At 39.8% G+C, this 288,358-nt stretch overlaps 2 protein-coding genes and 2 pseudogenes across 2 annotated transcripts; 1 reads left to right on the top strand and 3 right to left on the bottom strand.

Annotated features, from left to right (window-relative positions):
* Positions 1 to 69,542: 69,542 nt before the first annotated feature.
* Positions 69,543 to 215,552, top strand: TTC29 (tetratricopeptide repeat domain 29). Its single transcript, XM_090288227.1, has 10 exons — positions 69,543 to 69,634; positions 71,571 to 71,654; positions 98,992 to 99,215; positions 103,876 to 104,061; positions 124,740 to 124,952; positions 127,894 to 127,979; positions 155,658 to 155,749; positions 165,175 to 165,298; positions 167,167 to 167,395; positions 215,479 to 215,552. The coding sequence occupies exons 1-10, from the start codon at positions 69,543 to 69,545 to the stop codon at positions 215,550 to 215,552; spliced, it is 1,404 nt and encodes a 467-aa protein (XP_090144353.1).
* Positions 82,867 to 82,966, bottom strand: LOC149999279 (U6 spliceosomal RNA; annotated as a pseudogene).
* Positions 211,261 to 213,384, bottom strand: LOC149999278 (pumilio homolog 3 pseudogene; annotated as a pseudogene).
* A 38,816-nt stretch (positions 215,553 to 254,368) lies between the features above and the next one.
* Positions 254,369 to 256,027, bottom strand: POU4F2 (POU class 4 homeobox 2). The gene is made up of 2 exons (XM_090288816.1): positions 255,743 to 256,027; positions 254,369 to 255,310 (listed from the first exon to the last, which is right to left on the bottom strand). Exons 1-2 carry the CDS (start codon positions 256,025 to 256,027, stop codon positions 254,369 to 254,371), a joined length of 1,227 nt encoding a protein of 408 aa, XP_090144942.1.
* Between the last annotated feature and the right edge of the window lie 32,331 nt (positions 256,028 to 288,358).

Genomic DNA, 288,358 nt, shown 5'->3' with positions numbered 1-288,358 from the left:
AGCCTTTTCCACCCACCTCAACTCCAACGGATGGGGACTGGCTCTGACCACCACTCATGGAGGAGAGAGCAGGAGAGGGAGCGAGGACAGCCAGGAGCTTTTAAAAGTTCCTTGAAAAGTTTTGGGCTAGCGCTTAACGTGAGAGTGGGCCATCTCTGTCCGGAGCAGCGGGAAGAGTGGGGGGCGGCCTGGGATGGAGACAGAGCCAGGCTTCGGCTGGCTGTCCAGGCAGATGAGTGGAGAAGAGGCAAGGGAAAGCGCTAGCTGGAAACAGCTTGTTCAAGGCCAGGACTGAACGAGCCTAATGACCGGCAAACAGATGGTTGGAAATAAAAGGGGTGGCCCTGGCAAGAAAAATGAGGCACGCAGGGACAAAAGGAAAGGGATAATCAAGGGAAAGAGTAACAGAAAACACAATGAGTAAGGAGGGGTATGGAGCAGAGAGCCACATTTTAAAACTACTAGAAGAGAACACACACACACACACACACACACACACACACACACACACACAGATCTTTTGCAAAACCCTGTCTAGTTCACTAAGAAGACTGAGGAAGTTCCCATAGGCTTGCTATGTTTAGCACTAACGAGCCTTAGTCTAAAATCACAAGGGTGCCAAGGTCGGCTTCCATTAACTGAGTGATCCTAAAAATTTCTCGTGTGTTTCCAAGATTCATGATCTATTTCTGGACATACAAACAATTATATTTAGGAAACATGCCAAGCCCTTGCAAAGTGCTACGGCCGTGATGAGAGTGGAACTGGAAAGCAATCCCTGATAAAGCATTCTGCTTTGAAACCCAAATGCTGGTAACTTCCATTAGGTGGTTTATTCCCAAATAAGGTCTTAGTTTCAGGCAGCTTCTTCTCCTTCTATATTTATTCCTCTCCGAGATACTAAAATCCAAATCCTTACTGATGTGGCACTTGAAGACATGAGCAGTGATTGCCAACTCCAGGGGGGGTGGTTATCTCAGGAAAACAAGCAACAAGAAAAGGTGAGAGCTTTAGAAAGATAGACCTGAGGGATTTTATAAAAAGAAGGGCTTAAAAATATGCTTAAGTTCAGGGAAAATGCACCTCAACTTTCTTGCTCAGACTCCAGTGTCCTCAATCACATACCTCAAAATTTATCTCATATATACATAATATGGTAAATATTATATTTGCTGTTTATCTTAAGAGTGTCATTGAATTCTCCTTGTACCACAACCTAAATTCCACAAGAGCATTTGATAAGTTATTGAATAAAAAGCTCAGTTTGGCTCAGAACGAGTCTGATCTCATATGACTGTCTGAATCTGAGCAGGAATGAAGTTAATTAAGAAAGCAACTATTCAAAGACTTGGATCATGGAAAATCTGCCCCATATTAAACTTGGAGTAAAGGAATAATTTTTTTTTTTGATTTGGGTTTGAGATTCAACATCCATTTTGGCAAAACAAATGTATATCAGAACTCTTTTAAAAAATATATCTCTGCACATGTTTAGAGCTGAATTATATAATTTTTAAAAGCAAGTAATTTAGAAGTTATTGTAAAGTATGATCTAGCAAATATTTGGTTTTTGCTTCTCCTTAATTCACATCTACAGGAAAAACTAAGGTTTCTGTTTTGTATTTAATAATGATGCTACTAAATCACCTATAGTAGAACATGTTGTGAATTATTTTCTCTAGGACTGGTAGTACATTCTTGGTGAGCCATTTGTAGGGCTAAGTCAAATAGCTTCATCCAAGAACACTAGCCCATATGTGTGGTTTCTGCCCAAGATTCAGAGACTCCAGAAGCTATTTTTTGGAGGTTGTTTTGGGCCCTTGTTGTACATGTGGAGTTCCCAAAGCCCAGAAAGGTTGGGAAGCGTAAGCTGATGGTGAAACTGCACGGTGGCCAAGCCCGAAGTACAGCCCAGGCCTGACTCTCTCCACCAGACCTTTCACTATTAAATGGCACATGAACCAAACGGGCTTAGACCTGCCTAGTTATTAATCTGCTTTGGTATAAATCAATTACTGGTTTCAGTCTAGGTAAAAATAAACTCTCCAGCTATAAAAACCTTGATGATCATCCCTAGGTAGTGTATCTTACTGCTGAAATCCCCCCTCTTCCCTTTCTCTCCTGAAATTATTGTCTCTTGCTATCTTGGTCTACCATTGACTGGGCAGCTTAGACAATAAACATATATTTCCCACAGGTCTGAGGTTGGCAGGTCTCAAGATCAGAGGGCCAGCATGGTTGGATTCTTAGCGAAGTCCCCGCTCCTGGTTGCCTTCTTGCCATGTCCTTACAGCGTAGAGAGAGAGCAAGCTCTCTGGTCTCTGCCTTTCAGGGCATTAATTCCATCCTGAGTGCTCCACTTTCATGACCCCATCTAAACCTAATTACCTCCCAAATGCCCCACCTCCAACTGCCATCGTGTTGAGAATGAAGGCTTTAACCTGGATTTGGGGAAGACACAAATGTTCGATCCATAACTCTTCCCATCACTTACAGCTCTCTCCTTTATACTTTCATCAGGCATACCAGTTTGAGGAAACACAACAAAGTTAGTTACTAGCATCTGCAGTGATGTCTGGCATGCCGTGGTGTTCAATAATTTTTTAAATAAGTAAATAGACCAATTTTTAGTAGAAAAGCAGACAGTAGCTCTCCTGATTTTTAAAAATAACTCTCTGTATGACTCTTAATTAGAACTGATGAAGATTACCCATTATAGGCTAACTGCTTCCACTCTCAACTTCTACTGGTGTTATACCTTCTGATTGGCTCACGGATACAAGCTTCTCCAAATTAGTTAATGCAAATGCAGAGAATTCTTTCCCTCTGAACATATGCACTTGTTTGTATAAAGAGATTTTTTTTTCTTCGTGGTTCTCTGTGACAAAACCTTGACGTGTGTCATAACAAAGTGGAAGAGAGAGTTGAAAACATGCTCTCGTGTAGAGACATTATACACGCTTCATTTACATAACGTCAGACAGACTTCCTATTTTTTTCTGAATTCTTCAGTGACAACTCCCCTCAATAATTCTTCCAATTCTTCAGTGACTGAGTAGATGCTTCTTAGTCTTTTTTTTCTTTTCTTTTTTTTTTTAAGTCATCCAACTCTTAGGGGTTTTTTTAACAGACTTCTCTGCAGCAGCATCTATGTCGTGCTATGTACATAAGACCATAGATATACTACATACTCCCACCTGCACACTGCAATTAACTCAAGTCAACATTGACTTTCTTTTCCTCTTCCTTTTAGACTAGAGAAGAAAAACATTTTCTAAAGGACCATATGGATTTTAGTTTAAAAAGAGAAGAGACAAATCGGCCTAAATAGTAAAAGCTAGGCACCTATCCTATGATAATTGCAATTTTTAAAAAGTCATCAAAAGATATCAATGTTAAGTGCCAAAATTGCTCTAAAAAATGACAAAAACATTCAATATCCTTATGTTGGTATAAAGTGTCACTCTGGATCTACCTCAGATATAAGTAGTCAATGTGACTTTATTATTTTCATGGTAGAAGCATAGATCATTTCTTTCTTTCACTTTTTCCCTCCTTCCTACCTTCTTTTTTTTTGAGTATTAATATATAATTTAAAGTATAAAAATGATATATGAGATTTTTTAAATACATTTTGTGAATATGATTTTCTTTTCTCTTTTTTTAAAAGATATATTCAAAGTGATTTTTTTCAGTCCATATACCAGGTAGGGAAAAAGTAGGTTTACAGTTGTTCATAAGGAAAATAATACAATAATTAATAAATAATAATACAATAATAAACTGTTTCACATACTCACAACTGTAAACCTAGTTTTGTCCACCCTGTACTTCAGTCTTCTATGTTGACCTATCATTACAGTGCATTTAGATCCTTGTAAGCTAAAATTGCCTGTGTCACTTTGAAATAAGCATTTTTGATGGGAAATTTTCTTTATATATTTTTATATTGGATTCCTACATTTTTACAAATGGAATAAATTATAGGAAGTTACTTTGTAAAGTTGAATGCTTATAAGAAGATTAAGATCTATGATTGTAGAATAACTTTTGCTAACAGTGATGAATCACATTTTTTTTTCTAGATGTTGAGAATAGATGTAGGATATTCTTTACCATTAGTTTCTTTTTTTTTTTTCAGATTTAATGTGTTTTATTGATTAAAATATTACATTTGTGCCAATTTCCCTTCCCTCTGCTCCCCTCCACCCGGTGGCCCCCCTCCCTCCAGTTGTCCCCCCCTTTTAGATTATGTCCATTAGTTGTGCATACAGTTCCTCCCAACCTCTCTCCGTCTATTCCATTCCCTCCTACCTTGATCCCCAATTCCTATATCATCTCCCTCCCTTTCCCCATTCCCCCTCCCTGTTGACCTCCCCCCAATATGCTTCCCGTACCCACAGTTCCTTTTCCACTCTCGTTGCCTGTTTCATTTGCCTTTGTTTCATCTCCTTAGCTTCTGTTTTTTAAACCAGTCCCTTTAACATCTCATATAACAGTGGTTTGGAGCTAATGAACTCTTTCAGTTTTATTTTGTCCTGGAAACACTTTCTCTGTCCTTCTATTCTGAATGACAATTTTGCTGGATAGAGTATTCGTGGTTGTAGGTTTTGGATTTTCATTACTTTGAATATTTCTTGCCAGTCCCTTCTTGCCTGTAGGGTCTCCCTTGAGAAGTCTGCTGATAGTCTAATTGGGACCCCTTTGTACATAATTCTTTTCTTCTCTCTTGCTGCTTTTAAGATTCTCTCTTTATCTTTAATTTTTGACATTTTGATTATAATGTGTCTTGGAGTGGTTCTCCCTGGGTCCAGTCTCTTGGGAACTCTCCTTGCTTCCTGGACCTGCAAGTCTATTCCCTTCCCCAATTCTGGGAAGTTCTCCTTTATTATATTTTCACTCAATTTTTCAAGTTCTAGTTCATCTTCCTCATTCTCTGGCAAACCAATGATTCTTATGTTGGGCGTTTTATAGCTGTCCCAGAGGTTTCTGTTCCTCTCATTGTTGCTTCCCATTTCCTCTCGCTGCATTGGTTGACTGCTTGTTCCTTCTCCATATTCCAGTTTGTTGAAATGAACTCTGGATTTTTTTTCCTCACCATCTGTCTCGTATGCGGTTTTGTTCCTTTTGTTATGAAAGTTTTTCGCTTCTTTCTTATCTTTTTCCTGCTCTTTTGTGAATTCTGTAAGCCACCTGATAACAATGGCCCAGAACTGAGCCTCTGACAGGTTTCTTATCTGTTCATCTGTCAGGTTCTCTATCTGCTGCCTGGTGAGCTGTGTCACCGGTATTTCTATAGTTGTCTGCCACATTTTGACAGATGCGTTTTGTTTTCTTGGGCCGGCTGTCGGGGGCAGTGCCTGTGTACTCGTAATGACCCAGCGACCGGCGCCATTTGGCGTCACAAGTCAGCGACTGGCGCCTGTCTGCGACCTATTTCGCAGCCCTGTGGTGCTTTCTTTCTTTGGGGGCGGGGGTCCAAGATGGATTCACTCAGTTATTCAGCTAGGAGACCAGGATCCGTCCTCCCGCCCCCCTGGGCCTCACTGTTCAAGGCGATGCGGTGGCCGCTCTCCCCAGCGCTGGGGTCGCGCACTGCCGGGGCTTGACTGCCCCCGGGATTTTTCGCCGCCCCGCCGCTCCGCAAACAGCTTTGCCCTCTTTAACTCTTACCTGCCCGAATGGCACCGCTGGTTTATAACTTCATATGTTGGGCTTCCGTGTAGTTTTATTTTCTGGAATTTCTAGTTATCCTTTGTTTTGAAGTAGTTGTATTCCTCTCTAGTTGTAGAGGGAGACTTAGCGTGTCCGTCTAAGCCTCCATCTTGGCCGGAAGTCTCCCCATTAGTTTCTTATTTAACTTTATAAGGTTTGGCCTTATGAAACAGAATAAATAAAGACCTTGAGTATAAAGTGAGTCTACTCAACCAATTTAACTTGAAAAAAACTAGTTGAACGCAGTTAAATGGTTATGCTGAAAACAAGTACTTAAGTTCAATCAAAGCTATTTATTAAAAATCTGTTTCTAATTATTTTCTCCAAAAATAAATGGTGGTCAAATTATTCCTAATATCCCAGCTCAGCTTGTATAAACACCACAAAATAGAATAAAAGACAGTGTACATAAAAGTGGTATAAAAACTTGTCCACCCAAATCATGAATGATGAAAATTTAAAATACCTACCTTTAAAAAATTATATTTTTCAAGCATTGCGGATACTATTGCTTTGGGGTATTTTTGATTAATTGCATTAAGAAGCCAGTCACTTCTTTTTTCTTTATAAGACAAGGTAGAGACATGGAAAAGAGAGAGCAAGAGAAAGGAATTTTATCTATTCAGTTCAAAGATGTTAAAAAATATCCCATCATATGGGGATTTCTTAAAGCGATTGAAGTGAGGAATTCTCTTGCTATAGGGTGGAAATGTTCAGTTTGTGTTTCATGACTATTGTAATAATCATATAGATGCAACTGTGCTGGCCTTCTTTATTACATCTTGTTTAATTTGAACATAGTATTTCTGATTATTTCCTCTTGTTTACCAATTTTATCTCTCAACAATGAGCTATAGATAAATACTATCTCCATTTTTTTTGCTATTATTACCTAATTGTAAATAATTATTGTGAATGGCTTATAAAGTATCCTATAGAATACATTAAAATATATGCACCCAGAGCAAATAATAAAAATGTTTAATAACTTGTATGATGCATTAACCAATTAAAGCGAATGCCTGCTAGAAAAAGCAGAAGGAATGCCAGCCGTGAACAATTGCTGTAGCCAGCCCGGTGGTATACCATTTGAATATCACTCTTGTATACACAAACTTCCAAAGTGTGTCCATTAAGGGAAACGTAATGTGTGTCAACAACAAATATTTATTGAACTCTGTTTAATAAACTCTGTTACTATGTTTGTATGTGAGTATACACATGCACACAACACACAAATAAGTATATATGAACAGGTAGATAATCTCTAACTTCCAAAATAGTTCTTCAGAGTACATCACACCTAAACATATTGCTCCACTATCATCACCGGCATTTGGAATAGTCTTCAAAAGCTGATTTCACAGAAATGTTGCACAGTGGCAGTGAAAATTTGAATATATCCCCAGTCAAATTTTACCTTTATAATTTTAAAAGGGATAATTGTGCTCATGACACCGTCTTATTGCCCTTTATTATCTAAAATATGATATATTAAATTTCTACTTCTTTTGTTAGTTGGGTGGGATTAGGAGCAACATTTATAAATTGAGGCACTGTAGCAGCATCTTTTTAAAGTTAGAGTTAAGTCCAAGGTTTCCTGGTCCCCAGTTTATGCATGAGACCCATTCTGATGATTTAACTGCCTCTTCACTCCTTTGAACATACTGACGGCAAGTCTACTGTTTCCTCTTTTTCATAAATAGTCACCAAATAATACTGAACATTAGATTTAAAAAATCTTTAATATTTAAAAATTAAAATAATTTGAATATAATTAGACTAATACCTTTTAACAGAATTACTTGAGAGTTAACTTTTCTAGCTGAAGAGGAGCATACGTACAATGCTTTTCTCTGGGTAATTCTTTTCTGTGCTTATCATCAGATCAGATGATGCCTACCTCATAGGTTTGATTGGGTGATGCTCACAAACAATGAATTGAAAGCATTGTAAAAGCCAGCAGCTGTTCTATGTAAGGGGCGGATTACGCATGATGAGCGTCTAATTTGAGACCTCATTTCATCTAAACAGCAGAAAATTGATGTCATCTAAACAGCAAAGAAATTGATGTGACACACTTCATGCATCTCTTATGATTTTTTTGGTTGATTTTACTAATTCCAAAGATGAGGAGTGAGTGAATACCATGCTCTACTCTTGGCTCAGGAACCAGGGAAGGGGTAAATTTCCATTGGGAAGGACTTATAAAGTATGCATGCTGCTGAATGATTCTGAGTATCTTACTATGTAAATAGGAATTTCATGGTTCGGTACTGAGGTGCTGTGCATTTTAATTGGAGGCCAATTCTGCCTTTCCTCAATATACCTGCAAAAAAATAAAATACTGAGTAGTGGTGTAAACATGTTGACAAATTCAAAAAATCAACCAGAAAATTTCCTTTGACAACTTGTCTCAGATTTATGAAATATCCTGGTTGAAATATATCTGAAAAAATAAATATTTTTTGTCTGTTTTACATCCACTGCATTTTTTTTTAACCTATTGACCCCCATTCCCATTTCTCCCATCCCCACCCTCTACCTCTGGCAACCACCAAGCTGCTCTCTGTATGAGCTTCTTTGTTTGTTTCTTTTTATATTCCATGTAAAGGAGAGATCATAAGGCATTTGCCCTTATCTGTCTGATTTATTTCAGTTAGCAAAATTCCTCAAAGTCCATCCATGTTGCTAGAGATGGCAAAATTTTGTTCTTTTGTATGGCTGAATAATATTCCATTTTGATAGAGTCTTTTGGGTTTTCTAGATATAATATCATGTTACCTGTAAAATAGTGACAGTTTTACTTTTTCCTTTTCAGTTTGGCTTCCTTTATTTCTTTTTCCTGCCTAATTGCTCAGGCTAGGACTTCCAATGCTATGTCAAATAGAAGTGGTGAGAGTGGGCATCTTAACTTTGTTCCTGATCTTAGAGGAAAAGCTCTCAGCTTTTCACCAATGAGTATGTTGCCTTGTCATATATGGCCTTTATTGTGATGATTTATGTTCCCTCTATATCCACTTACCTGAGATTTTTAATCATAAATGGATGTTGGATTTTGTCACATCATTTTTCTTGTGCCCTGGTCTTTGCGGCTACTGCCCAGGGGATGCCTTTTGACTGCCTGGCTCTGGGGGCCAGGAGAGCTTGTGTCTCATGGGATTCTAGTGATTAGTGTCACCCAGAAAAGAGCTCCTATCCCTGTCTGGCACCCCTATTTTTGTGGCTGCTGCCAGGGGGCACCACTACATTGGATGTCTTCGTGACCTAGTGGGTCTCACAGGACTGTAACCGGCAGAGAAAGAGTTCTTAAACAGCTCCCACCCCAAGGGCACAGCAACAGTCAGCAGATCCAGAAGCTTATATGTTTAGTGAAAGGGACCTGTAACTAATCATCATGGCTTTGTCCTGGGGGTCAGGCTTCTAATTAAGCAGCCCTCTAGGGGCTGACCATAGTTCTTTCCAGACCTCGGCCGGGGAACACTATCTTTACACATGGATGGTGCCCTGGTTTTTATATCTGGTGCCCTGATTTTGCAGCTCCCACCCAGGGGAAGCTCCTTGACTGTCTGGCTCTGGCAGACAAGCCGCCAGCATTTCTGGGTCCCATGGGACTGTGGCAATCAGAGAGATGGCTCTTGGCAGGCTGCCCTCTTCAGGACACTGCGCAGACAGCAGGCCGAGGCACACCCCCTCAGCCTCTCTGTGGCAAGTCCCTTGGTGTGAGGGGCAGGACGCAGGTGTGGCACTTGCCTGGTGGCCTCCAGAGCTGCTCTCCAGGAATGTGGGCTGTGGTCACCATCTTGGTGCTCTTTCCCTACCTTCCTCCCTGTCATTGTATGCTCCGTTGTGACAGGGAGCATTTCCGTCTAGCTTGTTATTCCATCCACAATGTTGATCCCAGTGCCTGGCACATACTTGGCAATCAATAGAATATGTTTTGGATGAAAGAATGAATGGATGGAAACAAATTATGCTTATCCAATTATTCTGAGTGCTAATGATGTCATATATAGGTAACTAACTGGGTGGACAACTTCTTATGCTTTCCATTTTTTCTAATCATTTTTTTTTTTTTTTGTCTTCTACAGGGGATAGAGCATAATATATCACACGTGGGAGGTGAGACCCATGGAGATTTGAATCATCAAGACTGATGTACTATCAGGTAAATGATAAAACCACTTAGAGGGAAGAACGCATACATTGAAACAGATACATTTAGGCTTCTGTCCCAAGATACTGAAACTCTCTGAACCCAAGTCTGTTTTTGTAGGACACTCAGCTTGTTTTATTAGGTGAGAAAATGAATATAAATCCTCTAGCATCACGCCAAACAGCATATAGTAGGTCTGGATTACATATTAGCTCCTCCCTTTTCCTTTATAGCTATATATAGACAATTGTTATATTCATATAGAGAATTTGAGGGAAAGAATTCTTAAGAATGCATTAAAATATTAACCTTCTCTTTTAACTTCACTGTAACCCGTGAATTATGCATCATTCTGCTATTTTCACTTAGAGTTTTGGATAGCCTATCATCTGCTTATTTGATGTAGTCTCTTTACAAAACATATAACCTGGATCTTGCCTTAGATGGACTAATTTTCCCAATTAAGCACAGACACATAGATTTATAGCAAGGATAGAAATAGTTACTTAAAGGAAATCAACATTAAACTCAATGGGACATATTAAACCCACATTAAATCCACCTGAACTGCATTCACTCTCCTCTTGACAGGCTAATTGTAGGGTGAGGAGTGTGGCTGAAGATGAAGTGGTCGCACAGATGATGGGCGAGTGGAAGACAGGTGTTTGAATGGATGCACCCTTCCCACTCGGTCTGTCCAACTCAATAATTATCAATATATTTTCCTTGCCCCAGAAGTTCCATTTGTATTTATATTGGTTCTGCAGATGGCCGCTGAGTACACAGATACAAATAACAGTAGATTATGTTTAAATATTAAACATAACATTGACATGGGCTAATCTAGCTTCTGGAAAGGTAATTGGACACATAATGGCCTTTTGTGATGAGAGGCTCTAAGTGTTTAGGGTCATCAGTGGGCATGAATTCTGAAATCTATGAGCAGGTTTGACTGCAGAAGAGAATCCCCAAATCCTAACAATTTGACCTGATGTCTTATATTAGCATTCATAGTGCATTGTCTTCCTGAGTTCCTATCACCACGAGAAAGGAACAAGCACCATGCAATAGGCCAGTTTATGTCAGTATCTCAAAAAATTCTCTTTGGCAATATAGGAAGACAATTGCAAACTGTATCAGATTGAGTCTGGCCTTACTAGAAGCCACTCCAACCTAACTGGCAACATTTAGTCAGAAGTTTTTGAGTTAGTCATCCTGGGACATTCGAAACCAGTCATTATACTAAAAGGTACAGATTTAGACATTGTTATTTCAGAATAAAGTGTGCGGGACTGGTGACAAGTCTGCAGGAGGTTGCGACCGCACATCAGGAGAGGATGATATGAGATTTGCTGCGAAGACAGCAGTGTCAAGTAAGTGGAGAACCAAAGATATTGTCTCCTTTATTTTATACAAAGTGCTAGTAATGCTTCTCTTTACCCCAACTGCATCCTGCCCTTCAGCTAGATTCTATCTTAACTAAATAGAAACTGAAAACTCGCTGTTTACAGCAGCTAAAAAGGTTTTGAATACTGAGTGTCACTTTGCTTTCATGGGGGACAATGACAGGCGTTCTACCTCTGGAAGACTCATAGGCTTGCTGTCTCTATCTCTGCCATCCTGCTACAACACTGAGCACATTCAGAACAGGTAAGGGAAGCAGGGAGCAGCAGAAGGGAGTCTTTCTCTTTGCAAATAAGTGCATAGAAACATTATGTGCATTATATGTCCTCTACCTGAGGCAGACTCCTTGGAATAGTAAACAAATCTAGAATATTGGAAATGCAAATTTTATCTACTCCTTCACCCCAACATATTGAGTGCTTGTCAAGTGACAGGAATCAAGAAAGGCTCTGGGAAAACAGTGATGGGCAAGATAGACCAGGTCTCTGTTTTACTAAGACTTAACAATCAACTGAGGGTCACAGAAAGCAGACAAATAAGTATGCAAATAAGTATTAAAAATACTTCTTATTATGAATTATGTGAATTGATGTGTAGAAGCAAAATAAGCAATGAGCACTTTAACAGAATGATCTGGCCTAGGCTTGGGGGCCAGACAAAGCTTCCCTGAAGAAATCAGTGTTTGTGCTAAGACAGGAAACTTAAGCATTGTTCAGCCAGATCAAAAACATGGGAGGAGTGTTGCAGGTTTTGGACAGAACGTCCGTGAGGGCCCTAGGACAAGAAGGCGGGCAGTGGCACACCTGAGGAGCGAAGGGAAGAGCGGCACAATTGAACATAAAGAGGAGACATGCGGGGGCCGGGGCACACTGGTGCCCGTGGAACCTTCGGTGTATCCCTTTTGCGCTGGGAAACCATTGAGAAGTGTCCGCAGAAGCTGAGGGCTGATCTCTTTAGAAGTTCAGGTTGGATGTGTTGTGGATCCTGGGGAAGATCCAAGGGGGACATGATGGTGACCTGAGCGGGGGTGGCAGTGGGAGTGGGGAGAGAAGCATGTACATGTGTGAATTGGTTTTTCTGAAAATTCCACCTGGACCATGTCCTTTTTCACAGCATTTAAATTATATCTTTTTCTTCCCCCCTGGGACATAACTGCTTCTCTTTCTATAAATAGGCACTGCGATACTTATAGTGTTAAGAACAGTCCCTAGTAAATCCAGGCACTGCCAGGAATTTTCCAGCACTGTAAGGTTAATTCGTATATGGATAATAATGAATTATAAGTAAAGTTATATCACTTCATTTCTACCCCTTGATAAGTGGCCCTCGGTACATGATATGCTGAAGCTTTTCAGTGGCATCTAATAAATGAAATTAGGACAATGAGATTAAATGAAACATCTAGATGTATTATAAATGTCATAAACCACCAGAATTATAAACAATGTACGTTTTACTTCTACCACCAGTCCTTCCTCACCTAGATAAGTGACAGTGGTTACTCCATGTCTTATCCATTTGCGTCCTAGCTCCTTGTCTTTGCCACTCTGCCCTGTGGCTGTCTCAGTTGTCTGGTGGAACTCTCCGCATTTCACCACCTTCTTTTGCGCTGATTCTTCTGCTCTCTGTGTTTCCCTCGTTTTTCCTCCCTTTTTCCAACTGGCTTAGTAGATTTCTCTCTTGCTCTCCCATTTCACTTTGACCTGTCTTTTCTTTTCTGCTGCACACTGCACTGACTTCTTGGCCCCTCCTTCTGTTCTCTGCTTGCCCTTCTTTTCTATCCTCCCTCACAATTTTCTCCCAGAAAAATTCTGCTACTTTTTCATAGCAGAGGGGAAAGTTAAATCCCAAACTTACCCAGTCTGGAATAAAGCCTATCTCTCTAATGAAGTCAGAAGAAGCTGATCAGGTGAACCAGAGAACACTACTAGCCTTACTGCGGAGAAACAAAAGCACATGGTATAACAACAGATTTCTCAAGGTTCCATCAGTACCATTTTCCTCCAAGAGCTCAGCTTTGATGCCTGAGTTCTACCATGAAAGCTAGTCCTTTGGATGAAGGAGTTCACTACCAGGTGGAGGGTAAATATTAGCACATTTTTGATGCGTTATCATCACATACAGAAAATTCTGAAGTAACTACACAGTCACACAAGATCAGTGTTTATAGAGTTTAGGATTTCAAGGGACATTGGAAAAGTCTGAATAGCATGTCAGTTCCTGAGAGCAATTAGGTATCACCTATCAGTGAGAAGGCCTTTTGGGAATAAAGTTTAGGACAGGCTCATTTTTATGGGATGGAGAGGGAAGGACAACTTGGAGAAAATGGAAAATGCCTCGGCTATCCATGAGGTCTTTTGGAAGAAGGTGTCAAGAAAGAAGGCCATCAGCATGAGGCACAGCAGAGAACCCACATGGTGCCCATTTGTACTTGGGCATATGCAGGTGCTGGACTAGGTGTGCACAACTTTGACATCAGAGACGATGTTCACCCACTTGTGAATTTTAGCTGCACAAATCCCAAAAGTCACAGAGAAACCAATATGAAGACTTGAAGTCACTTATGTATTCATTCATTCAACAAGTAATTATTAAGCCTTGACTTTGTGCTCAGCACTGTTCTTGACAATAGAAGTACTGTAGTGAGCAAAACAGATTCTGTCCTTAAGGAGTTACATTCAAATGTGGGGACATCATAAATCCTCAAACAAGTAAATGTACTACTACTAATAATACAGTATTCCCTCACTTAACACAGGTATTATGTTCTAGACCCCCGCCCCACGAAGTAGGAGCCTTGCATTTATTTTACACTCTTAAACCTACGTAACTTTAACAACATATGTGTACAGTACCGCAAAATCCCGCAACATAGCGAAAAATCTGTGATAATTAAATATAATATTTTTCAAAATCCTGCAATACAGTGAGGCCACGATAAGTGAACCGTGATATAGAGAGGGACTACTGTAATTATTGTTAACACTTCTATGATGTTTGTAATTGGCCAGGCATTGTTCTGATTCTCTTACATAGTAACTCCCTTCATTCTCACAACCCTCTTTTAAGGTGGGTATTTTCATAATTCCCACTTTAAAGATGAGGTAGAAATAGGTTAAGTATCTTTCTCAAGATAATGACCTGAAGTGGAAGAGCTATATAATATCAGTGATAAATATTATGAAGAAAAATAAAAGTCAGACATGACATATACAGATTGGGTTGATTGGAGTGACATAAAGACCACATGGTCTTTAGAATCTGAGCTCTGTGACTTTAGGCCAATTATGTCATTTATTTTGGGTCTCAGATTTCTCATCTGTTAAATGGGAGTAATAAAACCTAGTTAGAGGGGTTTCTGTAAGCAGAAAATAAGATTAAATTATATAATGATTGTAAAGGATTTAGCACTGGCCTAGTCTACAATGTATACATCAAAACGAACAGGGCTTGAAGCTAAAGCAGAAGGAGGAAGAGACAAATCGCTTGTGGCTGAGTATTTCTGGTTAGGAAATAACTATGTTTCCTTAGGGATTTGGTAACTCTGAGGACTAAGGAGGTAGGAGATTCAGATCTCTCCAAGGAAATGGACTCTGTCAAGCGATGACCATTTTCGGTAGATACCTGAGGTTAGGGGTTCGGGGGTAGGAGACTCAGCCAGGCTAGCAGGAGAGAGGTTGTGCCTAGGGGTTTGCAGGACTTCACATTTCATGTGGAAGCCCAGAACTTGGGAGGATCACACAGTCCCCGGTGGTCATGGAACACAGGCTGAAAGTAAAAGGGCGGGGTCAGCCTGGAGCCTTGTTTTTGAAAGGTATCTCACCTAGCAGCTGTAGGTGGCTCTTTGTTCAGATCTAAGGGGAAAGAAGTTGGCCTGAAGCAATGACATCTATTTTCATTAGTCATAGTCCTCCGTTTTGCTTTTCCCAGACTTATTCTGTTTAGCAGGAACCTGGATGGTATTTCTCGTTATTATAATATGAAAAAAAATTTTTTTAGTTGTCGCTGATGTGTTCCTCAGTTTCTTTCTCCTTCCTGTGATCATATTCTCTGCTTAGCTGCTTCATTATTACTGATCAAGATGCAGTCAAGTTCATTCAAAGGCTCTGTCTCTGAAAGATGTGTTATTTTTCGTTGATTCTTTGGTGTACTGGAGAGATGTAGGCTTTGTGATCTCACAGTGATTTTCTTGATCAATCAAAAAGACTTTAGGACCAAAACCTCTGCCCAACTTCAAAACAAAGAGTATTGAGTACCAGTGTTAGAATATGCATTGCCATTGCAGTCGATGCTTGCGGTTTGAAAATGAAGATGAGTGGATTTTTTGCTAGATTTTGCCAATACTATCTTCTAACATTTTGGGCAATCCAATTGGCTTGCTTATGACATCCTTTTTTCAATAGTGAATAGGGATAATGAGTATAAGATTAGTGTATCAGACTATAGGATGGTTTTCAATAGGATTTGTTTGTAACTTGTATTGGGACATTCAATAAGAGAGAATAATTTAGTGCAATAACTTTAAGGAGACAGGAGGCAGGGAGAGTACAATGTAAACTTTGTTATATTATAAAACATGAAGTTTTAACACATATAATATCCTTAATGAAAAATGTATTTAAAAAATAAGCACACACTTTCAGATTACTCTTGTATTATTTAGTATATTTGAGAAATATTCTAAGTAGTAAGTGCTTGGGAAAGAATTCCCACAAATTTATCACTATCAATTTTAACATGCTTCAGTTAAATACCTAAGCATTGTGGGAATCTTTGCTGACTATCTACAAAAGCTTACTGGTAGGACAGATTGGTGAGGTCAACCTAGCTCTCCTATGTCTACCAGACATACTGTGGCCACTTTTGAGCTTTTCTAAATAAGTCTGAGCTGGTGCTCCAATTTTCTCTTAGACTCCATTATTATTATCATCATTACTTTTAAATTATTTTAAAATTATTATTTAGCTTTAACCTCCACATATTCTCTAGACTCGATTCAAAGACCTAACCCCTTTTTATTATAGTTACCTTTTCTGAGGCAAATAGCCTGGGATGACTGTCGTCACTGAAACTTAAAGTCCTGTTCTTTAACCTATGTTCTTATCTGTGGACAATAAATATGTGTGTATGTATTGATAATCACCTCCAATGTGAGGAATTAGCACTCTCCTCTTTTATTTGAAAGATCCTGTCATTTTGACTGTGAAGCCATGTCAACTTATACTTGGTAGACAATCAACATTTGTTAGAGTGTTCTGATTCATGGGCCCTTCAGAGCAGTTACAATAAGAGAGTCAAAATGGCAGCCCTGGCTGCTGTGGCTCAGTGAATTGAGAGTCGGCCCGCGAGCCAGGTGTCGCTGGTTCGATTCCCAGTCAGGGCGCATGACTAGGTTGCACGTCAGGTCCCCAGTTGGTGGCGCGAGTGAGAGACAACCACACAGTGATGTTTCTCTCCCTCTCTTTCTCCTTTCCCCTCTCTCTAAAAAATAAAATAAACAAACAAATAAATTATTAAAAAAAAACTCTCTGAGGACAGGGTGACATAAAAAAAAGAGAGAGAGAGAGAGAGAGAGAGAGAGAGAGAGTCAAAATGGCAACAACACAAAAAGAATGAGGTTTAAAAGAAGTCTTCAGGGAAACCAGCCTATGTACCTGAGGAGTGCTTTGAGTGGGACTGGACAGCGGTCTTTTTGGAAACAAATATGTTAGCAGCTCTAGACTGGATTGAATGACTGGTAGATAACAACTGAGTAAATAATTATTGCTTCTTTAGTATTAAAAAAGTCAGTTTCACACTAACTTTTCAAACTTGTTTGCTGAGTTTCAAGAAAATCAGTAGCAATTTCTACTTAAAAAATTTTTAAACATTAGAAGAAATATGTCTTCACAGGACAGGATAATATAGGTGTGGGTATTTGACAAGCAAGTTTTTCCTTTTGAAAGAGTTATATAGGAAATATAGCCATTAATATTATAATAACTATGTATAGTGCCAGGTAGGTACTGGAAATATCAGAAGGATTGTCTAACCACTAGGCCGTGTACCTGAAACTAAAACAAAATACTATTGAATGTCAACTGTAATTGAAAAAATTTTTTTAAATTAAAAAAAAGAAGAAACATTGAAAATAAAAACCCATTGTGGCTTGGTGGGTTCATTTCAGCCATGAATCACTTCAGCATCTGGCCCAGCAGGCGCTGAATAAATAATTGTTAAATGAATGAAAGACTGTAGTGACCTATGAAGGGAAGAACCTGTGAAATATTTTGAGCTTTTGGGGTATGAAAACCGAGACAGTGACTTTACTTTTCCTTTTTGTCCTAAGTCTATTAGAGCTTGCTCTCCATAAACTGAGAGCTCCCTGAGCGGCCCCACTGCCATCCTCACCACAACCAGCAGGGCGCTGTGAATGGGACGGCGGTGATGCCCCACAGCGAAGGGCCTGTCCCCAGATTCTCCTCCCTACTCTGCCTCCTGAATGCTCTTGCTCAGGCCTGGGTGGAGTGCCTGATTTCTCTCCCAGCGCTTGACCTCAATTACGCCTCTTGTCCAGTCACCGCTTGTCCGCCTGGTTTTGTGTGTAGACCTCAGCTGTGATAGCTGTCTTTGATCAAACCCATAATCTGTGGAGTTGCCCTGCCCAACCCTCAGGTCTCACCCAAGCCCTAGGCCTCTGCCCACCTAATGGAAGGGTGGTTCAAACTTCAGCCTCTGAGTCTCTCTCCTGCCTCGACTGTGTGTGTGAGGTGGCTGGGCATGACAGGACTCCTTAACTGCCAGCCTAACGGAGCGGTTTATTTCTCTGGAACCTCCACAGTTCTGGCACGGACACACCCGGAGCTTGAAATCACAGGCCGCCAGACCTCTGCTTTTCCAGATAGTCAGCTGGAGATCAATACGGAGCCCAAGTGTCTGCTGAGTTCCAAAGGCCCTAGGTGTGCTGATGCTCAGGAGTGCCCTTGACAGAGGGTGATCCGAGTATGGCCGGTCAGACTGGGGTCCGAGCAGTTTAATCAGGGCAGCCTAAGAGGAGTACCCAGAAATCCCCTGGTGAACAGAGACCCTGCCATCCTTTCTCCATCAGTAAAGGTAATGCTAGTATTTAGATTTTTCAGAGGGGCTTAGCATCACTTTCTGCTCTCATGCTCTGCAGGAGAGGTGGAGAGCCTAGAAGGAGCCTGCCCTCTGGCCAGGGGCCCCCACCTCCCAGCAGCCTCTGAGGAGGCCCAGCTACATGAAGGAGCCAAGCAGGCCAGGGTGTGTGTGTTAGAAAGCAGCTCTCCACACGTTGCTGTCCTGCTTGCAGGGGACCTGTTTCTGTCTCAGCACAGAGATGACAACCGAACGCAGTACTGGGGGTGGGGGGGGCAGTATGACATAGGGATCCAGAGCTGGGGCCTTGGAGCCCCACTGCCTGAAGTCATAGCCTGACGCAGCATGGCTGACTGAGACCCTGAACATTTTTCTGAAACTCCCTGTAATTCGGGTTCTTCCTTGTAAACTGAAATCATCATTCAACAGTTATTTATTGTGCTACTTCTCTGAGAAGGGTACTGTTTGGGGAGGCTGAGGATACAGTCATAAACAAACTGGCTAAGTTCCCTGCTGCCATGGAACTTAAGTTCTAGAGGGGCAACAGACAATAGACAAGTAAATATATCCTGTCAAAGAAATAAGAGCTACACAGAAAAATAAAGCATTGTAAGAGAATAAAGTAAAATCAATACAAAGAAAATATTTTTAAAAATAACATGGAGTATTTTAGATGGAGTAATCAAACAATCTTCTCTTGGGAGAGACATGTGACCAGGGGCCTGAAAGCAGTGAGTAGTGAGCTATGCATGCAACTGTGTTCCTATCAGAGAAAACTGGCAGTGCAAAGGCCCTGAGGCAGATGTGGGCCCTGGGTGATGACATTGCCTATTAGATACTGTTGTGAGGATAACTAAATTAATTCACTTAAGAACTTTAAGTAGAATTTGTACATAAATATTTCTATCAGACTGCTTCATAAATTCTGACTCAGCTAACCCAGGTCCCCACCTGACCTGAGGCCAACCTGATGTTGGGGGACAGTGCCACCTGCTGCTTCCTGCTGGTAAAACGAGTCAGTACAAGTGACCTGTTGAGAAGGAAGCAGGTGCTGTGCCTCAGCTGCTGCCCATCCTCACTCCTAACTGGCTGGACACCTACTCAGCTCCTGAATAAACTCTGCCTTCTGCTTTAAGTGAGATTTCTGTCACCAGTACTGCTTTTGTCACATGCCGGGCCCCGGCTGCTCCCACCATAGTGCCAGGGACCCAGGGAAACTGTTTCATAGGGAGATGTCTGTAGATGCAGAAGACTACTCCTGACACACGTCACACTGGGGCCTGTTTTAGTCAAAGAGCCATCTCCCTGTCTGAGCCTAAGAAGCCCCATAGGAGAATAAAGACACCAAATGATCGTGGATTCTATCAGACTGCCCACCAGCTCACTGGGAGCCCCAGTAGTCTTGCGAGAGAAAAACAGACGCCTCCCCCAGAGCTACCACTGCCTCTTTACCTTCACCATTTGAGGCTTACACCTGCTCCCACAGATTCATGACCTTCTGAAACAGCTCTGTTGAATTATTTGCAATTTGTCATTTTTTAGAGATTATACTTCTGGGTGACTGTAACCTTGCCCATCACCGGGAAAGTGAAAAGTGGAAAATAGCCTTCCAGTCATGCCTGGGTCTAGTTCTGCCTCTGCATACAGCGGTGCATTGGTGTGTGTAGACCCTACAACCTCACTACCTGCAGGACTTGCTGAACAAACACATCTCTATGACCTTCTTTCCAAATGACCTTGCACAGTCCCCTAACGTGACATCCCATAGTCAATAACAGTAGCATCAACTACAACAGACATTTGTTGTGAGCCCGTTCAAAGCCAGATGTATGCTAAGAACTTTTCATTTGTTATTTTATTTCAACCTCACAACAATTCTGGGTAAGCCAGATGCTCTATACCAGTGGTTCTCAACCTTCCTAATGCCGCAACCCTTTAATACAGTTCCTCATGTTGTGCTGACCCCAAACCATAAAATTATTTTTGTTGCTACTTCATAACTGGAATTTTGCTACTGTTATGAATTGTAATGTAAGTATCTGATATGCAGGATGTATTTTCATTGTTACAAATGGAACATAATTAAAGCATAGTGATTAATCACAAAAACAATATGTAATTATATATGCGTTTTCCGATGGTCTTAGGCGACCCCTGTGAAAGGGTCATTCGACCCCCAAAGGGGTCGTGACCCACAGGTTGAGAGCTGCTGCTCTATACATCCATCAGCAGGTTGAGTTAACCTCCCATTAACACACTTCACAATAGCCTAGGTTTCCACCCCTTGTCATTATCAGGTATTCAGCATCCATACCAGTTTCTCTCCCCTGGATGTGTCGGAACCCTAGGATAGTCTTCCTATTGTGAAACCGGGCTACGGATGCCCTGCCAGTCTGGGTCTGGGCCAGTGCTGGGTCCTTCTGCAGGCCCCCTCTTCCTGCCCCGCTCTTGTATCACTCACGCAGAGCGGCTATGCGCCCTGGCACGGCTTTGTCTCAAGGGTGGGCCCAGATCGCAAGTGCAGGCCCAGATGCTTCCCCTTTCCTCACTGGAATAGGGAAGATCGAGCTGTAATGTTTACCAAGAGCAATGATGGCATTGGGGAACAGAATGGAATCATACACAAAGGACTTACAATTGGTTATCGGCTCTCCTTGGTCTCACAGTCCTTGGGCTCAAAGCCCCTCTGAAGCCCTGTCAGAGGCCCAAGGCCCTGCAATGTACTGATCTTCTCGCTACTTTCTTCCAACATGCTGCAGAGGCCAGCTCATGCTGGCAAGGAGACTCTTTGCAAATGTGTCTTGCACTCTGATTCCAAGCTTCTTTCTTCTCCAGAACCAAACAAAGGGACAGTTATCCCATACCACCTAAAACCTAATCCTTGGGCCCTCATTTTCCACCCAGGATAATCCACGGGGTCTTTCCATAAGGTCCCCACTAAAGGCCATGCATAAAAACCCAACATGCCAGCATCGGAACACCCCTCACCTCTGAGTTACTCCCTGCCGACTCATCTCGCTCATGAGATGCACACAGGGCTGTCCAAACTGAGCTGCCGCTTTCCTGGCCCAGGTCCTTACAGACGTGACAACAAGACTGGCTGTCCTACCCTCTTGATGCTTTCCAGTCTCTGCTCCATCTTTTGTACGTATTATCCCACTGTGTTCTCACCACAACTCTACAGAATAGGTCTTATTGGTGTGCTTTTTTGTCACTTACTATATGCAAAAAATTGATGAGATTGGAATTATTATTAGGTCCATGGCACACGTAAGGAAACCGAAGTTCAGGAACTTTAAATAGCTTGTCTAACGTGGTAGAGAGACACCTGCACAGAGAGGGAACCCTGCGTACCGCCCATGCCTTTACCCAAGGACACTCTCTTTATCAAGGTTACCTTACTACCCCTGGCCTAAGTCATTTCATTCACCACCACGGTGTCTAGTTCGCTTTCTAGCCTTGCAGGCTGTTCAGAAGTGCCATCATCTGTCTCCAGGTCTATAGCCACAAACTAATCACCAAATCAAGCAACTACTACATTTTCAAAACATTCCATTCCTGATTTATCACCAGCGGACCTCAGCCCCCAACTTCGGGGTCTCCTTCTCTGCACTGTGATAAGCACTTCTTTTTATTGTTTTAAACCACATAACATGGTATTTTATTCTTCATTACAAAAGGTCTTTATAATCACTATATATCATCTAATACTGTCCCCCCTATGCTTTTTATTTCTAGATGTGTTAGACATGTCTTCCAAGGTAAGGACCATGTCTTAAACTTCTTTCATGCTTTTTCCAAACAATGTAGCGTTATTCCCAAGTTCATACAAACTACTAAATGAATATTGGCTTGAAATATTGTTGACAGGAATTAACCAAATAAGGGACTGGTATACATTATTTGATAGTGTCCCTTCAACTGCATGTTTTAAATTATTTTTAATTTGTGCAATAAATTTATAAGTGGTAAAAATTGTCAATGGTAATTTTAGGAGCAAGTAGTAAAGCCTTTTTATCTTTATTAAAACATTTAAAAAGAGATAAACTTCCATAATTCACAGAAAAATGGTGAAAAATATATGTATATATATGGTTTTTAATAGCTTGAAAAAATTAAAATAGTTTCTTAGAGTTTCTAAGTAACAATTTTTACATATTAATTGTTAGGTAGTCTAATCTCAACATTTTTAAAGTGTTTCTTGATGTCTTTATCATGCATTTTATATAAATAAATGAAAAACAGGAGCCTTGAAATTGTTTTTTAAAATGGAGGGTAGGGTTTTGGTTTGATAAAAGCAAATGCTAATACCTCTTTTTGAAGCATTTCAGTTTAAAGAAGTTCCTTTTGACACAAGTTTAATAAAATGCTGAATGAAGAGCTCAGCTGTTTTACTGTATGCTTTGTGCACAGCCCCTCCTCTCTCTGCGTTTTTGGAACGCCGCTGCTTTCTGATTGTAAGTGATATGATTCTGTCTTGTTGCTTAAAGTTTCTGGGGTTTAAAACAATACCATATGGTAAAGCGAAAGCTACTTCAGGAACATTAACATACGAAGCCAAAGATTATCTTGCCATGGGCCATTGCTATGCCCTTAAATAATATAAATTTGATCAAAATCAGATACTGAAGTAGACAACATTCACAGGAAAGTTTTCATTTCTTTCCTATTTTCTTAAAATCCCTGGAAACTTGTTTATTTCAGTAGGGAGCCCACCCTCTTCCAAACACACCAGCCTTTCGAAGGCTTTATTTAAATGCCTCTGCAGAATGAAAGGCTCCTTTCATGCCATTTCAAGCCCTGAAGTAGCAAAAGGGTAAATAACTTGAAGTATCATTTTTGACTGACTTGACTTTGAAACCGGCAGCGCCTGCATGCGCAGCTGCTGGGCTGAGCAAAGCTTCCCTGTCTCTCTCAGCAGCGACTCTGCTACCTACTAATATTGCTAACGATGATAAACACCTTAATTCACAGGATTAATGAGTTAGAGCCATAGAAAAGGACAAAAACCCATAACTTTCCCCCAAACTTAGTTAAATGTCAAGGTTTTTAAAGGCCTAGTTAGCAAGTATATTAGATGAGATATGTCAGTTTCCCAATTTACGACTCTGACTTGTCTCTTGTGATTCCTTATAGCCTCTAGCCATTCTCCTCTTACCTGAGGCAGTCTCTGGCAAAAACCTGATGCTTCCAGTCATTCTGCATTCTTGTGTTTCTTCAAAAATAATTGGACAGGCACCTTTCCATAAACAATCATCATTAGTTATATATGGTACACAGATACGGATACCACACAAGTAAGTTTCAATGGAATGTCTTGAGCCAAATAGTAATAATTTGGCCTGCGTGGAACCGATGTGATTGACAGAGAGTTAATGCACTTAGCACTTTTTCAGGAGGCTCTGAGTACGAGCTCCTTGATGCTCAGAAAGTCCTGCTCCCAGAAAAGTGACATAGACATTGACCATTGAGTTTGTTGCTATTCAATAGCCGGTTCCGTTTCCAGACTCTATGATTAAAGTCATTATAGGAACTGTCAGCAGGGGGAAAAAATGGAAACTGTCACAAGAAGCAACTGTCTGAAACGTTAAAGATTCCCATAATGCGGAATGGTTTTAAAGCCGGGGATTTTAACTTCACGAAGATCAACCTAAATTACAAAGCTGCAAGCTTCAGATAGTTTCTGCTAGGTTGGCTAACCCCCTATCCCTTTATTTGTTTCTTTTTCTTCTTTTTTTTAAAAAATTTAACCTTCTTGGAAATTTCTGAAAAGTAAAAATTTAAATAGCCAAACCTCTGTTCTTATGGCTATGAGTGAAGTTTACATCAAATATGAATTACCATCTTTCAAGGATCTCTTCTGAGAAACATGCATATTGTGTGGAGAAGATTGATAAAATCAAAGTTTACACTGAGTAAACTAAAAGCACATGAATTGAAAGTTTTTAGTAATTATTTTTATATTGAAGGACCATGATAATTCTAATATTCAATAGAATACACTGTTTTCAATCTGATGATGAGCCTGGACATGTTTATGAGTTGCTACTGGATGTTACATATTAAAGTTTCTTATTTATAATTAGGATTTATTGTTGTTTTTATGATCTTATAAATAGAGCATTGGATATACAGACCATTGAAATGATTTATAACTTAAATATATTTTTTGGAAATTCATTAATTAAAAAAGGATTTGAGTACATACATCAAGTGTTTATTAACACTATTTGATTATCAATTAATATTTTGTACTATATTTAAAAAATAAGGGTTAAGTCTAGGAAACTGTTAGTGATCAGAGGAGCCCTCGGGGACATGATGACTAAATGTAATGTGGTATCTTGAGTGGGACCTTAGAACAGGAAAGAGATATTAGGGAAAACTAGTGAAATACAAATAATGTGTAGAGTTTAGTTAACCAATATTGGTTCCCTAATTGTGACAAATGTACAATAGAATATCAGTCGGGATTGCCGTGGGACACATGTATAATAAAAATGATTTGTTGTTTATCTGAAATTCAAACTTAACTGGGTGTCTTGTACTTTATTAGCTAATTCTGGAAACCTTGATTGTAATGTAAGGTATTAACTCTAATATATTTACAACTTTTCTGTACATTTGAAATTATCCTACAATAAAAAGTGTATTTAAATTTTTAAAAAGCAAGTGGGAAAACATGTAGCTCACGCTTTACTATTTTATTTGGAGCATTTTACACACTGAAGAAAAATTAAAATCTGACACCGGCCTAAACTTTAACTTTTCTCCAATATGTAAGCAAGTCTGCCCTTTCAATAATATATGTTTTAACCCATTTGCCAGTGAGAGGATAGCCTGATACAAGTATCCTAATAGTAATAGTCTTCTATTTATTTTTCTTTTCTCACCTGCTATGCCTAGGTTTTGACATTAAGAATATTGTGTTTGATATTTTCTGCATTAAAAACCACTTTAGGCTTTGGTTCCATTTTACTCCCAGTCAGAAAGATCAGAAAAAGCTCAAGTCACACAGTGAGAAACTTTATCCACTGAATGAGACATTATCCATTCCACCAGACTGCAAATCAAAGAGTATCTCTTAGGCTGCTTAAAAATTCATTTTAAAATCTGATCCTGATTGTACTTTTATGGTAATTTCATACCATCAATCATCCTTTTACCTTTAGTCTCTGGGTCCACTGCTCTCCCCATAGATCTCATTCACTGTACCTCATTATAATTCGTTAGGTGAGAAAACAGGGGAAGAAACCTTAACAGAAAATGAGAGAAAGATGTAAATTTCTTGAGAAAAGTCAAGTTCACTAAGAAGCAGAGCTAATGATATGTTCTGATCATTCTTTATTTATTTTCTTTTTTGTAATTAAAAAATGGGAAGAATAACAGACCTCAAAAAGGCAAAAAAGAAAAAAAAAAAAAAACCCTCACGTCTTCTATGCAAATCACCTACTTGTAATCTGCATTCGGTCTCCCTAATATACCTTCTAGTTTTAAGCTGTCGGGGTTCTGACTTATTTCTGCCATTTGAAGTGAACAAAAGAAATGTTTCTGAAACTCTAGAGAACTTTCCTTTCGTTTTGTGATGTTTGCCTGCCCTTCACCCAGGCTGTCTCCTTTCTAATTCCGTTTTTAGTAAACGAAATTATGAGAGGGTCGAGTGATCAGCAGGCAGCTCTAAGGCCCACAGAGCAGGCCCCTGTCTAGGTACCCAGGTTCACAGAGAGTTATGGGAAATCAATGTTATAACTTTGGTTATTCTTCTCCATTTGGCGACGCGTGAGTGCCTGCTGCAGCGACCAATTAATCACTGGAAGGGAGCAGCACACGGCTGCGTGTCAGCCGGAAAGTGCTCGTGGCAAGTGAAATGATTTCTAACATCCAGTTTAAGTCAAGCATTCGTTCAGCCTTTTCAGCATGATTCAATTTTACTAACAATAAATGTTGTATTTTTGCTCCATTGATTTGAATGCTGACGCCGGTGTAAAGCATATTTCTTAGAGCAACAAGAAATGTAGTAGATAATAAACTCAGCAGCGGGGCTCAGCCTCAGTACATTTAGACTGGAATGAAAAAGGGCCATTAACCACGAGGGAAGGGGCTGATTTCTCTCAAGTACTGGGTCCAGCTACACTATTGTTCATAAGGTCTTTAACAAAATGTTGTCATAAACCACAGAATGCCAATAATAGCAATAATCCCTCCAAAATGGGTTGTTACCAGCAGTTAGTGACCAGTTTCTTAGTTAATGGCCTGGGGGGAAAGGCTTTAAGGAAGCTGTATTCACTGTTTCCTCTCGGGCAATTTAACTGGATGCATTCAACTGCATTTTCATTGGGATTTCAAAATGTTTGTGCTCTGACAAGGCGCTCATCTTAAGGTCTTTTGATTAAATCTCTCCACAGTCTTAGGAAGAGCAAATCAGCGACACATCTAAGTGTGGAAGTGGGGTAATTTAAACGGTCCCTTAATTAATACCTAAGCGACGATCTGAAATACTGTATAGGAAAATAGATACGCCGATAGAATCACGGGCAAGCTCTTTGTTCATGATGTAGCGCTCTCTGCCATCGAGGAGCTGTAAAATGACCGTCTGTTCCTTCGTTTGTTCAAGGCAGTGATAATTCCCACTTTGTGGGGTGGGGGTGGGGGGGACGAAGGGTGGGGATGGTGAGGCTCAAAGGCAATTCTGTTTGTTAAAGAGATGGAAAGCTACATTGAGCTTGGGTAACATGAGGCAGGGACTTGCTAGCCAGACAGCCTGTGCTCCTTCCTCAGTAGGTAACCACTTGTGCTTGGACAGAGCTGACTGGTTAATTCTCACATATGCCCAGAGGGTTAAACTTTAACTCCCCGTGGCAAAGGCAGTTGGAGGTGGGAGTGGGGAGGTGACCAGGAAAATGAGTTTTCAGGAGCCTGAAACTATTCAAATTTAGATTGAAAATTTAAGGTTTAAGGGATTCAACTTTTATTTTAGGGCTGACGAAACACTAGCTCCACTTCTTTTTGAAAATATCAACTTTTATCAGATGTTAATAAAACATCCGTTTATTATAGGACAGTTTCTGTTAGAAATAAATTGTACCTAGCATGCAAATTAACTCAGGTCCATAGATGTGGGACTTTGAAGTGATTATAAAGAGTTTTAAAATTCCACACATGAAATAGTAAGAAAGTTATGATAATTAATATTGGGACAGACTGCTTAATACTGTTTTTATTTAGCATCCTAATCTACATAAACATAGAGGTGTTTTACTAACATATGTAGGAATAACTGACAGATATATTTCAGCTAATAATATGGTATACCATGGCTGAAATATTTGTAACTGAATAATAATAATAATAATAATAATAAATGTAACATTAGCCCCTCAGGAACTCCAAAATAATATTTCAAGTGTCATCTTTTTGATGCATTATTTTTCCTGATCACACCTAAAATAATTTCTCCTGGTTCATATTTTATATATGTGATTAACATATTAGAATGAGGCAGGGCCATCAAAGCCCTTATTTCAATGCATTAATCATAGGAATACACTTCTAGATTTAAACTAAAATGTTCTGACACTATTTATATATCAATCATAAATCATTCACAAACCTGAATAGGTCACATAGTATTATTTAATTCATCTACTTCCATAGTCTATTGGTTTTAAGTGAAACACTTCAAGTGCTCATTAATCACAAACATTAACTTTGTAAATAATGGCAAAAAAAATGATTGACCTTACAAAGACGATAACATGCACCAGGCACTAGTTTGATTTTACTCATTATATCTAGTGCTATCTCAGATTACAGATAGTTGTATGTGTGCCCGAGAAACAAAGGTAACAAGTGTACTTGTGTATCTATTCATCTATCATCTATCTATAGTGTGGCATGTTGTATATTGTTTCTTTGTGAAAAATATCAACGCAATATAAATGAAGCCTTGCAATTACATTTCAAGAGAAGTCAAATATACATTTGAAATGGGAAGTTTTTATTTTACTCAAGACCTAAGTCCAAGATGGGTCTCTGGCATCCATCCCTTGTAAAGGATACTTGGAAACAATGAAGGGCAAGATTTGCCACCTGCGTGGAATGTTGAAAGTTCGTGGATCTGTGAAGAGCTTGGGTGGAGAGAAAGACGTGGCCACCCTCTGAGGTGCCACTTTACGAAGCGAACAGCTGGGTGGGGAGGGCCAGTGACGGGCCGCTGGCTAGCAATCCTCGCCACAGAAACGGGCTGGAGTTTGGGCAGAGGACAGAGGTGCGGAACCTGCTTCCCTCAGAAATGCTCTCCCTTCTCCACTCCCCAAATGGCCATTTGACAGATGTCTAAAATTATCGGAGTGGAGACCAAGGTTTTATCCCGCAGGGCTCCTCAGGAGAAGGTGATGGTGTAAAAGGTCTGGTGGAAGGGGACAGAGTGTGACGTTGTAGCCCCTGCAGCAGAAGAAAGGGGCCCCTGTGAATGCAGGGACACAGCCAGGAAAGGGCACGGCCACAGAAACCCTACTTTGCATCTCTTCAGTGTTTCTTCCTTCCGCCAGGCCTTTGCCTAGAAACTTCATCCCTTAGGAATAGTTACAGATGATAAAATAAAGGGTGCCGCATTCCTTGGAAGAAAAGATAAGCAAGCATTCAACTATGACCATGTCTTGAAGGATTATGAAGAATGGAGAGAAAGAGCCATGTCTTACATATAAAACAGTAATTCAGAATTTTACTAACTTAATTTTCTTTTAGTTGACATGTACTAATGTGCCATACATTGGAAGAGTAAGCAAAAATGTGAAAAGAATGCTAAGAGACTTCTTTTGGAGGACTTTCATGCCTGTAGTCACTAACAAACGTTGCCATGTTGGGGACACAGTGCTGAGGGGATCAGAGAGAAGAGAAAGGAAACACAACTGATGATAATTTTAGGTGTTTTCTCATATATTATTGATTTTGGAATCCTCAACTATGAGCTTACAGTTGGGAAAGCCACAGGGAATTTAGGCAATATGCCCAAGCTGGTATTCTGCATGGCTAGTTGACTGGCAGAACCCCCAAATCCAGAACCAAGTCTCCCAATTAAGGGTCTCAGTACCTATGACATCAGACCCACCAGGGCCTTTGCCTACAAGCACACATTGATAACAATTGATGTGAATGATTTTAACATATCTGTTACTGGGGTTCCATTTTAAAATACCAGTTTTAAAGCCTATACATTTCCAGAGTAACATTCCTGTAACTATTTTTGATCCCTGACAAGGCTCCATATTGTCCTGGCTGGAAAGCAGGGTCTTTGAAAGGGACACTTTCACACGGCTGGCAGCCTACTTGCTTTGTAATTATCAAAAGAGTAAAAAGACCTTTCTGAAGTGTTTTCCTGGAATTTTTGCATGTAAATGGCATCCACTCACTGCTCCCTAAGATGCCTTTATTTTCAGATTTCCTAGAGACACACTTTCCAAGGAATTTGATGTCATCCCTACAGCCCTGGCACCTGGGGCTTATCAAAATGTGAGACATTTTTCAAATTACAAGGTTATTCAGTGACCTAAGCCACTTAATGTGAAATCATAACATTTCAGGGCTAAAAGGAACCATTGAGTACACTGAGTTTAATTCCTCAAATATGCTTGAAGTCATTTAGATGGAGCAAAAGGTACCTAGGAAAGCTGATTTCTTCAAAAGCCTTTACCTGAATGTGGAACCCCCCTTGCTAAGTACATTTTAGTAAAAGCAGGTCTTAGCTTCATGGCTGGGTAACAGTCACTGAATGTGAACAATGTAAATAAATCTGATTAGTGCCTATAAACAATATCACAGGGCAATGAGTTTCAGACTCTGCTCCTGTTCCACAGGCTGGGATGTTGGGTTTCACTGTTAAACTTAATGACAGTGATTTTTTTTTCAAATTTGTAGGAAAAAATTATTAGAATTTTCTCTGCTAAAAATTTTAAAACCTTCTTTATATGAGACTTTAGTATAAAATATTATCTCCTTTAAAATTAAATTATTTGGAATTTGTTGTTTTATTATTTTAACATTTTACATAATGAATTCTAGTTGTTCAGCTCTTAATCTATGGGTCACGGTTATAGAAGGTGCTTTCCTGACCAAGAACCTGGTGCCTCATTTTTTAACGGAACCAGCCACACATGTAGTTATTAAACCGATTGTCAGTAATATGCTTTTACATCACATAGCATGAAATGTTCTAACATTCTCTAGCGTGTTTATCAACCATATAAGGGAAGCAAGAAGGGAACAGATGGTACATATTTATCCAGTGGATTCTCAGAGAAGCCTCAGGAGCAACCGAGGGCTCGTGGGCCAGGGCCTGTCCTGGGCAGGCCAGGACCGTGGGCGCAGGTCAGTGGGTGGGGGGCCGCACCCCAGCCAGGTGGTGTGGTTTGTTTGTTTGCTCTCTTTGTTAAGTGCTAAAGATAAATAACACAGGTATATGTCCAGAATTTTTCCCATGTGAATCTCAGTAAGTTGGATCATCGTGAATCGAAAATGAATCACATTATAAATGATGACAGCACAAAATAATGGAAAGAACTCTATTGTAAACTACATGAAAAGGAAGTATAACAGAAAAAAATTAATTCACAAACTGGAAAGGAAATAGTCACTACTAATTCTTCAAGGGACTGATAAAGAAATTTGAGACCATTTTTCTACATATCTGGAAAGGTTTTTAAATTGAACTTTACAAGGAATTTTTAAAAATCCTAAAGCTAGTGTTATCTGCTTTTGTTGGGGGAGCCTTATAACTCTCTTTTAGAATGTGCAGATTCAACACAGGATGGCAGGATTAGCTCCTCAACTTCTAGTTATCAGCACAGAGCTTAGGTGCTAAAAGGAGCTGCCTAAGAAAATGGGGCAGGGAGGTGGTTGAAGCGTACATGAAGATTCGAGCCTACAAACCAAGGTATTGGAGCGTCTCATTCAACCTCGCTGGTACTGTAAGTCAGGAGAACTGAACATAGGAACTGACTCTTCCGGCAAATGCCTGGGAGAGCTCTTCAAGTTTGTCTTCTAATTGTCCAGGAAGATGGATGAAAAGATGTGAATGAGATGAAATCAACAAACGGAATTCTGTAAAGTAAGGAAATACTATAAGCAGAAAAATTAAACCAACGAATAGAATTCTCTCAGCTATAAGCTGTCATCCCCCATGTTTTTGTTATGCCTTCTCTACCAGAGACTTTAGCATAAAATAGCATCTCATTCAGAACCAGTGTCTTAGGCCGAGGTGGTTTGCTCCTGATAACTAAGCAAAAATGATTTGATGGAAACTGAGCTGACATTGATCTTTCAGCATGTCTTTACTACCTGGCTCTGCATCTGGCACATAGTAAGTGTGCAGTAAGCTGGTGTTAAATGACTGACTAAATGAATGCATGTTATGTGTGCGGGATTCTGAAGATGGAGAGGCAGTGGATTGTAAGGTAGAATATTAGTACTACATCAAAAGTGTTGTATTTTTTTTTCTTTCTATTTCTACTGCCACCCCCTTAGCCCAAATTTTGGCATCTCTTACATAAACTAGTATAGTAGCCTCTTCCTCGGACTTCCTGCTTTTACTCTTGCCCTTTACATTCTGTCTCCACAGAGTCCAAAGTAACCTAAAAATATGAAACAGATTATGTCGTGCTCCTGCTTAAAGCCTTCCGTGGCTGCCTGTGGCATTTAGAGTGTGTTCTGACTCCCTTACCTGGCCTGCAAAGGCCCTGCCTCACATGGCACCAGCCCAACTTGCTTATATTTTGTCCTTGACTCTTTGCCCTAACCACTCTGCTCACGTTACACTTACCGTCTTCCTGTTTCTTATATATGTCAAACTTGTTTCCACCTTTGGCCCTTTGCACTGGCTGATCTCTCTACCTGAGTAGGCTGAGTTACTCACAAAGCATGCTCCTTCTTATTATGGAGGCCTCAGCTTACATCTCCTCTTTGGAGACACATTCTCTGACCTCCCATCCAAAAGTAGCCTCCTGCTGCCTTTATAGGACATCACTCCGATTATTTTCATCATTTTGCACTTATTGCCATCTGCTCCTTTCTTGTTTACTATTTTATTGCCTGTCTCCTTTGCATTAAAGGATGAATATCATGAGAACTTATTCAAACACATGTCCTGAAGAACCAAAACCATCTGGCATTTACTAAGAATTCAGTAAAAAGTTGTTGAAACCACTGAGCGAACGAATGAGTTGTCCTGGCTTGTGAAGCATCGTGATGGAGGATCTTGGCAAAGAATCAATTGTTCTGTGGGTTTACATGTACTTCTATGCCTGTTCCAAATGCCAAAATAACAAGTTAACCCAGGGAAAATCAGTTAAGCAAGAATGTTTTTGGTATCAGGTAGGCAATGCAATGGCTTTGTAAATGGGATTCTTTTCTTTTCCTATTTGGAGGATTCATTAAAATGAACCAGTTAAATTTTATTTAGGCCTATTTAAAACTTGAAGTGTTCACGTTATAATTTCTGACTTGCTTCACAATATTTATGGTGTTCTCGTGTGCTTCTTCTCACCCAGGGTAGGCAGGATGGTTGTCTGTGCCTCCGGTTAATACAGTTGTTGACAAATAAGTACCCACTGTGTCAGCAGCTGGCATATCCTAGGCTGGGTGTTATAATAGGAATTTGCAATGGGCTGGGGACAGGAGAGGGGTGATGAAGCGGGAATCTATCCACCCACACTGGTTGGAAAACCTACTTTAAAACGCACCCAGCATCAACTGAGCCTAATGTGGCTGTTACAGGCGGTGTGTGCACTGCGAGGGCAACGTGTCAGGCCTAATTGGGACCTTCTGAGAGCTAAGAAGACGTAAAATTCTAGGAAGAAAATGTTAATCCCGTCACAAACTCCGTATTCACAGGAAAACTTCCCTTCAGCCCTCCCTGCCTTCCTTACTTAGCTATTCAAGGGAAATGATCGGTGCATGCAAACTTATAAAAATTTAAACTATTTGGGCTCTTTTGGAAATGAGTTGCAGAGCTCAACTAAACAAAAAAAAAAAAAAAAAAAAAAAAAAAAAAAAACTCCACGAAAATGAGATAATAGTTACGGCTGACTCTTCTTCCAGCCAGTTAGAGAACCGCCTGGATTCACAGGAGTGACATTTGCAGATGATTCAAATTCAAACCAAAGAGTTCACAGCTCTCTGGGTTAGCCCGCCTTTCCAATTTTAGTTGATGTTCACCAAACCATTTCTGGACCATTAACTGGAAAGTATAGAGGAAAGAAATCTCTTGTTTTCTGACTTAGAGGGAAGCCGAGGAGGGCTGTAAGGCTGTCTATGCTGTCACGATCGCTTTTGGTGTCATTAACACCCAGTAAGGGCCACTCCCTGCAGGGGCTGGCCAAGCGATGACCCACATTTGTCTTCCGCCAGAGTGAAGGCATGGGGTGAAGGTACTTGGTAGCAAGGAGTCAGAATACTTCCCAGCTCGTGAGATGACTTTAGCTGTCATGACTTCCATTTCACCTTGCTAGCTGACAAACAATGAACAACCACAACAAAAAGCAGCAACTCATAGATGCAAAGAAACAGTTCCACCCATCACTTGTGTGTCGCACAGTGTGGTCCACCGTGAACAGAAGCTTTGACCGATAAACTTGGACGCCTATAAAGATAAATCTAAATGAAAGAAGGTAGAGACCTCAGGGAAATGTGCTTTACCATGCCTCCCATTTTTATTTGAAAACAGAATGAACTGTAATGAGTTTCATTGGATATCTAGATGGGAGAAGTTTGAAGGAATTGTTGAATATTTTTCTCTTGGCCTGGCTTGTGCTAACATTTATTGACCACATACTACGTGCCAGATATTATTCAAGTACTTTACATACGTTAAATCAATTAATTGTTACAATTACAAAAAGCAGGTATATTATTATACCACCCACTTACACAAACAAGGAGGTGCACAAGGTCACATGGCTTTAAAATTGCAGCTCTCTAATGAATATAAAGTACCACCTAACTTAAACTTTTCCAAAAAAACAAAACAAAACAAAAAAGGCTTGAGCAAAACTAGAGAAATGTTTTGATTTGTAGGAATTACTAGTTTCAGACTAGAGGGTACTTAGGAAAGCACATTGGGGGGCTATCAAGAGGAAGAGCACAGCTTTCCAGGCTTAAATGAGACTTTGAGATGGGAATGCGAGCGCTGATTAATCAGAACCTGGGTTTCCCAGCATCAGGAACATTATGGTCATGCCTTTTTCTCTGCTATCTAAAGCCAGGTGAGGCCCTGGTTAACAGTATTTGCCTTGACTTCACGCCATGTGTGCTATTAGCTGTTTACATACGTGTTTGCTTTGTTTTGTATCAATAGTTTATGTCAAGGGCTGCCTGCGGAGGGAGCAGCATGGGAAGAGCTCCTCTATGAGACCATTTGCTTTTCTGCATCTGGTGTGTACCTTACAAGTCACTAGCAAACTGGTTACCCCTAGGACAAGGTGGGGTGACATGTCCCGCCAAGCTCCCCAGAAGCAATTCTTTGTGGATCCAGATTTCTTCCCGGTCATCTCCAAAGGTCTTCTTGTGTCTTAGTTCACCAGCGTTTTATTCATGGCATCTCTCTGAGGCCAGGCAGTACAGAAAGGGACCCTGTGTTTTGCGATGACTTCTCCTTTCAGGGCTTCACGCTCAAATGGAACTGATATGACTGCAGAGCATCAGATTCCCTTCAGCCAAGACTTAACAACCAAGTCCTATGCTATGAGCAGCGAATGCCTTTATTGGACATCCCGCACCAAACCACAGACAGTCTCTTAGGTTTTTCTCGAGTCTTCGAAGTCAGAATCATGCCTATTATGAAATAAATTTTTAAATATTCCCTGGGGGAATTGGATTTTGTCCCTTATAATTTTTTTCTTCTCTGATGAAACTTATACAGAAGTAACAAACATTTTTCATTTCTGCCTTATTCAGCTCAGTAGGAAACAGTCAGCCAGAGACATTAATGCCTGCCTTGTTCATGCTAAAATGTTCTCATTATCTGCCATGCCATCTCTAAACTTATTCAAGAGGAAAAAAAAAATAAGATCTCAGCATGAAACTCATTCTGACTATAGGGAGCCCCATGAACTGTGTTTAAAAATTTAGCAGAAAATGTCCTCATCCCAACATGAAGTTCTTTTTTTATAAATCCTTAAGGCCTTGAATTTTAGGAGTGATTGTTTTTTCAGGGAACCTCTGAAATCAAGAAAAGATGCTACTACAGTGCCATTGTCTCTGAATATGGCTTTCTTCTGGTTAAGAATACCATGGAGCTGTGGGCAGCCCTTGCTGGATTTCACACAAGTAATGAACTCTTTCAGCGTTCTCTGGCATTGCATCCTTCTGCAACAGATGAGCCGGCCGGTAGCAAGTGGGGAATGTTGTAGGACAGTGTCACATACTGAAAAGACTGGCTCGATGAGAGCATATGTTCCCCACACACCCCAGGCTACAGTCACACCCACCCCACCCGCCCCCCAGGGCAGATGAGGATCACTGTAGTGAGGACTCTCATGTGGGTAACACACTCAAGAATAGAGTGTCAGTGCTACTCAGTTGCTCCATCATCAGCTGTAAATAAGGAGCTTTCTTTTGGATTGAGTTCATCTCAGGCATGGCTTTATATAACCTGGTTTGGCTCAGTGGATTGAGCGTCGGCCTGCGAGCTAAGTGTCGCTGGTTCGATCTTCCAGTCAGGGCACATCAGAGAAGGAAAACTCTGACTCCAAAAAACCTCCGCTGCCTTGCCGCATACCTCTTCAGGGGAAAGGCTAAGGGAGTAAACCCCGACAGAAAATCCGGAGCCGGAGTCCCTAAGGCGGTTTGACGTTGTAGTCAACACCGGCAACTCCTGCGGCGCACCTGAAGCCAAGCTGTATTGACTCCGTCTTTCCCTTGGACCCTTCAGCTGCGAAGAGAGGGGGGGTCTGCTGCATGGGCAACAGCAGACCCTCCATATCACCCTGCCCAGGCTCTGTAGCTTCAGCTTCACTGGAGAGGACACTCCAGCGTCATCGCAAGATGTCGATTCAACACGGGAGGAGACAGATACCGTGTCACTCCCGAGTTGGACTGCACAGCCATTCTTGGCGGTGCAGATAGACTCTTAAGAAGCTACACCATCGTCTCTCGAGACGGACGGCTGCCGACGACGACGACTTAAAAGGTACTCTAAAAGACAGGCTTGAGGAGATTTCCCTATTTCTTTGGGGTGCTCCTTAGGTGATTCCAGTGAGCAGAAAGGTTTAAGAGGCGATGCCGTCTGGCCCTCGGTACTCTAAATATGGTCCATGGACATGCTGCTTATTGGATTGCAGACCTTCAGGTCCCTTCTCAGAACTGAGTTAGAATCTGCATTTTAAGAACATTCTCAGCTGATTCATATAAGCAATGACAGTTGGTAAGAATAGTAAGAGACTGTGCACTTATAATAAGCACCCCTGTGATTTGCAGGGCCATTAAAATTTGAGAAACTCTGATCTAGAATTGTTTTCATTACATGGCAGGATATCACAAGGATTAGTCCAGGACCGTGTGACTTCTTCTCTTGATTCGAATGAATTCTGTTTCATGTTCAGTAGCTAATTTTCCAGTCGTCCTCTCTCCTCTCTACCATTCCTCCTTCTTCCTTGAGTTACTCAGACCCCCACCCACATTGTAGTTGTGGAAAGAGACAATTCCCGAGAGGCAGACACAGGCTAAGGGGCACCAACACATGTCTTGTGGCTCTTGAGAGGCAGTTTGACTCATGTACTTTTGTATGATTTGCCTACAAAGAATGGTAATTTATTTTTAATATGTTTGTTTGTATTGAAGCCTCAAGATTGTGCAATAAAAGGCAGATTTCAATGACTTGAGTCTGAACAAGAAGGTGGAAGTTAACTTACTGTAAACCTGGGAGTCTGAACCAAGGGGTGAAGGTCAAAACTTTATGGTATGTGTCTTATACATTCATAAACCTAATTTTGGTAACATGCTAAAATGTGAAGGTTTAGGCACATAAAGAAATATTTTGGGGTGTAGACTATATTATTTAGATATAGAATCATCCTTTTAAATACGGGACACTTAGCCATGAAAGCCATTTCCATTTACTCTTATTCAATGTCATTGTTAAGACTGTCAATAATCCATCATTCTGAATTTCCTCTCCTTAAGTTTATTCTATAGCACTAGGAAGAAGCAATGCGTCATCACCTACACCCATTATCACCTCTATGTTTACCTGGTCATCAGAATATTTATCCTTGTAAAGGATCTCTCTACTTCTAGAACAAAACATCTTAAAGTGTTAAAAATGTTTACTTGACTTCATGGTAGTGCATGAGTTGTTTCTTTGGAATTCTAGCATTGTGCACAATGCCTGGCTCATAATGCCGCTCAATAAATTGTTACTGAAGTGATTTTTAAAATTTTTATGGCTAAAATGAAACATAGTGCCAACTAATTGGCATTAGCCTCATTGCACAACCTCTCCCTTTCTTCTCTTTAGATGCTACAGTATTTTCATTGGAAATTCAATGACTTACTATGTTCACTGCCAAAACTGTCACTAAAAAAACAAACAAGCCTTATTAGGAATAAAAATTAAGTCATTCCACAACATTGAATGTTGTTTGAGGAGATTTTTAAACACTCTGCAGTGGAAAATGGCACTAAATATTTATATTAACTTTATCAAAGAGGAATAAGTTTATTTTTATCAATTTTCATGTAATATCAAGACCTTCGTGTTATAATGTTTTATTTTTAAATATACTCTAAAAGAGAAAAATTATAGCTCATGGGGGAAAATGTCATTTGGGAGGGATCTGGAAGAACAGGCAGATTTGATACTGGAAGGGGACAAGGATGGGAAGCCAGGCAGCTGGTCAGCGTGAGATCAGGGATCATGTTTTACACATAGTAGGGACTGACACATAGTAGGTGCTCTGTGAACATTTTGTGGAGGAGTAAATGAAAAAAGTTACAAGATGAAACACACAGAGACTATTTAAAGAACCACAAGTTCTTTAGTTTTACTGGAGAATCAGTTAGAGCAGGGTATCTCAAGCTTGGTACTACTGATAGTTTGGACAGGATCATTCTTTGTTGTAGGAAGGGATTGTCCTGTGCACTTTAGGATGTTCAGCAGGATCACTGACATTTCCTGTGAAATACCCTCCGTGCAGCAGAAGCGCCCCCAGTAGAGGACCATTGAGTTAGAGAATTGCTGGAAAACAGGGCTGGAGAAGGCCCTTAGGGTTAGAGCTTAGAGATCTGGTATGCCATTCTAGGGAATTTATACTTAATTTGATAGACAAAGGGTATTCATAAATGATTTCTAGGGTAGGGAATCACAGAATCAGTATTGTGATTTAGGGACAATAGCTTGATAGTTTGTAGAACTGTTTGCATTTTCATAAAACATAAAATAATGTATATTATATACCACATAAGTAAATCACTTCCTTGTGCCTCAGTTTTCTCATAAGTACAATGGCAGAAATGCTATAGTCATAGCATCATAATGAGTACTAAGTGAGGTAATTCACATAAAGTTCTTGGAACAGTGCCTAGTATGTTTTTAAGTGAAAAATGAATTCTTTATTTATATTGTTAATATTTCTTATCAAAAACAAGACACTATTGCGGTGCAAGCAACTTTGGATCATTTTTGAAGTACAACTACCATTTCTGCAATAATAGGAATCAATATCAAATAACTTATTCCAAAACTAAGTTTACATAGAACTAAAATAATCACACCCAAAGGGGTTACTATCCCCCTTCCTCATTAAATCCTTGATGAAAAGCTTTAAAAACTGCATTTAAAACAAAATGGAAAAAAGAAATGTTAAAAAGAGAAAGAAAACTGATTTTCAAGCTGCTTATCAAACACCTTTTGGAGGGCCCCAGAACCGTGGGCAGTCAGTCAGTCAGTCAGCCCAGGCAGCAGAGCCTAAGACTGTTCTGCCGGGGCGACTTTGAATGGGCCAGCTTCCGCACGTAATTGCTAACAAGCCACAGGTGCCAAGCCACATGAGCTGGTGATAGCCTGATTTTGAGACGAGAAATGACAATTTTTTACCCATCATTCATCCCAGGGTGTGCTTGTCATCTCTCATAGTGCAGAGCAAGTTACTTTTTTATTAGTGGCTTTGGAAATATTTTTGCAGGTGTGCAGCAGCCGCATCCTTATCTGCAAAACTGTGTGTAAGTGAGATTATGCCAGATGGAAGCTATGCAATCCACCTGCCAGCATGGAAGGTGTGCTAGGAGCTCAGGTGGTGACATTAGGGGCTCCTTGCTTCCTGCCCGACTCTTCACACTCACCCAAAGTGATGGATGAGCGTAGGCCTCCCATCTTACTTTAAAGGCTTAAAATAGAAAATCAAGTTAATTTTATTCACTTGCTCAATAATAACACCTTCTGTTTTTTAAGTTTCAAAATGCTTTCTCATAAGCCATCTTGGTTGAGTTCTAGAAAAGCACTTAAGATCAATAGCACCAATATCATCTGCTCCTCACAGGAGGAAACGAGGGTCCCATGAGGTTAAATGCCTTGTCCACAGAAATGATGGAACGTGAGAATAGCAGGCAGGTTTTCTGGCTCGCAGTCCCAGCTCTGACTGTGGGCAAGCCTCTTACTCATTCTGTAGCAGTGTCCAACATTATCCATGTACCTCTTCCTCTTTTTCTGCCAGCCAGAGTCAAATATCCAACTAAGAAATCTGCAGGACTCGCAGGCCCCATCTCATCCTCTGACTGATTTCCTCAGAAGATTCTTGCTTGGTCTTCACGCTGTTAGTCATGACCCCCTCAAATCCTTCATCACCCACGTGTCAGAGTCAACCTCTCCTCAGTGACAGCCTGGCAGGACTCCATCACTTTCAGCTACTTGTCCAGCCCCATTCTTGCTTGTATTTAAGATTTGTCCTTTTGATCACAAGTCAGTTCAAAGTTTTTCTTTCCTACTCCCACTGTAGGTGAGGTTGCAGACGACAGGCTCTGATGGACTCTCCAGTACCTGTTCGCCCTCCTCCTTCTCCGTTAGTCCCTCTAGTTTGGGGCTTAATTGCACCTTAATTAAGCTTATCTAAAATACAATATTCACTCACTTATCGCAGGTATTACGTCCCAGACCCCCCCCCCGCCCCCTGCAAAGCAGGAACCTTACATTTCTTCTACTCTTAAACCTATGTAACTTTAACAACATATGTATACGGTACCGCAAAATCCCGCAATATAGCAAAAAATCCATGATAAATAATTAAATACAATATTTTTAAAAATCCCGCGATACAGGGAGTCCGCGGTAAGTGAACTGCGATATAGCGAGCGACTACCGTACTTTAGCAACATTTTTGGTGCGGTGTGCCACTGTGGGAGGTTTTCCCTAGAGTTTTGGTATTGCTGGAAATGGAAGTTACTCTTTGACTTTTTTAATGGAAAATTTTCAGCTGTGCACCTGTGGACAGAGGAATCATTCCAATAAATATATAAAGCCCCCACCCAGAGATGCGCTTCTTGTTTTGGCTTCACTGAGGCTAGGGTACCAACACTTAGTACATGATCTCTACCTGAATGCAGTCACTGATTTTTTCAATGGATAGAACAGATCCATTAAAAGTAAATATACAGGTAACAGTATTTGTATCCTTGCTATAAAATGCCCTTTCCCTCTTAACCCTGTAATGAGTTAGCGTGTATCACTCAGATTCATCCTGATGATCCAGCCAGGATCCTGATTCCACAGTTTCTTTCTCTTAATCACTTTAGAGACCTTCAGTCCCACTCACCAACCTAGGAGCTTCTGCCATGATATCACCCACTACTGCATCATCTCCAGACCCTGGAACTGTTCTAAAATCAAGATGAACTTAAACTCATTAACTGAACAAACAGTTATCAAGCACTTTGTATGTAGCACCATACAAGATGTTGTGAAATATGGGAAATAATGTGACAGGCCTGTCTTCATATAATTTAAAAATATACCTAGAGAGATCAAATAAAAAGGTATAAAGAGTTAAATACCAACAAAAGATACAAATAAAAGTTTACAAAAGAGTTGCCAAAAGATAGCACGTGACTAACTGCATTGTGTATTGTGTGGAAAGTACTACTGTCAATGTTCTGAGGAGTATGTTTATTCATGTCACCTCTCTAGTGCACCTGGATTTGCAAAAGCTACTCTGATCTCTAGCCACCTGTCCCTTATATATCCTCCCAGGACACCAGCTTTCTTCTTGCTGCTTAACTCTTTGTCCAGGCAGATGCTTGGTGAGCCTCATCAGAATTGCCTTTGCTATTCCCTGAGAACTGTTTGCCTATCTGCTGGGTCCTATGAGGGCACCTTCACTCGCAGGATGAGGAAGACAGCAGCCTTGGGGAGTGAGTGTGGCTAGGAAACGCCCACAGAACACTGGGCCCTTCAAACATGGGTTTGAGGAAAGCAGAGAAGGCTTCTCTTAGGCAGTTACTAGAGGGGACCCTAAGTGGATGAGAGGGAATATGGTAGGTAGCCAAGAAGAATAAATGCAGAAAGAACAGCATGGACAAAGATGCAGAGGTGGGAAAGAGTAGGGGTATGGATAGGGATCTGTAAGTAATTGTTTATACCAGGAGTAAAGGGTAAACATGGTGGAGTGGTTAGATATGAGAAAAGAAAAGATTGAGACAAGTGAGAGAGGTCGAAAATGTGTGATCCCGTTCAATATGTAGATTTAAAAGTTTGAAATTTAATGGGGTTCCCAAAGGCAGCATAATGCTATAGTCAAGATCATAGTCTCTGAATGTCAGCCTCAACACTTGTTAGCTCCGTGTACTCGGGTATGTTATTTAGCCTTTTTGTGAGAATTAATATATTTAAATATATGTAAATAGAGCATAGCACATAACATGTACTCTAAAGGTATTATTATTATTAGTCATAGTAGTAGTGGTAGTAGTAGTAGTGGTAGTGGGGGTGGTGGTGATGGTGGTGGTGGTGATAGCAGTAAAGAATAAGATAAGACTTTCAGGATTAATGCTACAAGTTGTGGGCTCTCTATTCCCTCCCAAACCCCTTCCCTGCAACAGAAAGATGTGGTTTTGTTGAGAAACACTATATGCATGTAAAAGAAATGTAAGTTCATCCACTTTTGCAAGAGTCCAGGTAGAAGACAGACAATGAAGACCTGAACTAAGGCAATCAAACAATACACAAACAGCAGAGAGGAAAGTACAGAATCTGGAGATAGTTAGAAGGGAAAATTGACAGGACTTAGTAATCAATTCATTCTAAAGAGAGAAAGGTATCAAAAATGACATTGAAGACAATTGGCTGCTGTCTTCCTCAACCTGGGAGTAAAGGTTGTTTTAGGAATTGATAACCGTAGCAGTAACTTCATAGTTTGGTAACAGCCCCTGCATATTTATAAGTTACAGATATGGACCAAATGAAGTCTCCTAACAGTCTAATTAAATGATCTAAGAAACTAACCAATAACAGTAGGAAAAATAGCCAGAATATATAATTGAGTTTTTTACAAAAACATATAAATCAAAATTCTTAGCTGTTCAGGCTTGTAAAAAAAAAATAGCCTTGCTATTTTACTGACTGAATAAAGTGTCAAATTAGTTTTTTATGAACCATTCACTCTATTGGGATAAATATATATACACTAAAATGCAGAGAGGTGAACGTTTTCATGAGTTTTGACAAATGCAATCCACATCCTTAAAGAGATATACAGGATTTCCATTTCCTTGGGAAGTCCACTCATGCTCATAACCAGTCCATTTCTACCCTCCCAAATGTTGTCGTGTAAATGGAATTATGTAGTAATCATTAGTTTACACCTGGTATCTTCTGCTCAGCACCAAGTTTTTGAGATTCTTTTGTGTTATTGAATGTATCAGGGGTTTTGTTCCTTTTTCTTGCCCATTGATATATAGTTGTATGGGTACCCTGTTATTTGTCTATTCTCTAATTGTTGGGTATTTGAATTGTTGCCAGTTTGGGGTTAATATGAATATAGGCCACAGAGAGTTTTGTACAAGTCTTTTGTGGACATACATTTTCATTTCTTTTTAGTAAGTGCCTAGGAGTGGAATTGCTGAGCCATAGGATAGGTGATTAACTTTCTATGAAACAGCCAAAAATTCTTCCAAACTGGAGCAAAATTTTATACTCCCATTAGCAATTTCAGTTGCTTCAGGTCCTCATGAATATTTAGTGTTGTTATTATTTATTGATTTTTCCCCATTTTCATGACTGTGTTCTAGTGAGGACCCTCTTTGGGGTTTCAGAATACTGGCCTCTAGTTTTCATACATGACAGGTAGCTCTGTGCCTTCTCTTTTATAAGGAAGGCCCTCATTCCCTTCTTGAGAACCCCATCCTCATCACCTAATCATCTCCTAAAGATCCTATGTCCAAATATCATCACACTGTGTGTCAGGATTTAACATGTGGTAAATGGGCAAGAAAAAGGTAAAAGGATTCAACCCAAGAGTGGAGGGATGCTAGAGGAATTTTGTTCTACCTAGAGCATGTTAATCTGTGAGTTTTTCTAGCCACCAAGAAACTAACTGAACCTGCCATATTCCCATATTATTTTTGTAAAGATTTTACTTATTTATTTTTAGTGGAAGGTGAAGAGAAAGATAGCAGAATGGAAATATTGATGCAAGAGAGAAACATCAATTGGTTGCCTCTCAGACATGCCCCAACCAGGGACTGGGGGCCACACCCACAACCCAGGCGTGAGCCCTGACTGGGAATCAACTGGTGACTTTTCGCTTTGCAGAACGATGCCCAACCAACTGAGCCACACTGGTTGGGGCTCCCATATTATTTTTTATAGAAGGTAAATTGTAGGTAAGTAATTCATTTTACTCAACATTTCAAGTTTGGTGTTTATGCGGCATGCTATGGCCAAGGTGACTTTCACGTGGTTGTTTTCAAAGACAAGATCTTTAATGAAAGATTACCTTTATGCAGTCACTGCCATTGTTTTGGTCAGCTTGTGAACTAAGAGTCATCGTTCTGCCTTGGCTGATGCAACTCAGTAGGTCGGGCATCGTTCTGCAGACCGAAAGGTGGAGGGTTTGATTCCCAGTCAGGGCATGTCTAGGTAGTGTGTATGTGCAGTGTTTCCTATTAATGACAATACATTTGTGGAATCTGTTATTGTTTTCATAGAGTACACATCATATACGTTGTTTCATATAATCTCTTAGGGATTATGGGAAGAAAACAGAAAAATGAATATCACACCCTCTTTACAAGGATAGAAGTGGAAGCAGAGAGGAGTTAAGTAACCTCCCAAATGGAGCTGTGATAGGAATCCAGATTTCTTATGGAGGTGACTTAATCACCAATGCCTCTCACATAAAGTGGAGTTTCGTATACCCTATATTTCCAGGAATATGGATTGAATATTAGTAATCAAACTCACTGATGACATGTGTTTTATGTAATATAAATTTAATTATATATACCAGAATTATTTTTCCAGAAGAAATATTGCAGAATGAAATGAAAATTTAGGGTTAGACACAGATTGAACTTGGAGTCAGAAATCAGTCTTTTCTAAACTTACTTGTTAAGTTGGGCATAAAGCATCAGACGTCAGTGTGTTGAATGCAGTTTGCAATGGATTAACTTCCCAAAGAGACAGAAATTGATGCTTCTGAATCTCTTTCACATTCAAGTGATGAGGCAAGCTGAACTGATTATAGTTTATCAAATCAATTCCACTTGCTCAATTTTAGGCCAAGTCATGGTTCTTTCATACCACACATGTTCAACTGGACTGCCAGAGAGTTGGCAACATATTGGTGTAAACTTCCTTCTTTTGTCTTCTTTCCTTGCCTTTCCCTTTCTTCATTTCCCACTCCAGCTTGAAGAGACTTTTGTTCTGGACCCAATTTGCACATTTGGCCAAAGTGAATGGTTGAATTGGTAGAACAGAAAAAATAAAAGAAGGATAGATAATCAAATGCTAAGTGATTACCTTGACCAATGAGATAAGTTTTCTCTTTGTCATTTATAGTATATGTTGCTCAGGTACATAGTAAGCCCACCAGGAAGAAGCCTAATGTATCTGCAAGTTTTATTATGGAGTTAAAATTTCATCAGCACTAATTGATATGAAGTGATAATATACTCTAGTGAGCTACATTATTCATAACTGTTCATAAACCTGCATTATTATATGCAGACCATACAAGCAATTATGTGTCAAAAAGCAGAATGCCATGACTATTGGGGATGAATTATCATATGGGTTTTTTCCTCCAAAATCATCATGGCTAACATTTAGCATGTATTGCATACTGATAGTATACTAAGCATTGCACCAAAAGGAAAAATGACAGTCATGTTTCATACTCTATTTGCTATTTATAATTCATTGAGACAAAAAGAAAAAACCAAATACTCAAACCCACAATAAAACTGCCAACACACTCATGTGCTCTGAAGAGAATGTTCCGCAGCATTTGCTGATAGGACAGGTGGTTAGTTAGCTGGGGTGCTGTGGGAGGCTGGATCTGCCCTCTGCCCAGTTCATGTAATCAGAGACCAGAATATTCTTAACCTTGTATGGGTGGATGAACAACAAATTAGGAATTTCTAATTGCCTTCTCTCTGAGGGCTCTCTCCCGCTAAGTAGTGGAAGGTATTAGCAAAAAGTGTTGTTCATCCAAGGTGATGTTAACTTTTTGTGAAATTAAGAGGCCTTTATTTGAAACCCACTTCAATAGCTTCAGGCGTGGAGTGTAAGCCTTGTACTCCAGGCTGTAATAATTGCGGGCTGCCCTGGGAGATGACTTCAAGGCCAGAGCAGCCGTGGCTTCATGCAAGCACATCCTCTAATTATTGAAAAACCTGTGCAGAGTCTTCATGTTAATCAGTCTCTCAGAGACTTCAGCTTTATGTGGTTAGTGCAGATTTATAGCATTTTTCTTTTCCTGTTATTAAAACTGATATTTCACAAGGAAGAAACTATCTCCAGACAACTGTTAAAATGCAAAGTTTCAGCCATAAAAGAAAACTGCAAAATTATTCTGAGAATATTCCATAGAGAATTCCAAACAAGGATAGAAACAACACATCAAAGATGGGTTGCAGGGGGGACTCAAAAATAGAAAGGCGTGACTTTAAAATATTAACAAAAAAACACTCAGCAGTTGGCCCATAGAATTAAGAGGTTAGAGTGTAATTAACTTAAATGCTTGTTACAATTATGGAAATAAACATTTCTGTATAAATGCAAACTGAATTATGCATAATTATGAAAGCACTAAACTAATTGGAACATTTGAATTAACGTAGTAGAAGCCAAATTGCCTTTTTAAACCAATAATATAGTGCTTTGCGTGTGTCCTCCATGTACATGGGAAATAGTAGTTAGTAATGGAAAGAAGCATATTTAGAAACATTTTTGTATCAAACTAACATTTTGTTTCTCTTGTAGAGTTTACTCACATATTGTAGATTAAATTATAGTGACTCATTAAAGAAGTACACGGCTAGGACTAGTTGGTTATGGCAGCTGTAACTGATCTGTATGGCAAATCACCATTTACCATGTTCTCAGTACTCCAGGCTTAATGGGATACTGAGACCCTGCTAGCCTTGAGGTCGCCTCGGAGTAGAAATTGCATGAGTTCTGAATTCAGACAGACTACTGTCTAATCTTAGTAAATGTGTGATAAGTATTGTAACCTCTCAGAGACTCAGATAACTATCATAAAATATTTAATACCCAATAAATAACTGGCTCCAGGTCTGATTGGCCCCCTTCAATGCTTTGATTATCTGACTGCAATTTCCTTCCTTTTTGCCTTTTGATCCCCAACTCCTAAGCACATGACCGATTCTCTTGTCCTGTTCATCAGATAGACCAGTGGCCCATAATCATCTGAATTGGCATTAATACTGACAATAAAAGGGCAGGCATTACCCAAGAGGGCCTCTTCTCAAAAGAAGAGGAGCCAGGAGTACCAAGAATTTCGTTTCTTTCTTTGGAGTACTGTGGTGTGTGTGTGTGTGTGTGTGTGTGTGTGTGTGTGTGTGTGTGTGTGTTCAGGTAAAGGGGCCAAATGGATTTTATGAGTCCCAGATAGCTCTCTGTATTTATCTCATATTTTTCTGGAAGTTTGGCTTCCAGCTGTGGCTCCAACTTTAGCCTAAACTATGACTATTGGGATTCATAATGTTTATTTTTTTCATTGACTCATTTACTAACCAATTCTAAAGATTTACTGAACACTTACAATATGACAGACACAATTATAGGCTTGATGGAATATTTAGTGGGATGAGGGCCCACAGCCAATTATTTTTAAAAACCAAGTTGCATGTCATTGAGAGCTTGAATAAAAGAATTGGAAAGAAGGGGACACACTTGAAGGTTGAACATTTTTGCTTCCTATGATTAACCTTCAGAGATGTGTGTGATGCCCTGTGTAAAAAGGGTTCAAAGTATGAAACTGAAGGAACTATTATATGAGACTCCACGGGACACAGATGCATGGGGTTACTTTGGCATCAGTATATGACCTAGAGACAGAAAGCAAACATTCTTCTCACTACTGAATGAAATGGCTTGAAGTCAATGATGACACCAATGACTGTACCTCTGGAGTTCCTAATACTCAGGGGGTACATAGTACTTTTAGTTCAGGTGTCCACATTATTCTGAAGGGCATCAGGAACAATTGTTGTAGTGAGGTGGTTTGCAGGCAGCATATAAATGAAAAGAGCTCCAGCTGGACAGGAGGACAGTGGATCCACTATAGACTAACTGGCTAACTGGTACCTAAGCTCACATAGGACGTTCCCCAAGACTTGAGAAATCAAGGAGTGAGATTTTGTAAGGAGATGAGATGATGCAGGAATATGTAGGGTCAAAGCCAATAAGATTAGTCACTACTGTTAATATGATCTCTTATCTGATGTAATGGGAATGTCTGGGGAACTCTTGACATCTAAATTACAGATTCATTTGAATTAACAACATGTTACCATTGACAGAGTTAAAAGAGGACCTTATCAGTCATTTCTGTGGTTTAATTTGATTGCTTTCCTAAAGTCAAGCTATAATCAGAATCTGCTTCTCTGTAAAAATGTAAGTTCTGGATGCAGGAGAAAAATAGAAGAGGATTTTGTTGCTATAGTTGTTTGCTTGATTTTTTATGTTTTTATTTTTTATTTTTGCATAGGACACTTCAAGGACAGTCATGTCTACATATACCAATAAATTATGAAGGTTTTTCCAAGCCTTAAAGTAATAAAATCATGTGTTACATCTGGGAGAAAAGAACGTTTGTTATCGATTGTGAGGTTCTTCCTCATTGAGCTTACATTTAAAAGTTTGTATGGGCCCTCTGAGCTACTTCTTGGCATTTTTAAACTTTATTAAAGTCCTCCAGTTCAATGTTTTCCATTTGGTTTACTTTCAAGGCTTTCCATATAACATACTCAGTCTCAGAGATTTTTAACGTAAATTAGCTGTCCATGTGACCTTCCATAAGTTACTCAGCCCTTCTGAGCCTCTGTTTCCACGTCCAACAGAGTTGGACGCATTTTCTATATATAGTACCTTAATAGGCCTTTTAGACTCTGAGCCCATGATTCTTAAAATCTAAGTCATTTTAAAATCATCAGAAAACAGCAGAGATAGCGACGTTTGATGTATGGATATAAACTTTGGGGGCACATGTGTTGGAAGCTGAATGAACCTAAGCCTTCGGTGATCTTTCTCTTTTCCCAATTTCTATTGCACTTATTGCCCCATGACTCCCATGAAGCATATATATTACACACATATAAGGACATATAGGTACATGTTTACACACAGACAGATTTATTTTGAGTCCCTGGAGGGCAGGAACTATGACTTACAGTTCTTTGAATTCCATTGCCTAGTGTATAAGAGTGTATAATAACCCTTTGCTTGCATTAAGAAGTGAGATGCTTTGTTGCTAATTTCTTGGTTAATAAGGACATATATGATAACTTCAGAGGGGATCTCACCTGAAGCATTTCCATATAACTCACTCATGTTCCCCCTAGTATGTGATGTAAATATATTTTCCTCCATTGCAAGCAATGAGACCATGTATAAGACATGGGCCTAAATACAGACCCAAATCTGCACAATCATCAAGCTATCTAAAAGCTTCTTTTATTTTTCTAAGAAAAGGACATAAACATAGCTTTATTTTTCAGTATGCACTTTGCTTACTGAAAATGTACCTCTTAGGAGCAAATAAGAATTTCTAGCCCAACACTAGAGAATTTGTCTAGTCAGTGCTCCCTTTTCACCTTCCAAAGGGCATGAGTGGAGAGAGTGTGTAATGGGAAGAACGTGGGTTTCTATTCAGTCACGATTATGTGACCTAATTTCTCTGAGCCTCAGAATCTCAATCCTAAAATAGAAGTAATAATGTCTTTTTCAGGAAATTCTTGTGGGGATTAAACAGAATAGTCCAGAGGGTCTAGAATCCTGACTGGTTCATTACAGAGGCTCAATAAACCACCCGGGAGATTGTCAAGGTTAATGGACAGGACATCTACACTGCTTGTCCATTGTTTCCCAGACAACCACTTTTATCCTTAAATACTCGTCACAAGTTTTGCTTTTCTGCAAATCGAGAAAGCCAACGAGATATAGATATACACCTGTACACCTGCACCATCGCTCTCCAAGTAAGTTAGGAAAATATAATGTTCATGCGTGCATATGCTCTATGGTTAATATACCTGAATCTATATGTCAATAGCTATTTAGAATATAACTTTTTTAAAGACAGTGAATCTTGTGCTAGTTTAATTCTGCTTAGTTCCTAGGTTTATGAAAACACTACAGAAAAAAAAAAAAAACCCTGTTGTGGCTGCATTTTGCTGGAATAAGAGTTTTACTCACCAGCCACTCATCCCCTGAATGTTTTATATTCTCAGCATTTTTTCCTACCCAATCCTCATGTCTTTTCCATGCATTTGCCTTTATATTTGCATTGTCTGGTAATTTGAATATTTTTATTTGAGATTATTTGGCCTATGTCAGGTATTCTTCTCTCTGGTCCCCAGGGTCTTGTATCTTGTTTTTAACTTCTTCCCTCTCCTTGCTCTCTTTTTATCAGATGTCATCCATTGTGCCTCACTATTTTACCCTTGGGTGTTTCAATTATGCATGAATGAGATCTGCCTCACAGTGGCACGTTTCCATTTTCAGTCTAAATAACTGCACACAAGAAGAAAAGTCTCTGTTGAACTTGAGAGGCTCTCAGCTGGACGTGGGTTTTATTTGGATGCGCTCTGGTCCTCTCCTCCCCCCAGTAGCAATTTTAGGGATGTGTTTAACCAGCTCCTCTGCATTCACCCTGTAGTCAGTATCACCCAAGCTTTTGCATCCAACTCTCCCCAGCCTGAGCTCCAGCATCCCAGTTAAGCCCCCTTTTCTATTATGCATTTGTATATTTGTGATGACCGTGATTGCTTTGAGTTTCCTTTCAAAGAAGAACCAGATCATTTAGCAACAGTTTCTCTAAGACTATTGCATCAATGAATAGTGTTTGAGCAGTACCAATAAACCACTCTTCCTCTCTCAGACTCCCTGCTTTAAATCAATCAGAATTGCTTAAGATTTCAAACTTACATTTGGAGGAGGTAGGAAAGAAAAGAATGGAAAATATCATCTCAGCCTTAAACTCGTGCATGCTTAAGGTGGATACAGAGGATGATACTTAGGGTTGGTTTCCTTTTGTAAATCATCCATCTGGTCATGAATATGAGCTCTCAGCTCTCCTAGCTTGCTTCTGTCATGGAACTCACTGATTTTTACTACTTATTGTATTACACTTATTTGACTATGTGTCCTCAGTACCTAGCACAATGCCTGACCCATAAAAGAAACTCAGTGATGAATGAAGGCATGAATGAATGAATGAATGAATGAATCACAAAGATGTTACAACTGTGACAATAAAAAGAATTATTAGGTTGTGCACTTAAATTATATGTGTGAGTGAAGTGAATCTGAGGCAATCAGTATAAACAACTGACCTGTAAAATTCATAGCTTTGTAACTAGGACAATTTTAGGGGGTCTTTTTTTCTGAGCATTATTCTTCCAAAAGAAAGTAACTCTTTTCATGAGTGAACAAGGTAGATTGTGACTCAGAGTAATACCCCAGAGCCTTCATAGGGTATTTCTCAGCTCAGTTAATGGTTTAATTCTTCTCTCTCTGCAGAGCGCCAGACACTGGCCCGTGTTGTGTAAACAATCCTCTGAGCGCATCTATAGAGTCTTGGCTAGGTTTTCTGCGCGGTCTCGCTTAGATGAATAGCAAGTGCTGTGCTGGGGAAATGTACGTGCTGCTGTTTCCTGAGCTCTTCCAGCTCCATTTCGTTAAAAGAGGACATCTTTAAACACGTTATGTCAAGGACTCCAGTGGTGCCACCTGGTCCCAGAGATCAACGCCCCGCTCGGTTAACGATGACAAACAATTGTGTGCTCTTTCTTGCACAGGCAGACACTCCCGCAACTTCAGAGGAGGACTGACTGGAATTCGGAAGCAGTAGCATCAAACAGAAGCAAGAAACCTGTATGTCGGCTGGCATCTCTCAGGCATGTGGACTTCGTAAGACAGAAAATTTCAAAGTAGTTTTTAAACAAATAAGCAGAACCAGGATAGAACTGCAAACTCTTTATTACCAAGTGAGGCCATTAACATACACACACCTGCTATTATTACTTGTCACTCTCATGAAAGAAATGGTTAATACAATAAAAAATTGGGAGGGACACAACAGCATTTCTTTACGTGTCAGGGTCCTTATTTTTCTTTTCACGAAGTTTGGCCCCACATTTGGGCCCTGTGGTTGATGGCCTCTGCCCAAATCTCTACAGGAACCGTCTTGTGAGGCCTGTACTGGAGATTTCCCAGTCACTTCTGTTAAGTCCTGGGGAGGGCACACAGGAGATGTTTAGATTTTTACTGCTTCTTTTTTTTTTTTAATTGATGATTTTTTTTTAAGATTTTATTTGTTTTTAGAGAGAGGGGAAAGGAGAAAGAGAGGGAGAGAATCATCAATGTGTGGTTGCCTCTCACGCACCCCCAACTGGTGACCTGACGTGCAACCCAGGCATGTGCTCTGACTGGGAATCGAACCAGCAATCCTTAGTTCGCAGGTTGACACTCAATCCATTGAGCCACAGCAGCCAGGGCTTTTTACTGCTTCTTTAAATAACCAAACAGAAGTCTGTGTCTGCGCTTACAATGTATATTCAAAACCCACTCAACCAATACCAGAGTGACCCTCGTGTCCCGTGGAAACTCACAGTTGAGCTATACCAAGAAAAACCGTAGGAAATTGATCTAAGAAAACCAATGGAAAAGTGAGTTTTGCTCACCTACCAGCTAAATCTTTTCTCTTAAGAAGCTTCCTTGTCATTCAATGTGGTTAATAATTACCCCCGAGTATACATTTTGAAGGGTAATAAACAAAAGGGTTCACTGTGATGTGCTCAGCAGTGCTTCTAATGGGACACAATGAGAAGCAAAGTAAATACAAATCAACAAACATATGAGTTTAGAAAAAACATCTTCCCTCTAGGGAACTTAAGGAGAAAAAAACAGACAAACAGAAAACAATCAACCTGTTCAAACAAAGACTGGGTATAAGGGACATAATTATTAGTTAAACTATCTTAATGAAATGTACAGACCTATGTGCTCTTAGATAATTCATGTGCAATTTTATTCTCTCTCAGGGTTTAATTAAATATTTGCCTTTTGGCTAATCAACAGCAATTAATAAGAGATGCTTATATTCATAAAATGTATGTAAAATGTGGACATGGCCTTCCCTGGCATTTTAGTGGTCTTCTAGATAAAAGCAGGGGTCAGAATTAAGAACATGTATATTATGGTTCTCTAGAGAAAATGTGTGTGTGTGTGTATGTGTGTGTGTGTGTGTGTGTGTGTGTGTAGAGAAAGAGCAGACTATGAAGACAGAGAGACAGAAGTATAGAGACAGATTTATTTTAAGAATTTGGCTCCTGTGAGTATGAGGCGAAAGTCCAATTCTGTAAGGTCAGGCCAGCAGGCTGGAGACCTAGGGAAGAGCTGATATTGCAGCTCCAGTCCTGAGGTGGTCTGCAGGCAGAAATCATTTATCTCCTGGGGATTTCAGTCTTTTCACTTATCTGCTTTACTCAAAGTCTACTGATTTAAATGTTAATCTCATCTAAAAAATACAGCATTATATAGACTGTGCTGGATCAAATATATGGGTACTATGGTCTAGCCAAATTGACACATAAATTTAATCCCCACAACCCTGAAGAGAAAAAAAAAAAAGAATATTTATTTTTAAATAGAAGGCTTGAGATGGATGAAAAAGTAAGTAGAATAAATTCTTGATAGATAAAGTCTCTTTTTAAGTACCACTTTTCTCAGCATAGAACTAGAAAAAAAGAATTTGAGTAGATTGAAAGGAAAAAGAGGTAATAATGAGTCACTGAGGTAGAATCATCCATATTTAGGCATCATCACTTTGTGTTTTATGGAAGGATATGCATTCACAGCAGCCAACAAAGTACCAAACTGCAAGGTAAAAGGAGGAGCACTGACTTGAAAACGTGAAGAACCAAGAGTATCATAACTTGTCATGAAAAAAAACGATGACTTTTTGAATCTCAGCAAAGTGCCACCATTTCATGTAAGCAAGATAACTATTTTTACAGCCTTAGTGTCCCTGGAAAATAAAAACAGTCAAGGCAGGAGGACAATCATGAATGACAACGACGACAATGAATTACCAGCGTATTTTGTACCTTTGGACAGTGGTTGAAGAAGAAACTTTGAGAAACCCTCTGGTCAAGATTTATTTTGCCTTTGTTTAAACTCTGATGAGTCATTAAAAGTCATCTGTAGCAAAGAAATTCTTCAACTACAATCTACACTAAACCATGGTTTAGGGGAGGGGGAAAGTCAGACCCCATTGAGAATTTAGCCTGAGCAGCTCTGATTCAGACATCGGGTTTATCAGAATTCATTTGAAAAAATGATTCCACTGCTAAAGAAGCCTTGAAAAATCACTGTTGATCTCATTGCTTCATTTACAGAAGTTAAAATGGGCAGAGAACTGACACTGAGGCCGGGCCCTGGCTGTTGCCATGGGGGCCTCTGCTGTGGGCAGATCAATTTGGGAAAAGGTGGTAACAGCCCACCAAGCTAATACAAGGCGTGGCCAACCAAAGATGACTGTGTTACCCCTTCCTCCAGGGCCTGCAGCCCTCACTGGGACACAAGGCAGGGAAGTGAAGACAGGCTGGACTGCAGGCCCCATTTCTCCCCCCTGCCGCTCAGGAGACTTTGTGCCAGTCTAAAACACTCAATAGAGTCTTGGCCCCTGTGCCCATGTTCCTGAGGGGCCTAAATAGGTGGTAACATGACCTTATCTGCCTGGTAAATTAAATCCAGGATCTTTCTCTCTTTCTGCTAATGGAGTTGATATCAAACTGCACAACACTGTCCTAATAGGTCGATAGAATATAGAGATTTTTAACCAAAAGAACCTCAACTTACATAGCAACACCCACCAATGGATTCAGTGGGGAATAATCAATTTTCTGCTCTTAATTTCTCCCCGCCCCTTACTAGCATTAGCATCTAAAACAGCTAGAAAGGAGACAGTTACAGATACAAGAGATAGGCCACCAGAAGATTCACTTTTGCAGGGGTATCGGGTGACTTTTTTAAGATATTACACCTTAAGGCAGGACCCTTGCAGGGGATCTCTTCCTCTTCCACAACCCCTCTGCCCATTTCTCTCAGGGTTAGCAAATTCCTCCTTGTCCTTGCTATCAGGGAAACAGCCAGGAGAAAATGGCTGATAACTGCAGGGAGAGGCTGGGACACAGGAGCGGGCAGTCACTTGGAAGGATGGGAGAGAATGGTTTTGAAGACCAATGATCATCCAGGATTGGGAAGGTAGGATTAAGAGAGAAGAGAGTCTGGGAAGATGGGGTCAGCAATGGCTACAGTGGCTCTCCCACACACCTGGAGTGAGGCTGTGAGCCCAGGAAAGTCAGGGGGCACACTAGCCACCTCAGGAAATGTTCTTCGGGGCTGTCAGGGCTGTGGCTCTGTGGCATGTGTATATATTGGCGTGGCTGAGTGACAACACTGCAGAAAGAAACAGGCCGATTACTTCTCAGGAGTGTGTGTGTGTGTCTGTGCAGGAATATGTCACTCTCCTCTCCCCAGTGTAAAGATCATCTGTTGTCTGTTCTTGTCCAACTCAGCAGCAAAGCCATTTTTATTTTTAGTTACAACTCTACCTTTTGTGATCAATGAAATAGCATTGGAGAGGCTGGCAAGTGATTCTACTCCAGAGAAATTATTCTACCAGGTCTAGATTCACTTGGGTTCTTTGCAATTTTAGAATACGATGAAGGTTTTGGATCTGCACCAGATACATATATTAGTATTAATGCTCAGCGGCATTGTGATTAGTCACTTTGAGGATTTTCTATGTCCTTTGCTCTCCTTTTCAGACTTTTGACCATTTCACTGCTCACTAGCAATTCCATGAGAAATAAAAGAGAAAATAAAATAATACTCAAATCAAGGATGTCCTTTTACTTTTCTCTCATTTACTTGGTTTAGCCAGGGGAAATGTTGACCATATTGGCTGAAAAGGCAGTGGGTTTATTTGTAAATTTCAATGACCCATCTTGTTGTCTTTGAAAGGAGAGATGATATACTGCTAGTCTTGCAGTGTCGTAAAGAAAGACCTACTTTGTCAGATCTGGAGGGTCCTTGTTCTTCTGCTATTACCTTTAGTTGGATGATCATTTCATCTCTTTGGACCTGAAATTACTCAATTGTAACTTGGACAGGAAGTCTCCTTTTACCTAGAAAACTTCCATCTGGCCACTGGAAGTTAAGAAATTCCTACAACTCATAGTTCTTACCCCTGTCTAGCCTCCTTCTCACCATGAGTCATCACTTTATGAGGAAACTGATAGGAAGTTCTGTGCAATTTTTTTTTGTCATAAAACAGATAGAAATCTAGCCTTACTCCTGTTACTTCCTCACTCCTTCATGTGATCCACCCTTCCCTACAGACCTCCAGCCAGTCACTGCTGCCATGCCTCACCCTCCTGGTTTTCAAGTACTTACTGATCAGCAGAGGCTTCCTCATCCATCCTCACTGCTGAGCACAGGAACTTAGGTGACTAACTCCCCCATTTCACAGGTCAGTGCCCTGCTATCAAATCTACATCCTTATTATATGTAGCTTAAGAGTTTGCAAATGCTAATTTGTATTCTGATGTTATTTAAATATTGATTCTAACATAATCGGCAGTCGTCTGTCTCGAGAGAGGATGGTGTAGCTTCTTAAGAGTCTATCTGCACCGCCGAGAATGGCTGTGCAGTCCGACTCGGGAGTGACACGGTATCTGTCTCCTCCCGTGTTGAATCGACATCTTGCGATGATGCTGGAGTGTCCTCTCCAGTGAAGCTGAAGCTACAGAGCCTGGGCAGGGTGATATGGAGGGTCTGCTGTTGCCCATGCAGCAGACCCCCCCTCTCTTCGCAGCTGAAGGGTCCAAGGGAAAGACGGAGTCGATACAGCTTGGCTTCAGGTGCGCCGCAGGAGTTGCCGGTGTTGACTACAACGTCAAACCGCCTTAGGGACTCCGGCTCCGGATTTTCTGTCGGGGTTTACTCCCTTAGCCTTTCCCCTGAAGAGGTATGCCGCAAGGCAGCGGAGGTTTTTTGGAGTCAGAGTTTTTCTTCTCTAACATAATACTAACTCATAATTCTAACATAACTCAAACATGCAATGTCTACCTCCTTAAATTTTTTTTCCTTGCAATGTAGAGTCTCTAGTTAAAGAATGCAATTTTGCTTAGTTTTCATTAATTTCTGGATATTAGTAAAGCAGCTTTCTTAGATTTTTTTGGGACTCACTTTTACTATATGAATTTCACTGGTGGTCTGGTGTATGTTTCTTCATATGGAACCAGCATTCAAAATCATCTATAAGAATGAATTGATAAAATAAAAGAAACTTTCAAAGTAAACTCTTAACGTAGTTCATTTTTATACTCTTAAGTGTGAAATGTTTATTTGCTATATGAGCCCTGTTCTGAAAAAATCCAGCTGTTGTTAATTAATATAATGAGAACAGTATGTGTGATATTGATGTAATCTGGCAGCCAAGGAGAGTGGACTGGAATGCACATGCATGAACAATGACGACTTCACTGTACTTTTCAGTGGGGGTTGTAGACACCATTGAGTGAGCATGTGTACTGTGTGGCCATTGCATTCAAAATGACTGAGTAGAGCAATGAGTCTGCATCAAATTTTGCATTAAACTTGACCATTCCTCCATGAAAACCATTCAAATGATTCAGAAGGCCGCAGCTATGGGCAACTGGTAACTGACAGCTTCATCATGACAGTGCACCTGCTCATGCATCACATCTCATGCAGTTTTTTGAGAAACATCAGATCACCCAGGTGATACAGCCCCCCTTACAGCCCAGATTTGGTGCCCTGTGACTTCTGGCTTTTCCCAAAACTAAAATTACCTTTGAAAGGGAAGAGATTTCAGGCTGTCAATGAGATTCAGGGAAATATGATGGGGCAACTGATGGCAAATGGGAGAACTGTATGAGGTTCCAAGGCGCCTGCTTTGATGGGGACTGAAGTGTCATTGTCCTGTGAACAATGTTTCTTGTATCTTGTATCTCCTTTAATAAATGACTCTATTTTTCATATTACATGGCTGGATACCTTCTGGACAGACCTCGTGTAATAGGAACTAGAATGATTTTTATTGAAATGTAGGTAATATGCAATATAGCTTAATTTCTCACATGCAAAATGTATTCATGATGGATAATTATTTCTATTCCCCACCAACTGTTCACCATCATAGAAAATTTTGCTATTTAATTCTTATTTTAAATTTTTAAATATTTTTCATTGTTATTACAAAATTTAACAGGCTAATGATAACTATCAGTGGCTTCCTTCTGGTTCTCTGAGGATAAACTTTCCTTGTCATGCACCAGACTAGGCCTTTTTTCCTTTTGCCACTTTTTCCATTCTGTCTCATTTTCCTTTTACCCAGAAACCTTTGTTTTCATTCTCTCTTTGAAAAGGTATATTGAAGTTTCTAAGGCTTTCAGACTCGCACCACATACCTGTGTCTTGAGAAATAGTTAGATGCAATGAAGAAAGTTTGATATCTTTGTAATGATAATTTAATGGCTGTGCTACTTGATGTTAGAAAATTCCTCAAAGAAAAATCCTTGAAACAAGATTACAATGTGTGCAGTCATTAAGAATATCTGATAGGCATGGTATGAATCATATATTAAAATGTGTCCTGACTTAAATTTAAAGCATTAGTTTAAACAATTCTCTATAGAATAAATACTGTCGTGACCTAGATTTTGATTATTATCTTTCATTCAGTCTCCAAGAAGACCTTCAAACTCACTTGCCTGAGGCACTGGTGAGCTCCCAGTTTTTCTCACTCATCAAAGAAAAAAATAAGAGTCACTCTTGAGAAGTGAGAAATCCTACAGTAAAAACTCAGTATGGGGTTATCTCTGTTTCCTTTCAGCAACCACACCTTTGTAGATTCTTAGTTTATTATTACCAATTTATTTGACTCTTTCGCCATAATCCATGATACTAAACTGGCTGTCATAAATTATCATTAGTGCAACTGAAGTGGAAGAGAGGGTATAGCTTAAATGTTTCCCATTCCGTAATTTTATTAGGGAAGTAATCATTTCTAAGTACTAAATTAAAATTGTATGTAAACAAGTATGACCAGTGGCTCAAAGTCAGGAAGAAAGAGATCACATAAAACCAGTAAAGGGTGATGCTAGACCAATAGACGGGTAGAATAGGTTTGCCAGGACTGGATCTATGGCTCAGAAGGAACCCGCGGCAGTGGTGAGGGGAAATGGGAAAGCCCACCCCAGGTGGGAGCTGCAGTGGGACTGCAGTAAGACTTGGTTTTACTATATCTATAAATTTCAAACAAGTACTAAGTATACATTAAAAATGGTACTATGAATGTTGTTGAGCATAGTGATAATAGCCCACGGGTTTTGATGTTGACAAACAAAATTCATTACTTTCAGTGTCAGGAGAAAGTTTATGTATTTATCTTATTTTTTAAATACACATTAACAGTTCTCCCTCAGTGGTTTTCAACCCACTCCTGGTTTTCACTACAATTAGTATTCCAATTATTTCCAAATATTTATCACTAATACTGAGTTCTAGACCAATGGCTTCTTTGGCATCCTCTCCCTGAATATTCCGATAACATCTTAAATGTAACATGTCAAAATAGCACCAGGGATTTGCCCTCTCTCTGTTCCACCTGAGAAACCCTCTCTCAGATTTCTTCATTTCAGTAAAGGAATCACCGTACTTTCAGCTGCTAATCCAGACGTCTAGAGTTTGGTAGACTGCATTCAAATCTTTCTTTTTTGGTTAGGGAACCAAAAGGAATCTTCAACCCAGCAAGATTCTGTTTTTATAAAAATTTGCCTTCTATGAATTTAGTGCAAAATTATATACATTAAGTAAGTTCGTTTTATTTTGCGATAAACCCTTATTCAGTTCAAATAGCCTCATCAGGTATCTTTCTATGCCTTTAAGGATCTCTTCTTTATAGTATGTTCTTGAAAGTAACCAATTTCATCCATATAGGACTGATGGCTTTTTAATTTTATTTCCAAATTATGACTTTATATCAATCTTCTTGAAGGTCATTCATAATTTTCCCATGTCCTGACTGTAACTAATGATATAAAATCAATGTCTATTCCAATTGCAATCCTGAATATACTACGTTAAAGTGGGTTATTGTGTATTCAAGTTTGTATTGTCATGGTTGGAGCACAACATTTTATATTGCTATATTGCTTCGGGGTGGGGCCCATCTTCTACAGTTTTCTGCTCTGTATTCTAGAATTCATGTGTATCAAGCAAGCTGTGGTTTTCTGTCATTCTATTCCTCTTTGTACAACCAGCACACTCCTATACATTTTTCAAGATACAGAATCACATTTTAGGCACTATCCTCTCTGTGAAGTCTTGTGACCGCCAAACTTCCACTCAGTCCTGGGTAGCTGTGTGGCCACCCCCTCAAGACCCTCAGTGTTATGTCGTCTTTGCAGCATGTGTCACATGGTACTGTGGCTGTCCTCGGAACTGGTATGATCAGCTCCATGGTCTGTGCTATACCAGGTTCCTTTGAAATAGCTGTATTTTTAAAAATTATTATTGTTTTTCTATTACAATTGTCCCATTTTTTCCCCCATTGCTCTCCCCTGCCCCGCCCACATCCCCCTCTCCCACAGTCGATCCCACCCTGTTGTCCATGTTCATGGGTCATTTATGCTAGTGTCTTGTCTAGACCCTTCCCCTTCTTTCCCCCCGTTTCCCCTTTCTTCCTCCCCTCTGGTCACTGTCAGTCTGTTCCTCATTTACATGCTTCTGGTTCTGTTTTGCTCATTTATTTGTGTTGTTCATTAGTTTCCTGTATTCGGTGAAATCATATGGTATTTGTCTTTCACCACCTGGCTTATTTCACTAAGCAGAATACTCCAGTTCCATCCATGTTGTTGCAAAGATAGGAGTTCCTTCTTTCTTTCTGCTGCATAGTATTCCATTGTGTAAATGTACCACAGTTTTCTGATCCACTCATCCACTGACAGGCACTTAGGCTGAAATAGCTGGTTTTGCAGACTGGCTGGGGGCAGGTAACTAATGGAGTGCAGATACCTGGGAACCCTGAGGTCAGTACCAGAGGAAAAAGATTCAGATCTGAGTTGTGAGTTTGAGTTGGGAGCAGAGAGGACTAAGATAAGATTGGGTAGTAGAAAGGGAGAGGGGCTGTGGCGCTGGTCTAGGACTGAGGCCATTAAGAAGACAAAGACTTCAGTCGAGTTCCCTCTGGTGCTGAAAGCAAAGAAACAGTTGTCTCTTTAGCATGTCTGTCTTTACTTCAGTGAGTTGTCTCTTTAGCATGTCTGTCTTTACTTCAGTGAGTTCACCGAGGACATGACTTACCTTTATATTCCTACCCTAGCAGACTACCTGGCTGTTGAAATGATGGATGGATGGATGGATTTAGACTTTCAAATTTGGTGCTTAGGACTGCTATTCCATATTTTTCCCGCTGTTATGTCTAATTCAGCTTTTATTTATACCTTTATTTAATAAGTTGTTTCCCTGTGAGATTGTACTGGAAGTTGTAGTAGAATTTTACCAAATGTGATATTTGTCATTTATAACAGTCTTTGAAAATATCATTATACTCTATATTTTTGTTCATGGATTTAGAATTCCCCTTGAATATACACCATTAGATTTTTGTCCTTGGAAAATAGTAGACTTCATTTCTGAATTATATTGAAAAAATACAAATATGCCTCTTACTATATATAATATTTGTGTACATGTAAGTAGCTAGATAAAAGTGTATACATATATGTTTATTATTATGGACAGACATAATTAAGGTTTCAAGAGATTTGACAACTACTGAAACATTATCTTGTGAAGATTTGTCCCCACTTGTAGAAAACATTGCCAATGTAGATTTATCCCATGTGTGGAGGCACAAAATAATGAGTAAAATTAACAATAAAGCATATGGTATTTCAAATTCAAATGGCATTTTAAAAAATGAGCAGATTTAGCATTCTGCTAAATTTGTGTCACAAAGAACGAAAAGCAAGAAGACGCTAAAAAGGGAGGGAAATATGTTTTAATACCAAATAATGGAAGTTGGTACTTTTTATAATTTGGATTCAAAACCAATGTGATTTATAAACATTGAAGAAGAAAACAACTTAAACTAGATTTAAAACTAAGGAAATATACATTAGATATCAAGCCAAGTAGTTTAGCTTTTCAAGGTAGGCCCTAAAGACTTTCCAGGCTTTTTAGAAGTTGATAACTTTAACAATTTTTTTCCCCAGGCCCTCAACTTTCAAGTGTGCTCTTCTTTAACATTGGTACTCCTGAGCAGCAATGTCTGCATTCTGCCTGCTTCTCCTTTTCCACACCCCTTTCATTTTACAAAATCTTGGCAAACAAAGGACAATTTGAGAATACATACTTTGCAAACTATTGGCTGACTCTATTTGATTGAATTCTAAAAGCTAGCTTTCTAGTTTCTTTTAACTGCAAAACACTTATGACAATTACAAGAGTGTTATACATATTGGTAAAATCTGTAAAAAGGCCTTCAACTCTAAATTAAGTATAAAAATTATTACTTGCAAGCATCAATAAGCAAATGGATTTTTGTTTTACCTTAGAATATCTAGTGCAATGCACACTGTTTATGTAAGATCAATAAATATTGACTAGATTTCTCCACCTGATTTATTCTACAAATGGGAAGTATTTAAACCTTAAAAATGTTTTATATTTTCAACGAGGTCAAAACACATCATAATTTGACACTCCATAAATAGAATATTTTGGCCTCAATATTTTAATTTTATCAAATCTCTATGTAATGATAGAAAAGTAAATGTAATTATATATGCTCTTTAATGTAATTTCTTAAATGAATTTTATAATGTTCTAAAATGTTCAGAGCGAAATACTACCTTTAATTATGTCTACTAATTTGTTTCTTTAAACAAATTTTATTATCTCATTTCTATCATCTAATACTTTCTTAATGTGTAAATTGGTATTCTATAAGTAGTAAAAAATCAACTCTGCCTACCATTGCGAAGTGGTGAACTTGACTGTAGAAGGGCTGATGTATATGTACACGCACACACACACGCAAACACACAGGGGGCGCAGGGAGATTCTATAAAGAGAACTTAAGCTCACAACAACTCAAAATTAGTTTGTTTCTGGAGGCACAGGGTAAAGATGGTTCTAAGTGCAGCCGAGACTGAGAACGAGGGGAATGAATGACTAGCTGGATGAAGTGGCATCAGGTAATAGGGGCCACAAATGCCAAACTAAGTGTTTTTCCATCAATCCTGTGGACAACAGAGAAATGCTGCGAAATATCGAGAATGCAGTGCCATGAAAAACTGTTTCAGGGCGGCAAACTCCAGGCCCTGGGGTTATGCGAACTAATTTTTAAAAGCGATCTTTTTTTTTTTTTTTTTTTTTTAAAGCAGCCTTGTTTGAAGAGCCAATGTTGGGTCTAGAGGCCCGGCTCAGCCTTCAGTGGCCCCGCCCCATCAGGCTCCGCCTCCCCTACCCGATCTGGGAGCTGCCCCAATCCCGAGCCCCAATTCAGCCTAACCCCGCCCCCGCCCGCTCCACCCCGCCCCCTCTGTATCCCTAGAGACGCTCTTGCGTCTCCTCTTCCGGCGCTGTCTGTATCAAGTCTTGCAACCACCGCGGGAAGTGGGGACCTTGTCTGGCGCCCAGCACCTGCCACCAGTGGGGGCCGTACTTCGGAGAAACGGGAAACCAGAGTTGTTCCCCAGGGCCAGTCCACTGAGGTTCGTGACGCAGGGACGAGGCTCGGGGCAGGGCTTTGACAGCTCCGAAGAGAGACAGGCAGCTGTTTTTGCAATGCCTTCCCTGACCCCCGCAGGCCTTCCTCATCAGTCTGTGGACTGTCTCAAGCTTCCTCAGCTGAGGCCCTCGCTCCCAAGTCCACCTGACCCTGTGAGGGCAGTGGCAAAACGAACAGACGTAGGAGTAAATCATTAGGCCTGTTTAGGACTATGTAGGAGCACAGAGGGAATTGAGATGCCCTTGGTTTGGGTCAAAATCACTCAGTCTGTCACCAGTTTATGAGATCAAATGGTTATCCGTAATGTCATATTTGTATTGGAATACAGAGTGGAGCAAAAGTAAGTTTACAGTCGTGAGTAGGAGAAACGCAGAAGTTCCAGCTGTGAGTATGTGAAACGCAGTTTATTCTTGTATTACTATTTACTATTGTTTTCCATATGAACAACTGTAAGCCTACTTTTGCCCCACCCTGTATAGCAACACGTATACATATTTCAGGTGCATTGGCGTTTCCTTGAATTAGTAATTAATTTCTCCCATAGTATCTGTACTATCTTTTTAAGTTCCTCTAAACACATAGTAGGTATTTGGTATTTGTTGCATGAATAACTCTTATTCCATGATAGGGAGTGGGAGAGACGTTTTTCTATTAACTAATTTAAAACTCTTTTTCCTCTTCTTTGCTATTATTACTTCCTGATTTTCAGGCTGAAGTCTGTAAGCTTGGAAAGACCTTCAGCAGTAATCTCCAAATGTAAGTCAAGTGAATCATGGCCTTTCTTCAAACATTTTCTGACTTATATTTTGATCAGTAAATATCATTTGGTAGGAAATCTATTTATTTCATTGAACAGCTTATCTAATTACCTACCATGGAGTGCTACGAGTGTCCAAAAATCATGATACAAGGGATAAACATTTAGTGACTCTTTCAACTTCTTTACGTGAATTTTTAAAAATGTATTCAGGAGAATAATTATTTATATTTCTTCTGTAGTTTTCAACGTTCATAGTAAGAGAGCTTGTGGTGATAATGAAAAGTTCTAATTCTTATAAATGATTTTTCTCATAGTAAAATCATATTTCTTTTGAATTCTCTTGATGACAAATAATAAATTAGTTTATTGGCTTTACTTTTCACATCTTAGCTTTTACCCCATAGTGACTAAAGTCTGAGACAGTGGCCAGCTTCAGACATAGTCACTCCCCAAGTAGACTCTGTCTATGCAACGCAAGGCCTCTCCTTCCTTTGTGCTTCCTGATGAGGGTATCTCCTGGGATAGTGGGCAAGAGGTTTACTCTTTGAAGAATTTTACTTGGGGGCCAGAGATTTAAACTCACACCGTGGGACACATTCAGCCTGACCCAGCACTCTCAAACCTTTCATCCTGTGTTTCTCTGTTCTCATTTGTCTTTCCACGTGGGGGCCAAATTTAGACTAAATACAACCCATACAAGAGCCAACCAGCAGATCAAAGAATCCACCAAATCGCTTCTGAATATCAACAGCGGAATGGCTTGGGCAGCCTTTTGATCTCTGTCTCATCCCCTGTGGAGCCCCACACAGCAGCGCCTACTTGTTGGCACTGGGGCAGCTGCCTCTGGGTCCTCCGCTTCACCTTCAGCTCCTAGGGCTAAGCTCATTTTGGTACCAGCAAGGGAAATTCCTGTCATTCTTCCTCTCCGTTACTCACCTGCATCTGAACCATTGCCCTTCCTGCTGTTGCTCCCATCTTGTGCTCTTTTCCTCTGTGGCCTTGAGCCAGGAGAACCTTGCTGAAGTGCCATTGTTAAGGATGTGTTCCATTTCTGCTTCAGGCCTGGGTGAGTCTCCTTCCTCATGGTTAGAGATCACCTAGGAGCTGGGAACACTGGCCAACACCAGGAAAATGATACAACTCATTTTAACAAAGAGGAAAAGGCTAAAATTTAACCCTGAAATAACAGGCCACAAAACATGCTTGCATTTTTTTTTCTCAGTTATTTTCCCTTTGGCTGCTTCTATAGGCTAGAATACAACTACTTTCTAATTCAGCATAAATAAGACTGAACTTATAAAAGAGATAGTGATTACTTCTGTGAGAAAATAATTTGTTCCAGGATCCCTTTAAATATTTGATGCATTTCAAATATTATGTGTGGAAAATTTCAGTACACACATTATCTATTGTAGAAACAAAATGCCTTTATGAGGCCATATATTTTGAAAAACAAAATCTCCTTTTCAACAGGCATAGGCAAGGTAAGACGTGGGGTTTTGAGTGCAGAGAGAGCCTGCTTAACTTCCACGCTAACTCTGACCTTAAACTTTCCAGCCTAGATTGCTTGAGGGGTATTTTTCCCAATATGCAGTTAATAACTTTTTTCCACTTTATCATTCAGCTCTGATCACCCCCCATTCAGAGTTTGTGCCTTGAGGCTTGCCAGCAGGGCTTGCAATACTTACATTAAACTAAATTTAAGAGTAAAGGTGCTCCTGCTGCTAATGTTCTCACATCAGAGGAGAGCAAAATGAAGAAACTGGCAGCTGAAAGTTTAATGGTAGAAAACGTTGACTCAAGTTTTGAAGGGGAAAAAAAAATCACAGTCAATCTGTTTGACAAAGAAGACATTGCCTCTCCATGTATAACATCTGCATTTGATTTCATTAGATGTTTATATTTTTTTTAGCAAAAATGATCTAACTCAAGTAAACATCCAAAAAGATAAATTTATGTCACAGATGGTAACTTAACTTGGGGGGCGAGGGCTGATAGACATCTTGATGAGATACATTGGCAGAATCAGGGCTTCTGGGGCCTGGCCTCACTGTTCTAAGTAGACTTGTCTTCCTAGTATTTGGAGAACTTATAAGTACTGTTTTCTCATTTTAAAACACAATTATGCAGTGATCACGGTCCCCCTCCAGTGCCCTTGGTAAGCAAAGTGGGATCTCAGAACAGTCTCAATTCACAGAGGATGGAACGCCCTGCCTGAAGTACAAATAGTCATTGTTTCCTTCTCTCCCGTTCAAAATCCAGTAGGAATAGACAGGTCAGGGTTAGAAGCTAAGATGGTCCAGATTTTCTCTGTAACACTAAAGGACTCTGAACATAGTCTTCAAAGGTTTTATGAAATAGGCTCATTTGGGGGACCTTTGGTGTCCCTTCAAAACTGTACACGAGGTCTAGCGCTAGGGTGGTCACAACTTCTCACCACGTGCTCTGCATAATGTTGCCAGTTAGTAAGTTCTGGTTATCCCAGGAACTCAACCAGTTAATATAACAGCTAATAAAAAATAGATGTTTTTAAATTACAAAAGAATTAAGTCACAATATTATGAAGCTCTGGAGTATAATACAATATGTTTCAAATATTTGTTCCCGAGGAAAGATGTAATGTTTACTGTTTACACTGTGTGCTTTAAAACTACAACTCTATAAAAACAGGGGGGACATTATGTTTCATGTTTCATACCATGCCCTGATAATGTGGATAATTTAGGATTTTTTATTAAGACAAGACACTGATCTGCATTAGAATTTTCTTTTTAGTTATGTGAAGAAATATTTTCAGGCCAGGGTCGTAATCTATTTTTTAGAACACAAGACTGCTTATTGCTACATTGAATTTCAAAAAGAAAAATTTTTTCCCACATCTTATTGCTCCCAGCCACCCCTCCCCCTGCTGTGGCTTCGTAGCACCAAAGAATATTGAGTCCCAGGCATCCGCAGGTGGCTCTACCACAGGTCCTACTGTGCCTCTTATCGCCACCTCTACCTAAACCACCCTCTTTCAGTCAGATTTCACAGCAAGCCCCCAGCTGGCCCCCTGCTGGCTGCCCTTCTCCCTACGGTCTAAGTGTAGAAAAGGAGCCATGGTAATCCTTAAAAGGTGGAAGTCAGATCATGCCACTCCTCTGCCCCAAACCATCCAGTTTGTTCTTAGCTTCGTTGGAGGGGAAGTCACAGTTTTTACAGTAACTCTCAAGATCCTATGCCATCAGAACACAAAACTTCTCCTAATGTATTTGACTTTATCTCTGTGCTCCTGGTGAGCATTTGGATACTTTTGAGTCCCTTGCTTTATTTTTTTTGCTATCGATCTTCTACATATTTTGTTGTTTTCCCCACATCCACCCCCGCAGTATAAATTCTTAAGGTCAGAAATCTCTGTCTTTTTGTTCACTGATGTTTTCAGCACCTAAAACAGTAACTGGCACCAAGTAGCTGCTTAGTCTGTTAAATATATTCAAGGACCAAATTGATGATGACTTACCCTAGGTCACACAGATAGTAAATGCTGGAGATAGGTAATTTAAAATGAAAAACAAGCCTTCCTGTTGCTTAGTGGGGCTAAGGGTAGAGGTCAAAACTGATGGACACATTGCTGGTGGAATCAAGAGGCCTTTGGATGTCTCTCCAGGTAACAGTAGAAGTGGGGGTTCTTTTGCACCTGAAAGCCATTGCAGCATGTGACAAATTTTCCATTCTATGTCCAATGACATTATTTCCACACTTCTTCCTCTTCACAGGAAGATTTAGGTAACTTGATTTTATAGACCCACCTTTATTATTATTCCCTTATCTTCTCCACTGCGACACATTGCATTACCCTAAGATGGCCCCAACAATATCTTCCATTTCACATTCTTTCTTCCAGTGCGACTTTGATGCTCTCTCATCAATAGATGGGTCTGTGTTCACCAGTTTTGAATCTGGAAAGGCCTGTTATTACAGCAGAAGTCTAGGGCTGCCGTGCTGTGAGGCAGCCCAAGCCATATGGGGAGGCCACATGGGTATATTCTGACAGAGAGCCCCAGTAGAGGTCCCAGCTAATAATTGCATTGACTATCAAATATGTGAGTGAAGACACACTTACAGATGATTCCTGCTTCCCTTCATGGAGTTACCGACAACCTTCCAAGTCTTCCCAGCAGAGGCCCCCGCCATTGAGGAGTAAAGCCGATCCATTGTGCCCTATCCTAATTCCTGATCCACAAAAAGTGTGAAATAATAAAGTGATTGTTTTAATTAATCTTTTTCAAACCACTGCCTTTTGAAGTGATTTGTTACACTGTTGTAGCTGTGTCTCTCATGCCAATTGTGTCCTTGTTGAGAATTATTCTTGGCATCTGTCACTTCTATGGGAAAGCCTTTGTTTGTGAAGGATAAAGATTTTTAGAAAATAGCAAAATACGAACAATTTTCAATTATTGATTATAAGAGGAAAGTAAAGCATGAACATTTGAAATCCGTAGCTGTCATAAAAACCTTTACTTTTTAATTGCAATCTTGTCTCTTAACAAAACTCATACCAACACTCGTGATTGACTGAATTTTCAACTCAGTTATCAGATTTCTCCTTCATAGTAGAGATGCAGACAAGTAATAAATTGGCCAAAAGGCAGCTAGTAGAAGAAAATAATGAGAGAGGCAACCTGTAGAACTTACTCAGTGCGTATCATTACTGAATAACGGAGCTTTAGCTCCACACACAGAGGCATTCTCAGCTCAGGTGACAGACTGTGGATCTAACAATGTCTTAAAATATTCTTTGAAAGATATATCTTTAAAATACCACTTCTCTTTCTTCTTTCCTTCTTTCCTTCCTTCCTTTTTTTTTTTGTAGTACGAAATGACTACTCTGCCCCAACTGCCCGTGACGCGCCCAAAGCTGACATCCTTAGCCAGACAGAAGCTGCCATGCTCCCCCACCACAATTTCAAGGTATGTGACCCCCAGTTTTCGTTCTTTTCCTGCAGGATAAATTTCTCACAGCTAGAAATATCAATAGCATGTCTCAGAAAACAAATGGTTTAATGGCAAAAGTGTATTGGTATATTCAGAATATTCAAATCTGTGCTTTCAAAAGGATTGATGAACTTCATTTAAATATTAAGAATATATTTAGAGCATTTTATTTTTTTATTCCAATTATATCATGGTTCCTATAAAGCTTTGGAGGTAAATTTTTTTTTTTATAAAAAAATGTGTGTGGAGAACAGAAGGCAGAAGCTTTAGGAATGAACAGTGTATGGCTTCTAATCCACAAGGTCCCGAGTGCTGATATTTGTTTTGGAGGAAGGAGGACACAGTCTTACTTTGAGGTTGATTGGCAGGCATGATTTGCTCCTGAAATGACCCTGGGGCCTGCAGATGCAGCATCCAACTGCATCTCCCTGTGAAGGGATGCAGAGCTCCTGGCGCTGCCGCTGAGAAATTGCAGGACAGAGAACTTGATGTATTTTGTCATCATTATGACTATTAACTAAGATTGCATTACTTAGTCATTGCATTGATAATTGTATTGATGTATAGTTATGCAAATTATTTATCAATATAAATAATTTACATATCTTGGATTATTTTCTTTATATACACAACTTTTTATTTCCTGCCAGGTAAAATGATCAAAGCATTATAAGACTACTTTGTTCTGAAAAAAAAAAACCATATCTCATTTTTTGTATTTCCTGGAAAGACCAAAGCCTCTGAACTAAATCTCAATAAATACATTTAGCTAGACTACATAAAACGTTTTTTTTATATTAGCAAATCAAGTTTTCTTCTCAACAAATTTAAAATATAAATTTTTTAATAGATGCATAGTTCCAGGATATATATATATTTTTTAATAAGGCCTAACTGACATATTACTGTTATATATGGGTGTGTATACACACACATACACACACACACACACACACACTGGTGTATATATTTTACTTTTGAAAATATGAAATATTAACAAAGTGTGAAAAAGATTATTTTTCCTTTCTTTCTTAATGGTTAAGGTTACATTTTCTTTTCAACATGAGTAAAAACACAACAAATCCCACAGGGCAGGGGAGAGCAATGGGGGGAAAACTGGAACAATTGTAAAAGAACAACAATAAAAAAAAAAAAGGAAGAAGAAAGGTTTTTCTTATATTTGTATTGAATAAAATGTTTCTATCATAATCATTTAAAGCAAATTTTTGTATCAACATTCTCCATTACTTCCAAATAAAAACAGATATTTGTTCAGTTTTATTCTCCCACATTACAAGATATCAATAATATGTTTATTTTTAAAGATTCAAGGGTGTCTACAGAATAAACACAGTACATGTGTAGTGTATTTCTCAGTAAAGTCTTCTTAAAATCACTTTGTACCTGGAACTGTTAATAATAATTTGAGTTTCATGTATGATCAAAAAGCACTCAAACAGCATTACATTATTTCAGAGCAAATTTGTTAATGTTTGGAAGAAATAAATTTTACACATTTGTATCCAATAGGTATTCTTAGTTCAAGATTCTGTGCCATCCAGAGTATGACTTCTGTAGCCTGGAATGTTACACTATGAAATAACATGCGTGAAATGAAAGCTCTTATAAGCTTTGAGGAAAAAAATACATTTATTTAAAAATGCAGATGATTTTAATGTGTCTGGTGTTTTATTGGTTATTCAGGGTTTAATATTCTTCCCTGTCTTTTTTCCTTTCAAGAAAATTAAAAGTTAGAAATTATCCATCAATAAGCTAACTCTAACCGCTGTTGCAGAATATTTATTATATATGCAATTATGTCCTGAATATTTCTGTTCTGGTGGCATTCTATGTTTGGTAGCTTTTCACCTTGTTAAGGCAGTGCTTTATTATTTCTTTCCATCTCATTGAGGTCTCAATTGATCAAAGAAAAAAATGACATAGATCATTATCTGGACATGAATTTCAAAGGATTGTCAAAAGAGGAGGTTGCTGCGTAAGTATAACGTCTTAAAAGTACTTTAATATAAAGTTTGTTTCTTTTGTCTTGATTCTTTATGGAAATTTCAATTTTCCTGTGCAGTACACCTTTTCACTGGAACATGGCATTTAAAAATTAAAGCTCATATTAAATAGTGATAAGTCATGTCTATTGATCTTACATGTATCAAAGTCTTTAATTTCATGGTTCTCAGAATTCTCATATTTACCAAGATATTATAGTATCACATTTGCAATATTTTAGTTAAGTCTGTGCCATTAATTGCTTATTAACCTCCATTTTAAGGTGTGTTGCCTTCATGTGGGGGAAAAAGTTTTAAGAGAAAGAGTCATATCTTTTTTTCCTGGTGATTAAAAAAAAATCCCTTACTAATGTATCTTTGCCACACCCCACCAATAACCCACAAAAAGACTTAATGGATTACAGTTTATTGCTTAATTTTAAAATAATTCTAAACTGTCTGGATTTATTTATTAAATCAACAATTTAAACTTTGCCGCTGTACCATGAGTTAGAACCTTATTTAGGGTGTGAGTAAAAACTCACGTAAAAATTAATGTAGGTTAGTGAGAAGTAAATAGAAACTTAGAATAACAGCTAAACAGGTTTATGTTTCTTACGACTCTGTTATGAAATGTTAAAAATGTACATGCATCTTGTAGAGTTCATTAAATGATTCACTTAAAATATTTTATGAAAAATGTTTTAGAAAGATTAGTATTCTCTAGTACTATGGGATCCCAATGAAAAAGCATCCCTAATGATATTTTGGTATAGGTTTTCATATAGTTTAAAATTCTAAGTCTCTTGATATATTTCATTTATTAGATATTATTTTGTCAATTCGCATATAACACAGTAAAAGGGAATAGTTCATTCTGTGAGTAGGTACTTTATTTTACAGAGGGACAGAATTTTACGGTAACTGTGATCACTTTCTTCCTTGGAGTACGCTGACTGCCATATGCAGTATATGAGACCTTTGGTTAAACGCTATTCCGATTGTTAATTTGTTAACTTTACCCCTGGCTGGTTTGGCTCAGTGGATTGAGCGTCGGCCTGTGAGCTAAGTGTCGCTGGTTCGATCTTCCAGTCAGGGCACATCAGAGAAGGAAAACTCTGACTCCAAAAAACCTCCGCTGCCTTGCGGCATACCTCTTCAGGGGAAAGGCTAAGGGAAAATCCGGAGCCGGAGTCCCTAAGGCGGTTTGACGTTGTAGTCAACACCGGCAACTCCTGTGGCGCACCTGAAGCCAAGCTGTATTGACTCCGTCTTTCCCTTGGACCCTTCAGCTGCGAAGAGAGGGGGGGTCTGCTTCATGGGCAACAGCAGACCCTCCATATCACCCTGCCCAGGCTCTGTAGCTTCAGCTTCACTGGAGAGGACACTCCAGCGTCATCGCAAGATGTCGATTCAACACGGGAGGAGACAGATACCGTGTCACTCCCGAGTCGGACTGCACAGCCATTCTCAGCGGTGCAGACAGACTCTTAAGAAGCTACACCATCGTCTCTCGAGACGGACGGCTGCCGACGAATTTGTTAACTTTCCATGGTAATCTGTTGGATGAAATTAAAGGTCAGTATTGTTTGATGATACAATTACTTCTTAAAAGAAAAACACATGAGTGATCATTGCATTTTTATTTAAATATAAGAACATATGAATAGCTATAACTGGCTTAAGAATTAGAACTTAAATTTGGAATTAAACTTACTGTTCACATACTGAAAATATGCTAAGCTTTCAGTCTGCTCTGAAGATAGATTTGATCTAAGATAATGCAAAATAGGCTATACTGATAAGTATTCTCTTAATAACATTTCTTCACTAAGGAGATTACCAAACTGATTTCACATTCATGTTGTGCTACAGAAAACAAGTAGCACTGGGTACTTCTCAGTCCTTAATATTACATTCTCCTTAAAGCTTCTTGCACTTGAATACTTTTTTTAGACCAAAGCTTTTTCCCTAAGAAAGTGGATGCAAACCTTTAGCAGGAAGATAGCTTGTATTTAGCTCAGTAGGATGCTTTTGATTGATATACATTCTAGACTTTTCCTGAGATGAGCTAATTGAATAGTATTGTAAAGAAGAAAATTGGGGAATGATTTCAGTGTCTCCCAGCAATAGCCAGCAGGTGCCATGAGGAATTATGCATATTCTGTTAGCCAAAGAATTGCTGCATAAAACTTTTTGTTAGCCATTCAACTCTGAAAAGATAAATTGGTCAGCAAGCATTTGTTAAGTGGCTACTTTATTGCTAATACTAAGTTTTTCACAGTGGGAGAGACAATGATATCTTATTGTGAAATACTTGGCCCTATCCCTGTCTCTGTTTGAGAAAATAAGATCTACAAGCAGGAAACAAAATATGGAACGAATGAGCGCTGATTGTACTGGGAAATCAGATAAGACTAATGGCAGAATGGAACTTGCCAAGCGAGACTGGCTGAGTTTGGCCTCCTGTCTGGCAGCATTATAAAATGACCCAAATGGTATGTAACAGATCTGCAATGCACAAGAATGTAATGGGAAGAAATTGATGAGTCAAATTTTCCATCAGGCAAAATCAATATCTAAGATACACCCTCAAATCCCTCTCTGTACTGCCTTAATCTTCTCTAAGATGGGAATAGATATTACCATTATTACTCTGTGTAATTGAGGGACACTAGCTTTGGTGTCACATAATATGTTTGTGTTCTTTGTCTAGTCCCAGTGTAACCGCTGATCATCTATGTCAGAATGTACCAGCCTCTTTATACGTGAACTCACGCTCTGTGACTTTCCTCCAGTGCAGTGGGTGGAGAGTTCCTGTTCTTGTCTAAGGATGGTGTCTCTACTCGTGCCCTGGATACCATCCCCTCTTACTTATTCTAAAACTTTCTTCTGCAGTTAAAGATGTTTTTCTTCTGCATCATCAATGTTTCCTTTTTTGTTGGATCAATCTCATTAACATTTATTATCTACTTTGATATTTCCCTTCACTTCTTCTCCCCCTCCAGATCCTACCCCATTTTTCTTTACCCCTCACAATAGGCAGAAGTCATATCTCAGTATTTTCACACCCTGTTCTTGCTTCAGTTGACTCCTAATAGCTTTCCAACCCCAGAACTCCCTAACATCCCTGTTTAGGGTGACCAATGTCCTCCATGTTTACCATATCTAATGGTCATGCTTCTGTCCTTATCTTGGCTTAATGTCTTCACAGCACTTGATAGAGATGAGCACTCTCTCCTTGAACATTCTCTCACGGTGGTTTCCAGAATGCTATATTCTGTGATTTTTCCTCCTAACTCTTCGGCTGTGATGTGTCAGTCTCCTCTGCTGGCTTGTTTTCTTTGTCCAAACTCTCATTGGTGGGGTGTCCCGGGGCTGGGTCTTAGGGTCTCTACTCTAGTGACACTCTCTACCCAGATCCCGTCTTACAGCTTTAATTATTAGCAATAACCTGGTGACTATCAGATTTGTAAATCCAGCCTGCCCTGACCCCTCCAAGGAGCTCCTAATTTTTATATCCTGCTGCCTCCTTGATGTTTGTTGGACTTTCCGCAGACATTTCAAGCTTAATGTGGCCCCAAACTGGACTCCTGCTGTACTCCCGCTGCCCCTCGGTTTCCACTAACTATTTCTCCCAGTCTGTCCCCAATTCAGTAAATGTCATCAAGCCAGCCTGGAGTTTCACCTTGCCCCTCCTCTATCTCGTCCATCATTTTGTCATATCAGATATAACTCCAAATACATCCTGTGCTAACCTTCTCCTCTTTGTTGCCTAGCCACCATCATTTCTTGCCAAAATTACTAAAACAGTCTCCTAATTGCTCTTCTCACATGCCCTGTAACTGCCAGCATTCAGCCTCAAGGGTGATCTTTTGCAAAAATTAGATCATAACACCCCTCTGTTTAAAACCCTCCAAGATCATCCGATTGTTCTTAGGATAAACTCTAAGCTCCTCAGCATGGCCTGAAGCTGCCCAGGACTTGGCCTTGGCTGTCCTCTCCGACCGTACCTCCCGTTCTCCCCTCCACTCAGCGCCCTCAGTGTGTGTTCCTGCTGACACTCTTGTCTCCCAATCCCTGACCTCACAATGTAGTAGCCTGTCCCCCACTCACACTTTCTCCCAATCAAATTATCTGGCTCTATTTCTGATGTAAGCTGGTCCCCATCTTGCCTTGGGGGTTTCTGTGTCAACTGTCTCACCCCAAGCAGAGTGGATGCTGCCCAGGAACAGGACACTGTATGCCTGCACCTAAACAGGGCCTGGCATGTGGTCAGAGCTCGGGAATTAGATGTTAAATAAATGAATGAGTGAAAGAGTACATGTAAGATTAATAACACCATGAAACATGTAGCCTGCTATGAATATTCTTTGGTTATAGCATTTTTAGTTCAGTGTTACATGTAGCTGGTTTGACTGTTGAATCAGGAATTTTAACTCCTCAAAAGAGTTTTACGTACCGAAGTAGGATTATAATATATAAACAAGTAACTGAGCAGGACAAGCTAAAGCAGTTGTTCCTGGAATATCCAAATCCAAGTAATGGCTGTTTACTTTACTTTGGAATGGGTAAAACAGTTAAAAGACAAAAGACTTCTGGGTTTTTTTATCATCCATATTTACAGGAGGAATTTCAGTACTTTTTATTACTTTTTAAGTGACAAGATTATTGCTGTGCCTAATAGGTACATTTTCTCTAACATATTGCATGTATATTTGACACTGATTATTTGACTTTCTTAGAGAAGACTTCAAATAAGTTTATTAATAGTATTTAACTAATCTCTGAAGAAGTTATATTGTACTTCTATACTTTTTTAAAATTCCATATTATCAGAATGCATTCTTGTTTCTTAAAGGACCCAAAGTATCCCTTGTTATCATATCATAATTGCTTTGAGTAGCTAAGTAATAAAAGTGTCATTTATAGATTCAAATAAAAATTTCTGGGGGGCAGTTTTTATAGCTTTAGCTATGTATATGAGGATACAAATAAACAAAATCATCAAGGGACAAGGAATGCTAATCTGCTCAATATTATTTTCTGCTTCAGATATCAAGTTCTATTATATGCAGGAATAGATTTCGTTAAAAACTGCATCTCTAAGATACTGCTTTTTTTCAGAATATCTCACAGCATCATCAGTTGATGTTCCCTGAGTGTGACTTTGTCAGCACAGTGGCGGGCAGAGCTCTCAATTACTGTTTTTAAAGAGTTTGGGTCATAAAGAAACAAAGAACCATTTATTTTTATGTCTTCTAAAGCCTTTCTCTCCTGCCTCATTTCGAATTGTATTATACTTAATTAAATTAGCCTTTTGCCAGTCTTAGGTTTTTATATTAAATTTGTTTCAAAATTGTCTTCCAAAGGTACTTTTACAAACTATAGATATACTTGTTATAAGCAGTTTTAACACCCAGTTTTGCACAATGGCCAGGCACTCAAAATATAGGTAGCAAGGAGAAGACATTAATTCAGGATATAGGCAGGAAAAAAGATGACTCCTTCCATGCTAAGCTGAGCAACTGGGGAATGTCTTGCTCACTGCTGCTCAGTCTCCAGTGCCTATAACAGTAGTAATCAATATTTTTTAACTAAGGCCACCTACACCTTACCCCATGTAATCTCTTCCATTTCCACTTTGAAATGTATTCTTTGCCAAAATAATGATGACTAATAATTGCTGAGCACTTACTATACTCTATGGAGTTAACAAGCGTGTTCTTCACACGCTTGTTAACTCCATAGAGCCACCCACAGGAGGCACAGAGAGATTACTTACCCTCCGATTGTCAACAACTTTCGGCCCAGTCAGCATTCTTAGCGCGTATGCCCCAACCCTCTGCGCCACCACCGAAGAGAAAGAACAGTTCTACCATGCACTGGACGAAGCGTTATCCAAGATTCCCAGAAGTAACGCTCTCTATCTCCTTGGAGACTTCAACGCAAGAGTAGGAGCCGACCACATGGCCTGGCCCACCTGCCTTGGAAACTTTGGGAGAGGAAAGATCAATGAGAATGGTCAGCGACTGCTTGAGCTTTTGTGTCACCACGGCCTGTGCGTGACAAACACATTCTTCAAGTGCAAAGAGATCCACCAGGTGTCATGGAGGCACCCCCGCTCCCGTCATTGGCACCAGCTTGACCTCGTCATCACCAGAAGAACGGATATTGGCAGCACCCTCCTCACCCGCAGCTACCACAGTGCAGACTGCGACACGGACCATGCCCTCGTGGTAAGCAAGGTGCGCATAATGCCGAAGAGGTTGCACCACTCCAAGATGAAGGGTCGCCCACGCATCAACACCAGTTGTGCCAGCAACCCAGTTAAGACCCAGCAATTCATCAACAAGATGGAAGATGCACTCGGCGAGGGAGTGGCGGCAGATGACATTATCGAATCCAATTGGCCACGTCTCCGCGACGCCATATACAACTCCGCCATTATTGCTTACGGGAAGAAAGAGCGGAAGAACGCTGACTGGTACGAGGCTCACTGGGAAGAAATGGAACCCGTGATCGAGGCTAAGAGGAAGGCCCTACTGGCTTACAAGGTCACGCCCACTCCCAGTACACTTCAAGCTCTACGGGCTGCCAGGAACAAAGTCCAGAAGACCGCCCGCCACTGTGCCAACACCTATTGGCTAAACCTGTGCAGAAGCATTCAGGAAGCCGCCGATATAGGCAACGCACGAGGAATGTATGAGGGTATCAAGAAGGCAACAGGCCCAATCCCCTCCAAGATCGCCCCCCTTAAGTCCAAGACAGGTGAGGTCATCACTGACCAAGAACAGCAAATGCGGCGGTGGACCGAGCACTACCTCGAGCTGTACGCGACGAAGAACACCGTAACAGACACTGCTCTTAACGCCATCCCAGACCTACCAGTCATGGAGGAGCTAGACACCCCACCTACTGCGGCAGAGCTCGGCAAAGCCATCGACCGCCTTGCTTGCGGGAAAGCACCAGGAAGCGACGGAATCCCTCCAGAAATCCTAAAGAGCGGGAAACCAGTCCTGCTACAGCCGCTCCACCATCTACTCTGTCTCTGCTGGAAGGAGGGTTACATCCCCCAGGATATGAGAGATGCCAACATTATCACCATGTACAAGAACAAAGGAGACCGCAGCGACTGCAACAACTACCGGGGCATCTCTCTCCTCAGCGTCGTCGGCAAAGTATTCGCCCGGGTCGCTCTTGCCCGCCTGCAGACCCTTGCTTCCCGCGTCTACCCAGAGTCCCAGTGTGGCTTCAGAGCTGGCCGCTCAACAGTGGACATGATCTTCTCCCTACGCCAGCTGCAGGAGAAGTGTCACGAGCAGCATAAACCACTCTACCTCGCCTTTATTGACCTCACGAAGGTGTTTGATCTGGTCAGTCGAAGCGAACTCTTCAGCTTGCTACGGAAGATTGGCTGTCCACCACATCTGCTTGCTGTGGTCATGTCCTTTCACGACAACATGCACAGCACGGTGTCCTACAACGGCACAACCTCTGAGGCCTTCCCAGTCAGCAGCGGAGTAAAGCAGGGCTGCGTCCTCGTGCCTACGCTGTTCGGAATCTTCTTCTCCATGCTCCTCCAATACGCCTTTAAGGACTGCAGCGAGGGTGTCTTCATTCACACCAGATCCGATGGCAAGCTCTACAACCTGGCCCGTCTACGAGCCAAGACCAAAGTCAAAGAGGTGCTCATCCGTGAGATGCTCTTCGCCGACGACGCAGCTTTGACATCACACTCCGAAGAGGGACTCCAGCAGCTAGTCACTTGCCTTTCCCACGCATGCAAGGAGTTCGGACTAGCCATCAGCCTGACGAAGACGAATGTCATGGCTCAAGGCACGGGGACTCCCCCATGCATCACCATCGACGGATACACCCTGGAGGTTGTCAATGACTTCACTTACCTCGGGTCCACCATCTCGAGCTCTCTGTCAGTCGACTTGGAGGTCAACCGGAGAATCGCCAGGGCAGCCACAGTTATGGCCAGACTGAACCGGCGAGCGTGGAACAATTCCAGCCTCACTGAGAAAACCAGACTGCGCATCTACCAAGCCTGCGTACTCAGCACTCTCCTCTATGGCAGCGAGACGTGGACCACCTATGCAAGGCACGAAAGGAAACTCAACAGCTTCCACATGAGGTGCCTGCGACGCGTCCTGCATGTCGCCTGGCAGGATAAGGTCCCCAACACCGAGGTGCTGAAGCGAGCCAATATGAGCAGTTTGCATGCAGTTCTTAGCGAGAGACGCCTCAGGTGGCTCGGCCATGTCAAAAGAATGGATGCAGGCCGTATCCCCAAAGACCTCCTCTACGGCGAGCTAGCAGAAGGCAAGAGGATGACAGGGCGCCCAAAACTGCGGTTCAAAGACATCTGCAAAAAGGACATGACACAATGCTCCATCAATCTCAACACATGGGAAGTTCAAGCAGACGACCGCCCAGCCTGGAGGCTCGCGGTCAGGCAAGGTACGTCATGTGCGGAGGCTGCGCGCAACGAGGAGGCGGTCCAGAAAAGATCGAGGCGGAAGCAGCGTCAGCAGCAGCAACAACAGCCATCTGCCTTCACCTGTACCAAGTGCGGCAGGGATTGTCACTCCCGAATCGGACTGCACAGCCATTCTCGGCGGTGCAGATAGACTCTCAAGAAGCTACGCCATCATCTCTCGAGACGGACGGCTGCCGACGATGACGACGACGACTTACTATACTTTAGTTATTGCTCTAAATTAAGTGCCTTATATGTATTAATTCATTTAATTGTGGAAAACCCTTTGTTAGTTTCATGTATAGCTAAGGAAATCAAAGTACAGAAACTAAGTCACACATCTAACAGGTAGAAGAGCAGGGATTTGAACCTAGACAGTCTGGTCCTCGAGCCTGTTCTTTCACCATTATACCATTCTGTCTCTGAAGGTACTCAGGTCTTCATTAAATAATATTCTCTCTCATCTCCCAGCTTTATTGTATTGCCATCCTCTTGGCCTAGAAGGCTTTTTCCCCCTTACGATTTCATGGCTAACTCGTACTCATTCTTCAATGGCTCGACTACGTCGGGTAACCTTGCCTGCATAACACCTGTAATAAAACCTAGTCTAGGACCTGTAATACCCTGACTGCCTCGCATCATGGCACTTACAACATTGCGTGGTCATTGCTACTTTGTGTCCCCGACTAGAGGCCTATAAGCTGCAAGAGGGCTGGAGCCGTGGACACTTTGCTCTTCAGGGCGTGTTCTTAGCTCACAGGTGTGACCAATGAGTGGTGAACATCTATCCCTTCATGGCCTGTACATGGGCCCTGTCTGAAATGCCTTTCCCCTTTCCCCACTCCCGGGTACTTGCTAAATGTTCCCCTTCTAGCCTCAGTCTGCTTCTTGCTCTGTGAAGCCTCCTTTGACTCAGCTTCACCCACGTGGTAGAGTTCAGAGCTGCTGCTTGAACTCTCGTAATAGCCACTGACAACCCTGTTTGTGTGGGTTTTGTCCTTCTTGATTAATGTTTAACACACAATAGAATGTGACCCATTAGTGGGTAGTGGTTATGACCCAACTGTTTGGGGATCATGACCTGCATTTAAAAAATGAAAAAGCAGATAATAAAATAGAACAGAGAAGAGGGCTTTGCACAGAGTAAGGCTGAGTAGCGGGAGGCTGCCAGATGTAATGCAATGGAGTATGCGCTCTAAAACCAGGCTTCCTGGGCTCCAGCTTTACACGTACTAGCACTGGTTGACTTCGGCCAAGTTTCTTAACCTTCCTCTGTCTCAGTTTCCTCACCTGAAAAATATAGGGATAATAATAATAGGGCCTGGCTCATTAACAGCTGTGCGGATAGATTTAGTTAATATTTATAAAGAGATGGGCACGTTTTGAGTATTAGTTGTTCTGAACTTCTGTTTTATACATACGTGTGTGAAAGACATATGTACATGTACTGAACTGCAGTGTAAACGCCTTTCTTACTGGGAATTGCGATAAGGAGGGGCCTCTGCTCTAGGCTCCTCCTTTAAGACTCGCTGACGTAACGGAAAACCACACTTCACTGCCTGCTCACTTTCTTTCTAGCAGGGATTGAGGAAACTTAAAGTTAACGTTTTCTATTGCACGCTTGTCAGGTTACAAATAGAGAATGAAAGGCAAATAAGGGAGAATTATGTAAATATGCCTCCCCCTAGAGTAAATATAGTTTCCCTATGGAAACATTAAGTTTCACTCTGAACTGCTGGGCAGGCTGGGCAAAAAAGGAGATGTAATGGGCTATACATTTCTTGTTGCCCGATGGAAGGAAACATATCTGTTCTTCAAGAGAAGCAAGCTTTTTCCTAATAATACATTTAGAAACAAAGTTATCACATGACATTCTATAAGAAAAATGGAGCAACATAATTTTGCATACTTAATAAACATTAAATTGGATATTTAGCTTGTCATAAATATTAGATTGCTTAGCTAGGTTTTATGTCAGGCAAGACAGTAATAGCTAAGATATATTAAATAAATATTGTGAGCTGATCTGTTTGTTTTGGTGAGGTGATAAGAAAAGATATTGTGTTTTTATTTTTTAAATGTATTTTATTGATTTTGCTATTACCGTTGTCCCAATATTTGCCCCTTTGCTCCCCTCCACCTGGTACCCCCAGTTCCCTCCAGAATTCCCACTTAGTCCATGCCCATGGGTTGTGCATACGTTCTTTGGCTAGTCCCTTTCCTATACTGCCTTAATACTCCCCTGTCTATTCTGTACCTACCAGTTATGCTTCCTAATCCCTACACCTTTCCCCCCAATTGCCCCCTTCCCCCTCCCAGCTGATAACCCTCCAAGTGATTTCCATATCTATGATTCTATTTATATTCTACCTGTTTGCTTAGTTTGTTTTCTATTTATTTTTATTTAATCTTTATTGTATTTTTACATTAGCATTTATTCCCTTTATATCGCCTCTCCCCAACAATCACACACTGTTGTTCATGTCCATGAGTCCTTTTTCCTTTTTGTTCAAGCCCTCCACCCCCTACCGTTCCCCCTAGCCAGCTAGCTGTTGCCTGCTCTCCATCTCTGAGTCTCTCTGTTTTGCTTGTTAGTTCAGTTTGTTCATTAGATTCCACATAGGAGTGAAATCATGTGGTATTTGTCTTTCTCTGACTGGCTTATTTCACTTAGCATCATGTTCTCCAGGTCCACCCATACTGTTGCAAAGGGTTTTAAAAATATGGAACACTTCAGAAATTTGCTTGTCATCCTTAAGCAGAGGCCATGCTAACCTCTGTATTGTTCCAATTTTAACATATGTGCTGCCAAAGCAAGTGCAGCTTAGTTTGTTTTTTAGATGTAATTGTTGACAGTTGTGAATTTATAACCATTTTATTGTTCAGAGTTTTGATCGTCTTCTTTTTCCTAAATAAGTCCCTTTAACATTTCATATAATAATGGCTTGGTGATGATGAACTCCTTTAGCTTCACCTTGTCTGGGAAGCACATTATCTGCCCTTCCATTCTAAATGATAGCTTTGCTGGATAGAGTAATCTTGGTTGTAGGTCCTTGCTTTTCATCACTTTGAATACTTCTTGTCAGTCCCTTCTTGCCTGCAGTTTCTTTTGAGAAATCCACTGACAGTCTTATGGGAACTCCTTTGTAGGTAACTATCTGCTTTTCTCTTGCTGCTTTTAAGATTCTCTCTTTATCTTTAACCTTTGGCATTTTAATTGTGATGTGTCTTGGTGTGGTCCTCTTTGTACCCATCTTGTTTGGGACTCTGTGCTTCCTGGACTTGAACATCTATTTCGTTCACCAAATTAGGGAAGTTTTCTTTCATTATTTTTTTAAGTAAGTTTTCAATTTCTTGTTCTTTCTCTTCTCCTTCCTACACCCCAATGATTCAAATGCTTGTACATTTGAAGTTGTTCCAGAGGCTCCTTAGCCTATCCTTACTTTTTTGGATTCTTTTTTTTTTCTTACTGTTCTGGTTGAATGTTTATTTCTTCCTTATGTTCCAAACCATTAATTTGAATCCCAGCTTCCTTCCTATCACTGTTGGTTCCCTGTAAATTTTTTTTTTATTTCACTTAGTGTAAACTTCATATCTGCCTGGGTCTTTTTTATGATGTTGAAGTCACCCAATGAGTTCCTTGAGCATCTTAATAACCAGTTTTTTTGAATTCTGCATCTGATAGGTACTTATCTCCATTTTGTTTAGTTCTTTTTCTGGAGTTTTGTTCTGTTCTTTCATTTGGGCCATATTTCTTTGTCTCCTCATTTTGGTGGTCTCCCTGTTTTTATTTCTGCATATTACGTAGAGCTGCTTTGACTCCTTTCTTAGTAGTGTGGCCGACTGTAGAAAAGCGCTCCTGTGAGTTAGATGAGGCGGAGCCTTAGGTAATCGCCATGGTGAGGCAGCTCATGTGAACCAGGTTGATGGAGTCTCTGATATGGTGTTGCCGCTCTGTGGCTGTATGTGGGGGAGGGTTCAGGAAGGGAACAATGCTATAGCCTGGTGTCTGGAGTTTTATCTGGGAGGAAACTGTCCCCTGGCACTCGCCCTAAGGCCAGACACTTTAACTTCTCCCTGTATGCCACTGGTGCCCTTCCAGCTGCTGCCCTGGTGCTGAATCCCAGAAGGACTGCGTCTGCGTAAGTCCTTAGTTGATTGCGGGCCCTTTAAGAGGCTATCCCTGAGAATGCTGCAGTTTTTTCCACTACCCTAACCCCCAGGGGTTTCTGCACCCAGAAGTTATGCGGTATTTTCCTGGCACTGAAACCCTGGGCTGGGTGGTCTGGTGGGGGGCTGGGATCCCTCACTCCTGAGGTATCCCTCCCAATTTTTATCCACCAAACGTGGGTGTGGGACACCCGTTCCATGTCTCTGGGTCCCCTTGCCTCTCTGTGCGTCCCCTTGTCTCTGCCCCTCCGACCCGTCTGGATGAATGTGACTTCTTTAATTCCTTGGTTATTGGACATCCATACAGCTTGATTTTCTGATGATTCTGGGTGATAGTTGCTTTGAAGTCTAGTTGTAATTTCTGCTGTGGATGCGCGAAGAGGTGAGCTGTGTTCACCTACGCCTCCATCTTGACTGGCAGCTGGACTGTTGTAGGTGATCCTTCCAATAATCCTGGGAGGGGTGGATATGACTCCCAAAGACAAGGCATAGGCAGGTTAAATAATTTGACCAGAGCAACCTAATGTTATAAATAGAAAGAAGCAACAAAATAGGAAAAAATGATTCATAGCATGAAGGGAATGAATAACCTAGACAGAAAATGGATCAAGCATACATTAAAGATCAGATGTCTAGACTCTTCCTGAATTCCCATTACTAACGGGGACCTAGAACCTCCTTCTGGCTTCACCTCATTAGGACCCAGTCATTCTATAATCTTGATTCAGATGTCCATAAAATCCCCGTAAGCTTTTTGGGAACCATCTCCTATCCTGCAACCAGAACAGCTAAGGAAATATGTTACTGAACAAGGGAGTTGTCTTAAAAGTTTTTTTTCCACTTTAAGATCAAAATCAAAATGGATGGCTAAGTGCATTTCTTTCTTGTATTTGAAATGACTACATAGAAGTGCAAAAGATAGTAAAGGTTTCTTTTAAAGATTTTATTTATTTATTTTTAGAGAGAGGGGAAGGGAGGGAGAAGGGGGGGGGAACATAGGTGTTTGAGAGAAAGATGGATCAGTGGCCTCTCACACGCTCCCATCTGGGGACCTCGCCTGCAACCCTGACCAGGAATCAACTGGCGACCATTTGCTTTGCAGAACAATGCCCAACCAACGGAGCCACGCTGGTCAGGGTGAAATAGAAATAGAAGAAAAATGAGAGATTCCAAGAGTCTCAGATATACATTTTCAGAAAGCAGTTGGAATATTACCAGGGGTAAAAAGTGACATTTTGTAATGATAAAAGGAGTTGGTTCATCAAAAAGGCATAATCCTAAATGTTTATGCTCCTAATGACAGAACTTTAAAATACGTAAAACAATAACTGATAGAAAGCAAAGGAGAAACAGACAGGTCCACAATTATAATTGGAGATTATAACACTGCTCTCTTAATAATTAATTTAAAAAATCAGTAAGAATATTGAAGACTTGAACAATACCATTGATCAACTTAAATAATTGACATTTACAGAACATTCTGCCAACATTCCACAACATCAGAACACATAGTATTTTCAAGTGTACATGGAACATCTCTCAAATGAGATCGTATTCTGAGCCATAAAACAAATTTCAATATACATAAAAGGATTTAAATCCTACAAATTCTTTTCTCTTATAACAATGGAATTAAATTAGAAATAATAGCAAGAAGATCTCTGGAAAACTCCCACAAATTTGGAAACTAGGCAACATACTTCTAAATAAACCATGGATCAAAGGGAAAAAATCACAAGGCAAATTAGAAAATATTTTGAACTTAATGAAAGAGAAAACCTGGCATATCAAAATTTGTGGTACACAGCTAAGTAGTGCTAAAGGGAAGTTTATAGCATTAAAATGCTTATATTAGAAAAATAGAAACATCTAAAGCCAATGCCCTAAGCTTTCACTAAAAAAAAAAAAAAAACTAGAAAATGAAAACAATTTAAACTGAAAGTTATCAGAGAAGAGGGAATTGTGAAGTGAGAACAGAGAACAGAAAAATAATAGAGAAATCAGTGAAACTAAAAACTGGTTCTTTAAAAATATCAGAATTGATCAATGTAGAGTCAGACTGATCAAAGAAAAAGAAGACACAATATACCAATTTCAGAAATGAAAAGACACATTAGTATAGATTATACAAATGTAAGAATGCTAATTAGGGAAAAAACATTATGCTGATAGATAACTTACAGGGAATGGCTAAATTTCTTGAATGACACTGCCAAGCTCACTTAAGCAGAAATAGATAAAACAGTAGGTTTATATTCATGAAAGACATTGAACTGTAGTTTTGAAAACTTCACACAAAGAAAATTCCAGGTCCATCTGTCTTCACTATGAATTCTACCTAACCTGAGGAAGAAATAATGCCAATTTGGCTTCATTCTATGAGACCGAAATTGCTCTGAAATAAGCCATCACATAGAAGGGAAACAGAGAATAATACCTTGCATGAACAGTGCTGCAGAAAATCTTAAATAATAATAAACAAGTAAGTAAAACTAAAGAAAAAAGAAAACAGAAAGCAAATAGGAAAGCCTCTGCTTCAAGAAGCTTGTCTTATGTAAACAAAAATATTATATAGTGTGTATGTCATGCCAAAGCAGTACACAAAATGTATTTTTCTGAACACAAAAATGTACACTGTGCCACATCTGTACTTTATTTGTAATCTTCTGGGGAAAAACATTAAAATAAATTTCTCCTTATTCTGAAACTTTTCTAGATCTTGAAGTTATGTTATTAGATGTATTGCTTCCTAACTGCTATAATTCTCATAAAATTAATCTCTTTATGAATCACTGATATTTGTATGCCCCTTTAATAGAAATTATATTTTGTTTTATATTAATCATATTATGCAAGCTTTCTTTTTTTGGCATTTGCACTTTTATATGAAAATACAAAAGAAACAAATGACATGTTCTCTGTCTCAAAGAAGTTATAATTCCTACATCTATCTATTTTTTACTATTTCCTAAAAATTTAATTCATGCATTTTTTTTATCTTCTCACAAATACTTCCTTTAGTTCTTACAATATTCTTATTGATGCACATATTTAATTTGCTATATCTTGTACTCTTAGTTATAAGTATAATTTTTCTAAATGTTTTAGATAGCTACAATAAAATTAATACAACATTCAGGGAAACAGGAGATTTATGTACAAATATTGTCTAACCAAAGAAGCAAAATTGTTGATTTAATTTTTGTGTTTATTAATTTAGTTTTTACTAAAGGTAGAAGGAGATATATGTTCTGAAAGTTTGATCTTTATGTACATCTAGCCTATGAGAAATCCTGCCTTACTTTTCACATGTGCACAATATGCATTTCCTTTGTAATGGTAATTGAAGAGCATACTATATGAAAGGTTTCTTCACAAAGTTTGCAAATAGTAGTTATCTTTTAAACATTTAAGTTTGAACGGGGAAAATGTATTCTTAATGTATTTTTGATATGGGGAGAATTAAAATATGTATAGTGAAAAGATGAACTATTCCATCATAGAAACTTAAAAGCCCAAAGAATGAGATCACCTGCTGCCCTCAAATAGTCAGAATGTAACATTTCTCTTCAGTTAAATTTACTACAGGGTTCGTATCCAATAAATATAAAGTGATAAAGCTAGAGTTATTCTAATAATTTTAGAATTATTTGATTTAGTTTTTATTTTATTTTATCCAAAAAAGGGCAAAAGAGTATAGTTAACGGAGTACCAAATGGACAGTTTGTAAAGAAAGGTTTATAAAGGTACATACAGTTTTCTCAGGGCAGAATATCATTACAGCACTAGAAGAAATGTCATAATAAGAGAAATGTAACTGCAGGTTTTTTAAATTTACTCCTATGCTATCGTCCATTTCATTGCTGAAATAAGCATGAATAATACATTATTTTGTTTTCATTTTTAATTTACATGATTTTTCCCATTGTAATTTAAACCAGTTTTATTTTTCTTAATACTTGTCATGCTTTAGCCCCGTGTACACTATTTTTCCTGCCATTGTCTGAAGAACTACTTAAGTATTATAAGGAACCATGTTTAGAAGGAGCAAGATTAGAATGTATGTACTAAAGTTATAGGTGTAAAGAATTCTTCGGTTTACTTTTTTCAGAGAAAGCTCTTCATGCAGTTGTTTAATGTGAAAGGTTTTTCTTGAAAAGGTTAAAAAAGTTCTAATCAACTTTTGTACATTATGTAGAACTTCATTTTCTAAACTCTGCAAAAGAAAGTTTCATATTTAATGGGAAATCATGAATTATTCCATTTATTATCTACTTCCTCCTTTCAAAGACATGGTCTGGATAAAAGGCGGGGTGAATAATTTCAAAAAATACAATACATTTTTAATAAGAAGGTGCAAACTACGGATTCTCATGACTATTAGCAAGTGTAGAGGAAACAGAATTTTACTTGCAAAACTCGTCAAACTCTTGCAAAGATAAAATGTATGACATACTTTAGTCAAAAAAAAAAAAAGGAACACAGTAAGCTGAAGTTTTCTTTTTAATGTAACTTTTTGTTTTTACTAAGTTTTGTGTTTATATTCTCCAGCCCTATGTTTTTATTAAAAGTTTAATGTTTCACTCAATTTATATGAAAATTGATCATTCTTTTATATATAAAGATGTAGAAATGAAGAAATGAAAAAAAATAAATGATATTATTTGAGGCACATTGTCCTAATAGATTCTAAAAAAATTTATAGAGCAATCATAGGATTATGTTTTAAAAATAGAGTAACATATTATGTGAAGTTTTATATTAATTAAAAAATTATAAATATTAATTTAGAGAGAAATATGGAGGAAATGAGCAAACATGATCATGTTTATACGTGTTTGTAGTCATATACTATAAAGCTTATTTTTTTGTTTTTCTCCTGTTTTTCTTATGTTTATTCTCACATTAGAATGCAAAAATATAACAGAATTGTTACTCAATTCATTTTTAAAAAATAATTATATCACAATACAAAAACTAAGATTATTTTCAAGCTTTATTTTTCAGTTCATATTTAATTGGTTAAATAACAATACAACCAATTTAAATTGGTTTTATAATTATGTTTTCTTATAGTGCAAAGCTATAGTGTAAGTTGGAAAAGAAAACACCAAGAATTAATATGGTTGCCTCATTTAGCCAAAGGTGTTTGGACTCAAGTGTGATACTTCTGGCTTGAAAATACTTTCACTGAACATTCTTTTTAAACAATGACATTCATTTCATACCTTTCCATGTATAATCTTTGGCTTAAAACATCTTTTGTTAAAAAAAAAATGTTTGAATTTCTCCAGGGAGTTTGCAAGTAATAAGGACTATTTATAAAGATCTTATGTATAATTAACCTCATAAGGAGCATTCTTACAGTGCTTCTTCACTAAACTTCTAAAGAAAAGCTTTATAAAATGAGGTTAAGCTTGATATTTTTTTAAGTAAAGAAAATATTTCAGGAAAGAACATTTCAGTAAAGAAATGTATGCAACAGCTATGTGGGTAAATATTTTAGTAATACTTTATATTGATTAATGCATAGTATATTCATTCCCGATTGATTGTAATTGCTGTACTTCAAATATTTGATTGAATGGGAATCACTTGAGTAATTTGTTTTTAACAGGGTATGTACCTTAAAAAATCCTTTATGTTAAGAGTATTATTTAAAGCAATTGTAAGGAGTGCAGTCTGTCTATTAAATAACCACAGCTGTCCAGTGATATCTGGTGACAATCACCAGCAAAAGTTCTATTTGATTGATTAACATTTATTGATCTCACAAAAAGTTACTGCCGTTTTGCTAAATATCAGTTTAACATAATTGAATTGGAGACATAATCTTTGTTCCATTCTACATGAATAGTCCATATATCCTAAAGTAAAATCACCCATGTAGAACTGTATTGTTACTGTGCTATTGAGAGAATTCTTTGCTGACCATATTTTTTAACATTTTATTTTTTGTTGAAAGAATTATAGTTGAAACAGTCCCATTTATAAAATACTATGGGGTAAACTTTTTCAGTTTTTATTATTATTAGATTAAAAAAGAAATTAAAGGTTGACTTGGATTAAATAGTTTTCTCCAAATAGCATTTTCAAATTTTTATATATACTTTTAAAGTGTTGAAAGTCTGACAGTGCTTTCCAAGTTTGATTATCAATAATTTTCCAAAAATGTAAAGAAAACTTGTATATATAACAACTTCCTCCAAAGAGTCAAATCAGTAAATTTCTAATTGTTTAGAAAAATCACAGAACCTCTTGGGCGGGGAAGAGTGGATTTTATTTATTTATTTTTAAGTTGTCAAATAAATGCAGCTATGTAAAATAAATCTAAATGAAACTCAAAATCCTGCTGTATTAATACTTATGTTCTGATTTGCTGATAACATTTTTATGTGTAGTTTCTTCAGTTTGCCATTTATTTGGATAGAAACTCTGATAAAATTTACAGAAACAGTATAAACTAATACATCAGTGGGTTTTTTTTTTTTTTATGAAGCTGTAATGTTATATATTTCAACCTTTATTAGGAGGATTTTAGAGGAAATTATAGCAATATATGAAGTATATTATGGTACAATATAAGTATATCAATATTAATTTACCTTTAAAATTATTTTTAAAATTTTTCTCTTAGAGAAAATATAATTAAAATTACACAAAGAAAATTAAGATTGTTATAATGGCTGTGATGTTACAACTCCTATTGCATGATTAACCATAACTCCAATAATATTATTACAAGAGTTATTTTGTTTATTGAAATGTATGTTAAAACTATACATAAGCTACAGTGATTATATTATATTCATTATATATTCACTTTTCTTTAAGGGTTTTCTGCTAAAATGTTAGGAGAAATTAATAACAATGATCATTATAATGACTAATTCTAATTGTAATGACTACTTATAATAAAGAATAGATTCTTTGATTTCAAGTGTAACAAATTCTACTTTTTGAGATATTAACCTCTAAATAGTTAAACTAAGTCATGTAGAATATAAATAGTGATTATCAGTTTATTTATGATTTGTGGATTAGTGAAATGCAAAATGAATTTGTTTTGGAAAAACCATCGTAATGTTAAAAGTGCTTTTCATGTATATTTAATTTAGATTAATAAAAATGCCTCATTAATATGTGAATGTTTATCTCTAAAATGTATTTCTAAGTTTACCAAACATGAGAAGTGAATGGTTTGAAGACTTCATCTGTGATATGCCATCTGCCCTATTTACATTTTTAAGAGTTGAGTATTTGTTAACTGATCTCAGAGACAGCTACATGTTTTGCTGTTACCAGATGGATGAGATAGAATACCATGCATAACTTTACATTTATCTTCTTTGAGTATCACCTTATTTGCATATCAATTAAAATAATATCTGTATTAAGATGGATAATGAAAGTTATCAAATTTACATGATGGGACTGCAGTTTGCTACATTTCCAGTAGATGCCCCCAGAGACCAGTCAACTTAGTGGAAATCTTTTAAATTTGAAGAGACTTGTTTATATTGAAACTTTTTTCCTTGCTATGTTTTGAAGTACATGGAAAATAAGTTAAAGGTGCTAAAAAGCTCTACTCTCCGATGGCTATTACACAAAAATATGTCTGACTGTTGGTAGTGTAATTCTTAATCAGTATTACTCAACAGTTACTAATCACTGTTAGGAGCCTTCATGAGCAAAATTAAGAAAAATGCTTTCAATTTTCTTTGTGAATTCATTCTATATGCTTTTAAAGTCAAGTCACATCCAAAAAAAATTTTTTTTTCTTTATTACTTTTCTCTAAATGCTAGGAAATACTGTATCTTTGCTTTAGCTTCTTGGTGAAAAACTGTCCTTTTCACACACACACACACACACACACACACACACACAAAACCATACCCAAATAACTTACATGATTTTTACAGTGTGTGTGTGTGTGTGTGTGTGCAAAAAATAGGTTTTCCCCCATTCTAATTATATGTAGCATCTACCTATACTGAAAAGTATGGGTAAGAATAGTGACTTACTTTATTCCATGGAAATTATATTAACTGAAGCTATTTAAGTATTAATTTAAGAGTCAATGTAATTATCCCGTAGGTGATTCCAATAACATTTATCCCTACAATATGAATATAAGATTGTTATAACTGACACAAAGATAACCCACTAGTGACTTATAAATATTAATTTAATGGAGTAAAAGTATTATCCTGACGTTTGATTAGATATTACATAGCTATTGAGTTTATCTTTATCATATTAAATAAAAATTTTATGATCTTTTTTAAAGTATCTTTTTTTATTGAATTGCTTTTGAAATATTTTACTGAATATGAAACTTATCCTTGATATAGTATTTCAGTTTGTGCTATAAAAGTATGTTATACATATTAATTCTGTAATAGAATAGTTGATAATGCATTTTGATTTTGAAAGGTTAGTAAGTATAAATATCTCAAAGTACAGAGAGAATAAGTTGTCATATCTATTTTTTCTATTCATGTTTCTTATATTTGTAGAAGTGTGTGCTTTTCATCCTTTTAGGTTTGTCTCTCTCAAATCCCCCCCCCCAAACCCCTAATTATCTTCTGGAGGGCAGACCCCTGTCCCACTAGCTGAATGTTCTAGGAACTCATCTATATCAGTGTACCAGCTGGCATTGTTGTGAGAGGCTGCATTCAGGTTCAGTGAATTTTTTTGAAGACTCTTTCAACGTGTTTGCCCATTTCATGATGGGTGATTTAAAAGTGCACCTACCCACACCATGCTGAGTGTTCAGCAGTTTTTGACCAAAAAACAGCATGACCCTCCATTCCCCACCCTCCCCATTCACCTGATCTCTCCCCAAGCAACTTTTTTTTTGTTTCCCTACATGAAAAAAGTCCTTAAAGGGAAACGCTTTGCTGATATGGAAGAGGTGAAACAAAAATCAGCAGAAGCACTAAAAGGCATCAAAATGTACAAGTTCAAAACCTGTTTTGAGCAGTGGAAAAAGTCTTGACAGGTGTGTTACATCAAATGGAGAGTACTTTGAAGGTGACTGAAGTTTTAAACATGTAAGAATAAATACACCATTTTTTAATAAATTCCAATTTTTGGGGGGTCCCTCTTGTACATTCTTGAGTGGAAATTACACCCATTTAACTGGCTGTGAAGGGACATTGTTGGTTGTCTGCTCCCTTGTTTTAGGGAAGGGGATTCCCTGGGAAAGTCACAGAATGACACCTATCATTTCCCCCAATCCAGCAGGGACAAAATCAAGGACTTTCAAATTGGAGTTACACTGTAATTGTCCAGTTATGTCAAATTCCTAAACTATCCATGCAGATAAACAGATATTATGTGGAGATGGAGGAGAGATATCAACAATATTTGACATAATAGGACATAATGTGGCAAAGTGGAAAATTCAGAATTTCCAGTCTGAGAAACCTAGGTGCAAATTCCAGCTCTGCCACTCATATGGCTTTGGGGCAAGTTAGCCTCACTGAAGACAGTTTATTTTACCTGTAAAAATAGAAGTAGCACTTTGTAGAGTTACTTTGTGAGTTAGAAATAGTGTCTACACAGCATCTGACATATTGTAGATGCTCTATAAATGGTAGCTATTCAAAATGGTTTAAGGCAGAACTTATATATGATATGATGTCTCCGAGGCTGATTTAATAGAAAGCTCCTGTTTCCCAGCATCTCCACACAGCCAGCTGCTATGGAGCTGTGTCAAATTATTCAGTGTTACTTCCTGTCAGTCCATAGATCTTTTTAATCTTAGAACTTTTTAGGGAAATTTTGATGTAAATTCAGAATGCTTAAACATATACTCTGTTGAATAATGCCTTTGAATAGTAATATAGTCCATATGAAATGCACGACTTCTTAATTCTACTCTTAAGTCCCTTCTCCTCCAGCCACGTCCTGCAGCCTGGGGCAGCCTCCGGTACCTGCAGTGGCAGAGAGCTTCCTTAGGATGTAGATCTGCAGATGTCCAGCACATCCATCATTGTCACGACCTCTGCTTCTATGACTGGCCTGTTTTCTGTCTGGACAACTCTTCCCAAATTCCACATGATCAAATCTCTCCATATATTTTTCCAGATTCTCATTTTTCACCCCATATACTGCCTTCAGATCAAGGAAATTTCTCTTCTGATATTTAGAAAGAATATGTTTTAATTTAGAGTAATATTGTTTTAATATGGAAATGAAATCAGGGACTAATCACTTTGTGTCCAAATGCAATGGATAAAATAGTGCATTTGCATTCTGTTTATATTTTCATTTGTATTTTTAAAAATCCCTTTTCATAAAGCGAGTGAACTTTGGCTATGGTTTTCTGTTATGAAACATAAAACCTGAGAAATTCACATGTAATGGTAGAAATTAACATATTTTTATTTTCAGATACCCAGTTTGTTGTAATAAATGAAAATTGTTGCAGTTAAAAGGGGTTGTTTGCATTAACTATAAAGGTTTAAATAGGGACCTATTTAGCAAATCACTATAATGGCTCTTTCTTGCTCTCAAATATTAGTAATGAGGTTTAAACAATAACACAGTTCCATGTGTATACACAAACACATGTGTATAAAATAGAGATGATACCAGCCTAGTCACATGAGCATTTTAAAATACAATTCTATTACTATTTGAAATCTCTCTCTCTCTCTTTTTTTTTTAATAGAATGGTCTTGTTTTAAAAATGTGCTTGAAATTTTAAAAGTTGCTATTAGTTATATACTGTGGATGTTCTGAGGCTGAAAGATGTCTTGGAAACCATTTTATCCCAGTCCCTTCTGAATCAGTTCCGGGTTCTTTGGTCAGAGACAGCAGAAACTGATTCTGACTAAATAAAGTTGAAATGACTTTATTGGGAGGATACCAGGTAACTAGCTGAATTTAGGGGAGAATTGGCTCAGAAGGAAAGGACAGGACAGGGGATATTTGCAAGGGTCTAGGTAGCAAGACCTACTTGATAATCTTCTCCAGGTGTTGCTGCCAGGTTGCTTGAGCTCTAATAGCCTTCTACACATTTTTTTGTTTCTTGCCTCAAGATTCAAAATCTTGGGAGAAAGGCCAGTGGCTTAATTTGGGTCACTGACCCATCCCTTGGCTAGGGAGTCTTTGAAATCAAGTCCAACCGCGAGGATACAGAACGTGGGACCATCCATTTCTTGAAAGTACTTTCCCACGCTGGGCGGACCAAGTTCAATCAAAGCAGCCTCCTAGGAGTTCCAGGGGAGGGCAATACGGCTCAGAGCGGAGTTTTCTGCCACCGTCCCAGTTGCGATTAGAAGTGAGATGGCCTCCTGTCTCGTGTTTATTTTTATTATTTAAAATCAGTATTCTAATATTCATTTATTTATAATATTCTTTACTTTCACTCCAGGATGCTCTCTTCACTCACAGGGAAACATGCTGGGCAGCCAAGGTGCAAACATATGGAAGTGGGAGTGCTTGTGTGAAGCCAGGTTGGATTTCCAGCCCCTTCTCCTCTCAGACCTCCTCTAGTGCCCCCAAACTGTCTTTTGGGCGTACCACATGGATGTCCTTTTAGACTCCTCAAATTCAAGTTATCTGAACCCAAACTCATTTATCTCTCCCTAAAACTGTTCACCCTTTTGTGTTCCGCTCTTTAGCAACCTAACCGTTACTCCACAAATCTGCTAGTCATCCTTCCCATCACCCCTGACATCCACTCATTCACCAAGTAAACAATATTTTTATCTCCTAACTATGTGTTGAGTCCACCTACTTCTGTTTGTCCCCCTCCTTCCCTTCAGTCCCATTTGCTGACATTCAAATTTGCCTGGACATCTTGCCCAGTTTTATCTGGCGACCCTGTGAGTGGGGCTTGGTTTGTCAGCATTACTTCCAGACCTTGATCTCTGACCTTGTGGTAGACACTGAGTTTGCTTATCTGTATCCATTTCTCCCCTCTTCTTCACTAGCATAACTCCAGTTTTGTTTAGGGTGGTACCATGCCCTAGAACGGGCAGGATATTTCCTTTTCTATTCTCCTTACAGCAAGGGTGGCCACAGGATAGGGTTCTGGCCACTGACACCAAAGTGGATATCCATTAGTTGTTACAGAAATTTTTTTCCCTATAATAGGGAAAGACACAGCAGGTGCCACTCCATTCTCCCCTTTTTTCTTGCCTAGAAGGAGGAAATGATAATTCAGAGCTAGAGTAGCCCTCCAGTGACCAGCAGGGGACAAGCATGAGGGAAAGGTTAGAATAATCCCAGAGCCATGAGCCTTGAACTTGGCAGGCTGCTGAACCAAGGCCAGTAGCTGGCTACCTTTGGGCACCTAGTGCTATGAGAAACGAAAACCTCTAGTTTTGAAGGCAATGTGAGGTGAGTTTGACTTGTCACTGAATGCCTTCCTAGCCTATGGAGTTCTGCATAGGTGTCCATCTCTGATACACTTGATCCATCCCATCTGTCATCTCTGGAAACATACCGACCTGACTCCTTCAGTAGCTCCTCAGCAGTGCTTTGCCAGAGCTATAGCTGTGTCCTCCCTCCGCCCCCAGTGGACCGCCTATAGACACCCCTCCCTATGGCCACTGACAGTGTGGGAGGGGAGGAGAAGGGGGCCCCGGCCCGTCACAGCATCTCAGCTCTTCTTGTCCACACTCTCTTCTCTGTCTGGACTGGAGCACGGAAACGCAAACAGGTTATTTCTTCTCTCTTCCCCATGTCAATTATTTTGTTTGCGTGTTTCATACAAGATGATGGCTTTTGAGCTTTTGAGCTTTTGATCTAGGAATGTGGTTTCCTTATTCCCTCTATGGACCGGTGCTCTAGCAGTAGGGGCCCTGCCTCGGCTGCCGGATGGGGGAGGGCTGCAGTCCATCTGGGACTTCCCTTCCAGAGTCTTCTCAAGGCTGTCTCCTCGAGGCATGTCCCCCACTCAGTCCCCTCAATGGCTCCACCTCACTCCCAGGCCCAGCCTGGAGTGCCGGCTTCTTACCGTGGCTCCGAGGTCTCGTCATGAGCTGAGTCTCGCCTTTTCAGAAAACGTCCTCTTTCACCGTCCTTCTCTGCACTGCTCTGTATGTGTCTTGTTTTACAGCCAGGCCGGTCCACTGAGTAAGGAACTCTGCGGATGGGGCCTGGACGTTTTTGTTTGGTTTGCTTTTTAGACTCTGTGGGGGGCGCTATGGCACAGTCAGGGGCCGAGAAGCAGCAGAGCAGGACTTCACACTTTCACGTACCTAATTTCACTTGGCTCTTAGAAGAATCCTGTGATGTAGGCATGGCATGTATTAATATATATATATTTCAAGAAATGAGGTCCAGGGAGATTTTGTGGAACTGCATGTTCTGACTCGAACCTGGGGTGTTTTGACTAATTCTAGGCTCGTTCCACTCCACACTGAAATTTTTACGGCAAGTTGTATCGCATCAAATCAGTTCTAAATATTTAATTGTGTCCTGTTTTTCAAAAAGAATGTAAAATAATTAATATTAAAGCTATATCATTTGACCTCTAATTTCCTGTTTAGTGGAATAATAGCCACCACACACACAGTTATTATCCCATAACCCTATTTTCTGTATGGCAGTTTTCATCATTGGAAATTATTTATTATTTGTTTACTTATTTGTTGGTTGTGTTCTCTCATGACAATACAAACTGACCACAGGACATTGAACCTGTTTGGTCTAGAACAGTGCCCGGCACTTAGAATGAAACTCACTAGCTAATTTTTGAATAAATAGAATATTCATTTGTCAACTTATCTTCTTGTGTATGATTTATTATTAAGTCAGTAGTGAAATATTAATCTAATAAGTCATTAATGTAATCCTAACTTAAAATAAGTTAAACATATATTTAGTAATAAATTTCAATAAACATTCTGCATGAATGAATAAATGAATGAGCCTCTATAACATACAGTGAAACCATTTACTATAGAGTGCATTGCTTTGATATTAAGTGACATGTTTAATTCTGGCTTGGTTTATTGGTTGTTTTGTTTTGGTGAAAGGCTAATAAATATATCAAAAAATGTTGGATGTCATCAGTTGCTATGGTCTGAATATTTGTATCCCCCCAAATTCTTATGTTGAAATCCTAATCCCTGGAAGTGTTAGTAAATGGAGCCATTGGGAGGTGCTTAGGTGATGAGCAGAGCCCTCATGAATGGTAGTACCTTACAGAAGGGGCTCCAGGGGGCCACGTGGCCACTTCTACTATGTGAAGACGTAGCAAGTAGAAGGCACCAGCTGCGAACCGGGACAAGGGTGCACACCAGAGGGTGACCACACTGACGGCTTCTTCCTAAAGGTCTAGCCTCCAGAAGTATGAGCAAGACATTTTTTTTGTAAATAAGCTACTCGGTAGTATTTTGTTATAGCCACTCAAACAGACTAAGATATCAATCAACTAGCTCATTTGTGCTTATCAAAGTGAGCTCAGTTCTAGAACGGATATATTTATACTATAGTTTCATTAAAATTACTGTATTAGCTCCTGGCATTCTTCATTAAACTGAAGTTGATCAATTGTAAATGTTTGAGGCAAAGATAGTTTTCAGTGCTTTCACTGGGAAAAAAAGTCAGCATGATTCCACCTTTAATTATTATAAGATAATAATAACACAGCATAGATTTCAAGAATTAAAACAACGCCTGAGCATTCTGATTCTCTTCCCAGTTACCGGAACTCGTACAAGAAGAACATCTGTGTGGACATGCTGCGAGGCGGGTATCATAAGTCCTTCACCGAGCTCTTCGCTCTGATGGAGAAGTGGGACGCCCTCAGGGAGGCGACCAGGGTCAGGTCGCTCCTCTGGTCGCAGAGGCCCCTGGAGGAGCAGCCCGATAAGCTGGACTGTTTCTACCACCACCTGACCAGGGCTGAGATGGCCGAGAGGAAAGGTAAGTGGAGGGAGGATTCTGAGTCATTTCATGAATTAATCTGAAATGTTAAGACAACTTAGCACAGTTCAACCTAGGCCACTAAGCACCCTTGCAGAATAAATGACAGGGAACCCTGAATCGCTGGGCTAGCCCATCCTGGTGATGTCATTCTGAACCAGGGAGACAAGGAATGGCACATAGTAACATCTCCAGAGCTGTCCAATGTAGTAAAGTCTTCTGTATCATTAACTACAAATCTTTCCAAAGTTTTTCTTTATATATGATCTGAATATTGACTTTCAACAAGGAGAAATTTTCAAAGAGCACTATAATTTGAAAATTATACTGATTTTCTAGTATTTATATAATGGAGCTTGATGGTTTCACCAATAAGTATAGAGATATCAGTCAGAGAACCATATTAGTAAATAGTGAGAAAACATGAAAAGCAACAATTCACAATTATAAATAAAATTGTTAATTTTATGTAGTCCATCACATCATTTCTAACAAATTCCTCTTTTTGTATCCTAACATTTTTCCAGAAAGTCACTGTGTTTCAAGTATTGAAGAAAATATTTCAATTTCTACTATAATACCAATATTGTTGTTGCCATAAGTTTTTCTTAGTTACATAAGAGAAATTAGTCATTTCATATAATCAAAGACAGGCAATCCTAGAATTTGACATAAAATTATTCTTTTCAACTTTTGGTGTGAAAATATTATAGGGCTCCAAAAGAGCAGCTCAGGCCCCAGCGTAATCATGTCTACATTTCTTTTCAGGCCTTTCTATGAGGAAATCTTAGGCGACTTTTTGTTACTTAATGCTCCAATGGGGGAAATTGATGGGCAGCAGAAGGCTTTCAGCCTCTGTAGAAGAATCAATATGTATTTTTCATCAGATTGTGACCTGACTTTAGAAAAGGAGATACACAAAAATCCTAACACCACGCACAGTAGGGAGTGTGTATGGGTGTGTAGATAGGAGGTGATTATTTCTATTACAAAAAGCATTTAATCATAGGATTGACTTTTAAAATAGAGCACTTCGGTGAATTTTAAAATGTGATTTATGAATAATTTCTCAAGAAATTAACTGTAGTAAAAAAAAAATACTATTGTAAAAAACTTACATGCTAGTAGCAGTCCCAAATTCCGAAGTGATATTTACATTGAAAATAGACTTGATTAAGATAAAATCTGCCCAGTGGTCATTTTTTTTTCAAGTTGATTCATCATATTCACTAAATGCTTTAAATAGAAGCTTTCATTTAAGTAGAATAAACAGAAGCCAAATATATCACTTTGTAAAGTGTTGTAAATATGAGAAACTTATCATAAAGCATTTTGTAATTATAAAGAAACTAAAATGCTAAATATTCTATTTTAAAACAGATAACATTTTAATTTATACTTTTATTTAAGAAAAGTAACTATACATATAAATTTTTTCTACAATTCCAAAATTAACAGAGTCCAAATTTTATAATAGCCAATGTTTTATACATGTGGTATAAGTAATAAAAATAAATATTTTCTTTACTGAGTGGTTTATTATATATTCATAGTAACCAAGGTTGCATTTGTTAAATGGAACAAAATTATCCCTTGACTCAAAATAACTCTTCTATAGTTATCTTTTTCAATATGCAGTGGCTTTTGCCTGTTTGAAATATTGAAATCATTGCAATATATATTATTGGAAATACTTCAGTTGAAGGATATATAAACACTTGTATATATATTTTTAATTTGTATACTTTTTTTACATTTCACACATGAACTTTGTTGGGGGAAAATTGTTACTGGAGTTAAGACTCTCCCAGGAAATGGGTAGGGAAGGGTACATTCACTCTTATTAACTTGAATTCATCCTAAATCTTAACACACACACACACACACACACACACACACACACACACACACACACACAGCATCTAGTATATAGACATCTACTCATAGGATCTCAATATTCCATCATATATGGCTGTGGGATCTGAGACCATTATCCTAAGTAGCATATCTCTGAGCATCCTCATTTCTTCTCATTGGAAAGACCATCACTCTGTAGTCACTGTGAAGTTCATTTCATCAAAGCTATGGCACTAACAATAGTCATCTCAGGTCATTCTGTCTCTTGAGACTTACAGAACAAGAACCTAGACTTATTTAAATTATTTTACAAAACATCATTTTCTGTTTTATAGCAAAGAAGTGTTTAATGTAAGCCAGTCACTGCTTTTTGGGATTATTTTCCATTTGTTAAAGTGTTTCTTTGTCCCTGGTAATATTTTTACATGACCCATTGTTGTGAATAATCTCTGTATCATCTGTAATGTTATGATTAGGCCTTGTGCCCCATGGGTCTAGAGAAGAGATAATGATGATGGCAACTGAGCCAATAGATTCTTCAAACATTATTTGCACTTGACTTTAAATTATTGTCAAGGGTTAAGCAGCATTTTTTTTTTCCTGGTAACATTTACTTAAGATACTCAAGGTATAGTCTACTCAAGCACGATCCCACAGGATATTTATAAGTGTTAGTAAAACAAAACAAAAAATACTTGTCTGGTGAAATAAGTTTAAGAAATACCATGTGAATTAACATTAACGTTAAGCAGGTTGGTTTACTGTAGGACTTATCGGAGTCTTTAACATGCTGATGTGTATTGTATGGTTCACTGAAAGAGGGAAGTTAACAAGAGCATTATCCAGATTTATTTATCAAGGAATCTCCTTTTAAGGTAGCATCATAAATACTGATCTAAATAATAAACCAACAATAAAATTGATTTTCTTCTTATAAGCATACCTGCTAACAACTCAAGGAGGGAATAGAGTCTGCTTATAATGGAAAAGGTATAAGCCATATATTTGAATCCCACAAAGATTAAAAACTTGAATATATTCCTTTATACTTAATACTCTGAAAAAAACTCCATTTTTTTCACACAGAAACATAGCTTAGCTGACAAGTAGTCTTTAAATATGAAATCTTGATAGCTCATATAACTCATTCTAAAAAAAAGAAATTTATGAAATGTTAGAAATGTTTTTCTATTAAGATTTAATTACTGAAAAACAAAAATTATTTCAGCATTGCATATATATTTTAAAGCTTTTTATATAACATTTTAAAAAATGGCAGCTATGAAGTATTTTACTTATAGCCTTTAAAAATAACTGTCTGATCACTAAATATAACAAAGAACATAAAATATTACAAAACAGACCTCAGTGCTCTATTCACATCAGGTAGCAGATTCAGAATGGAAAATAAAGCACAGAAGTCAGTTCTGAAATGACGGCATTTGTTTTCTTAAATCAGTAACTCAGGTTGTCCTCCACTTTTCGCCTGTGCTGTTGCAGAATGACTCTCCAGAATCCCTAGCTCCTTCGAAAACAGGGTGACGGGGAGACATTTTTTTGTTTGTTTTACTCTAAATCTTCATTTCCTGTGGAATTATGAAGCAATATATGAAAAAGAATGAGACAGGTTTTAGCAATTTATTTTGAAACACTGGAGTGACTTATGTATAGTTTTTCGAAGTTACCCTTTGTTGTAGTCAGCCTAGTTCCAATTTTCCCATGTATTTCATTTTAATCTTATATGAATGGTAGTGGACAATGTATAAGCATTTTTCATAATTGTAATCCTTTCAGGAATGTATCAGTGAATAATAATGACGGTTATGAAAAAATCCTTGGAAAGGTAATCCAGAAGCTACCACGTATTCACAACTGTGCTTTCAGCACAAATGCAAAAAGACATAAGGATTATGAATTTGTTCCCATTCACTAAAAGAATGGAGTTTACAGGACTGAGACACAATTTATTAACACACGATGTTTTTGTTCAAGTTTATGATTGATGGCAGTAGGATTCATAAGACTGATTCACAATGTATTAATATACTTTTTTAGTACAAATAGGTCAGATGCCACTTCGGGGAAAGAGGGAGTTTTAATACACTAACAACTAATAAACTAATAACTGTCTGAGTGAGAGGGATGACTATATTAATGCATTTTCAGCAGAAAAATGTACTCATAGAAAACAAAAGCATAGAAATTCACTCTTTTTTAACATTGCTAGTAATTGTATGGTTAGAAACACTGCCAGAGAGTGTACGGAGCTTATTGGGCCATCCTCATTATCTTGTAAGCCTCATGACTGTTTTACTTCTGAGTGGAAAACCTCGCTATTTTCATATTCTATCTGCTTTCTTCATTCGTATTACGTTTTTGCCATAGTTAAGAAACACTGCTTTCCCTGGACTCTCTAAATACTTTTTAGTTCCTCGATGGGAACAGTATTTGTTAATAACCGCATACTCATTTCTTTCTAAAGCACTGAGCACATTGCTAGTAGTTATTATTGTCTTCTGTCTTATATAACGTCTAGTGCTTCAACCAAAGAGTATGTCATTTCGAACATGTTTTAAGTTTTAGGAAAGATTTTTGGTTGCTTTTCTCATGGGCACCTTCTTTAATTAATATAACTATTTTAATACTTAATATACATTAACTTTTGCATTTTGATTTTTAAAATAGTTAATCATGTTTTAAGGACAAATAGAAAATAAATGGCCCTATATTGGTTTGCCATTTGAAGGGATGTGCCATGAGACATTTTTCTGATTCAGTGTATGATGTTTTTCTCTCTTTGAAGAATACTTTGAAGAGGTCTATAATAACTTGTATGCTCTGGCCTGTTACTTCAATAATTCTGAAGACAAGTGGGTAAGGAACCACTTCTATGAACGGTGTTTTCATATTGCTCAACGGATCAAAACTGATGGTGGGAAGAAAGAAGCCCAGGCGCATGAGCACATGGGGCTCCTCTTTGAGGAAGACGGTGAGTGGCCATTTGCCTGGATGCCTCGGGGGCCTTGAAGGATCGGCGTCCAGGCGACCAGAAAGCATGTGGGGGTTGAGAAAAAGACCCGAGGCTTTAGTATAAAAATATAAGTTACTGAGATCAAAAAGCCGAGGGGTGTGACTTCTGGACTCGCCCTCAGCGTTGCTTGCACCCGACCTCTGCCCGAGCGCTCAGCCTGGCGGTCCCGCCGCAGCGCGGCGGAGAGAAAGCACCTCCTCCCCAGTGCTCTGCGCATCCTTGGTTCACACACATGCTGCTCCGTTTGGATTGTGTTCCCTTCTGAGAGCCCTCTGTGTTCACTTCACCTTGATTCCTCATGCATGAAAACAGGGCGAAAAGGAACACTGTGTGATGTCCCGAGCGCCCATGTCCCCTACATAAAAACCAAAAAAATTCCGTGTAACTCAGATACCGCCCCATTGGGATTTTGTAATAATTTCTAAAGGAAATGTTCCTTTAAAAATATCTTAATAGTTAATAATGTTATCTTAAGACAAACCAAAGCCTAAAACAACAACAAAAATCATCAAACATATTTTATATGGTGGTTTAATAAGAATGACATGTAGAAATTTAAGAACTAAAATCACTCATGTAAGGATGGTGGGTAGAATATATAAGCGAAGACAAAAATATAATATTTTATCATGAAATAATCTTATTTCTCCAAAAAGTTATCTCAATTTCCACAAAAGTTATGACTTTGCTAAAATAATTAAAGTAGAAAATACTTAACTGTTCGTGGCTAGGACAATATAGGACTTTGAGAAAGAGGAAGGAAGGAGCGTTTATGTGTCAGAAAATTGCACATTGTCATCCATTGTAGGCGCTAGAACATGGCCGATGGCCACAGTCACCTTGAATGATGGAAACAGGAAGTAGCAGGAAAGGTTAAGAAATTCAGAGAAGTGAGCACTCATGCAGATTAGATTCAAGGAAAAAATAATGACATCAGTAGGGGTGGGTGGGGGACCGGAAGGTAGGTGTAATTCGGGTAGGTAGAGAAACAGGAATATATTCTGGAAGAGGGAACACGTAACCTACAGGATTAGAGGAACTGATAGGAGGAGCATATTGTTTAAAGTGGAAAATATATTTCTGTGCAGTGCTGGGACCTAAGAATGCAAGGGCAAATTAGAGACCTGGCAGCTTGCAGAATCTGGGCTCAAGCTTCTGTGCATTCTGGCTTGGGAAAGCCATGTGACGTAGTACTAGTCTGGCTGTGCCGCAGTTTGTGGGAAGAGGAAGAGGAGGGAGGGGGTGGTTAGGAAGCTGCTGCACTAACTTAGCCCCAAGGAATGGTCAGAAGTATTTAAGAGAATGTATTTAGGCATGTCCATTGCAGTAGGGTTTATATCTCAAAATAGTGTATTCAGTAAATATATCAAGCAACATCTTTGCAACAGAGTTCTGTGCAGTCATGGAATTACAAATTAGAGCAAAATTCATTCATGTGTCTATTCAACGAGTATGTGCTTAGAACCCAGTGCCAGGGGATAAAACTGTAAACAAGGCAGGCAAACCCTTGCCCTCATGGTACTTACATTCTACTGGGAAAAACAGGCCTTAACCACTAATAGTATATTAAGTAGTGGTCAGTATAATATGGTGAATAATAACACAGAGCAAAGGGATAGACAGGGTTGCTACTTTATATAGGGTGCTCACCTGTTAGAAGGTGAGACATGAATGACGTGTGGGAGTGAGCCTTGTGAAAGTCTAGAAGAAAAGGTCCTCCAGAGAAGACATTGTACATGCAAAGGCCCTGAGGCAAAGGCGTGCTGAGCAAGAAGACCAGTGTGTCTGCTGCCCAGTGAGTAAGGAAGAAAGTGGAAAGAGAGGAGCAAAGGTTAGACCAGGAGACTGGGGATCACACTGGCGCTTTTAGAACAAGGTAAGGTCTTGGAATTTTATTCTAAATTGACAGGAAACTCCAAAGATATATTGATGTGAGAAAATGCCCATGATACATTGAATAGAAAAATAAAACACAAATGCAATGTAAAATATAATTATACTTGATAAGTACCACACACCATGTTAACAGTGGTTATTTTTTTAATGTGAGGATCATAGATGATTATAAAAGTATGCACTAAAGAGATATTACTTATTATAATTTTAGAAGTTATCTTTTTAACTTCTGGCCTATTGTGAAAAGTAGTTTTATTTTTAAATTTGTAAAAATGGAGGAAGTTCTTGCTTAAATGAAGTAAAATTCAAAGCAAAATTCTTGCTTAAGCTTTTAAAAATTACTATTCCCTTTTCACAGATGAGGTAAATGCTTTTTTAAGTTTTTAAAAAGTATCTTCATTTTGAGAATGAGGAAACTGAGACATGAAGAGGTGAAGCTGGTTAGTGGTGGAGCTGGTATTAACTAATCAACTAGCTTCAGAGCCTGTGCTAGCTAGTAGCCACTGCTCTACGCAAACAAATAATTGCTTTACTTTTAAGATGAGCCAATTATAAAAATTCCTGAAAATTATATACTAAACTATAACTCAGTACTTTTTGCTCTCTACTATAGGAAACCCCCAATTGAATAAAGTAAAAAAAATTTTTAAATAATTTAAGCCATCCAATTCTTTCACTTATGATAACAAATCATGTATAATCAAACTGTCAATTACTGGTCCCAAAAAAGAAGCCATAGAAGAAATAAGAAATAATATCAGAAAATAAGGGCTGAAGAAGTCAGGGCTACATTGATGGAATTTTATAACCGTGGTCCCAGTGAGATTCAGGTAGCTATTAATAAATATATCCTAAATTTTTCTAAAATTTTTATTTTTTATTTTTAATGTTTGGTTTGATTTCTTTTCAAAGTTTTCATTGTTGTTCTATTACAGTTGTCCCATTTTTTTCCCCTGCCCCACTCACCTAATCCCCTCTCCTGCAGTCAGTCCCCCACCCTGTTGTCTATGTCCATGGGTGATTTATATTAGCTCCTTGACTAGACCCTTCCCCTTCTATGCCCCCTTCTCCCCCTCTCTCCTCCCCTCTGGTCACTTGACAGTGTTCCTTGTTTCCCTGCCTCTGGTTCTAATTTGCTCATTTGTTTTGTTCATTAGATTCCTCTTATAGGTGAGATCATATGGTATTTGTCTTTCACCACCTGGCTTATTTCACTTAGCATAATACTCTCCAGTTCCATCCATGCTGTTGCAAAGGCAGGAGTTCCTTCTTTCTTTCTGCTGCATAGTATTCCACTGTGTAAATGTACCACAGTTTTCTGATCCACTCATCCACTGATGGGCACTTAGGCTGTTTCCAGGACTTGGCTATTATAAATACTGTTGCTATGAACATAGGGTTGCATGGGTTCTTTTGAATTGGTGTTTCAGGATTCTTTGGGTATAATCCTTAAATTTCTTTTACTATGATAAAAAAGTATGTAATAAAATTTTCCCTCTTAATTGTTTTTAACTGGGCAGTTTCGTGGTGTTAAAGATATTCACATGGCTGTACCGCTAGTCAGAACTTTTTCATCTTGCAAAATTGAAAGTCAATACTTATTAAACAATTCCTAACTTTTTGTTCTGACTTCAAAAAAAAAAATCTCTCAATGCATTTCTATTGAAGGATTTATTCATTGCTTCGTTTATTCATTCACCCATCCCTTTACTCATTCAGAAAAGATTGGTGTGCCTACTTACCTTATGATTGGTAACCATGGCACCATGCTGCCCACATCATTTTAGTGGCTGGGAGTGAGGATGAGTTTGGGAAATGTGATCAGGTCAGGACTGATGTGGAGCAGATCCTTAGCTTGCGCACATTTAGATGCCACCACCTAGCACAGTAAAATGCACCCCGATTCCACAGTAAATAGAATGTTTTAACTATGAAATTATTTTAAGTTAGGTTGTGTTGTTTTGTTTTACAACTACTGTTTATCAGATCCAAATTTCTTTTCTATGGCTTTAATCAATTCATAGGTCCTGAGAACCATGCTTTTATTGCCTGATGGATAAAGTGACTGATTTGGTGTTGATGAAAATTCTAGAGATTGCCTTCGAGAGTCTGATATTCCTAGCAATGGTGAAAATGATCTGTGCAGCTTTTATAATTTGGGGTAGAATTTTCATGAGGACAGTAAACTAGGACTTTCAAGAATATGTGGCTCGAGTAGAATGGGGACTCACCTGGCTGTAGGATTCCCCCCGAGGTGACGGTGGTGTAACTTCCGCATATCTGATCTGATTGGTCTAGACAAGCTAATGGAGGCCCCACAGCAACAGCTAGGTGGCAGCTGTGCTCAGGGGCAGGTGGCAGCCTCCTGATTCCAGGGGTGCCCATTCGGGTTCAAACAGGATACCAGCCGGCAGATGGCAAAGGCAGGTTGTCAGGACCCAGCCGAGCAGGCTGTAGTCCAGGGCATGGCTCCAGCACCCTCGGGGAACTATAGAGCAAATGAACTTGAGCAGAAGCCATAGTCACAGGGACTGGGCACCTGAGTGCAATCCGGGCGAGTGTTCAGCCCACTGGCACATATGCGCCCAGAGCCTCACTCAGAGCCCCCTGGCCAGAGTCAAGCATAGCAGACAAGTTCCACTCCCCACTTCTGTGGAATATAAGGTCTTTGTGTACAGTGTGGCCTGGTTGCCATTGACTCAAGGGCCGGCAGTCTCATTCTTTGGGTCAGTTATTTTGACTATAGCTGGGGTGGCAGACTTGGTGTAGTCATGGACTGACTTGTAGCAAATCAGTGGCTATATCTTCAGTCACAGTTGTGGCCTATTTGCAAGGATTATCATGCAAACAAGACAAATGGTCACTGGAGAAAGCTCTCAGACGTCAGACATGGGATCAGTAGGTGTTATGCCCATTTGGAGGTGTAGCAGGGCCAGATGTGAGACCCTGGGAGAGAGAGGGCTTTTCAAAAGACACAGTTAGGGAGACAGCGGCTCCTCCCCTGGCATGGTCTGGGGCCACGGCAACAAGAACACAATGATGTGGCAGAACCTTACCTTCAGTCTGCTCCTGCCGGGTCAGCGTTAGTGGCTGGGTGCAGCAGCAGCCGCTTCCCTGGCGTGACCAAGGGCCTGGGGTCCAAGCCTTGCAGCTTTATGGAGGGCTGGTAAACTAGTGCAATGTTGACCACATCAGCATTTATAGTTGAACCTTCCTTCTTCCCCTTCCAGTGATTTAGAATCTGGCTTTAACCCTTGCTTTTGATCAAATTAATGGACTTAGCGCTAAGGACTAACTGGTTTCCGTGGTGCATTGCGGAAAGCCAGTCTCTTTCTGGGAGGCTAGTCTGGAGGAGCATCAGTCTTGGACCCTTAATTTCTGTCTGCTTTTTGTCCTGTCACTCCTCCCCCACTTCCAATGGGTGGCTTCTAAGTATTCTCTGTCACTCTGGTAGCAACCTGTTCTATTTCAACCCATGAGCTTTGAGTCTGGACTTGCCTGTGGGAGAGCAGGAAGATGATTAGAAAGAGCTGGTGGGTGACAGCCCCAGGATGCTGACCATCTTCACTGGAGACAGGCAGGGGAAGACCAGTGCAGGAATTGCTTAGGAAATGCACATCCATCAGTTCAGAAAGCCAGTATCTGTGACTTTAGCACAGGGATTGATTAAAAGTTCACTGGGATCTACAGCACCGATTCCAAGTTCTCCCAGTGACTGAAGAAAGGTAGAGTTGTCTCGGTTAGCTTGCAGCTCAGGTCTTAGAATTATTGTTGACATGGACAGATTCTAGATGGTGTATCTCAGTGTGGCCTGCCAGGGCTCAGAGGGCACCGGCAGTAGGGTGGTGGGGTGAAGACATACCGGAATGACTCTCAGTCACTACCTGGCCATTCTGAAGGCTGACCACAGCACCACCCAGAGACTCTTCCCACTCCAGTGTTGCTCTTTACTCTATCGCCAGCCCCCTGACTTGCTTCCAGAAGGCCACGGTGTGGGCCTGGACGGGGACCCAGTCTGCTGGGACAGCTGCCATGCTAACAAGGTAACTGGGCAGTGACACTCACGGCGGGCCTGCTGGAGCGGCACCGCTTTGAGACGACTTCCAGGGACAGGAGCAGCCGCAGGTGTGTTGGTCTCCCCCTGCTCTCCCACTGGAGGCTGTATGTTTAGGGAGGCATCATCCAGCTCCTGGTGTGATGGGGGCCAGACAGAATAGCAGTAGGACGCGGCAGACCCTTGATACCAGCCGTGTCCCGCCAGCTCTACGTTCATGCTTTGAGGTCACACAGCCCCTCCTGGGCATGATCAGCAGAGGGGCAGGAGGGAGAGGCATGGGGGCTGAGGTCTCTGCCTGTGGCTGCAGTTAAGGGACATGGGTACACACAGCAAGGTGTGCCACTCCGGCATTCATAGTTTGGACCGCACCAGTGTCTCCTGTGTCAGGAGACAGGGGCTGGGGTGATGCCTTGCCATAGGTCGGGATTGATTTCCTTGGAAGCACTGAGCCTGACTTGTTTCCTTGGACTCTCCTTAGAGCCCACCTTATTTTCTAGAAAACCAGACTACATGGGGTCAGGGCTGGACAAGTTAGCCCTTACCTCTAAAGTCTTCAAATTCTGCATGAAGAAGCCTGTTAATATAGAGATTATGGACACAGAAGCCCTGTCCTTTAAGAACTAGGACGAGGCCACAACCTTGAGTAAGACTCAAAGCTTCAAAAGAAGCTCTACTCCCAAAGGCTAATTGTTTTCAGGAACCGATCAAAGTAGAAGAGAAGCAGTGAGTTAAATTAAGAGAGGGCCAATCCTCAGTCCTGTAAGAATTCCTGCTCGACACTGGGTTGAGTGAGGTGCTGTTCTTATAACTGTCCCCCAGCTCCAGGGATAAGCAGGGGACTCTACCAGCTCCACGTGGCCAATGAACAGAGCCAAGGGCAGACCACCCACTTTGCATGCCTTTAAATACAAGGACTAAATAGACTGCTTCTAATTGAGGGGTGTAGGAAATGCAAGGAAAACAAAACATTTGTCATGTAACAGCTTCCCCAGTGACTGAGTCAACTCCAAGCCCCAGCCCTCCCTATATGTGTGAGGGGAATGGCATTTTTCATGTCCAGCTCTTTGCACGTTAGGCTGGTTGAAGGAAGTTAGTTTTTCAAAGAAGGTCTCCTGCAGGGAAGCCTCTTAGGACTGACCGTCCTCATACACAGCCTGATCCTTTAGCCCTGTCCCCTCTGCCTTGCCCTCAGACTTGCCATGTGCTTGGGCTCCCACGTGCACCTCACTGTAACCATGTCTGTGATTGTAGTTATCTCTTCGCTTGATGGAGGAAGACTTTTCCAGCCATCCCACACACACTTGTCATGGGGTCACACCTGCGGCCCTGTTTTGCTTTGCTTCTCCACAATGCCAAGACAAGGACAGCTGTTGTATACATCGCTGGTACTTCCCGTTTACTCATTTCTGAGAGAATTTCCATTTCCTATCATATCTGTTAAGGATTGCATTGTGGGCCCCAAATAGATGTCGAATTCTTAATCTCCAATACCTTTAAAGTCACCTTATTGAAACAAGAGTCTTTGTAGATGATCAAGGTAAGATGCAGTCATTAAGGTGAGCCCTAATGCAATATGGCTGGTCTCCCCATAAAAAAGGGGGAAATTAGGCAGAGAGACAGATATGTGCAGAGGGAAAATGAAGCGAAGGCATAGGGAGAACACCATCTACAAGCCAAGGAACACCGGAAGCTACCAAAAACTAGGACGGTGGCCCTGAACAGATTCTCCTCACAGCTGACCTCTCAAGTACAGGTTTCCAGCCTCTAGACCTGAGAGAGAAAAAATTCTGCTACTTAAGCCACTCAGTTTGTGGTACTTCGTAATGGCAGCCCCAGAAAACTAACACAACATTCAATATGGTGTCAATAATCTTTCTTAATTTAAAAAAGAAGAAGATATTATTTCAGGGGGCAAAAGGGAAATATAATAGTTGTAGAGTGATCTGACTTTATGAGTGAAGAATGTAATGTTTCTTCATGTCAAAGTGACAGGTAAAGCATTTGTGGTAGGGTGGTGATCAACTGAATACTATCTAAAATCATATAAGGAGATTTTTTTAAACTCCTAACATCTCATATAAATAATCTTTCCCTAGAGTTTTGGCTTTTTACCTTATTCTCTTTTCCACAATAAACATGACTTCATTTGGTGAATTTTTTTTTTCCTTTGGCATTTTAAATGAAGTTTATCATCATGATATTCAGCTCTCAAAAAGAAGGTTAAAATACAATAATGCCATCAACATTTTTAATATCATCAAAGATGCCCCATCAAAATTGATAGAAATTTCATGGTAATTTCTTATTTGTCATAGGGTAGTGTTTGCCAGTTTATTAGAAAAACAACCTTAATAACTAAAAGTAATGCAAAAGATATATCAGTTTTTAGTGTGGTGTTTTATTTTCCCTTTCATTTTATTAAAAATTAATAGAAATGTAAGCGCCATTGAGAGGATTTAAAACCTATCAGATACACACCATCTCATCTCAACTGAGGTGGCCGCTGGAGAAACCCACCGCTGAGGCGGAGTGAAGGGAGACACACTTGGCCTATGTGCCCCTTTGTGCTCCTAGAACTGGTTACCTTGTGCATGTACTGTTTTTTAATTGGGGAAAACAACTAGCTAATTTCTAAAAATCCATTGAATTCAAAAGTATCCAAAAAGACAGAAGGTTTTAACGGTTGGTAAGAAATCATAGCGATGATTCAAGAACCGTTATAGATCGAACCCCATTATTAATGAAGTAGAAAAGAGGGGGGAAATGTGAATTGCTAACTGGCCTTCAGATAGCTAGGGAAACCCGAGTCTACAGGAGTATTAAACATATGGGACAAAAGCTTTAAATAAAGAAATAAACTGGAAACTTGCAAATTCACACAGAGGGATTATGTGAGTAATAGCTGATAGACGCTGAATGACTATCTTGGTTTAAACACTTAGCACATGTCTAACCATCAGGCTACAGATGAAGTCTAGCAGAGGAAAAACTGTGACATCGGGCAATAAGCTGAAATTCGCTTGACGGTGTTGTTGGCTGGTTAACCACGTGCATCTGGGCCAGCTCTGTCATCCTTGTGGAGCTTCCTTTCCGTGGCTCTGCAGGGAGGGCGGGCGAGCTCCCACTCTGGGCTATTCGCTCACCTCCAGCTCTGAGTGCCGCGGCTGCTGAAACGGCTTTTGGAATATCAGTCTTTAAAAACTCTGTCAACTTCTTTACTTATTAGGGAGAGGAAAATGTCAGCTTATAGAAAGCAGAGATGAAGCCCCAAATTAACCTCTTTGTACCGCTCTTCATTATTTAAAGAAAAATCAGTGCGAGCTGTTCAGAGAGCTGTTTTGACAACCCGGTAAGTGAAATGCCTGGTGCTCTGCTTGGCACATGTGGCATGCAGGCCTGCGTCACTGCTGCTGCTGCTTTCACATTTTCCCCCTCCCAGGGTCGTGCCTGTCACTTACACCATCAGGGCGACAGGCAGTGGTTTCAGTGAGTCCCCAGTTAAAACTGGAGAAAGTGCTCCGGGAGGCCAGCGTCAGGAGTGAGAAGGCCCGCTGGTGAGCCCACTCACCGCCTGCAGCTGGGGCCTGCGGCTCTGCTCGCCCCTGGCATCTCCCTTCATCTCCCTGCTCCTCCTTGGAGCTCCGACATTCCATCTCGGTCCTCTGACCGGCTGCTCCCCTGCCGCTGCCTCCGTGTGCTCCCTCTAGGTCTACACAGGAGGTGCAAATCTACCACGATGCCTCCGTGTGCTCCCTCTAGGTCTACACAGGAGGTGCAAATCTACCACGATGCCTCCGTGTGCTCCCTCTAGGTCTACACAGGAGGTGCAAATCTACCACAAGGCAATGCAGGAAAACTTCTTTGAAAATTATTCTTCTTTGGCTTGTGTCTGTTTGTGTTTTTTTCTTAAGTAAAAAACAAAAAACCACCTGCCCTGTTTTTATTGAAGATTTCCTGTCTGTTCATTCAGAGCATTAAGCATAGATGCCTTCCCAGGTGCTTCGATCACTTGTGTGTGTGCAGCAGGTACACATTCTCTCGGTTCCCAGAGCTCAAAGGCTTTTTCTGCTTGTCCCTATTGTTCCTCTAGGACGCTGGGCTCCTGCGTACACTTTAAAAGGGTCCTAGCTTGGGTGGAGAACAGAAGACTTTTCACAAGTACTCATAATTCCTAAAAGCTGAGGTTCAAGACAAGATGCTGTAAGGGTGGCACCAAAGGTCAGGAAAGGCTCCTTTCTATGGAGTAACAGGTGGATGTGGGTTTAGTAAATTGTGAAACAGTACTCAGTTGTTAAACTGGGTTGGGAACTGATATTCAATTCTTTTAGATGAATGAATTTTAGAGCCATTATTAGATCTCAGAAGTCATCAAGCTCAGACCCTGATTTACTGGATGAGAAAACTGAAACAGAGTGATTAAACACTTTGCCACGGCCACATAGTTCCTTTATTATATTTATTTAGAGAGAGAGGCAGTGGGGAGAGAGGGAGATAAACATCAATGTGAGAGAGAAACATCACTTAGTGGCCTCTTGTAGGCACTCTGACTGGGGACCGAACCTGCAACCTAAGTATGTGCCCAGGCATGTGCCCTGACCGGGAATTGAACCAGCGACCTTTTGCTTTGTGGGATGATGCCCAACCAACCAAGCAACACCAGTTGGGGTCCACATAGCTTCTTAGCAGCAGGTGCAAGTCCCGATCCAGAGCCCCATTTCCCTGTCCCCTCACTATTCCCTCTCTGTGTCATACTCAACACAGATACACACAGACTATCTCAGTACTGTGTGATCCTTCAAACTGATTTAGCAGTACCATTTTAGATGGACTTAAATCAGATGTATCTGCGATGTGCAAAATGGCAGTCACACATGTGTATTATGTAAAATACAAAGTGCTTTTCCTCGTGCATGACATAGGTGATATTATTCCCCATTTCAGCTTTGCGGAAAATAGGATTCTGAAAGGTTTGATGACAGCTAAAGCATGTCAGCACCAAGACTGGGCCCTGTGTCTTTAGATCTTAGGCTCAGGATTCTTTCTACTACATCCCTACACAAAGGTTTGCTCAGCAGAGACGTCGACAAAGTTGGCCTTCTGGGTTTACTTATTTGTATTAACATTATAATTTAAAAGGCTCTGAAATAAAACTAACTGTGACAAAAATATACATAAAAAAAAATTATATCTCCCTTTTTAAATCCCCTGGCATTTGCCAGCTCGTCCAACCATTTTCCTCGTGGTCCTTTCCCTCCATTACTACCCCCGCCCCCGCCAAGATGCCATGTAGGGTTCCGTGGGAATCTCTCCCCGTCAGTGGGTACTAGTGACCTGACCCCCTCATGACTTAATCTTTACTGCCATTTTAGCCTATCCAGACTGTGCGTAGGAAGGATGGTTCTGTAAGAAAACTAGATCCATGAAGGTAATACAGGCTGCTAGTATACATTTTCACATTTTCTAAGGTGCATCTGGCTTGATCAGCTTAAGAAACTGATCATTTTATATTTGAATAAAAGTGAATTTAATATTTAGAAGTTTTTTTCCATAAATTAAGTAAATTAGCATTGCTTTTTCTATATAAAGTAATTGTCACTTTGCGGGGAATGTCAGTTTATTCTCCATCTGCTATATGTACTTGTTCATGAGACCTTATAGTATTTAATCAGGAGATCCTTTTAAAGTATTGATAGCCACAAGAAAATTATTCCATGTTTGATCTGTGTTAAAGAATCAAAGTCCAAGATCTTTGAATGGAACTTAGAATAAAAATGTAATTAGGTTACATCCCTAAAGTCTGATATATCTTTAAACAAGACTGCAAATGAAACTTTATTAGAGCTTCAAATGAATTATTTCACTGCCTTTTTTTTTTTTTTTTAATTCATTTTCTTCCCCTTCTCTTTCATGTCTGTGTTACTGACAGAGCTGCTTGTATTTTACCTGTCTTTCTCAGGGTGTTTTAATTATTTACTGCTTAACAAGCTCTGTGGAGCGGAAGCCTCATCCAGCAGGTTTCTCCTTTTCAAAGCTTCGCGAGGACGTCTGGAGTAGCTGCACCGAGCCTGCAGCCCTTGACACATTGAATAAACCGCTCTGGAGGCAGGATTTCCTCTGATGCTCTGAGAAGAGGCACCTCCCCAGGGTGTCTCATCAGAGGGGCCCCTGACCAGGAGTAAGGGGGGGTGTCAGGTGGAAGTTGGGTGAAGTGTACTCTTTCCAACTAGTGACTCTTAATCTGAATAAGTGACGCTGTCCCCTGCTATTTAGGCTTTAAAGCATCTCATGATAACAGTCCCATCCAGATTTGCTCCAAATGGCAAACCTGGAAAAATCATTGATAACATGGCATGAAAAGCTACCGACTGTGTGCAAAGCCCCCGGCACTCTGCATGGCGCCAACCCAGTTGATTTAATGCCCCTCCCAACCGCACCCCAAAGTTGGCACTGTTATTCTCAGTCAGAGTTCTTCAAGGAGGGGGGCAAATGGTTCGATTATATCATGTTGTTGAGGTTCAGACTGTGATCTCTGCCTTTGAGTCAAACGTTGGACACAGTTTCTAAAAACGGGTCACCTTAGGGAAGTAAAGCCCCCTGGTCTTTGGGCATCAGCTCTGCCACCTGCTTGGTATATGAATTTAGGCAAGAGAATCCCTAGGGATGTTTTCCTCATCTCTAAAACATAGACACTGACAAATCTACGTAGCAGCTACTATCATGCTTGGTACATGATAAGTGCTCAACTAACATTATTTTCTCCCTCCACACTCAGCTTAATGATTACTATCAGTTTGTTAGTTTCTGTAATATCCAAAAGAGCACATGCTTATTTTCCATCAAAACCACCATGCATAGGGCAAAAGTTAATGCTCTCCTTACTCACCTCCAGCTTCCATAAGTTAATCAATACTCATACTTTGGTATATGTGCTTCCATACCTTTCTCTTAGCTTATATAAACATACATACATATCATGAGCAATATGTAATTCAAGTAAGAATTACATTATTGATTAAGTCCAGAGCAATATAATTCATTAGTTGATCTCATGCCAATATTGACTTTATTTCTCCTCAGACTTTTTTTATGCTTGTCAACACCTTTAACTTAGTATTTTAAGATGAGATGGAAACCAGTAAAGGAAAACAATTTATTATTTGAGGATAATAGGAAGCTCTAGGGGCTCTGCAAGGTTTGTAATGTCTAGTGGTGAATTTACTATTTCTACATTACACAAATGTTTCACATTTTAAAAAATTGAGTAATCTCAATACTTCTGATTACAGTTAAGAGCAAAGCTATTTAATACTTAATCCTTGGAAGTTACAAAACTTGGATAGAAACCACTTGTCTAAAGTTTATTAGAACATAGATCAGCCAAGGTTTCCATCACTGACCACCATCCAGCTATCTAAAATCACAAACAACAACAATTAATAATTCCTGCAGGGCCCTGGCTGGTGTGGCTCAGTGGACTAAGCGCCAGCCTGTGAACCAAAAGGTTGCCAGTTCAAGTCCTGGTCCGATCACATGCCTGGGTTTCAGTCCACTTCCTCGGTTGGGGGCCGGCGAGAGGCATTGATCAATGTTTCTCTCCCTCTCTCTCCTTCTCTTCCTCCCTCTCTGAAAATAAGTAAATACAATCTTTTTTGAAATTCTTACAGAATATTGTAGGGATCCAAGCAAATCTTCTGGATTTTATTTATTTTTATATTTGATTCAGGCATACAATACAGAGCTTAGACAATCATATACTTTACAAAGTGTTCCGCTCAGTATTTCCGGTACCCACCTGGCACTGCACAGTTACTGCAATATTATTGGCTACATTCTCTGTGCTGCTCTTTACAGCCCCATGACTATTTTGTAAATGCCAATCTGTACTTCCCAATGCTGTCACCTCTTTCACCCAGCCCCCTAGCCCTCCACCAGTCCTCACATCTTCTCTATTTTAAAAACCAGTGTACTAGCATTGCCAACATAGGTAATGAAGCCCTTGGCGAGTCTCTCCCATGCCTGTCTGCCTGGGGTCCCTTCTGTGGTCTGGTTTAGTGTCCCATGCTCTTTCACAGAGGTGTGGTAGCATTCCTATAATGTCCACCTGAAGGCTTTGCTCAGAATGCTAAAGGAAGAATGTCATTTTCTAAATAGCATCTTTAATTTCTTCTAAGTATCCCAAAGTAGCTACAAAAGTTATGGGCTCATTTTCTTCCTGGTTAAAGATGCTTTGGAGTGACAGAACAAAATCTTCATTTCCCAGTGTTTCATTTTGCAGTGGTGCGCAGGGGTCCTCATACAGAACAAATCTCCTCTGACAAGAGAGAAACCCTTGAAAGTGATAGTTTCCACTGGGAAGTGTGACAGACCCTTAGCTACCACTGCATGTATAGTGTTGTTATAATTATCATAACTGAATGTCAAAACCTAAAGATAATACAAAATGTCCGTGCAGTTAAACTGAAATGGAAAGCAGGGTCTTTTGTTTTTACAAAAGGACAATAACGTTTTTCTCTTTCTGCAACTATTCAATATTGCTTCTAGCAGATTTTATGTCTATATTGTACAGAACAGTAATTTACCACCAAAGATGCCCAGTAGCTCCAGATTACACTGTAATGGGCTCTACATAAAGCTTTATTGTTCCTTTAGGTTGCTGTTTTAAACTAAAGTGGAATATTTCCCTAAATTCTTCAACAAATGTGCACCATTTAAGACTAAATATGCTTAAGATTTGTAGGAGTGCTGCTGCTGAACTAGGCCTCGTGGACCTGTCAGATTATTTTCAAGTAGTTGTTTCTGTGACATTATTTCTACTGGCAAATGTACAAGTTGATAGAAAAGGAAATAATTAGCTACTTTCAGAACTGCTGATGCATGGAGCTAAAGCAGGCCAGTTTGAGCGTCTTAGAGATTGTGACATTTTAAATTACCTGAACAAAAAAAAAAAAAAAACAACGACCCAGGAGCCATCTTTGGGTATAATTAACATCTTGCCTAATGAATGTCAGGTCTAGACAGAGTCACACTTTATTTATGAAATATCATTTTATTCAAACTTGCTTTCACCCTTATTATATTGCAAAGTTTAGATTTGGGTGCTGTTTTCTTAAGTGGAGCAACTTCTTTTTTTTTTTCTTTTCCCTCCCCCTTCAAGTAATCAATGCACTGCTGAATGAGTTCATTTTAATGCACTCAATCATGCCTCTAATGTTCGTAGCTCACGGGCGCAAGCATCAGTAATGCAGGAATGTTATATGGCTTTAGTTTGGGCCATTTCATAAAATATTCATGGAATCAAAAATGTGCATCAAAATAGCGGCTAGGAGAATTACATTTATGTTCCTGCTTTTATGGCAGCTTCACATTTAAACCCATTTGTGTTAATATCTAGTCAATCTTCCTACTTTAAAAAAAAACTAAAATGGGAGAGATCATATACATTCTCCTTTGCTTAATATTTGTTCTAGACATCTGCTGCGATACAACAAATATCTATAAACTTTCAGAAATGTTGTGCAGCGAAGAGGAGCAAGCAACAATTTGAATATTACCCAAATATATAAAATCTTATTTCTCTATGTAGTATTTTCTTAGCAGCCTACCAAGCAGTCTTGCAGTTTATAACATTGCTTGGGTTTTTGTTTGTATTTTTAAATAAATGGATAGATTCCTAGTTTGTGTGGGCTTTAGGTAAAATGAAACTCCTTTCTAGTAGTTTTATTTTGAAAGCACTTTCCTTTATGCGACAAACAAAATATATGTCCTTTATGTGTCAACCTTTTTATTGTTTATGGAAATGTAATGTAATTGTTTTTTTTTTAAACAAACAAACAAACAAACAAAAAAACCCTGAGGTTTAGGCTTCTTCTATCCATACCTGGATCCTCTTGTTCTACACAGCTGATCGTGGTGTGTCCCCTAAAAAATGCTTTCTGATACTCCCTCATATTATTGAGGTAAATTGATTAATCCTGGTATTGGTGGAAGGCCATCTCCAGTCCATCCAACAAAACATTTTGGCTCCATTTTCTTCCCCGAATCACTTGAAATGTTAGTGGACTCTGTAATTTTCCAGGCTCCCAGGTGAGCAATAGTTCATAAGTCTTCCTTCTCACCATTACTCTTGTGACCTGTGTTACTCATGGTGAGGATGGAGATTTGCTGGTACTTCCTGGTGCACCTGATAGAGCTCCAGTCTCCCTGGGAGACTTTTAACCTCTATGAATATTACCAAGGGCTTCCCTGTTCTGTCCTAATTTCAGTTACCTTTTATTTTTGGGACACTTTGGTGTAACCATTCTTCTCTCTGACCTCTTCCTCAATAGGAAGTAATGTTCGCATTTGATAATTCCAGAAAAGGGCAAATTATCTAGACACTTGTCCTTCAATGAGATTGATGGTAGAATCTGAAATATGGATTCCAGCCTGGTTCTAATATATTAAAATTTATTTTTATAAAGTTTATTTTATGATAAAGGATAGACTATATATGAATACTGTGAAGTTATAAAGGAATGCTATCAGTCAAGTTGGAAAATCTGGTTAATCTTTATTTAAATTTACATTTAGTTTTCTCAAAATGATCACTCTGTTGATGGCTATTTATGGTATTTCTCTCAGGTATATTCAAGTTAAATTTTAAAAAAGATGTATTAGATCTCAATAAATATCTATTCTCAATATCAGAATCATTATTCAGAAAGTAATAAAATCTTTAAAACCCTATTCACAGTTGGAAGTATAAGTTGGATGTAAGTCCTATCATTGTTAATCATGCTTTAAGGGAAATAGTTGCATATTTAAATGACTATGCTCCCTTTATAGTATAGACATATATTTTGATATTTTAAATAGAATATTATGTTATTTTATAATATATACTTTCAAATTCTGACCAGCCGTTAGCAGTTTTAGTCAAGCTGTTTGTATGCTTAAGGTCATTTGGACCAAATCCCTGCTGGCTTACATATGGGCCTATTTGCCTCCAAATGATTTAAGAAACGAATCCCTACATCTGAGAAGGACTGGAAAACGCTACTTCCTCTGTGTGGGCACCGCAGTGTAAAACAGTGCTGATCAGAATCTGCAGTGATGTTATCTGCAGCGAAGTGACAAAGGGAGGGGAAGTGAAACAGTGAAGAACTAGGTATGGCCACAGGGGACTAAGGCCGGGACACCTGAGGATTTCCAGGTGCCCCGCAGGTGTCACTGCATGGCTCAGGGGGTGCAGGGAATTGACATGCAGGCCACACGGCCAATGGTACATCTGACTCCTACAGAAAGACCCATCAGAAACACATCAGGGGCGCATACCTGTGCTTTTATTTTAGAGGTTATCTGTGATCACCTGAGTAGAGTCACAGAGTTACAGAACGGAAGAGGCATGATTTAAGCATTACTTTTAACTTGAGAGATTTATGTCCGGAGAATATGACTTACTTCACCTGAGATTCCCGGCTCTTGCTTTGTTGACTACCACTTGCGGTGGTGGAATGAAGCTGTATGTGTTTTCCATGATCCTGGGTTTAAATCCTAAACATCACTTTTTATGTATTTGAATCATTTAACTTTTGTGAGCCTCAAGCTTTCTCTTTAGTTTAAAAGCAATATTTACTTCACCGGTTCTTTGAAGGTTAAATAAGACCATGTATGATGGGGGTAGGGGAAAGCCTTCCCTTTTGACTCGCACCTAGTAGGCCTTCAGGAAAGAATAGTTCCCTGTTTTCTTGTACATGCGCATCTTGGACCATGATCCTTCCTTGTCGGAGATCTCAGGTAGACTTTTCTGAGAGCTGAACCTTGGCCAATAATCATGAGCTAAGCACTATTGGCTCCAAAGCTCTAGCAAAAATCAAGCTCAGCAGAAAAGAACTACTCTCAATCATTCCAAGGCCGACTTCCATAGTAATCAGTCAACACCAGTGCACCAAGTACCTCTCTTACTTGGTTCCCGATCACACAGCCTGTCCAGGATGCCTAATGGCATGGGTGACACAGGGAAGCCTGCCTCTATGGAATACAAGGACACAGTCCCCACTTGTCCTTCACTCCTCCTTTACCTCCCCCTCCCCCCATGTCCTCCACCTCTCTCTCCCCCCTTTCCACCTTCCCCTCGCTTCCCCCACTGCCCTTTTTGTTCCCCAAGTAAATCAAATCTTGCACATGACTGTCAGCTCTCATATTTTATTTACTTCATTATGTCTCATTTGCATGTCACTGTAATTAATTGGGTTATCCAGAGCTTCATCTCCTGGCCCTCCTCCTTGAATTCTTAGTGAATCTGTTACTTTACAGCACAACTTTGGACTCTCTTTTCACCTGTTTCTGTGCATAACCATTGATGTCGCTAGCGCCTTCCTAGTTTTCTTACCTTCCCAATTTTTTTCTGGAATATCTGGTTTAGTCACAGGTTCCTGTCCCCACCCTTTCCTATTCACATGGCTGAAGAGAAATATGTGTCTGTACTTTCTGAATAGATGGATACTGGATGGAAAAAAAAGGACTCTTATCCATCTTTCTAGGGATACAGGGCTATACTTTACAGGCAGAAATATAGTTAACCGAGGAAACATAACACACATACATGTCAATGCTTCATTCGAGGTTTTTAAAAAACGAGGGTCATGGGTATTTGGAGAAAGGTGTTTCTGCTGAGAGAGATGTCAAACCGTTCCTGCTGTTGTAGGAGGTGAAGAAAAATGGTCAGTTAAATGTAGAGATAGATTAGAGCGGCAAACTTCAACCTGGAGTATTTGTATCAAAAATGGAAAAGGATTGGGAATTATTTTTAAAATAGCTCCTATTGTATATTTCTTATTACAAATGAACATATTATGATGATAGAAATGTTAGAAAATGCCAATGATGAGAGAGAAAAAAATAAAAGTAGAAAAAATTCATCATCCAAAAAATACTGATGTCTTGTAAATGTTTCCTGAAGGTTTTAAAATATTTTCCTTTATCATAAATGCCAGTCCATGTAATGAAACAGTCTTATGTAATATCACATATATGGCTTTGGAGTCTTTTATCATGTAAGTATCTGTGCTGATATGCCCTCCTTCTGCATGGCACAGCAGGGCCCCAGGCAGGCCACATCTGTACTGAAGGTTTGTACAGATTATTTGTTCATTATCCATCTCTTTTGTGTCTCTCTGTGAGTACTATTCTTCTTGATGTGTGAATTCTCTAATACTTTAATATTGGTAATGTTGAAAACAACAAAAACAGGAAAATTATATGCAATAGTTTTGGCAGTGGCTGCGCTATCCTGTAATATACAACCTGCAATATCCAGTGTATCCTATTTGAGTAAGTACATTGAGCCTGATACAACCTAAATTGGGTTAATTTAATCGGTCATAATATTATTGTTATAAAGATTCAACTGCATTTTTTTGCCAGAAGAGTAAGTTGTACTTTTTTTTTTTTTTTAATTAGCAGCTATATTTCAATCGACCTGTTGGAATTTTTAAAACTGTTATCACTATGTCAACTAAGAACAGTAGCTAAGTTTATTGGGACCTATTCTGCATCAGGTATTAATTTCTCATACTAGCACCTGGCATAGTTACACTATAACCCCATTTTGCAGAAGAATGAAACTCAAGCACAGGGAAGGTAGTAATTAGCCTGAGGCTAAGCAACCTAGAAGGGAAAATGAAGTTGAGATAGGAACTCCAGCAGTCTGTCTGGGGCCTTCACTCCCCCTGACCACTACTGGTTGAATGCCTAGATGCAAGCGCTTTCCCAGTTGATTCCAATGAGGAAACTCCAATACCAATTACAGGATATTGTGAGCATTTCCACAAGGCAATTCACAAGTTAAATATAATCCACAGCATGGAGCTGCAAACTACTCTTCCAGAAATGGGCTTGCTCATATTTCAAGGAATGAGATGACTCAAAGCTAATTTAGAGTTTTGGCTTGAAGAAGATATTTTTGGACTATATTGTAAAATATAATCCAGGAAGGCAATTAAGTTACATTTTAATTATTCAAAATTAAACAGAATACTGTATACAAATACCTGCTTGGAAAGTTCAGTGAAACTATGAGAAGTAGTTTGAAGACCCATAATACTTGAATTTGAATTTGTAATAACAGATGCATCCTTTCTGAAGATGCCCAGATTCTTCCTGAGGATGAAGCCCACTGTCTGTGGGAAAGCAGGCAGGGCAGCGGTGGAGGGCGTGGGCTCCGGAACCAGGCTGCCTGGAGCTACTCACCCACTAGGCACGCAGCCTTGGGCTAACTTCTTACCCTCACTTTCTCTTCCATAAAATGGAATCATAAATCTGTTCCACGGGACTGTTTAATGAGAATGCACATAAAGCACAAGGAATAGTGCTTTGCATATATCATGTTAAATGAATGTTAGCTAATATGGTTGTCATTAATAATTGCTAGACATTCACACTCTCTTTAAACATCCGTAATCCTAGTCAATTTCTACTAACCCAAGTACATCCCTCTAGCAGGTGTCCATCCAAAATCAATGCTGAATCAGGTTCAAATGGAGACAGCTCCTTTTCCAGCTTAAGTCTTCTTCAGCCTTAGAAATCTTTGACTCTATTTTATGTCCCCTTCCCCACCCCATAGTAAACCATAAGATGTACACAAAATTTTTGAAAACATTTTCTGGTCGGTGGTTTATATTTATGAATGGCTTTTATTCTCCAGGTCAGCTCCTGGAAGCTGCTGAGCATTATGAAGCATTCCATCAATTGACGCAAGGGCGGATATGGAAGGATGAGACAGGCCGCTTTCTCAACTTGTTGGCCTGTGAGAGTCTCCTGAGGATTTACAGATTACTCTCAGACAAAATGCTGGAAAATAAAGATTACAAACAGGCCATCAGAATTCTAATAAAAGCTTCTGAAATAGCCAAAGAAGGTAAGTAGAAAAGAACCCTCTCACATTGCTTCCTTTAATGTGCAGACACTGCTTCTCCCAAGAGGGACATAAAAATCGTCAGTGTTTGGGTGATTATTTCCTATGAAATGCAAAGACAAATGCCATCAATATACTTTCAAATTTCACTGTTAAACAGAGGTGCCTCAGTGCTGACAACAAGAAATCCATTAGTATGTTGAAAGCTTTATTTCCAAAATTACAACCTTCTGGGAGCCATGTAATAAAACAATGAACCCATAATGAGAAAGTAAAGTCATTTGCAAAAGTTAAGGGTGTGTGTGTGTGTAAGGTCTTACTCTTCGTACAGTCTGAGAGACCTTTTGTTGTTTGTAAATTCCCCATTGTCAGGTAACAGGGAAGATATGGCAAATATTCAGCTAGGAGTAACGGGGAAATAGAACTCCTAATATACTTTAGATGGTTGCCTTTCTAAGTGTGGCCTTTGTGGCAGCATCAGCATCGCCAGGGAGCTTGTAAGAAAAGCAGCATCTCAGACCCCACCAGGACCTACTGCATCAGAATCTGCAAGTTAGCAAGATCCCCAGGGGATTCATATGCACATTTACAGCAGTGAAAACACTTGTGAAAGCGGATCCTTGATATTCTCGACCATGTGCATGTATAGAAAATATTAAAAATGTGGAGCCTATACTCCTTAAGTTTTTACTTTGTGAAATGCAAGGAAAGTTTAGTACTATATTGTAATTTATTATTAAAGTAGCCTTTTCATGAACGAACAAGGTAGATGCTATGCTCTTGACCTAAAGATGATTGGCTGGTGGATATATTTGCTCTATTGGAGTATCAGATGGCTTATTTGGAGTAAGCAAGACTCATTTTGATTTTCTAAAGAGTAAAAGTAAACAGCTTATTCTCCCTATTGTATCTTTTAATAATATTAGTTAGAATGCCCTTAGGAAATCACCCCCATTGAAAGATGTATCTCACTGCATGAGCTGCTTGTGAATGAATGGTGACCTAGTGCCTTCCCCAAGGACAAAGCCCTGATATAAGTAGTTGGATCTTAGATCAACTGCAGCCGCTGACTTTAGTTACCTGGAAATTTATGTGCAATTTCAATGAAAGGTATCAATTAGGAAAAGGTATTTTAGTTTAGGTTCACATTTGCAAAATTGTAAGGTAGTTCACAAAGAAAGGATGGTTCCTAGAGTCTTGAAAATAAAAACATGGTGTTTTCTTTAAGATAAATGATTATTGATTTAGATAGCAAGGCCAGTATTAATATTCAACCCACTCAAACTATGCAGTATATGAATAGTATTTTATCTTTTTCTCACTTTGGTATATGAGTCTCTCACCCTTAATAGTGCTGACATTGTTCTCTGTTATTTTATTGCATTCACTTTATCTTCACTTTGTCTCAGTGAGTGAGCAGGAAAAATTCTCATGCTTAAATTCTATTTTAAAACTAATATTTGATGTGATCCAGCTACTTAAATTAGCTGCCTCAAAATCTTTCTCTCAACAAGGGTAGATTTTCTTCCTCCCCTTTGCCGAGCCATCCTTTACGTAGAATGGGATGCAAACGGTGATAATTCATCAGCATGTGCCATTGTCAGTGCTTTAACACAGCGACGCCATTTGCCATGGCAAGTACAACTCACACATAACAGACTTAGCGATTCAAGGGCCACTTCCCTCCTTAGCCCCTTCCTTTCACCCCACCTTTTTCTTCCCTGGTCTCTCCTCTACCGCAGCGCTCATAACCCTGTATCAGAGAAAAAGTTAGTACCCAACTGAACTTGAAGAGTTAAAATTCCCCAGACTGGATCACCGGGACTGTCAGTTCTGCTGAAATGAAATCTTAAGGGCATCATTCTCTGCAATTGGTGTAATTGCTAGAGAAGAAAAAAATACTGTCCCTGGCATTTGCCATGCTTTTCCTCGTGAGCCATGCTTCACGAGGGGCCATCAGCCGAGTGTGAGAGTGAAGGCAGCAGAGAGGACTGCTGGCTCCGGCTGAAATCCATCAAGGCTGGAATGCAGAGTTCAGAAATGAACCGATACTTCCTTTCTGACGATCAAAAATGAGGGCGCCCCTGTCAGCATTTGCATCCCCGAGGGGGCTATGTGACATTGGAAGCCGGAGACTTCCAAAAGCAGGAAACAGACACTTCTTTTTGTGTATAAAAATCGTTAGTGAGTTTTGTAAGTACATTAGATTTATATGTTGTAGCTAGTAGAGTCAGTGTAAATAAATTATATGTTTATGAGAAAGTATGATGTATGTCTTACTGGACCACATGTTGCATGTTTCACATTCTGCTTTTGGAAAGAAGAATTTGATAATTCCTGGAATAAAACATTGCGCAGAGATTAGAAAGGCTACATTCCTTGTGAAAGGTAATGAAAAGCATTACCAGTCATTAGCGAAGAAAAATGAGTTTGGATTTCAGAACGTGCATGGAATTTTGCATTGTTCCAACAAGTCAAACTCTGGCGGTCATTCTCATCCAGGTTTTAACCAGCAGCTTTTAAATTGAACCTAATAAAAAAATAATCCCTTAATTTGCTCCCTAGCTGCCCTGTTAGAGACTTGGCCGAACGTCGGTTCTGTGTGTGTGCGCCTGTGCACATGTGGCCCTCTTTCCCGATTATTTGATGTAGGCAGTAGCAGCTGTACTGACAGCCATAGGCCTTCACATGGTGGACCCGCCTAGAAATTATGTATGAATCTCAGATGATAATCCTGGTCTGTGTAGAGGATAACACCTCGTAATTATATAGCTAATGTACTTTAACATCTGTGATCCAGGTAAATTGTGTTAACATCAGACTTTTGTAACAGTCTACAGTTAGATCTCAGGGGTTGTTAATTAATGTGTATACTTGGTTAGAGTAACTTTCTACTGTCTTAAAAAGCAAATATTCTGTTTGTCTTTCTGCATTTTCATGTCAGGAAATGACAAAAAGATGGAAGGAGAAGCTTCCTATTACTTGGGCCTAGCACACTTAGCTGCTGGAGAGTATGAAACAGCACTAACAGTAAGTTGAAGTAAAACTTTTAATTGTGGCCGCTTTCAATTTTTATTTCCTTATATTTTATTTTATTGTATATTGTTATAAGGCCAACAGAAATGGCCCTGATGCACAACAGTAATATTCTAGAGGCACAAAATATTGGTTTTATTGTTTATAGAAGGTAGTACCTAGTCAGTTACCATGGAGTGCTTTAGGATAGATGAAAGTTAAATATATAGAGTCATGAGACTCTCTATACACCCATATTACCAAGAACAAGGGTTTAATGACAGTAAAAAGCAAGTAGTAAAAAAGTTACTATAAACATATGATTTAGGAAAATTTACTTAGAAAAGGTTGTGGCAATTAAGCAATAGAGTGAATTGCATTGCCCTGGGCCTTTAGTGGGAGGAGGTGAGGAACCCCGAAAGGTAGCCTGCTTCATGATCAAAATCAGTGTTGCGTGTTTTATGTCCAGGCTTTGTGTGTTTGGCCAAAAAAATCAATACATAAAATGCCAGAGCTATCTTTTCTGTATTATAAATGAAACTATTTTTCTTTCATTTTTCTCTTATCTTCTGATATATTTACAGCATAGCTTCCTATTTCATTTCACATATATCTCTTGAATAATTCTATTTGATATGCAGAATTTGCTTTATTTTCAGCTTTGAGGATTGCTTATTTGCTATTTCAGAAAATCATGCTAAGTAGGATTTCTATATTTAGGCTAGATATTGTTCTCTATCGCCCTGAAAGTCGTGCCATCATAGAAAACAAGTTTCCTGGATGACTCTTCTGCTTAAGGTTTTTCAGTTAATAATGTGTTCAGTAAAGCCAAGTTCCATGTACCTTGGGGGACGCAGAGGCCACAGGATACGCACTTCCCATCAGGGGCTAATTCAATGAGGGTGACACCCTGCGAACATGACTATAACCCCATGACCTGGAGCTCTCCAGGTGCAGAGGGGAGAGCGGTTGGTTCCAACACTGAAGATCAGGAAGGCTGCACAGGAGAGCTTTGCAGGAGCAGGCTCTCCACAGGCAGAAAGTGTGCGAGTCGAGGAGGGTGGAACACTAGACACTCTCATGCTCACACACGCACACTCAGCATGAATACACCGGTGCGTCTGGGAAGCAATGGATTGTCTGGTGAAAGACAAGTACAGGATGAGATCAAGCTGGAAACTTGGGCGAAAAGTGGTTCCCTCTCTCTCTCTCACATGGGCAGTGCAAGTACATGTCAAAATAAATACAACAGAAGAGTTTACAGAGAAAAATAAATCTTCCTTCCACCCCTATACCACTGTCACTGTTGTTTTCTCAAGGGCAAATACAAGTGTCAGGGCTATCCTTCCAAAAATATTCATATGTAGACATAGACTATAAGTACACACACACACACACACACACACACACACACACACATATATATATATATATGTCCTGTATGTTATTTACAAAATGAATTAACCTTTCTCATACTAATGCATATAGATACACCTGCTTTTAAAAGGGCCTCATGATATCTCATGATACAGCTGTACCGTAATGGATGTAACCATCTCCTATTGGCGGGCATTTAGGTTATTGCCAATACATTTTTATTGCAAAGAGTGTAGCAGTGAATTGCTTTGTGCCAAGGTGAGAGATGATCTATAGAATAAATTCCTAGAGGTGGAAATGCTAAGAGGAGATGAATTTATATTTTTATTTGTAAACTTTCCTTCAAAAAAGCTTCCCCAGTTGACATTCCTACAAACAATGAATGTACCTGCTTCTTCAGGAGTTATTTACATCTTTAGGAAATTACACATATGGGTAATATGTATTATGAATATTTTTGTAGGCTATTGTTTTTTTTATAACCTTATTTATGAAAATTTTCCATGCCGAACTTTCAGATATGTAGGTGACCGAATTTATCAATCTCTTCTTTTATGACTTCTCAACATTCTTTACAGTGGTCCCCAACCTTTTGGGCACCAGGGACCTATTTCATCGGAGGTGGGGGAATGGTTTCTGGATGATTCCGGTGCATTGCATTCAAGCTCACCCCCTGCTGTGCAGCCTGGTCCCCATCAGGCCCAGTCCCATCCAGTCCAGTACTGGTCCGTTGCCCAGAGGGTGGGGACCCCTGCTTTAAAAGGTTCTCTCATTCTCAGATTCTTTTGTAATCTTAAGGTGGGTTAGAGGATGTTGAGGAATATGAAGGTGATTTTTTAAGCCATGTGGAACTTTTGATGACTTCTGATGAGGCTGGTGACATGATCTCATTAATTTATTCACAGCTATTTATTGAGTACCTTCTGTATGATGGACATCATGCCATGTGCTGACCTGTCCGATGATTTTGCAACATAATGCTAGTGGTGTAGGATAATCTAATGATGAATGTAATTTGTCACATCAATCCTAGGAAACTAACACATACGGTGATTAGAAAAATTAATTCGCATTAAGTTTTAAGAGTGCCAGCCTGGTATGTAATAAACCTTTGATAATTATTAGCTTTTTTTATTTGTACTCTCACCTAAGTCTCTGAACGTTAGTAGTAGCAGCGAGGGGGGTGACAAGTAGATTCAGTTGTTCTGAAAGACTTGGTAATAGACTAAAGAGGGGAGGGGAGGGAGGTGGAGGTATCCCGATGGGCTCTCGGTTCCTGGCTGTGGAGCTGGATGGATGGTGGCGTCATTCACTGAGGCACACAATGCTGAAGGACGCCAGGCTGGTGGCGGCGGGGGAGTGGGCGGGATGGAGAGTTCAGTTTTGAATATGTTGAATTTGAGGAGATTCTGAGCTATCCAGGGAAAGATCAGAGAGGCAGAGGTATGTGTGAGTCTATAGCACAAAAGGAGCTCTAGATAGGAAATACTGGATAAATTTCATAACGGATACATTTATAACTTTAAGCATCCTGAAGCTGTAGCATGGAGGCGATTTTCTAGAGCAAGTGGACAATGATTCATGAGAAAGTCCTGGGGCCAAGCGGGATGAAGGAGGTACAAAGGGGAGTGGAACCAAAACCAAGAACTTGACTCCCCTCCCCAGGCAAGTACCTGGGTTAGAGTCAGGGTTAACTCATTCTTGTCCTTGAATTCTCCAGCCAGGGTAGAGGCCCCGGGAGCCCAGGCAGGCCAGACGCCAGGCCTCCAGCTCACTGCCGCTCACACTGTACAAGAGTAGGCTTTGAAGTCGGGAAGAGTCGGGGGCTGTCTTCAGAACCCAGGTCTTGCTCGTGGCAGAATATTGTTGCCTTTTGGGAACACAGCTCATCCAGACTGAGGACTTGCAGGAAGCCTAAGATTTGGGTCTGACCCACAGGCAGAGCTGCAGGGCTGAAGAAGTTTCTGTTGTCAGGTCTGCTCCCGGGTGCCAAGAGCAAAGTCGAGGAGGAATCACCAGGGACTGGGAGTTGCTTGGGGCTGGGGTGCGGCTGGGGTGGAGAATGGACCCTGAGCAGCAGCACCTGCTCCAGGGCATGGGGGTCTTTCAGCTCAGGCTGGTAGTAGAGAGCAGCAGCCTGTTTAGATTTCCACAAAACCTGACACCTTGCTTTGATTTCAGGTTGAAGGTCTTGTCTTTTCATTCTCTCTAGCATCTTACTTCAGCCACGTTTCCCTGCTTCCTTTCAGAGATAAAAGGACCTTCTGCAGACTTGCATTTGAATTTCCTTTCACTTTTCATTGCTGGACCTGGAGAACTGCTCATGTTACATAAGTGATCAGTTACCTCTTTGCAAACTACAGCGCATCTTTCCATCTGCAGTCTCTCTCCCTCTGACAGCACTGCTGCCAGTTTACAAGAGTCTCTGATAAACCCGCCACAGGGCAGAGCACTCCTTACTTCGTGAATATGTTGTAAAAACTTAAAAATCACGTGATCAATTCATAAATAGGATTGATTACTTGATTGATGGATTAGATATCTGTCCCGTTATCTAATCACAAAGCAAAAATCCAACATCAAAAAAGGTTATTTTGAAATCCTCTTTAATCCTACTTGCCCACCATGTGCGGTATTATCCACACAGTGTCCTCACCTGTTTGAAAGCACTGATAGTGTTTCTTCGCAGCATGGCTGTGAAGAGGGGTAAGGAAGCTCTGGAGTCAGGTTTGTAACCTTGGAGCCAGTGTGAGACAGCATCGGTTATGTTTAGCATTTCCCTTCATTTTTCTTATTCAGTCCAGCTTTAATTTTCACCAATTCCATACACTGTTTTTATTTTCTCACCTGTAATTTAAGTTTCTAACTTAAAATATTTTCAGATTTTCAGTATCTTGCTTCTAGATTCAACCTCCACCTCTCACAAAAAATTTCTCCTTTCCCATAATGTTGTTCATCTGTTTAAAGACGTTTACATGATTTTTTAAAGGAACTGGGCTTAAAGAAACCTGTCACAAGTAAATATCCCTACTTATAAAAAATTTGATGATCAGAAGCATATTTTGAAATTTTTCTAATATATCTTAAAGACTGTAATTCATTAATAAATTATTAATACATGTAATAGAAGACTATGTTGGCAAGTATATGAATACACTGGGGTCATCCATTCCTTGCTGATAAGAAGTTCTCTCCTCAATGACAAAATAGAGCTGAATTGAAACAAATAATGAATTTTTTCAGGGCTGAAATACTGATACTAATGGGAAAAGGTATTTGGGGACGAGAAGTGATGGTTACTTCAGTAAACCTGTGCAAGAGGTCATGGAGACCCCGACATTTAAAGAGGAGAATGTTACCTGCATATGTCAGGGGCTGAGAAAAATAGCAGTTCCCTTCAGCCATCAATTTAGACCAGTAATGTACCAAGAAGAGTAAAGTCTGAATTTTAGAAGGTAAATGCATCTTATCAAATTGTAAGGTTTCAGAGAGAAAAATACAGGGGTGGGCAAAAGTGTGTTAATAGTAATGAAAGTAAATACTACAATAATTAATAAATAATAATACAAGAATAAATTCTATGTTTCATGTACTCACAACTCTAAATCTACTTTTGCCCACCCCTGTATCTTACTAAAAAATCACATTTATTAAGGCCTTGTGCAAGTTAGATCAGCTTCCACAATCTAATATTGCAACCATGACTTTTTTTTAAGAAAAAGGACATCCCTGGCTGGTGTGGCTCAGTGGATTGAGCACCAGCCTATGAACCAAAGGGTTTCTGGTTCGATCCCCAGTCAGGGCACATGCCTGGGTTGCGGTCCAGGTCCCCAGTTGGGTGTGTGAGATAGGCAACCACACATTGATGTTTCTCTCCCTCTTTTTTTCCCTCCCTTCCTCTCTCTCCAAAAATATATAAATAAAATCTAACAAAACAAAAAAAGAAAAAGGGAAAGAAAGAAAAAATGAAAAGGGAGTCCCTTAGCACTTTCTTTTTATGCATGAATTTCTCTAATACTTATTCCACTTAAAAATGTTAGGAATGCCACCTTTACACAACCTTTAGTACATTTGGTGAATTAGTTGTTTCCTATTATTTAGCAATAACACAGCCTACCAAAAATTATACCATGAAAGCAAAAATTCATCTTATTGTTATTTCATTTGTTTTTATAGCACAAAACTCGTGACATCTATTATTTAATTATTCTGTGTACAAAACAGTTGCTGTCTCTATACTTGCATACACATCAGCATCTTTATAACAGCCTAGGATGCTTCTAACATTGGTATTGGTGTATATACAAGGCTACCCTGAATCTCTAGCCACATCAGCAGCATCCCATAGAGGAATTATAATAAATATCAGGGAAAACAGTTATACTAATTCTAATTCTAATAAGTCATGGATTGTTCATAAAGCATATGTATCATATTTGTAAAACGATATATTATTAGGGTCTCACTGAGTAAATGTAATTAAGTTATATTTATTCTTTCAACTCAATAGATAAAATCATTATATATGAGGACATTTCTAATGAAGAATGATTTATTGGATTTGTAATGTTTAGCTAACAGAAAACATGGAGGGAGAGGTTCCTTGCATTTCCTTTCTCTATTTAGTTATCACCTTCTCCCTTAAAACCCACTCCATTCTTGATAACAGTGGACTCTAATTCCAGTCATAATCTAGTTGACAAACAGATGCCTTGACAGAGTCCATGGTAACATTCTAAAATAAGTTTTCCTTTTAGTCACTTTTATAAGTGAAGACTTTCATCCACCACTGAAACCATTACGCAGGCGGTCACTTAACTTCTTGGAGTCTTGATTTTGTTTGTAGAATGAGAAGGGCAATGGCAGCTTCCCTGCCCCTTTGTAAAGGTCAAATGAAAAAAAAAATGTATGTTTACACTTTAAACTATAAACAGTTTTCATATGTCAGACACTGTTATTACTACAGGCTAAGATATAATTAGCACTGAATAATAACAATGACACTATAATAAATAGTATTTATTGAGAATCTTTTCAAAGTGCCTCCTTTATACTTATGTTTTTCTTAACTGTAGTTTACTAAATTAATCATATGTAGATTACATAGTGCTTAAATGTATCTTTGTATTGGCACATGTTTTTATAATGGAAATGTGATGAACCAACATTTTGTGGAAAACTTTATTATTAATTTATTAATAACTATTCTCTGTTTAAAAGTAGGATTTATGCAAGAAAAGGAATTTGAGTTGTTTATTTAAAGATCAGAGCTATTCACCATTCATTACATAGAAGTTGTCTTTACTTGTCAATTAGAAATTATTCCCTAAAATTGACCCTCCTTTTCTTGTTTAACGGCCTTGGTGTCTGAGAGGAGCTCAGATGCTGGCACACAGGAAACGGTGCCTCCTCCTCCCAGAAGTCCACGGGTTATCATCACACAAAACACAGAGATGGCCCTGCTTGCAGCCAGCGTGCCTCCTGGCGCTGCGTGGTCGCTTCCCCAGCCTCTGAAGCACCAAAGAGGGCTCTCCACTCCCACGGAGACGATCCAGGTGTCAGCTCAGGGGGCTCAGCAGTCGCTTTCTGCTTTCCATCAGTTTTCCTCCGCAGAACCCTTTTGTCCTGTGACCCACCTCAGGCAGCCTTCTGCAGAATCTAAAAGGGGCAGCTGCTGGGACCCCGCTGCCCCAGCTGCTGCCACAGCACCCTTCCCGGGCAGCCCCGCACTCCCTCCGCATGCCCTCCCAGCAGCAGCAGACAGCACTCACTTCCTTTTCTCTCAAACATGTACTGAGTAGAGAGATGTTCAAAATTTCCCTTATCTGACAAGCAAGAGAAAGGTGATAGGATTAGAAAACACACCGCTATAAGAAGAAAATAGTGATATTTTCTAATCTTAAAAAAAATGGATTTATTTCCAAACTGCATAAAATTGTGTTACTCAAAATTATAAAGCAATCATTTTAGGCATGGTGTGACCGTGGATTCCATATCTGAAATTATTTCATACCTTTTTGAATAGTTAGCCTTACTTGGAAAACAGCATTTTAAGTCTAGTTCATAAAAAATGTGTTTTAATAATTTGGAGATTATGAAAATGTAAGATGTTTTACTAATAATTTTGTTATTATCTTTGTATTTAAAGCCATGACCCTTCTAAAACAATAAAACAGACAACCTTCTAGTTATAATTACATATAAATTTGTGGAGCAATGATTGCAGACTAGGATCTTAGCAAATTGAATTTTTAAAAATTTCCTCATTAATGGGGAGTTTAGCTCTCTTTAAACATTTTTTCTTCTATTTCATTTTCCTAATTATTCTCTTTCTTTTCAATGTTACAGCTTAGGAAAATAGCATGTGTATATGTGTTTTTTTAATGATGAATTCATATGGTATTTGTCATATAAATTATAGTATTTGTCATTGAAGTGACAAAAATTACAGAAAAAGAAAAAATTCAAGAAAAAATTAAAATCTGTCCTTTTTAAAGTACTAACCTGTGAGGCAAAAACTTACAAGATATAGACTTTCATGAAAATAAAGAGATATTTTATGTCAGGAAAGAAAGCCCATGGCCTAAGTTAACATAAACACTGATATTCTAGGAATAAAATGTATTGATTTTTCTGAAATGTGAAAGCTGGTTTTGATCTCTCTGAGATCTAGAATACCACTTTAACCAAGATTTCATTATTGTCATTATTATTCCTTACAAAAGTGTCATTTGAGTAGCTCTTAACAAAGCTGCTGAAATTCTTGTTTCCAGTCATTCACATTCTAAGAAATAGTGCAAAAATTTCCAACATTGATTTTGAGGGCGAATAAAGAAAAAGATAGTTATTTTTATTTGGTCCATCCTAAAGAGGATGAACTTCGACACACTGAAATTAGGTGCTCTAATCAACTCTACGGAATAGTAGTGACATATGGAACATAATGTATGTATACTCCTTAAAGTTCAAGGCCTAGCATATGAAAATGTTCTCTGGAGCAATAAAGCAACCTGCATAGTTCATCAGAAGACTAATTGTATGACAGACCTAGAGGCAACAGCACAGCTGTTAGCACACGTTGATCTAGAGGCTGCGAAAAAAGAAGAGGCATCACACCTGCAAAAATCCGGAGATGATTATAAGACACGACATGTTAAACAGCAATAGTGTGCAGATCATACTTCATCATCCCAGATTGAGCCAAATTATATATTTTTCCTCTACCACACAGAAGGGATAACTTCAGAATGAAAACTGTAGTTCGACGTATTAAAACATATCCAAAATATTCTCAAATGTGTTTGTAGTGTTGACAATTACTCGGTCTTCCATTAACAGCTCTATTGACACTGGAGCTTATTCACTAATTAGTGCTCGATAAAAATAGCATATAATAGACTTTAAAAATAACTTTAATGCTATACTCCTAATATTTAATCACATACTTAAAACACTCTTTTCCCAGTAATTTCAGCTTTCTCCCTTAATAAGCATATACAAATTTAGTTAATAAGTAATAAACCAAACTTGTTTAAGATTAAATCTGCATTTTTCCTGTGAATGTTCTCTCTTGACCCTTTTTTCCCTTAAAGAATAATGATGATGGCCAATGAATAGAGAAAGAGAAGGAAGGTAATGAAGAAACCAGGCAATCCACAGAATGATGTTCAATTCCTGAATAATCAAGAGTTGATTACATAAGTGTGGGTGACAGCATGTCAAGGGAGAAAGTTAATATTCTTTTACATAAAAGCATGACTTAGAGGCAAAAAATTAGAAAGTCAAATAGTGTGGGACGACGGGAAGTGCAGTTAAAGTGGAAGCTGGTGGGGAGGGTACAGGGGAGGGCGGGACTCAGGGCATGATCAGACTGACCGTGATGCACCAGCCCCACTCCACAGAGAAGCTCTTTGGCAATGCATTAGGGAGGCTTTTGGGGGACAAGGGTGGGGAGAGAGGGTGAAGGAGACAGATTTATAAAGACCAATGATGAAAGTTCATCTTGCTCTAAAGAGTGTGAATAACTCAAAATGAATGACATAGAATAACTTAATCACCAAATACGTTTCATTGCAGCCTGAATGTGTCTTATGGTTCTTACTCAAAAACACATTTTCAGGTATTTTTTGCAAAGCTTACGAGGCATTTTTTGAGTTTCTGTTAAAGCATGGGCCACGATACGTGAACAGTTTTGGATTACTAGACTAAAAACCTTGATGTCTTGGTTTGGGTTTCTCCAGTAGCAGACTTCGAGACATGGCTGTGAGTACGAGTACTTGATCTGGGAGAGGTTCCACCAGCGAGTTACCATTGTAAGCACGGGGAGCTCAGGCCTGCCGGAACACTCTGAGAAACAGTGTAGAAGCCAACCCGTTATACTGCTAAAGGGACGAGGGAGCTGGTATGTTTGTCCACCAATCGCCATCATCCGCTGGTTGAGAGCTGCTTCCAGGGACACTAATTCTCTGGCAATTCTAGTGTACCATGAGCCCGGCCATTGGACAGGTAGCTCCAGGTGCTGCCGTCAGTAGCTATTGGCTGCAGAGTGTACGGGAGGGGCACTGATGTTCGCACCTGTGCAAGTCACTTGGCTTCTGTAAGCTTTCTTTTCCATACCTGTAAAATGGGGATGATCAAGCTGCTGTGAGGATTAGGTGAGGTAAAATAATGTGCCCAACACTTAGTAAGCATTCAATAAACTGTAGCTTTTTTCTACTTTAAGAAGACTCACAACTTTGCATATTTTTTGACTCAGGAGTTGCTCATTTCAGAGTATATCTGAAGGAAATAATTATTAGTGCATACATATAATTAGCTATATTATTATTTGCACAATTATTAATATATACAGAGTTAGCTGTGACTTTAATTTGCAATGTTATAAGCACTATTTATAATGGTGAAAAATCCAGGAATAAAGTAAATGTACAATAGGAATTTGATTAAACATTGCTGAGTATTCTATGATGCAATACAATGCAGTCAATTAAAATGACACAATTAGTAATTTTTTTTAGTCCTCACCTGAGGATATGTTCATTGCTTTTAGAGAGAGAGCAAGGGAAAGAGAAAGAGAGAAACATTGATGGGTCGCTTCCCATACATGCCCTGACCAGGGATCCAACACACAACCTAGTTATGTGCCCCAACCAGGAATCAAATCCACAGCATTCTGGTGTGTAGGACAATGCTCCAACCAAGTGAGCCACCCAGCCAGGGAAATGGGTAATATTTATAACAATAAAAGTATTAACAAAATACTAAGCAAAAAAATCAAGATACAAAACAGTGTACATTTTGACCATACTTCCATATGTTTACATACATGCACATGTAAGACATATATGATACATATATAAGTGAAAATCCTAGAACCATCCAATTATATTCAGTGGTTATCCATGGGCACTGTAATAATGGGTGACTTTAATTTTCTATTTTTGAGAGAGTGATGGATCTGTATTCCCAAAATTTTCTGCAATGTACATATAGTAAATCCTCACTTAACATCATCTATAGGTTCTAGGACTTGAAGTGAAACAACATGTAACCAATTTTACCATAGACTAATTGATATAAACAGAGTTAATTTTCTGTGGCATCTCGTCCATCTTATAATGACATGATGTTGAATGAAATGACATTATTCGAGGACCTTCTGTATATTGATTTTCTAACAAGCAAAATGTAAACTATTGTTTCTTTCCATTCTTTTAAAACACAAAGATCTTAATTAATATTTTAAGTAGGTTTTATATAGACTATTCATAGTAAAAATCTTCAGCATAAGATTGATAATAGCAGTTAGCCATTTCATCAGTCCACCTCAATCCAAAACATTAACGTTATTAAATGCTTAACAAGTAATAAAAGGCATTTAAAGGTGCCCTGATAAAGTGAAAAGGTAATCATATAAATTACAAAGCACAAAAACAACAAAATAGGGAGAGAAACACAACTCTGTAGTTTTGGGATCTTGAGTAAATCTGGCCAAAGTCCATATGAACAAGCATGGCAGTAACTCTGTTGATGACGGACTATCATTTGTTTTAAGCTTCAGTTTGGTATGCAGTGTCGAATAACAGGTCTGCGCAATTTCTTCATGCTCAAGTAGATGCCTACCTACTATGCTGCAGGACTACATTGTCCATAAGAGAAATAGCCGTCTGACACATCCTTGTGCCATACTTACGACAGGGACCAAGAGCTACAGAAGCAGCAGGAAAGCTTCGTCATACTTGGAGATTGAGGCGCTGGCACTGGAAGTGACCCTTTTAAGATAAATGGTAGCTGTCCCCTCAGAGGAGAGGAAGCAGCATGAGTCAAGACCTGGGAGAGCAGGAAGCACAGTCAGTCACCACGGAGTGTGAGTGTCACAGGAGAGGCTGGAAAGACGGGGAGGTGGGTTGAGATCTCCAAGGGCCTAAGTAGGGCAGGGACTTGTTGTAGAAGACAGCCTGCTGGTTGCTGCAGGACAAATTGAAAAGAGCGACTGGAGGAGGGAAGACGAATTATGAGGCTCTTCTGAAATATTTCAGGTGAGACACGAACTCAGGTGGTGGTGGTGTGGCCCATATGTGAGAGATGTTTCCCAACTTTACGACTTTTCTGGCTGGGCAGATGAAAGAATAGAGACAGGATGGAGACAAAAATGATTCAGAAGTCTTTTTTATTCGGGTCATCCAAAGGATGATGGTACTGTTGAATGAGACAAAGCCACAGGGGGAGAAGCAGCTAGGCAGCAAAACAGCCTATTTTGAATAGCACTTTGGAGGACAGCTATCGTCCTTGTCTCCCAGAATGTGGCACCCTTCCTGCTGTCACTGTTCCGCTGGCCGTGGCCTTGTCTCTAACCTGGGGGTTACAGGTATCCTCACCACCAGCACTGCTCACCCTCTAGGGCAGGTGCCCCAAACAAGCTAAGCCCGTCAGATTGCTTACCTGATAATTTTGTCTTTTCAAATCAGAGCCAGTCCTCTTTGGTGAGAAGGTTAGCCTGGGAGCTTCCAGAGCCATGGAGCCCAGCGCCGAAGGAATGATGCTTACACGTGGAAACCGAGATGAGAAATGGAGAGAGCAATTCCTAGTGGCATTGAGATCCCAGTTTACCCTCTTGCCTAAATTACATTGGTGGTTTTGGGCCCATGAAACCAATTGAGCCCTAACTGATAGAGTAGCATCACCATGAACAATAATAGCAACTAATGTGTCTTCGTGTGCTATGTACTTAGATCTGGACCAGCCTTATTATTTACATGACATATCCCATTGAATACTCATGAGATCCCTAAGGGGCAGATATTATTAGTATTTTCTATTGCCTCTTGTTCCCATTTCACAGATGAAGAAGGCTGAGACTTAGATTAAAGGACCTGCCCATGGTCACAAAGCTAGCAAAGGCAGAGCCCAGAGCTGGAGCCACGTGCCACCTGGCTAATGCAACTGGCGGAGCTGTCAGTAAGCTGTTTCTAAACCCATTTATTGAGTCTCCTCACAAATCTCCCATATAAATTTTTAATAACATTCTCATCTGTTCTGCTCAATGAATTACTAATTGAATAACATTTTGTTATTCTTGTCCAGTAGAAATTATTATTGAGTAACATGAAGCATTAAAAAGAAAAGTCACCTCTGGGTTGTTGGGCCAGTTCAGAGTGAGGACAGAGTTTGGGAAAGGGGGTGAGAGGGCTCAGGAAATAGAAGTGGCAAGTGGCATCAGGTTAGGAATGACCCACTGCTTTGTAGCTTCCCCAGAGAAAGAAATGTCAGAGATTCTCACCTCTCATTTCCATCTCCCACCTCTCTCTTGCCAGCCATTGGCATATATAATGGGGTGCCCTGGGTTCTTCATTAATTGTGACCTAACTGCTGCGCTGAATTTGTCTTGTTTTCTTTGGATGTTTTGCTGATAAAATATGTGTAGCTCTAGAGTTAATACATATGTAAAGAGTTTTCAAAGTCAGTATGTTGAATATGTTGTTCCTATAATCCTCAGTCTCTTCTTGCTTCTGATGCAAATTTACTGTCTGCTAGCAACTCTTAGTAAATGCCAGGGAATGTGCGTAAGCAGTGCTGTCAGTTACATTTTCAGTTGAAAAAGCTGGTAGGGCAGAACATTTATAACTTTTGGGTAAAATGGAATAGAGGAAGGGAGATAAGCTCCTTCCTGTAGATTTCAATTCTCTCTGTTACCATCTTAACCATTATCATGGTTCAATACCGTGGCCAAGAGCATGGTCCCTGGACTCACCTCACCTCACTCCAAACTCGGGTCCTGCCATTTCTCATCCTGTGACCTTGCACGAGTTACTTAACTTTGCTTCTGCCTCTGTTTCCTCATCAACAGCATAAGGATTACACTAGAACCTAACTTAGGGGTGGTTCTGAGGTTTCACTGGGTTTATAGGAAGAAAGTGTTTAGTACGATGTCTGCCATACTGTACTGTCTCAATAAATGCCAGTGCACATTTGAGAGCAGTAAAAGTATGATTTACTGGGTTAGTGCAAGGATGATATTATTCCTGCCACCACTGACTTACCAGTCGTAGACAAATCTCGTAGCATCCCGCTTTGTAAAATGAAGGTGCTATTTATTAATATAGCATGTTGATAAAAATTGTAATAAAATAGTAAAGAGATAATGGTTTATTAGTCCTTAATATTGTACTGCAAATGATTTAACTATACACTTTTCCTAAATTTAATTAAACATATTCATTTTCCCTATGAGCTTATATTAGCTTACAGCAGAGTGACTGTTTATTATGTTCATTTTATATGTTTATAATATCATACATATTATAAAAATAAACATTTCCTTTTAAAATATTATAGAAATAAACATTAATATTTGTTACAAGATTGCAAAGCCAAGATTACTTTTTAATTGTTTATTTTAATAGATTATATGGGACTGACTGGCTGGTTTGGCTCAGTGGATTGAGCGTCGGCCTGCGAGCTAAGTGTCGCTGGTTCGATCTTCCAGTCAGGGCACATCAGAGAAGGAAAACTCTGACTCCAAAAAACCTCCGCTGCCTTGCGGCATACCTCTTCAGGGGAAAGGCTAAGGGAGTAAACCCCGACAGAAAATCCGGAGCCGGAGTCCCTAAGGCGGTTTGACGTTGTAGTCAACACCGGCAACTCCTGCGGCGCACCTGAAGCCAAGCTGTATTGACTCCGTCTTTCCCTTGGATCCTTCAGCTGCGAAGAGGGGGGGGGTCTGCTGCATGGGCAACAGCAGACCCTCCATATCACCCTGCCCAGGCTCTGTAGCTTCAGCTCCACTGGAGAGGACACTCCAGCGTCATCGCAAGATGTCGATTCAACACGGGAGGAGACAGATACCGTGTCACTCCCGAGTCGGACTGCACAGCCATTCTCGGCGGTGCAGATAGACTCTTAAGAAGCTACACCATCGTCTCTCGAGACGGCTGCCGACGACGATATGGGACTGGAAAAGTACTACCCAGTCAAATACTTACGATCTTCAAAATTGGCTTTGAAAGTACCAGAAAGACCACCAAATTGGAAGTCAAATATCCTGGGTTCTGCTTCTGGTTTTGTCACCAAATTCTTTGGTCTTAGACAAGTCATTAAGCTTTGTTCAGTTTCCTTAACGAAACTGTTGCAGGACACCATTGTTGCAATATTGGTCAACAGAAGGACAGGTAGTACCCAAAGGAGCCAGACTTGAGCCCAGCCTATGTGGTGGCATTGCCATCTGGCACAGATCTGGGAGAGAGAGCCAGATAAGAGTGCTGTCTCTGAAGTCAGAGGGCCTGGATACATGTCCTTTCTCCATCATTTACCTTTTGAATGACCACGGCCCAGTGGCTTCATCTATATGTGCCTGTTTCCTTATCTTTAAAAAGTGATAAGGATAAACATTAATGCCTACTTGTGGGGTGCTGGGAAGACTAAATTAGTTAATATGTGTAGTCTTAAGGATAATTTGTAGTTTATTTATTCAGCACATAGTTTTGGAGCACCTGTTGCCAAGCCCTGTTCTAGACACTTAGAATGTCACCTCCCATCGGAGAAAGATAATAGTAAAGATTAAACATAATAAAAAGGTGAATTAGATAGTATGTTAGATAATAATAGGCACTGTAGGAAAAAGGAATAATACAACAGAGAAATGACTCAGAGGTGCCAAAGCAAGTGGTGGGGTGGGGGAGAATTTTAAATAGATGACCGCAGGAGGCCTGGTTGAGAAGGTGACATTTGAGGAAAGACTAAAAACAGATGAGAGAGTTAGCCATGCAGATGTTTGAGGTAAGCACATTCCATGCAGAGGTCATGGGCAGGGCCAAAGCCCTAAGGCGGCACTGCCCCAAGGAAGGCTGGGGGCCAGTGAGACTGAGAAGGAAAGGGGCAGAGCAGCAGGAACCAAAGTCCGAGATAAGGGGTGGGGTCCTGGAAGGCCTAGGTGGCCATTATAAAGTCAGGCATTTTTTCCTGAGTGGAAAGGGGGTCATTGAGGCCAGAAGAGTGACAGAATGAATAATCAGAATGAGCTAGTATTAACTATTATACTTAGGTCATGTGATGAAAAAATAGTAACTGATAGTAGGCAGAGCTGTAAGCAGGCAAACGTGAAGTGAACATCGAGACTGTCAGGTGTTGGTCTGCAGAGGGTCCTCCTACAGATGCGCAGAGCTCAGCCTCTGGGAACTGTGACTCAGGCGCTCTCCTCTAAGTGAGGGGCTAGGTCAGCACGGTCGTTCTCGGGGCGATCCAGCACCAGGCACGGCACAGTGCTGAAGGACAAAATAAGCAGGTTTCAAAATCCAGTCAGCCCAGTTCAGATCCTTTCTCCTACTCCAATTCCAGGACTGTGTATTCTGGAGCAAGTTATTCAACCTCTCTGCACGTCGTTTTTCTCATTTGTACAATGGAAATACTGATATTTATTTTAAAGGGCTCTGTGAAGATTAAATGCACCATAAATACAAAAACTTGCACATGTAGTTTTTGCTGAAGAAAGGGTAGTAACTAACAACCACTGTCAAGTGACAAGCACCAGGCCACAGGGCTGGGGCTCAGGTCTCCAGACTTTTAATAAGTAGGGAGCCGACCAGGTACCAAGAAAGAGATTCAATCAAGAACAAGACTGTGATGCAGCACCCAGGGCTAGGACACACGGTGGGGGCTTGGTCTCAAGAGACATAGTAAGAGCGTTGGTCACTTTAACGAAGGTTGAGGTCAGACTATGATCCACGCAAACTGATGAGATGCCCAGTTGCTACCCTGGGAGACCAGGGACAGAGACGGGCCTGGGTGCTGGAGCAGAGCAGGATTGCTAAATGAGAGGACCCTAGCTGGGGTCATGGCCAAGCTCAGGAAACATAGCCACTAGCAGGTGATTCCAGAAAGGATCTCCACCAGTCCTTCTGGGCTCTGGAAGTCTCCATTTCTAAGTATTGATAAATAATTTGAAACCACCGAACATAATGGTAATCTTCTACTTGGTGCTATAAAGCCTAAGGCTTACTGTAAGAATGGTAGCAGCAGTTTGTTTTGCCTTTTTATTTTCAGCTCATAAGTTATTTCTTAGCTGATCAAAGGCATTGGTTGCAAAGTAGAGAATAAATCACACTTCTAAATAAACTACTGAAGAGTGTTAAATTGATTTAAGTGATTTTAGGATTATTAATATTTAAAACATCTCTGTCCCAAACCTCTTTATGACTACCTGTAGCAATAATAACTACCATTTCATTCTACCATTCTTCATTTTATAATATTACATAGTAAACTGTGGGAAAACATTAATATAAAAACAGAAATATAAGATTTCAGTTGTTTATTTAGGTTCAAATGACTTGAATTTTATTCAGTCAATAAACATATACTCGATTAATGCATTTATTATAGATTGCCAGATTGAGGTGAATAGAATGCAGTGTTTCCTTTTTATTATTAAAGAAAACTTTGCCTTTCACTCACATTTCTTTGCAGTAAATTTGATTTTAAGCTGCATGTATTTCAGGATTAGTCCCAGTCTTGAGAAATTCTCTAGCTTCACAATTTTGCATCTTTGGCTTATCTTAAAATGTTCTTCAAATTGCGTCTATGAATCTCCTAGATTTTTTTTTTCACACATGGAAGAAATAAAGGGAATTTGCAAGGTTAAATGCAACATCGATGAACATCCCTCAGGGGGACGGTTTGGGCACCACAGCGTGCCATGTGTCCACTCTAGTGTTCACGTCACCCAGGCTGCACAGTCTGACCGCAGCTGAGGGAGTGAGGACACACTGGTGACAAAAGACAGCAGACACCCAGGTCACAGGGCACGTACTCCAAGGCCTCTCTGAGCTGCTCACACATCGGTACTTACCCGGCTCCCAGCCTTGCCCAGGGCTTGCCCATCACTTTCTTCTCCTCCTCGGCCTGTCTCCATCTTTTTCCACACTTCAGCAGCCTTCCTTTTCCTTTCCAAGGTACCTCCATTGGCTTGGCTGTCAGTGTGGCCCTCCTGCCACCCGGCCCACTGAGGAATCCACCCCGTGCCTGTCACTGCTCCGTGCTCTGTGCCACACAGGCTTGTTTTGTCAATAACCATTTATTTGTCCCTGGAAGAGTAGCAGCCATTACATCTGACCTCCCTGTTTCATCAATTATGGATAGATTATTGGATGAGAACATCTGCAAAAGCTTGCTGTGGAACTCACCTCCTGGCTGGGATTAGATAAAGTACTAAACTGTTGTTTATTGTCAGGCCAAAACTCTACTGGGAAGGCAGGGGATTCCAAGAGCTGCAGAGCCCCATCCGAAGTACCGAAAATCGTTTCATATCGCCACTGTTTCCCTTAAGATTCCAGCCATTTATTATTTACACTGATTACTAGTTGTTATAACCTACTTGATAAGAGCTCTTGGCAGGCGTCACATTTCCACTCATTGTCTCATCTGTCAGAGTGGAAATGACTCATAAATTGTTTTCTTGTCTCTTTTATCATGGCGAGAGGGTAATAGATGAAGCTTTCCCTGTGTGCAGGCATTCAGAGCAAGACTTCCCTACCATGTTTTATTTTAAAGAAATGTGTTCACAGAGCCTGATACAAAAGCATTACATCGTGGATCTAAATTAGGGTTTCCAGAGTGTACCAGAATAATGGCTTGCGGTGGAAAGGAGATCAAATTGTGCAGAGCAAATATGCTCACAATGTTTTTCAAGGCCTTCATGGATTTTGGAGAAGAGGGAAACAAGGTGAAATTTTATTGAAGGCTGCTTTAAATGAGGACGAGATCTAGTAAAGGGATTATGAATAGATGGTGGATCTCCTGCAGGAGGAAAGACAAATCTCCTCGTGGTAATTGGTTCATGAAGAAATACAGGAATTTTCACAGTACTCATGTTTATTAAAACCATCTAGGAAGTCACTCACTAATGTAAAACGCACCTTCCTTGTTTTTCCCCCTGTGGTGCTAGAAACCATTTTGTTCAAAGAGGTCAAATGGAAAAGGTTAATGAGTGGCCACTTTGGGGGAAGCTGAGGAACTTGGTTTGTCACCAAGCTGGTGACTTTTACTGCGTACTCCACTGTCTTAATTCACTGCTTCTGAAAGTGGAAACTATATTAGTTTTTCATTATTCTAGATTTAAAAAGAGGGGAAAATTTATTGTATATTCCCTCCACAGATTGGAAGAATTGTTCCTCAAGGTGCCGTGGGTAGTTACCATCATTTTCAGCCCCTGACCTGCCTGTCCTCACTGAGCATAAAAGCCACGGGGACTCCTGCTGGGGAGAACTTACTTGTTTGAGAATGTGACCAGATGATGCAGGCACACACTTAGATAGGGGTTCTTATGTCATTCTGGAAATATTTAAATTCTCCTTTAGGAATCTGGCTTGTTTTTTTTAACTCTCCAGGATGAGTTATTAACTGAAAATGTTCTCATACTTTCCATTTATCATAGTGGTAAAGTGCATTTTTTTCTTTATCACATGAGATATAATGCAAAATGTTATATAAATATATAAGGTGCAATATATACTATGAGTTAATATTATATAATAATTTATATATAGTATATTATACAAGACATCATTTGTCCACATTAATGTTTCTGCAGGTACTTTCCAAGGGCTCTGCCATATTTGTTCAACAATATTCAATATTAACATGAGACTAGGACCTAGGGGTACAATGCAAAACAGATGTGGTTCCCGTCTTCATTGCACTTACGATCTAATTGGAGGGAGACAAATATTAATAAGTAGATCATCTAATGCTGTGATAAGTGCGAGAATAACACAAAGAACTAATGTGTGTATGCATGTGCATGTATACCTGGGCATGTGTGTGTACAAGAAAGAAGAGTTGGGTGTGGAATCAGAGCAACGCAGGCAGAGGGATGTGGAGGTGGAGAGAACTGAGCTCATTCTGTGGTGGGAGGTCTGCGGCTGGCGGGAGGTTTCCACGGTCCCTCACTGTCCAGCAAGCCCTCGGTGCTGACATTTCTGCACTGGCAAAGTGAGTGACAGTACGTGGCTGGTCCAATTAGATTTAACTGGCATCGCACTTTGCCAACACTGTCTTTGGTCTCCATAAATAACAGGGAACCGAAACTACTGGCGATGGCATCATAGGTGTAATGGAAGTATTTATCCCTTTCATCCTCATATAAACATAGCCAAGCGGAGATTGTGAATTTCTTAGTTAAAAAAAAAAAAAAAAATTACACAAACTTCCCCCCCGCAGTCTTTTCTGACAGCCGAATCTTGAATCATTTTATACAACCTGTGTCTGCTGGCCTGTTTTCATGGAAAGAATCAACCTGCATTGTCTCTCACTGATAAACATGGAGGAGGAAAAGGCTGGACATTATTGACTGGCCACTGAAGCCCCAGGGGCCCTTTTAGCTCTCAGTGCTTCTCAGTTTTATTCTTGGGAATGAGGGATTCATTCAGATTATCAAGTAAGGGAACCGATTGTCGAGATTCCTGTGGCAATGAGAGAGACCCTATCCCAGGAATACCCAGGACCAGCAGGCAATTGGACCTCAGATACTGAAAGATTCCTGGGAACCAGGGACCCCTGGAAGACAAGGGGCTGAGTTTTCTCATTCTTCCCTCAGCAGCAGCCGTGGGTGCGATTCACTCGACTGATATAACTCGATCACTGTCTTACGTTCACTTATCGTTGAGCTCGGTCATTACTAACTGCTCGGTGGCTCTGGATTACCTAGGAGAACATGACTGGACGAAGTAATCACCACACTCTCCCATTGACCAGAGCGTTTTGTATGAGGCCCCCTCACAGATGACTGGACTGCCTCTGGTCCGGCCCCCCCCCCCCCCAGCACAATATGTATAACAAAGCATCCTGTGGCTTTTCCTCGCAAGAGATTAGGGCAGGGAAATTTTCTTCTCAAAGGGAAATAAACTGTAACTCACACTACAATTGGGCTGTAGAGGATAAACATTTCCATGCTCTCAGATTTGCAGTGTAGAAAATAACGATTGAGAATTAGTCCCTCATTAACATAGCACAGAACTATAATGACCAATTTAGGAAATAGCAGTTTTAAGCAATATATTCCAAATTATTATTTAGGAAACTTTTACGTCTAACCATAAATAGAACTTCATATTGTTATTTTGGAATTTGAGAATCATCTGTACTTGGATGTGGAGAGAGAGAGTTTTAGGTGAGAAGATTCTTGGGAGGTCTTTGAGATATACCACTCTTCTAATACAGCTTTTGAAAGTACCATGTAAATTCCTAGCACATGAGTGATTAGCAACTCCAATTTAGTTTATGAAGTTTAAGGATAACCTTAATTATTTATCAAATTCTTAAGAAATTCAGGTTATAAAAGAATAATTTTGAAGAGCACTGATCATTGCCTTTGTTAACGATTGCTACTTAATATGAATCAAAAGCATTATAGATTCAGCTCTCCTTGCTGACATCTAGTCCAGTGGAGGGACTTTACTTTTTAAAAAAAGCAGTTCATTAAGATGACACAAGATTGTTCTAATGAAGGGGAAGCATGAAAATAAAATTTCAAGTGAATGAAATGAGCCATCATTAAAAACATTTTTATGACATAAAATAAATTTGTCAGGATTTTAAATCCAAAGATAAATGATTGAAAACAATTAGGGCATATCTTGAATTACTAGATATATCAATGCAGAGTCCTAAAATCGAAGTCACATTTTGAAATAGAGAATTCTAGATCATTTGGTCCCACCCCATTTTCTGAAGCTCGAGGTAACCAAGTGACCAATCTGGGATCATACCCTAAGCTTATGGCAGAAAAACTAGTAGAACTCGTGTCTTTTAACACTTGGTCCTTTCTACGCTGAACCATATGGCCTTTACTTCCTGTGCTAGCAGATAGTCCAAGTGACCAGCACTGCACTTCAGGAGGAAGGTGTACGTGCTCCAAATGATCAGTATGAACAGTAAGGCTAGACTACTAACTTAAGAATAGTTTCAGCAAAATGCAAAGTATTGAACGACTTTTGTGTATTATAGTTTACAGAGCTGCACACTTGAAAGCCCGTAGTGTTTATTCGATATAACGCATTTGCAAGAAAGGGTTATGTGTGTATTGCATGCCAGATACTGTGCCCGTGTGGGAAGTGGATGAGTCAGTCTTTAAGTGAACGGAGACCAGTTCCGTGTGCCCTGTTTTTATCACCTTCCACCGTTGCCTATTGCTGGCTCCAGTAAAATGCTCTGACTGCTGTTGCTGCCCAGTCTGGTCCTCAGCCTGCTACTGCCGTGCTTGTCAGAAATCATTAGGCATTGATTTCTTTAACTAATGTTGCAGTTGATTGTCTGAATCATGTTCAGACACTGTAAATGAGGCAGAAACATCCTTTCTGCTCACCAACTGTGAAATGGTGAAAGGGGGTTAGATTGCCAGAAATCAGAATAAATGTATTTCCTATAAGATTTGACAATGATTTTCCAGCTCAAGATGGCAACTTGATTTTTTATTTTTATGTGTCCTATTACATGAGGATAAATCTGTATTGTTGTTTTTTCATCCTCAAAGTAATGCACTGTATCGAGCCCAGCTCCAAGCTTTTGTTAGAGAGTGGCACAGTCTGTAGTACGTGTAGGGGATGGATAACCAACAAACGGTAGTTGCGCTGCCTTTTTGTGGAAGGCAAGGAAGAAAGAGGTAAAAAATGCACCCTAGGCAACGGACTCATAACTTTTTATTTACAGACAAATCTGATGGATGCCCCTTTATGGTTTTACAGACTTTTTTTTTTTTTTTTTGTCCAGGGGGGTTTATATGAACTCTTCTAGAACTTGTAGACTTGTAGACTTGTAGAAACAAAGTCTTCAGATGCAGCTAAACAGTCAGGACTTTATTCTCACCTGCGTCAGGGCATCCTCGATGCCTCTGTAAGTCTGGGGGCTCGGAGGAGGGAAAGCGGCCATCTTTCAGCATTGGAAGAACTGTCACATGGAAGGGGGACCAATTTGGGTTGCTCCACGCAACACAATCTTGGCTTGTAGGCAGAAGTTACAGATTTTGCTTCACCTTAACCAACAGTTTTCTCATGTTCCTCTCCAATGATCGAGTAGCTATCCTCACAAGGGCTAGTTTCCAATTCTGAACATTTTTCACGTGAAGGCTGGATCAAGGTTTCTCAGTAAGAGCACATTTCATGTCTGCAGCTGGGTCATTCCCTGTTGTGGGGGTTCTCTGTGAGTTGTGAGGTACTGAGCCACACCCCTGGCTTTTAAGTTGCTAGATGCCACATACACCTCTCTGGATGGTGACAACCTAATACTTCCCCTCTTATTGCCAGATATCGCCAGGGGGCAAAACCACCCCCCTCTGAGAACTGATAGGGGAAAATTAAGCCATTGCTTCATTCAAAGCCTTAGTGTAGGTACTATTTTTTTTTAATGAAATAAAAATATTTTTATTTTTACCATATGTGCTTTCCATTTGTTCCTTTATTTGCCTAACAAAAGTGTCCTATACATAATTGTGTTTCAAGCTTTTGTAGGAATGGTGGGAGGAAGGACAGATAAAGATGCACACATACTTCTACAAATTTCAGGCTTATTATTTCTGCCTTTCAATTTTTAGTTAGATTTATACAAAATAATTTATGCAACTTTGGCAGATAACTCGGAATCAGGGCTGTTTTCATGAGCATGCAACCTGTACAATCACAGAGGACCCTATGCTTAGAAGGACCTTAGTACTTTTAAATACCTCATCTTATTGGAACTTTATAATGTCCCTTCAAGGTAGACTTTATTCATTTCCATTTTATACCCGAGGAAATAAACTCAGAGGCATTAAGTCACTTGACACATGTCATTCAGCTCAGTAGTAGACCTGCCTGAATGGAAAGCCTACGACATTTGAAGAAAATTTGAACACCCAGAGGGAGATTTGATTAATTATCCCATAAGGCCCTTCCAAAGCCTGGTCTATGCCCTCAGAGTAAAAGTCCCAACTGACTTCAAATATTGAAATAACTAAGAGCAAGGGGGGGGGATGGGGGGACGGGGGTTGGGGGGGAGGCAGTAACTACAGAAAGAAATGTGCTGTATATGGGGGGGGGGGAATACCAAAAAATTGATATAAAAGTAGAATTAGAGTTTATTAAAATTTTTGCAAAATTATGAAATTTCCATGTTAAATGGGTTAGATGCTAGGACTTATTTATATGATAGTTTCTATGGATTGGATTCTTTTCCTACAGAAGCAATGGTGTGTGTGTGTGTGTGTGTGTGTGTGTGTCCCACTCGCTTCGCTGATAAGTGACAATCTTGACTTAAATCCAATGCTCTCTTGAAGTCTGTTGCAACAAAAGAAATTAAAGTTTCTTAAGATTTGATTTTACAACATACAATTTTCCACGGCATGTGTAGCATACTACCAGCATTATTCTTTTGCACATTCTCATTTTTATGCTAAGTATTCTATTAATTTTGTTTTTATGTGATGGATAGAAATTATTTCATTTTAAGAACTTTGATTTTATTTGTAAATGTCTTTCCAAGTAAATACATTTTATTCTGTGGAATGATAGAGCCCATTACCTTTAAAACTTGTAGTGAACTCACTTTCAAACCTTCATCTCCATTGTTCACTGAAATCATTGGAGCAACTGGATCGAGTGGCTATAGGACTCTCAGTTTTTATTAGGAGTGTGGCCTGACTTTTCCAACTTTGATAACCTCCTTATCGTGCACAGTTTGACGTTCACTGAAATTTACACAGGAGCATGCTTAATTGGTGTTCTTTTCCTCTGGTTAATTACATTCATTGCCCATAAACTTTAAAGATATATAATAAGTTTCCAATTTATCAAAGTATTTTGTTCCTGAGATTCTTTATTCTCTCTTCTTCTATTTGTGATGCTAGATTTTAACCTTCCAGACCCTGGACTTGTTTCCAGCATGTTCCATGCCACTGAGATAGTTGGTCAGGTGCGACTCATCCCTCAGATTCCACACTGCATTTCCTCACTTGAAGTATTCTCTGAAAAAAGGTTCCAGTCTTTGTCTAAGAATTCTAATTGATTAATATTTATTAAAAAATTATGCCATGTCAACTTTAAAACGTACATAAGCTTGCTTACTATAATATTAATATAAGACATCTTTTCTACACAATTCTTAATCTCACATTACTTTTTCACTTACTTTTATGGGTTTTTTTGTTGTTGTTGTTTGTTTTAACAATGTCCTTTCTACTCTGCTCATGATGAACTACATACTTGAGCAGTGTGCCGGGTTTTGCCTTGAATCCTCCTATGCTTTCACCTGCCTGAGTTCACTCGCTCACAGTAGTGACCCCGTCCCTGAGGAATGGGGCCCTGGCTTTGACACAGATGAGCTCCTGTGACCAAGGTCCTCAACCGGATCTCATGTCACCGACTGTCTGCCTGGTGGACCAGTAACATCCTATCTTCTTTCCACTGCCTGTGTAGTTCCTGCCTGTAGATAAAGGGTTTCAGGGAACTTTCTCAAGCCACAAGTCAAGTGTGTGTCCTTACCTGGAGGCAGGGAACTTTCACCAGGAGTCATTCACTGACGGCTGGTTACCAGGTTCCCAGAGACGCCCTGTACTAAGACTTACATGACACTCTGTATTACCTTATGGCAGCCTCACAACAGCTCTCACAGGGTCTTTTCTTTTTTACTTCTGAGGAAATTACATTTAGCGGGCCTTCCTGGCCCAAATATATTGGGCATGAAAGAACTGGAACTTGAGCCCTGGCTGGTGTGGCTCAGTGGTTTGAGTGCCAGCCTGTGAACCAAAGGGTCACTGCTTTGATTTCCAGTCAGGCAGGGCACATGCCTGGGTTTTTGGCTGGGTCCCCAATTGGGGGAGTTCGAGAGGCAACCACACATGGATGTTTCTCTCCCTCTCTTCCCCTCTCTCTAAAAATAAATAAGATCTTAAAGAAAAAAAAAAAAGAATTGGGATTTGAAACCAAGTCTTCTCATTCTAAGTTTAGTATTCATTCCAGTATTCATTCTACATCTGGCTCTAGGAGGAAGATTCTATAGAATCAAGTCTGAAGCCAAATCCAAGCCCCAGACTGAGTGGGTTTTCTGGCCCCATTGCTCCCTGGAAGCATGGCACACTGGGGCGGGATAGGAGCCCTCAGCACTGAAGCACCTGCCATGTAATGACTACCCTCTGGTCCTCGGGCTGGAGAGTCGCACCTCTGAGATAAAGTTGGGCTCTCCATACACCGTGCTGCTTCACGGCCCGTCGGGGCCAGGGGCATCAGGACTGGTGCGATGTAATGCAGCGTGAGCCCAGAGAGACCTGCCTTTGGTCACTGCTGATTCATACAACGGCATCAGTCCATAGTCAGTGCCACTGTAAGGCCGGGAGGGCTGCAAGCATGCTCTCTCCTATTAAAGATTTCCTAGGGTCTAATGTACCACCTGGCACACAGTAACAATCGTTGCCGAAAGCAAACTATTTTTGGTACAAAATATAATATTTAGTCTTAAAGTTCTAGAATGTCATATAAAAAATATGTAAGCCAAAAAAAGATACTAGAAAGTCTCTCCCTAAATTTTTATATTTGGATTCAATAAAGCCTCTTATAAATTCACAAAATCCAGGGGTTTTGCCCCTTAACTTAGAAGGGTCTTTGTTGAGTCACATCTGACTAAATCTAGGAGTTATCAGTTATGCAAGACCAAGGAAGAAAAATATTCTCAGATATATACAGGCTTATTAAAAGCCTTAAAAACAAGAATTAAAAACTTAAACTTTGCTGGTTTAGTGGGAATTAAAACAGTGAATCAGTATGTGTCAGTAAGTTTTGATATCAGTATCGGCCAAGCACTCATTTGGTAACCCTCCCATACCCAAATGTCCTTATTGAAATTAGTTCCCAAGTATTAACTTTTAGAAAGTAAAGATGAATACCAACACTGCCCCTAACCCCCGCTCATCTGAGCTACCACGGCCAGGCCGTGGTCTATTGCTTGTATTTCTGTCCTCCCTCACATTGACCCTCTCCCAGCACTGTCACGTGACTTTCACTGATTCTGTCTTAGGAAATGTGCAAAAAGGATTTGCATAGAGTCTTTGGGGATTTCCTGTGTCCTCATGTGTGTAATAGGTTGGATCAAGTAAGAGTGAAGGAAGAAGAAAGAATGGGGATTCTGTTTTACGTATTTCTCCTCCTCCTGGCCATTGAAAGGGAAAAAGAATAAAAAAGAAAATTGTACCGTACAGATAATGTCAGTGTTAAATTAAATGAATATCATGCATTTGACTGTGGCAGCCATAATCTTTTGATTATTGAAGAGATTGTTGGTAATGAAGTACATTTGTAAGAAATATTTTCAGTGTATACTGAATACATGTACAAACTGCGAGATATGCATCTAATAAAATGATAGATTTAGAAATTGCCTGGCACCTAAATTCATGCTTTTCAACAGCTATTTATAGAAAGAAAAGTGATATTTAAGCTACCGTAGTAGAATATTATAATCTGCTTTCTATTACCTAGGTAATAGTCCCATATTTTAAAATAATGTTGCAAGCCATTCAATTATTTATTCACACCTACATTATATAAACTGGAAGGTTTTGGATTGTACAGGAAAAGAATTATTTTCACAAAACTGAGACCTCACTGTCATGATTTCAAGAGATTGTTGTGAAACAAGTTATCCAAGAGATAAAAATAAACCAAACCAACATGAATTTTTAATAAACAAAAAGTACTTTATGGAGACATTAAAAACAACTATTAATTTTAATCTTTTCTGTTATGAAATGCAGTATCAGGGAGTCTGGCTGGGCTCTCTAATAGGTATTTCTCTTCCTGATAGGTCCTCAGCACTTACAGTAAAATCTCCACCGAGCTGGATGATGATCTCAGCCTGGGGAGAGCCTTCGAAGCAATAGCCAAGGTCCTGCAGAGGTAAGTTAGCACATCCTTGTCTTCCTGTCACTGCGAATTCACTCAGCCGTGAAAGACTTAAATTGTTTGAGGTCTGTCGCTTTCCATTACTGCCTGCTTAAATTTCAAGCAGTGCCCTTCTTAAGTGACCCTTTCATCGTCAGTTATTTTAAATCAACGCGGTGTTTTTAAATACGCCCCTAAATCCTCCTCTATCTATTGCACCTTTGAATTATTTTATTTTTAATTTTCTGTAAGTTTAGAGATGACCTTGAATGAAAGGGAAAAATCAGGTCATTGCTCACAGGTTAAAAAAGCAGAGAACACAGGAATATACAGTACACCTCAGGGACCACGGCTCGCCATAGCCTCTCCAGATCTCATCTTCGAGAAAACTTTCCGTTTATGCTTCAGTCATGCTTCTTCCATTAAGATATCCCTCCTTCAAGCATAGGTGGAGAAACGATTGGGTGCAAAAACAGTATTTCCAAAATGTCATTTAAAACAGAAAATGTAACAAAAGTATACGTGAAAAACTCCCGAATACAGATTTTTCTGTGTAAAGTATCTGATTGGCCCTTCATTCATTGTATTGTGTTTGTTGTGTGCTCTATTTAATCACAGCATTAGATAGCAGCGTTATAAGCACTATAATTTAAGCCAAGGTAGTCTAAGAATAAGAAAAGTTATCAAAGTTCAGGGCTTGGGTTTTGGTATGTTACCTTATATACAATATTTAGCTTTAAAATTTCGTTTATTTATTTTTATTTATTGGTTTTAGAGAGGGGAAGGGAGTGTGAGGGACTGCTTTGTTGTTCCACTTATTAATGCATTCATTGGCTGATGCTTGTATGTGCCCTGACTGGGAATCAAACCAGCAACATTGGCATATCTGGATGACACTCTAACCAACAGAGCTACACAGCCAGGGCCTACAGTATATAGCTTTTTAATAATGGTAATAGTAATAACACCAATCCCACCTACTTTTCCAGGGGCAGATACGCTCCCAAAGGTCAATTTACTGGCACAAGGGCCACATCTATTCAGGCCACTAACTTTCAATAGCAGTGAGCACCACCACATCTCCATCCTTCAGGGATTCCATTTCCTTTATGGAGTTATGCAATGCTGTTCTTTCTTTCACTTTAATTAGTTTAATTTTTAAAATAATGGATGCACATAAACAATGAAAAGAAATTTCCTCTTTTCAGTTTCTCAAGTGCCCTTCCTGAAGTGACCTGTGCATAGAAGCATAAATGTACTATAGATTCTTCTTTTTTTTCCTCTACAAAAATAGGTCAGATTACATACCCATTTTGCGCCTTTATTTATTTATTACTTACTCACTATATTGACCCTGGCTGGTTTGGCTCAGTGGATTGAGCGTCGGCCTGCGAGCTAAGTGTCACTGGTTCGATCTTCCAGTCAGGGCACATCAGAGAAGGAAAACTCTGATTCCAAAAAACCTCCGCTGCCTTGCGGCATACCTCTTCAGGGGAAAGGCTAAGGGAGTAAACCCCGACAGAAAATCCGGAGCCGGAGTCCCTAAGGCGGTTTGACGTTGTAGTCAACACCGGCAACTCCTGCGGCGCACCTGAAGCCAAGCTGTATCGACTCCGTCTTTCCCTTGGATCCTTCAGCTGCGAAGAGAGGGGGGGTCTGCTGCATGGGCAACAGCAGACCCTCCATATCACCCTGCCCAGGCTCTGTAGCTTCAGCTCCACTGGACAGGACACTCCAGCGTCATCGCAAGATGTCGATTCAACACGGGAGGAGACAGATACCGTGTCACTCCCGAGTCGGACTGCACAGCCATTCTCGGCGGTGCAGATAGACTCTTAAGAAGCTACACCATCGTCTCTCGAGACGGACAGCTGCCGACTCGAATAGTAATAACAGTAGTAGTAGATATAGATTGTGTCAAGTTCTAACTTCTTCCCATTTATAGTTCACTTGTAAATATATACAAGGCAGGCTTTTAAAAGGTAAAATTGTTATTTGAAAGGCATTTAAAACATTACATGCCTAGTGAAGTACAAGTAGATCATCATTATATAATTACCATTGCCAATATATAAGGAGGGACCTGTGGGCAGGTGCACTCATGAGTCACCTATCACAAAGTGGGCAAACATGTTGAAAGAGTCTTCAAAAAAAATTTTCACTGAAGCCAAATGCAGCCTCTCACAACAACTCCAGTTGGTACACAGATACAAATGCATTCCTAGAACACTCACCTAGTGCGGGAATCCTGTACTGCAAGGGGCCTGCCCTTCAGAAGATAAGTCCATTTGGGGAGTGGGTCCCCTTTTGTAATAATCATTAAATATTAAATAAATAATTAATGAAATATTAAAATCCAATGCCAGTGAAATGATAGGTGCCCTACAAAATACCAAATAAAATGCAAGGCAGTTGTCACTGCATAAATGGTTAGGGACATGGACATATTTATAAGGAGAGAACGAACATTTACTCAAGGAAGGCAAAAACATATGAGTGCTGTGGTCCCTCCAAGTAAAGACTGGTAACTAACCCATTGAGGATCAACCCAATTATCCCTTAAACTTTTACTTTACAAATAACAACTGGAAAGAAGCAAATGTTTGAACACAAAGAAGACATTCATAAGTATTCTATTTAATGTCTGTTTGGAACACACAAACTTTGTGCCCTTTTGTCCAGCTCATTTTGATTATTAAATGACTTGACCCTACTGTTAGCACTGCCCAGAGTCAGTAAAAAATGGTTGGATTATTTGTCTTGCTCTTCAGTAGCCGACCTGACCTGAGCCTGTACAGTTAAGTCAACACATCCCTTAACATGCATATAAAATAATTTTTACAAAATGATGTTGTGTCCCAACATGACTAAAGAGATAAAACTTCAGGGAAGAGTATTTTCCCTTATAAAACATACTGAGCACTTTATGTCACAGGATCAGAAAAGTGTTGGAACTCCCCTTTGGTTACAAAGATACAATTATTTTTGAAACTTCTGGAGACATGCGGTTTTCTTAAAATAATTCTCACCTGTTAACCTGGTTTTTCATCTGGATTATTTTAGTGTCTTCACTTTGGAACTTGAATTCCTGGTCTATAAAGTAAAGGTTAAAGGGAAATTGAACAATTACTGGTAAATATTGGCAATAACAAGAGAAAATCTAATGTTTTGATCTGGCTGTTTAAGTATTACTTGGGGTTCAGGTGTGGAGAAGGACTCAGTTATCTCTCACGTATGAAGCAGGGTGTGTTCTGGGTGGCCGTAGGGACACTTTATTGCAACAGTCTCAACAGTGGCAGCCTGCCGTGGGGCTAACATATAATAGGCAAGAAGATTTAGCCCTATCTCTCTTTTATACCAGATGAAACTAATTCTACTTTTAAGAATTCCCATCTATTAAATTACAAATGAAGCCATCAATGACTTCTAAGGTAGACATTGAGTTTTAATTTTATAATAATGCTGTGCAATGCACAAGAGTACAGGAGCTGCTGCTTCTGAGGTCGTAGGGCAAAATGTTGCAAGGCCACAGCCAGCTCTGCAGTCCCAGTCTGCCATGGGGCAGCATTGTTGGGGGTGATGGACGAGCCCTCAGGGGAGCGTACACCTTGGCATAGTCTTTCACCATTTGCACAGAATAACTCGAGAGGTGGACAGATGTTAAAAACAAAAATCCTTTACAGGAAGCCAACAGCACCCAAGATAGCTAAGAAGCCTTATTAAATCAAGTCCACTACTTATTAGAAATTATTTGATATGAATTTTGTGGTCATTTAAAAGAAATTTGCTTTGAGGGCTTGGTGTTTTTTGACACATGCACACACACACACACACACAGATGCACACCCACACATGCACACACACGTACATCCCTTTTACAGTCCTAAACTGTCCTCAGATTAGGAGAAATGGAGCACAACCCAAATAAAGGAAATTACAGTGGTGTCAGCTGAGAAATAAATCCAGCCGCATATGAAGTTTAGCATCACCTCTAAATCTCTTTTTCTCAACCTGGGCCATGGCACAAGTTTCACTAATGGTAAGTCCTATCTCTATAAACATATTTTATCTCTTTAAAGGAAATGAAAGAGGATAGCCACGTCTAGGGTAAGTGTGTGTCTAAGACTATCAGCTGAACATGCATGAAAGGTGAATAAGCTTTAAGGCTGAAAGCTTCTCAAATGGTTATAGGAATTTATACTGTGGCTTCAAGTGAAAAGCACCCCACATTCCCTCAAGACCAAGGACTTGGTAATACCAAGTGGCTTGTTTGGTAGTGCTAGAACTGCCCCTGGCATTGGAGTTATTGATGAAGGTTTTAATAGTGAACAGGGTTTGTTATTTTTGCTATTGGTCTGAATAATATTAATCAGCATAACAGAAAATAAGCATTTACAATGTTTTTTTTTTTTTTCCTACTTGGAATACTAGTGTAAAAAGGATCAATATTCTAAAATAATAACAATTGCCCATGACACCACTAGGAAAGCCAGAATTATAGGCCATAAAACAAAGAGAAAGTGAGTTGAGAAATTACCAAGTAAATATTATTTTTATATGTAGACAGATAATTTGAGTAAATATGGAGGGGAGAGGAAATAACCTCAGTTTTTCTTACAGCACTTTTGTTGCCTCATTTCCTGAAATAACTCATTTACCAAAATGGTACAGCTCTCCAACATAAATAGGATAGCTTGTATAGGGGGAAAAAATTACAGAAATGAGAGTTGTTCAAGACACCTTGTTCTCAATTAGCTTAGGTTTATTCCATACCAATTATAAATTTTCTTGTAAACTCGGGTTCTTTCTTAGAAAACTTTCCACAGTGGACATTTTAAATCAATCAGTACAAAGTTTCAAGTGTGAAAATTACCTTTCTGTTATAGCTGAAAATTAATTTCTTCTTGCTTGAGAGAAATGACATGCCCTAGTAATTTTCATATATTCTTTAAAATGGAACATCCAAGCTTTGAGGCGAGATCTCCTAAAAACGATCCCCCCAAATACATAAAAACATTTCTATTAATTCATGAAATTAAGAATGGCTTTTTATATTTTCTCCTGTCGCTGATTCCATTTGCCTTATTATTTTCATCTGTGGCCCACAAACTTGGGGGCACAATCAACAAACCCCTTAGTGGCTGCTTCATCTCTGCTCTATTTGATTTCTTCTCTCTGAGTAAATGATTAAGTTTTCATGCATTGGTTCAACCAAAATCTATGTTCACTCAACCACATCCTTTATTGATTACTTCTACTGCAAACAGTAGGCCAAGTGTGATATACATAATTGGACAGTTGTCAGGGGATGTGGGTGTTAACAGTCCTGTTTTCCCAGTTGGAAACTGGAATCACCTTGATACACAAATATTCTGCACTGTTTCATTCCCATTCTTTGGACCGAGGAGTCCTGTTCCTCAGAATATATGTTTTTAACTCTCTAAGGTCTGGCTGAATGAATTTAATGATTATACCATATAATATGCTGTTCAAGTTGCACCTGTGCACTGCATATAGAAAACTAGAATTAATATTTGTCTAGCATTTTAACCTTGTCCTTTAACTCATTCAAATAATCTGTAGCTTTTCTGTGAGAAAAATATTTGATTCTTTCCCCTGTAAAGAAAGACTAGCTTCTAAATCTACAGATAACTTTTAAATTCAGAAATCTTCTAAGCAACATATAACGTTTATATATCAGATGCTATACCAACAGCCTTGCTGGCTACAGAACTGTGCATTCATTGAGTGGAGCAGATAATTTATAACAGAAAGACTTTTCCTGTAGCATTATTTGTCAGAGAAAGTTCCAGATACTTTTAGATGTTTTGGAGATCTGTTGCTCCTTTGGGAGAAAAACCACTCGACTCACCCAGCGATAGTTTTATTTATACTATTTTGTATTTCTTATTCACTGAACTTGTTTTTTCTCTTTGTTTTTTTGTATATATCTTGATTTAATAATCCTCAACATGCCAGACTTAATCCAAAAGGTACTTTCATCAAAAATATATCAGCTTTTAGGAACATGGACATAAATAAGCTTCTTGAGCCCATTTAGCTAAATGAAAATAGTAATTTTTTCCTGAGGTTCTAAAGTGATATGCAAAGAGGTCTCTACTTTTTTTCTTATGTTCTCATTTTTTTCTTGAATGTTACAATGAAAGAAAGAGCTTGGAGGGTTAACATCACTTTGATAAAATATTTTAGTCCTAGAAATGTACAAGTTTGCTCAAAATTCTAAGTAGTATGTTTTATTTATTAATATTTTTATACTCTTGAGCTCTCAATACCATTTAGTTGTTCCACAAAGCAAATATTTAAATTAATGAGTGTACTCCTTATGGTATTTTATTCCATGTCTGCATTTGAAATAATCCTCAAACAATTCATATTTCTTTTTCTGGAGACTGAGCTATGCCTAAGTGTAGAAGAAGATTATTCATAATTTTGTTATGAAAAAGTGAGAACAGAATAATAAAAGGCAATATTAACTTTGGGAATGTGAAATTGCCTTCTATTTCTAATATGTAGACTATTCTTTAGCAATAAGAAAGGGGGAAAAAAAGGCTTTTGATAGTACCTGGTACTCAAGGAAACAAAAAGTGTTAGTTCTTTGAGCCTGCCCCCTAGAAAATAGACACCAGGACTTTATTTGCCTGTCTTGGAGAGTGTATGTTCAGATCATGGTGTTTTGTACATTGGATAATGAAAGATTTTCAAAAAATAATGCTTAGCTAATTTGACTTTTCTTCTCAGCTGGGGGTAGATTCTATCAAGTAGAGAGCAGTGGGTATGACAGCTCTCTACTTCCCTAAAAGGTAATAACACTAGTTGTCATTTAATGAATCTCTACTATGTGCCAGGCTATATGTGTATGTGATTTTTCATCTCACAACATTCTGTGGCCATTTTTAAAATGAGAAAACTGGAGCTGAGAAAGAGTGAAGATGTGTTCAAAGTTATTCAATGAAAAGGCCACGCTGGGATTGAAGCCTATATCCTTCTAACAGCCACCACAGTGCACTGTAACTACCAAGCAATATCACTTATTTTTACAAACATACCACAGCTTATCTGTGAAAATGAATGTTTTCCTCATCGAACCTTGGGTGGTCATGCAAGTTGATACCTCTAATCCTGCTACCACCTGCTTAAAATTAGCATGCCTTTGAAATGCTTTCTGAGCTGTGGCATTGTCTTTTAGAGTGACCCCTATAGCAGTACATCATTGTTTGAGAGGTGGGTTTGACTTTTGCAAGCAGCCAATGGATTTAGAGTCACATTTAGAAAAAAAACACTCTCTAGGGATAACCCCATTTTGGGAACAAAGTACTTATGAACACCTAATAATAACACAATTCTACAAAGATGTTCCCTAAAGAGGGAATCCTCATAATGCTATCAGCTTCATCATTAGGTGACATCTTTGAAGATAATCACTTGGAGGAAACTATCTTCCTCTGCATGCTTCATAAGTCTGGACGATTGGAAATATGGATGTACAGTACAGGGGGGATGTCAGGGCTAGAAATATAGATTTGCCTTATGTGTGCATATAGGTGTTAGAGCATTCCGTAGCAGTATATGAAGTTGCCCATAGGAAGCAGTCTGTGGAGGGGAAGAGGATGGACTTGGATAGACCTCCAGAAAGAGCCAGTTGTGGGTGGGCAGAGACCCCAGTGTCAGTAAGATATCCGGGAAGATGAAGTCATGAGAGAAGTGAGAAAAGAGAGATCAGCTGAAGGTTCTGGCCAGCAGAGAGGGAGAAACAGTTGCAGAAATACGGGCTGGGTAAGAGCAGAGACGCCGATCTGTGTGCTGCAGCCTGGGTGAGGGCACAGGAGGAAGAGGGGCAGGATAGAGCAAGGAGCCTGAGAATCTGTAAGCACACTGAACATCTGATGCAGTTCAAAATTCAAACACATCTCCCACGATACATACTACACTTTTCAAATGTATAAAGGTGCTTTGAGTTCACCATTGTATTCCCTAGATTTGGTTGCAAATCTTTTGGCTTTCTTTTAAGATCAAATTTATGCTACAAATTCTAGACTTGTTCTTGTGAGGAAGATATTGAAAGGAAGGTGCTCCCGGTGGCCAAGCACTATACACAGTTCATAGTACCCATCACAGTTAACCCCACATTACGAATTTCATATTAATCTCTCCAAAATGACAGTGAAACTCTAAGAGCAGGAATGATATTCCCCAGAAAGTAGGATTGTAGGGCATGCGAGAGTCTCTCAAAGGTTTCTCGATGTTACTGAAATATCCAGAAGACAGGAGTTTACAATCACGAACTTCAAACACCCAATGACTGAGGTCATTGACTTACCTGGAAGCTTGATTCAGGTATACTGCATAAATATTTCCTATCTCAAACCTACCATTTCTTCATTCAAAAATATATGAATGCCTCATATACACCAAGCGCTCTGCTAGAAACAATGTCTTTCTGAGCCTTTGGCCAGTATATATAACCCTCGAATAGGTAACTTCAGTGATGCCTGAGACTTCAAGACTGAAACAAACTACCATTCGCCTTTCATAAACTTTCAAACGGTTTTACTTAAAAAATAACAGCTTTTTAAAGATATAAATCATATGCCGTATACTTCACCCTTTTAAACACTACAGTTCAGTAGTTTTCAGTATATTCCCAGAGTGGTGCACCTATTACCACTATTTAACTTAAGATCATTTGCATCAACCTGAAAAAAATCCCTAAACCTTTAGCAGCCACTCCTGTGCCCCCCTCACCCCAGCCTCTGCTCATCACTCACTCACTTCTGTCTCTGGATTTGTCTAGTCCAGACATTTCGTGTAAATGGAATTATACAATATGTGGTCATTTGTGACTGGCTCCTTTAATTTAGCATATTTTCAATGTTTACCCATATTATAACATGTGTCAGTACTTCATTCCTTTTTATGGCTAAATAATATTCCATTGTATGGATATACGTACCACACTTTGCCTGTCCATTCATCACCTGATGGGCACTTGGGTTGTTTCCACTTCTTGGCTACGAAGAACAATGTTGCTATGCCCATTCATGTACAAGTTTTTGTGTGGATATGTTTTCATTTCTCTTGGGAATATAAGAAGGAGTGGAGTAGCTGGGTCATGTGATACCTATGTTGAACTTTCTGAGGAACTGAAAAGATGTTTTCCAGAACAGCTGTTGCAGTTTACATTTCCACCAGCAATCATGAGGGTTTGAAGGTTTAAATTTTAACTTACTATATAGTTCAACAAAGTCAAGCCACGTATTTTTAAATTTTTAATAGTTTAACTTAAAATGTTTAGATTTTTTCACTTTCATTATCCTGATAACCATTTTGCACTTCCTAAAGCGAAGACACACACTATCTTCTCTTCACTGTGACGTTAAGTGAAATGATATTTCAATCGTTTCCTGTTTTATTTATTCTAGTCAAAGAAAGATGATGGAGGCAATTAAATACTTGAAAGAAGTTGTGACGATTGCAAGAAACCACGCTCAAAGCCTTGATGTTGTGAGAGCAAGTACCATGCTTGGTGACATCTACAACGAAAAAGTGCGTATATGTGCTTCTTGCTTATGGGGGAAAAAATCGTAGCTTTAAAATTCTACTCCCATATGATCCTCACTTCCCCTAGGCTGTTAGCAGAATGGGCCAGGACTGTAGGACTTAGATGAAGCCCAGGGAAGGGACTGGGAAGGGGCATGCCTCTTTCTTCCTCTTCTTCCGGGACCTGAGTGCCATGTTGGGCACTGTCACCACAAGCTGCTGACACCAATTCACATCTTCGCAGCCAATGCAGGGCCTCAGGAATTTCCTATCTGAAGAGCAATTAAAATATTTAAAATCGAAGGAGCTACATTATAACAATTGGTTCTTACCTGCCAACACTGACATGCGTCTCTCTTGCTCCAAATTCTTGTACTAATCCAGCTGTGATGCCCCTGCTAAGTCCCTCTGGAGAAGAAAGGGCAGTCCCAGGAGAAATTCTGAAGGAAGCAGTAATTCTAGCAACAGATTGGTTATGTGGAAGACCCGAGAAAGAAGAGAAAAACGTCTAAAATAAAAGTCTCTTGATGCATTGGCCATGGCAGACTTTTAATTTATTTTCTCCTGACTTGATCTTTTATTACCCAGCTTCTCCTTTACAAATGATATGAAAGGGGCTTGTTTCTCCATTATAATTGCTCTTTGGGTCACAAGTAGGATCTATCCATTTCAAGAGTAGTTACATTCTCAAATTGTGTTTCTGCTCACTGTCTTAATCTTTTCGAGAGACCACTTACGTAGTGATTAAAAGCACCAACTCTGAGGCCAGCCTGCTCGATTAAAAGCTGTTTCACTTACAAAATCTGTGGCCTGGAACAAGTTAAATACCTTGTAGGCACCCCGGTTTTCTCACCTCATAAGGCTGCTGTGAGTATTGAGTGAATATATGTAAAACACTCAGAACCGAGCCTGGCTGTGGGAGCAAATGCCATCTGTGCAAGTTTTAGCTGCTACTGTTCTCTCCGCACTCATAGTGTCATGCAATCCCCCTTCTCCAGAGGCTCGGAGGGCGTAAGTAGCCGACCCCAGGTCTGCAAGCCTCTAGGTGGCTGTGGGACCCAAACTCGTACTCTTAACCCCTGCAGCCTTCTATGTGCCAGGTAATGCATTTTTGATGATGTCAGAATTATTTGGCCTTTTTGTAAAGAAGAAAATAGAGTTTGAAATTAATTTGAATGAATGAAACTGCCATCTTTATATTTGTAGCTTAAAATGCTGCAAAGAACTTGGAAAAGAGATAGCTTACATGATTGTTTGAATTGTTCTGGTCCTATCAAGATCATACATATCTTGGATACCTCCACATTCTCTGTCAAGAATGGCATGTGCACATGGGAAAACAAGACTAAAAACTAAGTCAGCAGGCATATACACCTGTTTTCATGGATGACTGATTAAACAGGTTGGCTGAAAATGATCCCTTACTGTGATAACTAAAGCAGGTTAGAAATATTTCATTGGGTAAATTCAGTGCTTCAAGTGAGAAAATTCCATTCGAATCAGTAAAAAATTCCATCCAAACCAATGGAAATCAGTTCATTCTTTCCCACTCTTCTTCCTGCTGTCATACGTTAGGCTGAACCATATGAAAATGGTAATATCTGAACATTTTTTGTTCCAAAAAACTTAAGTTTCATACAGTTCAACCTGATAGAAACAGCTTTCCTAGTGAATTAATTTCAAGAACTGCATGGTTAGTAACCACAATGTTTAAAAAGAATCTTATTCTAACAGAGACCCGGCTTGCCATCACTTTTTTTTTGAAGATGAACTGCTGTAACTGTTGAAGAACAGTGTGGGACTTGCCAAGCTGGGAAGATATGTGGAACAGTCAAATACAAATTAATAGAAAATCATTCCCCTTATCTTTTTAGGGATACTACCGTAAAGCTTCTGAATACTTTCAGCAAGCTTTTGATGCAGCAATGGAGCTCACAAACGTGCCTCTGATGGATGAAACAAAAGTTCATTATGGAATCGCGAAAGCTCATCAGATGATGATGACAGCCAACGCTTACACAGAATCTACAGATCCCACCAGCCTGGACTGCCTGCTGTCATGGAAGGAGAGTAGAAGCGACATTGCGCCTGATCCAGTTATTGGTAAGGCATTGTCGTTGCTGGTTTTTTAAACACTTCAGTTTTTGTAGCATTCTTATCAGCTAAGTCACTTTCATGTAAAGGTCTGTTCAGTCATTGGTGATTTTAATTGTATGCGTAATTTTAATTTTATTAATTCGTTACTACGCGAAGATTGGATATACTTTTGCACTAGATCGTACCTTCAATTTTTAAGGAAAGCATAAGATCGTGGTAGTGATGCCTTCAACTCGATAAAGGACCATTCTTGTGCTGATTTTTGTTTCAGCAATGGTAAGTACTGATCAGCTGTAAGGAATGGGAAATAAGTTTGTTTTAAAAAAGTGTTCAGTGTTGTACCTTACTGATGAGAGCAAGTATTTGTACATGCAAATTGGTATTATACTCTCATTTTTCTGATGGTAGTAAATTTTCCTGTTTTTCATCAGTTCAAATTTGAATATTAATTTAGATATTTGACAGTAATTTTGTTCAATGTCTCTGTTTTCCTATATATGTTTTCTGGTGATAATTAGTCAAAATACTCAAAAACAAATTACTAGGTAGGTGTGGGTCAGTTTTGTGGGTCAACTTGACTAGGCTCTAATCCTTCGTTAAGAATTTTAGATTAGGATTTTTAAAAACCTTTAAACATCTCTGCCTATGACACCTTGGGTTACAAAATTATTTGTTTGCAAATCAAACTTTTTAAAGTACAATGTTTTGGGATAACTCAAATGGAACCATTAGGCAAAATTTTGTAATGTGAAGAACAGCTCCTAATTGAAACGTTTGTTTGTTTGTTTTTTGCTTTAGATAAAACAATAATATCTTTTGGTTTCTATTTCCTCCATAGAATAAATAGTAAATAATAGTAAAATGAACACAAAGGAAGTTTATTGACTCTTTTAAATTAGCAGGATACCACTTACCACTGTCTGTCCTTCAGTTATGAAATCAGAAAGGTCTCGTTCCAAATATATGTACAATAAGAAAAACAAGATGATGTCTTTAAAAACACATGGCTTGTTGATATTTATGGTTAACTATTAACTAATCTTTTTTGGCTAATATTCTGCTTAATTCAGAATGTTGTCTTGTCATATGTTTGGGTTTTTGTTTTGTACTTCTGAGTTATCTTTCCATTAGTTTCTCACTCTTTCTGCCCAGGCGATAAAGTAGAGGAAATATGATCCATATTAGAATACTTGCTTTGATAAAAGGCTTGGTAAAGAGTAAGCTGAATTACTCATGTTTTCAGATCTATCTTGGATAACCTTTAGCCATCACATGATAGTCATAAAAAATACACAAAACAGAGCCATGTGTCTATTTGCTACAATCTTGTTTTAAAAACTCTTTTTTACTTTTTTTTACTCTATAAAGCTGTTTTTCTATTCTTTTTACATTTTAGCTCCATATTTTTATAAGGATGTGTTGTGTTCTAAAGGACAAGGAACAGAACAAAAAATGTAGTTCAAAATACTATTCTGACAGTAAAATCTCAGTTATTCATATGGTAGAGATCAAATTCTCCAGAATGCTATGACAGTACACCCCCTTGCTGATTCATTTGATCGAAATTAAAAGTCTATACATGGATCAACTACCTCATTATAAAAGTGAGAAATAATTATCTTTCAGATTCAAATATAAGAAGTTAATTCTCATACTGTTGTTATGTTTAACATTTTTAGTGGTAATTATTCTATTGGAACTAAAACCTGTAGGACATTAGCAAACAATACTTGCTTATTTATATAAATATATTTAGCTCAAAATGCAATAAAGTGCACTCTAAAATGTTCCCAAAATATTTCTTACACCACACCTCTTATTATTCTATCTTTGCTCTGCTTAAAAACCCTCATTGGCTCTCTACTGCCAACAAATTAAGTACAAGCTTCTCAGCCTTTAGTGACCACCTGCTCCCCTGGCTACCCACCTCCTCCCCCCCACCTCCCCCCACCCACCCACCTCCTCCCCTACCTACCCACCTCCTCCCCCCCCACCTACCCACCTCCCCCCCCCCCACCTACCCACCTCCTCCCCCCACACCTTATTTCAAGCTCCAGCACAGATCTTGCCAGGTCCTCAAATGCTGAACTCTTCCTTGATTTCTCTCTCACTTGAATGATATCTCTTTCCTCTGTCCCACATTCATTTCTCTACAAACACTTCTGTTTGTCCTATTTTGCATCCTATCATAACCATTTTTTTTTTATTGTCTTATCTTCCCGTGGAGAGTACGAGTCTCTTGAAAACAGGTTCTGTGTCTTGGTATTCCCTACAAAAGAAGGCACCATATCTAACGCCTACTTGCTAACCACTGAAAGAGTATATATGTCCTAGCCATAACTAGTTTGCACTAGCCAGTTTTTAAAACAAGATTCATAGTTCCCCACCTCTTTGAAAAATATGAGATAAAAACCCTGCGATCCAATACTGCATTTGCTAACCATGCTGTTATCACATGACTGCAGGGCAGTACCAAGTATGATGTTGACAAAATAAAGAAATGCAGAAATATTATTTGGAAGGCTGAGCATCTTTTAGGTTCTCAAATTTTGCCTTTCTTGTCAGAAAAGGCATCTTTAATCCTGCTACAGAGGGGTCCCATGTATTCAGAAAACAGCAGATCAAAGATTTGAAAGATACATTATAAAAGCTGTGTAGTTATCTTTGCCTCAGAGACTCATATCCTCCAAACAAATCATTAGCTCCCAGAGCAGGCAATATTCTTTTAAGCAGAGGAGCACGACCCCCTAAGGGAATAGAGCAGTGAGAGCACTCAGGTCTCCAGATGAAATAGCACAGTCAGGCAGCAGCAACCCTTTCCACTTTGTTCCCTTCAGAGGGAGCACAGCCAATACAGGAAGCTGGGACCACCCTAATCCTCTTAGATATGGCTGGAATGATCTCATAGTCCTCCTTTCCTTCCCAGCAATAAAATAAGAATAGATTCTCCCAAATTTAAGAATTTAGAAGGAATTCAGATCTATTGCAGTTCAATAAAATTATGCAAGCCTGAAGCAACAGAAATCAGTTAGCACTGTAAGGCTTATGGGCCTATGAATTTCTGCTGATTTCTCTAGAATATAGTTTATTTCCCTTACTAGAACTATTATCTCTACAATCATGAAGGTTTTTTTTTTTTTTTTTTCTTGAATGAGAAACTAATTCATCTTGCCTCTTGGAGATCACAGACCCTTAGGTGGGCCAGGGACACAGAGACAAAATCTTTCCTTAGTCAACTTAATAGTACTGTTAACCTAGAAATACAGCCCTGAAATGACAAGATTGTTAACCACTTCACTGACAACATCAGTGACACACTTAATGCACATCCTTATTGTAGCCAAATGTAAATTATATTAGAGAAATAGGATGCAAATCCTGAATATAGCAATAGTGGCTAGTCAGTAAAAACAATTACACTTTTTTTACAAAATGGCATGTAAAGGTTTCCTTGAGTGCCAAAAATACCACCCTGGTTTAATGAATCATTTAATGTTCTTAAAGGAAAACAACCAAGATCACGAATTTGCCTCTTAGTCCTTGGTGTGTGTTGACTACCTGTTGGGGTCCTTGGTTTAATGGTGAGCCACATTTTCCTACCCTATTCTTTACTTGTATTTTTCACTCATAAACTCAGTCCTTTTAAGGAAGGTCAAAAAAGCAACATTCAAAAGTGAGTCTCCTGTTCCGTCAAACATTGATCAGCTACTTCTGTCTGTTAAATAGCCCTAACAATGAGGACAAAGTTACGTAATTAGCCAGCAGCCAGCAAGCAGGTTTTGTTTTATCCTATCACCACAGAGCAAAATGGTCTAATAATGTGTTCAAAAAGATGACACATAAAAAGAAGATTCTGGTGAAAAATATGACTTAATCAAAGCCCACCAAAGCAGCTGGGTGTGATTAAGAGAGGCTATTAAGTGTCTGAACACTTGGGTTCCAATATCATATTGGACACTAATTAGTTGTGTGACTCTTGACAAAAGGTTTCACATTATATCCTCAGCCTGTTATCTGAGGTTTCAAATAGACCATTGATAAGATTCCTCTGGAACTGACCATAGATCCTCAGTAAGAGCATCTTCTAAGTAAATATGGTATTTTGTATTCCTTGGCATGCAACCTGGATTTTTATGAGCAATTTACTTGTTGTTTTTCCCCCATAAACACCAGTTTCTGTGGGTTTCCACAGAAGTTAATTTGTTATTATTAGTACTATTATGCTGTGTTTAACAGCTGTATAAATGCCCATGTAAATACTGGATCCTTCTGCTAGAGTTTATACTAGAGACATTTCTAGCTATCTGACATTATATGCCATTTTACTTGTCCCTGGTTGGCACTGTTGAGGTTGCTAAACCTAATGAACTATTTAATCTGCAGACTTTCAATTCATTCTCATGTTCAGCCAACCCTATGTCATATTTCCCTCAGCAGCTCCTCGCAGCCTGTCCTTTCCCCACTGTTTCTGGGGCCTCCAATTCCTGAACATGCCTCATGCACTACTCATCATTATTCCTTCCTCATGCTCATGAGTTTGTGGTTGTCCCTGCCCTTCCTAACTCTGGTACCATTCTTACAGCCTCTTTCCTCTGAAAATGAGTTGAAATCTTCTTGAAATATTTTCAGTTACATCGTATCACGACATGATAGAGTCGTGTGGAACCAAGGAAATTATTTTGTACACACTTTTTTTATTTTAAAATGTCCTCAGGCCGAAAGAAATAAAGCCATGGAATCATTTAAAAGACAGAATAGATCTACCATCTAATTCTCTAGAATTCTAGTCCCAGATTCTTTCCATGTGTTGCACTTTCTTATCTACTATTTTCTAGTTAGTAAAAGCATGTCTAACATTTGAAAGGGTTACATTTTAAATTAAATTCTAGATAAAAACATTCACAGTGGAAAAAACAAAAAACAAGCGGGACTTTACTTCTGGCCAAAATGGAGTGAGGGGAAAAGATTTATCCTCCTGTCTTAAACAACTGAAAATATATATATAAGATAAATGTTTTCAAAACCTGAACAACAGGCAGCACAGAACAGTGATCACTGGGGAAAAAAAGGGAAGCAAACGAGCTGAGCTGCATGATTTTCCCAGAGCACTGCCTAGTGAAAGTTGCCAGGCTGTAGCACAGGAAGGGGAACCAGCAGAGCCCAGCGCACTCCCTGAGTTGAGGAGAGACTGAATTGGAAGTTCAAAGAGATCAAGGTGGCTAGAGTTCACAGCAAAGAGTACTCAAAAGGAAAGAGCCAGAGCCAGAGAGAGAAAGAGAGAAAGAGGTTCAGAGATCTGTAGGGTCTTCGTCTGTGTACTGACCAGTTTGTTCATGTAAGAAACTACTGAAGGCTAGGGAAAGAACCGCTCGAAAGGGTCAGGCAGAAAAATCACCTAAGCTCAGAACTGGGAATAGCTTGTGCCCCTGCCGGCAAGCATAGAAAAATCTCATAAAACACAGCACGTCAAGTGGAGAGTTCATAAGGGCATTGTCTCAATAGAAAGAAAAATTAGCTCTAAATGAAAGGCGTCTTTGGCCCCGCCTAACAAAACTGAAAAACAGTTATCAAATAAAATCACCATTATGCACACTTTAAATATTGTGCAATTTTGTCAATTATATCTCCTTAAAAGAATAAAACTGTTTCCAAATAGCTTAACTGAATCCTAGAACAAAACTCAAGAATATTTATAGGAATAAATACTATCTAGCACCCAATATGGTAAAATAGGTAAAATTCAGTGAGCCTGGCCCATGATAGTGTTCAAGGAACACCTGAACTATGGGCACTGTAGTTGAATAATCTTTTTATTAACTTCGTTTTCAAGCATGAGGCAGTATCTCAGACTTTGGCATTCTCTCTGAATTTTAGAGATGCCCCGGGGTCTGAATTTACTTACCCCTTCTCCCAACTTAACTCCTTCCCTACTTAGGACACCTATCCTTCAGAGGGTGGAACTTCTGCACATTGTTAGGAAGAAATCAATCTACTGAACTGAGTCACACCATACTGTGAATGGCTAAAAGTACTTTATCCTAATCAGAGCAACTGGGGTTTTGTTTTAATGTTTGAAGATTACCTGTTGCCAAAACTTGGGAGAGTTATGATGGAGAGTGGACTTGAAATCTTTCAGGCAGTGTGGGGGAAGATAATTATGAATAACGAGGCCAACACATAAATCTTCTAAAGTCTGAGAAGCTACCCTAAAATTCAGTTTTTCTGAGCTATTCCCGAATTTCAAAGCTTCCCTTTCTTCAATATAAATCTACACCTTCTTTGGGGGAAGAATGGTACAATTTTTAGATGACAGATCACTTTTCCATTAAAGAAAGTAATGAAAGCTAGCATCCCTGCCCTCTCATCAGAAAAACATACAATTATTGCATATGATTTTTAAAGGACTCAATAACCATTGCTTCAGGGGGTAGAAATTACAAATGCTTACCAGTCATGGGTTCTTTACTCTCCTGGGCACACGGAGGATGGCTCTTCTCAGTCCCTGGCAACTAGGCTGGGCCCCACAACCAGTCCTGGCGCAGGGGCCAGAGTGACTTCTGGGCTTACGCAGAGCAGAGCCCTCCCGAGGTCCTGCAACGGGTCCTTGCCTGCTGCAGCGGTTGCGGAGGAAGCCTCGTTAAAAATTATGGAGCCACAGGATTGAAGCAGCCCGCTCACAAGATCTGCCCATGCAGACAGAACACTCGTCCTAGAAAGCCATTCCCATCTGCAGCAGAGTTTTTGTGAACACAGAATAACCCTTTCTTGTGATGAACACTGAGATTCTTAAGAGTTGTTTGTTAGCGCAGCTTAACCCATGCTGCCGGGACACCAGGAGCGTCAGGATTCTGCGCCACGGCTCCCGAGACAGGCGCCACGGGAGCTCCAGGGAGCTCGGCGCAGCCATTGGTCTGTAGGGCAGTTTGTACTCTGTGTGTTTGCATCTTGTGAGTCTGCCTGTGACTTCTTAGAGTCACAGAGCCTTTGTTTTGCACTTCCATTTCTAGTCACACACACACACACACACACACACACACACACACACACACACAAGAAAAAAACAAGTTTGATAAGACAAATCGTAGATGAAACATTAAAATATATTCTTTATATATGCTCTCCTGTCGAACAGTTTAAGAAAGATATGCATCTTTTTCGCTCATCTAATTTAAATTGGTAGATTATCAGAGTGTATGTATAATAAGTTTCAAGAAGGAGCTTAGAAAATTCACTATTTTCTGCAATGGATAAAAAAATAATTCCAGAGATGAAACATACTGAAAAAGACAAATCAGTAGTTAATTGCAGCCAAATTTTTAAATAAAACGGGCAGCAGAATTTAAGCCTGAATTTCAAATTTCCTCACTCAAAAAGAGTTCGCCCCTCTTTGTATATTATCTACAACACAAGTCACAAGTTTGCTTCCTCAGGAATCAAGTAGCTCTTCAAAAAACGAATGCTCACTTCATTGGGAAATAATAATGTAGCTCTAGATCCCTTGGGTTGAAAAACTGCCTTTTTTTCCTTTTTCTTTTTCTTATCCCCCCTCTGAGAGCCTCCTTCTCTACCTGCTGCCTTGGTTCAATAAAAGAGAATTCTTGATGGCTCAGACAAAAACTATACTTCTTTCAGATTCTGCTCACAGTTCTTGGTAGCCGATGGTGTTACCAGTTTTAACTTTCCAGTGTACACTGAACTCACCTCTTCAAGAAAAATGTAGCTGAGATTCTCTAATTTGGTTTAATTTTAATTTTTCTCTGCAATTGCTCATTGGAAAAGCTTATGAAAGGTTTTGTGGTTGGTTCAAGCATAGCACAGCCAGAGTAAATGCAGGAGCTGTCCCAGTAGAAGCCTAGGGTTTGAAGTTCTTGCAAAACCTGTTGTCACCTGTTTCTAGTTATTCTGTTTCCAGTGAGGGGTCTTCCCTCTGCTTCTAGCTACATCATTTTACTTGTGGTCATGGATTCTAAATACTGTGCCAATTTAACTATAACACTTTCTACCATTTGTCCCCCCAATTTGGGGGCAAAAAGACCTTCTCCTGTGTGTATTTAATCCTTTTTTGATAAGGCTCTGTTAGGACAATTGTAGTGATTCTTGATCCATATCATTTCTTCTGAAAAAGAAATGACAGTAATACTGTATTTAAAACATGAACATGAAGAAGCGAATTTTGTTGGCTTCTAATTCTTTCCAAAGTTTCCCTGGTCTAGGGTATTTTGTAGGAGTTTTTATTTCTAATTACCTCTCACTTGTTATTTTCATCATTATGAATTTTTAATTTTTAACCACAATATCAATCAAAAATTAAATCCATGGTCCCAGAATTCACTTCCCTTTATGTTCTTTTCCTCTGTCCTCTCTATGTCTTTAACTGCCAGACAAGAGTGAATGCTTTCAAAGTCTAGGCTCTTTAGCATAATTCATAGAACAATAAATACTTTTCATGATGAATATCCATTTAGAAATTATTTATAATGCTTTATTATGATGACTGACTTGGCTACAGTCGCTGGATATATATTTCACCTCTTACAGGTGATGCCTGCAGGAGTCTAATCAGAAGAAATGCTAAAATATGCATAATTTTAATGCCAGTCCCTCCTGACCAATATCCTGACCTTCCTGAAGTTAATTCTTGGAAAGCTACAAATGCACCTGAACACATACATGTACTTTCTCTTGCAGTGAAATAACTATTAAAAACACTGACCAATATTCATCAACCCCAAATCCTTTAACATTCCAATGTACTCAGGTTTTTTTTCTTCCTTTCATTTCATTCTAATCTTCCATCAAAAAGTCTGAGCAAATAGATGTTTCTCATCATGCCGTTAAGGTAAGCAGACTTGGAATTTGTCAAACCAACAAGGAGAACTCAAGTTAGCTCATTTAAGTGCTTTGCCTCCAAGGGATTGCATTTACTGACTTCTAACATGGAATCAGGCGCCCACAATGAGAAAGAAAAAAAAAACCTGGTTAATTTTAGCCGTTAGTGAGATAAGACTGATGTTTTTGAATTAAGACTATACATTTTATTGTATCAACTAATAAAATATATTTTACAAAATACAGATAATGAACTGTATTTTGTACTCTTATCAAAGGAATTTTAGTCCAACACTCTCAAAGGTCTTCTCGTCTTGCTTATTAGATAAGTGCCTGGGGAGAGAGAGATAGTTTTCCTTGAGTCTCCACATGTTTTTAACTTAGATCTTAAAATAACAGTGGAGAAATATGAAGTGAAATGAAGCTTCAAAACAATAGTCGAGAAGAGGATTGGTGAGAAATACTGGGAGAGTTTGAGTCCATATGACTCTCTTAACATTTTGAGGTTAATATATTTGCTGTTCAGACTTATTTGGTCCAAGTTTTTGACCAGCAACCACAAACAGAATTACGAAAAGAAGTAAATCAACTATGCCGGAGGAAGCTTTAGATATTAATTAAATTCGAAAACAAAATTAATCAACATAAAAGCTCATTGTATTGAATATAACATAAGCAAATGAAATATTTTTTTATAAACATCTTAGTGGGAACAGTTGAACAGACTGATATTTTAATCTGATCATAGGAATTCTTCCTAAAACTATGGATATCCAAATAGCTATATTCATTCCTTCTTGTCTTAATGGATTCACTTATTCATTCACCTTCATACAGGGCTTTACATTATAATCTTACCTGAAGATTTAAATGATGAGACATGAATATAGTATATTCCTTAGTAACTTGATTGGCAGGAAATAGAGAGCAAATACACACACAGCTTTTTAATAATTTATAAATACTTACATGACTCTACTAAGTTTAGGCACACAATTATATGACTAATTATGTTGAAAATCCAAGTGGATGCTTAAATAGATGACCATGCCCTGAGGCCCCGCCGGTTGTTTCTGCTGTCTCATTTAACCATGCAAATGTTATTAAGCATTCCTGGCTAAAAATGTTCAAGCATGTGCAAGTGTAATTGCAGAGATAATTATGCATAATACTGTCACTTTCTATATATAACATAGGATTTTCCTTTAAAAAATATCAACTTTCTACTGAGTAGCTTTCTCAGTACATGCCAAGAAAAATATAATTTGTAAAAGATAAGTAGACCAAAACCAATCTATTGCTCTTTCTTCAGAATCTCTTCCTGACTCTTTTAAGCACATCAATTTGAAGTAAAACAGAAAAATATCAAGCTATATACTAAAAATAAAGTGAATTTTCAATAACTATAAACACAATAATCTATATTCACAAAATGTAACTTAATAACTTTTTAGATTCATGTAAATATTTTACAGTCCTGTTAACAGGAATACAAAAGAATTAGCTACCCTGTTCTATGAATAAAAATGCATATGACAAGTCTTTCAAATTTGCAAACACTAAAGCCATGTTTATATAACAGCAAAAAAAAGTCCAGGGAAAAATTAAATAGCACGTATACGTGTATGTTAGCAGGTTAATTTCTTGTCATAAGAACTATTAGGAAGCTTTACAATACAGAATCCTGCCCGATGCCGTGCTTTGCCAGGTTGGATTCTGCACGGCCCTGCTGTACAAGTCCCAGCTCTGGATACAAAGTTTGGCGTGTGTGCAGCTGATTGGTGGAGCCTGCTCACATGACTCTGCCCAGCTGCAAGGGAAGCTGGGCAGATATCTGGCTTTTAGATGCCTTACGTGAATTACCATTTCTGAAGCATGCAAATGGAGGTTTAGATGCTGGCAGACAACCACTGCAGACAGTGCTAAGTGCTGAGAAGAAAAAGCAGGACAGAAAGTGATTGCGTTTGAGGAGGGCTGTTTTAAACAGAAGGTTCAGAGAAGCCACCAAAAAAAAGAGGCATGGTTTGCATAGAAACCTGATTGAAATGGAGAAGATATCCAGGTGTAAAGCTAGGCTTGTTCAAGACCAATATGGTGGGAGCAAACTGAGTGAGGAGAGAGGGAAGAACTGAGCTGTCAGCAGCAGGCAGTTCACCTAGGACCTTCAGGCCATAGTGGTGACTTTGGATTCTCTTCCAATTGTGATGGAAAGTTGTCACTGACCTTTTAGAAAGATTGCTTTGGAAGCTGGGTGAAGAACAAGTTGTAAAGCAGCGGACTCTTTAACTAAAACTTACAGTAAGGAATATCATTTACCTTGTGACATAGAATATGTCATTGAATCAGGAGTTTGACCAAACAACACTTACTACATGTGAAGCACTTTAGTATTTTTCCATTGTAGTCTAGTCTATTGCATTTTTTTAATGATTTTAAAGAAATTATCAGTAGGTGTGTCTTATGATGAAAAAAAATGAACTTAGAATTGTTCACTGGTGACCCAAAATATACTGTTTCGTTTTCAATCATGATATAGGTATTTTAAGATACCCTGTGGAAAACTAAGCTTCTCAATAAGCTTTAGACAGTTTCTCAAGGGTGCAACTCAAGGACCACCTGCATCAAAATTACCTAATTGTTGGTGGTCAGAGGGGTTGTTATAAATGCATTACCACGAATTTATTGAATCAGAATGTCCAGTGAATATGGCTTGAGACTCTGCTTTTAACAGGCTCACTAGGTTATATGCAAGGTTAGATTTTCATTACATGTATTATATATGTTTATATAGAATATACTTATATATTATATATCTGTACATTTTGCTATATATAATATATATTTATATATTTATCCATATATAATATATATTTCACAAATATATGTAAATCCATTTAGTGGACCTTTACATAACATTTCTTAATAATATTATAAATTCACATATGAAATATGGAAACCACTCTAAATCAGTACATCTATTCCTTTCACCTTCTTTAGATATCTATTTTTTAATCAAGTAAAAGTTCTTGAACTCTTCTTCACTAATCCCAACTGTTATTTGTTACTTCACATCATTTATGAGAAATAATATTTTTCTCTGCTCTTTACCTTTCCTTTCTCCTTCTCAATGTTTCCAAAATTTCACTTCTCTGAGAAGCCTACCCATGTTGAGATGTAGTAAATATCAGCTAGTGACAACTCCACAATTCTAGTGGTATCTGACAGCATTATTTTTCAATAAGTTTGCATATCATTGATTTCCACTAAAGATTTTCCTTGGAATTTTCTCATTATGTAATTCTGTTTTGAAGTATTCTAGACACAACAGGTTAGATAGTTTCTCTTTTTAAAAAAAGGCTTGGTTTTCAAAGTATCGTTAAAGTGTGTGATGGGGGGGCAATTTTCTTTACTCAGTTCTAAAATGAAACAGGAAACCCCCTAAGTATATTATTGATCGTGTGCATGCAAAATCAGGCTTCAATCTGGCACATTTATACGTGTAAAGATTGGGGCTTAAGACCTGATGTTCTAAAGTCACTTTGTAAAATGAGTTCCAACTTCACACTCACGTTTGCGGTGGACGAAACAATGTCCCCCCACGTCAGTGGTATCACCTTAGGAAAGCCTCCTCCCATTTTCCTCATTCCAAGGCCAAAGCAAAATATCCTGACTTACTATGCCTGCACATGGAAGGAATCATCTCCCATCCACTCAGCTTCAACAACAAAAAGGGACAGAATTCTTATGTGTTCCTGGGGAAGCAGGGGGTTAAAGTGGACGGAATTTCAGGAAGCGTTCAGTTGACTTGCTATGTGGCGAGAGACTGCAGTCCTAGCTAATGACTTATAGGTGCGGAATCCTCAGGTCTCTGAGGTGGTTTCAGTCGATCAGTTTCAGCATCATGATGAAAAGGTTCAGATAAAATAAACTGACAGTTGCTACTCATCGTAGGCAGCAGGCTGTACCCAGGCAGCTGAGACCCTGGGAGCCCTCTTTCTTAAACAAAGGCTTTCACTGCAGTGAGCAATGAACTCCAAATAAAAAAAAAAAAAATGGGGGCAGATTGGCAGCTGGTGACCGGCAGGAGGAGGGAAAGGAGGGAAACTGGGAAACACAGCAATTGTTGGCTAATTAGAAGCCATTCCCACCTACTTAATACCAACCCATTAAACAGAAAACACTTTTCATCCTTCTCTCCTGCTACACATGACATTATACTCCAATCAATACCCTCCCACTGGCTGCCTCTATGCCCACAAATAAATATACATCAGGTTTAAGAATGCAGTAATTGATTCGGGATGGTGAAACTGCAGCTTTCACAGGGCATTTTCTGAAGATACTAATGCAGTGTTTGTGATGCTTAGATAAAGTAATCATATCTGTAAACTGACAGCTGTCAAAAACTGAACAACATAAGGGAAACCTTAACATGATAGGCTTATTTGAGCTTTCAAATGTTTGGCTTAATAAATTCACTCTCACTACCACCATTTTGGCCCTACACACACACACACACACACACACAATTTATAAGAAGACATATGGGAAATATAATAGGTGTATATAAAATTGTCTTGCATTGTGTTTGGATATAATTTTAATCATTTTTTTCCCTTGGCCCTACATTTAAGCTTATGGGAATATACCTCAAAAACTCAAACTACTGAGAATTTATCCTAATGCAATAAGATAATATTCATGTGCTGTTACCTTTATATTATTTCAAACAATTTCCCACCCTTCCTTCATAGGTGAGTTTGGTGGCTCTAAGAAAAAGTTTATATCTTAAATAATATTTACCTGAAAACAACTTAGCTAAATTTTTTTCCCCTCGTTTCAGTTCTGTGACTTGCATAAAGTTTTCTTTTTTCTGAACCTAAATACCAGCTTCCAGATTTTCTAAGTGATGCACTCCCTAAGCACTAGTTCTGGGACATTGATCACAGTGGTAGCCAAATACCTGCCTACAGGTGTCGAAGTAGCAGGTATGTAATGGAAAGGAAGCGCCATTCCCCGTGGCTCTGTCACACTGGGAGGCAAGAAGATTTCAGGTGCCTGTCTGCAAAGAACACATCTCACACCCTTTCCACCACTGTGCTGCTTACAACCATGTTGCTATTTTAAGTATTTTTTACTTTTGAAGTAAATTTAAGTCACAAAAGTTTACCGTCTGCCATCTAAAAACATATTGGAAAATAAGGGGATACTATATTTGAAAACTAATTCAAGCTGCTGAGTTCGTTGTTCAACATACTTCTCAGGTCTTCAGAAAGCTTAAAGATAGAAGTTAGTTAGTCTTAGGTCGCTGGAGGAAGGTACCATTTGTGAGTAGGGTTTTAGGTGAGCTGCTCTCTAAAATTTTTATTAATCTATGGATGCCATCTTTCCCTTTCTATCTTGAGGAGTAACTAAGATATTTCTAAATGTGTCATGCTATGTCCTAAAAGAAATGGTATTGTTTAGTACATATATATACATATGTATATACATATGACAAATATCAAAGACATTATAATATTAAAAATAAGAGGCTGTCACTTTAGAAATGGAATAGCAGTCTGCCTTCATTCTGAGATTAAGCTCTTTTCTCAGTTGAGTAACACCAAAAATATGAACAGGTGAAACCATTAATTCTTCTACTGATGCACCTTTTAAATGCCTGTCTTTCTCAAGAGCAGCTGTTAGTGAGGTCCATGTTAAAACATAGCAAATTATTTTACAATAAAATATTTTTCTATGATACCTCAAAAAGTGTTAATGTGTGTTTACAGTCTTTCTTCATCCTCATACCTGTTCAGTTCTCCTTCCCCTGCTCCTGTACCCCAAATGAAAAGATTTTCATTGGCTGAGAGAGAGGCTTGGTCTTTATGCAAAACAGAATGAAGAACAAGGTAAATAGGGATAGAGACAGAGATGCTGAGTGAGAGAGAGGAGAGAAGATTTATGTGACATTTTGGGGAGCTGTGGACAGTGTAAAGGAATTGTACAATGAAGGAAATAGGAGATTATGATGTTGGATTCTGAATGGATCCCCTTTGATGATGCCTGGAAAATGCAAGAATTTGAGTTATACTTCAACTGCTTTTGTTGTTAAGCTGCGTTTCCCCTCCTGTGATAGAACTCTGAAATTGAACCTCAGGGTCTTCTCAGGTTACCCATTGAATCCAACACTTTTTTCTTTTTTTACTGATGTTAACTTGGGTAACTATGGTGATTAAAACTTAGGTCATTTAAATTTAAAAATGTTACTTGCCTTCAGGCTTCCATCATATATTCTATTCTAAATAGTCATTCATAGCAAAGTAATAATTTCAGAATGAATTGGTTGGATTTGTTATTTTCTACTCTCATAGACATTTCCCTGTAGGAATTACAGGGTAGTTTAAAAAAGAACGAAACCCTATGATTGATAGTGTTTTGCATCATGGAGTAGATGACATTGACATAAGAAAAATGTTTTCATCATCAATCATTAACATTTCCTACTAAACAAAAACAATGAGCTAGTTCTTGCATTGAATGTGGTGTTTTTAAATTTATTTCTCTTTAAGTTTCTCCGACAGAGTAATGTCAGAAAACCAGTCAGTTGTGTGTGAGAGGCAACCAATTGATGTTTCTCCCTCACATAGGTATTTCTCTCCCTCTCTCTTTTACTCTCTTCCCCCCTCTCTAAAATCAATAAGCATGTCCTCCCTCAGGTGAGGATAAAAAAAAAAAAAGAAAAGAAAACCTGGTATCTATAATGACAGCTTTTTAGATGTAATACCCTCATTCATAAGTGAAGCTTGTGATCCAAATCTCAATTACAAATTCTGTATCTTTACTTTTACTTCAACAAATTGAATTGACTTCCTGATCTGATGCACACAGAAGATACTGAAACTTCTGTGCTGTCGTGTACTTTTTCACTCGTTTTACACAGTAGTCTTTGCTTATCTCCTAGTAGTCCCTTCTCTGTCACCTTTATGCAGAAAGTGAACAATTTTAAAATACATTGTTCAGTTCATTACTTTATAGATATTAAATATTGTGTCTTGGCTGTTCATATGGAAAATAATATTTAAAATTAATAGATTGTTGTAAGTGTATTACTTATGAAGTGAAGGGGAAAGTAAAATGACTTTACACAGTGCCAAGCAAACTTTACAGTCTGCCTATTTGTTTGTCATGTGCATTTCAAGATTTTAATCTTAAGCAATGAAATTATACAAGTTTTCAGTCATCATTTGTTTAGGAATACTGATATTGGGCCATAATATTTACTGTGGTTTCAAAACTCTCAGCTTCAGTAGTCTGAAAAGAAAGGAATCTTCTGCTCAGAGCTTGATTCTTTCAGTCCCTTTTCTTGAGTTAATATAAAAGTTAACTAAGAAGAAAATCTACCTCACTTCAGTATAACATAATCTAGATAATTTTATTGGATATATGTTTTTCTGATTGGGAAAGATATCAAGCCCTCTAATACTGGGTTATCAATCTAGCAATTTTTCTACTTATAAATGGCTATATATTTCATTGTATTTCACTTTTTTTTGTTACAGACACTTCGTTATCAAGTGTATTTCTAAATACACACTTATTTCAAGAAGGGGGGACATATTTTTATAACAACTTATGTCTGCTGCCATTTTATTTTCCTTTATAAATCATTGCCTTTCTTGCATACTTTATATTGCACATGCACACCGGACTAGTAAATTACTCAAAGTTTAACTATTATAATCCTCAAGTCCAAGATTGTCAGGATATTTTGATGTTTGTGAAACTCTTGTCGGTCTGCAAACTCCAAGTTCCTGGGATGGAATCAAGGAAGTGATCTGTAGAGAGACCCAAGAGATGTGGACTCTGATACAAGTCCAGCCATTAGCTATCTGATCTTCCATTTTCTAATTTGTTACATAAGCAAGCCATTCAAATTTGAATGGAATATTGAAAAAATTGAGTGTGAAAAGGCCTGGCACAGTGAGCTATCCATACAAGGTGTGGCAAAAGTAGGTTTACAGTTGTTTGCATGGAAAATAATACAATAATCAATAAATAATAATACAATAATAAACACTGTGTTTTGTATTCTCACAACTGTAAACCTACTTTTGCCCCACTATGCATACTGATTATATGAAATATTAAATAAATATTAGTTCAGCATTTTAAGAGATGGGCTCCAGAAAGTGGAAATCCAGGGAACTATGAGAAGCTTCAGGGAGTAGGAGCTGAAACTAACGCAAGGAAGAGCACTTAGTCCCAGAGAAAAAAAAACCTACGGGTATTCTCGACTTTGAACATGCCCAAATGTCTTATCTCATGTATCCAAACAGGACAAATGATCCCTAGAAACTGCTAGTTTCAGGAGATTGTATAATAGGACATGCTTCTTTATATTTTGTACATATTAAACAGTTTAAACAATTTAAACAATAAGAACATATATTTACAATGCAGAAAAAGACAATCATTATAACCTCTATACACACACACACCCCAAATTTAGCAAATTACTTGTTCGACCATGCTGTGCCCATTAACATATCCAACCCTGTGTATTACTGAGATGACTGGGACATTGTGGTCCCTACCCATGGATGTTGACAGAAAAATAATTTAAAAAGAAGTATTCCCGTGAGTTTAATTTGGAGGAAGCAGCTAGATTTGAGCAGATGTGGAAGCATATAGTAATTCTTGAAATTTTATATCTCTAAAAGTGCCCTGTAACAACTGTTTACATTTAATTAAAGTATTTAAAAAGTTCTACTACAAAGCATAGTGTCACATTTATTTTAAGTGGGAGAATTTTAGAAGAAAACAGGTAACTTTATGTTTTAAACATTATTTCGTTTTATCTGTCATACTGAAAATTGATACACATTTAAATGTTCTTTGCTTTCTTGTACACATAAAATTTTGAGTTAGAATTGTGTTTACACTCCTTGGCATATCAAAGAAAAGTAAAAAATATATATAATACTTTAAAATAGTAAAATCTCCCATTTTTTAGAATCTCTACAGGTCTAGCATCCCAAGTAGCTATAAATGTCATTACTTAGATGGGGTGGGGGTGAAATATAACATCTTATCAGCCAAAAAGATTATTTGAATGTACTGTTCAATTTAAGATTCACTTTCTCGCTTCTGCCATCTCGTTATATGAGGCTCTAAAAGCAGTGGAAATTGCAGTGGTCCCATTCTACATGAGAAACTATAAATTCAATCTTATTCGAACTAGCTTCCAGGGTAGTCTTGCATCAAGGGGAGATTCAGAACCAATGCAAAGGAAGGAAAATGAGCCCTTGGCAGTTTCACCAACGGCCGAGAGCCAATGACAGTGGGGAAATGTCGCGATGCCCAGACTCATCCAGACAGAGCCAAATCTAATCTAATTCTAGTCTGGTTTAAACACCTGGACTATAATGGCTCTTCAGTAAAAATTAAAACAGAGAATCATATCATCTTTTTCTTTTATTTAAAATACTTAATAATTAAGTCAATATTTTAAATTACTGGTAGATCTCAAATATAACAATGTTTACCAATGGCTCTAGTTTAAGAATCTGTCTCCTATTTCATTTGAATTTAATTTACAGTATTATTTCAAAGCTTTTTTCTAAGCCACAGTGACTTCCTTTAAAAATGTCTTGCTCCTATTTGTTTATGGTATCAAGCTATACCTAAACACTGGGATGGTTAGAAATTATTTGGGAAATTTTAGAAATTAATTGGAAGGAATTAAATTATTTTTAAATGATATAAATTATAACTGGAAAATATTCCATTGAAGTTAGCAATAAATGCTTATTATAAAATCTTTTTCAAAAGTCATCACATAGTAATTCTGGAGTAAGATATTTATTTTATCCTTATATTTATACATTATCTTTACAGGGATTTTAAGATCAAATATACTTCAGGTTGAAATTCCTCTTTTCTTTTTTCAAACTCGTTGCTTCCCAACGTATAAATCTTAGAATAGCATTTCAAAGTTATTTCTACCAAGTTGCTCTTTGTTGCTCATCATTTCTAGAAACTAAATATGTGTGGTTTGTTTCTTTCCTGACACAGAAATATATATTCACATAGGTACAGATGTGATTGTGCCTGAATGTGGGTGTGGAAGTTGCTGTTTCATGTGCGTGTACATGTTCAGGTGATTCTGTGCAACAGAGAATCTGTAAGAACCTAAACATGCAGAATACATAATAGCAAAGTAGAAAAGAGATTTTCTGACTTAATTCCCACCAAAAGAAAATTGAATGGAAAGAAAGAAAGAAAGAAAGAAAGAAAGAAAGAAAGAAAGAAAGAAAGAAAGAAAGAAAGAAAGAAAAAGGAAGGAAGGAAGGAAGGAAGGAGAAGGAAGGAAGGAAAGAAAGAGAAAGAAAGAAAGGAAGGAAGAAAGGAAGGAAGGAAGAAGGGAGAAGGAAGGAAGGAAAGAAAGAGAAAGAGAAAAAAAGAGAGAGAAAGAGAAAGAAAGAGAGAAACAAAGAGAAAGAAAGAAGGGAAGGAAGGAGGAAGAAGGAAGGAAAGAAAGAAAGAGAAAGAAAGAAATAGAGATAGAAAGAGGAAGAAAGAAAGAAAGAAAGAAAGAAAGAAAGAAAGAAAGAAGGAAAGAAAGAAGGATAAATGACATACATTCTGTCCCTCTCTGAAAATTTGGCTGGCTCAAGGTGTTGGCACAAATATGGTGATAGGTGAAGCAGACACTTGTGATAAGTTTTATATAGAAGCAAGACTTGTTGATGGAATACATTTGAGGATGAAGAACAACGAGAAATAAAGGATGATTTCATAATTTTTGGCTTGAGTGACCATGTAGAGGTGACTTTGGGAAAAATCAAAGATTCTAATATGGATTTTTTGTTTTAAATCTTTAAGATGTTGATTAGATCCTCAACGACAAATTTCAAGCAGGATTTGGGTATGTGTGTCTGGAGCTCAGAGAGGAGGCCTGGGCTGCAGATACGAATTTCAGACTCATGGCTTATGGATAGTATTGGTAGCAGTGGTACTTCATAAAATAACCTGGAGAGAGCATAAACAGAGAAAAATGGCCAAGGTCTGAGAATGAGGTTACTCTACAAGTAAGAGTTGGGTTCCAGGGTCAGAGCTAGAGGTAGAGGGCAGGAAAGGGCACGGATGACAGCATATCTGTGAAACACATTATTTCCATTGAAACATGGAACATGGGTTTTTAACAGCTTTAAACATGAATGGCTAAGCTGGCAAAAGGTAAGGAAAAGACCCAGGGGCCTGCAACATAATGTACTTGTTAAGTTCGAAAAACAGCAAAGAGGTCATTGTGGCCTAAGAGGAGTGAGCAAGAGGACAAGTGATAGGGTATAAAGTCCCAAAGTGGACGGCTAGGTAACATAGGAATGATGCAATAGAGAGGGAAGAATGTGCGGTGAAAGGGGGGCGAATCGTTGGAGCCATGTTCTTGTTCAGGCCAGACAGTCGGCAGCATGGCCACATCTCCATGGAAACGAGTGTGCATATGCAAAGTGAGTTAGGTGAGTAGGTCTGTTGGAACTTTATCCAAGTTATCTTTTCATTGCTCCAGGTTTCTTAGTGAAATAAGAAACAACATCATTACCTAGAGGTCAGATCTAAGGAGAAAAGAGAAGGCATAAAATCATTGTCAAGGACAATAAGAGAGTAGTTGGACCAGGTGAATACATGATTCTTCCAAGGCAGATCTAATGGGTCACTTGAGGTTTAAACTGCATTTTTTTCATTTTATTTGTTATAATCGAGTATATTCTATGTTCTACCTCTGTGAAGTCTGGCTTAGGAAAATGGCCCAGCTTGCTTAAAGTCTGACTTTTTAAAATTTTAATCCTGTGCCCTTTCTGTACTCAACAATTTTGAGGGGTTATTTTTAGCAAAACTATCTCCTTTTATGCTCTCCACATTTAAAGTTTTGCAGTTGGGAGAAATTTTATATTTTCAACTATATCTCTTAAAAGCTGTATCTCTTTAAGAATGTAAAAAGTGGAAAATCTGCTTTAAATGGATACTATTTCATAATTAAATGAGCCATTTCCAAAGATGCTAAGCTAATGAGATGCAAAGCTTTTATCAAATTTGTATTCAAGGAAATTGTAAATATTTTTGCACTGTTGCCATCACTTGAATTTACGGGTCCTATTCACAGACATGCTCATCAGCATTATCAGAAACATCTGAGTAACATAGCCTTTCACCAAAAATTGACCATAAAACTGGAGTCCACTCATTTCTTAATAATAATGGCTTTGCTCTCTGCTCCTGGGCGTATTCATATAAGTGCCTGTAAGCTCTATTCTGTATCCAAAATTATGATTAGTATATTTAATCAATGGTTTCTGTTCTTATTGGAGCTATCAACATATCAAAATGATATGTGCTAATTGCACATAAAAACAGCTCAGATTTCAGAACTCATATAAAATAATGACTAACATTTATTGAGCCCTCCCATGTTAGGCACTATGCTAAGCAATTTCTATGCAGTATCTTTTTTATCCCTGCAAAGATTTTGTAAGTTAAGTACAGGTAAGCTCCTTGGCAGTAGGAGCCTTGGCTACCCTGTTCACCACTGAATATCAGCACCTGGCTTCAAATGGACTTTGAATGTGTATTTATAGAATAAATGAACAGATATTCTCATTGCTACCATTTCACACTTTAGAAAACTGAGGCTTATAAAGAGATTAAGAGTGAGTGACTGAGCTGAAATCTGAACCCAGGTTCATTTGATTTCAGAATCCATGCTTCAAAACCACTGTCTTTGCCATATTTGGTCATTGACACCAGACTTTCTGAATTTAAAGAATATTATCTCTTATTAGATGATGCTTGATTTTGAACTTCTGGAAGATCAGAATTCAGTGGAGTGCATTTCTATCCAGAAATTTTAATTTATTCAAGTCAAAGAAATTACATACCTATTCAAGGAAATGTCTGCCTTTAATTTCTTAAATGTAAAAGATCCTCCCTTTTAAAAAGTGAAGATGTTTAAAGCTTTCCCATCGAAGTGGTAATAGAAGAGCAATGTGAAGGAGGAAGCATTATCTTGCTCCTCAGAATGTGGCATGTCCCCTGCAGTGGGCGTGTGGATATCTCCTGGGTGTCGGTTAGAAATGCGCAAGCTCATACCTACCCAGGTCTCCTGGATCAGATCAGCATTTTAACAACATCCCTGCGGTTCCCAACCCCTGCTGCACTTAGAACGCTCTGTCACTTAAAATGATTGTTGCAGAAACCTCACACCCCATACCCAAGGATTGGGATTTAAATAGCCATTAACTGGGTGGCTTTGGACAGTGGCATTTTTAAAAAGCTCCCCCGGTGATTCTAAGGAGCAGCGAGAGCTCAGAACCACTAGCCTTATGAGCCTGAACATGATCAAGTCTAGGTTCTTTCCCCAGTGCTCGCACTAGCTAACCCCAGCCATCCCGCTGCCCTAGGTCAGCCTTGGAGCGTAGCCAGGCAAGACGATGTAAGCAGCTTACTTCAGGGGAGTTGAAGCAGCTACAATAAGCTCTGAGAAAGTTTAAAGTATAATGTGCATGTTATTTTTATTTTTATCTATTTTAATTATTTTTTATTTAACTCTACATATAATCTCCAGTGCTCAGCATTTGAATGTCAACAGTCTTATTTTAAATGAGCTAGAGCATGCAATTTTTTTAGTAATTTTGAAATTATGAGATTTACAAGTTCCTAAACTGTACTGGGAATAACAGAAAAGTGTATGAAAGAAAGCCAATTCTGGGTCATTTCTGTGCGACACATCATCAGCCCAAGTGTACTGGAACTAGCACATACCCACAATAAAAAGACACATTTTACTGTCCCGCATAAATCACAGCAGAATTGGGGACTTTCTTTTGTTTTTAATGTGCTTTTGGATCTACATCTTTATTTGGGGCATGCATAAAAATATATCTTTTATCCTTATTTTAGCAGCTAAAAGCTATAAACAGCCAGTGGTAGACCCTTATACTATCTTTCACTATTAATACTTTTGTTAGGTATACCTTGGTAGAACCCCATAATCCATAAAGAGATAAATCTTTTTTTAAATCCTGAAAGTCAGGAAAATATTCTAAAACGTCGCTTAAAGGCTTGAGTATTTGACTTTATCAGATACAGTATTTTTTATTGTGTATGAGTCAATGTGTATTTAAAAGGAAAGACGGGGGGGGGGGACAGGGGAGAGCAATGGGAGGAAAGTGGGACAAGTGTGATAAAAAAATTAGAAGAAACAAGTAAATAAATTGAAAAAATAAAAATAAATAAATAAAAGGAAAGACAAAAATATTTGCAATCACCAGAGCAAAACGTTCATGATATTATGTCCTGTTGTGTTAGAATTTCAACCATAAATACTGATACTAAGGATCTGATTCAAAACTCTGATGTTATAGGGCAATAGGTAGTTTTAAGAAAACAAAGATTTGAAGAAGGGGGAAATGCTTGAAAGCAACCGTTTTGTTGCTGAAAGTTGGGCATAGTTAATAGGTTAATTCCTGTTTATTGAATAAGAGAGCCCAATGCTGATTGATATAGTAATTTCAGTGTTTGCTATGGCAAATATTTAGCTCATTATCAGTTTTAATAGCATTTTGCAGAACAAGCCTTTTCTTGACATCTAGAAAATACTATTAAATTTCCCTGCATAGATACATTGTTATGACATGCAATAACTACTTGAATATAAAGGGGATTAATAATTTAAAAGGTGTTAACAAATTAGGGCCATCATTAAAAATAGACTTTGAACCATTTTGTAGCAAAATCAGATTGAGGTAATGCTCTGCTCTTATGATAAAGAATTACTGCATTAATTCTGCAAAGTGAACTTATTGCTCCTATTCGTCTCCAAAACCCTGGAGCATTAACAGACAGGAAGAATGAAATGATCACTGCCTTTTTTTCAGGCACTACAGTGCCAATATTTCCATCACAGTTTCACAGCTCAGCCAGCTTAGTTGTGTTAAGGTGGGGCTGGATGCGGGGCGGGGGGCTTCAAAATGTCATCTTTTTCTTTAATTTTGCTTTCAGCCTGTCCTATAAAATTGGGCCAGACTTTCTCAGACTGTTTATAATAATAGACAGAGAATTGTATTTAACTTAGGGACCATCAGTATTGACTACATGGCTTACTGTAGTCCATTGTATTTGACTTTTTAAAATGCACTCCATGAGAATGTAGAAGATCTTGTTTTCACGTCTGTTACCCTCCTAGTAGCTGGAGTTGAGATGGCTGCTGAGGACAGCTGAGTGGTGCCCCTTTCCTTCCCTACTACGCCCTGGATGTCTCTCTTAAGGATACATATTGGTCCGAAAACTAAGCTATTTTGGATACAGAGGACAACCCCACAGAAGTTGTGGTTTGGTCAGGAGAAATTGGTAGCTACTCACTCCTATTTGAACATTTCAATTTAATACTTAACTTTGTATACTTAATCTTCTTTTCTCTTAAAAATATTATATATGATAGCACATTTTTAAATACTGTTATACTTGATAACTAAATTCTCTGTGCCAACTATTGTCATAAACTGAAAAGGAGATGGAAATTTGTATGGAAATTTCAACTATGATGTTTGTGTTTATAGAATCATGGAATATTTAAAGCGAAAATGGACCTAAGAGGTCACCTTGTTAAACCCTTGAGTTTTAAAGATGAGGAAACTGAGGCCCAGAGAGCTGAAATTGATGATTTTAACACACAACGCTCTGAATGATACGATGACTCCCTTGTCATTTCTGTAATATCAGCCATCCTTCAGGTGTGAAACTGCCATATTGATTAGAGCTGTGAAAAGGAACAAGTAATGGATTTAGGGTCCGCTTGCCTAGAACTTGAGTCCCACATTATGCACATGACCTTGAGAAAATCACTTGACCTCTTGTTAGTGCCCAGTTTCCTCATCCACTAAATGTAGATAATAATAATACCTTACTTTCAGGGATGCCCTGTGAATTAACTAAGATTAAGCCCGTAAACTATAAATTATTATACAAATGTAAGGTATTATCATTAAGAGGGAATGTGTGCTTCCACTAAATTAAGGCATTTTGTTATCTGGGAGGGGAATTACTAGTTAGCTAACACATTAGCAAGGCCTGAGGCAATGGGACAAAACAATAAATTTTCACTGTGGGAGAAGAACAGTGGAGAAAGACCTAAGGCTTTGGCAATTATAGCACAAGAGGGCAGTTGCCAAAAATAGCCCTAAGGAAAGGAAGGAGATGGGAGGGAGCTTCCTGTTACAATTGAGAAGAGGGAGGTTTGGAGAGGCTAAGTAATTTGACCCCGTGACCCAGCCAGAAGGTGACTGAACTAGAACTGAAACCGAGGCTCTTTGATTCCAGAGACTAGATATGATTGCAGTGAGAATGATTCACAACATCATAAAGAGTGGAATTTTTGCATAAGATCATAAGAGAACATTCTTTTTCTCATGTCAGAAGCTGTAGGTGACTCATGCTAGGAAGGAAGCCTAAGGAACCTCTAGAGATCTGTCATGCCAACTTGCTAAGGCGTTGATGAGCTGAATGTTATGTTTGTGACAAGATTGAGTGAATGATTCTAAAGGAACTCTGACAGGAATTTGTCAATGATCTCTTTTGAATTTAAGCAATTCATTTAAGAACTGAACAACTTCTAAATGTCCAGTTCTAATAATATTGATTTACCCACCAAGGCTTCTTCTCAATTCACAATCCTGCTAACAATTCCTTCTAACCTAACCAGAGGCTCTATTTCCTACTTGGGTTATAAATCCAGAAAAAGGTATTTAACAATTTATTAAACCTTTTGATTTTATCCTCTGCCAAAGATCTAATAAAACTTCATGCTGAAGTATCATTTAATGCAGTTTTGAAAATCACTGCAATGAAATTTAGCAATTGTGAGACCCATGGCTTTATTACGAACCCACTTCTTAAAAACACTAATTCAGTTTTCTTGTTCAGTGTTATAGACAGGTAGCCCTACCGATCCCATTCAAACAGTTAGACCTCCCCATCCGCCATCCATGCCAGACAAATGTGGCAAAGAATTGTAAACTTGACCTTTGAGGGTACTCACTGCTGCAGAAGTAGAGAAAGAGAAGCAGCTATGAAAAGCGTAACAAGGAAAAGGAGGCATTTAGTCTGTGGTAGCCACCAACCCACAGACCGGACTCGTACCTAACGATCTCCTGCTCCAAAGCAGGTTTCTCAGGTGCCAGGACTTTTTGCATGCATGCATCTCACTTCTGTCTGAGGTTCAGTAATCAGGTATTGCTTTAAGCAAGCAAACATTCATTTTTAAATGCAGACATCATACTTTAGAATCTACTGGCTTAACCTGATTGCTTTCTCCCTCACGTTTCGCTGAGCCCTGCTGCAAAGGCACTGTGAATCTGAGGGAGTCATTTTTTTGACTCCAGACCTCTCTGCTCCCCGGGTTTATTCTATTTCTGAAACCTCCAACTTGCCCTTCGTGATCCACTCTCCTTGAGAACTCAGCTGTCTGAACTGCACGTGTGCCATGAAAGAGGCCATGGACCCTGGGCAGCAGCCCCTCTGGAGAGCAGAAGCATGAAAACCACTTCAGCCAGTGTTATTGACAGTTGATTTCTATCCTTTGAATTGGCATTCCTAGCCAAGATTTTGGTTTTTCCCCATCCATAGAGAGTACCATCATCACTTAAAATGGTGAATCTGGGCAAATGCCAAAGTCTGCTGACTTTTCAGGACTGTCTGTCTAATCAATTCACTTGGTTTGTGGTGACATTACAAACCAAATCAACCGTGTTAGTGCTGAAATGGGAAAAACGAATACCTTGCTATCCCTGAAGGGTCATCGACTTATATGCAGAGATGCTTTCAGGAAGAAATTATATTAAATGCCTTTATTTCATAGCTAAGATAAAAACTAATGTTTTAGTTCCAAATTTAGCCCATTCTTTGAGTTGAAAATGAATGCCTGGAAAATTGAAAGCATTTTACCTAAATGTTAACTTGTGATTTTGGATTTCTTTTAAAGAAATAGCTAGGCATTTAAGTTATAATTTGAATATATGAAGAATTGCTTTCTATGAAAATTATTACATCTTGCAAGTGAATTTGCTCTAATACATACACTTCTCTCTTTTTTTATATTGAGGATGTTATGTTCTAAATTTAAAAATAGACAATACTCTTTTAAATCTACGTGTACATGCATTTAAGATATATGAAGCTAAGTACTTTTAAATAAGACCTAAAATTTTTTCAAACCTTTCATAACATTTCTATCTATAGAATAATAAAATGGTATATGAAGGGGGTTTTTTGGTAACACATATAAAAACACATAAATAACACTTATGCCCAGACTTACAGTTGGCAAGCCTGTACATGAAAAGTCTAATCAGCAAATTTGAAAATGATGATCTTTATGGGAAAAATTAAAAGAAGAAGAAAACTCTCTTTCATTTGTTGTCACTTTTAGCAAACAAGAAGAAACCCTCGCATTAGTGGCACTGCCTGACCTGATCATCCTTTTTGAACTGAATTTATTCAGTATATTCCTGTTCCTTAGTGCCACGTCCCCAAGCATTGCTTTACTCAACATTGTTAAGAACCTCAGTCTGGACGTGATCCCTTTATTGTGTTTTGATCATCTGTAGATAAAATGTCAAGCACAAATGATGTAATAGAAGCAAATGATATCTATGTTTGAACATATTTAAAAAAAGAAACAAAGTAAAACCTCTTACCTCACTAAGCCTAGGTATTTGTACTCTCCCAAAACAGATTCTGTTTTAAAGTATTTTTTGTTTGTAAAATTAAATATTCTTATTGAAATACTTATACACCAATTAACCAGGGAACTGCATGCCAGTAATGCCTTAAGGAATATTACTTATTGGGGTGACCGAGGCTTGGAGTTGTGCTTGAATATGATACTATCAGTGCCCCCCACCAAAGAGAGGGGTGAAGGCTGTATCTCTCTTGAGTAGCCCCTTGAGGTTAGCTTAGAGCAGTGCTTCTGCTTTGGAAGGAGCTGTCAGCCCCCTGGGCTACAGGAATATGCTGTTTTTAATAAGAACTTTACACAAGACAGTAGCTATGAATTGGAGTCTATTTTCTCCCATCTACCACTCTTGAAATGGAACCGATCCCAAGGTGATTGAATACTTACTGCCAAACAACTTCTGAGCATTAGAAATCACCAAGAATTTCAAATCTAGATGTTAAACTCCCCCAAAATGGTTTTATTAAGATGCTTTTAGAGTATATCCTCCACATTGTGCTCGGCAAACATCGTTATGTTGCGTTGCCATAGAAGGGGTAAGGATCAGCATTGTCTTCTGCTTTGGGTTAGCAATAGTCAGCTCTGTTATTCAGTGCGTTTTTTTCCTGTAGAACAAAGTTTAGAACCTGCATGGAGTCAGTCTTTAAATATTAATGTGCCGTCTTTGAAAAAGAAATAAGGTACAGATTGCAGGGAGGGAGGCTTTTTGGTGAAGTCTGTAGCTGCAGCAGGTTTGGAGATCATGGTCTATGGCTTTCACTTTCAGTCTCGCTGATGGTGACTCAGATAAAGAAACTGATATTGCTCCTGGTTCTGACATCTTGCTACGTTCTCTCTGCCATCAACCAGTCAACCACTGAACAATTTTACCCTCTTAAAAAGTGTCATTTAACTAAATCTACCTGAAAGTTATAAGTACACCTGCTCACTGAGTTCCCTTATAGCACTAACCTAAATTCAGTTGCTTATGGCCTCTAACAGACCCTTTTCTATCCCACAACACTTACATTAAGAGCACTTTAGATATGGGTGACTGTTACGTCCTACCATACCCCGCACCACATTTGGGTTAAAGCACAGATGGCTGAGACCCATAACCATCATGCAGTGAGCTGGACTTTGAATTGGATTGCGATCAAAAATGATCCCTTGTACTTACTAAAGTCACAAATAGGAGCACTGAGTGTATGTGGAGATCAGAAAAAGTTTTCATCCATATCCACAAGAATATATGACTTCAACATAAAGCTGATGAAAAGATTAAGAAAAGCTTCTTATTTACTTAAAGCAGCCATAGCTGGGATAAGGGGGGGGGGGTACATCAGAAGCAGAGCCCACGCAACAGAGAACATGTCTCATTCAGCATGGCCACGGAGCCCAGCAAATCCTGAGAAATGGCAAGTTGCACGATTAAAGAGGTGAGCAGAACCATTGAAGATGCAGAGCACTGGCTGCTAGGAAAATGTCATCCCCGGAGAACTGACTACAAGCCCCAAATCCAGAAATAGACTTGAGCTAAATATTTCTCGCTCAAAATGGAAATAACAAAGCTTTGTTTGGTTGTCAAATTTGATAACTGCTGTAGAATGTAGGCATATATTGTTTACACTTTTTTAAAAGAAAAGTTTTCATGTCCTGCAAGTGTACCAGCAATAAGAAACAGTGGAAACCTATACATTGGTCACACTTAGTGTTAGATAAACCAGGCAAACTACGTGACTGTGGTCACTGAGAACGCAATTCTCAGCTTTTCGTTTTAGCCCTGAATCGTTTTAGGACTATTCTCAATGGTTAAAATGTTTAATAACAATGTGCATTATGGAAAGTACCTTTTTTCTTAAAAGGTGTGTATGAATTAATTAATGAAAATTGAAATACATACATATGCATTAAGCACTGTATGCATTTTATCATTACTTGCATTACATTTTTGTGGGAGGGAGAGAGGAAAAGGAGGGGTTGACTAAATTAGAGAAACTATTCCTAAATCCAAAAGGCTCAAAGCAGTAATCATGTGTTCACTGCTACACACCGTCCTGAAATAAAACTTGAACACAGTTGACGGAATTCATGTTTCGGTAAACCCTAGGTGTGCTCTTAACCGTTGGCTACCATACACGTTGCTGAAGGAGCTGATGCTTGGTTGACTGTAATAGCAGTGGGATCACAGTAAACAGAGACGGCCAGCTTTTGTGTCTGCAAACCACGTTGCCTGAAGAGGCATTGAGACCATCAGAGAAAATAAAGACATTACTCCAATCCAGTAGATACACTGCTGAGAGCTTTCTATGGTATTTCTGCCTCAGATGTTATGCCACGTGAAATGCACACATTTGGGCCCTGGGAATCGGGTCTGCCTGACACATAGTTTGGCTAAAATGGATCTACAGTATTAGTTCCTGTGAAAATGATTAAGCTCCATGGATTCAAGATCAGTTCTATTTTTCAAGTCGTCAAAGGCAAATAAACCCTAATGTAAGAGACAAAACGAGGAGAAGCCTGGCAGTGATAAAAGTGAATTGCACAGGCAAGCAAGCTGCACAAGGCATGATCTGAGCCACAAACCAACACAAGGTCATCGATTAGGCAGTTGTTGTTGTCTTTAATCTGCTAACATGCAGCATTTTAAAAAACCTTTTAAGAAGAGTGTCCATCACAAAAGGTATAATTTTATTCAGAATTCTTATAACATTTCCCAAATTCCTAAAGGCAATCAACTCCACTCAAATTAGTAACTCAGATAAATCACCATTAATTAACTTATGTAAGCCAGCAGGTGGTTTTGAGCCCAAAGACATTCCCTGGTTATTTAAATTATGTATACCATACCACAGTAAAGAAAGAGTAGGTAAAAAGGAGCACAGAGAAAAGTCTGTTGAAAAAAAAAATTGTTAAGGGATAATACTCAAGTAAAATCGCCTGCAACTTCCACATCTTACCCAGAGAAATACAAGGCAGCTTTGACTCCCCCGAATCAAACTATATATATGTATATATTTCACCTACATCCAGCTCTTATTTCAACATTGATTATTCATGCATTGCACCAAGTGTGTATTGGAAGCTTACTTGAATATATTTGTTCTAGAAAGACTATCAATTACTAAAGAATAGGAGAGGAGGAATTGTTTTTCATGAATAATTTGTGACACAAGAGAAACTTTTATCCGTAATTTTTATGCCCTTGTGTTCGTTACTTGACCTACTCCAATTTGTGTAATTGGGGGTTATTTCCTAGACTATAAAAAAGAAAGAAAGGCATTGCACAGCTACCAACCATCTAAGAATGTATTTGTAATTAAATGGTACAGAAGATGGTTCGTTTATATTGAAAACCAACTTGTCCATATGGAGGCAACTTTTCTTAATCCTGTTAGAGATCTATCCCTTCATTCTCATGAACTTTTCCTTAAACAGTTAAAATTTTGATAGTCTACTAACAATATTTTTTGGACAAAAATCATTTTAGACTTTAGATACCTCATTTTATTCTGTTTTGCTAAAGCTACCTATAGTATGCATCATTTTAAACTTCATCGATGTAATATCTCCTGGATAAGATTTCTAAAATATGAGCACAATAAGTAGACCTCTGAACCTGACAGAAGACTTTGCTGAAGAAAATCATAGGGTCTGATTCCGTTTAAACATGAGCATTGAATTTCAGTAAACTCTAATATGTTGAGTCAGGAGATATATTCATTTTAAGAAGACCAAACATCTTTCTGAGTTGAAGCTTCTAAACTAGCTTCTGGAATAGGCTAGGCTTCGCTCTGGGTCATTCTTTGAGCTCCATTTGGACCTGGGATGCAGAACCTTACATTAATATCTTCATCACGTCTGGAAGGAGGCAGAAACCAGACCAAGCAACAGAACTGGGGCTGTGAGAAAACACACTCTCTTTCACCTCCACCAACACATCAAAGTCACCCAAAAGCAGGACTTTTGTTTAAATTAAAATGACATGGAGAATGCTTTAAATCTTTATGTCACTGTGTGGCATATTTGCAGCAGGATCAAACCAAACAGAAAATCATGACTCCTTTCGGGTTCAGCCAAAAACCTCACAATTGCTGCACAAATACAGGTACCTAACATCATAACATGAAGCCAGTTGGAAAATCAACACCAAGTGTATTTGGAATTTGTGACATTTCTAACGTCTAATTTTCACTACAACCCTCCATCCTGTTTTGAGCACACTCCCAAGTCCTGCGCGGTGGTGTAGCCCTGGATGGTTCAGAGACGCGGACGCTGACTCGCTGCTCACTTCATGAAACCATGCCCTTTGATATCTTTTTTTAAAGTTTGTAATAATGCTGTGACTACTGCTGTTCACAAATATTTTATTTATAAAATCTATCCTCCCCTAGGGCTCGTACAGAGGAGCTACAAGCTGAAGGCTAGTGTATAAACTCCACACACTCTAGGAGACCGAGCTTCGTGCTCCACCATCAATCGCTGAGCGGGGAGTTCAGACAGAGGAAACTAGCTGTGCGTCCCACCTGCAATGTAGAAAGCTAAGCATCTCTTTGCAAACAGGTTTCCCTGTTGTGGCATTCTGTGGACAAAAAGAAGCAAACACGGTGAGGTGACAGTGCCCTTTCTGTCAGTGTGAGGGCTAGAGGCCAGCCCTGTAGGCAAGAGAAAAAAGGGTTTGAAAAGCCCTATCACCATCTTTATATTAACATTTGAATAATAAACCTTATACAATATATTTCAAAACATTGAGCAGTCTTTATGTACTCCACACTCCTGACACTCAGCTATGCTGTTTCATAAATTATTGAAAATGTTAGCATCGTATGAGTCCAGGCAGGGTGGGCAGAAGAGCTCTACGTCTGTACCAGAAGACCCGGGGTTTCTAAAGGTATAAAGATTGTTCTATCAGCGACGGTTTAGGTAGCCTTCCACCTGTGGGGCAGTAAGCATCACTGTCGTTAATAGCTAAACTGTAACCTAGAGTTCAGACATTAGCTAAACTCTGTTAAATAGATTAACTCTATTTAAAACAGGAGGAGATATTCTTCACTTCCTGCCTCTCCATTGCCCACCCAGGCTTTCTTGCTACAACTGACAAGGAACCCTGCTGTGACGAACCACTCTGGAGTTGTCTCCCTGCACACCCAACGTCAGAGGCCAGTCCCTGCTCCACGACTGGGGGTTCTCGGCCCACCTGCCACCACCTCCTTTTCCCGTTCTGTGTCTAGGAACCCATTTAACCCACTCTCTCTCACTGGACTCGGGGTGCCCTCCGTGCTTTCCCCTAAGCTCTCGCCCCACTCCTGCCTTACCCATCCATCCACAGCTCCTACCACCTCCTCAGACCCTTTGCCCAGTATCCTTCCTGCGAATATGGCACGTGCTCGATCAAAACTGGGGATAGTCCGACACCCACAGCAGGCCTCTGGGTGTTGATGTGCAACATTTACTTGCTTTCTGAATCTGGGTTGTGGCCTATTCGTGAAGAATGACACGGAATCCATTTCCACTTTCCTCTTTTCAGATTTTCGCTCCTGAAAGATGATAGAGTGAGGGGACCACTCCGTCTCTCCACCTCTAATACATACTCGTCCATACAGGGTGACCATATAGGCTACTAGCCATAGACTCACCAACCTTTACTTGAGTACAAATTAGAAGCCAGACGTTTTCTAGGCCCTGGAAATATAAGATGAATGCAACACAAGCCCTGCCATCAAAATGCTCGCATACAGACACATAAGCAGATGACAACATATTGTGACAGCTGGTGAGAGAGGCGTACATGTCACCTTTGGGGGCACAGAGAGACTGCCACCCATCCTGCTTATCAGAGATACCTACCTCGTCTCCACACCGTGCTCACGGAGCAATTCAACTCCTGGGCTACACCCTCTGTGGGTCTAGAACATCAAGGAGAAGACAGCTTGTGAAACTTTGGGGCATTCACTAGATGAATCTCCTTCTATCCTGGAAAATCTGTTTTTGAGGAACCTCTAACTAAGTTCTCTCTCTGCTGTTGTTCAGCTATTCAGTCTTCATCTCTCCCCTCTATCTTCCTTTCTCTCTCTCTCTCTCTCTCTCCCCCTCCCCCCCCATACACACACACACGCACACACACACACCACACAATATTCTCCAAACACATCTCTGCATGGGAGCTATCTAACAAAAACCCTCTTCATTCAGAGAGAAAATAAGTAGCAAGCAGATACATTGGGATATTCTCTGTACAGACTTCGATGTATTTCAGAGGATAGAAATATTCATTCCTTTCCCTCCCCACCCCCAAAGGCATTCTGGGAGTACTCTTCCTCATTGATAAGTAAGCCCCTCATCAATAAAACTCTTCCTTACTGAGAAATCAAGTCTGGATGACTGAGGTTTATGGGCGTTTACTCCTCCCAGTGAACAAATGCGCCAACTGTCCCCGTTGCGGGGCTCTCTGTGTTCCCTTGATGAACAGCTCCATGTGAGGGGAGCTCTCCCCAACCCAATTTGTAGTTATTTCCATTCAGTCAATCCCAGATGTAAAAGGACTCACACCCTGCTGATGCCGTAATTCAGTGATTTTGCTGCCTACCTGGCAATTTAAACTGCTATACAAATTTTGGGTTTCCAAAGCTAAATAAGCAAAATGCCCAGTAGAAGAAAATTAAAGCACCCTTTAATAGTCCTCAAACTAGATGTATTCACCCCTGAACTGATGCGAAAGGAACCGATGTGCTGAAGACACGTGAGTGGAACTGGACTAAATATTTCTCTGGGTTCCATGAAACTGAAGGGTATCTTGTATTCAATGCTTTGTTGTTGTCAGGACCCGAGAAGAACAGAATTACCCAGAACGAGCAGCCTCGCTGTGCAGCCTGTTCCCTTTTGAACTCCATAAGCCATCCGCCTCTAATTCAACCTGACACCACTAATTTTGGCATTAGAGTTTGAAATGAAAATCAATATCTGTTTTGAGCTTGAACACAGAGTGACTGTACCTTGGGTCGAGCATGGCCAGGCGCTTATTTTCAGTGATCTGTAAGTGCAGTAATAGGAAATTTCCAGTGTGGAGCACTGAAAACATATTCAGATGCAATCTGATCGTCTGGGTGGAATTAACTAAGTTGAACTCTCCCACCCCCATAAGGCCCGCTGTGGTTTTCAAGGTTTCTTGTATGTTTTCTTTTTCAAAAAGCCGTGCTCCTGAGAACATTTTCCATGTGAGATTTAGAGACCTGCCTGGCCTTTCCTGCTAGGACAAAAGGTCTCTGACTAACGTAGGCAGAGAGTAAAATGCTTAGGGCCTGAGGACCGATTTCTCTTGTGATGTCAGGCTGAGAACTTAGCTAATGCTTTTGCTGGAAAAAAAGTTCTATTTGAGAAATTTATTTTGTGTTGCATTTTCCGTTATCTTTCTTTGCTTTATATTTCCATTAAAATCTCTTCTGAAAAGGAAGTCACATTCAAAGATGTTTTACACATATGGCCTAATCTAATCTAACCCTTACTTCAATCTAGTACTCAGAGCCACTATTTTGTTTTAAAAGAGGAAGTAAGAAGTGGGAGAGAGGATAAGAGGGAGGGGGAAGGAAGGTTAATTCACACCGGTGTGTGCTAACAAAAATTTTTTTTCACTGTTTTGACGTATTTCTTCTAATTCTAACTACTAGATTTATTTACTATGCAAGCTGATTTCTGTACTATCCCAACTATAATGTCTGTGTGTATATATATATATATATACACACACACACACACACACGCATGCACTCACATGCTCACAGAAAGGGATAAGAATAAGAATCTTCATGCACCCCCTCTAGAGTTTCTTAATAGCCCCAGCAATACAGTTTTTCATGTTTCAAAAGAGCCACAGATAAATTCTTGTAGTTGGGCTGCAGCAGAGTCTAGTATCACAAAGTGCACACCTGGTCATAACCTGGAAGTCAGACTTTGACTGGCCAAGAGCAACATGTCCAGTTATATCCTGTGGCACATGCCCCACCCCCAGCCCTCTGGCCTTCCTCACCCCAGAAGGAGATAGAGGGACTAAATATCCTGAATTTCCTGGCATTTTCCAAAACAAATATGAGTCACAATGTATTTTCACAAGGAAGATGGGAAGTACAAGGCTCAGATATCCTTAGCAGAGCTTGGAAAAGACACAAGTGGGGGAATAAGATTCCATGGAGTGGGGATTCATTCAGCAAATGGAATAGTGATGAAAAGTGCCCCTCTGGGATCAGGTGACCCAGGTTCCAATAGCAGTCCCACCATTTACCAGTGTGTCACTTAGCCTGTTGGCCCTCTACCTGCTCATCTGTAATGTGGGGATGATAATGTCATCCACATGAATTAAATGAGATAGTGCATGTGAACCCACTAGGTTCCAGAGGGCTGACTACCATCATCACAGAGGTTTCTGGGCTGAAGGAACTTGCCATCTAGCACAGTCCAGTAAGTTCTAAAACTAAAATGTGTGGTGCCATGAAGAGCAAAGGAGAATCACCTAATTTAGGGAAAGCTTCACAGAGGAAGGAAAAATTCAATAACTATTTCTTTAAACTTAACTGTTTTGAATTATATGAAGCGATTGTGCATAGAAATCTCATATATTTTGTTCTGTAGGGTCAGCAACGTCAATCACTAGCATTATTGGCATATAAGGTGATTCTGTCTGAAATGTCTGTTGTTGAGAAGGCCGAGGGAAAACCCAGAGTGAGATAAACTTGAATAATTTTGACTGCACATAGTAATAACTATGCAACTGGACTGGGAAATAAGACTTTAGTAACTCAACTATTAGTTCTGCCAAAAAATAGGAAGTTACAGTTTTTGAATACCAGACTTTGGATATACAAGAAGGAGTTTTCAATCAATCATTTTTAATGAACTTTATCCAGAACTGCCTTATGAGTATGTAAGCTGAAAACTGTTTTCTATGAAAGCAAGAAAAATGATTCATATATTTAAAGATATTTTCTATTTATGAACTTTCATTATTTCACATTAAAGCTATTTGGGAGACAAAAGTTTCTCAGTGCTCAATTAAACTTCTATAGTTCAAACATTTTTTAAATCTCATTTTTTTCTCTGAAGCACTACAGAAATTTTGACTAAAAGTTTAGGTTTTTTCCTACTTTACTTTCAAGATGAGCAAACAACATATTCAGGAGGAAAACTAGTTCTTAAGAGCTGAGGACTTCTTATGTATTCATTAAAGAGTTGTCCATAGATCTACAGGAGAATTTTTTTTTAATATTGGCATTTCAAACCAATAGCTTTGTCTTAATTGTATATTCTTTGTGTACTCATCTAAAATTTTAAGAGTTAACATATTCATTCATTTTTCCTTTCAACAGACATTGCTTGGTCATATGTGCCAAGCAATATTTTATGTCACATTTTTTTAAAGTAAACCATAAGCTACAAATCATGTTCATTCAGAAAACGTTAAGTATGTACTATCTCCAAGACATCATGCAAGGTACTGTAGGTACAGAGACAAGTATATTATTTTGAAAAAGAAAAAACTATAATCTGAACACTATAAATACATGGTGATTATATACTTAAATTAAAACTACAGAAATGTTTTCAAAAATGACTTCTACTTATCTTTAAGCAAAATGCACGCCCAGAGGTATAAGGTGCACATGTTGAGGAGACAGGCTCCAAACCAGAGATCCTCTGCTTTTCAAATGTTTGACCAACCAATCAAGCTGTCTGAGAATCTGAGTCCAACCATGGAAAACCTGACCGTCTGATTTTTCCTGAGACAAGCATTTAAATGCATTTATATGTGCTCTGCTAATGTCTTAGTATTTGTTTTGAAACCCTGTGCGCCTTACTAGACTATCCTAAATTAATTGCTTTAAGAAATTGTACAGAAAACTCTCATTTCTTCTCTGAAGACCAGGCACTAATCCAAAAAATTATGCCATGATTGGAGATGGGACTCCCCCCCCCCTTCCACCCCCCTCTGCCTTGCACTCCGGAACCCATCTAATCTGAGCACTGCTATACACAGTACCCCAGAACTTACCTCACAGACATTTTTCACTTGCTGGGTACGCAATGAATATCTGTTGCATGAATGAAAAATGAATAGGGGTTACCAGTTGAGAGACACAGCATGCATTCAACATAAACTATACCCACTACTGGAAAAGCAGTTTAAAATCTGCGTCATTCAGAGAATGGAGTAGCATGAATCTCTGTCTCATTCGTTATTATACAAGTGAAATGAAAAGTGTTTGCTGAGCAATTGGTTTGCTGCTTGGATGCTACGAAGCACATGGCATAATAGCCCAGACCTGGTCTAAGTAGCATTTCAGGAGTCTTTGTGTATGATTTTTATTTCCCATTGTCTTCACCTTCTCTACAAGAGTGACTGATAGCCTTTCCTTGTGATATCTTGGCTTTTAAGAGTGTTGTTTTATCCATTTTTTATGACCAACCCTCCACATGTTAAGTGTAATTTTTGCTTTATGTAGCATATAAAAATAATCTGTGATATGATGCCCCTCAAATTAACAAGAATGCCTGGCCAAGAGACAAGAAATATTTTAAAAATGAATGCTCACATTAAATACCTTGGATAGGTCGGCCTTCTGGGGATTTTTCTGTAATGCAACAATAGTGCATCATCTCCGTTTTCAGAAATAGTTTCTTTCAGACACTCAGCTCGTCTAAAGTCATATTACATAAGTAAGGGCTTAGTTTGTACATTAGTATTTTACATCTTTGAGTCTTACTAAATCCTTTTTGATAAATCTGATATTGAAGAGATCTATATTGATTTATTCTACACTTGTTTATGGTATTTATTTTGACAGACCCAAGATTAAAAGCCAAATTAACAAGTGTAATCAATTTTCTTAGTGATAAAGAAAAGTCCTCTAGTACACCCTTGCCCACATTCATCTAGGGATAAAAACTTAAGTGAAGATGTTGTAATAAATGGATCGATTTATTCAATCACTGGGCATGAAAACATTAGCCCTGGGAAAGTGCTTGCCTCTAAGAGCTTTAGCTACGAGCTTTGCTTGAGTTGTACCAAATGATTTGCATTTTTAGAGAAATTCTGTGTCTGCAGTGAGCTCCAGTGAAAACATGAATAAATTGCTTTCTTTCCCTCTTTTTCTGACTTTATGAAGCTGAATCCATTAGGAGTTGAGCCAAAGTATAATGAAATAAAGGCAGCAACTCACATGTTGCCAACCCTGGGTTACGATTAGTCCAGTTGTCCTGGCCTACATGTCACATCAGTGGTCTACAGGGAGGTCCCTGGGGCACGTGGCAGTTTTTTTCGCTGCTGCATTAGAAGCAGTCTCTAGAAAACAAGAGACTGACTAGCCCAGCAATGACTGAGAACTACTATGTGGGCTGCCCGTGGCAGCTCCGTACAAAGTCAGGTAAATCAGCCCCTCCTTGCCCAGCACAATGCACTTGCCTAGGAGCCTTTCTTGTTCCTCACCCTTCTCTGAATGCACTGCAGTAAGAATGAGTAGGGAAGTTAGGGGCACAGAAGACAGGCACCGTATGATCTCACTTGCATGTGGAATCTAATGAATCACATAAACTGACAAACCAAATAGAAACAGAATCATAGGTAACAGAACAGACTGACAGCTGTCAGAGGGAAGTGGGATTGAGGGGATGGGTGAAAAAAGCGAAGGGATTAAGAAGAACACAGAGATCTAGACAACTGCATGGTGATAGAGCGAAAGGTGGGGAGGGGGTGAAAGAGGGCAAAGGGGGATAAATGGTGGGGGGAAGAGACTTGACTTTGGGTGGTGAGCACGTGATGCAGATACAGATGATGTGTTACAGAGTTGTGCACTTGAAACCTGGATGATTTTTTTGACCAGTGTCACCCTAATAGATTCAATTAAAAAGATTTTTAAAAGAAAGAGCATGGGCTTTGAATCCAAACCAACATGGGTTTGAATCTCCACTGAGCCATCTATGTATGTGTGATATGTAGCAAGTTAACCTCCCAACCTTTGGTTTCCCTTTCTGTACAACAGGGATAACATACCTGGAGCATAGGGTGGTTGAGAGGTTTTTAAAAAAAAGTCTTAATTGCATTCCCTACTACAAGCTACATTCTCAATCCATGTAGACATTTAATTTCTACTCATGGTCAGAAAGTTGCAGCTGAATGAAAGATAAGCAGCTACTACTATTTCACCTTTTACAGAACATGCTATTTTACTTCTACGTTAAATAGCAAGTATAAGTAAAAGTGAGGTTATATAAAGCAATGAGTCTCAAATTTTAATGAGCAAATGAATCCCCATGAGATCCTTTTAAAATGCAGATTCTGACTTACTGGATCTGCATTTCTAACTAGAGTTTAGTAATACTGGTGGGAGAATTGTTTTGGTTTTTCAAGAAAGATCTATTTCTAGGAACCAGAAATTGCTAGGAACTTTGCTGCTGACAAGGTCCATATTTACTCATCTTGTAATATTTGGACTGCATATTATATACCTACAGCATCTTTTGTTTGAAAATCTCAGCATTCATTGGAAAATGTGTTTTGCAAAAACATTAATTTTTACATTTCTAGATTATTCATTGAAAATATTTTCTCCTATATACTCCTTTGTTCTAAAGTAGTCTGTTCATGAAAAGAATATGGCGTTTGTGTGTTTTCCAAGCTATTTGATCCATTGTCCCACTGTGCTCTGTGTCGCAGGACACTGACCTTGGATGCATCTCACAGGCCCACTTGCCTCTGACTTCCTGGTTTGGATTTATCTAGAGGGAGTCACCAGCAGCAGGAGACCAGAGGTTAGGAGGGTGAAGCAGTCAGGGAATTAGTTCTCTGCCCCTGATGTCAGCTCGGTTCTGACAGCTGTGACGCTCTACACCTGCTGCTTCTAGATTCTCCTGGGTGGTGACCCCTTTTCTAACCCTCTGTTTCTCCCTCATCCCCTCCCCCTTCACCTTCAGCCCTGGAAGGTAACGGCACATCCTCCCTCTATTGCGAGGCACTGGGTCTTCAGCATCCCTTGTTGGTTCCTTAGCCCTGCCCTCAGTTCGCAACAGTCCTTCCATCAGTCTCTTCAGAATCCCAGTTGAGTGTGCCCTCCGGCTCCTCCTGACTGGTGCCCACTCCTCCTCTACCGTGTGTATCAAGTGAACAGCAAAGGCAACAAGGGCAAGAAATAGCAGGACGCTTCCCCTTGCTGAGAAGTTGTCGATCCAAGAGCAGTGCCAATGAGGCCGAGATTAGCGACTGGCTGTGCTCCAGGATCACAGGCTGTATCCCTGACCAGCCGTTTTCCACACCATCGTTGACAAGGAGAAGCGTGCCGAGCAGAACATGAGCACCTATGCCAACCCACCACCGCTCTGGGAACACAGCTTACCCAGGAGAGCTTCAAGAGCAGTTTCGTTCCCACTGGGTAATGCGATTCTACGGAACCTTTTATGTCAGCTGTTTAAAGTAATAAAACCATAACTGTCAATATCTTTTTCAAAGATATATTATTATTTTGTTACCTTATCTATAGCTAATTGATAATAACATGGGCTAAAAATCAAACATCAAATTATACTTTATATTGGTAATGGGACTCAGGGTTTATAAGAATATGTATTTAACTCATTTCTTTAAAAAATTTTATTGTGATTAAATGAGTGAAACTACATAACCATTATCTAAAGAACAAATAAATAATATTATGTATTTTAAGTGATTTTCTGATTATCAAGTATGAATGACCAGTTTTTAGTTTATATACATATTTCCTTAAAACAAAACTCTTTTCTCCTTAATACAGTTGCCTTACAAAACTATATTGTAATTAGGCCATTGTAGATGTACTATTGTGTTAATATTGATGTACTGGGCTTACTGCCATGGTTTTAATTTTATATGATTTGAATGTATGGAAGAGAGGGAGAGACTTCTTTTTGTTTCAGAATTCAGCTTTTGAGACTCTACTATCAGCGAGAAAAAAGTACTGTTTCTACCAAAATTGAATCTATGACTTTAAGTAAAATGTGCAGAAATACTAAAGCAAAATATAATCTCTTCATGGCATAATGCTAAAATCACCTATAAAATATGAGGATTTTTATACATAGTGCATTGTATTTATTCTTAATTATTTTCATAAAACATAATTTGTGTTATTTTTTGAACAAAACCTTCTGAGCTATTTTGATAAGGTGAACAGAAAGCAGTCTTTTAACATTAGGTGATCAACTTTTTGACGATAGCAGAACCAGCATAGCTAATGCAATAATAGCCTGCAGGGTCCAGCTAAATATGATATACGAACGTAATCAACCCCTGTGATGACTGTTCAGAAGTAATCCCTTTAGCTTTGAACTGCAACATATATTTCAACAAGGCAAAAACCATATGAAGAAATTCTCTGCAGACCACACTGATACAATACAGCCTTCATATCCTGTTCTATGTGTTTGCTGTTTATAGTGAGTTTTAAATTTAAGGTAATGACTGCTGTATATTCATGTGAGCATACAATACTTTTGATTTGTTGTGCAAAGGTTGAATCCATTACCAGGGGTCTAAGTCTATAAACTCTGACACAACCTTTATGTATGAGTTATTTACTTCTTTTCTAGAATAAGGCCACTAACAATGTTTTGCATGACAAAATTATAAAAATTCACCTTTTCAGTTACAAAACTACCAGATAGTGTCTCTTCCATTTCAATTCATACTTTAATACAGAAAACATTTTTAAAATATCATTTATTTATAATATTATATTATTTGAAAGTTATATGCCATTGTTTTCAAATAAAGGGGAGAGGGAATGGTAGGTTTATTGCATTCAGCATTTACTGACTCATTCTACTGCTCTTTGGTACAGCATGGGCTAAGTGATGATATAAATGAGATCCTTTTGCTGCCCACTATAAGGATCTGCTGTTTGAGAGTCCTCACTATCAGCAACACGTACATGACTGTTTCTACTGAAATGGTAGGCACTATAAGCAAATGTCACACTCTCAGCTTTGTCTTGGCTGGTCTCCCTTCTGGGGTCCTAAAGATCAAACATCTGAAACCACAGCATCAGTCAGACTCACAGCAAAAAACCTAGGTCAGGAATCACAGTGAGTGTTTCTGAAATCATAGAACTGGGAATGAACAACCCCATGGTACTCTCCTTGTTGCAAATAGATAGAAGTATCAGGACACTTGAATGATGAGTTCAAGTGTTGTATGTAGTGTTCTATGTAAATTAATCATTGCTAAGGTTTCATAGCACAGAGAGAACATTAATGTCTTCTATTTAAACTAGCAATTGTGTCCTGAAAATGAAAAGCATAGCTGAATATAGCTATTCTTCTCAGAAAATCTACTTGGGAAATGTCCCATAGTAAAAATTACCATTCCTCAACATCTGAGGAATAAATGTTAAACAATTATTTGAGACCACCTAGGCATAATTTCAAACTCAGGAAATCCAAGAAGGATTGCTCCAGCTTAAAAGATATTATTACACCCTTCCCTACCAAGAATGCTGAGTTTAATAAGACATTAGGTGGTATAAAATAGACATCAGGATGTTAGCAGATTTCTATATGTGTGATACAATGAAAAATACTGAACTGAGAAGCCCACAGTACTTCATGTAAAAGGAATGATAGAACATTCTAGTTAAGGTACAGCTAAGCTTCTATTACAAGAGTTCCAAATGTACTGTAGTTTTAGAATATATGTTTCTTTCCTAACTCTTAGGTGAGCCATCTATATGGGGGGCCATGACCTTCCATCTAGGGGAGGGTTTCTCAGTCTTGCACTACTGACGTTTTGATCTGATGATTTTTGGTTAGGGAGGTGAAAGGGAATAGATGTGAAGAGCATTGCTGGATGTTTAGCAGCATCCCTTCCTCTTCCCGCTAGATGCCAGTAACACTTCCACCTACCAGTTGTGACAACCAAAAATGTCTCCATCTATTTGCAAATGCCCCTGGTGGGGCAAAATTATCCCCAGTTGAGAACCACTAAGTTAGGGTATTGTTGTTGTCTACATGGTAGAAACTGAATCATAAGGTAAGAAATCCATGTTCAAGATTGACGGAAAAGGAAAGTTTTAGGAGAAATGAATGCCCAATGTCTAGCACTCAGGCCCAGAAGCAGAATGAATCACTCACTCTGTATACATTCATTGGTGAGAACTTAGTCTTGTGACTTCAACTAAATATTTATCTGCTGATGAAGAAGATCTAGTAGAGAGAAAAAACTGAAGAGAGAGGCAGAAGAAATTGCTGGAACCATGTCTTTTTTTTTTTTTTTTTTTGTTAGAAAGCATTTTATAAATAAATTCTTATGCAAAGAACACACATACAAAGCACACAAATTACCAGTAAGGTGGATCCCAGCCCTTTTCCACAATGGGAAAACAGATCAGAAGAGAAAAATAATTCCGTCTCGTTAATTGTTTCCATCTATACCGACAGTTTTTCAAGTAGCATTTCTACTCCTTTGCTGGTGTTCTTGTTTTTTTCCAAGGCGGGAATCAGGCTTTTCAGTCCAGCTTTGACTTTGTTTGCAACTTCTTGATCAGAACTCTGGAGAAGGCTAGAAAGAAGAATGGCGCCTCGATTCACACTAGCCCAGGACTTCAGGTTCTTTATACCAACATGCTCTATGAGGGTTTTTGCAAAACAACCTTCTCTTCCATTTTCTTTCATCTTTTTATCTTGCTCTATTAGCCACTTCAGAACAAGATGTCCTGCAGGATGTTCTGCAATGTGAAGCTCGCCATCTTTGCCACCAGGATGCAGTTCTGCTGCTGCCAAGCTGGCGACGGCATTCATGGCAGGCTGAACGTCTCCAAGGGCAGCTCCCAGAATGTCAGACACCAACACACATGCAGACTTATCTAGCATCACTTCTTGAGCGTGACCCTGCAGGTAGCTTAACAAAGCTGGAGAGATGGATTCTAGGAGCTCTCGGTGTCGGATCTCTGGATCTTTCTTACTGTGTGCATTTCCATCTCCTTTCTGCAGAACGTCAATGATTTCTCGTACTGTATGTGCAGGATCCCTGGGGCTTAGTAGGTACAATAGGACCTTCCTTCCATATTTGTCATTTACTATGTTAGGCAAAGAACTAACAATTTCTGATATGATTATCTGTTTCACAAGCTTAGTATCATCAATACAATCAAATGCTGCCAATAAAACCAAATGAGAGTATTGGCCATTAGCCACCTTTTCAACATAAGTCTTCATTGTTTTCACAATCACTTTCCTGTCCTTGGGCGTGCCATGCCACAGGCAGTGCATGGCCACTCTGGCACCATCATGTGTGTGTGCCAGGTAGACCACCGCCTCACGGATGGCTTCGATCATTTCTGATCTTAACTTTGGGGGTGCATAGGTAAAAAAGTCCAAGAATACTTTATGCACCAGTGAGTGTTTAATCACAGCCTCCTTTTGGGCCATTGGAGTTAGAATCTGTTTCATTTCATCCATGATAAGCTCTAGTTTTTCTGGCTGTACCTCTAATACTTTGTCCAGAGTTAGGTGATCTGCTGACTTGTAAAGCTGAAATGTGTTCCCATACAGCTCCTCTGCCAACATGTTCCTCTGCTCCAGAACGGCTTTGTCGTTGTATGCGTACTCCACGACGGCGGAGGCTTCCGCGTGCCGCAGCATCTTCCTCACGTGGCCTTTAAAACTTCTTATTATCTCCGCAATCTGAGGTTTACTCCCATACATGAGAAATTTTTTAACAACATTTCTGGAATATTTAGCTTTACTTAATTCAACCAAATCATCTCGCAGTTCTTCAAAAGCCTGTTTTCTCTGTTCTTCATTGCCATACTGAATGTAACACTGGATCACACAAGTTGAATCATGTGCAAATGCAATAGTTTTAATTTTTCCTTGAATCAACTTCTGTAAATCACTTATCAACTTCATTCTTTTTTCTTTGTCACAGTCTTTTCTTCTTACAATCTCCCAAATCTGCTTTGCTCGAACAACAATGTCATAGTTGGTTCTATCACTGAGTTGTCTGCTCTGCTTCAGCTCTTTCTTCTTCTTTTTGAAATCATCCCATTTGGGTTTCTTGGCAGCTGACTCATCACTTTTACCGTCCGCCTGGAATTTTCTCTTCTTGTTGAATTTATTTGCCTGCTGGAGTTTGTTCTTTGGTATTTTATCTCCTTGCTGCTTATTTTTGAACTGCTTCACACCTTTTTTCCCTGGTTTTGTGGCACTTTTCTGAAAGTTCTTAGATGTGATTTTAGGCCCACCATCCTTAACAGCCTTTCTTGGAAATGTCTTTGAAGAACCAGAATCGTTGTTTTTATAAAATCTTTTCTTTTCTGGAGATGTCTTTGTACCTTTTCCTGTGAATTTCTTTTTTGGTTTGACTTCCATCACAGCAACTCGAACACATGTAGTTCAAAGCAGAAACAGCCTGGAACCATGTCTTGTGTGGTGGGCAGGAGAGGATGAGACCTAGTAAAGAAGTAGAGGGGTTGACCTTCAATGGAGGACATAGGGAAGAGAGAGCGTGGGTGAGCTGCTACTCTTGACATGGAGCTTGTCTTTTATTTTCTCCTGTCTTTTATATCCTCTATGGAACTAGAAAAGAAATCATCATCTGAGAATAATGATGCTTGTGGAGGGCTGGAGGTTTGAGAAAAAGAGAAGGAAGCGTTAGATAGACATCTAGGAAAGCAGAAGAATGAATTGACTGGGAATGTTTAACAGAATCACCTAAAAGCATCAGTGGCCATGCATTTAAAGCAAGGCCCAGCTGTATGTTTTTGCCAGCCACGTTGAGCTATACAGTGCATGAGAAGCATGGGCAGAGATGTATTTAACTGAAATTATAGTTTTGTGAGGTGAGTATAACAGAGCAGGAGATCAGTAGTCAGACTATGCACAAAGGAGTGAATGACCATGACATTTAAATTGTATGAAGAAGAAAAAGAAGGCATCAAAATGAGCAGAAACAATGTAAACGTGGTAGGATTGGAGGTCCCAGTTTGAAGATTTCCTAGGGTTAGGGCACTAGAGGAAGAGACCTAGAAAGATTAAAACTCATAGTCAAGCAGTTAAATGCAGGAAACTGAGTTGGGGGGTGGGTACCTGCAGTCACTGGTAGTGACTAAGCCTAAGTATGACTATGGTAGGGTGAAGGATCAGAGTTAAAAGAATGGAGCTCAAGGAGTTGAGACTCAGGGTGCAAGAATTTTCTACATACTAACTTAAAGTAATGGTAAAGTAACAATGAGCCAATGCAAATGAGAATGATACCAGTTTTGTACATAGATCACCACAATACTTGGTTGTATAAACTGACGCTGTGAGCTTTCGGAAGGGGAGGGAAGCCCACGGTCCTTAAAGCGAACAGTGGAGCGTGAGAAGGCCACCTACCCATCTCCAGGTCCAATGGTGAGAAGACGGAGTAAAAGAAAGACAAGAAAAGGGCTTCTGGACCGGCAGTGTCCTCAGAGGACAGCCAAGTTCCTATTAGAAAATAAAGGGAATTTCAAAAACAAGGGGAGAACATAGTGGACATATTTCAGGAACTGTGGTGGGTGAAAGATGGGGACAAAGCAGAAAATAGAGCCTTCCATAAAGCATAATACAACAAATGAAAGGGGCCTGGAAACGGGACCCGTCATAAGCAAGGATAAAGAGCATCTTATCAGATTAGTTCCAGTGGCTTCAAGTCAAAAACAGAAGGGCGGAGATGAAAATTCAGTAACAAATTAACGTGTCTATTTGTCCCTATAAACTTTCCATGCCTTATTTCGCTATTTGGATACTTTATATTGCTCTCTAAATTAATTTTCCTCCTGAGTGTTTCTTTAACAAGTCATCTTGTTAAACATGGCTGTTCTAGTTGCATTGTATGTATACCAAGAATTCTGTGGGTTAGAAGTTCAAGTATGGCTTGGCTGGACATCAAAGAGGCCACTCAATGAGTTACTCAGCTGAGAGATGGGCTGGTTTGAAGAGTCCAGGACAGCTTCACACACAGACTAGAGCCTTGGTAGGATGACTGGAAGGCTGGGCTCAGCTGGGACTGTCACCTGGAGCACCTACACATGGTCTGTCTAGAATGACAGTCTCAGGGTGGTAGGGCTTCTTATATGGTGACTGGCTTCTGCCAAAACAAGCAACCTAGGATTACAGAGTGGAAGCTGCAGTCTTTCTGGACGCACCCGCAGAAGTCAGGCAGTCGCTTCCTCCCCATTCTGTTGATTGCAGGATAGTCCTAGGCCTCACCCTAGAGGACAGCAATTAGATTCCACCTCTTGATGGGGAGCAGCCAGGCCCCACTGTTGAGGAACATGGAGAGTGGAGGGTAGTGCTGTGGCCATCTTTGACCAATATTATCTGCCCTGGTGACACAGGCGGGACATACACTTTTATCATGCAGGTGATAAGGGTAGCTATTCCTGAAAAGGGCTTCCCAGGTTCAAGCTCAAAATAACTGTGAGCTATATTGTCATAAACCATTGAATTTACAGATTTTTTAATTTTTCTTTAGAAGAGTCTAGAAGAGCCACATTGGAAAGTTTATATCAAACCTCAGAGCATTTGGAAGAAGAACTCAATGGGTAAGATGAATCAAGCAAAAAGTTTCTATTAAGCACCCACATTGTAAAGATACTAAATGTAATCTAGTTCTTCAAAAAACAAAAATAATTTCAACTACTACTTCATATGGTAATATTGAAGCACTGATTTTATTTATTCATTTTTTCCATCGCCACTTACCCCCCCGTACCCTCTCCCACCTCCACCCACCCCTTTCCCCCCACCATCACCACACTGTTGTTCATGTCCATGAGTTCTTTCTCTTTTTTTCTTCCATGCTCAGCCCTCCACACTCCACTGCCCTCCCCCCACCCCCAGCCTGCAGAGCTGCCAGCCTGCTCTCCGTCTCTCAGTCCACCTCTGTTTTGCTTGTTGGTTCAGTTTGCTCATTAGCTTCCACATGTGAGTGAAATCATATGGCACTTGTCTTTCTGACTGGCTTATTTCATTGAAACACTGTTCTTAAAAAAACGCAGATTTACTTTTAAATACCACATAAGGTTAAGTGTTTTTATTCTTTTAAGCTATGTCTGAAAATTACAGAAAACAAAATAATATTTTTCAAAGCAAGTCTCTTTTACTTGCTAGCCCAATATAAAATTTAATTTTATAATGTATTTTATTTCTAATTTCCAGATAATCAAAAAAAAAAAAAAGAAAAGAAAAGAGAGAGAGAGACTTGAACCAGCTTTTGACTTAGCAACAAAGCAAGGAGAAATTTATCCTGTCACCTAAGTCTTCAATTACCAGTATATTACAAATAATACAGATAGCATTTTAATAAAACTATGACTATGTTTTCATTGGATTTTGTATTGCAATGCACTACTACAAATTTTATCTAAAACATCCAGCTCCATGAAAATAAAATCCAAATGCTTTAATATCAACAACTATCCATAAAATAAACTGTAACTTTTTCCTTTTATCCACTATTCCACAAGAAGTAGTGTTATTGTAGAATCAAAATTTGATTGTATCTAATGAGAAACTAATTATAAACTTAAGAAAATCTATGCTGAATAAAAGGTGGGTAAATATTTACTAAAATTCCAGGGAAACTTGCACCAGCCCAGAAGCTTTCTGCTTCTCACCATAAGGTAGAGTGTTTCCTTAACCATTTTCATTACAAATACCCCCTCTCATCTCACTCTATTTAAAAAGTAAGGTTAACCATGAAAAAACTTTTTATCTTTTATAAAAATAACACTAACTTTGAAGCTCTAAATTCAAATAACAAATATTGATTTTTTTCCCCCTCTGAAGCCTCTTCTGTCATAACAGCCATTTTCTCTAGCATCTTCTTAAATTAATTTTAAGTTCCTTTAAAAATGTTTGGAGCCCTGACTAGTGTGGCTCAGTTAGTTGGGTTTGATTCCTGGTCAAGGCACATGCCTGGGCTGCCAGTTCAGTCCCCAGTCGGGTCACATGGGGAGGCAACAAATTGGTGTTTCCCTCTTGCATCAATGTTTCTCTCCCTCTCTTTCTCCCTCCCTTCCCCTCTCTCTAAAAATAAATAAATGAACTCTTGAAAAAAATGTTTGGAAAGTTGTGAGAATATTTTTAATCAAAATGCCCACATCTTTGAAAACATTTCAGGAAATTAGATATATCAAACATAAAACTGTCGGGAAGGTCAACAGAAACACTCAGACGCTGGACAGCCACACTGCTATCCCTTCTGATAGATTTAATCAAAAGGTTTCTTCGGCGATTTCTCCTTAAATTTCAATTTGAGTCATTTTTGAGAACCTGATAAAAAAAAAATCAAGATTTTATGATGACAGATGCAAATCACAATTGCATCAAATGCTAGTACTTATCTATAAAAGGTCCCTCCATAAATAATGCAGCAAGGACCACTCACTGAGAAAGTGTAACTATTTACGGTGGTCTCTAATTCCTCCGCAGTCTAAGTGGCAGTGCCTAAAATACAACATTCCATAATGAACTGTAATTACTTTTGCTTTCCGTGTCTCCTTTGAAAAGCTGCTACAATATTATGCCATTTCTGTTTTTCATACTCTCTAATAAGATTCTCTAAAAGTGGTTTAAAAATGCATCCTAGTTTATAGGTAAACAAATATCTTTGCACCCCCACATTTTAGGGCATGGCTGAAAACATGCTAGTAGATACCCACTGATCTAATTTCTAAAGCTTTCTTCCCTCACCCTACTTTGTCTTTCTTTTCTCCCCCTACTTTTTCCCTTGTAGGGCCCTTCCTTCCTCTCACAGGACTGGGCCAGCATATCTATACAGGGATGATGGTGTATTTTGAAATGTATAAAAGACATACTTGGTTAACTTTCAAGAGTCACATTTAAAGGTAAACTATAGAGAGTTCTTAGAAAAAGAAATGAACACAATTTCCATTAGGTGAAAAGCTTTAGGGCTTTTTTTTTTTTTTTAACTTACTTTACCCAGATATTTTAATAAGAATGTATTATATTGTTATCACTAACTGATATTTATCCCCCACCACCACCACCACACACACCCAAACCATGGAAATTATAAAGGATACCCTGAAGAGGAATACGGTCATAAAATTATTTTAGGATTTTATTAAATGTTTATCTGAACTGACTAAAAATTAAAGGGAAAAAACTCAAATGCTATAAATGTAATTAATACTTCACTAATAAGTTGTTTTTCTTTCCGCACATCTTACTTTTGTACCTAGCTTCTCAACCTCTACTTGAAATAATAGTTCTTTGTAGCATCATATCTATAAATTTTATGAAATTGAAAGTGATTTTAAGTTATTATCCTGAAATGTTTATATATATGAATATATATGAATTACCTCAATATTTTAAAAAACACTTTTATTAGTTATTTGCTTGGACAATCTAGAATTTACCAAGTTGAGTAAGTTTGTCTTCAGAGAACAGTAAGCTTATCATCTCTTGAAACCCTAAACTTTTAAACATGTTCTGTATCTACTAGTGGTCAAAGAAATGTAAATTAAAACAATGTAATGCTAATATTTTGCCTATCATATGATCAAAAATAAAACTAACCAGTGTTACAATGGTAAATAAAACAAGGGGATAGAAATGTAAATTGAATGAAGAAAGAGAAGGAGAGAAAGAAAGGAAGGAAGAAAAAAGAAAGAAAGAAAGAAAGAAAGAAAGAAAGAAAGAAAGAAAGAAAGAAAGAAAGAAAGAAAGAAAGAAAGAAAAGAAAGAAGGAAAGAAAGAGAAAGAAAGAAAGAAAGAAAGAAAGAAAGGAAGGAAGGAAGGAAGGAAGGAAGGAAGGAAGGAAGGAAGGAAGGAAGGAAGGAAGGAAGGAAGGAAGGAAAGGAAGGAAGGAAGGAAGGAAGGAAAGAAAGAAAGAAAGAAAGAAAGAAAGAAAGAAAGAAAGAAAGAAAGAAAGAAAGAAAGAAAGAAAGAAAGAAAGAAGAAAGAATTCTGGGACCCATTTGACAGAGTGCACCAAAAGCCTTTAAAAACTCTTTAATCCTGAAATTTCATGTCCAAGAATTTAGCTCAGGAAATAATTAGACATATAAGAAATGATGAAGGTATAAAGCTATTTATTGAAGTTTCTTTCTCATGCTAATATAAGAACAAACAAAACCTAGATTCAACCTAAACACCCAGTAACAGATAATTGGCCAAATAATTTATGTTAGCTTTTTACTAGGCACAGTGGTTTTCTGTTGCTGCTGTAACAAATTACTACAAATTTAGCCGCTTAAAAAGATACTCATTTATTAACGCACAGTTCTGTCGGTCAAATTCGAAGCAGGTTTGGCTGTTTGGGGCAGTGGATTTTCAACCTTTTTCATTTCGTGGCACACATAAACTAATTACTAAAATGGTGCGTCACACCAAAAAATTTACTTTTTTGCTGATCTGACAAAAATATAGGTATAATTTTAATCCATCCACACCGGAGAGCTCTTGTTTTCTTACTTGACAATCTAAGGGAAAAGAGGTCAGGCCCCTGACCAAATAGTCAGGTATTACATGTTTTAAAAATTCTCACAGCACACCAGTTGAAGATCACTGGTTCAGGGTCTCGTGAGGCCAAAATGAAGGTATCTGCTGAGCTGGCTCTTTATCTGACAGATCTGAGCTAGAATCTACATCCAAGCTCCTTTAGGCTGTTGGCAGAACTTGTTTCCTTGCAGCTGCAAGACTGAGGCCTCTGTTTCTGACTGGTGACTTGAGGGCCCCTGGCAGGCATTCCTTCACATGACCCCTTCCATCCTGGAAGCAATAATGGCATATGGAGTCCCTCCCAATCTTCGGAGCGTATTTCCCTTTCTTTTCTGCAACAGCCAGAAAAAAATAGCTCTCTGCTTTTAAGAGCTCATGTGATTAGTTTAGGCTCGTCCAGATAATTTTCCTATTTAAGGTCAACTGTGCCATATAACATCATAAAATCATGGCAGTGATATGTCCTCATAGTCACAGGTTCCTGGGATTAAGACAGGACATTTTGCAGGTTGTAAATCTATCTACCCCACCATGGAACAAAATGCAATAACTAAGAATGATGACAATAGAGTTGAAATTTGACTTGCCCGTTCAAGCATATAAACTAGTTATTAAAATACTGAAATATTTCCGCAGCATTTAGCTGTAGTTCTGTAGTACTGCCTTGGGTCCCCACCTTTACCCGATGCCTGGATGCTCTCCCATTCTCTCCCCTAACAGGGTCACAGCCCCTCCTGCGCTAGCAATTGAAGACTGAAGCCTAGCACAGGCTCTGCTTTCTCATTGCTTGGTACTTGTGAAGTAGTAATCATTAAATATTTTGAATATTGCTCCTGGATTTAGATGTATATTTAATGACAGAAAAGAAGACTATTATAATATTATTAATTGAGGAAAGAAGACAGTTATTTAGAATGAATAGACCAATATGTAGATACATTGATATATGGTAGATAGATAAATAGGTAGATAGATGATATAGACACACATATATGCATGCAGGTTTGTAGTGGTTTATTTATATTGGTGAGTATGTCTAGGAGCAATTCCTAAAATTTATATTGGTTTATTTCGTCGGCAGCCGTCCGTCTCGAGAGACGATGGTGTAGCTTCTTAAGAGCTGAAGCTACAGAGCCTGGGCAGGATGATATGGAGGGTCTGCTGTTGCCCATGCAGTAGACCCCCCCTCTCTTCGCAGCTGAAGGGTCCAAGGGAAAGACGGAGTCAATACAGCTTGGCTTCAGGTGCGCCGCAGGAGTTGCCGGTGTTGACTACGACGTCAAACCGCCTTAGGGACTCCGGCTCCGGATTTATTGGTTTATTTATATTATTGAATATTTATGGAAGCAATTCCTGAAAGATATACTACAAAACATTAACAGTTACTATTTCTAAAATGTAGAATTTCAGGTGATACAAATTTAATTTTTGCATTATCTGTATTTTCCAATGAACATGTATAATTGGTAAAATAAAAAGAATGTGTCATAAAGAAGAAACAAGTCCTGGTCTTTTCCTTTTATGACCTTGGGGGGAAGTTCCTTATTTTTAATCCTCTGTTGCTTAATCAGTAAAATGACCTACGTGATATTTTTCATCTTTACCAGCTCAAAGAGTTTCTGATTCTAAATCTGCCACCCACCTGTGTACTCAGGCTCAATGCAGGCTTTAAAGAAGAAGAGAAAAGAGGGAGGGAAAGCAGGAATGAAGGAGGCCACCAGAGCTACACAAAATTATCTTCATTTTGTCTATTTTACACATTGTAGAAAACTCCAATTTCTTTTTAAGGCGGCATAGTTCATTCAAGATTGAGATTCCCAATGCAATTATTTATTCACCTTTGCTCATTGTCCAAGGTGCTGTAGGTTTGTTGTAGCTTTTAAACTACATGTTCTGAACTGTCGTTATTGAAGCAACAAGCAGTGAGGATATGGTAGCTTGCAGGGGACGGAACAAAAAGCTATATCCATGGAGCCAGCATTCAAGATGGAGAACACAAGTGACGTCTTAACAAGTGAGTAAGTAGGCAAGACGTTGTTACAAAAGCTTGAAAGAAATAAATGAGATGTGATGGAAAATAATGGAGACAGGACTATGTTACACAGGGTCATCAGGGAAGGACTCTGAGGAGGTGCCACCTGCACTGACCTGCAAGAAGGGAATGCAGCAGAGCGAACACCTGAGAGGAGACGCATTCCAGCAGTGAGAACAGCGACGCAAAGGCTCTGAGGTAGGAAAGAGTCCGCGTGTTTGCGGAACGCAAAGGCGGATGGTGTGACTGCAGTGCAGTGAGCGGCAGAGAGTGGCAGCGGGAGAAGTTAAAGAAATAGGCAGGTCCCAGATCGTGAGCATCTTTAGACCAGAGTGAAGAGTTCAGCTTTTTTTCTAAATACCAGTGGGAAGTCACTCAAGACTTTTAAACTTAGAAGACATGGGAACTTATTTATGTTTTTGAAAGACAACTTTAGCTGTCGTGTTATGAGAATAGAGGAGGGCAAGAGTTGGAGACCTTTAGGAGAGCAATGTGACACTAGCTAATGAAGCTGAGGGTGTATGTAGCCGTGAACCAGCCACTGTTTCTGAGCACGTGCCCTAAAGAAACCTTCTCCCATATGCTTCGGAGACAAACTGAGAATCTTCGTTGTGTCCTTTATGGCAATGAAAAACTGGAAAGTAGCTGTTAATATGAAACTGGGTATATTGTGACATTCATACAATAGAAACCATATATGACCATTAAAGAATGAAGAAAACTGACGTGCACCGGCGCAGACAAATCTCCAAAAACCTAATTTTGCACAAAAATAAGTGTTGCAGAAAAATATGTGCATATTATTTTAACAAAATTTTAAAACATGTAAAACAATGTCATGTGTATGTATGTGTGTAGCTAAAGAACAAAAATAACATGAGAATAATAAATTCAGACTACTGGTTATCTCTGTGAAGGGAGGGAAGAAAATGGCATCATGGAGGGATACATGTGAGGCAGCACTTATACATGCAAAGTTATATTTCTTTAAAAATATTTAACTGAAGTAAATACAGAATTATATAAAGATTGGATAAAGGTAACTCACCTGGTGGGGACACATGTATACATTATTTTCTCTAAATTTATCTATAAAAAATAATTTTTAAGAAGTAAAAAAAACAATTTCTACCTTCCAGTCCCCAATCAAAAAATTTTTTTTCAATCAAATGCACTACTTTTTCTCCTTTTTTTCCTTGAAATTTTCTTCATTTTTTGGTTTAATTTCTTCCCTATTAGCCTTAATGACTAAGTACTTTTGGTTGTAATTAAATAACTAATTAAAAGATCATTTTAAACATTTTTATAAAGCATAATATGAAATATAATTGCAAGTTTCAATAGTCTTTTCCATACACTAAATGTTTATTATGAGTATAATAACCCAGTTGCTCTTCCATTTCCAGACTTTCTGCAGAGTATTCTTTAATAGCTTAGACATTTTTAATGTCATTCAATGATTCAAGGAGGAAATTATTCAGATTTTAACATCATTCTTTAGCCACAATTTACCTTAATCTACCCTTTTAAAAAGCTAATATTGCTATGATCAACTTCTAAAATTTCCTTAAACCTTATTTGACTTTTTTTTTTGATAGACATAAACAAGAAAAATAAAGAATCTTCATTCTTCCTTTACCCAATTTATCTACCAGAAGCAATTTATGGAAAAAAAAATAACTTAGGAATAATTAAATTTCCAGTAAAATAATCTAAGGAGAAGTATAAGTTTCAAGTTTCTGTACAATAACTGTTTAGCTAACAAAACAAATAAATGTGACTAGGAAGGTCATGGTCACTCTCAGACCATGTACAGAATGGATAGAAACTCTCCTTTTTTCAAACCATTCAGATTAAGAATTTAACTCATTCTTGTGGTTATCCAGTTAGTCAAGGCATTAAGGAGAGATTGTGTTGAGAGAACACTGTAATAGGCGTTGTGTACAGGTTTTTAATAGGCCAGATAATCTCTGCTCTTAAGAAGTGGACACAGGAGCCAGAAATATTTTGGAAACACTCATAATACAACACATTAGCAAACCATTCAAATCCAGTATCTTATTTTAAATATCTAGTTCAGATATCAAAAATGACACATATAATATTTTATATTTATAGCACACAATTATGGTACAATCAGGAAGTAGTCAAAAAGTTTGATTTTGCTGCCTTGACTAACATTCTATTACAGTCTCTCTCCAACAGCCAGACTGCCTCAAAATCTTGCCTATTTATTTGTTTTTATAATGTACATTGTGTGTCAGATACTGTAATAAGCATGTTAGAAATAACTCATTGATTTCGGTAAGAACAGGCAAAATAATGCAGCAATTAGAAATGACCCCAGATCTCAATGGCTCACCACAACAAAGCAGTAATTCCTTAACGCTATTTTGTGTTGACTTTGGCTGGGCCTCTGCTTCCTGTCCCCTTCACTCCAGGATCCAGGCTAAGGAAACCCCTCTCTAAGACATCACCATTCTTGTGACAGAAGAGAGAAGAGTGGACATACACAATGGCTCTTAAAGTTCCTGCTCACAGGTTAATTTCAGAGGCCAAAAATATGGAAGGATGAGTAACCCTCCCATAGGGAAGGGCCATAAAAATTCTGAAAATGTAACTGATGTAGCATAATCATTTTAACCATATCAGGATAGATACTATTATTATCTCCACTTTACAGTTGAAGAAATTGAGGCACAAGGAGATTAAATAACTTGATGAAGATCACACAGAGCCAGGATTTGAAACCCAGGCAATTCACGCTCTTAACCTCTCTACTCCCCTGACTACTTATGGTCTTGCACTATTTTCTATTTTCACCTCATAAAAATTCTGAAACTCATTCACACAGAAATAATTGACAGGTAAAGGTGTAAATAGCAACTCTTCTAAAGGGATTTGCATTTTAAGACAGTACAGCCTTAAGAAAAAGGTGCATAGTTCAGACAGCTGGGCTTCAGAAGCTTAGTAGAGAATGCAGACTTTCAAAAACCCCTGAAATCACATGTAATAATTGACCCCTGATTCTGTTTCTGTGCACTCACTTACCTTCTCTGCTACAGCTCTTTGCTCAAATAGCACTCAGACTGGCCTTCCCTCACCACCCTATTTTTAAAAAAAACACATGCATCTTTATCACCACCATCGCTACTACCTCCTTTATTCTTTATCCCTTTCTTATGCTGTATTTTTTCTTTATAAAATACTGTCTAATTCTACCTTTTATAGTACTTGTTCATTTCCTTATTATTCACCGCCCCAACTGTTAGGACTTTGTTAAGTAGAGTACAAGGTGCTAGCTGGTGAGTAACGAAGGACCACAGCAAAATTGAAATAGAGCATTTATTATGGCAGCCTGGAGGAAGAGGTGCACAGCATGTTTCAAGAGGTCATGCAGGAAGGCCAAGGTGGGTGCAGGCAAGAACACAGTACAGACAGAACCTGGGGCACATGCCTTTATTAGGGCCCATGGGTAGAGTGCTTTGGGCTTCCCAGGCTAAGGCTAGATTAAAACCAAAAAGAATAGGATTTGGGTCAGCTCCACAGGGGTCTTATCTAAGGGACAAACAGGGGAAGGCCCAGGGAAGTGGGGGAGACTGCTTATCACAGGGCCATTTAAGAAGTCATAATTGGAACTTACAGTGACTTGTGACTCTGTTATCTAAGGTATAAGCTTTCACGAGGAGGTCAGTATCAGTTTAAGGCCCCTGATGGCCAGATGGCCCAAGAGAATGAGAGCCAAAGCAGCAATACCATGGCCTGACGTAGCTGAACTCTTAATACCCACTAAATCATAAGTTCTATGAGGGTGTGAACATTTTATTTTATTCGTTGTTGCAATCACAACTCCAGGACAGGCACTGGCGTATAGTAGGGTCTCAATTAATATTTGTTGAATGAGTAGATAAATGAATGTGTGAGTGAATGAATAAATAAACTCAATGTTTGATACTCATAAAAGTGAAGTAAGATTAGCTATGGAACAAATACTGCAGCAAAGCCCAAAGGACCACTTCAAAACACTCTTCATAGTCATTAAAACAACTTCTATTGTGTGTCAACTGTGTGACAAATGCCATGACTACAAAGAGATATAAAATAAAAGATACATCCCTGAGGCTCACAATGTAATTAAGGAAACAGAATATACTTACAAAGAAAGTAATAATAATAAAAGGTAATAATGTCATGATTAGTAAAATATCTTCAAGTCTTCAAAGATGTTTTGACTTCATGCAAACAGATGTATGTAAACATATATATGAGAGATTTTTGTAATTTTTCACAAATAGGTGCAATATAAGGACAAAATCACAGTATATTTTTTAGGATCAAAAGCTTCTGCCAGTAACTTATTGTGCCTTATAGCACAATACGCAACAGCCTTTAAAAGAGAAAAAAATACCCAGTCTCCCAAAAATATATTAAAACAATGTCTAGCACCTAATAGCAAATTATTAGACATATAAAAATTAGGAAACTATGACTCATAACCAAGAAAATCAGCAGGCACTAGACACAGGCCTGAAATGATCCATATGTTAGAATTAGCAGACAAGAACTTTAAAGCAGGTATTATAAATTTGTTCATAGGCTTAAATGAAAGATAGTCAAAATAACAAAATAATGAGGAATCTCACTAGAGAAATAGAAACTACAAAAAATATGTTACTCCCAGACAAAGATGACATCATAAATGTTATACATACTTTGAACATTCTTCTGTGTGAAATTTTGACAAGACACATTTAACATTTTGCTTTTTTCCATCCTCCAAAGAAAACATTTTCCTGAGAGACCCATGGCCTAAATGGAATGAAATACCTTAAAAATACTATAAAATAAAGATAAGTTTAAAGGTTATTTTCACTAATATTTGAATACTAATACAATAATTTCAAAGATTCTGATCTCTATAACATGATTTCTATGATTTCTTATATCACTTAAATTTTGTCAATATTTGCTGAATCTAAGAAGTATAACAGTCTTTCTGAAGTTATCTAGCTAACATATTTTCTCAATATTAATCTTTACTTTAAATCTATTTCTTTATACAATTATTATCATAAATGTTCTGATTATTTTTGCATATAAATTTAACAATTTTCACAATCAGTAATTTTTGCTGCGTTTTACTCTTGCAGTAAAAGATTGATAGACTGTCAACATTTAAAATCTATAGAGATATTTTTCATTCCAAACTGTATAAAATGCATATCTATGTTGGACATTCAAAGAAAAACTAACAACTATCCTTCTCAAACTATTCCATAAAATTTAAGGGAAGGAAGACTCCCAGGCTCATTTTATGAAGCCAGCATTATCCTAATTCCAAAACCAGATAAAGACACTACAAAATAAAAGAAAATTATAGGCCAATATCCCTGATGATCATAGATGCTAAAAGCCTCAACAAAATATTAGCAAACCAGATCCAGCAATACGTTAAAAAGATCACATACCGTGATCAAGTGGGATTTATTCCAGGGATTCAAAGTTGGTACAACACCCACAAATCAACAAACGTGATATAAACCACATAAACGAAATGAAAATAGAAATCACATGATCATATCAATAGATACTGGAAAAGCACTTGGTAAAATCCAATGCCCATTTATGATAAAAACTGTCAACAAAGTGGGAATAGAGGGGATATACATCAATATAATAAAGGCCATATATGACAAACCCACAGCCAACATCATACTCAACAGGCAAAAACCAAAAGCATTTCCCTTAAGATCAGAAACAACGTAGTGTTGTCTGCTTTTGCCACTCTTATTCAACATAGTACTGAAGTCGTAGGCACAGCATTCAGACAAGAAGAAGAAATAAAAGGCATCCAAAGTGGGAAGGAAGAAATATAACTGTCATTATTTGCAGTATCAAGTTACTGTACAACCCAGCAATCCCTCTTCTGGGTATCTACTCCAAAACTTTGAAAACATTTATTTGTAAAGATATATTTGCCCATGTGTTCATTGCAGCAGTACTCACGGTGGCCAAGGCATGGAAACAACCAACGTGTCCCTCCACAGATGACTAGATAAAGAAGTGGTGTGTGTATACCGTGGAATACTACTCAGACATAAGAAAAGATGAAATGCTGCCGTTTGTGGCCGCACAGGTGTGTCTTCAGAATAGCGTGCAACGTGAAATACGTCAGAAGGGAAAAGTCAAGAACCAGATGCGTTCACTCCTACGTGGGATCTAAAACTGAAAGCAGCAAATGAACCAACAGGACAAACAAACAAAATCTCAGAGACACAGACAATAGTATGATGGGTACCAGAGGGAGGGGGCGTGGGGGGAGGTAGTTAAGGGTAAAGGGGGGTCAAATATGTGGTGACAAAAGGGGATTTGACTGTGGGTGGTAAACACACAATGCAACATACCGATGATGTGTTCTAGAATTATACACTTGAAACCTGTATATTTAACCAGTGTCACCCCAATAAATTAATTTTTTAAATTTTAAAGGGAGAAACTGTCCAAAAAATGTGCTTTTTCGTTTTCTTTAGACTATGTGACAGACATTTTCCAAAAGCGCTTTTGCAGTCTTGCTCCACCATGATGTCGACTCCCCAGCGTATTTCGTGGATGAGGAGGGGAACCATGAATGTGCAGGTAGGGTGCATGCGTCAGGAATTTGAGTGGCTGGGAGACATCAGTGATGACAATGCGGTGCCACGGGTTTCTCTGTTCTCTGCAAGCTGAGGCCGAGACGTGACTCACACTTGCCTGCACGGTATCTACTCCCAGAAACGACACGGGACACCCCGAGCCCTACCCGTGCTTCTTTATACACAACAGCCTAGTTCACTGTGTCCCCTCCAACTTTGCTTAAATAAGCCGTTGGTTCCCAACAGTTTTAAATTTAAACTCACTATTTCTAATGAAATAGTTTTACACTGTTCATCTTTATGGGCAGACATGTAATGGAAGAGAAACCAAATGAGCTTCAGCGGAAAAACGAGGCTCTCGGTGGAAAACATTCTAGCCAAGTCTACGAAAATGCAATCTCTCTCTTTCTTTTTCAGTGCAAAAGTATATACGAATAGATATATTGTGTAACTTTCATTTATTCACTAGGTATTAAATAGTAACAGTGGTTTCAGGGGAAGAAAGTCAATTGATTGCTTTCAAATTTTAAAAATGCATTTGGTAGTTTGAAGATAAGTTCGGCCGTTTGGCCTTTTAGAGTAAATACTGAGCCCTTCTCACCGCTGCTGCGCTGGGGTAGAACACGTGGGACAATGGCCTTCGGGGCCCAGGACTTAAAAGCGTTCCTGAAGTTGCTCAAAGTGCTCATCCTGAGATACTACCTCACGTATTCTCTGTGAGTCTGGGAAAGTGAGGAAATTAGTTTCTAAAACCACTAAAAAGTACACAAGTTATACATGTGGTAGAAAACTCACATAATCCAATGAATGAAACAAAGAATAAAAATCACAAGCAAATGAGCACAAAAATGACAAAGAGATGCGTGTCCTCGACACTTCACCGTGTGTGCTACACTTGACCTGTGTGTTTACAGAAACACGGTCAGACTCTGTGTTTCTTATTTTAATTATTGGTAATATATTTTGTGATACCAAATTTTAAAAATCTAAAGTATACATTTTGAAGGCTAGCCTTTCACTCATATTTCTGTTTTCCCTATTACTCCGAACCATTTTAATAGCTTCTTGTGTAGGCTTCCACTGTTTCTTTTTTTTTTTTAATTAAATTCCATTATTAAGGCTTTTTTTTTTTAAGCAGTTTTAGATTAATAGCAAAGCTGAGAGGAAGGTACAAAAATTACCCATATCTGTGCAGAGGGCCGGGAACAAGCTCGCTCCTTGTTTTCCATCAGCACCTGAAATGCAAAGGAAGCCAACAAGTCTCACTGTAAGGCTGGCATGACAGGTCATTTTGCAGATGTATCCACCAAGGGAAGATCATGGGACGTGCATTTTTACTATGTTTTAGCTTCATGTATAGCTTTTAAACATTTAGGCAGATGTTAGGTGTGTATTCACTCATACTCAGCTCCCAGCACGGCAAATGACTTGGAAGTTCTACGAAGTCTGTGAGAGCAAAGAAACTTCTTATTTTGTTTAACACTGTATTTCCAGGACCAGACATATTGCAGCTGAAATATTAAATGAAAAAGGTGCCCCATGGTTAAAAAACTGTTGGGGAAATGCTGCTCTTTGCGGTCCCCTCTAGGGGCTTCACTACACAAATTAGCGCTGTAAAGTGCTGTGAGAAGCCAACAATTTTAACCACCACCTCCCTCCTCTTTCTCCAGAGACCTGCTCACATTTACTTTATGGTGAAAGACTTTTAGGAATTTCTCATATCAATGGTGTATGTCAACCAGCCCACTTTGGGAGCATCTCAAGTCCCCGGGAATGGACATAAGGCGCACTCAAAAATAGTCCCAGACACAATCCAAACATTACAAAAAGCTAAGAAATATGTTGGATGCTCTGGAAAGAAATAGATATAAGATTTTATTTTTTATGAACAGATTAAGAATTCACTGATAGCAAAAAGTTAATCTTTTCCTGAAATTTTTCTACCTAAGAATAGACAGTTTAGAGAGGGATAGAGGGAGAGAAAAAAGAAGTTATGACCCTGTCTATTAAATTTAAGGTGAAGAATAAGTGTCCCATAAACTTTTAATACTCATTCAACTCCTCATTTATCCATTTAAAATGCATTTACTTCTGTTGCCACTAATCTGGATTCAAATGCTAACCAATTTAGCATTTTAGGTCGAAGCATGGATATGCATAGTAATTAATACGGATGTTAATTATGACTAACACTTGATATAGTGGAAAGTAGAATAGGGAATTCATACTATAGATTTTTAATTTAAACTGGAACTATAGAAAAAAATGGGAGTGTATATTAGGACTCTTTCAGAAAAAAGCCACAGAAAACCTGTTCGAACTCACGTATGCATATAAAAGGGTTTATTGTCTCATGTAACTGGAAAGGAGTCACTTGACCTCAGGAATCACTGCATTGAGGAACTCACCTCTCTCCTCTCTCCTCTCGTCTTCGACTCCTTTCCCATTCCCTTCTTCGCCATCCTGATCCCTATTATTCTCTAACCCTCTTGTCCTTCTCCCCTTACCCCCTCCACCTCTCCCATCTCAACTTCTTTTAGTGTTGCCCCCTCATTCCCCCAGTTGCAGAGTGCCTTCCATGAATCAGGTATCCTGACATCAGACAACTCCAACTTATATCAACACAGCTTAGAATCCCCAAAGGACAGAATGTCTCAACTTTCTGAATACGAAAATGCAAGGGAGGAAGTCTAAATGGCCTAGCTTGGGTCACGTGTCCCTATTTAAGTCCATTGCTAAGACTTAGGAAGACATACTGCTGCTTGCTAGCACCCCCTGCAGCCCCAATCACATCATCGGGTAAAGTGAATCAAAAAAGGCAGGTCGTCGTCATCGGCAGCCGTCCATCTCGAGAGACGATGGTGTAGCTTCTTAAGAGTCTATCTGCACCGCCGAGAATGGCTGTGCAGTCCGACTCGGGAGTGACACGGTATCTGTCTCCTCCCGTGTTGAATCGACATCTTGCGATGACGCTGGAGTGTCCTCTCCAGTGAAGCTGAAGCTACAGAGCCTGGGCAGGGTGATATGGAGGGTCTGCTGTTGCCCATGCAGCAGACCCAAAAAAAGGCAGGTACTCTTACTGGAAGATGGGTCAGTGACACTTGACTTACAGAATTTAAGTTGTCCTAAGCACACTGTAAGCTGTTAAATTTTGAGAAACTTAATTTGACAATATATATCAAGACCCTATAAGTTTATGATGGCAATGGATGCTAAGAAAATAATTCAAGCCCAGAGGTCATATGCATGAAGAAGTATACTATAACATCATTTATACTCCAAATATTGTGCTTTATCTATGTGCCCAGTAAAAGGAAAACAAATAGGGAGATAGTAACTTCACAGTAGAATAAGATGTTGCCATAATAAAAAATACTGCCTGCTGCCTGAAGTCTATCTGCTACTAGGATTCCTGACTTAAGTAAAAAAGCAAGCTACAAATGTACAACTACAATCCTGGAAAAAACAACTAGATGAAAAGATAGAAGAAGAAACAACCAACTCCAAAATGGTAGTAGATTTTGAGTAGTGAGGCAATGGGTGATTGTTTATCCTTCACATATATTCTTATGTCATATTTTAAATATTTCATATTAACATTTCCTACAATGAACATGTATAATCTTAATGATTAACATCCATTAACTTCAAGGTTTAATAAGTGATAAGACTCAAGCATTTAAGTATCAAATAGGTGTTCTTTGAACTTCTTGTCTTCCCAGGTTTACAAAGGGTTGCTCAAACTCAGTGACTTATTTCAAAATATTACTGCAAATTGTATAGAGCTAATGGCCTTTACCTACTCTAGAGAAGTGAATAAACTGAAAAAAAGAACATGCGGAATGAGGTACAAGCTAGTTAATTATAAGAGGAAGGAATACTTGCTTCTTTAATCTCCTAAAATCTATGCTGTCCAGAGATAAAACATCATTAGTAGCAGGTCGGCCATTTCTCTAAGGATTTCTTGAAACTGTGTAGAATGGATCAGAAACAGGTTAGGTCTTTTATGATTAAGTCAAGGTCTAGCAGCTATCTCCCCACTGCTACCCATCCTTCAGACCTTCCTGTTTCTTGACTCCAGGCCCTGACATGTGCAGACCTCACCTACCCCTCGCCCATCCACACATATGTCTCACCTTCCCAACCTCAACATGACCCCTTTGCGTTGTGATTCACATCATTCTTCAAGTTTCTACTCCGGAGGATGAGGAAGATCATTAAGAATGATCTCCTAGGCAAGAGGTCAGTAAGGCAATTCAGGGCAGTGGGGAAGTGACAGCTTCAGAGACAGAGGTACACGTGGCAGCTGCCCCATCTAGTTGTGCTACTGAGGCAGAATAGACCACGGCCGCTCAGAACTCAGCCTCCCAGCAGCAAAACGAAAAACTGCTTTGAAATGAAGTCTGACATGGGTGCAGATAGAGTGGTTAATATTCATAATCATCTAGTTTGCTTTGATGTTCTCCTAATTTCTGGTGAGGTCATTGTCAGATGAAAGTCCACATAGTAAATGCTCCTTCCACCTGCAGTCTCGTACAGCAGTCTTGCTGTGTGACCTCGGATAATTCTCTTCCTCTCTTTGTTCCTATATAATTAGAGAAGTTTGCACGAAGTTATCTGTCAAACTACTTTGGACTATAACATATTATTATGCTATGGAAGTGTTTTTACAAAGCCTTGGCTACTATGGTGCTTCAAAATATAGGGCACAATCAGTCCGGCGTCTTGGGTTATTGCTTGCTAACTCTCCCGTGGGTCCTTCTCATAGGATGAATTTGAAACTTTTCAGTTCACCAATGTGCTTACTACATACACTAAGCCTATAAGCTCAACTATAAAATCAAAATGCTATTATTCAAAACAAAACGAATCACTTTCACTTAACATTTTCACAGAAAGTTTGTAGCTATTAAGATGTAGCTACATGATTAAATTTTAAATGAGCACTGTAATATAAAGTTGGTTTCAGATTTTTAAAAAATCTATGGTAAGGAGTAAAGAGTTTTGAAAAGGGGTTTTAATATGAGAAATAGGATGTATGGGGAGGGAGAGAAAAAAAAAAGAAGAGAATGAAGGAAAAAAGGAGGTTGTTTACCACTAGATAATATGGGAACATACTTTTAAAAAACCAAGTTACTAAAGTTTAGTTAAAACTCTATCATTTGTGTTTGAAAAATAAAACCTGGGAATTCAAGTTTTGTCGTTTTTCATGTAATACATAATGTCTGCTAAATCGCTTAGACAATAAGTAAAGACCAAACCATCTTTATTATACACACTTAGACTCTGCTATGCTCCCCCACCCTCCCAGTAGAATAGAGAAGTTACAAGCAGCTGACTTAGCTGCCAGCCACGTCCTTGACTCCTCCGCCTTCATTAGCTAAGACCACCGGCTGCTCTGCACTTGTTAAGAAGTCTGAGACCCATCCTGCCCTGCAGATCACGCCTGATACTGCACTGAGCAATAGATTACTTCCTTCCCTTCTGTGGGTAAGATTTTGCTTTCACCTTGGGATAAGCACCTTCGGAGTGCCCCTTCTCAGGACTTCTTATGTCATGATAACAATAAACATTCTTATTATGAAAATTTTTAAAGTTGAGTTCAGAGACGGTGGCTACTTTAGTATATGGTGACCCAAAACTGTGACCTCTGAGAATCAGGAGATGTAAAAGGAGGTTTAGAACATGCACAGACCAAGAACTCCTGCAGGGCAGTCAGCAGTCCACAGGTGTCCAGATGTGTCCAGGTTAGCTGCACATAAATACATCGGCTGCACACGTTCAGATGTCTTCTCCCTTTCATAAACACCACCTGGGCCTTGCACAGCCACAGGATGGCTGTGCTGACTGGCGTACAGCTCCCAGCAACCTGAAGGGGCTCAGATCTTCCCATCTCCGTACATGTCCTTGCAGGCTCCCAGGTCTACTGAGTAACCCTTTAATGCCTTGCTGTTCCTCCACACTCCCATATGTAAAGCTCAGAAAAATGTTTTATTGCCTGTGTCAGAATGTGGCCTAGTTTGAGCATTAGAGGTATAACTGAAGATTTGAGTCTCAACACACCCCTGCCAAAAGGAAAGGGTGAGTTAATTAAAAGCTTAACTAATTCTCCTCACTAGACTTCCACACACTGGTCCTTGTGGCCTGGCTCCCAGCCAAGTCCGTCAGGCGTGACTGCCAAGGCCAGCTCCCCAGCTGGGGGACATGCAAGGCCCAGGTCTTCCCGCAGTGGCCAGATTATTATACATTAAAACAGATAAGAAATAGAGTTTAAATGGATAACAGGCTTATTGACATGCGATCATTTTATTAACTTTGCTAATACTTTGATGTTCTCGTCTTGCAAAATGATCACTGTTCACATCCACAATTGTTAAAGCATGAACTGGCTGTTTCTCTCCCAAATACAACATTTTCCCAAGATATTAAACTGACACACTTTTCAAATCATAAAAGTAAAACATTTTTGAAGCAGTAGCTCAGAAAATACAATCATCTAGCTCCACAAGAAGAGTAAAAGAGAAACTTTGCCCAGTTTGCAACCTAAAATTTTTTAAATGTGCTGATTTTAAAAATAAAACCATGCCATCTTTGTAAAATAAGGAAAGGAAACCAAAAGAAAGTATCCTTTCTCAATAAAGGGATAATGAATGGAGTGTTGTTTTCACTGAGCTAGGAATGTTCACAATAATTGTGCATGAACTTAAAGTTCTTAGAGCAAATGTATGAAAAAAACTATGTTAATTGAAACGGCAAATGCATGCAAAGGTCAATGGCCAAACAGAATCTTTTCTCCGACGTACACTACAGTTACATCATTTCTCCACTTGAACAAATAATTATAGTTTTACATAAGTCAAAACAGGCTCTGAAGAAAAGCAGTTCTTCATCCTGCAGCTCTGGGGGTTTGTTGCAGGGGTGAAGAGAAGAGAGGGGCCGTCTAAACCAACGTCTGATGAAGCAGCATTTGTTGCCCCAGCTTCTCTGGTGCCAGAACCCCTCTGCGCTTCACTCCACAGCTCTCGTCATTGACTCACCGCTTCCTCAGCTGTTGGTCTCACCGAAAGTGTGTAACCTTTTCAAGGATAAGACATGTCTTCTATTCTCAGCATCTTTCAAAATACCTGAAACTCAATGAAAGTTTGTTAAATTCATGATTTACGTGATCAGTTTGCTAATTTATATAGTAATTCCAGGAATCTTGGTGGGGAGAAAAAAAACCATCATCTGTAGGGAAGACAGGTCTCATCTCTCATCAAGTCATGAATATAGCAGCAGAATTCCCTGTGTGGCACTGACTTCTAGAATACACCTGCAATCTTGGATTCCTACATAAAACCCCAGAATTTGTATAAAGAAAACTGGAGAAAAATACTCTGTGCATTTCACTGCTATGCATCCATTTATAGTGTTATATTTTGAAGTCCCTTCATTTTCTACATGCTGAACTCCTCCCTACCTGGAATAGCAAAAACTGGTTTCCAAGTCCCAGGTCGTCGGCCTCCTAAGTCTTGACATTCGGCTTCTTTCTGATACCTGGTGCTGCTAGCAGCCTGTGTGCCTGCCTAGCCAGTTCTGTTTGGCTGCTGTTTAAATCTTGGCATTACAATGCTACAGCCACGACTACTATCTTAGCATTATACCCCTAAAGCTGAAGCAGCATCTATTTCACATCCCCCTACATACATTATAACCACTTAGGATACCCCAGAATGTGAATCATTTAACCTTCAATTTTCTCAAGAAATATAAGGTGAACTAATACCTACAATACTAGGAGAAAAACTACAATTTTATGTGATTAATACAGAAATCTGATCGTTGAAACTAGAAATGACATTCTCGGCATACCAAGTTATCTCTTCTAGCCTCTTCAGCTTCAAATAATTTATACATCAATGTTATTAACAAATAATTCTCTCAGGTAATATATAATGATTATTTTCTGAATTTTGCAGATAAAGCAACTGAGAGAAACAAGATTATTTTCCCAGGTCTCAAAAAATAGGAAATGTAACATTAACACCCCAAATCCTCATGTTGTTTGGCTACTACTTACCTCCTCTCAAAAAGAATTTGAAGTTACACACCATCAATGTAAAGAAAAAGAGCGAATATTTTGTGAGCACCTTAAATGTGTAACGCAGATAATAATTAAGGCATTGAGTAAAGTAGTATTTGTCTCATTTTTACAGGTGAGAATAGTAAGACACAGATTTCTTTTCCAAAATCAAAGAGCTAGGAATCATACAATCTTAATTTGTTCAGAATCTGAACCCAGGTCTATGCACCTCCAAAGCTGATGCCTGCCATACTAAAGCCAGAAAGCACACAATCCAGTAAATAAACAAAAAACCAAGTGACACAAGGATGGGAAACAAGAAGATAAATATTCTCAAAATATGTATATTGAAAAAATCTATTGCATTTTAAACCAAACCTTAAACCCTCACTATCCACCAAGGCAAAGTGAGAAATCACAAAGGCAGCAACCTTTATTTAGCTAAATCAAAGAAGACTATCAGTTTATTAAGAGGGAGAAACAGCTTATAAGTTGTAAGAGAAATTCCTTGTGTAGGTCAGAAATACAATAGGACCTATTTTCTCCACAGTGGTTACTCAAAGATTTCAGAGATGCCGCTCACAGAGCTGTTTCTTACATGGACCCACTTCCATAGCCAGGTTCAGGCAAACCAAAATAGCATGCTAATCATCATCATCATCATCATCATCATCATCATCATCATCATCAAGGGAATGGCACCATGCAAAATAACTTTCTCAGATCATTAGATCAGAGTCTTCGCTTGTCATCCTATGTCAATTGCAAAACATCTTCCTGATAACAAGTGAAGAAAGAGCCTGCCACCTCTACTGGAACAATTGGTCATTCTTTATGTCATTTAGCCTGTCAATCAATCAGGTGATTGACATATATTTATTGAATGCCCACCATGCACCAAGTACTATGCTAAATACATGTGAACTCAACAGATCTGGTCCACTTGAATGAAGTCTACACTCTGGTGAAGGAAACTAATCACCTAGTCACACAAATTTTTATATTCAAGTTCCAGTAAGTGTTACGAAAGCATTGGAAGTGCTGAGAGAGCCAGTCACGGGGACATGACCTAGCCAAGGCTTAAGGCAGAAAAAGCTAAGGAATGCATCCCTGAAAAAGTAGCATCTGAGCTGAGCTCCGACTGGCCTTTTTTAAGCACATAATTAGCCATTGACATTTGTCAACTAGGTATGTGTATAGCACCATGTTAGAGACCGTGAAGTGCACAAAGAAGCCTAGGATATACGTCTTCGAAGAAGTTTAAATTCAATTGGAAAAGACGTACGCACATGAGAAGTTAGCAATACAAGAAAGTATTAGAGAAGTAACAAGTAAGTGACACAAATAACTGATATGGGCAGCGGGGTAAACTGTGAAGGACTGGTGTAACCGGAAAGAGTTCTCAGAAAAGGCACATGATGAAAGCCCTGCAACAATGGCTTTCGAACGGTTTTGACTAAAATACACAATGTGAAGTACATTTTGCACTGTGGCCTGGTCTAAACAAACAGCCTACAAATAAAACTAAAACAAACATTTGATGAAACAAAGCTTGTTTTCACATGTGGTCCACAGTGATTGTTTTTTTCCATTCATTTTTTAAAAAATATATTTGTATGCTGGTCAAGACCCGCTAAATTGTTCATTACCCACTAATGAGTCACGACCTAACATTTCAAGTTTCTGTGACAAAGGATTTCTGCACACAGCCAAGGTTCTTCACAAAGATAAAAGGAAATCAGGAAGTAATTACCTCCTGCCAAGGGGTCCAAGCCCACACTTCCTCTCCCTCCTTCCCACCACTCCTGCTCCTCCTCACTTCTAGTCGCATAGCTGCCTTAGCAGGAAGGACTCAGGCCCAGAACGTGGCTACCCCGTGTACTGTAGTTACAGTATGACCTTCTCCAAGGTACTGGCCCCACCACGGCCTTCTACCACCACACCCGCAGCACCGGCGCGTGCCTGCGTACCAGGGAAAGCCGCTGTCAGAGATACGACTAGGCCCAAATTCCAGGCATGCATTCAGGGCCTGAGGCTACACATAAACAGGGAGTCTATCCGTTTACCCAGTCGGTTTCTTCAGAAGCACAAGTTTTAGGCCCCATTTAGTTTTCCAAGGTCGGTCCCTTTATACATTGATCCGACTTCCAGTACTAGGGACCGAAAAGCATGTATCATGCAGAGCAGGTGACCACTTGGCCATGAATTCTGTGGTGATCCCTCACCAATACCCACCAACATTAATAAGCATTTTATCCAGGAAAGAGAGCTCATTCTTTCGTCATGCCTATCTGAGACACTTATCTTCATTATGTACAGAGGTAATGAAAGTCCCCTGCACACAAAAAAATCTGGCTATAGATTTGACCTAAGAGCCTAAGAGGAACAGTTTCCATCATTACCAGCTTCATATTCCATAGACATTCCCCAGGGTTTTGTTTTTTGCTTTTTTTTTTTTAAGGAAGAGAGGGTGCTTAAAAATGATATAGTAACTCAAACAAACAAATGATCAGTCTGAATCAGACATGGAACAAGTTAAGAAATGCATCCATCGCATTAATTGAGACAAATGGTAAAAATATATTTATTGATTACATATTAAAATCAAAACCAACATTGATAAACATGTATTTCTCATTTTGCCCTACTCATTTACAAGCCTCCTTTAAAAACCTGGAGGGATGGTTCTCTTCCTCCACCAGCAATCATTAATGTTAATAACCCATAAGTAACAGAGGAATTCCTCAGCTGACATACCCGCACCTGTGCTTCACACACACCTGCTAACCTACCCCAGTACCAACATCACGGGGAGATTAGCGCTGCCTCCTGGCCTAACCTGGCTTGGGGGGGGGGGGGGCGGGGGGGGTCTTTGATGCATAGTAATCTGAAGAGCACTGATGCTATTTTTTCTTTTAAGGCATGTGATGCTCTGATGGTAGAATAGGAAGGTGAAGCCTGGTCATTTCTGTCTAGTCGTACAAACATCCACTCCATAGGACAGCCGTAGTTCTAGAATTGGCATTTTCCTAAAAAATGAAACTCCAAACCGCGTGTAAGTCCCAAGTTTAGGACAGTGGCTGCTCTCAGCACAAATAACAAGGGCTCTCAGATCAGGAAAGTTACCTAGGGGGTTTTAGAGATTCAGGGACCTGTCCTGAGATTTTATTCCGGTCTGATCACCGCCATTCCGTAATGTCAAAGATAGTGCTTAAGTACAGTAGCATTTACATTTTTAAACTTCCAAATATTAAGCTGAGCCCAGGCTGCTCCGCCTATTGAAATGGTTGGGAAGGAAATGAGGCTCGTTGATGAATTATTGTACTTGCTCTCTGCGTGCCCAGTTGTTGATAGCTCGGAGCTGAAAAGAAAAATTGCTAGTGTTACATCTTTTTTGTCAAAAGGCACCGTGAGTTGTTTTCTCGAGTCTACGTGGGTTATCTTGTAAGAAATACAAGCTGAAAAGCTGGATTCCTCGGGTGGCCTCGGATGGGGAGTCCAAGGAAGCCCAGTGGTGCGCTCTCCGGGTGCGGTGCAGGCAGAGGGCCTTGGGGACTCCGGGGAATTGGCCTCGCTGCCTTAGGCTGCTTCTTGGGCTTTATAGTACGAGGCTGTGCGCGCAGCTGGGGTGCCACGGGAGGGCCTGGCCTTCCTCGCTCGGCCAAAGTAGGCGGTGAAGGCACCTGGTTTGGGGGTGTAAAGGGCGACCAAGGCCTGAAGGCAGCTGGGAGGCTGGGAGGACGAAGGGGCTGCTGCATCCACGCCGAGGCCGGGGCGCAGGAGGGAGGCGCGGGCTGGGGGCGGGGACCGCGGGGACCTAAGAGTCCAGGCGACCTGGGAGGGCCGCGGGAAGGACAGCGCGCCGGCTTCACGATTGACTGGGGGTGGAGTGGGGGGAGGCTGAGCGAGGCCCGGGTCGGCGGAGATGGCAGCCGCGCTGCGCCTCCCGACTGCAGGTTTGACCTGAGAGTCCGGGGCCGGCGCCTAAGGCCACCGCCAGGAGGGCAGAGGCCGACAGAGAAAAAGGGAATGGGGTGGGGGAGGGGATCGGGAGCGAGGAAAAGGTGTCATTTCCACCGACTGGGCTCTTTCCTGACCCAGCCGCTCATCTGTCACCGCTGTCTCATTCCTGTTATTTACATCTGTCTTTAGCATTCTAATTACTCGCTTTATTACTTTAGCCTGGAGGAATCCTGTAAAAAACAACGGAGATGAAGATCCTACCACACAATAAAACTGCCCAAAATCCCCACTGCACATTATACGGAGCACTTGAGAATATTTGTGCTGTTATATGACCTCAATGTGTCCTTAGATTGATCTTATTATATCTTTCTTTCTCCCTTCCCTTTCTCTGCGTATGTAATGAAGTCTTTAAGGTGTGGAGTGCAAGAATAAACCGTCCAACAAATGATGAAAATGAGATTGCATTTGAGCAGAAAGTAAAAAGGGGAGGGGGTTAGAATTGACTTTGAGTATTTGTACCCCAACAGCGCCAGTTCCTACGCTCTTGGTTTTATTTTTTACTTCAATCTGATAAAGTAGAGCCATCTTTACACACAAGCTTCTAAGGCTGAAAGAATCTTGGAAATTTAGAGGAGAGAATAAAATGCGTAATGTCTTTAATTCCCTTGCACCAATCTCTGAGTCCCCACGAGGTCTCAGGAGGGGAAGTGAATTTAGAGGAGAGGTAGAAGTGGGGTTCAGGAATCAGGGTGGCTTCAATGTTTTTCTTACAATGTGAGATTTAGACGTGCGGGGGGGGGCAGTGTACGTACAAAAATCTTACTGAACCCTCAATGGTAGGATTCGCAGATACACTCCAGACTCAAATCAAAAGGAGGCTGATACAACCCACCAGAAAGCCCAGGACAAAAATGCAGCGTTCTAGCTGCTATTTATTCCTGCTCGTGGAATTATTGTTGCACTCAGTTGCAATTTTCTGGCTGTGCTAATGGTTTCCTTTATTATGTTACGCTAACATAATCTCCTCCAGAAAGAAAATGACAAAATATATGGATTTTTAGATAAATAACTGGGGTAATTTATTGGCCTTTATGCTCTTCTGATGGGGTGGTTGATAGATAATGTAATAATATGTACATAATGAAGTGGGTTTACTGTACCTCGGTCAAAATCTGGTCGAGGGCAGTGTCCCTCTTTTTAGGCCCATGGTTTTCTCAATGGATGTGTGCTTCTTCCACCCTGTGGAATAAAGGGCACACCTCAGAAAATAAATAGCTAGGTGCTAAGTAAGGGATGGAGGTGTAAATTAAAAGATTAAGAAAACAGGTAAATTCTCTCATAAAGAACCTTAGATTAGAGCCCATTTATCTAGACTCCCCACCCCTGCTCATAAGGCTCAGGGAGTTACGGTGACTATAAATTGACAACAAAAAAAGGAATCACTGAAGAGAAACACAGGCCTTCCCAGAGAAATGAATGACTTACACCCAGGTCAAGGAGTGGGCCTTCACAAACTCCTTTGCAGGACTCAAGCATGACCTGCTGTCAAGGAAGCTCAAAGGCTTCTGGGAAATCATTCATAGCAAATTTAGCCACCAAATGCCCCCTTGTCCTGTGTTCCAAAGGTTGCCCATTCAAGGCATGGTGTACTTGCTCTTCCAAACTCATCTAAATTACATCAATAACAGGGCGCACTCTTTAATGAGCTCTCAACTTTAAAGACTTGAAGGATATTAACAAGCCGCTTGACAAATGGTGCTTAGAAGCACATTAAAGACGCTGCTAATGGAGCGCATAATGACGGCTAATTTTCGATCAGATATAAATTAGAGCCCCAACAGTTATTTGCCTTAAGGACTTTATGTAAATGATTCTGTTCTGTATAAACTGAAAAGCGAAGAGAGCCTTGCCATTTTGGCAATCCTTGCAGAGATGATTAATAGATCCACCACAGAACTGGGCAGAGGCAACTGATGGCATCTCCCTCTGAAAGTCAGTGTGTTTAGGTAGAAAATGTGGTATCTTCTCCAATCTGAGTCTGCTTTCTTCTTCAACCAAAAGAGTAAAAATATCCTTGGCATAACCTCCATAGGCTTAAAGAGGTTCATAAAAGAAGACCATCCAGGCTCAACTCCCTTAGAGCCGCACCTCACAACCACCAAGATCCCCAGGACAGCCACAACTCCATCCATCACTAGGACCCAAAGCTGCATCACATGCTCCCTTGCCACATATCCCTGCATCACCCTCAGAGACACAGACAACATCACTGGGATCTAAGCCATTTTTACTGCTCACTCTTTAGACTCTTCCCACTGAGATGTAGCTTGAGGTCTCATTCCTAGCTTTGCACACATTCGGGTTCTGCTAGAGTGTGCTAAGAAGGGGAAGGGATTGGGAGAAGGAAAGTGATAAGGGGGAGGGGAAGGAGAAAGATGATAATGGTAGTTAGAGGTGAGTGGAGAAGAGAAGTAGGAAAGAATTAGAGCAGAATTAGAGCAGGAGTTGAGATAGGAAAGGCTGGAAGAACTCTAATACCTACCCAATTTAAAGTGGAGGAGACCTTTGTGGCTTTGCTTTTTTTATTTTTTATTTTTTTCCTATGCTTCCCACTAAAGTACTAAGTCTCAAGTTATGAGTGTGTATGAAAGGGCTTGGAGATTGATTCTTAAAACGGATTCTCTTCCAACCTGCTCTGATGGTTACTGGGAAGCCTGGAAGAGGAGCTATCTTAAGATGGTGTTACCTGCATCCAGTTTCTGCTTTATCCCTTCTTGTGACCTCCGCTGGGGCAAATGCCCTCTGTGACAGTCGGATTGCTTAGAGCTGCCTCTGGATGTTGTTTCAGACACCGCATCCTCTCCTGAATAAGGGGACAGAGTTTATGTAAGAGTCAGTTTTCAAAACCTAAAAACCCATCCAACTCTAGCTTGTTGGTGGCATATTATAAATTACAGACAAAAATTCAGCCTTTCTGCTTCAGGAAAGCCAGGCATTCCTGCCTCGCAAGACAATTTTCTCTGCTGCTCACACAGGCAAGATAAATATGGATCTGGGGGGGGGGTCTTTTTTCCAATCAACACATGGGCAATGTTAAAGTTGGTAAAGAAATCCTGCCTCAATAAGGGAGCTGTCTCCCAGTGCCACTACCTTCTAAGATTTCCCTGTCCAAGCCATTTGAGAGATGGGAGTAATGAGAAGAGGGCAGGGGGAGGGGAAAATGGAAGAGCGAGGGGTTGCGCACTAAAGACATTTCTCCCAGACTGATGAAATCATTTTATCTTTCAGTAACTGATACCTAATGGCCAAGAGTTAAACGCTGGAGAGTAAGATGCTTCTTACCATCATGACTGAGTTATGAAGTAGTTTTAACTTGGGGTACAATAGCTACTATTGTTCTCATCTTCCATTACTTCTGTCTTCTCCTTCCTCCAATCGCGCACACTTCTGGTGCCAAAGGGACACGCAGGAAACATCTGGGCATGTCTTCTGCCCACCAGTGGAGGGTTCTGTAGCAGTAGGAGTCAGCAGAAGGAGCAGCCTCAGCTCTCATTTCGTCTGACCGCAAAATGCTGCTCCTCTCTGTTTTCCCCTGGCTGTTCTGTGCTCCGTGCTGATGCCAGAACTGGATGGTAAAGACTATTTTTGAAAAAAAAAAAATGAAAACTTAGAGTTATGTTACTAACAAAATAACAAAACTGAAAGATTCTGGCCTCAACTGGGTTTGAAAGGAAACATTTTAAGGGGGCATTTCAGAATGAGAAGCAGTACTGTATTTGCCACATTTCAACTCCGAGAGCTCGATTTACCTGTTCTTCCACCTTTTCCCCCAACCCAGAGTATATAAGTTCATGTCACCTGAAAGGAAGTTGGCGGCTTTATTCACAGTGAATGAACACATATTACCAAGACTAATAACCAGTTTTCCAGGTACTTCAGCTTTCGTCCTCAAGCAAGTTGAGAATACCTGGATGTGGGGCTGGGCAGTTCCCCTCGCGGTGCCCTAATTTATTATAGCTCCTCTTTCTCTTACACGCCTACACTAAGATAGGGAGAGGGCAGATGTGGCCATGCTTTGCATTTCTTCCTGTCCCTGGGGAAAGGTAGAGATCACACTCCAATTAACCACCCACCTCCCCAGCACACTCCCTCTTTTTTCTTGTTCACCTCTCAAACTCTGAATGAATCCCAAGGGGGGGAAATAAGTCTTACTGAAAAAGGAAAGCAGCATGAGGGAAAAAATCAATGAAATGACTTAGGAAATGGAAGGATGGGCCCCTCTGACAATACCATAATTAAAAGCTCTCAGGGCTGCAAAGTGAAAAGTTGATGAAAAAAATGTGCACGTTGCCAATCTGGTCTTACCTAATCCATTTAGGATTGCTTCAAAGAAGCTAGATGCTTAATATAAGGATGTGAGCCCTCCGCCTCCTCACAAAGGGCTTTTCTCTCAGAAGGATCACAGGTCCCAGCTGGGCAGCCAGAGTCTGGGTTCTCTTCCTTATTCACCTCCTCCCTCCCCAAAGATTCTGCAGGTGGAGGAGAGAGCCATTGCCTTCCTTTGGTTCTAGGTGAATGAATGATCACTTTCAGGTACTGAGAGGGAAAGTTAGCCAGCTCTGGCCTTGTTAGTTAAAAACTCAGGGATGATAGCGAAGTGGGACTTAAAACTGGTAGCCAGGCCACCCCCTCAGGAAGTCACCAGGAAGACTGGGAGTCACAAAGCCTGAAGCATTGAATCCTGATGGCCCAGGGAAACCTTGATCTAATTCTGGCCCTTCATCCCTGCTGGGCCTCCATCCCAAGTTCTTCCTGGGAGTCAGACTGCTTCCACCTTTGGAGGCAGAGGTGCTGTGGTCAAAAGACACTGTGGGATCGATGGGGAGACAGCAAGGACACCTGTGGCAAACAAAAGGTAAAAAGGCAGTCAGATGTACTGAAGCAAGACATATGTGAAAGTGAGTCTCATGCACCTGTGCAGGTAAATCGGGCATCTTGGCTAGACACAGGAGAGACTCTTGGTGGGTTTGAAAAGTTTCTCCAGGGCATCCTAGCCCCGGACACTGACTCTGAGTGTGCCTGTGTCCCTTTATGTGTGTGTTACCCAGGTGGACAGATGCAAGGAAAATGCCAGAGTAAGTTAGAGGACCTCTGCTTCTCTCCCGCGGGTGGCTTCAGACCAAGCCCACAGGCGCGGGTCCCTGGGCGGGAGGTGCACCTCCTGCTCACTGTCAAGTGACTTGGTTCAGGCAGGTTCTTAGCATACCTGTTAAAACACAGACCTTGCTTTTGCTACGTCAGAGGGGCCAGACTCAGTTGGCCATCCATCTCCATAAAGGGAGAGCCACCTCACCCCCACCCTGCCACCCCCAGTGCAAGGAACAGAAAAGCCCTCGGGTTTACAATTAGAAAAGCAAGATACCAGGATTGGAGCCGAAAAGGTAGCTATTCTGGGCAAGTTGTGGACTTTTTCAGGAAATCTTACCCTTATGCATCTTGGACCCAGACTGCTGTTGAACTTGGAGGATAAAGTGACTGTGTTTTCCAAAGAAATGACCTCCCTCCCCCAACCTCAGGCTCCTCACCTCACCCAAATCGAGACCTGCTCCGTCTCTTGCACTCAGGAACCTTCCACCCCCTTTGACCAAAATGCACAGAGATGCAGACTGCCACTCAGCAAAGCCCTGGTGACCACTGGGACAGGAGGACTGTCTGGGCCTGTGTGCATTAACCCTCCGGCTCCCGGTGAGCACAGCCACCTTAGAGTCACAAGGGCTCTTGAAGAACACAGACGTTGCCCTGCTACTCTGGCAGAGAGGGTTGGTTTAAGCCTTTCCATCCTGACACACCCATTGGTAACTTGTCCTTTTACATCAGTCCCTTCGATGTAACAGGACTTTCTGGCCTCCTACAAGAATTCCAGAAGCCAGCTGACGGCTTTCAAAAATATTGGATACATACTTTCCATTTCCTTGTCGCCTCACATTGCTCAGGAAAACCCAGAAACTACAAGACAGCACCCCCTCCCCTGCAAAGGGGGTAGAAGCACTCACCAATATACACAAATACGACTTTGCATATGCTCTCAGGGTCCAGAAAATGAGAAGGTTAGGTAAGGGGAAAGAGGAAGGAGGAAATATTATATTTCAGAAATTTTATAACAAAAATTTAAGAACCACGACCCAGACACTATGGGAGGGCAAGGGGGCGCAGGCTTCTGTTAGCTACAGAGAAGTCTGGGGATGGGGGAGGGCGCTCGCTCTCCGCCGAATGACAGCTGGAGTAATGGCCGCAGACCCAGAGTGGGGGTAGAGGTGGGGGCGGCGAGGCTGGGAGTGGGGGGCTGTAATTACCAGCCAGGCGCACTCGACTCGCGACTTTCGAGCGAACGCGTTCTCCTTGCGCCTCCAGCTGCGCGTCCGTCTTGCTGCTCGGCCTCGGGGCATCCCGGAGCCTGAAAGAGGGAGGGAGGGTGTGTGCTAGAGAACTTCCATTCGAGGTTCCTAAAAGGATTCTGAACTAGAATGTCCCCAAGGTCCCAACCTTGCAGGGCTGTGGAGCAAAGGAAGGCTGAGCAGAGACTGCTGCACGGCCAGTAGCCCCCAACCCCTGAGCCCGCATTAGGAACCTGCCATAAAGGTGGGGGAGGGGGACGATGCCGACAGGGGAAGCAGCCGGGGAAACGATGATCCATCAGATCTGGCTGCACAAGACTGAAACGTTTCCACGAGGGTTCAAGGGAAAGCCAGGCCAGGCCCCGGTCCACTCCCACCATCTCCCCTCCTGCCCCACGAAAACGCGAACCCTCAGAAGACGCACAAGCTCCCTTGGGCCCCAGAACCCTGCAGTTAAGTGTGCGCCAAGGAATCCACGCTGGGACGGTCAGGGAAGAGGGACGAAGAGCAGGGGCTAGGTTCCCCACCTCCTCCCGCTGCCTCTCCTCTCCCGCCTCCCTCCCGCAGACTGGAAGCCTCACGTAGACTGGGATTTTTTTTTTTTTTTTCAGAATAATTGATGGGTCCAGTTCTCCTGAGCTTTCCCAGTGAGAGCGCGGCGGACCGCGCTAGAATTTAAATAGACGTGATTAGTAAAATGCAAGGGGGCGACGCGCCCGGGCCTCTCCTTCTCGCGGGTTCCTGGCTGTACGCCCGGCCAGGCGCCTGCTCCCGCAGGCTCTAGGGGCCACGCGGGGCCAGCGCAAGCTCGTCCAGCGCGGGTGGGCGGCTCTGCTCCCCCACCACCACCCAGCCTATAGGCTCCAACCCTCACCCCCTCCCCACCAGCCTCTCGCCAGCCTGCACCCCGACCTGGAGCAGAGGGGAGTTGGGGCTGGCAGGCAACCCAAAGCCGGCGGGTGCAAAGTGGTGGTAAGCCAGAAGGTGGGTGCAAGAATCTGGCGACGCGAAGCTTTAGCCTTGGAAATCGAGGAAAGCCTCTCAGTGATGGCTGTCCCCGGGGCCTGCCTCTCACGCTGTTCCGTTTCGGTACCTCCGCCCTCATCCGTGGTCCCTCTCCTGGCTGCCCAGCCCATGCAGCTACAGCCGCGGGAATCACTGCGCCCTTTCACTTACCCAAAGCGCTAAGAGGGTCCCCTCCACAAAGAAGTGACCTAGGCTGGGGAAAAGCTTTCGCCTTTGCTCTCTCTCACATCCCTATCAAATTGATTTGTTCCTGGAAAGAAGGTTGTGCATTCTTATAACATCTACAGCCAATTAATATTGCATTAACTCTTTAAAAAAAAAAAAAAGCACCAGAATATTGCACCCTATCAAAGCTATCTATTATTCACGGAAATGTAATTGGAGACCTAAGATATGTGTGTTATGGGCCAGTGGAGGAAAACAGAATCGTGACAATATTTCAGAAGGGAAGGGGATCGGAGGGTATCTAATATTTAATTTCAAGTCTGTGGTTTTCTAATTCGAGATTAAAAGCAGTCACGTCTTTGAAGCCAGACAGTTGGTATAAATGTACAGTTAAAATATTCTATTCCATGGTCCCTAGACAGAGCTCTCTGCTCGTCCCAGGCTTCATTAAATTTTTATTATCATCCCAGACTAGAGCAGGGAATGAGCGGAAAGACTGTCCATCTAATTGCAACTGATAAAAAAAAAAAAGCTTTTAGATTCTCCCCCCTCATTTTAATATATTAACAGCAGTTTTCTTCATATGTCCAGTTTTTCCCAGCCCTGTGATACATATAATCAATCACTTGATCACACAGATACATTTTCTACTTTCCAACAGGCACCAGGCTGGGCTATGTTCTTTGCCCTTTGAGAAGGCCTGGGGGGTGGGGGTGCTGCTGGGAGTGAAGGGAGACAGGGTACTACAAGAGGCTGGCTTCAGAAGGTAATGCTATATGGAAAAAAGTGACATCAGTCCTTGAAGCATCTGGTGAAAGATCAACGAGAGACAACATTTGCACTAAGCTGGTTTTTCCTGTGGCAAGATGAAAGCATATTGTTACCTAAACAAAACAAACAGACTATTAGACCAGGCTGCAACTTTTCGACAGCCTTTCCACCATGTGGGATGAAAGCAGAATAATATTTTCATTGTATTTCTTTCTTTCTCACTGCCACCACCCCCCAAATCACACACACACACACACACACACACACACACACACACAAAACCACCTCTCAGAAAACATTTGCTCTTTTTGAGCCTTCATGTACTGCTAATCTGACTGTCACACCAAAGAACTATGGACTATAGATGTGCATTTGTGTGTATGGGTGTGTGTGTATGTTCAGGGAGCCCACCTCAACTAGGGTGCTTTACATTTTTTGAAATTGGTGTAAATAAAGCTTTTCATCTCCAGGCATTGAAAGTACAGAATAAAACCCACAGTTTGCTTTCTGAGCAGCTTCCTGTTATCACATCACCACTTAATTTTATTTCTATTCTCTCAAAGTTAAATAGAAAGACTGGCTCACGAGGGACTTGCCATGTGCCTACAGACTGAGGATGTCAAGCAGAGAGACTCACTGAGCAAAGTTAATTTCAATTCCCGAGGAGGATTTCACATTCCGGCTGGCTCTGACCCACAGTAATTAGCTGAGATAACTAATGATTACTTACTTATTCCTTGTAATTATCTGGATTTAATAATTTGCTGTGTAATTTATTAATTCACTCATAATAGCCTTTCAGTACTGGGAATGGCTCCCTTAAAGGGGCAAAGCAGGAAAAATTTAGTGATTTTTTTTCTCATTGCCACAAATCTGTCTCCTGACAAATGTAGACTTCAGGAGCATTTCTATCATCATAATCACCGGAAATCTTTAACTTTTTCCGCCTTCTGTTGTAGCCCCTCCGTCCAAGGCCAACTGAAATGTTAAGTGAAGTTTTGAGTTCTAATGCGGACGATTTACCTACAGGTAAAAATTGTTTTCACCAAACAATTTAAAAGATTGATTTCTAAACTCACTGTCATGGCTTTCCTAGAAAAATTTGAGCTTCGTTTTTTTAATAGCATGCCTATTAAAATTGAGTAAAAATTTTAACGCCTTTTTTACCATCTCCTCAAGAACTTCCCAATAGATACATCAAAAGTAACTGATTCATTTTAAGTTTGAAATAAAGCATTTTTAGCCCCAAACTCTAATTCCCTTGGCAAAGAAAGGTTCCAGAGTCTGTCCTTTATAGTGAAAAGACTTAGTTATATTGTGTTACTTATTTTAAAAAATATTCTATAGAAACACAAGAGAGTATGTTGCTGACTGTAAATCTTATTTCATTTGCTTTTAGATATTTCCATTTTCCCCAAGCTATGTGTCAATGAAACTTAATCCAATAAAAGAATTGACCCACTGATTTAATATCTAGAAAACTACATTTTCTAGATGTTATAATCCAATTGGTGTAGAGAGTCCTTGGATATGAACCAGGCCTTACATGATTTCTGCTGTTAGTCATTTATTATCCCATTCTGGTTTAGATTTAGATAATCACATTGAACAAAAAGATTGGGTCATTTGCCTTTAGAGAAGTTTAAAAAATAAACTGCATAGTTCTGAATTGTCAAGTTGGAGCTGACTGGGTGTGTTGCTAAGTCAGTACATAAAACATCTCTTTCCAATAAAACAGTAAGTGTGGACTTTGAGGAAATAAAATCAGAAAATGAGTTGTGAATACCAGATCTTTGTCATGATTGATATGACAAAGATCTTCATCCTCAATTTGCTACTTGTCCATTTGAGTGTTTTGAAAGTCAATACCAAATGGACATTTCTCAACAATGTATAAATGATTCATTCTACTCTTACCTTTAGCTTCTTCTCGAAGATCAATCCTCTCCTCTCCAAATCTCTTTGGTTTGTTTGGTATGTCCCTGCAACTCTCACTAATAAAAAAAAACTTTCAGAATATATTTCTTTATAAAACTCTGCTTTTCCCGTAAAACAAACACATTGAAGCAGGCTCAAATGATAACATATTTTCAATATTGTAGGCAAAGAAGGGGCTTTTTTAACCTTGTAATAACAAAGAGAAGATGAATGTAAAATATGTTATAGTTTTAAAAGTCTAGGAACATGGGAGACAAGAAGCACTTGGTGAATGAGGTGGAAAATACAGGCCTTCACTCTCAATTGTTTAAATAAATGGATAGTAGCAGTTATGTTACTTTCCTCACAAAACCTTGGGCAAATATGCATCCAGGCAAGCTATTATATACTTCAAAATGCACTAGAGAGGTTACCTATTTTATTTCTATTCAATATATTTCTCAATTTATACTACTTCCATAGGATTTCTCTCTTTATTTGAAGATGCCATATTTGTAGAAAGAAAGCTAGCACACTTGTCTTCCCCCTAACTGTCTCCCCTCTCTCTTAATGCACATATCTTAGACCTTTAGATAACAGCCACATAGGGAAAAGAGGAGGCATTGTTTATTGAAGATAATTTTTATCCTAGATCAGCAAACCTCACTTGTGACATACTCAATTCATTTAATCCATTTCCCCCACTCTGGGAAAAGTAAGCAAGCAGCAAGTTCTCCAAGTGGCTAGAACTGCATGGTCAAACGTGCTGGAGTAGGGCTGAGTCATCTGGTTACTATCCGTGGTGCTGAAATCAGTACTCAGCATAGTGAAACTGGAGGCTGGCTGTTTGAAAAGACTTTCAGGAAAACTGAATCTAAGAATAGGGGATGAAATGGGGAAAAAAAAAAAAAAGACTTTCGACCTCCAAAATAAAGGAATTAAGCCATCAATATCATTATATCTGAATTCACACTTCTTTCTTTTAAATCCTTACAACTTTCTGTTATCTTAGGCATCTATGCAATGCACCCCATTATTTCCAAATGGACACATGGGTTTTGTTTCTTCAAGTGTCTTCTTATTTCACTTATAGGGAGATAAATCCTTCTACCCATTACCCATCCAACTTTTACAACTCTTTTTGTTACATTTGAAGATCATAATGAGTTTTCCAACAACATTTAACCCCAACTTCAGTCACTGTAACTATTTTCATTGACTCATAGGATATTTCCTAACCTCATTCTCAAAATAAGAAGCATCACCAGACAGTTCCATATTAGAAGGGTCACAGCTCAGGTTAGCAGAATTACCCTTGGGGGATGACCTGGTTCCTTATTCTTGCTGGACCTATAGATTAGTATGATGTTCTCTTCATTAATAATGCAAATATCTAAACCAGAGCTTTCCTGGAAAGCAAACAACAACCTGAGACCCTGCTATGTGGCTCAGTTGTTGTGGAAAGCCTAAAAATTATTAAAATGAGTAAGAAGGTGTCTTTAAACTAGAATGACAAAAGAAAGAGAAAACTCTGTGTATCAAATGGGTAAAATTTGTTTGTGCCAGACCACCATTACACAGACTTCCAGCAACTCTGGTATCTGTGTGAGTCATATAAAGGGGGCAATAATTTGCTCCTTCTCACCATTCAGAATTTGTTTCTCAGCCCACCACACATACTCTACCTATTATCGCAGAATGTGAATTTCCTTAAAGGAAAGAGAGAGAGACTGAGACTGCACTTCCTGCTCTGGCTTTGGGATACTGCTTCCCATGAGTGGTGATGAAACTGAGAACTATGATGGGCCAGTCTCTAGGCCTCGGGCAGTCCTACTCCCCCAAGTAGATCTTGACTCTTGCCACAACCAGTTTCCCAGTGTTCTGAAAACTGACCTGAGTTTCTTACTTTCTTTTACCCATGCAACACCGCTGTGCACAAAGATTCTCTTTGCAGAATTATTGCAAATCCAGGGAAAGGACTCCAAGGGAGGTATTTAGAACAAATATCATGATCTCAGCTGGGCAGAAAAAGCAAAATATCCTGTGGGATGAGCTCGGGCTACGAGGAAGCCATTTAAAACCCTGTTATGTTATATTTTCCTAGAGAAACACCCCCCCCCCCACTAAATCCAAGTCAGACTTTGATAAAAACAACTCCATAGTAAAACATTAAAATGTGTTTCTGCTTTTAAAAAGCCATCAAAATAACTCCAATGTAAATGATTTAAAACATCACATTTAAAAGCTATTTCATTTTAATATCATATTTTAATGAAAAAGCAACATACTTTGCCAATAAAACATTAAAGTCATCTCTTCAATGAAAGACAATCAAACAACACCAAAAATAATACATTACCATAGTAAATAAACCATCTATTAACAAAAACAAGAAACCAGGTCATATACAGAACTCAAGACTTCAGAGAGCCTCAAATGGAACAGCAATACAGCAAAAATTGTAAGAATATATCTATATGTGCATCATTTTGAATGCAATATTTACATTAGATAAGGTACCAGTTACCATGTACCTAAATTTTTTGTTCCAAAAGAATTCTACCAAACAATGTGAATTTACAAGCAGTGCACTGTCTTTCTCATAGTTCAAATTAGCTTTTCATACAAACAGACCTCCAAAAGGAAAAACTGAAGGAATCCTGTAAATGTTAAAATGTAGTCAACAAAGCAATTGAAAACTAGAAGATGGAAATATCTTGGTGAAATTTTAGAATCTGGAAGAACAAACACCAAGTAGCAAATGCACCTAAAGCTAGAAAATGATGCATTATAGTCTTGCTTCCAACTGCTTCACTTCTTCTCTTCCATTAGAGGTGTGTGTGTGTGTGTGTGTGTGTGTGTAAAAGGGTAAGAGCGGGTATGTATCAGGGACAATGTGGGAATCCCCATTAAATATGTAAGGAAGTAAACAATACTTTGGACAGTGAATCAGGTCTACACAATTAAGACATCCATTACTGAGTGTCAACTCACAAATCAGAACACTACCAGTAAAAACAAAGAAAAAAGTCTTCATTTAAAGTGAGAATATACAAATGGGCTGAAAGAAACACAGTGTAAGAGGAAAGCTGTAAGAATTCAGTAAACTCATCAAACATAAACATTTTGTAACTTCACTAGCCATACATTTCCCCCGTTTTTTAACACTAAAGAAGTTTAATTAATTAGAATATGCACAAATTAAGTTGCTAGATAGATAAATTAATAATTTACAGAGGGTTGTCCGGCAATAATCTAATAATAGCTTTTAAGATCAGTGAACACAGCAGGCGAAACTCCTTTCTTAAGCATTAATACTTCAGAGAAGGAAGAAAGGGGTAAGAACCACAATAAAAATATATATATAATATACAGTGTAAATGCAGAAAATCTGCCATCTTCTTTTAAAATTCAAAATACTTTAGAGATGTCTCTATCACATTAAGCATCAACTCTAGTTTAAAGTTTCAGTCCTGAATCAATTTCTATTTCTGAAAAATAGCTGAAAATTGTACTTTTAAACTTGAACAAGGGTCTTTAGGAATAAAAACAAATCTTACTTGATCATTCTGGGGGCCTTTCAAAGGGCTGTCTCGTCTGCCTTCCCGCTAACGGTCAGCTCCAGACTTCCTCTGAAGAAGCAGAGGTGCCTTTTCCGGGGTGGGGTGGGGTTAATAGGGACAACTTTGTTACAACTGGACAAATCCTTTCTTTTGTTTTTCTTTCCTTGGAGAAGTCGGTTCACATTCTCACTGGGGTTGGGGCTCAGTTCCTCGCTCTTTCGCTCTTCAATCCCCGCTTCCCCTGGATTCACATTTACTGGAATTATTTCTGGTCGCCAAAAGTAGAAAGAAAAGAGGAAGGAAAAAGAGGGAGGGACAAGAGGGGATGAGGAGGGGGTTGTTCCCGGAGAGGCCAAAAGTCTCCTAAATGCCCGCGGAATATTTCATTCTTTTCTGTTTCTGCCTCTGGTTGCAGAACCAGACGCGCACCACGTTTTTCTTAAGGTCCAGCTTCTCGGCGATGGCTGCGATCTTCTCCGAGGAAGGCCGAGGCTGGATGGCGAAGTAGGCTTCCAGCGAGCGCTTCTCCGGAGCCGCGATGGACGTGCGCTTGCGCTTCTTCTCCGCGCCGTTGAAGAGCTCGGGCTTGGTGAGCTTCTCGCGGTGGGACTTCTCGGCCTCCTCGAGCCACGCTTGCAAGATGGGTTTGAGCGCGATCATATTGTTGTGAGACAACGTAAGGGACTCAAACCTGCAGATGGTGCTCTGGCTAAGGGAGCCAACGCCGGGAATCTTGAGGTTGGCCAGCGCAGAGCCCACATCGGCCTGGGTCACCCCCAGCTTGATGCGTCGCTGCTTGAAGCGCTCGGCGAACGCCTCCAGGTCCCGGGGGTCGGCGTCCACATCGCTCATGCAGCCCATGTGTGAGGGCAGCCCGTGCGCGTGGGCCATGCTGAGCGCCGCTTGGTGCATGGGGTTCATGGTGGCCATGTGCGGCGCGTGAGCCGGCGTGGATACCACGGCGCCGTCGGGGCCCGCCATGGCACCCAAAGCCAGGCCGGGACTCAGGTGCTCCAGCAGCTCTCCCTCGAGCGCCTGGTGCGGCTGATGGTGGTGGTGGTGGTGGTGATGGTGGTGGTGGTGCGTGCCGGCCAGCGCGGATGGGTGCGAGATGGGCACCGAGGATGAGGAGGCAGCCGACGTGCACGGGATGGTGTTCATGGTGTGGTAGGTGGCGTCCGGCTTGAAGGGGCTGTGGTGGGGCGGGTGGTGGTGGTGACTCTTGCTCTGGGAGACGATGTCCACGGCCGCCAGAGCCTCAGCGCGGGCCAGCAGACTCTCATCCAGCCCGCCGAATATATTGCTCTGCAATTGCAAGTAAAAGGCACACATTACGCTCAGCAGGGAATTGTGCGCGCGCTCTCCGGAAGCCCTGGCCCTTCGCTCCACACGGCTGCCGCGCCTACCACATTCCCAGAACGTTAAAATAATAATAATTAATAGTGCTAATAATAATCCTGAAAATAGCAGGTGAGGAGGAGCCACCCAGAGAAGCCGAGCGTGCACGAGGAGGAGGAAAGTGAGCCTGCGAACAACACAACCCAGCACGCGCACAGGCAACATCCCAGGTCATAAAAGTAATATGAAAGGGAAGACCCGCAGAATACATAAGAGAGGGGGGTGGAAATCGGTTGGAGGTGTGGGGTGATTTGCTGTGCAGACATGAAAAAAACATCAAGCAGATAAAGGGGGCTGTCAAAATGTGCCTTTAAGCGGTGATTATGCAGAAATACGCACCGGTGGGGTTGGAAGACACGCTCTCCGCATCGCCTCGGAGCCCCCGCCGCTGCCGCCGCTGCTACCACTGCTGCTGGAGCTGCTGCTCCGGCCTCCACCGCCCCCGCCCCCGCTGCCGCCGCCGCCAGCATTGCTGGAGCTACTTGGAGAGCTGGCCGCGGGCGCGGCGGGAGCAGAGGAGCCTGGCGAGGCGCTGTGCAGGGCCGAGTACTTGGGCTCCACGTGCAGGCTGCTGCCGTGCGGCATGCTGAACGCCTGCTTGCTGTTCAGGGACATCATCATCATCTTCGCAGCACGCTGGAGCACTTGTCCGAAAGTGCGGGCACTGACCCGGGCTGCCCGGACGCTCTGGAGAAGTGCGGGGCGAGAGGGGCAGCGGGGAAGGGCGGTGCAAAGTTGCTCTCAGCTGCCGCCGCTCCGAGCTCTGCGCGCCTTGCACCGGCTCCTCCGTTGGCTCTGGCGACAGTCTGTGCGGATGCCGGGCTCCGCTTGGCGCTGGCTGCAGACCTGGGCGTCCGAAACTGCCCCCGCGCCTTGAGGCCGCCGAGTTATACTCCCCTCTCCCCGCGCCTGCCCCCGCACCCCACGCCCGCCCGCCCTCCCTCCCGCGCACCTCCACCCTCCCCTGCCAGGAAGCGTGGGTCTCTCTAGCTCGGATTCTAGCGTCGCCCTTTCTCCCGTTTTTGCTTCCTCTTGTCTCGGGCCCTTTCAGCTCTCCTGATACCTGCCTCTTGCTCCCCAGCTGAGCCCTCCACCTCGCCTTCCGGCCCCGCCTGCACTCAGATGCCAACGCCCCTTCCCGGCTCCCCGCAGCCCTCACTTACCTTAGTTCTCCCACTCCACCCACCCCACTGGCCAGGTCTAGACTCCACTCGTGGGGCAGTTCCTACTTGGGAGCCAACCTCCAGCCCCTCCAGCTTCCTTCGCCCCGTCCTCGCTTCGGTGGGGGGAAAAAGAAACAAAAACAAAAAATTCCTAAAGTTGCGGGCCAAGGCAACCTCAGGTGAGCTTTTCCCTAGACTACTAGAAGCACCTCTTACCTGGCTGCCTCCCCGCCTCCTGCTTACCGCTAAGTTCCAATCCTCTGCCCCTACTCGGCCCGCCCCTCCCGACAGCTCAGGTGACCCTGATCCCAGGCTCCTGGCCACAGAGGTGGACTCGGACGCTGACGTCGATCCGGTTTTTCCGAGCGGCTCTGCGCTGCCGTCTGGTGTGCGCAGCGGTTGGTGATCTACTCTGCGCCCCCTCGGCCCGGCGGGTGCCTGGTGCCGAAGAGACAAGGGGTCGACAGGGCTGCAGGGCTTTCTCTCACTCGGTTTCTCGAAGCTCTCAGCGGATTGGACGGCCGCTGAGCCGGCCCGGGTCGCCTATGCGCATGCGACTCCTCCCCCCCTCACCGCCCCCTGTCCCCTTGTACTCCCTCAGCACCGCCACAGACACACACACTCCTCTCCACCCTCTTTTCTCTTCTCCCGGATCTTTCTCCTTCTCCTCCCTGTATCGAGTCCAGTGTGAGTTGGGTCTTGGACAGATCCACAGACATACCCTGCTACTGGATTTATTATTCTTCATTAGCTGCAATCAAAGGAGAAAGGGGCAACTGACCGAAGGAGAGGCAGGGCCAGAGATCACAGAGCGCATGTGCTGCTGAACGCTCCCTCCCCGCCAACACACACACACACATACACACGCCCTGGGGCTGGCACAAGTCCCACTTATCTTCATTCCCACAGCCACTCGGCGCAGAGAGAGCCTATTTTTAGCCAACACTTTGCTCGCACTTTTGTTCCAGTGGGGACCACTTTTCTTAGACGTGGACGCACACAGTTCCAGTTGTAAAAGAAGGAGATAACCTCTCCTACACACACACACACACACACACACACACACACACACGCACACAGAGCCTTCCCTCTCCTCCCTGCTCCGATGTCTTCTAGTTCCCTCAGTGTTAGGGACTGCTGTCACCTTCCCAGAGTGCGGAACGAACGGGGTGCAGGGGAGGCTGAGAAAGCCCCGGGACCAATATGTTGGAGCCTGCGGGTGTCCCCACCGGACTGGGGTAGCTGGGAGCAGGTGCAGGCTCATGGTGCCTGGAGAAGGCGAGCAGGTGCGAGAGCAGGCGGCAGGCCTGAGAGGCGCTGGCGCGCGCTGGAACAAAACAGAGTAGGAAGGAGCGTAGCGAAGGGGGGGCCCTCGAGTGGTCAGCACCCGGAAGCCCCGCGGCAGCAGCACGAAGGGGCCGCTGGTTCACCCCTGACCTTAGCGGGGGCAGACGGTAGGTTCAAGTTGGGAAGCATAGTCCTCGCGAAGTCGCCAGAGTACTGGGAAGACAGCAGCAAACTGTGCGTGATGGGCTCTGTCCGTGGTCCTTAATTCCCTTGCGCTTTCCTGCGCTACTCCCGGGTTTGCCTTCTCCTCCGTTCTGTGGAGGAACAAGTAAACAGTAGTCGAAGGGGATTCCTACCAGTAGTGTTCCTGAGCTGAGCTGAGAAGCCTGGACACGGGACAGGAGAGAAGGTGTTGACATGAATAAATGTGGCTTGGGCCGGACGTTCAAGTAAACGCTTAGGTGTTTAATTTCTATATCAACAACAGCCAGGGTAATTTTCAAGGAAATAAAAAAAAATGACATTGTACAGCTCTCACTGTCTCAAGCTTCAAGAAATGAAATAAATCAAAGTTAAAAGCTTGAGTATCATTTAATTATAGTGCGAATAGCGCTTTGAAAGAAGTAGAGCAACATCTCTAAACAAATTATGACTGGGCCAGGAAGGAATTATTAGATTGAAATTTCATTTGGGCTCGGGAGACCCCGCGCTTCACTGTGTAATCTGCTGCGCCTCATCTGATTTGTATGCTTAATTCAGCTTGACGAATTTATTAGTTTTCATAATAGTGAAAAAATTGAGCAGCACTATGGGCTAATGCATTGTGTGTACTATAAATTGTACGTCATCGTGGAAAGGCTAAAGTCTATAGAAATCTTTTATTAATGCCGGCACAGGAGAAAGGATTTTCATGCAAGCCCTGGAGAGGTTCACACCAAAGTCCCCTGTTGCTGGGTCTCACTGGTCCATTAATGTGTCATCATACTAATTAGACTACTTCATCAGTGATATAATTTCAAACTTCAAATTAGGTTCTAATTAACAAGGGTTGTCTAATTTGCTCAATCTTCAAAAGGCTTTGGATGGTCTAATTAGTATAAACTGTTGAGCATCTCTAAAACCTAATAAAATCAAGTAAAAGATTTTGAGTATGTTTTTTCTATCAGTTCTGTGTAAGGGCCACAGGCTCATGAGAGTGCAGGATAGCAGTAACTGGAAGACACATTTCTACATCTACCTAGTTTCCCCAGATTATAATACTAAGAGAATCACAGAAGAAACTCTGGGTATTGCACTCCTAAAGAGTCTGTTTATGTGTTTAAATAAATGCATAAGAATATCAAGGAGGCTAAACACACACACACACACAAAATTCAATTTAAAAAATGGGCAAAGGACCTGAATAGACACTTCTCCAAAGAGGATGCAGAGATGGCCAATAGGCATACGGAAAGATGTTCAACATCATTAATCATAAGAGAAATGCAAATTAAGACCACAATGAGATAACACCTCATACCTGTCAGAATGGCTATCATCAATAAATCAACAAACACAAGTGTTAGCCAGGATGTGAAGAAAAGGGAACCCTCATGCACTGTTGGTGGAAATGAGGATTGGTTCAGCCACTGTAGAAAACAGTATGGAGTTTCCTCAAAAATTAAAAATATAACTGCCTTATGACCCAGAGACTCCACTTCTGGGACTATATTTGAAAAAACCCAAAAAACTGATTTGAAAGAATATGTGCACCCTTATGTTTATTGCAGTGCTACTTAAAATAGCCAAGAGTTGGAAGCAGCCCAAGTGCCCATCAGGAGATGAGTGTATAAAAAGTTGTGGTATACTTACACAATGGAATACTACTTGGCCGTGAAAAAGAAGGAACTCTTACCTTTTGAGACATCATGGATGGACCTGGAGAGTATGATGCTAAATGGAATAAGCCTATCAGAGAAAAAAGTACTGTATGATTTCACTTATATGTGGAATCTAATGAACAAAATAAACTAACAAACAAAACAAAGACTCATAGATACAGAGAGCAGACTGACAACTGTTAGAGGGGAGGAGGTGGGGGCTCGGTGAAAAAGGTGAAGGGACTAAGCAAAAAAAAAAAAAAAAACCCTAAATAAAAAGTATCAAGGAGAAAAACCACATGGGGAAAAATTCTTCTATTTCATTAGGTGCCTAATTAGATGTGAAGTGAAAAGCAACCCTGAGGAGTTTCCTAAGCATTATTGTGGCAACAGTCTGCTGAACTTGGATTGCAAAATCAAATATTTGGGGGTGTTTTGAACCTCTCCCTGTCCCCTCCTCCTTTATTGAGCTTAATGACTTGCAATAGTTGTTTTAATGTATGTTGTCACCTGGGAGTATTGAGAAATGCATATCGTTAATATGAATTAACCTTGATTTTAATAGCAACTGACAACTGATCTCCAAAATGCTAAACACTTGTCATCACTTCATATGGTAAATAAGGTAGTATAATAAATTCATGAAATAAAGAGGGCACTGTTGAAATAACCGGAGAAAAAACTTTGTTTGATGTGCAGTTTATTGACTGAAACTATTTTAAGCAGGACAGCTTCCAAGAGAATATTTTCCTGATGGCTAAAATCTACATAGCTTTAAATTAATTTCAATATAACTTTTAAAAACCTCTCACATGTTTCTCAGTGATATCTCTAATTCCAGAAAGGAAAAAAGAAGAAGAAGCAGCACTTTACGCTAATGATCACATTGAGATGAAATTAATATGTAGTTGTAGAGCATTTCAAGAGTTTATTCCCTTCTCTTAGAAAACACATATATATTTTTAAAGTCTCAGAGTTAGATATCCCTTTTTCCCAGTTAAAGTGAAAAATGAACAGCAGTAATTGTGTTGCCTTAGTGGGAAAATGCAATCCTTCATCACCACAGCTTGCAATCTTGCAATAGTTCCTTTCAGGATTGTCCAGCATACCAAGGTCTTTGCGGTGATATCAATAAAACCCATTTCAGGTTTGCCCACAGGCATCGCTGCAAAGTGCTCCAGCAGGTATGGACGCTGCTCACCAAGGAAGAAAGACTCCAAGCCTCCCCCATGCCCGCATAGTGGAGGCCATCACAAGAATTGGAAAGTTGGGAATAAACCCAAGGGGTGGAAGGGAAATGGCCCAATATCCAAAATTGGTATCATATGACCTCAACATACACATTGATGTCCAAGCTCCTGTCCATGTTGACACCTTTGCACACCTACAAACCTGCATAATCCACAGAAAACAAAGAAGTGACTTTTGAAAGCAGAGGAGTGAAAAATAGATCAACTGTGTCATCATATGAGGACCGCCTTTATTCTTGACAAGCCTCTTTGTTTGACAATAGCTTCTATCCCATCCGCTGCCAGATGTGGACAGATGTGACCAACTTCCTTCCAGGCGGGCCAGGAGTGTCTGGGGGTTCCACCCGAACTCTGGGCAGGGCAGCAGGGTCCCTGCTGGCGGCATCCCCTCCCCCTGAAATCGGCCTGCAGCCATCTGGAAGAAAGAAATCACTGTCTTGTTTCCTCCCCTGTATCTGGGTCCGAATTTATCTATTAAAATTTTAAGCAGTGCATTCATATTTTACCGGACCTAATGTGTTTTATTAAATTTTAATCCATTAAGGGCAGTGTGATTTCTTTGTATTTCAAACACAATTGAGTTGGACTGCAAGGAGGATTTCTTACAGGACAGCTCTGACCCTATTCATGCACCGTTTCGCTCTCTGGTAGACAGGGCTTGGGGGAGGAAAAAGGGAAAGGATAGGTCCCCCACCCCCACCCCCCTCATCTCCTCAAGGATTCTTAATAGAATCAGACCCCCTGAGCTCTCTCTGGACTCCATAGCTTGGGGCTGATGTGTAGGAGGTGATTAAACTCCTCCATGGCCTTGCCTGTGCCAGGGAAGGTGGAAAAAGCGGAGGGAATTATCCCAGAAATGGAGACCTCTGGCAAGGCTCAGAGAGCTGGCAGCGTAGCGTGGTGTGGGAAGGAGGGCTCTCCTGGGTTTCTCACGCCCTGAGATGGGGGCTACGTCCCAGGAGCGATGGGTGCATTGCGCTCAAATATCTTTCGTCTTCCAAGCAGTCCACCAATGCTGCTCTATTTGTCTCTAATTTTCCCTCTCCATTGGCTTTCTGTGAGCCCCAAGTCTCCCCCCTTCGCCCAAAGATGCCAAGCACGCTTTTGCCCGGGACACAGCCTCCTCTCAGCACCTTCCCGGCTAACTCTCCCACTCAACCTCCCCATGCAGGCAGTCACCCAGCGTCCCAGACACCTCGGCATCAGGCAGTTCCCAGGCCCTTCTAGAACCAGAATCCAGCTTGCAATCTTCAGCCCTCCCACCAAGGCCAGGAGAGCGCAAAGGGAGGGGAACAAAAGCCGTGGCTATTGGGGCTCTGGGGGGTGCGCTTTGGGGACAGGGACAGATTTGCACCAGGGCCAGGGTCCTGTAGTCACCGAACCAGCCACGTGGCTTTCTCTAGGTAATTCTGGACTGAGGAAAGTGGCTAGGCAGGGGACAACGTTTGAGTAGCGGAGTCACGGTAGAAAGGAAAGCAATGGTTCTCTCTTTCGCAGACAGAGGGAAGGGACCAGAGTTCAATTTCAAATAAAGCAGACTGGGAGGAGGGGGACGCAGGACGCAGCCAGCCGGGGTCCGCTGGCTGCCCGCGGGGCTTCTAGACGCCTTCACGATTCCGCCTGGTAGCTTTGTTATAGCTGTGTGTGGCGAGGAGCCCGCACGCCGGGCACAGCTGATTGGACCCACCAGAGTCGACCAACCTTGGGAGCAAACACGACAGGCGCCAAGAAATTAAAATCCACCGCAGGGAAGGACTCAGTCCTCCCTATCCAACTCCGCAAGCCCAGAACGCAGGGGGAGCAGATTCACACATTGACACACTGGACACACGCACAGACACACTCACACACGCACGGAGGCACACACGTGCTAACACTCACTCACACTCACTCGGACGCCCACCATCGCCCCGCACGCCTCTTTGTGGGGCGGGGACAGACCTCACTTTCATACACAAGCAACCACCCCTGTGTTTACTTGCCCAGACGAAACTGTTATTTTTCGTGGCAGTAAATTTTCCTGGTCAGTTGTGTACCTCTTCCCAAAGTTAAGTTGAGTCACAAAATCAAACTTAAAGCGTTGGAACAATCAATGAAGACTTTGCAATCCATGGCGCTTTGCGCTTCCTGGAACGAAAATAAATGCAAGAAATCGAAACTTAATTACTTGAAAGAAATCCAGAAATCCCTCTGCATAATGTATCCAGTCATTTTTAGTAGCGTTATGTTCAGTGCAGTGTTTGTTAACTCGATACTTTTGGCTAACATCTGGCTCCCTCCCTGGATTCCTTGGGGGTCGCCGCGCCCCACCTCCGCCAGGAGTTTCGCTTCGCACTGGGATCCCGCTCCTCCCACTGCTCACCGCTGGCGTATCACATTTCTTTTCAAAAGTCGATAACTGTAACGCTACAAAAATCCCTGGGGCTGCGTGTTGTGTGTAGATAAAACATTTAAAATTTCACCGGCTCTCTCTTCTTTTAGCTCCCTAGGGCTATTATTATTTGAATATGCGTGAATTGCTTAGTACTGGACCTGAACCCAGGCCCCTAAGTAAAGGCAAGCCAGGGCAATTCTCTGAGGGAATAGTGCACTGCCCAACACTGCCATTCTGCTGGTGAAGGAAAACTGATCAAACGGTGGACTTTCCTCTTCTTTCCAGGGAAGTTCTTTTTGCCCCCAAGTTATCATAATCTTCCTAAGGCACAGAACTAGAATATTTGTTCTGCCTACACTGTTCTTCAAGGTATTCAGCTGGACCACAAACCCTGGACACTAGTTCCTTCCTCTGATGTCTGTTCCTCTCAAACTCATTAATTCCTCCCCTTCCTTTGGTTTCTAATTGATGAAGAATCTTCATATCTATAAAGTGCCAAGAAACCTTCATCTGGCACCGCTGAATAAAACAGATGCTCTGCATTCAGCTTACAGATGCTGGCTAGGATCAAATAACTTGTGTACATATCTAGTGCCTGAATCTACCCGCATGATCAGGGTGACCCTAGGAAGACAAGCTTTCTCATAGACACCGTATAGAAATCTGAAGTAATGTTATGAAAGAATGAAAAATACATTGGGGAACAGCTGGGCAACTGAAGTACATTTTGATTTAACTTACATTAACAGAAATGTAATGTAAAAGTGAAGGGATCTAACAAAACCATTAATAATTAAAAAATAATTACCGATAGTCTATCCTTACTATTCATAACCACTCAACACTTTAGACAAAGAAAACGGAATACTCTTAATGGAAGTGAGATGTGAGCAGACTGCTAATGAGAAGTTAACCAAGAATTGAGCATTTTTTAAAGGAGGGTTTTCCACTGTGCGTCTGTGGAAGGAGAGGGTTTCCATGTTCCTTCCACCTGCATATTTTAATTCTTTCTGAGTTAGTTTGGCCCTTACTCTTCTGTCAGCCTATACACAGAGTGTCAGAGTTTATACAGCAGAAATCTCTTGAGCAATAACAATACAAACCTTATTGAATTCTGAAGATTGGGTGCACCAGATGGCTTGTCTATTAACCATCCTCAGTGACTAATATTTATAGGTGCCTAGGAGATTCATGGCTCTGTAATAGATTTTGGTTGGACAATCCTATCCCACAAGGGTTTCACAAAACAATGACCCTCTAAAGATAGCAGTTTGTTCCTTTTCTCTATTTGTGGTCATTAAAAAAAAAGATTAATTATTCTTTATAGATTCTATATCAATCTTTTTCTTATACTTCTCACCAAAGGAGTTGCATCCCAGTATTAAAAAAAAAAAGTGGAAGGGTATTTTTGTTACCTAAATTGTATTCTTTTTTCCAGTGTGTATTTTTCAGCATCTAAAGTCTTTAGAGAAGTATTCTATACATAATCATGCAGTGAACCTTTAATCATATACTAGACCTGTAAATGGGGTGTTGGAAAGAAGATACAGCAACTCCATTCTGATTTTCACTGCATATTCTTCTTTATTTTGCTTGAGAGACACAGGGGCTTGCCCCTAGAGTGCTCTGTTGAAATTTGGAGGCACTGGGAGGAAATCAAAGCAGCCTGCTGGAAAACAAACTTCACTGCCTCTTTTCAGAAATAAAGGGAAATCTTACAAAAGGAGAGATTTGCAGACAAATAACTGGAATTCAATGAAGTCATGGCTGAGGCATCTGCTGGGAAGCCACCAGGAAGTGGAGACATACAGCCTATGTCAAATCTTGTGCAGCTAAGAAATTTCAAGCTTCCTTCCTTCCTTCCTTCCTCCCCCATCCTCATGGGAATTAGAAACAAAACAGCATGACTTTTGTAGAAAAACAAAAACAACAAAAAACCTAAGGAAAAATGCTAATAGATTGACTGCAAATCTTATACTTTGCAGCTATATAAATATGAGTTGAGTGCAAAAAACATGTTACATTCCTTGTAGGCATCCACTGGATATTTTTTTAATGCAGTGGAAGGACAATGACAACAAAATCACCTGTAAATCTTTATCCTTTCTTGAAATGTTACATATAGCCTATGGTTTGCCTGTAAATCTCATATATACAGAAGTGTGCAAATCAACCATGCAATTAAAATATTTGTATCCAAATATATGTTATTATCTCCCTCTTTCTTTCTCACTTTTATATGCATAGGCAGATCATACAGATAGCACAAGTTCAGCTAATATGCACTGTAGAAGATGCTATAGCTTTGTGCCTTGTCTCGTTTTTCTTACTAGGCATCTGATATTAAACTGACCAAGCATCATGACAGGCATGCCTTATTTTCAAGCATTAAGATCTCTCTTCTTCAAAACACAAATTCTGTACTTTGTGATGCCATATGCTCATTGCACTTCTTCTTTGCCTTTCAAGGCAAGGCCAAAGTAGGCATTTCCAACATTGCGCTTATCTGGAATATTTATTTCTTTTTTTTTATAGGACTGAATTATTTTATTGTTAATTTTTTAATTTCAAATTTTTTAATTACAAAATATTTCAGGCTTACAGAAACCACACAAACACACATACACACAGTTAGAGCATCAAAAATACAGAATAACACAATAACCTATGTGTCTGTCAGTGGATAAATGGATAAAGACGATGTGGAATGTCTACAATGGAATATTATTCAGCTGTGAAAAAGAAAACCATCCCATTTGCAACAACACGGATGGACCCAAGGGCACCATGCTAAGTTAAATAGTCAGACAAAGAGAAATACTGTGTGATCTCATCTATATGTGGAATCTAAAAAAAGCTGGAGAAAAGAAATTCTGTATTTATTCATTTATTTTTATTCTATATCTTTGTTGTTTTGACATCTCAGGGACTTGGTTGGGGAGAGACTGCCCATCCTAAAGTTAGCTAATTCCAAGAGACAGCAAACAACTTGCCTGTGAATGCTGCTTCCACGTGCACCCCAAGCAACCCAGAGCCCACATGTCCAGCAACCTCCTGTATGGACCTGCCACACTCAGAGCCACTCACCGCTCTCCCAGTCACCCAGTGCCAGGGGCCAGATAACCAGGGCCAGTCCCTGTGCCCCAGAGCAGGCTGCAATTATTCCAACTAGCCTATCCTAGGCCTTCTTTGTTGCCTTACCCATGTTTTTCCTGTGGAAACCACAATAAAGGCTCTTGCCTACACCCTCCCTTCCCACCTCCATCTCCTGGACCCTGTGGCCTCCCTGCAGCTGCCCTGTGGCCCTCTGGTAAGGGGAGGCCCCTGCTCTTGGAGAGCAAAGTTAGCATTTCAATGGCAGCCGTGTCCTGACTGGTAAGTCTCACCATCCCTGAATAGTATTAAACTTCTATTTTAGAACAGACTCTTCCACTCACTCTTTTCACCCAGAACTCTCAGCAGGGCTTGCATGGTCTGGCATTTTTCAGTCATCCATGCCGGTGTTCCCTCCTCCATTCCTGTGGTTAATTAAGAACTGATCACAATGGTTTGCTCCTGCTCTGCTGGGGTAAATTTTAGATGTAGGGCTCCTGACTCCAGCTGAGGTTCACTTTCTCTGCTGTGGAGATGGGTGCCCTGCTGTGCCACCTTCCACCGGAACCTCTGTCCCTTGACTATGAATCAGGTCATCATTGATTCTTAAGTGAAGAAGGCGCTGGTGGCCGAAGCAGGGAGTGGCCCGTTCCAGGGAGGTGTTATAAGGAGTTGCTGAGATGTGGGCGAGCTGATGGTCGTCTGTCCCTGGGTCTGTTCACCAGCCGAGCCAGTGGACTTCAGAGCCAGGTAGGGAAAGAACCAGCGGGGAGACTGTCCTTTGCCCTTGTGCTGTGCAAATAGACACTTTGCAATGCCTGGGCCTGTTTTCCCAGCTGAAGTCTACCACGCTGCTTATTGGTTCTCCAGAAACAATGGAACCAGTCCCACAGTGGGTGTCCTCACACAGACCTGTATGCAGGTGCTGCTCTTCTCAGCTCGTGGGTGTTGGGCAGGTATATTGGTGAGAGACTGAGTCTTTGTCTTTCTCTTTTTGTTTCTGCTCCTCCTCCTCCTCCTCCTCCTTCTCCTCCTTCTTCCTCTTTCAAATCCAAACTCTTCCTTTTTGTAAATCTCTTCTCAAGCCTTTTAAACACACAAAGTGTTCTATCAGTTTAATCTCCTTAACAAAACATCTGTTGGAATGTCTGGCACACTTGAGACTGAGCTGGCTGACAGCTATCACCCCAGGATCCCCTCCTCCTAGGGATTCCCTTTCAGCTTAAATCCTGTTTCCCAGAATGCACATCTTCTCTTTAGGTTGACACCCCAAGCTTCCTGAGAAAGAGGGCAATGGGGAAGATTTTTTGCAAACCACTAGGTCCAAGAATGTCTCTATGCTATTCTTATATGTAAATGGTTATTTGACCAGCTGTAGATATCCAGGTTGGAATAATTTTTCCTGAGCATTCTGAAGGGATTGTTCCCTCATCTTCTAACTGGTGTTTCTTTTGAAAAGTTCAAGACGATTCTCATTTTTGAGTTTTGTAGGAAGCCTGTTTGTTTGTTGTTAGTGTTTTACTCTCTGAAGTTTACAGAGTAGCATATTCTTTTTGTTTATTTTGCCGAGCATTTTTATCAATCTTGAAATTCATAACAAACATTCTTGCATTATTCCTTTGAAGTTTTATGGGTTTTCTCTCCCATGTTCTCATCTTCTGAAATGCCTGTTGTTTTGATATTGGGCCATCTGGATCAATTCTCTGATTTCCTATTTCTCCACTATTTTCCTTTTTGTCTTTTGGTTCTTTTGTGATGTTTTCATAAATTTTATATTTCAACCCTTTCATTTAGTTTTTCAGTTCTGCTATCATTAAAAACAACCCAAGGAACTAGTATAAATGACCCATGGACATGGGCAACAGGGTGGGGACTGACTGGGAGAGGGGCGAGCGAGGTGAGCTAGGCAAAGGAGAACAATGGGGGTGAGAATGGGACAGCTGTAATAGAACAAAAACTTTAAAAATGAAAAAGAAAACAAAACAATCCTAACAGATGCTTTTATTCTCGAAGTTAAACAAAAAAATTGTTTTCCACGAATACTATCTTTTTAGTTACATTTTTGAGTTCTTTTCAATGATATCTCTGGTATAGCTAAGAGTGTCTTCTCAATGTCTTTATCCCTCAGAGTCTGCTTCCTCCAAAGATTTATTTTTAATATGACTGTTTTGGTCTCTGTCCCTTGTATGAGAGACTGTTTGGTTAACTGGGTAAGAAGTTGATTGGAAGCTTAATGCACCTGAGTTTGCTTTTAGTACTTTGGGTTCCTATTTGGAAGCTCAATGCACCTGAGTTTGCCTTTAGTACTTTGGGTTCCTATTTGGGGTGACCTGGCCAGGCTGTTTCCTCGGCAATAAAACTAGGGGTAGCTCTGTTGTGGTTGTTTTCTTTTCTAACCTGGTTAATTCCCAGAGAGGAATCTCTCACACAGAAGCTGGTCCCTTGGGTAACACCTAGAAGGCTGGAATGTTGGACAGATGGTCCAATTCTTTCCCTCCTGGGGGAGAAGCCAGAACCCGGGTCTTTTTCCCACTTTGTGCCAACTTGGGGATAGGCTGATGGCTAGTGAGTGAGTGCTGCTCCAAACCGTAATCTTTGTTCTCAGTGGCTCCCAGCCTGGGCACTTTCTGCTAAAACTCAGGCAAGACAGAGCCAATCCCTCAGGCAGCCCCTGAAAATATTAGAATAATGAATACACGGACCAGTACTCTCCTGATTCTGTGGTGTTGTAGTCGGGGAGAGCTGATGGTGAGCTGGTGCCATGCATCTCTCTACTTGTTTTGATGCAGCTGGACTCATGCTTGACTGGGGTGCAGAAGCCTCTCAACTGATCTCTGAATTTCTTCCAGAGGGAATTGACCCATGTACTGTGGTTGAACTGGTGTGTCCATGTGGGGAAGGGAGTCTGGGCTTTCTGTTCTGCCATCCTTCTGACATTACCCCAAATCTCCTTGTTGTGTAAGGAGGCAAGTCATATTCGGGTAGAGCCCACACTATGATGTAATTCCAACTTAATCACCTCTCAGAAGACCCTCTCTCTAGATGCAGTCACGTTCTGAGGTACTGATGTCATGATTTTAACATACACATTTTGAGGGGATATACGTAATTCAGCCACTAACAATGCTACAACATGGCTAAGCCTCTAAAACATGCTGAGTGAAAGAATTCAGACAGAAGAGGTAACATATTGCATAACTCTATTGTGGAGACAGACAGTAGATTGGTTGTTGCCAGAGGCTGGGAGAGGGTAATGGCAAGTGACTGCTTGATGAGCATAGAGTCTCCTTTTGGGTGATTACAATGTTTTGAAACTAGATAGGGCTGACAATTGCACAACATTGTGAAAGTACCAAATGCCACTGAGTTGTGCACTTCAAAATGATTGATTTTATGTTATGTAAATTTCATATATTTAAATGAATTTATGAATGTGATGTTATGTGAAAGCATGTGTTTGTGTGTTTATATGACTATAAATATAAAGCAATGTGGCCAAAGAATAACCATCAGTAAGGTACATAAATGTTCCTTCACCTTTTCTGTAGGTTTAAAGGTTTTCAAGTAAAAAATTTAGAAAAACTGAGAAAAGAGCATTTTTTTAAAGCCATTCCCATCATGTTAAGCTTATCTCTTCCAAAGGCAAAGGGTGATGGGTTGTCAATATAAAAGATATTAAGTCAATTCTTAGAAAAACAAATAGAAGTGAGTGATTAAAGAAAAACACAGGTGTATTTTGCAGACTCTCTCTCTCGTTAAACTTTTCCCAGTAGAATGCAAAGCCTGTTAGTGATAATGCCCAAAGTTCATACAATGTGTGTATTTCTCAATGCAGTGTTTCCTGAACCATGGTACGTGGGAGATGTTTATAGTTACATCAAGCTAAACCCAAGATTTTAAATAAAATAATGCATAGAAATAATGTTCCAAATAATAATAAAAGAGTGTGTGTCTCAGATATTGCTGGTGCTGAGAGAGGTCATCGTCACATCATACTCAGTGTGACTCACTCCTTGCTGTCGTGCTTGTCCTGACCTGGTTTCCCTGGGACCTTCTACGTTTTGGGCAAAGCCAAGGTGAATGTTCTATAATGAGTCCTCCGAAAGTTGAGAAACTGAGGAAAATCTTGGAAAAGGAGGCAGTGGAAGAGAAACAGGACCTCATGCCAAACAACTGTTGACAGCTGGCAGTCAATAGGAAGCAATGTTTTAAGTGTTTCATATCCTAACATGACACATATGCCTTTTGTTGGTTTTAGCCATGTTTCAGGAAGTTGGTTGATGAGAGTTTTAGGTTGATGTATAATGCAACCATTCGTGTTTAAAATAATTAAATATAGAGTCCCAATCCACAGTTTTATGTGCAGCTCATTTTTAGGAATGAATAACTGACATTAAGCAGTAAATACTGAATTGAGAAAATGTTAGTTTGGCTAACACGTGGAAATAGCAAAAAACCTGAAGATGGTAGGCAAAGGATTGATGTTTGAGACACGTCTAGATTACTAACATTTCCTTTACCATCTTTTACTTTTCCCTTGTCCTTTTAAACAAAATGCCTCACCATAAATAACTCTAATCATGGCTTTTTCCTATACCCCTCCTTTCTTCCATCCATCCATCCACCCATCCATCCATCTTTGAAGCAAGTCAACGTGCTCACTGTTGAGGATCCAAGACCCTCTGCCTGCTTCTTTATATCTTGATTTTTCTTTTTACATTCTGTCTGTTTCAATCCTTCCTGTTCAATAAACATTAATGTGTCTATCTACCTTAGGAACCAGTTATACAGAAATGAATAATAGCAGGTTCTTTGCCATCAAACAACTCATAGTCTATGGCAGTGTTACTAAAAGTGTAGTCCCTGAATTTTTATTGGCCCTTGATGAGTAAAGAACCTTGGAATATACTGTAAATCAGCACCACTAAGCTTTTGTTCAACTGAAATTTCTTTTAGAGTAAACTTTCTCAGTAATAGAAGAAACATGTTTAATTGCTTTCTGGTATGATCTCCTTATCTCAATACAAACTGTCACCACTGCTCTGAGTACTAGTCTAGAGTCTGCTTGGAAAGTAGATTATATGACAAATGTCAGATCCAATTGGGAAGGCCTGCATGCTGTGCTGAGTAGAAGAGCTCCGTGCAGGCTCAGAGATAGAAAACACTGAGATCGATTACTAATGTCTGCCACGGCTTGGTAGTAGAGAATGATGGCATGGTGGCAGAATTTACTAATAGTTACCTACTTTATAACAGATCCTTAACATATGTTATTTTATTCCTGCTTCCATCCTGGTTCTACCTTGTGGCTGGCCACCTGTCTAATTCAGCTTTGGTGTGAGCAGCACTCTCGGTAATTCACTCAGCCTTGGCCTTGCCTGTGACTTCCTGCAGTGGGCTACTGCTCAGGGTAGCCTGGCTCTCTGGTCTCTGCCCTTACCCCTGGCTCTGTATCTGGTGTATTTCTATTCTCATATTTCACTGGTTTCTCCTGGCCCCCACTGACTAGTCTAGCTCATATGACCAGTCATATCTACAGCCATTTCTATAGACACCTTGATTTATTTGCTCCCTAACCTTTCCCATATGAAACTATCCATTTTCTCTACTTTTGCCTACAGACTGCTGATATCATGGAAGATAGTAAGGAGAATGGGCTAGGTTTCTTTTTAAATTATAATTTACTATATATTTATGTTATCTATAACTATTACATAGTATATACTATAATACATATGTTATTAATATAATTATTACATTATATATTGTATGCATATATCTTTAATAACTTGGCATCCAACATCCCCTCCAGCCTCCTAGTGCGCCTTCCTAGTCTACTGCAGTCTGTGAAGCTGAAAACTACATTTCCCAGACCCTCTTAGAGTTCAAGTGCTGGCTGTGAATAAGAGGCAGAAGGTGGATCATTTATTCCCTATTGGTGTGAGTCTAAGTAGATGGTTCTCCTTCAGAGCCAACAGCTGTGTTCCTGACCTTTATCATCTCACTGTGCCCTCCCCATTCCCTCCCTTCCAGATTGTGGTAGAGCTCACCGTTTCCTGGCAGGCTGGTCCAGGAGTCACTCCCGGAAGTTCAGCCTAGAGTGCCCTACTTCAGCCCTCCCAAAGATTTGTAAGCATCCACCTGTATTAAATCTCTTTCTGCCTAAAATAGATGAAGTAGTTTCCATTACTTGCAGCTAACTGTGACTGATACTCCGGCCCTCACATTATTTTCTCTGCGGCTCTGTATCCGCTTTACTCATCTTTAATTCACTCTCCATCTCATTCCCGACAGAATTTATTGCAAACGTTTCCCACTTCTGCCATCACGACTTTGAGCGTATAGCCTCACCTCACAGTTTACTAAGTAAACAATGGACTACCACACGTTCCCTTAACTTTTCTGCCATTTAGCCATTTTTTCTGTATTTTCACCCCACAGCTCCTCTTTTGATTCTAGCATGAGGGTTAACATCTTCTTTCAAGTTCATCCTTTATTGTGCTCATGATTTCTTACCCTCTCACCTTCTTTGAAACCTTTTTATTGCATCTTCAAATTTTCCTCTCCTGTCTCTCTCTTCTTATCCTACAAATATATTCAAGATGCTTTGGCCATAAAATTTAAGTTAAACAAAAGCTTTCTTTAAATTTCTTTCCTTCAATATCTCTCTTCCTTTCACCATCAAATTTCAGAAATTGTAGTTGCATTTTTACTGCTTCTATTATACATTCTCACCACCCAGTCTCTCTTTAGCTCTGGAAAGATTACTTCTATCCTTAGCTCTCTACTGATGATGTTCCCTCTCAGGATATAAATGACCTTTTAGTTCACACATTCAGTTGTTCTTTTTCCAGAAGCATAGGCTAAAGCCTTGGAATTTTGTGTTGGCTCTATAAGTTATTGACTCCAATTCTCATTTTGCCCCTCTGAAAAATATGAGTAATAATAGCATATTCTTCCCCCAGATTACTGAGTGGGTGAAATGGCATATTGTATATAAAAGACTTAGCATATTTTCTTGTGTGTAATAAGCCTTAATAAACATTAGATAATAATACAACAATATCAGTAGTAAGCTTGGCAGCAATCCTCTCATTCTTGAAATGGGTTGGCTAAAAGCAACCTGACACTCTTTAGTTAAAATGACTACACACAAATACCCTCTGGCCTACCAATTCCACTGCTGGATTGTACTCCAAAGAAATTTTTCTACAGGTCCAAAAGGGATATATTTGAAGATATTCCTATCACTATTGTTTATAATGGCAGAGAGGTAGAGGCAGCAGATAGAATCAATGACTCTTATAGCAATATAGAAAGGACTTTAAAACACTGAGTGAAAATTAAGCCATGTCTGTAATATAATGCCATTTATATATATAAACAAAAATAGCTGTGTGTTTTTTTTTCAAAGAGTTAACTATATCCAAGGACATAGTCAACTCATTCGATTAAGCACCACTGGCTAGTAGGAAGGTAACTGGGAAATAAATTCATTAAGACGTGTCAAGGCCCTTAAAAGAGTTCATTTCCTCCTATGAATCTTCTAGGAATCTCTCTTAAGAAAACAATAAAAAAGCGCACATGAAGATTAAAGGGAGTGGTTCATAAGAGTGAAAACAGGAGACATCTAAATGTCCAATGACAGAGAAAGAGTTTAATGAACTGTAGTACAACCGTATTATTCAATAGTATTCAGCCACTATAATCATATTTTTAGAGAATATTTAATGACATGGGAAAATATGCTATTTATGAAAAAGCAAACATAATACAAAACAATAGTTCTTTTTGTTCAGAAGAAGTATACAGATGCACAGAAAACAGTAAAAAAACATATTTCGTTTTAAATGTTGCATTGTGAAAGATTTTAATTTTCCAAATTATCTATGATGAGCTTTTATTTCTTGTATCACTAGAATTATATGTGTGTATAAACTTAGATATAGTTGTAGATAAAACTTCTCCAGGTGTCATACTTTTTCATATAATATTCATTGCATCTCTTATTTAAATGCAGTAACTAGGTGATCCATTAGCCGAACCATCAGCTGAACTCATTCACTGTCACTAGCTGCAAAGGATATTTATACACTGGAAATGCTATTTAACTGACTTGAGAAGGATATATTTTGCCATCTAAATTTTATAGCACATCTCTGAAGTGGGGAAAATCTCACAGGCTCATGTAGAGGAACAGGTCTTAACTCTCACACACTACTTAGGGTGCCCACAGAATAATCCTCTGAATATGGCCTAAATCATTTCAACTACTATCCACATTGCTTCTCTTTGCCTAGGGCTGAACCAAGATGTTCCCCAAGAAGCTAAGAGACAGGACAAGAAGGGGTATATTACAGATCTTTTATTTTCACCCTTCCCAATACTTTATTAGGGAAAAGAATGCTCACTTGGTTAGTGTAAAGGGAAAAACTTCTTTATTAAGAAAGTTAAAACAGCATCTCTATTCTCAGAAGCAGGATCCATTAAAGTCTCTGCCTTGGATTTCCTAGATGATATATACTTGCAGACAATTTATAAACGAGTTGTTATTTTTACTTGAAAAAGCTCACAATGATGACTGGATTTATGCTAAAGATGGTGTGGTAAACTTCAATCTTTGATCCCGTTATTAGCTGCTAACACATGTCAAAGTTAGATAAACTTTAAGAAAGGAAAATCCCATAGCTGCATGATGAGGAAGGAAGATTAGTGGGTCCACCCTACATACTAGTAACAGGGAGGGAAAAAAGCAGTTACCTGCAGGTGTCCAGGAGGTCAGCTTCTGGTTCTTTGATTAGAAAATTGGATTCACTTACCCACCTATCACATCACATCACATCTCATGGCAGAGGTTCAAGTGCAAACTGGTGTGATTATGTGGACTTAAACTCTCAACAACCAATGAACACTTTGTCAGTGAACCATAAGCATAGGGTTGGTTGGTTGCTGGTTTTAATCTAAGGCAGGTGTAATGTGATCTATATTTTACTCTTCTTTGCCTCTTAGTATCCTTTACTTAATAATTCACTACAAGCTAGTAATCTAAGTTCAAATATTTCTTCAACTGGAACTCATCATGGAAGAACTTGAAGGCCTAGAAATTCTTCTCCTTCCTGATGCTACTTAGAACCAAATGGTCAACAGAGAATCTCTAGTGAAAAGAAAATGCAGGGCTGAATAAGTCTATCACAGGAATTAATTTGTAGCTAAATTTGGTCAATTAGCACAAATGATTTTCTTAAATTATCAATTTAATTGCCCAAATTATTAGTTCTACATGGTTTTCCACCAATCATTTTTATATTGATTCCAGAAGCACAGCTATTCAATTTGAAACCTAATATGTTAAGTCCAGATAACATATAAAATAAAATTCAGTAATAGATGAAATTTAATCATGCTATCATACATTTAGCATAATGGTGAACTGAGTGTCCTGATTCATCTCAATTGTTTACTAAACCAGGCTTTACTGAGAGCCAACTCTGTACTGGGCACTGTGCAAGGCTAGCCTGAGAGAGCATAAGTTTATGCCTTGGCACTGTGAAGGTAGCCTGCTGTACTTGGGTTGGGGAGGAAGGCTCCTAAAGAATCTCTCATGGCTATGTACGGAGCCCACAAAAAAAGAAGGGTGTTTTCTCCCTGCCTGGGTACTTGCTAAGCTTCAGAACTTTTAGGCTCCAATTCAAAGTTATGGTGAGGCAGATTTTAGAAAAGCTTTCTGAGATACTGGGGGTACTTGAACGTAAAGATCAGTGATTGCTTCTTATCTGGCACCTTCAGAAGGTGGGATGCTTGTTGGAGGGGCCCACAGGAGTAGTCTGTGTAAGAATGTTGTTGATATTTCTTACTCTTACCACTTACGAGTCTCTAAAATATTCTGTTGGGCACTCCTTCACTCCCATTGCAACAACTAAACAGAACATAATAATTACAAAAAAATGGAAATTTGAAAATATTGGAGCAGGGTGAAAGGGATGAAATTTGGAAAAACTGAAATTCTAGGTAAGACGCTGGCCCTTCCTAGCTGACCTGCCATTTTATGGAGGAGGAAGCTGAGGCACAGAGGTGCGAACTAACCTCCTCCAAGTCGTACAGTAAGCAAATAGCAAAACCAGGCAGCTTAGCTCCAGAGCCAACCTTTTCATTGAATTGGTTAATAACATCCCTGGCTACTGTGTAGCCCACAAGTAAACACTCACATGTGATCAGAAGGACCTTGCACCTGAAGGCCAGAGGTCAGGACCATCAGGATTTGACACAGACTAACCAAGGTCCAGCTTCCGGCAAAAATCCTTGGCTCTGTCATTGATATCGTACTAATCAAGGCTGTTGAGTTAACCATGTCTAGCTGTAGCTCCAAATCCCTTCTCTTTTATCAAATTTCAATTTTTTCAGTACTTCTTAGAAATCTGCTGTTTCTTGAGTTGAATTTTAAGACAATCCCGTCAACTCTCTGTATCATGTCTATAATCTTACAGGCAGGCATGCGTCAAGTATAGCTTTTCAAGCCCATCTGTTGCTTACAACCATTAGCCCAGATCAACCTGATCTGGGACTTTTGTAGACACAGTCTATGTTTCTACTAGCAACATTTTTGTCTGTATGTTTTTAAGAAAATAACAACTATATAATTAAGTTGTTTCTTGCTCAAATTACAGAGCTAATGTCTTTATTAGCTAGCGTGTATTGTGTAGATGTTTATCAAAAATCCATATACAAATGGTCATTTTCAAAATCTTTTAATGTTTTATATTTCTCAATAACTTTATAGAACAGAAGTGGATATTATTGAGATGTGCTGTTTGCAAATAACTATAGGTGTGAAAGCCAGGTTTATATTTTTTATTTTTTTCAGAAAAAAAAGATGAAAGAAAAATTTTAAATTAACCATTAATGATAGCATAATGCAGTGAATTTTTATTATAATTTCAAATGTTGGAATAATATTTTATGTACCATCATTGGAACTGAGCTATATTGTCTGAGACATATTAAGAATTTAGGCATTAAGAAATGTGTTCTAGTTAAACTTTCACCATACGAAGGCTAGGACAGAGATGGTCTCTAGGGCCGATTTTACCAATACATTTAAGTATATTCGGCAATATCTTCATGTTCTTATTTATTTCTCCCTGAAAGTCATTTTGGCTCTTGAATAGGTACTAGTGCTGTGTTGTACAATATTATGTTGAACAGAAATAATTCTGTAAAGCAGTATGAGAGCATCAGAATAGTAATGTAAAGAGGCATGTTTTCCCTTAAATCTCACTTCATTTTGTGCAAACATGAAACTGCTAAGTAGACCACTCAGGTGTTGTGAAACCGTTAAGTGAGTGAAGCTTTACCACAGTAAACAAATGCGCAAGAAGAATTTGATTCCAGTTGGCACTAGATGTTTAAGGGCATGTTTAAAATTTCCTTCCCCTTCTAGATAGGATGTTAGAAAATCCCAGGTGGTAAATTCATTTTAATTTTGCTTGTTTTCAGTCCTCATTCCTCTGGCAACTTCGGCCTCTTGCCAAAAAACCCTCCCTACCATTTGGCCCAGTTGTTTTCTGGCAACACAAAAAGGAAGAGGAAATCCCTGGAGATGTTCTTCCTGAGACCAAACGTGTGAGGCTGCAGCAGTTGGCAGCTTTTGATTGTTCTCCACGAGCGAAAGCCCTCAAAGAGCTTTCAGGGGCTGCGCAGTTTGTTCGCCGAAGATTCCCCGCTAAAACCATTTCAGTAGGAAAATGGCCTGTGTACCTCTTTAAAAGAACTGCCTCAATCTTATTCCTGTTCTCATTCTTTCTCCTGGTTGCCCCATTCCCTCCATCTCCCAGGGGCCCCATGTTCCATCCAACCCTCCTTCCAACCAGCTCTCAAGAAAGGCTCTGACACATTCATTCCCATTCAGGTGTAATTGTCTTACCGCTGTATCAAGCAGGTATCAAGGGTCACTTAATTGGGGGGGGGGGGCATCTACACTTCGATAGAGTACCTTAAAATGAAACCCTAGTTGCAGAGTGTCCAACATTGGCAAGAAGACAATGGAGAAGTGGAGAAGTAGCCCTGAAATCATCTAATGCAAATGGTGCTCATTTTACCTATTTGTTAGGGTGGACATGCCAAAAAGAAGCCCAACTACTAAGGTTTGCTTTGTAGAACAAGCAGAAAGTTGACCTGCTGTCAATGAGACTTGAGCCTGTGAACAGGCAATATGTAAAACTGAAGTATTGTCGCAACACACTTGCAAAAAGAAATATTTATTTAAATGTTATCCATGTTGGCTTTACTCGTTTAATTACTCTTTGCCATTTTAATGCATCAAACAACAGAGCTGGAACAAAAAAATGCCTTTAAAATGGTGAAAAAATATACTGGGGAATATACTGGAATTCTTTGTTAAGGAAAATGCTTTTGCTCCTTGTGCAACTTGAAATGGCAGCAATCCGTCTCTTAGAGAGACCTAATCAGTTGCACAGGGAGAAAACATATCATTTTAGATACAGAATCAGCATTTGATTTGATCAGCAGATTCCTAATTTGAAGAAAGAAAAATACCTTCAGGGCCTGGGTGGGCCAAAGTAGTGAACCAGGCATCTAAAATGCAAGCCTTTGATTAGGAATATAAATAATTATTAGTTTATACCACATGGTGCTCCTCCTTTTTTCTCTCTCATGCTCTACATCTGCAGGGCATTTTATAAAATCTAACTATGGGAAACAGGGCAAGCTAGGCCAGGAGACCTGGCCTCACTTACCTCTCGTTGATTCCGAATACCTTGCTTACCTGTGGTCAGCAGGTAAGAAAAGTCAGAAGTGTCCACTCTAGACAGAATACAGTAACATTTTGAAGATTGTAAGACATCTTGTTTCTGGAGCCTTGTTTCTAAAATGACAACTAATTGTACATTCAAAAGCTAAAAATGGATATATTCCATTTTAGGTAATCATGCTGTCGTGCCAACATTACTATTGGGATTGTGCAGCCTTTTTCCTAGACTTTTTACTTATGGAATTAATTTTAATTGAGTGATTCTTATTCATCTCCAGTGATATAAAGCAATACTACAATCTCTGTTACTTTAGTAAAAGAAAATCAGAGTATATTTTGTCTCAACCTTTTTCTGAGAACCAGAACACTGAAAGTTGGTGGTGTGGCTTTTCAGATGTCAGAAATATATCCTATTCTTAAATTAGAAGAAACTCTGCCTGACTCTGTGGACATACAATATCCTGTGGGAGATGTGAGTGATTATTCAGAAAAATTCACCATGTCCCCTCAGTCCGTTGCCTGAGAGTTAGTCTGAATACCTCAGGTGCATGACTGACTGTGTGTGTCAATTGATGAGATGAACTGGAGGGTGAGAGACCCATTTTACATCAGGTGTGCTTCCTCTCTGTATCCAAGGACTCAAATGTGCAGCCAGACCTCCCAGCTCACCTCTTTAACACCTGAAGGTATTGGGTTTGTTCAGTTCTTTACTGAGATGACATATGGGTAAAATGACTACACCCTATGGATGAGCAGTCATCTGAACAAAGAGTCAGCAATGATGCCCAGTGTGGAGTTTACCCCAAGCCCTGGTCTTGTGGGAATGATCATTTATGGACCAGTGGCAGCTGGGGTTTCCTTCACAGCTCATTGTCCTTGTTCTGTGTCTCTGACTCACCCCTTATTCCTCCATTAATTCCCACCCACATCTGTCTGGCCCCTTTCAAATACAAATATTTCTTCAGTAATTGTAGAGAACTTGAGTCACTTTGTCTGCCATGTTCTAAGTTCCTTCCTTGGACTATAGGCTTTCTGTTTCTTGGCAGAGTTCATTAATTTTTGCCTTCTCTGTTTCTAATCCTGGTCTCAGTTTCTGTTGTTTAAATTCAAGAGGAAGACTCTCCTGGATTATACTCTTTCTCCATGACTGTTTCCTCTTCTCACGTGCTTCCTGAATCTTAGGATTTCACCATCTACCAAGGATATAGAAAGGAAAAGAAATCTTTAAACCCAGAACTGTGCAGAACACTTCTCCCATCATTCACAATTTTAGGTTCTTCTTGTGGACATTCAAGGTCCCCAGTGCCAAGAAGAGTTTCCCACAGTGGAGAGAATTCGTTAGGTATATGCATAAAAGCGGTACTTAGTAACATGATCCATGTTCTTCACACACACAAAAAAAATCTTGTATTTCAGAAGCAGCATGAGTCTTTAAGAAGTTCAACTTTAGATGTGTAACATGGAGGTTTTTGACATGTAAATGTTTTTTAAATACTGAGAGCATACTTATGTTTTAAAACATTCTTGACGTAGCCCACACTGGATGGAAAATAAAAATGAAGGTTTAAAGTGTTATATATTCTTCATGCCATTCAACTATACATGCCAGAATTATCTTAAAATCTGTCTTTTCAACCCACAGTATCGTGAAATACGTCAACAGAGCAGTCAAAGGAGCGGGCCATACAGTTGTTTCTAAGGGCTATCCATCACCATTTCTGGCAATGCCTGGGTGAAAAGAAAGGAAACCTATGAATCAATAGGATCAATAGGTATGGCATGGCACAGTGCCAGAGGACCTTCAGAGAGTGTTAGGATGGCCAATACAGTGCCCAAGATAATTCTCACATGATTAGAATGGAAAAGGTCTCCAGGTGCTTCTTGCTCTTCTTGGTGCGCTGACTGCAGACCCAGAATACTTCCTCTCCGCCTCTGAGTGTTTATCTGCTCTCCTCTGCACCCATCTGATTCTTTTGTTTGTTTGTTTTGGTTTTCTTTCTTTTTGTAATTTTTAACTTCATGAGCAACCAGTGATGATGAATAAGTCTTGCATGGGAGAAGTTAGGACTAATTTGGAGGTTTAGACTTCCCGTGTATTTATTAAATAAAGGATATTAATGGTGTTCTTCAAATCTTATTTGTTTACTAAGCCCTGGCTGGTGTGGCTCAGTGGATTGAGCGTCGGCCTGCGAGCTAAGTGTCGCTGGTTCGATCTTCCAGTCAGGGCACATCAGAGAAGGAAAACTCTGACTCCAAAAAACCTCCGCTGCCTTGCGGCATACCTCTTCAGGGGAAAGGCTAAGGGAGTAAACCCCGACAGAAAATCCGGAGCCGGAGTCCCTAAGGCGGTTTGACGTTGTAGTCAACACCGGCAACTCCTGCGGCGCACCTGAAGCCAAGCTGTATTGACTCCGTCTTTCCCTTGGACCCTTCAGCTGCGAAGAGAGGGGGGTCTGCTGCATGGGCAACAGCAGACCCTCCATATCACCCTGCCCAGGCTCTGTAGCTTCAGCTTCACTGGAGAGGACACTCCAGCGTCATCGCAAGATGTCGATTCAACACGGGAGGAGACAGATACCGTGTCACTCCCGAGTCGGACTGCACAGCCATTCTCGGCGGTGCAGATAGACTCTTAAGAAGCTACACCATCGTCTCTCGAGACGGACGGCTGCCGACGACGAATTTGTTTACTAATTTTTCATCATTTTACCTGCCAGTCATTAGGAGAGAGGTGTTGAAATCTCTCATTATAACTGTGCATTTATCAGTTTCTCCTATAGTTTCATATATCTTAGAAACATATTTTGAGGTCAGTTTATTATTAGAAACGTTTTACTTAAAAACTGTTACATGTTTCATTATTATGGAATGAACATCTTATCATTATATAATGACATCTCTTATCCTTAAAAATGATTTTTAAGATAAAGTCTATTTTGTATGATATTACTATAGAGATGCTAACTTTCTTCTGGTTACACTCTTACTTTTTAAAAATTGATTTTAATGTTTTTCTGTTTGTTTTCTCATTTCATTATTTATTTCTGTTCTTTTAGGAATAAACGTTGAAATTTTACCATGGTTACTAAACAACTTCAGAAAGCTTAATCAATATATTAACCCCTCTTCTAGAAAACAGAGGCCACTTAGAACAAATTTATTCCAATTTCCCAATCCCCAAATTATATTGATTTGTTTTTGACACCATAAGTTTGGGTTCTGTGTGGAGAAGGGATGGCAGGGAGGGCAAACGTGACACGCGGAAGCCTGTTTGAAGGCCTTGGCGCGGGTCCAGGGCTGGCAGTGACAGCAGCTTAGGGTGATGGATTGGACGTGGGGTGACAATTCAGTGCCATTGCTTCCCAGCATAGGATGGAACAAAGTACCATCTTGTACAATGGAGCTGGTTTCAATGTGTGTTACAATAAAGAACCGCTTATATTAATTGAGAGTCTATATGTGCCAGGGCCCTGCAGGAGCGCTTAGCATGGATTTCTCCTGTAAGCCTCACAGAAGTCTGGTAAAATAGATTTGTTGCTTCACCCAGAGAGAGACCCAAGGTTGCCCACTAAATGATCAGCTACCCTGATGCATGAGAAAGAGGAGAGGTCAGGTCCAAACGTGGACCGCTGAGCTAAAGGGCCATGATTTGGCATAGAAAGAAAATTATCCCCTTAAGAGCCAGCGACCGAAAATCACCCACTTTTTCAAAGTGAGAGTAAATGCCCTTATTTTTCTCTCGAAACTACAAAGTGTGTTAGAGAATTAGAATAATTGTGAAAATAAAGGCTCTTGCTCTCCTCTTTCCTACTACACTTGAGTAGAAAATAAGTATTTGATTTTGCTCTGAATATACTTCATTGTTTCATAAAGCATGTACCTCAGTCTATCTATTTAGTATCTATTTTGTATTTTATGATTACCTCTAAGTTAACAGTTATTGAAAACTATCCTTAACATTAAAAGGTTATCTGTTCCACAGTAAACAGTATCTGGTCAATAAATATTGTTTAAAAGTGATTAAAAAAATAACAAGGTGTTAATTATAAGTAGTACTAATGCATAAATAAGTAGTGTTCAAAAATTGATCCAAAAACCTCATTTGCATTTCTGTGTAAGACAATAATTATAACCAGCATTTATAAAGTGCTTACTATCTAATGCGTGCTTTACAAATATATTTTGTTAGTCTTCCAGAAAATACTATGAAGTATGTAAATTACTCCAGTTTTACAGATGAGGAAACTGAAGCTGAAAGAAGTTAAGTAACTTGCTGAAAGCCGTATAGCTTATAAATAGCGTAGGAGAGCTGGGCCTCATTATAGCATTCTTGGCAAGCTCAGGAAGTCTTGCCCACAATGCAATATACAGATGCTCCCTCATAGAATTGTACATTTGAAACCTATATAATCTTATTAGCCAATGACACCCCAATACATTTAATTAGTAAAAAAATTCTGTTGAAGTCATAAATGCAGCTTCAATATTACTCCCAAGAAATCAGGGTTTGCCTACTCCCTCTAAGCTTGCCCAAACCCTGAGTACTTACTGGACTGCGAATCTTTTTCAGTAAAGAGCCCAATGCCCTGTCAGGCTGGAGCAGCCCCTGAGCTAGAATTTCTCTAGCCCCAGATGTGATGTAGAGCAGGATCAGAGCTCAGTGGAGAATTGGCATCTGGACAGCCGGCTGCGGGTCAAGAGCAGACTCCAGCAATAGCTGGACCCATGAAAGAAGTGAGGGGCTGGGCCCAGGGGTTTACATTGCAGGAGTGGGAGGAGGAGGCAGGGACTTGGGTCCGGGTAGATGTGTGGCAGGTACTGGCTAGAAAGGACTCCATTTACAAATGCCATATATAGGATATTGCAGAGATATTCTATGTCAGCAGGACAAAGTATTTTCCTTAGATTCCAGTTTTTATGTCTGGGGATTATCTGTATATTTTTCCTTTCCTTCCTCCTCCCAAGGTAGCCTACTGGGAAATAAATTATTTCAGCAAAATCAAAAGTAAACAAATTTGGTAAAATTATTTAGAAATAGTCCTGGCTGGTGTGGCTTAGTGGATTGAGCCACCAGCCTACAGACAAAAAGGTTGCTGGTTTGATTCCCAGTCAGGGCATATGCCTGGATTGCAGGCCAGGTCCCCAGCTGGGGGTGTGTGAGAAGCAACTGATTGATGTTTCTCTCCTCTTTCTTCCTCCTTCCCCCTCTGTAATAATACATTTTTTTTTTTAAAGAACTAAGTCTTCTTGCCTCATGTCAATAAGATTTTGTTTTTACTATTCTTGTGGCCCTAGATTGTACAGAGACAAGGTCTAATTTACTTTTGTATTTTCCATAATGACCCCAACATAATAGTTGTTCAATAAACTCACAATGAAGGGAATGGAGTTGAATTCTTGATGACCAACATAATAAAATCAGAAATACGTTTTTCTAATGGACTGGATTGAAAACGTTTGAAGATAGGATTACAAAGGTAGGCGGTATTGTAATACATTGGCAAGGCTGTATCAACTGGGATTTTACTTTAAGCAAAATGTTTCTGACTCTTTTTAAAAATCATCTGTAATTTTACTATCTTTCTGCTAAAATATCAGTTGCCATAGCCTACTTGGCTCACCAAGTTCTGGTCTCTTACATTTGCCTTCAGTCTTCTTTCTTATTGTGGCTTTTGCCCCAACCTGTCAGCAGATTTCCATGACTTTATCCTTGCTGTTCACATCCTCTGCTAACAGGTGCACACGTGGATTTTGCCCTGGTGAACAGTGCCCTCTGGTTTGAGCAAAGGGACAGTCCTGAGTTGAATGAATGTCATCACAGCAATGAATTTCATACTTTTGGGTATGAACTTGTAGTTGGTGTGAAATGAAATAGGAATCTGATTTAGGACCTCACAGAACACTTGTCTTGGTGGGGTCAGGGTACTTCAAATCCTGTGCTGGGCTCTGTAGGTCTCGAAACATGATTTTCCTCCACTTACCCCAATGTAAGAGGTCCTGAGTCACACTAACCAAGCAGAGAAGAGCTGATGCATTCATCTAAGAGATCTATCAAAGGGGCCAGAAAGTTCACTAAGAGAGCCTACTCTGCTTTCATAGGGTTATCTACATGGGAAGCCAGATTACAATCAAAGGGCTATTTAGCGAGTGTGAAATGGGAGCTGGAGATATTCTTAATGGTTAGTGGTGAGGTGGGATAGGTTAATTAATCCACTTTGAATTGAATTAATTTAATTCAGTAATTGTCTGTTGAGCATCTTCCAAAGCCCTGCAAGGAGCATCCGGCAATGGCGGTGGCCTGTTTGCGCAACCCCTCCCCCACACAGCCCTGGGAAGCATGACTGTCCGCCTCTGAGCTTTCTGCTGCCGCACCCCTGATGGTCCTTTCCTGGGACCACTCAGGGTGCAATATTAGGTTAAAACTCTCTGGATTGCATTCCAGGCATGTCTTCCTGGGATGTGTACACACATTACCCAAATGGAACTTGCATCCCCAAATCTCCTTACACACACTTTACAGTCTCTTAGATTGCTACTATTGGAGGTAATTTTATTGGTGATGTTGATTTACTCCTCTACAATGGAATGGTTCTTCTTTTGAAGAGTCAACTTTTTAATATATGTAATATATGCATGTAGTATAAAATTTAGTAATACAGTAAAAATCTCCACTTACCTTCCATCTCTATTATTTTTTGTTAAACCTGTTGCTGAAGCCTAGGGAGGGTGTTTAGAAAACACATTCTAAATTAGGTTCTTCTCATGCGTGTTCTCCCAGCACCCCACGCTTCCCTTATCATTAGCATACAAGTTCTTGCTCTCTTGTTTGTATCTATAATAGATTGCCAGCTCCTTCAGGAATGGGATATTCTGTTTTGTTTTATTCTCAATATCTAGCACAGTGACTATACCTTAGTACATGGCACAATAGATATTTGTTGAATGAATAAATATTATTTAACTGACATTGACTAAATGTTTACAATAAAATGGATAAGATACTGTACTAAAATTATGATTTACTGTGGTATATGGATATGGATGAATGCCCCACCCATATTCCCCTTGCCCTTACTATTTCAGTGCACACAGGACCAACTTCTAAATGTCTTTCTTTGCCTGAGGGCTTTCTCTGCCCACTGGAGTCCAAAGTGCAATGGAATTAATGAACCCTTCCCACTACCACCAGTAGCTCTCAACCAATGACGGATGGGAAGTGGGATGTAAATATGCAGTTTCTTTCCCCCTAGGATGGGATAATTCTGAGGCAAGCCTCCTGCGTGTGCTCCTAGGATTTCAAAGCAAAATTAAACCTCATTTACTTATAATGGTATATTGTTTGAAAAAGTGCTAGCTGATACCAGTGTCCTGAAATTAACACTGCTGTCTCTAATTGGCTTAACTTCAATCATGTGCCCACCTACACAGTCACTAACCCTGCTCTGATTGGCCAGACTTGGGTCACATGTCCATCTTTGGCCTCAGGGGTGGAAAAAATTTCACCAGAATCAGAAAGACTGAGAATGAGGAAGAGAAGAAAATCAGAGGCCTTTTTTCAGAAAATATTGTGATTAAAGGTGGAACAGCCAAAGAACAACCATGTTCCATTACAGAGGACTGAGACTCACTGAAAAGAAAAAAGAAAAAAAACTTTTTTCATTAAGATTTATAGCTGGTCTGAATTATTTATCAGACCTTCTAAGGAATATAATATTTCTCTATTTTAAACTTCCTGAGAGCCTAAAATGAAAGATTCTTTTGATAAGTAAGATAGATATTTTTCTTTTTGGGGGCGGGGGCGTGATATTAATATCATCCCCTCACCCCGCCCCACAAGTTCACAGGTCAAGCATTTGGCTTTTACAAACATATCAAAATATTATTCACCTCTGCAAATATACCTAAATTTTTCAAAAAATAATATTTGAGGAGTTTTCATAAAGATATAACTATTTTGAGCATCTGGCCATAGAAAGTTTGACATATCAGAAATTGAACACACTTGAAGTTTCTCACATTAAAAGACCTAAAACCTCTGAGCTCTCCTCCCTAAAATGTCTCTTATTTGCTATCAGTTAATTCCTCAAACTTAGAGGATTAACCTTCTCACTGAACATTCTTATTCTTTTACTGACCTATTTTCTACTGTCTCAGGAATGCTAAATTTATCAATTCAATATTTTCAAATATAATAATAATAATATCTCCCCATCTTCAATTCCAAGTTTAGTTAGTTATAGGATCTCTGGCTCTGTGGAACAGAGAGGGAGCTCAATCTTCCTTCAATACTGGTTATTTGGTCAGCCGTCTCATAAGTCCAGATGCATGATAGAGGTCTGTCCTCTGAACACACGCCCTAAGTGTCCTTCTCTCAAGTGTCCAGGGAGGAAGCCCTAAAAAGTTCAGAGAGCGGACAGTTCAGGCCTGCTTGACTTCTGTTGTACCAGTGTAAAGAAGACTTTTCTTTCTAATAGAAAGAAAGACTTTGTGGGGCTAGTAATTGTTGGAATGAAATTCCAGCTTGACATCTGTTTCAGATTCACCTGCAGCTGTTGCTTCCCTACGTAGAGGCAGCTGGTGACATGGCAAAACACGAGATGTGTGAGAGAAGGAGGCAGGAGAGCTGAATCTCTCCCACTGCCACCGCCGCCCCCCTCCAGCTGAGTTATGTTGGCGGTCACACAATCATTCTCTCTACAGCAGTGTTCTTGACATGGGTTGCACATTAGAATCACCTGGGAGCTTTAACAATCCTAACATCCAAGCTACACCTGAGACATCTAAGAATCTCTAAGAGTGAGATCCAGGCATTGATAGTTTGTAAAGCTCCAAGGTGATTACATTGTGCAGTTAAGGCCATGAACCACTGCCTAGAACACTAGGATTTTTGCTTCACCACTGGAGGAAGTTAGAAAGTATGGAAAATGATGATATGAAAGCTAGAAGCATCTGGGAAAAGGCTTGGGTGCAGGGCAGAAAGAAGGCGCTACATTTTCTAATATAGAAGACATATACTTTTGGAAAAACAACAGAGCTAAGAAATATTAAAATCTGGGGCAAATGTGGGAAAACAATGTCACAGTTGGAAAAAACTTTAGATGTGTTTCAACCATCTCATGAACAGTCTAAATGAAACTTGAATCCAGCGTCTATTCTAATACCA

This window comes from Furipterus horrens, unplaced genomic scaffold (assembly GCF_987537825.1).
Source record: "Furipterus horrens unplaced genomic scaffold, mFurHor1.1.pri manual_scaffold_10, whole genome shotgun sequence".
NCBI lineage: Eukaryota > Metazoa > Chordata > Mammalia > Chiroptera > Furipteridae > Furipterus > Furipterus horrens.
This window is presented reverse-complemented; position numbering and strand designations above follow the sequence as displayed.

Bases quoted from the DNA above. Each gene is read 5' to 3' on its own strand.
- TTC29 (XM_090288227.1), top strand. From the start codon at position 69,543: ATGACTACTCTGCCCCAACTGCCCGTGACGCGCCCAAAGCTGACATCC. The intron at 69,635-71,570 runs GTATGTGACCCC...CATCTCATTGAG, and splicing joins TCCCCCACCACAATTTCAAG to GTCTCAATTGATCAAAGAAA. The intron at 127,980-155,657 runs GTAAGTTGAAGT...TCTTCCTGATAG, and splicing joins AGTATGAAACAGCACTAACA to GTCCTCAGCACTTACAGTAA.
- POU4F2 (XM_090288816.1), bottom strand. From the start codon at position 256,027: ATGATGATGATGTCCCTGAACAGCAAGCAGGCGTTCAGCATGCCGCAC. The intron at 255,311-255,742 runs GTGCGTATTTCT...TTGCAATTGCAG, and splicing joins CGTGTCTTCCAACCCCACCG to AGCAATATATTCGGCGGGCT.